This window comes from Hyla sarda, chromosome 6 (assembly GCF_029499605.1).
Source record: "Hyla sarda isolate aHylSar1 chromosome 6, aHylSar1.hap1, whole genome shotgun sequence".
In the NCBI taxonomy this organism is placed as follows: Eukaryota; Metazoa; Chordata; class Amphibia; order Anura; family Hylidae; genus Hyla; species Hyla sarda.
The window spans coordinates 176,600,286-176,888,643 of NC_079194.1; the positions used below are offsets into that span (position 1 = coordinate 176,600,286).

General features: G+C 43.0%; 5 protein-coding genes across 16 annotated transcripts in view; 1 reads left to right on the forward strand and 4 right to left on the reverse strand.

Annotated features, from left to right (window-relative positions):
• Nucleotides 1–2,299: 2,299 nt before the first annotated feature.
• On the reverse strand, nucleotides 2,300–15,507 carry TAT (tyrosine aminotransferase). 2 transcript variants are annotated; one of them, XM_056528388.1, is made up of 12 exons: nucleotides 15,375–15,507; nucleotides 14,316–14,556; nucleotides 14,005–14,109; nucleotides 13,379–13,446; nucleotides 13,113–13,271; nucleotides 12,155–12,293; nucleotides 11,924–11,976; nucleotides 10,275–10,427; nucleotides 9,858–9,986; nucleotides 7,354–7,437; nucleotides 4,412–4,510; nucleotides 2,300–3,023 (listed from the first exon to the last, which is right to left on the reverse strand). In XM_056528388.1, the coding sequence occupies exons 2-12, from the start codon at nucleotides 14,551–14,553 to the stop codon at nucleotides 2,880–2,882; spliced, it is 1,371 nt and encodes a 456-aa protein (XP_056384363.1). In that variant the 5' UTR covers nucleotides 14,554–14,556; nucleotides 15,375–15,507; the 3' UTR covers nucleotides 2,300–2,879. The 2 variants fall into 2 exon arrangements, with proteins under 2 accessions (XP_056384363.1, XP_056384364.1); XM_056528389.1 differs by having other exon boundaries at nucleotides 15,388–15,452.
• Nucleotides 15,508–55,983: 40,476 nt separating this feature from the next.
• TINF2 (TERF1 interacting nuclear factor 2) lies at nucleotides 55,984–81,676 on the reverse strand. Its single transcript, XM_056525861.1, has 7 exons — nucleotides 81,486–81,676; nucleotides 67,052–67,236; nucleotides 65,723–65,821; nucleotides 64,505–64,606; nucleotides 63,236–63,334; nucleotides 63,029–63,107; nucleotides 55,984–57,705 (listed from the first exon to the last, which is right to left on the reverse strand). The coding sequence occupies exons 1-7, from the start codon at nucleotides 81,511–81,513 to the stop codon at nucleotides 56,819–56,821; spliced, it is 1,479 nt and encodes a 492-aa protein (XP_056381836.1). The 5' UTR covers nucleotides 81,514–81,676; the 3' UTR covers nucleotides 55,984–56,818.
• Nucleotides 81,677–81,737: 61 nt separating this feature from the next.
• Nucleotides 81,738–125,255, forward strand: MARVELD3 (MARVEL domain containing 3). 2 transcript variants are annotated; one of them, XM_056525863.1, is made up of 4 exons: nucleotides 81,738–81,892; nucleotides 90,530–91,103; nucleotides 92,760–92,869; nucleotides 123,833–125,255. In XM_056525863.1, the coding sequence occupies exons 2-4, from the start codon at nucleotides 90,538–90,540 to the stop codon at nucleotides 124,402–124,404; spliced, it is 1,248 nt and encodes a 415-aa protein (XP_056381838.1). In that variant the 5' UTR covers nucleotides 81,738–81,892; nucleotides 90,530–90,537; the 3' UTR covers nucleotides 124,405–125,255. The 2 variants fall into 2 exon arrangements, with proteins under 2 accessions (XP_056381838.1, XP_056381837.1); XM_056525862.1 differs by lacking the exon at nucleotides 123,833–125,255 and adding an exon at nucleotides 113,457–114,152.
• A 6,517-nt stretch (nucleotides 125,256–131,772) lies between these two features.
• Nucleotides 131,773–187,792, reverse strand: PHLPP2 (PH domain and leucine rich repeat protein phosphatase 2). 7 transcript variants are annotated; one of them, XM_056525857.1, is made up of 20 exons: nucleotides 167,183–167,407; nucleotides 164,533–164,722; nucleotides 163,372–163,616; nucleotides 160,494–160,627; nucleotides 150,373–150,563; nucleotides 149,354–149,479; nucleotides 143,795–143,949; nucleotides 143,556–143,702; nucleotides 142,016–142,246; nucleotides 141,709–141,908; nucleotides 141,566–141,626; nucleotides 141,273–141,368; nucleotides 141,043–141,198; nucleotides 140,519–140,719; nucleotides 140,267–140,429; nucleotides 139,932–140,062; nucleotides 137,184–137,294; nucleotides 136,912–137,106; nucleotides 135,752–135,983; nucleotides 131,773–135,564 (listed from the first exon to the last, which is right to left on the reverse strand). In XM_056525857.1, the coding sequence occupies exons 2-20, from the start codon at nucleotides 164,539–164,541 to the stop codon at nucleotides 134,455–134,457; spliced, it is 3,894 nt and encodes a 1,297-aa protein (XP_056381832.1). In that variant the 5' UTR covers nucleotides 164,542–164,722; nucleotides 167,183–167,407; the 3' UTR covers nucleotides 131,773–134,454. The 7 variants fall into 7 exon arrangements, with proteins under 7 accessions (XP_056381832.1, XP_056381830.1, XP_056381835.1 ...); XM_056525855.1 differs by lacking the exons at nucleotides 164,533–164,722; nucleotides 167,183–167,407 and adding an exon at nucleotides 187,770–187,792; XM_056525860.1 differs by lacking the exons at nucleotides 164,533–164,722; nucleotides 167,183–167,407 and adding an exon at nucleotides 170,717–170,779.
• Nucleotides 187,793–204,505: 16,713 nt separating this feature from the next.
• The window catches only part of AP1G1 (adaptor related protein complex 1 subunit gamma 1), a 102,111-nt gene continuing 18,258 nt past the window's right edge, over nucleotides 204,506–288,358 (reverse strand). For 2 of the 4 annotated variants that reach the window (XM_056525867.1, XM_056525866.1), the window contains exons 2-23: nucleotides 267,997–268,200; nucleotides 265,577–265,701; nucleotides 261,228–261,369; nucleotides 260,865–260,961; nucleotides 260,667–260,743; nucleotides 254,334–254,429; nucleotides 254,123–254,203; nucleotides 241,228–241,326; nucleotides 240,113–240,168; nucleotides 239,891–240,004; nucleotides 239,280–239,420; nucleotides 239,111–239,165; nucleotides 238,821–238,943; nucleotides 228,583–228,672; nucleotides 212,167–212,294; nucleotides 211,948–212,052; nucleotides 211,734–211,875; nucleotides 210,209–210,335; nucleotides 209,652–209,738; nucleotides 209,405–209,565; nucleotides 209,187–209,285; nucleotides 204,506–206,183 (exon numbers count right to left, since the gene is read on the reverse strand). In XM_056525867.1, the coding sequence (XP_056381842.1) occupies nucleotides 206,082–206,183; nucleotides 209,187–209,285; nucleotides 209,405–209,565; nucleotides 209,652–209,738; nucleotides 210,209–210,335; nucleotides 211,734–211,875; nucleotides 211,948–212,052; nucleotides 212,167–212,294; nucleotides 228,583–228,672; nucleotides 238,821–238,943; nucleotides 239,111–239,165; nucleotides 239,280–239,420; nucleotides 239,891–240,004; nucleotides 240,113–240,168; nucleotides 241,228–241,326; nucleotides 254,123–254,203; nucleotides 254,334–254,429; nucleotides 260,667–260,743; nucleotides 260,865–260,961; nucleotides 261,228–261,369; nucleotides 265,577–265,701; nucleotides 267,997–268,197 (2,448 nt within the window). In that variant the 5' untranslated portion in view covers nucleotides 268,198–268,200 and the 3' untranslated portion in view covers nucleotides 204,506–206,081. Of the gene's footprint in view, nucleotides 206,184–209,186; nucleotides 209,286–209,404; nucleotides 209,566–209,651; nucleotides 209,739–210,208; nucleotides 210,336–211,733; nucleotides 211,876–211,947; nucleotides 212,053–212,166; nucleotides 212,295–228,582; nucleotides 228,673–238,820; nucleotides 238,944–239,110; nucleotides 239,166–239,279; nucleotides 239,421–239,890; nucleotides 240,005–240,112; nucleotides 240,169–241,227; nucleotides 241,327–254,122; nucleotides 254,204–254,333; nucleotides 254,430–260,666; nucleotides 260,744–260,864; nucleotides 260,962–261,227; nucleotides 261,370–265,576; nucleotides 265,702–267,996; nucleotides 268,201–277,088; nucleotides 277,343–280,950; nucleotides 281,010–288,358 lie in introns of all 4 variants that reach the window. The other 2 variants (XM_056525865.1, XM_056525864.1) reach the window with 2 other exon arrangements.

The window sequence follows — 288,358 nt, forward strand, 5'->3', positions numbered from 1 at the left end:
AGGGGGCTCGGTGTGTCACCTGTGGCACGCGTGCCATAGGTTCGCCATCACTGCCCTAGGTCATTATTATGATTACTATTGTACATTAATTCTGTATGTTTATAATTGGTATTGTACAGTGAATATAAGCTATGTGCAGAGGTTATTAGGATGTTTAAACTGTATAGGACCTTCCTTAGGTCATGTGACATGGTCATGTGATATGTGACCACCTGATACCCAGAGTTCCAGAGGCACAGGTAACCACAGGCAACCAGCTACCAATGGGCTTTATTCCAGCCCCCTGATATATAAAGGGCTTCCTGGACACTAAAGCAAGCACAAGTCCTGTACAAGTTCAGTCCAGTACAGATGTAAGAAATGTTATATTGCCTTCTTCAGTAAAGTTCCAGTTGCATCAAAACCTGCTTTGGACTCTCATTTAATATATGCCGTTTCTGGGTTGATTGTCGGCGGTGTCCTACACCATACAACCACATCCTGGCATCCCGAACACTAGGGGTTAACAACATCTCGCCCCAGGGATTAATACCATCTGGCCCCACCACCTACACTGCTACACTCCATGGTCCCGCCATACACCGTGGGTCACCACAAACCTATACAGTGGTGGCATAGCGGCACATAGCGCTCTCACTGCAGTGACAGCTGCAACAAACTCCGCGCACGGTGTGCATTGTTTACAACAGTGCAGTCCAGGTCCTACACGATTGGCTACTGCGCGGACACGTGACCGCCGCGCAAAGCAACGTGTCCCTGGCAACTGGGTGCTGAGACACATCCCAAGTCCCTGCCACTGTAGTAAACAAGCGGGTGAGCACTTCTGGTCCTGCGCTCAGCCAACTACTATAAATATTTTCATACTGCTCCACTGTACACGTGTTTTGTAATGATGATTTTATATTTTGTCCCATAATTGTGTTAAAACTATTGTATTTTACTGCCCTGATGTTTATGTATGCTATGATGTCATTAGCCAAACCCCCTTTTTGTATTTTGGCACCCTTTTCTCCATTATTTATGTGGATTATTGTCAACCACCATGCATTCTGATCTGAGGAAGGGAGGGCTCCTCCCAAAAGCGTCATCAGCTGTTTTTTTATTTTCTTGTATCAATAGATGGTTCTGCTGAGAACCTTTATACCATTACCTGGTCTACTTGCATCCTTACCTGGGAGTCCGCAGCGCCATTCTACAAGGGTCTTTTTTCCTCCGGTTATTCCTGAAGGTAATTTTCCTCCCTGTAGGTAGGACCCCCTTAAGGCAGTTTGCCCATTCTAACTAGGACCCCTCCTGTAGGTAAATTTCTCCCTGGTAGGTAGTTTGCCCCCTGTACGTAGTTTTTCCATTTAGGTAAACTCCCTCCACCCCCGCCTGTGAGAAGTTGCCCCCGTTTAGGCAGACTCCCCCCCCCCCCCCCTTGAAGGAGTGTGCCTGTAGGTAGAACTCCTCTGAAGGTAGTTTGCCATCTCTAGTTAGGACCCCCTATAGGTAGTCTGCTGCCTGTGGGTAGGGGTTAGGTATGGCTCACTTGAGGATAAGTGTCCCCCTGGATGTAGGACCCCCCTGAAGGTAGTTTGCCCCTCTATATGTAGGACCCCCTGTAAGTAGATTTCCCCCTACAAGTAGGACCCCCTTAAGGTAGTGTGCTTCCTCCCTGCAGGTAGTACCTTTGTGAAGATAAAAAAAAAAGTCAACTTTCCTGCTCCCCTGCACCCAATGTTGTCCTCTGCTCATTCTTTTAGGCTGCAGGCAGCTTCTTTCTGCAGCCACTAGAGGGCGGAGGCATCACTACTTTTGGGTCATGCACAATGATGTCACTCATTCTATGCAGTGGCCACGGGAAGGATGTTACGGGTAGTTACCGGTCAAAGCTTAAAGAGCCCAAGGATACTTGTGGCTTAGGACACACAGGTTAAGTGGTGCTAAGCTAAAGGCTTCCTAGCACTTCAGTTCACCATCTTGCCCACCAGAAGGATTCTAAAGACACCACAGTATACCACGGCTGGGAATCACTGCCCTTCACCTTATACATAGAAATGTACTGAGTACACTATATGGCGCAATCATTTAAGTGGCACCAGGAACTCTACATAATAATGAATACAGATGTGTTATTTTACAATCTTTATTCATACAAAAAAAAACACAATAACTTATTTTATTTACAATAGATATATAATATAGGCAGACCGCATGCATTTAGAGTATGTGATATAAAACATACTACAGTCCTAATGTGTATATAATATTATATCAATATATCAAATATCATATAATATTATATGCAAATATAGTATTCTCTTTTTTTTTACATTTCAGGTCTTTAATGATTAAGTTAGAAACCAATGGTTTTCTGTTGCTCTACTCCTATCTCCCCAGTTTGGAATATTATAGACAGTAAAAAAGTAACCAATATTACTCACATTATAATGTACACAGCGGTTGTCACAAATCTTTCCGACTGAGTTTACCTAGTTATGGATGCAAAAGGATCTCTCATTGCATAATAGGGCAGGTTTACCATTCAGGAATGAAGAAAAGGTGGGTGACAACTCTGGTGCAATTTGACTAAAATGCAATCATATGATAATAATAATAAATAACAGGACATACAAAAATAAAACGTTTGCCTGTAGTAATACGAGTACATTTCTATACAGGCCCTTTCCACATCTTTGGGCCCATATTAGTAAATACTATACTGCTATGTCAGGAACAGGAAAGATTGTGTATTGTCAGAGACAACAAAACATACAGAAAACAGGATATATAGTTGGACATGGAGTATAGCTGGAAGTATGTTGCCCGTTTTGGGCTTAGGAGGCCATGGTGGAGTTATTGAGGAATTTCACACAGTGAAGATTTCGGCTCGCTGCTCATTTGTCACATTCCAGGTCCTGCATGGCATCTCCACCTTGATAATGCTCTGTGCAGAATTCACGGATACGCAGGCAGGCCTCAACCATCATGTCCTCAGGAACTGTGAGGACCACCCGGAAGTAGTTAGGATATTCAAAGCACTGTGATGATAGGGATGAAAGAGAAACATTTAGAAATGACAACCATCTGCCATGATCTAGAGGTTTTGAAGATCTCAATATACTGATTTACTACAGATTTTTGTTATACCCGCTCAGTTACCAGGTGATGCTGAGCTAAATAAATTGCTTGCCACCTGAAAACCATACTGTGAATAACAATGGGCAGATTTACTAAGGCTGCTGGGCCCTAACTTAATCCTTTAAATGGTTTTCTGGTGAATAAGGGTACGTTCACACGGGCGGATTTTTTTTGCGGGTTTTCCGCTGCATATTTGAAAGTGGGGCGGGCTCTTCTCGGCTGTCCGCAGCAGATTTTCCGTGGTGGAATTTATGCTGTGGAAAATCCGCAGCAGTCCCTACTGACTTCAATGGGGCTTGCGGCGGATTTTCCGCAGCGTAAATTCCGCCACGGAAAATCTGCTGCGGACAGCCAAGAAGAGCCCGCCCCCTTTCAAATACGTAGCGGAAAACCCGCAAAAAAATCCGGCCGTGTGAACGTACCCTAAGATTCACCACAGGATGACGGATAAATCTTCCATCACTGGGGTCTGAATGCTGGGACCCTGTAATCTCCAGAATGGGGCACGTCTCTTTCCTCAGAGCGCTCCGGCTCCTACCTTCCTAGACAAAATGATTTTAGAATTGACAGCCCGCTCATATCACCCGCCATAGCGATGTCCCCCTTCGGCTGTCACTTCTGAGACCAGTTAAGCTTGGAAGCTGTGGGCCAGAGTGCTCTGAGATAAGAGACGGGCCCTGTTCTGGAGATCGCAGGGGGTCTCAGCAATATCAGACACTTATCCTGAATCCTGTGGGTAGGGAATACGTTTTATTTGCTGGAAAAGTAGTTTGCCATCTATAGTTAGGACCCCCTATAGGTAGTCTGCTGCCTGTAGGTAGGACCCCCTGTAGGTAGGGCTCACTTGAGGATAAGTGTCCCTCTGGATGTAGGACGCCCCTGAAGATAGTTTGCCCCTCTGTATGAAGGACCCTTGTAAGTAGATTTCCCCCTACAAGTAGGACCCCGCCTTAAGGTAGTGTAAAACACACACACAAAAACCAGAAACTTGGCAAATGGCATGGCTTTTTAGAAAAGCAACATGGCATAGCTGGATAGGGGTGTGGCCTAAATTTTTAAATGGTCCATCAAAAATTCACCAAATACTTGGTTCATTATTTTGGTCTAAAGTAAGCGAAGAAAAAAATAATAATGGTCTAAACTTAGAACAGAAGCGGAAACTTCAGACTATACTGAAATTGTTGCAGACTTACTGTATTGGATACTTAAGATCATACATGACTTATGCGCCACATACAACCTACATACACAATTGTGCAGCATGACCTCTAGAAGGTGAGAAACTTACTGTAGCAGGGAGGCAGAAGACTGACTGTTCAGAGATCATTCTTTCTGTGAAATCCACATCGCTCTCAAATTCTGGGAAGTGTTCCATGTCAATACCGACCTATCGATCGAAACAAGAGAACATCGTCTACTATGGTAAGTATGAAACTATGACCACGGTACTATTCCTGAGTTATTTCTTTCGAACCATTGAAATCACTTGGGAATTGTAATGTCAGCCTAGTTTCACAGGACTTAAAGGAGTACTCCGGTGAAAAACCAACTGGTGCCAGAAAGTTAAACAGATTTGTAAATGACTTCTATTAAAAAAATCTTAATCCTTCCTGTACTTATTAGCTGCTGAATACTACAGTGGAAATTCTTTTCTTTTTGAAACACAGAGCTCTCTGCTGACATCATGAGCACAGTGTTCTCTGCTGACATCTCTGTCCATTTTAGGAACTGTCCAGAACAGCATATGTTTGCTATGGGGATTTCCTTTTACTCTGGACAGAGATGTCAGCAGAGAGCACTGTGCTCATGATGTCAGCAGAGAGCACTGTGCTCATGATGTCAGCAGAGAGCTCTGTGTTTCAAACGGAAAAGAATTTCCACTGTAGTATTCAGCAGCTAATAAGTACAGGAAGAATTAAGATTTTTTAATAGAAGTAATTTACAAATCTGTTTAACTTTCTGGCACCAGTTGATTTAATAAAAAAAAAAAGTTTTTCACCAGAGTACCCCTTTAATGTAATAGGTATAAAATAAGCATAACATATCTTTTAGAATGTGCACTGGTGAGTTATGCCAAGGTAGGCTCACAACGGCTCAGGCAATTGCATTAATATTTTCATAGTGTGTATGCAATGTGTCTGCAGTCAGAACAGATATGGAGGGTGCAGTCTAATTCTCTATTACAGTGGTCTCCAACTTGCGGACCTCCAGATGTTGCAAAACTACAACTCCCAGCATGCCCGGACAGCCAACGGCTGTCCGGGCATGCTGGGAGTTGTAGTTTTGCTACATCTCTGGAGGTCCGCAGGTTGGCTGTCCGAGCATGCTGGGAGTTGTAGTTTTGCTACATCTGGAGGTCCGCAGGTTGAAGACCACTGCTCTATTATATTCAGTCTCTATATTACACAGACTCACACTGCAGTTTACCTGCTCCCTCCATATTTGTTCTGACAGGGTAATATGATTTAAAGCTGGACACATGGATGGTGCATAGGTATATAGTATATACAGTGTAGGCATTTTACCTATTTAGTATCTCTACGGGATGCAGACATTATCCTTCTCTGCTGTATGTGATGGTGGAGCACTGAAGCTGCAGTGTAAGGACAGTACACAGTTTCTCTGTCCTCTTTGGTGGGCAGCAGGGCAGGACACTCTTCTGTTAGAGTGGCCTGAAAGTGTCTGCCAGTGGCCACAGCCCTAAAGTGTACAGGGTATGCGGGCACTGGCCCAAGGGGCATATGTCCTGTCCCGGCCCAGCCCCAGGGCACCTGAAGAAGGAGGCAGTAAAAGCTCTTAAAGGAGTAGTCCAGTGGTGGCTCAGTGGTGAACAATTTATCCCCTATCCTAAGGATAGGGGATAAGTTTGAGATCGCGGTGGGTCCGACCGCTGGGGCCCCGACAGCCCGCGGGAAGGGGGCGTGTCGACCTCCGCACGCAGCAGTGGCCGACACGCCCCCTCAATACAACTCTCTGGCAGAGCCGAAGCGCTGCCTTCGGCAATCTCCGGCTCTGCCATAGAGATGTATTGAGGGGGCGTGTCAGCCGCCGATTCGTGCGGAGGTCGACACCCGCTCTCTGGCCGGAGAGCCTGGCCCCCGTACAGAGAGATCGCAGGGGGCCCCAGCGGTCGGACCCCCCACGATCTTAAACTTATCCCCTATCCTTGGGATAGGGGATACGTTTTTCACCACTGGACTACCCCTTTAAGCCCCTCTTTAACATAATGTGTGAAGGTGCCTGCTTGTGTAAGAGGAAGAACCCACCATTGCTTTGGGTTACTTCATATGATTTGCTATCATTAAAAGCTTACTTGGGTTATACTGCTCATTCATTAATATTACAGAGTCATGGGTTAAAGGGGTATTCCAGGAAAAAAAAAAACTTTTTTTTGTATGTCAACTGGCTCCAGAAAGTTAAACAGATTTGTAAATTACTTCTATAAAAAAAAATCTTAATCCTTCCAGTAGTTATCAGCTGCTGAAGTTGAGTTGTTCTTTTCTTTCTGACAACAGTGCTCTCTGCTGACACCTCTGCTTGTCTCAGGAACTGTCCAGAGTAGGAGGAAATCCCCATAGCAAACCTCTAATGCTTCGGACAGTTCCTGACACAAGCAGAGAAGTCAGCAGAGAGCACTGTTGTCAATAAGAAAAGAACAACTCAACTTCAGCAGCTGCTAACTACTGGAAGAATTAAGATTTTTTTTAATAGAAGTCATTTACAAATCTGTTTAACTTTCTGGAGCCAGTTGATTCTGGAGCCAGTTTTTTCCTGGTATACCCATTTAAAATGCATTTCAATGGGCTGCACACTAGCCTCTTACACATTGTATTACAATAACATATCTTTGGTTATTTTAGTGGTTCCTAACTTTACAGGTTACAGTAGATCAAAATATATATATATATATATATATATATATATATATATATATATATATATATATATATATCATTATTTCAATACAATAACTAGACTAGTATACAATTTATTTACAGGCATAGTTACTGAAGGTGGTATAGTCCTACACTATAGAACCATTGCACCATGTCTTTCACATTTATGTTTTTCAGAAATATGCTTTATTTGGTATGTAGATGTCTTCTAATCCTGAATATGTCTGCTTACTATGTGCAATGGTACAGTTGTTGTTCCTTGTGTAGGCCTGTTCTACGTCAATGATGACTGGAATTTTACAACCCATGGTTGCTAAGCCAGTTTATTGCTTACCATTAAATACATGGCTCCTGCTGGTCGCACAGGGCAAAGTCCAGGGACAGAGGATAGCGTATTGTAGCATAGGTCAGCATTAGACTGCAAAAAGTACACAAGATAGAATGAATATCAACTGATGTTCCAGAAAATAGTTGCCAAAGTAAGTAAAGTATAAAGCCAAAGTAGAAAAGTAAAGTGATATTATATCAGATAAGACCAGTTCCAAGGCTATGACCCCTACCTTGACGCAACAACTCAACATTTCCCTAATGTTCTGTCCACTTGGAATTAGTTACCATATAGACAAAGTTAAATAAACCTAGCCAACAACAGAGACTGAATCAGAGGGCACAATCAGACTGCTCCATGTATCCAGCCAGGGAAAAACGCTAATCCCGACGAACAGGACAGCAGCCGGTATAACGAAAAAAAAAGTGCTACTGCGGGGTGCTAAGCTAAAAGAGCTAAAGCAATATGCAAGGTACAATATAAGAATAGAAGCTTGCACTCACCGCTCCTGTAGATTTTTTCATACGGTCAGTCCGTACCGGCAAGGAGACTTCATTGATGCGGGGTGCTCAGAGGCAAACAACCGTTTTCGCACAGTAGGTGTGTGCTTCTTCCAGCCTCATAGGCCGGAAGAAGCACACACCTACTGTGCGAAAACGGCTGTTTGCCTCTGAGCACCCCGCATCAATGAAGTCTCCTTGCCGGTACGGACTGACCGTATGAAAAAATCTACAGGAGCGGTGAGTGCAAGCTTCTATTCTTATATTGTACCTTAAATAAACCTAGATCAACACTATTCTGAAAGACCTTTTAAATCAATCCATATTGTGTTTGAAAGTGATATTTAGAAGTGGCGGTGGTCCAAAGAGTAACCAACATGACTCCAATTGGCTTTGTTCTAGTGTTTTCTGTTGTCCATTCCATTTTGTCTTATAGTAGGCTTGAAACTTATGAAGACTGCATTGAAGTGACTAACTTGATTAGATGCCACTACATCTCTTTCAATGACGTTGGATGTTTGCAGACACATTATCAACACTTGTTTGCCAAGCGGCTGGTCATAGTCTTGTACTTTAGTTAATTATTTGCTGTTTATCACTCAGTTCTCCTTTTGGTGTAATCTCAAAACTGTGGAACAATACTATGTATGATTGCGTTAGCTTAGGGGGCACTGTAGGCAAGGGAGGGGAGGATGCTATCAGTATCATTTCCATACAGTGATTCGGATAAAATGTATGAAAGTATATTCTAACAGACACAGACACAATTTGGAGATTTGCTAATTTATCAGTTTTGCTATTTTGATTTCACATAAGGATTTCTTAAATGGCCTTTTTTAAGTGCTTAAAGAGGTACTCCGGCCCTAAGACATCTTATCCCCTATCCAAAGGGGGATCGCGGGGGTCCCGCCGCTGGGGACCCCCACAATCTAGCATGCAGTACCCACCTATGAGCACTGCAGGAAGCGCTGGAGGCTCCAAGTCTTATGCCTCCCAACCACGGGGACAGAGTATCGTGACATCGCAACTCCGCCCCAGTGTGATGTCATGCCATGACATGCCCTTCAATGCAAGTCTATGGGAGGGGGCGTGACAGAAGTTTTTGGGGTGTCTTGCTCATATTACAGCAACCCAGGATAAGCCAAATGACATCACAGGAAATATTTACAATATAAAGAACTTCTTAGTCTCAAAAACATTATTGTCAAGTATTAAAGGAGTTCCCCAACTGAAATCTTTTATCCCCCGCTGTGCCCAGGCTGTAAAACTATACATAATAAACTTTCACTTACCTGCCTACGATCCCCCGTTGTTCCGATATCGCCGCCCGTGCTCCGGTCCCTGTCAGCTTCCTCTTCCTGCGGGTCGGTGACTTCACTCTGCGCTCAGCCTATCAGCGGCCGCGACAGGACATTGCTGCGGCCGCTAATAGGCTGAGTGCAGAGTGAAGTCACCGACCTGCAGGAAGTGGAAGAGACCGGGACCGGAGAACGGGACAGCGATATCGGAACAACTGGGGGATCGTAGGCAGGTGAAAGTTTATTATGTATGGTTTTACAGCCCGGGCACAGCGGGGGTTAAAAGTTTTAGCTTAGAGAACTCCTTTAGTTTTATCTGCTGGCCACAAATGGCAAGAAACATCAATAACTGCCCTTAAACTAAAGCATTACCTCCAGAAACAGATGAACGGCTACATTCACACTACGTTTTAGGCATAAAGCTTCTGCAACCGGTGGGAACATTTTAAAAATTGGCCGCTGACATATCCTAGCCGGACCGGGGCCGCATCCCATTCATTTAAATGAGCCGGCTTGTGTCACAATCTGACTCCAGACGACTTATTTAAATTAATGGGATGTGGTGCGGGTCAAGTGGGCCAAAAACAAATTGTGAATGCACCCAAACTACTATTTTATTTGCAGGCACCCTACTTATAAAGGAACATCACCAATAAAAGACTACCACCAATTAGAGTCCAACGCTATTAAAGGTCCTCCACCACAAATGTACCTTAATAAAATTTATGGTGTTTTCATAAAAATGCTGAGGGGTCCTTTTCATGATGTGATCCAGAGCTCCCTGAACGATGGTACATGGTCCAAGGATCCTTTGACTCAGTCTCACAAGTCCTTCTCGGATCTGAAATGCAATGTGATCAATGTTTGATATAAACTAATTGAATATTAACATTTAAACCAGTTATCTCTTATTTGGTTTATGCCTATACACTGACTACCCTTCATTTTGGATTACAATGTGGTATTTTACAGTGTTCAGGATTTCTGATACTCTTAACTTTAGCAGTGCAGTGATTCAAAATGAGTGTCATTTGTCATTGAACATATTATCTGATTTGAGGGTTTATTCAGTGAAAATGGGTATTTTAGTAGTAAGGATATGAATATTCTAAAGGCTTAACTTTTTTACCTCCTTTCCAAAAATGTCTTTTCGATCATGGAAAAGGATCCACCCCATTCTCCATCCTGGCACCAACCAGCGTTTAGCAAGACCACCACATGACAGGATTGGTACATTAGTACTCAGTGGGGCTAATGCCTGAAATGCCCCATACTCAAAAACCTGAAAGAAAGGACATTAAAATATAATTATTAATTTAATAAAACTGTTAGGGCCCATTCACACTGCTGAATCTCCACCCAGAGATATTTCAGAGGGAGATTCTGCCTGCAGAGAGTGCCCTCAAAATCATCGGCGGTAAGACTGCGCAAAAGTGTGCCATCTCCATAGACTGCAATGCAGTGAAGCGAAAATCCGACAAAAGAATGAACATGTTCATTCTTTTGGCAGGTCCTAAATCTTGAATTTCAGGTGCAGAATTTCGCTGGTGCAAATTCAGCAGTGTGGATGGGTCCAGAATGATACTGTAATGCAGTCTTGTTTATTTGTTTTTACTCAGCAGGTTATTAAGCAGGTTACTTTGTCATCTATGGTATGGTATTTTCTTATATTTTATTGAACTTTTATTTTTAGGTTATTTCAGAAAAAGAGGTAATTTCTCTCTTGTATGAAACCAGAGCAGAGCAGCAAAATATGGTAGTGTTGCCTATGACAACTGTTATACCCTGGTTGCTATGTTCAACGCCTCAATTTTCTGCCTGCATTGCATTCATATATGGGCCCTGTAATTTCTATGCATACCAATGAGAACCTAAGAAAAAAAGAGTTTTGCATCCTAGATGAGTACTCCCACCCAAGACCCCTTCTACCCCTCAGTCCCACACACACCTATGCGCTGTTGCACACTTCATAATATAAATATACTATTTACCCCTCTTGTGTAGAGCCAATTGGTATTTACCATAAAATGATATTTCTAATGCGAGAAATATCATTTCTTGAGTACTCCCACCCAAGACCCCTTCTACCCCTCTATCCCACACACACCTATGCGCTGTTGCACACTTCATAATATAAATATACTATTTACCCCTCTTGTGTAGAGCCAATTGGTATTTACCATAAAATGATATTTCTAATGCGAGAGGATTGGGGATTAGGACTATTTGTTAAAATTATATAAATGCAGTAGGAAATCATATGGATTGTCTTGGTCTAATTTACGGTATTTGTATAAATAGAAATAAGTTAATTTGTTCAATACTGTGTGAGTCATTTTCTGTTTTTATGTGGAATAAACATCTGTAACCATTTAGGAGACCAGATATTGGACATCGCAACTAAAATAAAAAAAGAATCACATCAAAGGACTATGCAAACTGCAAAGTCATTGCGACATCTGGTGTGTCTAAGTGACAGAAAGGGGTGGGTTTCACATTAGGTGAGGGGCCCTGAAGGAGTCACTAACCCAAATGTGAAATCAAATCATTTGTTGAGGCTCAAGATGCTTTTCCCTCCCTCCTCTAGGGTTAACACGGCAGATTGGTTTGTTTTGACTGGTTGTTGTGTGCAAGCACAAGCCCACCATATAAGTTCACCAGAAATTCAGTGTAGGTAGTGTGGAATTCCACAACGTAGAGCTTTAACTTAGAGTAACTAATATACCATTAAGAAAAACAGTATAAAGAAAAATGAGCTTTACAAAGGGATGAACTTACCATATCACCATATATTTCATCAGCCAAGATGGGTACACACTGCCTAGAGGCCACTGTGAAAAAAGATGTCAAGTTAATGAGTTAATACTGTAACAGTCAAGAATGTATTCCTAGTTCACTGTATATGTCGAATACGGACCTTCTCAAGGTATAAAAATGTTTATTTAACAGTGCTTTTGACACATTGTAGACTAAATAGACATTTTAAAATCGCAATCGCATTCTACGTACCGGCAAGGATTTTTTGCAAATGTTTCTTGCTGAACACGGATCCGCAGGGATTGGATGGATTGTTAATGATGATGCAGGCAGTCTTGTCATCCACTAGAGATTCCATGTGTTTTAAATCAATCTCCCAGGACTTTTCTGGCTGGAAATGCAACATATTGTTTAGTTCTACTCTCCTTATGATATTCATTTGGATTTGAAACATATCCAAAATTATTGAGGGATTTTTTGCCAAAGACAAATGATTCCTCATCTTCCCCATTTTTTTTTATAATGTTGTGTTTGAAAATTCCCAGAGGTGTAGTTATAATAGGAGCAGAGGTATCAGTCGCACCAGGGTCTCAACCACATAAGAAGACACCAGTATTATTACTTGGGGGCGTCTGCCCAGATGCTTTAAGTAATGCTTTCAAAGATGCCCAAATTTGGTAGCTATACAATGGATAAGGTCAACCACTAAAAGGCTCTTTTAGGGACAATAAAAGTTCTTCAGTTATTTTTTTTTTATGGAAATGAATAGAACTAAAATATTTAAGTATAAAAGCAACACTGAGATGGGAAAGGGGACTGACTCTGCCTGTGTCTGAATGAATGTGAAAGGTCCTTGCCAGAGTTCCCAGCAACTGAAATAGGCACAGTTTTCATGCTTAACATTTATAAAATTCTATTAAATTCCATATATATATATATATATATATATATATATATATATATATATATATAAACTTTTCTGTTCCTGACAATCCCTCTTATAAAAAACATCTTTCATTTTTTACATCCTGAGACAAGAGAAGGACTTAAGGACTAATATGCATCTGATTTATCAAAATGTTCAGACCAGTATGTTTCCAAACACTTTTTCTGTATCCTCATACCTGTTTTTTTGAAATTCTCATACTTGTATAACCAACATATTGTTGTTCTAAAATGAATATTTATCTAATATAAATGTGTAACTTACTATCAAATTGTAGAGTTTGACTTCCACCCCCAGAGACAAAGCCAGTGTCTTGTAGAGAGAGAATCCGGGACGTGGGACCAAGATGTTCTGTCCTGGATTGGCCAAAACGGCAAGCGCCAACTCAATAGCTTGGCTACAGCCACTTGTGAGGATGACATCCTAAACAACAAATGATATTCTTGTAAATATAGCATAACCAAGTTAAAGAGACCTAGAACAACTATGTATGTAAAGCTAACATAATTGCTCTTCTAGCAAACACCTACTTTGGCTTCCAAAGGGGCTTCAGGGCAAGTGTAGAACTTGGCAATTACTTCTCGGCTAGATTGATATCCTGTAAATACAAGAGACGAGAATTACAGGTTTGGTTACCTTGTAGATTTACAGGTACTGTTTACAGCAATTTGACGATACTCTCACTTTTGAAACTATGAAACTGATAAATCTTTTATCCTTCTGGATTTTTACAAAAGTCACGGTTTTACCTGTTTTCTAGATTCTATAGATATGATGATGATTGTACTGATCTTCTGTATTCTGTGATAGTGTTGCCTCTACCATTCTTCTGTGTTCTATTATAGTGAGAAATCTACTTCCCTGGATTCTAATATAGCAGCAACTACTTATCTTTCGGATTCTATAATACTGTTGACTGTTTATTATATAGCAACAACTACTTATCTTTCGGATTCTATAATACTGTTGACTGTTTTTTATACAGCTGCAACTACTTATCTTTCGGATTCTATAATACTGTTGACTGTTTTTTTTTTATATAGCAGCAACTACTTATCTTTCGGATTCTATAATACTGTTGACTCTACAGGTATCTTAAGATGTTTATAGGACAATTTTTAAATGATCATAAACAATGTTTGGTCTTTAGGCATACCTATACTTGGAGCATAGCCATTATACTTCTGAGAGTCAATGGCATCTTTCATGGCTCGAATGACTGCATCATCAGTAGGCAGGTTCCCAAATATTGTGGGGTCACCTAGAATAAAGGTTGCGTGCAGTTAGTATGTTAATTCTAATAGAACAAATGTCTATTCTGTAATGATAACTTCGTGATTGTTGTCACCAAGACTTTATTAGGGGAACAGTATAGAAATATGGACATCTGAGGTATTACAAAATGTATTTTTTGTCCTGTTTTAGACTCATGCAATAAGTTTGTCACCCAGTAGGATTGTCACTGACCTATAGATAAGGCAATCATTTGCTTGTTAGGATGAGGCTTGGCTTTCATAGAGTCCACAATGGCTCTTATAGGATTGAACGTCTTTTTTGACATTTCTGATGCTCTCACAGCCCATCTTGGCTTTCGACTTTTGATATTTTCAAAATTATTAGACTTCTGAATATTAACATGAACATCGAGGACTTTAGGGTGGACAGGAGAACCATTCACCTGGATGATGTAGGAATCTGTCTGCATTTTCTAGAAAATAGGGGATTAATATAGAGTGCATGAGAACGACCATTAGGCTATGTTCACATATCAAAATATGAATTTCACAATACATCCGTAAAAAAGGTTTAAAATACGTCTGCATTTTTATTCTAATTGTGTGCACAATGAAAGTTTATGGGATAGTGCACAACCTGTTTTAAAAAAAATTACAACGTGCTATACAGTAGTAAATAGACAGCAAGCTGGAAAATATTTGTCATCTAGTTTAGTTATTTTACATACATTACGTGTAATTTATAATGTATTAGTTTTGCAAATAAAACACAGAGCATACATTTTATATAAGGTTAATACATTTTATATGAGTTTAATACTAATTACTGCTTTAAATACCTGAATATAAAACAAAAAATTATCCATGTGTATTTCAATCATTTGAGTGTTAAGAAACCCCATATGCCAATTTGTTTGAATATTTTCATTTAATATTATGTCGAATTTTGGTTTGGTAAAATAATGCAGGTAATTTCATTTTGCAATACATTCTGTAGTTACGGTAATGTCTTTTAATATTTGAAAGTATAAAAAGATATAAAACATTCAATGTGTCATAAAATAATAATAAAAAATATATATTAACATTAAAAGAATAAAAAGACCGCGATATTAGGAGTAAAAGAAATATTACACAGCAACTATTTAAACAACAATATATGCAACATGCAACATTCAATTTACTTGCTGCATTTCTATTTTTTTCTGGTGATATTAAATCTTAAGATATATATATTTAAGATAATACAAACATTTTCTATTCATTATTATTTTCTGTAATATCAAGCTACCTGTATGTGGTACCTGTCAAGTGAAAATTGTCCAGGGATAAGGAATTCTTTTGCCTCTCGAAATCTATCACACAGCTGTCAGGAGGAATCACAGAATAGGCACCAACTGTCCGTAAAAATAGTCCCAAAAAATGGGTGTTGGGCCTGTTTCTCTGTTCCTATTGGTCAAAAAGGGAGGGATGTGTTCCACTTGCAGAACATTCCTCCTATTGCTTTATGTACCATATTGAACTGATTTGGAAGGCATTTCAATTAACTATTTCAGGAATCTCTTCTTCAGTGAAACCAAGAGCTTTGTGTCTTATCTGGATCTACTGTAAGTAAATAATAGCTTACATACATCAAAGGGTAACCTATTTGTGTTGAATGTACAGACTATAAATGGTAGCATAATACATAGTGATAGATTAAAAGAAACGTAACAGAAATATATAATATAAATATTTATTGGTCACTGTTAGATTTGGAAACTTTATTTATATGTTGTACATTAAAAAAAATTTTTTTTTTTTTTTATAGAAATCATGGCTTATAAAAAAAGACCACTAGGAGTCCCCATACAATCCAAAACAAACACAATCCTGTACAGCTGCAGCATCATCTTTGTCCCAGCTGTAGCACAGGCTGGGACAAAGTCCAGGAAGTGAGGATGGGACTAGCACTCCTCTGTGCTCACTTCCGTCCTGTCTATCAGCCTCCTGTTCGAAAACAGAGAGGAGGAGGTTACAGAGCAGCCTGCAGTAATTGGATCAAGAGACTCAGCACAGCACAACACACTCAGGTAGGAAGTGAATGCTTGGTAAATGAGGGCGAGCTCAGTGCTTGCCTTGGACATACCCCTCCCTGAGCAGTGGATGTCAGAATAAGTAAGCAGCAGAACAGAGACAGAGGGATTTATGAACCAAATACAGAAGCTGTACACATAAAAAAAAAGACATGTAAAACATCTGCATGACTTAGGGAGTAACATATATAACTTTTTTTTATTCTGTAATATGACAGGTACACTTTAAAAGATAAATGTAATGCAGCACAACAGAGCAAGGTGGCAGCATCTAGAACCTGATCACTGTCCACCAACAATTGATGGAAAAATATTGAAACACTCCAGAAGTCCAAAAAAATAAAGCAATTTATTTAACTCATGTCACAGCAGCTACGTTTCTATTCTTCATTAGACTAATTTTCGAGCAGAGGAAATGCTGCTGTGATATGAGTAGAATAAATCACTTTATTTTATTTTGGACTTCTGGAGTTCTGTGCCTTTTTGTATCTTTAATATACCGTAAATATATTTATATATTTTTTCTTTGTAATAAATAAAATCAAAATATCTAGCCTTTTGTCTTCTTTCATAGTCCACACCCCCCAGGAAATGGTAAAGCATCCAACCAACTTCATGGATATGTAAGCAGGAGACACACCAACATTTAAAGGAGTAGTGTAGTGAAACATAAGTTATCCCCTATCCAAAGGATAGGGGATAAGTTATAGATTGCGGGGTTCTGACCCTTGGGACCCCCCATGGTCTCCTGAGCGGGGCCCCGGCAATCTGGGATATATGGAGGGGCATGCGGAGGTCAGCCCGCCCCCTTCCAGCAGACTGCTGGGGCCCCATTCAGGAGATCACGGGGGGGTCCCAAGGGAAGGCGATCTATAACTTATCCCCTATCCTTTGGATAGGAAATAAGTTGTGTTTCACTAGAGAACTCCTTTAAATACCACTACAAACTTCTAAAGACAATATTAAAACAATAATGCAGTCTATGAATTTAAAGGGTTCTTATCATTTATATATATAGATATATATATATATATATATATATATATATATATATTCTGTCTTTTTTTCTATCTTCTGAGGAATCACTGATCACTGAGGAAGAGCCCAGCGGGCTTGAAATGCATCTGATCCTGTGTTCCTGTCTTTGACACTGCTCCACTGCTCCATTGCCTGAACATCACCACGGACTAACAAACCTACCAGTCCGCATCCATGACTTGTTAACCTCTTTCGCACTACCCAACTTCGATACTCCGGGAACCGGACAGAGAAGTGCAACCCGCACCTGCATTTACAACTGCGCTTGGTGTAAATATCCTTTGGATAGGGGATAAGATGTCTAGGGGTGGAGTACCCCTTTAAACCTGACAAAGGAAGACTGCATGGAGTTTGTTTGTACTTCCCATGTTTGTGTGGGGTTTTCTTTCACACTTCAAAACCTATTGATAGGTTTGTAGCCTTCTTATAAAATAATAGTGTAGAAATTGATATAAATTGATGAAGCAATGACAATAGCTGTATGGTGCTGTGGAATATGTTGAAGATACGTAAGCAACAGAAAATATATAACTAGAATGAATGCTGCTAGACCCTTAACCCCTTAAGGACCAGGCCATTTTATACCTTAAGGACCGGAGCGTTTTTTGCAATTCTGACCACTGTCACTTTAAACATTAATAACTCTGGAATGATTTAGTTATCATTCTGATTCCGAGATTGTTTTTTCGTGACATATTCTACTTTAACTTAGTGGTAAAATTTTATGGTAACTTGCATCCTTTCTTGGTGAAAAATCCCAAAATTTGATGAAAAAAATTAAAATTTTGCATTTTTCTAACTTTGAAGCTCTCTGCTTGTAAGGAAAATGGATATTCAAAATATATTTTTTTTGGGTTCACATATACAATATGTCTACTTTATGTTTGCATCATAAAATTTATGAGTTTTTACTTTTGGAAGACACCAGAGGGCTTCAAAGTTCAGTAGCAATTTTGAAATTTTTCACAAAATTTTCAAACTCACTATTTTTCAGGGACCAGTTCAGTTTTGAAGTGGATTTGAAGGGTCTTCATATTAGAAATACCCCATAAAAGACCCCATTATAAAAACTACACCCCCTAAAGTATTCAAAAAAACATTCAGTAAGTGTATTAACCCTTTAGGTGTTTCACAGGAATAGCAGCAAAGTGAAGGAGAAAATTCAAAATCTTCATTTTTTACACTCGCATGTTCTTGTAGACCCAATTTTTGAATTTTTGCAAGGGATAAAAAGGAGAAAATTTTTACTTGTATTTGAAACCCAATTTCTCTCGAGTAAGCACATACCTCATATGTCTATGTTAATTGTTCGGTGGGCGCAGTAGAGGGCTCAGAAGGGAAGGAGCGACAAATGGTTTTTGGGGGGCATGCCGCATTTAGGAAGCCCCTATGGTGCCAGGACAGCAAAAAAAAACATATGGCATACCATTTTGGAAACTAGACCCCTCAGGGAACGTAACAAGGGGTAAAGTGAACCTTAATACCCCACAGGTGATTCACGACTTTTGCATATGTAAAAAAAATATATATTTTTTTTACCTAAAATGCTTGGTTTCCCAAAAATTTTACATTTTTAAAAAGGGTAATAGCAGAAAATACCCCCCAAAATTTGAAGCCCAATTTCTCCCGATACAGAAAACACCTCGCATGGGGGTGAAAAGTGCTCTGCTGGCGCACTACAGGTCTCAGAAGAGAAGGAGTCACATTTGGCTTTTTGAAAGCAAATTTTGCTCTGGGGGCATGCCGCATTTAGGAAGCCCCTATGGTGCCAGAACAGCAAAAAAAAAACACATGGCATACCATTTTGGAAACTAGACCCCTCGGGGAACGTAACAAGGGGTAACGTGAACCTTAATGCCCTACAGGTGTTTCACGACTTTTGCATATGTAAAAAAAAATATTTTTTTTTACCTAAAATGCTTGTTTTCCCAAAATGTTTACATTTTTAAAAAGGGTAATAGCGGAAAATACCCCCCAAAATTTGAAGCCCAATTTCTCCCGATTCAGAAAACACCCCATATGGGGGTGAAAAGTGCTCTGCTGGCGCACTACAGGTCTCAGAAGAGAAGGAGTAACATTTGGCTTTTTGAAAGCAAATTTTGCTCTGGGGGCATGCCGCATTTAGGAAGCCCCTATGGTGCCAGAACAGCAAAAAAAAAACACATGGCATACCATTTTGGAAACTAGACCCCTCGGGGAACGTAACAAGGGGTAATGTGAACCTTAATACCCTACAGGTGTTTCACGACTTTTGCATATGTAAAAAAATATATATTTTTTTTACCTAAAATGCTTGGTTTCCCAAAATTTTTACAATTTTAAAAAGGGTAATAGCAGAAAATACCCCCCAAAATTTGAAGCCCAATTTCTCCCGATTCAGAAAACACCCCATATGGGTGTGAAAAGTGCTCTGCTGGCGCACTACAGGTCTCAGAAGAGAAGGAGTCACATTTGGCTTTTTGAAAGCGAATTTTGCTCTGGGGGCATGCCGCATTTAGGAAGCCCCTATGGTGCCAGGACAGCAAAAAAAAAAACACATGGCATACTATTTTGGAAACTAGACCCCTCGGGGAACGTAACAAGGGGTAATTTGAACCTTAATACCCTACAGGTGTTTCACGACTTTTGCATATGTAAAAAAATATATATTTTTTTTACCTAAAATGCTTGTTTTCCCAAAAATTTTACATTTTTTAAAAGGGTAATAGCAGAAAATACCCCCCAAAATTTGAAGCCCAATTTCTCCCGAGTACGGCGATACCCCATATGTGACCCTTAACTGTTGCCTTGAAATACGACAGGGCTCCAAAGTGAGAGCGCCATGCGCATTTGAGGCCTAAATTAGGGACTTGCATAGGGGTGGACATAGGGGTATTCTACGCCAGTGATTCCCAAACAGGGTGCCTCCAGCTGTTGTAAAACTCCCAGCATGCCTGGACAGTCAACGGCTATCTGGCAATACTGGGAGTAGTTGTTTTGCAACAGCTGGAGGCTCCGTTTTGGAAACAGTGGCGTACCAGACGTTTTTAATTTTTATTGGGGAGGGGGGTTGTATAGGGGTATGTGTATATGTAGTGTTTTTTACTTTTTTTTTTATTGTGTGTTAGTGTAGTGTAGTGTTTTTAGGGTACAGTCGCACGGGCGGGGGGTTCACAGTAGTTTCTCGCTGGCAGTTTGAGCTACGGCAGAAAATTTGACGCAGCTCAAACTTGCAGCCGGATACTTACTGTAATCCTCCGCCCATGTAAGTGTACCCTGTACGTTCACATTGGGGGGGGGGAATCAGTGCAAAACTACAACTCCCAGCATGTACGGTCTATCAGTGCATGCTGGGAGTTGTAGTTTTGCAACCGCTGGAGGCTCCGTTTTGGAAACAGTGGCGTACCAGACGTTTTTCATTTTTATTGGGGAGGGGAGGGGGGCTGTGTAGGGGTATGTGTATATGTAGTGTTTTTTACTTTTTATTTTATTGTGTGTTAGTGTAGTGTAGTGTTTTTAGGGTACAGTCGCATGGGCGGGGGGGTTCACAGTAGTTTCTCGCTGGCAGTTTGAGCTGCGGCAGAAATTTTGCCGCACCTCAAACTTGCAGCCGGATACTTACTGTAATCCTCCGCCCATGTGAGTGTACCCTGTACGTTCACATTGGGGGGGGGGAACATCCAGCTGTTGCAAAACTACAACTCCCAGCATGTACGGTCTATCAGTGCATGCTGGGAGTTGTAGTTTTGCAACAGCTGGAGGCACACTGGTTGTGAAACACAGAGTTTGGTAACAAACTCAGTGTTTTGCAACCAGTGTGCCTTCAGCTGTTGCAAAAGCTACAACCCCCAGCATGTACGGACAGCGGAAGGGCATGCTGGGTGTTGTAGTTATGCAACAGCTGGAGGCATACTACTTTGGCTGGGGATGCTGGGGATTGTAGTTATGCAACAGCTGGAGACACACTGGTTTGCTACTTAACTCAGTGTGCCTTCAGCTGTTGCAAAACTACAACTCTCAGCAGTCACCGACAGCCAACGGGCATGCTGGGAGTTGTAGTTATGCAACCACCAGATGCACCACTACAACTCCCAGCATGCACTTTAGCTGATTGTGCAAGCTGGGAGTTGTAGTTACACAACAGCTGAAGGTACACTTTTCCATAGAAAGAATGTGCCTCCAGCTGTTGCAAAACTACAAGTCCCAGCATGCCCATAAGGGCATGCTGGGAGTTGTGGTGGTCTGCCTCCTGCTGTTGCATAACTACAGCTCCCAGCATGCCCTTTTTGCATGCTGGGAGCTGTTGCTAAGCAACAGCAGGAGACTGTCACTCACCTCCAACGATCCTCGCTGCACCAGGTCAGTCCCTCGTCGTCTCCGCCGCCGCCGCTGCTCCTGGGGCCCCGATCCCAACAGGGACGCCGGGGATCGGGGTCCCCAGCACCCGGGGTGCACGTCCCGCACCCGCTCACGTCCTCCGGAAGAGGGGCGGAGCGGGTTGCGGGAGTGACACCCGCAGCAGGCGCCCTGATTGGTCGGCCGGTAATCCGGCCGACAAATCAGGGCGATCGTGAGGTGGCACCAGTGCCACCTCACCCCTGCTGGCTCTGGCTGTTCGGGGCCGTCGGAGACGGCCCCGAACAGCCTGTAATTCCGGGTCACCGGGTCACTGGAGACCCGATTGACCCGGAATCCGCCGCAGATCGCTGGACTGAATTGTCCAGCGATCTGCGGCCATCGCCGACATGGGGGGTCATAATGACCCCCCTGGGCGATATGCCCCGATGCCTGCTGAACGATTTCAGCAGGCATCGGGGACCGGCTCCGCTCCAGATGGTTGCGGGGGGCCGGTAAAACACATGACGTTCTCATACGTCATGTGTCCTTAAGGACTCGGAAATGGAGACGTATGAGAACGTCATGTGTCCTTAAGGGGTTAAAGCAAATCTGTCATATCACAGAAAAATAATAATGTATTTTTATGTGTATAGCTTCTGTATTTGGCTCACAAATAACTCTGTTCTGCTGCTCACTCATTCAGACATCCCCTGCTTAGGAAGGGGTGTGTCCCAGGCAAGCACTAAGCCTGCCCTCATTCACCATGCATTCACTTCCTACCTATCTCTTCATCCAGGCTGCTCTGTAACCTTATCCTATCTGGTTTTAGACAGGTTTCTGATAGATAGGACAATAGTCCTGTCCTCTTCAGCTGGGATAAAGATGATGCTGCAGTTAGACAGGATTATGTTTTTTTTCTAAGCCATGATTTATATAAAAAGGAGATACATATTTTTATTAAGTATATAAAAAAAGGTTAATATTTTTCCAAAATATACAACACACAAAGTTTTTGATTCTGACACGTGGCACATAGCTATCTACATGTAGAGATTATGGATATGATTTGAACCATTACAATAGAACCAAGCCATAATTGGCCAATGTGACTTATCCTCAGCTGACACCACTTGACAAGAGCTAGTATAAACATTGCCAGATTCATCTTCTATGCTCACCGATTGGCAACCTAATAAAATTGAAATGCTTTTTTTCTCTTGGCATTCTGCTTCAAGATAAAGGTTTTAGAACACAGTTTTTCACTCCAGAATAATACGGTATACTCTCAGTATACGGAATCAATGGATAATGCATATCTCAATTATGTTAAGTTTAGTGAACTTAAGTGCAACATTGTTCTTTTAAGATGGCATTATGTAATAAAATAATAAGTGTATACAGGGCTGGACTGGGACTGAAAATAGGCCCAAGCATTTTGGACTAAGCAGCCCACTTTGGTAATGGGTGTGGCTATGTGAAGGCGGGGCCACAAAAGGGAGGGACCAAATGTCAATGGTAGATATAATAGGGTACATAATGGAGAACATAAATAAATAATAATTAAAAATAATAAATATATATATATATATATGTGTATATATATATGTATATATATATATATATATATATATATATATATATATATATATATATATATATATATAGATAGATAGATATATAAAACAGTGCTTCCCCACAGAATCTGCATGACAAACATTTTAGGCTCTGCACTTTTACAGCACCTTTAGCTTGGTGTCCCACACGGTGGGTAGATAACTAGTGTCAGGAATAGTATGTGGTCTCCCACATTAAGTAATTAGGTCGCTCCACTCTGTCAATCAGCCGAGCTCTGCAATTAACTATAGGCACGCCTGTAAGACACGCCTATAGTTAAGTTAGTCCCCTGCGGACGGCCCGGCCCATCGGGCAAATGCTTAGTCCTGCCCTTAATGTGTAGATAAATATTATCAGACCAACTTTTTTTTAAAGAGGTACTCCAGTGGAAAACTTTTTTTCTTTAAATTAACTGGTGCCAGAAAGTTAAACAGATTTGTACTTTACTTCTATTAAAAAATCTTAGTCCTTCCAGTACTTATTAGCTGCTGAATACTACAGAGGAAATTCTTTTCTTTTTGGAATACAGTGCTCTCTGCTGACATCACGAGCACAGTGCTCTCTGCTGACATCTCTGTCCATTTTAGGAACTGTCCAGAGCAGCATATGTTTGCTATGGGGATTTTCTCCTACTCTGGACAGTTCCTAAAATGGACAGAGATGTCAGCAGAGAGCACTGTGCTCGTGATTCAGCAGAGAGCTCTGTGTCCCAAAAAGAAAATAATTTCCTCTGTAGTATTCAGCAGCTAATAAGTACTGGAAGGATTGAGATTTTTTTAAGAAGTAATTTAAAAATCTTTTTAACTTTCTGGTACCAGTTGATTTAAAAAAATAAAAAAGTTTTCCACCAGAGTACCCCTTTATGCAGTAAATCTGAATCTATCCCAGGACATTGGGTAGAGTTTACAAGTAATCATAAATTAATCCTAAATTTGTTCTCTGATGGTCAAGTAATCTAAACACTTGGTAGGAATCGCTCTGATAGTGAAGTGTCGCTGTCCCTTTAATGCTTTCAATAGCAGCAATAGACTACACTTCAGAGAGGTGCAAGGTCACGTAGGTGTGTTTTTAATTTCATTTGCCAGGTTCACTGACCTCCGGTACAATTTTACCTAGCAAACAAAAGAGCAGTAGTGATGCACTGGCATTTCAAATGCTAAGTTAGACATATTGAAGATCAGAGAGAAAGGAAGGTATTGGGAAGTTTTTTATTCACTTTACATATGGAGACTGCTAGTGGTCCCTTATCTATTTATCAAATAGCTTTAGTTTTCCGAGCAAAAAGAACAAAAACTCAGATATAATAAAGCCAAATTTTAGACACCTGCTCCCCATTCACACATAAGACCTTATGGGTACGTTCACACGAGCGGATTTACAGCGGATTTCGCTGCGGATCTGCTGGTGAAGGCCCCGCTCTATGCTGTCTTTACATGTGCCGGCTCGTAGCGGCAATACGCTGCAATGAGCAGACACACTGCAGCGATGTGCGCGGCGTACTCGCATATAGTGGCCACTCTCCCTGCTCTGAGCTATGCAGAGAGCTCCGGCGATGTGCGAGTATACTGCGACTCGCACATCACAGTGTGTCTGCTCGTAGCTGCATATTGCCGCTATGAGCAGGCGCATGTAATGACAGCATAGAGTGGGCCTTCACCAGCGGATCCGCAGCTAAATATGCTGTGAAAATCCGCTCGTGTGAACATACCCTATGAGTATCATGACATCGGAAAGGGAAAAATTGGCTAACTGGGCAAAATTTGAACACCACACCCAGATGTTAGCTGGAAATATAAAACGCCATACCTACAGGGCAGGTTTTATTTGCCTTTTTTTACTCCTATGTGACGTCTTTGTCTTTTGGTTCACTTTCAGTTTTTGTTAAATTTCTGCAAGGTGGTGTTTTTTTTTTCATTCTGTAGATATCTATAAGTTAAAAAAAAAATGCCAAAAATACTCACATGAAATCCATGAGTGGCATTATGAAAGAATCACATGACTTATAATGAGAACAATGCACCACATAAAAACAACTACGGTATATTGATACACATTATGTTGGGGCAGGAGGGATGCTTCAAAAATTGTATCATAGAGGAAAAGTTTTTATGTGGCATTTTTTCAGGCCAAAAAACAGGTCAAACTAAATTTGTGTCTGAAAGAAGCCTATAAGAGTTGCAATACCACACACAACCTGTGGACAGGAATAGTGCTGTTTATGGAAAAAAAAATATGGTATTGTTTGCATCCTGTTACATTTGGATTAGAGCCCGTTATGCCTTGTTTCGCTGATGTTTATGCAGACAGTACTGGAAAAGGAACTTTGTAGTGAAGATTGCACTGGGATTAAATACATAATACTGGAAAATGCAGACTGGAAAATATACTTTAAAATGCAGACTATCTCTTATGCACGCCTACAATGTCTAAACATTTTTGCATAAAATGTTGCTTATATGACCCACTCACTGTTGGCCTAGAGACCATGTCACTTTGCAGCCTTTATTTATTGTGCATTGACCCGCATGTTATTGTCACTTAGATTTCTTTCTAGGTCATTGCCTCTGTTTCGAGTGGTTGGTGTTCTGTGTAAGAAGGCAGATCCTCCATTAGCAGAGTTAGTGGCAACCTAAAGCCTTGCAGCCACATAACTTGCCTCCCTGAGAAACTAAAGTGAGTGGCAGTGGTGTCGATAGGGGTGGGCAACTAGGGCTGTCCTCCATGGCCCCGAGTCCTCAGTGCAGGCACTTCAGAAAAGCCTGCAGTCTGAGACACCCATATAGGCCCCATGCTCTGGCCAGCGCAGTAATATGATGTCATCACACCTTCCCACGGTACCCACATGAGTGTCTTATAGACTTACAAGCCTAAAGAGAGAAGCATCGTGGGAGAAAGTGGGCTTGGTAAATATTTGTTTTTTTATTTTTATTTGGCTACAACACATACACTACAAGGAGCATTGGGGGCAATGAGGGGGCATTTTTACTAAGTGTAGGGCAAAGAGGGGGCATTAATCATTAATACTAGGTGTGGGGTCAATAAGGGTACCTTACTAACCACATATCTACCAACAGGGAGCTTTGACCAAATGAGGGATTCCCTACCTACCTACCTACCTTTTGGGGACTTTTACCTAATGGGGGATTCCCTACTTACTGGGGGGCTACCTACCCTGCCTACCAACTCAGGGCTTCTACCTAATAGGGGAATTTCTACCTATCTACTGGGGCTTCAACCTAATAGGGTAGGCGGGATTCCCTAACTACCTACATAGAGCTTTTATCTAATAGGGTGAAGTCCTTACCTACTTAGGGCTTCAACCTAAGCAAGTAGGGGGATTTCTTACCTACCTACCGGGGACTTCTACCTAATCGGGGAATTTCCTACCTACTGGGGGCTTCTATCTAATAGGGTAGATTACCTACCACTTGTGCCATCCACCCAAATGGGGGATTACCTTTTTATTGGTGGCATTCTTAAATATTACCTACCCACCACCACCACCCAGTCCCTCTTGTGATGGCGATGTTTAAAAAAAGAAATGTTAGTATGGACATAGAAAATGGGTATGGGCAGTGCATATTAGTATTGGAGGAGCAATTGTGTATGGGTGGGGTTTATTGTTATGAAGGTGGTTTACCTTGTGGGGGAGTGGCTTAAGGGCCCCCTTAGTAGGTCTTGCAGGGAAGCCACAAAACTAATTGTTATACCACTGCTCTGGTTTAAATACTATTGAGAATAATGCTGCATTATTATAAAACTTCTAGATTATTGGGCTGGCATACAATGCCTACAATAAAACTAATTGTGGTAGCAAAAGCAAAAAAAAAAATAAAAAAATTGTACTTTAATAAAATCCATAAAATATACATAAGCCATTGGCAAAAAAGACAATTGTAGGACATACAAACAAATAACAACTGGTGGTAGTTGGGACACAGGGGCAGTCCTAGCTAATACAGATAAAGTGCTATATATAATGTAAAGTGCAAATGCCTTCCAAAACTGTACAGATACAGCTGGGACATATAATGGGGTAAAGGCTGAAAGTGCAAGCTCCAAAAGTAAAGTGCACGGGCAGCAAAATTAACTGAGCATATAGCAAAATCAGCAACAAATACCCATATAGGAGAAGCAATCTGGAGAAGCCTCAGGACGCCCGCCCCATTGGGCTGGCATAAAATGCTCACTGTTGTGTCAAAGAACTTCCTTTCATTTGATTTGATGCCTATATGATTCCTACCATATGTGTAAAACTTTATTTATCAAAAATGACTCCTTACCAGAGATAAACACAGCTCCAGAGTCTTGGCACTAGGTGTCTCCCTATCCTGAAATCTACCGTATACAGCCTGTTGTTAAAGGAGAACTCCAGCCAAAATATTTATTTATTTTATATGCCCAGGCTGCCAGAATAAAAATAATAAACTTTAACTTAAAGGGGTACTCTGGTGGAAAACTTTTAAATCAACTGGTGCCAGAAAGTTAAACAGATTTGTAAATTATTTCTATTAAAAAATCTTAATCCTTCCAGTACTAATTAGCTGCTGAATACTAAAGAAGAAATTATTTTCTTTTTGGAACACAATGCTCTCTGCTGACAACATGAGCACAGTGCTCTCTGTTGACATCTCTGTCCATTTTTTGAACTGTCCAGAGTAGGAGAAAATCCCCATAGCAAACATATGCTGCTCTGGACAGTTCCTAAAATGAACAGAGATGTCAGCAGAGAGCACTGTGGTCATGATATCAGCAGAGAGCACTGTGTTCCAAAAAGAAAATAATTTCATCTGTAATATTAAGCAGCTAATAAATACTGGAACGATTATGATTTTTTAATAGAAGTGATTTACAAATCTGTTTACCTTTCTGGCACCATTTGATAAAAAAAAAAAAAAAAAAAGTTTTCCACCTGAGTACCCCTTTAAAGTCCGCTTCTCCCCCAGTGTCCCTGGAATCAGTCTCCCATCCTCCGGCTTCTGTCTTTTTCTGGCTTTGGTGTCCGATAGATCACAGCGTGCTCAGTTTATCGCTGGCTGCAGCAATTTCCTGCTTCAGCCGGTGATAGGTTGAGAGGTAGTGTGATGTAATGGGCCCAGCCTTCTTCCTTGTGCCCGTGCTCGTTACATGACACTGACAATCACTGCGGACAACAATTAGCTGAGCCGAAGTGTGACAGGTCGGACACCAAAAACCGGAAGACTGGATCCAGAGGACAGGAGACCAATTATAGTGGCACCCAGGGATGACTTCCTGTTAGTGGCCAAAAATGAAGGTACAGTCTTTTCTTCATCATACCCTGGAAATTGTAGGAAAACTTGGTGGTTGATTAATTGGGAGAAAAAATCCCTGCTTCCCAACACAACAGAAATAGTTTTTAGGTATCACATTAGATTCTATGGTGCAAAAATATCTTTTTCTGCAGCAAAAGGTGGACAAGCTTCGGTCCCTGGTAAAAGAGGTTTCTTTTTGTCCCTATGTAAGAAAAGTATGTCCCTTCTTGAACGTTTTACTTCAGCCACACATGCAGTGTTTTAGGCTGTCACATTCTAACTTTTAGGAGCTTGGGATAGTTCTCAAGACAGAAAGATCTGTTTTTCCTCAAAAGCAGTTAATTCCTGAAAGTGGTGGTTGGATAAGAAATCTGACCAGGGGTCTAGATCGGAGACTTTAGATAACTCAACTACTAATTCTTCAATTACTAGACAAGATACAACTAGAAGGCCTAATCTTGTGTCTTTATCTTTCCAGGATCACCTGAAGGGAGAGTTGATTGTCAGAGCGGACTATCTCAGTCATCTTAATTAGTGTGTATTTAAAAAAAATCTCAGTCCCATGGGAAACACCCCAAATAGACCTCTTTTCCATAAGACACAACAGGCAGGACTGGAATTTCTTCTCAATATCACCAGCGGACAGACCAGTGGACATTCTGTCCTCCATATATGCGATTGGGATCTGGCATATGCGTTCTCGCCAATGTCACACATTTTTTTTATAAAGAGGACATACCGAGAGTAATACAGATTGATGCCCTTTGGCTGCACAGAGCAGTTTCCTACCTGAGGGCCATCTCTCTGTCAGACTTGTGGGTCCTACCAGAATTGCAAACCCTACTATCCCAGGGGCCCGTGTTTTATCCAGATGCACACAACATCCATCTAACTTCTTGGCATTTGAAAGGCTGACACTTAGGGCAAGAGGGTTGTCTGGCCCTGTCATTACCACACTGCAGGCCAGTAGGAAACCTGTCACATCAAAGATTTATTTTAGGATTTGGAATAAATACATCTCCTCAGCAAGTCTGTCCAGCATAGACTTTACTAAATCAAATATTGCATTTATGCTTGATTTTCTGCAAAAAGGATTCGAAAAGGGGTTGAAGGCAGCAACTGTAAAGGTTCACATATCAGCTTTAGGTGCCTTGTTTAGCCATAGGTTGGCAGATCACCTTTCGATAGTAAAGTTCTTTAGGCCAGTTAAGAGACTACAAATAAACTAAGTCCTCAAAACCCCTATTTTCTATCTTAATGTGGTCCTTAAAGGGGTTATCCAGGAAAAAACTTTTTTTTATATATATCAACTGGCTCCATAAAGTTAAACAGATTTGTAAATTACTTCTATTAAAAAATCTTAATCCTTTCAGTACTTATGATCTGCTGAAGTTGAGTTGTTCTTTTCTGTCTACGTGCTCTCTGATGACACGTCTCTCGGGAACCGCCCAGTTTTGAAGCAAATTCCCATAGCAAACCTGTTCTACTCTTTGCAGTTCCTAAGACAAGCAGAGATGTCAGTAGAGAGCACTGTTACCAGACAGAAAACAACAACTCAACTTCAGCAGCTGATAATTACTGAAAGGATTAATATTTTTTAATAGAAGTAATTTACAAATCTGGGAAAAAAAAGGGGTGTATGTGCAGCTCACAATAAATAATACACACCGAGGTCAAACTAGGGCATGCAACTATACCTTAATTGCACAAAAAAGGAAAAACCAATAGTAAAAAATTGCCCGGACCTTCTAAGTGAGTAGGTAATATTATAGGTATTGGATAAAAAAAATAATTCTCTGGATCGTGCTTCAATAATAATAATATAAACAATTTATTAAAATAAGATAAATAGACTATGATTAGTTACTTCTCACAGGGCCCATGTGAGAAGAACATATACAATAAAAACAACCTTTAAATAATATTGTGCATAAAGTGAATAACAAGAATTAAGACAATATTACTGGCATTAGGCCAGTAGTCTTGACTACTCAGGAAAGGGTTACATTAAATAACCCTGAAACGCGTCTAGTCTTTTGGGCATGACCACTGGCATATATATAATTTTTTATGAATTGTGCCTATCCACCACGGCTGGTTTACCGCTTATGAACTGCTAAAACCATCAGGGCACTGCTAAAACCACTGACCCGCCGCCGCCACCGCTGCTGAGGTCCGGGACACTCGTCCCAGATCCCCAGCTGACAGCGCTACATTCTCCTGTATGCGCGATACACGCACATACAGGAGAAGGTGTCCCCTCTGTGTGAGCCGCATCTGCAGCTACACAGAGGAGACGTGACCTCCGCCCCCACGCAGCACGCAGTACAGGCGCCGGTGACGTCACTCATCCTTTTTTTTTGCTCTGCATTTACCTATAGGGAAGGGGGGGGGGGTGCTCTGCATTTACCTATAGGGAAGGGGGGAGAGGGGGGGGGGTGCTCTGCATTTACCTATAGGGAAGGGGGGAGTGCTCTGCATTTACCTATAGGGAAGGGGGAGGGGGGTGCTCTGCATTTACCTATAGGGAAGGGTGGGGGGGAGAGGGGGGTGCTCTGCATTTACCTATAGGGAAGGGGGGGGAGAGGGAGGGGGGGGGTGCTCTGAATTTACCTATAGGGAAGTGAGGGAGAGGGGGGGTTCTCTGCATTTACCTATAGGGAAGGGGGGAGAGAGGGGGGGAGTGCTCTGCATTTACCTATAGGGGAGAGGGGGGGGGGGTGCTCTGCATTTACCTATAGGGAAGGGGGGTGCTCTGCATTTACCTATAGGGGAGGGGGGGTGCTCTGCATTTACCTATAGGGAAGGGGGGGGTGCTCTGCATTTACCTATAGGGAAGGGGGGGTGCTCTGCATTTACCTATAGGGAAGGGGGGGTGCTCTGCATTTACCTATAGGGAAGGGAGGAGAGGGGGGTCCTCTGCATTTACCTATAGGGAAGGGGGGAGAGGGGGGGGTGCTCTACATTTACCTATAGGGAAGGGGGAGAGGGGGGGGTGCTCTGCATTTACCTATAGGGAAAGGGGGGTGCTCTGCATTTACCTATAGGGAAGGGGGAGAGGGGGGGGTGCTCTGCATTTACCTATAGGGAAGGGGGAGAGAGGGGGGGGGTGCTCTGCATTTACCTATAGGGAAGGGGGGGAGCTCTGCATTTACCTATAGGGAAGGGGGGGAGAGGGGGGGGGGGTGCTCTGCATTTACCTATTCCCCCCCAAAATCATGTGACCCGCCAGCACTGTTCTGCTCCCCCAATTAATGATCAGCCCAGCTGGGTACTACTCACATATGTCAAGCACTGCCCTCCTCCTCTTTGTTGGGGCTGTCGGCAATGGAACTCACTGTACGGACCTCCAGTTGTTGCAAAACTACAACTCCCAGCATGTCTGGACAGCCATTGGCTGGGAGTTGTAGTTTTGCAACAGCTGGAGGTCCGCAGGTTTGAGACCACTGCTGTACGCTGTATCCCTATGCCCGGGCTGCCAAAGATGCAGAAAATAAACTTTTAACTCGCCCATGTCGGCTGCACGCTGGGGACAGGAACGCCGGACAGCCGTCAGCCTATCACCGGCAAGAGCGATGCCCCGCCCCTGCCAGTGATAGGCTGAGCCCACTGTCATGTAAAAAGCCGGCTTCATACATGACAGTGGGCTCAGCCTATCACTGGCCAGAGCGGGGCATCGCTCTTGCCGGTGATAGGCTGACGCCTGTCCGGCGTTCCTGTCCTCAGCGTGCGGCCGACGTGGGTGAGTTAAGTTTATTTTCTGTATCTTTGGCAGCCCGGGCATAGGGATACAGAGTACAGCAGTGGTCTCAAACCTGCGGACCTCCAGCTGTTGCAAAACTACAACTCCCAGCATGCCCGGACAGCCGTTGGCCACTAGCGTGCAGAGAGTTCCATCGCCAGCTGTCCGGGCATGCTGGGAGTTGTAGTTTTGCAACATCTGGAGGTCTGCAGGTTGGAGACCACTGGTGTACAGTATAGAGTTCCAGCGCCCGGCGGCCCCCAACAAAGAGGAGGAGGGCAGTGCTTGACATATGTGAGTAGTACCCAGCTGGGCTGATCATTAATTGGGGGGGGGGGGGAGCAGAACAGTGCTGGCGGGTAACATAGGATTAGTTCCCCGATGTGGGGACAGCGCTGTGCTAGGCTGATAATACATTCCCGAGGGGGAGGGGCCCAACCGGTATTGCGGTATGGGGGAAAATTCATATCGTGCAGCCCAAAAAATGTGGTATTCCGTATGAACCGATATACCTATGGGAAAGAGGGGGGGGGGGTGTAGCTCTGCATATACCTATGGGGAAGAGGGGGTGGGGGGTTTAGCTCTGCATATACCTATGGGAAAGGGGGGGTGTAACTCTGCATATACCTATGGGAAAGAGGGGGGGTGTAACTCTGCATATACCTATGGGAAAGAGGGGGTTACCGGGCTACCTACCTACCTGCCCTTTTACTGTGCAGGACACCAAGGAGGGCATTATTACAGTTTGTGGGTCTATAGAAAGATTGTAGAGGGGAGGGCACTGAAAATATGCAGAGTCTGACATGTTTTTCCTGCAGCTGTTAAGAGATCCACATGGCGGTCTTATCCGGACGGAGAAGAAAAGGAAAGAGGACACCGCTGATCAGAAAAGACGTAATTGTGAGTCCTAAAATGTAACTGTAATCACTTATATGGTATACACATCCTGTGTACAGCTGATATCTACCGCCATATGGTCCTGTATATAATCACTTATATGGTATACACATCCTGTGTACAGCTGATATCTACCGCCATATGGTCCTGTATATAATCACTTATATGGTATACACATCCTGTGTACAGCTGATATCTACCGCCATATGGTCCTGTATATAATCACTTATATGGTATACACATCCTGTGTACAGCTGATATCTACCGCCATATGGTCCTGTTTATAATCACTTATATTGTATACAGATTCTTTATAGTATACTGGTCTGTGTATAGTGGTTTTATTCAGTACAGTATGGCGGTATTATCCAGTTATTGTGTGGTGGTATATATTTACTCCTTGTATACCAGTATTATTGGTCATGGAAATTTACCTACGTTAAAGTGTTTCTTACATATATATACATTTTTGTTTATTGTGTGTGGGATTTGGGTGGAACAGGAGCGTGGCAGAAGATTGACGAGCTGCAGAGCCTAGCAGGGGCCCTTGCCTTTTTTTTGGTCCGGGGGCCCCCGAGTGTTGTCAGTCCGCCCCTGGGGGGAGGGGAGGGAGGGGGTGTAATTAAGGGGGGGTGCGTGTGTGTGTGTGGGGGGGGGGGGTGCCAAACAAAGGGTCCGCCCCGGGTGCCAAATGCTCTAGGTACGCCCCTGGAGGTGGGTTTCCTATTCTGGACCTTCCTTTGTTAGCGCTTCTCTGCTCTGGAGGATCTTACTCTGTTGATTCCAGAAGGTCTATGTATTACAAAAATCACAAGAGATAAAGTGGTTAAAAATACATCTGCAATTTGAGTTTTTTATTTTATACAAGCATGCTTGAGAAAGTCATCAAAACGTGTAGAGACAATGGCATTCAGGCTGCATTTTATTGACTATGTATGTAATTCAGGGTTTCAGTGCACCTTCCAGGCTCTACGCAGGTCTCCGGTGTCAGGTCACCTTGTCCGCAGGCCGGTGTCTGCCAAATCTCATCAGACACCCTTCCTTCCCAGCACTGCAGACGTGACCTCATAGGGCTGCTTTGCTTACCAGTGTTACATAACAAAGATGGCTTATAAATAATATACATAGTATATTTATAGCATCTTTGTATTAAAAATACAGTCCTATATACAAAAAGTTTGTAACAAAATTAAAATAATACATGAGGTGCAACAAAATCAAATCAGAGACCATGTTGTGCATTCTTTATTCCCAGCTTCCCTTTCTTCTTTAATCTTTTTGTGTTCTTTCATTCTATTTTGATGGCAATTGTGATTCACCAAGCCTATCCAATAACGTGTTTTTATTGTTGTCCTGTGTGTCAATGTTCCTGGACTAGAGAAATGCCATTGGTGTTTTAAAGCTACCTACACCCCCATGACGTCGGGACTTCAAGGCCGTATTGTCCAAGCTACAGCCCCTGGTAACTGTATGTTGTAATGACACAAGCGCTACAATTCCCAGAACTACAGGTAGGGTTCACCAAAGGCCAGAACACTTACCAGCAATACACAGAGCAGTCTTGCATCATGTCAATTTTGGTGTGGGACACTCTCACAACCAGGATACAGACGTCATACTTATGTATGAAGAGCTATCTCTGCTCAAAAGGGTGTACGCATCCAAGATGTTTGTCCTATCCACATCAAATAACTAAACACGTCAGAACAGTCTGCTACCAAAGGGCAGATGCTTTTATGTGTCTTAAACCAAAGAGAAGAGTCCTACTGATAATACAGATTTCTTACACTTCATATTATGCTCCTTTATGGTCAGTAGCAGTAGCAGTGATGCTTCTTTTGATATCCTGGCTGAACATGGGGTAGACAATAGGCAAGAGTGCTTTGCTTGGTTCTCCTGCACCTATGGACTGGTGCAAGGACAAGAAGCTTACAGGGCAGCTGTGAAACATTGCTGGAAGCTGGAAGAATAGTAGGTTCAGGCTGAAGGCGTATTCCCTTGAATAAATATAACTATGCAAGTAGTAGGGAACAGATGGAAGGTAATCAGTCCACCATAAAATCTCTCCCATTTTGTGTATATATAGCGCCTATGTCTCTGTGCTTATCAAGACTATAAGCAAAGGGGCTTCATATTTCATTACAGAGCAAGGCACTGGCTGTCTGAGAATTTAGGGGGAGATTTATCAAAACCTGTGCAGAGGAAGAGTGGTGCAGTTGCCCATAGCAACCAATCAGATTGCTTCTTTCATTTTCCACAGGCCTCTAAAGAGGCCTGTGGAAAATGAAAGAAGCAATCTGATTGGTTGCTATGGGCAACTGCACCACTCTTCCTCTGCACAGGTTTTGATAAATCTCCCCCTTAGTCATTACTAGACGAGAAGACATTAATAGAAATGACTGACAGCCAGCAATCCAGGGGTTAACAGCTGGAATTGTGAAATACCCTGTTTCCAGCCATTTAACTCCTGAAATGCCACAATCCCAAGTGTAAGAGGAATTGGGGTCCACTTGTTAAAGGAGTACCTGTCATCAAACCATATTTTCTAAACTAACTCATATTCCCTAAAAAGCTGTGTATCATACCTTTCCCCTTGCTCACATAGTGCGAGCTCCCGGCAGGAGAAAGTGGGAGTTCCCCAGCAGGGGCAACATCACTGAAGCCTGCGAGAGCTGTGCCTCATCATACCCCGCATGCACAGAGCCACCTAGTGGCTGTTTTTCCAATCACATTAAAAACTGAGAATTTTAACAGCAAGTAAATAGCAAAGTGTCTTAAAATTACATAAGGAACAAAATATTACATTTTTAATTTGGTGACAGGTACTCTTTAAGCTACTATCTGCTATCGAGCATTAGGTAGGCAGCAGTTTTCCCACATTAGGTAGCATAGTTTCCCTACTTAGCACAGATTCCCTATATTAGGTAGCCTTAGCACAGATTCCCCCACATCAGGTAGCCTGCAATAGGCATAGCTTTACACAGTGAATTCAATCTAATGATTGCATATAAAAGTCCCCTATGGGGACTTTTAAAGAATTAAAAAAATCTATGTATATAATGTATAAAACTCAACGTGTGTGTGTGTGTGTGTATGTATGTATGTATGTGTGTATATATGTATGTTCCAGCATCACTTCCAAACTGCTGAAGATATTTTGATAAAACTTGGTACACGTTATTTATATGTCAACAACAAACATAGGATATGTAAATTAACTCTAACCTACCCCCATTTGCGAGGGTTGGGGTTTTCATTTAAAGTCCCATGCAAGTATATGGGAAATCTATGTTCCAGCATAACTTCCAAATGGCTGGAGATATTTTGATGAAACTAAGTACACGTTACATTTATGTCATATAAAAATATATGATAGTTAAATTAACCCTAACCTACCCCCTTACGTATAGGATGGGGTTTTTGTCTTAAAGGGGTACTCCGGTGAAAACCTTTTTTCTTTTAACCCCTTAAGGACTCAGGGTTTTTCAGTTTTTGCACTTTCGTTTTTTCCTCCTTACCTTTTAAAAATCATAACCCTTTCAATTTTCCACCTAAAAATCCATATTATGGCTTATTTTTTGCGTCGCCAATTCTACTTTGCAGTGACATTAGTCATTTTACCCAAAAATGCACGGCGAAACGGAAAAAAAAATCATAGTGCGACAAAATCGAAGAAAAAACACCATTTTGTAACTTTTGGGGGCTTCCGTTTCTACGCAGTGCATATTTCGGTAAAAATTACACCTTATCATTATTCTGTAGGTCCATACGGTTAAAATGATACCCTACTTATATAGGTTTGATTTTGTCGCACTTCTGGAAAAAATCATAACTACATGCAGGAAAATTTATACGTTTAAAAATGTCATCTTCTGACCCCTATAACTTTTTTATTTTTCCACGTACGGGGCGGTATGAGGGCTCATTTTTTGCGCCATGATCTGAAGTTTTTATCGGTATGATTTTTGTTTTGATCGGACTTTTTGATCACTTTTTATTCATTTTTTAATGGTATAAAAAGTGACCAAAATACGCTTTTTTGGACTTTTGAATTTTTTAGCGCGCACGCCATTGACCGTGCGGTTTAATTAATGATATATTTTTATAGTTCGGACATTTACGCACGCGGTGATACCACATATGTTTATTTTTTTTTTTTTACACTGTTTTATTTTTTTTCTGGGAAAAGGGGGGTGATTCAAACTTTTATTAGGGAATGGGTTAAATGACCTTTCTTTTTTTTTACATTTTTTTTTCAGTGTTATAGGTCCCATAGGGACCTATAACACTGCACACACTGATCTTCTACACAGATCACAGGCATGTATTAACACGCCTGTGATCAGTGTTATCGGCGCTTGAATGCTCCTGCCTGGATCTCAGGCACGGAGCAGTCATTCGCCGATCATACACCGAGGAGGCAGGTAAGGGCCCTCCCGGTGTCCGGTCAGCTGTTCGGGACGCCGCGATTTCACCGCGGCGGTCCCAAACAGCCCGACTGAGCAGCCGGGTCACTTTCACTTTCGCTTTAGAAGCGGCGGTCAGCTTTGACCGCCGCTTCTAAAGGGTTAATACCGCACATCGCCGCGATCGGCGATGTGGGGTATTAGCCGCGGGTCCCGGCCGTTGATGAGCGCCGGGACCGACGCGATATGATGCGGGATCGCTGCGCGATCCCGCTTCATATGGCGGGAGCCGGCGCAGGACGTAAATATACATCCTGCGTCGTTAAGGGGTTAAATCAACTGGTGGCAGAAAGTTAAACATATTTGTAAATTACTTCTATTAAAAAATCTTAATCCTTCCTGTACTTATTAGCTGCTGAATACTACAGAGGAAATTCTTTTCTTTTTTGGAATGCTCTCTGATGACATCACGAGAACAGTTCTCTCTGCTGACGTTATTATAATAATAATAACGCTTTATTTATTGTTGTCCTTAGTGGGATTTGAACCCAAGTCCCCAGCACTGCAAGGCAGCAGTGCTAACCACTGAGCCACCATGCTGCCCTTAGCATACATCTGCTATGCATGGTTGCCAAAATTGACAGAGATATCAGCAGAGAGCACTGTGCTCGTGATGTTATCAGTGTTCCAAAAAGAAAGGAATTTCCTCTGTAGCATTCAGCAGCTAATAAGTACTGGAAGGATTAAGATTTTTTTATAGAAGTAATTTACAAATATGTTTAACTTTCTGCTACCAGTTGATTTAAAAGAAAAAAGGTTTTCACCGGAGTACCCCTTTAAGTCCCATTCAAGTATATAGGACTTCCAATACCTTACTCCAAGCTCCGCATCTCGGTGAGAGCGTCAGTCTGGCCACACCCCTCCCGCATGCCACACCCCATCTCACAAAACCACACCCACCATTTAAGCTACACCCCTTTTGTTTTCTACCCTTTTTGTGCATTGGTCCGGCATGCAAGTCATGCCTACTTCCACAAAACTACGCCTCCTTCTAATTTCACCCTACATAGTAACATAGTTCATAAGGTTGAGAAAAGACCAGAGTCCAGCTAGTTCAACCTATATCCCTAATGAGTCACAACTCAGCCCCACCTGAGGACGGGATATGAGGATGAAATATGAGAATTGGATATAAGGACGGGATATAAGAAAGGGATGAGGAAAGGGATGTGAGGTTGAGATAGGAGGTCGGTATATGAGGAAGGGATATGAGGACGGGATATAAGAAAGGGATATGAGGAAAGGGATATGAGGTGGGGATATGAGGATGGAATATTAGGTCAGGGTATGAGGAAGGGATATGAGGTCGGGATATGAGGAATGAATATGAGGTTGGGATATGAGGAAGGAATATGAGGACAGGATAGGAGGACGGGCTATGAGGTCAGGATATGAGCACAGGACATGAGGAAAGGGATATGAGGTCGGGATATGAGGACAGGACATGAGGAAAGGGATATGAGGTCGGGATATGAGGACAGGACATGAGGATGGGATATAAGAAAGGCATATGAGGAAAGGGATATGAGGTCAGGATATAAGGACAGGACATGAGGAAAGGGATATGAGGAAGGGATATGTGGTCAGGATATGAGGAAGAGATATGGGGTCAGAATATGAGGAAAGTGATATGAGGACAAGAATATGAGGACAGGATTATGAGGTCAGGATATGAGAAAGATATGAGGAAAGGGATATGTGGATGGGATATGAGGTCGGGATATGAGGAAAGGAAAATGAGGAAAGGACTTTTTGTGCGTTGCAAGTCATGCCTACTTCCACAAAACTACGCCTCCTTCTAATTTCACCCTACATAGTAACATAGTTCATACGGTTGAGAAAAGACCAGAATCCAGCTAGTTCAACCTATATCCCTAATGAGTCACAACTCAGCCCCACCTGATGACGGGATATGAGGATGAAATATGAGGATGGGATATGAGGACGGGATATAAGAAAGGGATGAGGAAAGGGATGTGAGGTCGGGTTAGGAGGTCGGGATATGAGAAAGGGATATGAGGACGGGATATAAGAAAGGGATATGAGGTGGGGATATGAGGATGGAATATGAGGACAGGATATGAGGAAGGGATATGAGGTTGGGATATGAGGAAGGAATATGAGGATGGGATATGAGCACAGTACATGAGGAAAGGGATATGAGGAAAGGGATATGAGGAAAGGGATATGAGGAAAGGGATATGAGGAAAGGGATATGGGGAAAGGGATATGGGGAAGGTATATGAGGACGGGATATGAGGAAAGGAATAGGAGGACGGGGATATGAGGTCGGTATATGAGAATGGGATATGAGGATAGGATATGAGGACAAGTACTTCCTCCTATGTTGCTTTTCCTCCCCAACAAGGATGAGGTAGGAAAAAAAAAATGGACAACGCCGGGTACTCATCTAGTAAGTAAATAAAAAAATAAAAAAAAAAAGATAAAAAAATGTTTATCCTCCCCCTAATGAAAAAAATAAAATCACCCTTCTTTTCTCAAAATAATAAAACATTTGGTATTGTCCAAAGAATTAAAATATAATGTTTATTATGTGTGACCATCATGAACATAATAAAATACCAAACACCAAAAATTTTGGTTGCATCACATATTAGAACAAAATGTTTAAAAAGCAACCAGAAAGTCTCATCAAAACATGAATGGTAGCAATAAAAACGATAGATCATGATGCAAACAATTAGCTCTCACAAAGCCATATATATATACACACACACACACTGCTCAAAAAATAATACATACTAGATCTGAATGAACTAATCGTATGAAATACTTTCGTCTTTACATAGTTGAATGTGCAGACAACAAAATCACACAAAAATTATCAATGGAAATCAAATTTATCAACCCATGGAGGTCTGGCTATGGAGTCGCACTCAAAATCAAAGTGGAAAACCACACTACAGGCTGATCCAACTTTGATGTAATGTCCTTAAAACAAGTCAAAATGAGGCTCAGTAGTGTGTGTGGCCTCCACGTGCCCACATGACCTCCCTACAACACCTGGGCATGCTCCTGATGAGGTGGCGGATGGTCTCCTGCGGGAAGTCCTCCCAGACCTGGACTAAAGTATCCGCCAACTCCTGGACAGTCTGTGGTACAATGTAGCATTGGTGGATGGAGTGAGACATTATGCCCCAGATGTGCTCAATCGGATTCAGGTCTGGGGAACGGGGGGGGACAGTCCATAGCATCAATGCCTTCCTCTTGCAGAAACTGCTGACAGACTCCAGCCACATGAGGTCTAGCATTGTCTTGCATTAGGAGGAACCCAGGGCCAACCGCACCAGCATATGGTCTCACAAGGGGTCTGAGGATCTCATCTCGGTACCTAATGGCAGTTAGGCTACTTCTGGCAAGCATCTGGAGGGCTGTGCAGCCCCCTAAAAGAAATGCCACCCCACACCATTACTGACCCACCGCCAAACCGGTCATGCTGGAGGATGTTGCAGGCAGCAGAACGATCCCCACGGCGTCTCCAGACTCTGTTACATGTGCTCAGTGTGAACCTGTTTTCATCTGTGAAGAGCACAGGGCACCTGTGGCGAATTGCCAAATATCCTGCACGGTGTTGGGCTGTAAGCAAACCCCCCACCTGTGGACATCAGGCCCTCATACCACCCTCATGGAGTCTGTTTCTGACAGTTTGGGTGGACACATGCACATTTGTGGCCTGCTGGAGGTCATTTTGCAGGGCTCTCGTAGTGCTCCTCCTTGCACAAAGGCGGAGGTAGCAGTCCTGCTGCTGGGTTGTTGGCCTCCTACGGCCTCCTCCACGTCTCCTGGTAGCGCCTCCATGCTCTGGACACTATGCTGACAGACACAGCAAACCTTCTAGCCACAGCTCACATTTATGTGCCATTCTGGATGAGCTGCATTACCTGAGCCACTTGTGTGGGGTGAAGACTCTGTCTCATGCTACCACTAGAGTGAAAGCACTGCCAGCATTCAAAAGTGACCAAAACATCAGCCAGGACGCATAGGAACTGAGAAGTGGTCACCACCTGCAGAACCACTCCTTTATTGGGGGTGTCTTGCTAATTGTCTATAATTTCCACCTGTTTGTTCCATTTCCACAACAGCATGTGAAATTGATTGTCAATTAGTGTTGCTTCCTGAGTGGACAGTGGGATTTCACAGAAGTGTGATTGACTTGGAGTTAAACCACTCAATGTAAGTGTTCCCTGTATTTTTCTGAGCAGTGCATAATATATATCTATATATATATATATATATATATATATATATATATATATACATACACACACACACACTATAAAAATTAGGTATCATTTTAATCGCATTGACCTAGAGAATAAAGAGAACATGTCATTCTTACCATAAAGTGCACTGTATAAAAAACAACCCCCCCCCCCCCCAAAAAAAAGATACAAAATTGCGGTTTTCATATCTATTTATGAGAGAAATGTTTTTTTTTGTTTGTTGGTGCGGGTAGCCCTGTGCGTCTACTCTTAGGCTTCTTGCACACTAGAGATTTCTCAGTTATTGAAGTTCCGTCGCATGTTCCGTCACGATTTTCGGCGAAAACCGGCCGTTACAAAACCCCTGACGGCCGAGACTAAATCGCATTGCAGCCTGTGGGATTTTGTAACTGCCCGTTTGCACCCGTATATGCCCGTAATTCGTTACGGACGTTATACAGTGACGGGACATCGTGGCGGAAAAATTACTGCCGGCACAATGGGCGGCAATTTTTATATTCCAGAGTTCTCCTTTAACCCCTTAAGGACCCAGCCATTTTACACCTTAGGACCCGGGCCATTTTTTGAACATCTGACTACTGTCACTTTAAACATTAATAACTCTGGAATCCTTTTAGTTATCATTCTGATTCAGAGAATGTTTTTTCGTGACATATTCTACTTTAACATAGTGGTAAAATTTTGTGGTAACTTGCATCCTTTCTTGGTAAAAAATCCCAAAATTTGATGAAAAATTTGAAAATTTAGCATTTTTCTAACTTTGAAACTCTCTGTTTGTAAGGAAAATGGATATTCCAAATATTTATTTTATTTTATTCACATATACAATATGTCTACTTTATGTTTTCATCATAAAATTGACGAGGTTTTACTATTGGAAGACACCAGAGGGCTTCAAAGTTCAGCAGCAATTTTCCACAAAATTTTCAAACTCACTATTTTTCATGGACCAGTTCAGGTTTGAAGTGGATTAGAAGGGTCTTCATATTAGAAATACCCCACAAAAGACCCCATTATAAAAACTGCACCCCCCAAAGTATTCAAAATGACATTCAGTCAGCGTTTTAACCCTTTAGGTGTTTCACAGGAATAGCAGCAAAGTGAAGGAGAAAATTCACAATCTTCATTTTTTACACTCGCATTTTATTGTAGACCCAATTTTTGAATTTTTACAAGGGGAAAAAGGAGAAAATGTATACTTATTTTTGTAGCCCAATTTCTCTCGAGTAAGCACATACCTCATATGTCTATGTAAAGTGTTCGGCGGGCGCAGTAGAGGGCTCAGAAGCGACAAGGGGATTTTGGAGAGTACGTTTTTCAGAAATGGTTTTTGGGGGGCATGTTGCATTTAGGAAGCCCCTATGGTGCCAGAACAGCAAAAAAAAACACATGGCATACCATTTTGAAAACTAGACCCCTTGAGGAACGTAACAAGGAATTAAGTGAGCCTTAATACCCCACAGGTGTTTCACGACTTTTGCACATGTAAAAAAAAAAAGAAAAATTTTTTCACTAAAATGTGTTTCCCCCCAAATTTCACATTTTTGCAAGGGTTAATAGCAGAAAATACCCCCCAAAATTTGTAACCCCATCTCTTCTGAGTATGGAGGTACCCCATAAGTTGACCTGAAGTGCACTACGGGCGAACTACAATGCTCAGAAGAGAAGGAGTCATATTTGGCTTTTTGAGAGCAAATTTTGCTTGGGGGCATGTCGCATTTAGGAAGCCCCTATGGTGCCAGGACAGTAAAAAAAAAAACACATGCCATACCATTTTGGAAACTAGACCCCTTGAGGAACGTAACAAGGAATTAAGTGAGCCTTAATACCCCACAAGGGTTTCACGACTTTTGCATACGTATAAAAATAAAATAAAAACTAGACCCCTTGAGGAACGTAACAAGGAGTACAGTGAGCATTCACCCCCACTGGTGTCTGTCAGTGGGCTGTACAAATGTTTTTATTTGCACAGCCCATTGTTCCAAAGATCTGTCAGACACCAGTGGGGTGTAAATTCTCACTGCACCCCTCATTACATTCCGTGAGGGGTGTAGTTTCCGAAATGGGGTCACATGTGTTTTTTTTTTTTTTGCGTTTGTCAAAACCGCTGTAACAATCAGCCACCCCTGTGCAAATCACCTCAAATGTACATGGTGCACTCTCCCTTTTGGGCCTTGTTGTGCACCCCCCGAGCACTTTAAGCCCACATATGGGGTATCTCTGTAGTCAGGAGAAACTGCATTACAAATTTTGGGGGGCTTTTTTCCCTTTTACCTCTTGTCAAAATGAAAAGTATAGGGCAACACCAGCATGTTAGTGTAAAAATTTTTTTTTACACTAACATGCTGGTGTAGACCCCAACTTCCCCTTTTCATAAGGGGTGAATGTAGAAAAAGCCCCCCAAAATTTGTTAGGCAATTTCTCCCAAGTACGGCGATACCCCATATGTGGCCCTAAACTGTTGCCTTGAAATACGACAGGGCTCCGAAGTGAGAGCGCCATGTGCATTTGAGGCCTAAATTAGGGATTTGCATAGGGGTGGACATAGGGATATTCTACGCCAGCGATTCCCAAATAGGGTGCCTCCAGCTGTTGCAAAACTCACAGCATGCTTGGACAGTCAACGGCTGTACGGCAATACTGGGAGTTGTTGTTTTGTTACAGCTGGAGGCTCCATTTTGGAAACAGTGGCGTACCAGACGTTTTTCATTTTTATTGGGGAGGGGGGCTGTGTAGGGGTATGTGTATATGTAGTGTTTTTTACTTAAATTTATTTTGTGTTAGTGTAGTGTTTTTAGGGTAAAGTCACACGGGCGGGGGATTACAGCGAGTTTCTCGCTGCGAGTTTGAGCTGCCGCGCAAAATTTGCTGCATCGCAAACTTGCAGCCTGATACTCACTGTAAGCCCCCTGCCCATGTGAATGTACCCTGTACATTCACAGGGGGGGGACCTCCAGCTGTTGCAAAACTACAACTCCCAGCATGCACAGTCTTTCAGTGCATGCTGGTAGTTATAGTTTTGCAACAGCTGGAGGCACACGGGTTGGGAAACACTGAGTTAGGAAACAGACAATGTTTCCCAACCAGTGTGCCTCCAGTTGTTGCAAAACCACAACTCCCAGCATGCCCAGGCAGCCGAAGGGCATATTAGGAGTAGTGGTTACGCAACAGTTGGAGGAGAACAGTTTGGGGACCACTGTGTAGTGGTGTCCAAGCTGTAGCCCTCCAGATGTTGCAAAACTACAACTCCCAGTATGCCAAAACTGTCCAGGCATGCTGGGAGTTGTAGTTCTGCAACATCTGAAGGGCCAGATGTTACAGAACTACAACTCCCAGCATGCCTGGACAGTAAGGGCATGCTGAGGATGTGTAGTTTTGCAACATTTGGAAGGGCACAGTGGTCTCAAAACTGTGGACCTCCAGATGTTGCAAAACTTCAACTCCCAGCATGCCCGGATGCCAAGGGCTGTCTGTGCATGCTGGGAGTTGTAGTTTACAGGGTCCCATTACAGCAATGAATGTCGCTTTACGGCGACGTGCATTGCTGTAAAGGGCCCGACCGCAGCTGAAGATCCACTCACCTGTCGCGGCCGCCGTCTTCATTGCCGGGATCCGGGTCTTCAGAGACGAGGTAAGTACCGGGGCCGGTCACCAGCACTCCCCCGTCCCCCGCCGCGTCCTCCGGTCTTCCTCCCGTCCTCTCCGGACTTCAAGGGGCAGGGCAGGGCGGGAGGAAGTAACCGCCCCCCCTCCTGCGATTGGTCGGTTAACTAACCGAAGAATCACAGGGGATCGGAGGAGGTGGCAGGCTTGCCACCTCACTCCTATACTTTAGCATTATTCTGGCTGTCTGTGACAGCCGGGATCATGCAAAATTACCGGGCGGACGGGTCCCAGAGACCCGATCAGCCCGGTATCGCCGCAGATCGCAAGGGCGATTTCCCTTGCGATTTGTGGCGATCGCCGACATGGGGGGGCCTACATGGACCCCCTCGGCGTTTGCCCTGGATGCCTGCTGAAGCATTTCAGCAGGCATCCGTTTCCGATCTCTGCCCGGGCGCGGCAGAGACCGGAGAAACACCAGGACGTACTAGTACGTCCTGGGTCCTTAAAGCCCAGGGTGCCAGGACGTTCTAGTACGTCCTGGGTCCTTAAGGGGTTAAGCATCAAATTTGCACAGGACACTGTATGTGTGAATACTACATAATGCTAATTCTACAATTTTAAAGCCAATCGCAGCCCTGGCCTGAATAGCCATTCACTGGTATGCCGGAATTTTTCTGACTACACTTAAAATGAAGAAGGGACATTTTTTGGGGGGAGGGGACAAAGTGACCAGATTGTTTTGGCACAATATAAGCCAAAAATATGCCATGTAGTATTGAAGAATTGTCCATAGTCCTACTATCACTGTCAATAGAGGTACAAACATTTCCCACCCACCACCTGACAAACTTGAGACTACAGACTGTAGCATGGTTTCAGAATGGATATCAGCTCTTTGCACATATGGAACCAGCTAGGCTGTTTTTCTACTTTGTGCATCGGTTCCTCCCTGTGAGCCTCACATAGGGGTACAGGTCTGTGGCGTGATCAGTGTACACACCAGGGATAGGACAAAGTGTACTGCTTCCTGCTGTAAGAAAATATTCCAGCTCCCAATAATCACAGAGCGGTTGCAACATTTTCATGACTAGGCGGAATTTTCCAGAATCTTGTCTTTCTTTTGTGTTTGCAGCAATGATACAGATAAGGTTTGTAAAGTAACAAAACAACATATGGTTCTAATAACATAGTATATAGGGACCAAAATACTACACATTTTTCACATCTCTATAACCACACATCTGCTGTGATGTAAATGTTATGGATTTGCCAGTGAATATATTTTATAGTGTGGAAAATGTAGGATAAAAAAAAACAAACATAAAAACAATGGGGTGAACTTATCATTATATGTGTAAATGAAATTATTTTTCTCGCTTTCCTGTGCATAAATTATGTGTACCTCCCCTACATTTATCACAAAGACACACATTCCTCATAAACAGCAGAGATCTAAGCAAGTTTCAAAGCATGGTGTGGAATGGAGTGAGATTGTACAATCCCTAAAATGTTCGCACAAACATTTGCAACTATTTCAACTTGTCATATTTTATAAATCATATTTAACACAAAAAAAAAACTGGTTAAAACCAGTGATAGGCTAAGTTTCCCCCTTTTTTTTTTTATAAGGCCAAGAAAAAACGCCAAAAAACGCTGCGGCCAGCTCTTAGCTGTAAATCAATGAGAAATCGCAAAATTCTTATTCCACTTGGCATTTTTCACTTTGGCGAATTTTAATCTTTTTGCCGTTTTTTCACTCTTTTTTGGCTTTTCTCTGCTCCTTGGCGGTTTTTCAAAGTCGCAGTATGTTGAGCCACTGGTGATTTTTTAGTCAAAGTGGACTTTAGCAATCCAAAAAAGTTATGGAGAAACCTTTTTAATAAAATTTCGTAGGGTACCGTTAAAAAAAAAAAATAAAAATAAATACAAGTCAAGGAAAAAAATTGTATCTAATGAAATTTATCTTTTTTACAACAAAATTTTTATTAATTTTTAAAACCGGGATCAATTTATGTGGGCGGTTGGGTCCTAAAAATGTAGCCGACAATAATAAAAATGTAGTGTATGTGTGTGTTTTTCACTTTTTTTTTCTCAATTTTTTACATTTTTTAGGTAGTACTACCACTCCCAGCATGTAACACACTGTTCCATGATGGGAGTAGCAGTACCTGTACTAATAGATCGCCCGTTGCGCTCCTCCTGTATAAATGTGGCCGGCCGCTCTTCTATGGTCCCCTGCACTGCCGTATATATACACATATTCACATCACTGCCCGGAGTACAGAGATGCGAGTGCTATATAAAGCCGCTCTGCATCTCTGCTATATTATGGACGATTGCATCGGGTGTCAGGACTGACACCCGGGAGATATGTCTATTAGTACAGGTACTACTTCTCCCATCATGGAACAGTCTGTTCCATGCTGGGAGTAGTAGTACTAAAAAAAAAAACTGGCAAGGTGCAATTTCCACACAAATGAAAAAACGTCAAACGCAGGAAATTGCACTGCCATTTTTTAAGACACTTTTTTTTTTTTAAGTACAAACTTAGCCTTAAATTCCTTCCTGCAAAAGTCCTCAACAATGCAAGTTGAATGGACTACCCATTTAAAGTCAATGGGGAAAATCTGCAAAAATACTGCATGAGCTGTGGATGTTGTGAAAACACCCACTGCGGGTATTCTTTATGACTATATGACCAAAATCTATTATTATATACATGAATTTGGGCCTCAAGTGCAGATATTGAAGACTTCTTTATGGACACCATTTTCACCATCTCTTTCAACAATTATTGTCTGCACTCACAGGTTACAAGTTGCAGCAGTTGTATCCAATCTACACAATTCTCTGTAAGCTTTAAAGTCATTACTGCACACAATAACATAATAAAACTGAATACTATTGTAGTAAACAGCCTTAATATTCAGTCAGGCTTTTCACTCTCTGAATAAGGAATATTTTCATTTACTGACAGTAAGTAGAGATTCTGCACATAGTACAGAACTTAAAGTATATTAGAGAGAGTTACAGACTCCATCATAATTACCGTATATACTCGAGTATAAGCAGTTTTTCAGCCCAATTTTTTGTGCTGAAAACGCCCCCCTCGGCTTATACTCGAGTGAACTCTCTACCTGTCAATCCCTTCTCAGTGATCTTCAACCTGCGGACCTCCAGATGTTGCAAAACTACAACTCCCATGGCTGTCCGGGCATGCTGGGTGTTGTAGTTTTGACACCTCTGGAGGTGCGCAGGTTGAAGACCACTGCGGCCTTAGTCATCATCCAGCCCTTCGTCATCAAGGCAATGTCACTAGTCCGCGGAGAAGAGGACCCCCCCGGTGAAAATGGATAGTTCGCAACAACTTACCCTCCCCACCGGACGGTCCCTGCAGAACAGATGGCCCAGACCAGCTCACTCTAACTTCCCGCCGAGAGGAGGCGAGTACAAAACAAAAAGGGGGGGGGGGGGGGCTGGATGATGACGAAGGCCGCAGTGGTCTTCAACCTGTGGACTTCCAGAGGTTTCAAAACTACAACTCCCAGCATGCCCAGACAGCCGATGGCTGTCCGGGCATGCTGGGAGTTGTAGTTTTGCAACATCTAGAGGTCCGGCAGGTTGAAAACCACTGATGAAGGGATTGACAGGAGGTGATGATGAAGGGGGGGGGGGGGGGATGATGACGGAGTCTGGATGATTACATGGGGGGGGATGATGTATTTCCCACCCTAGGCTTCTAGTCGAGTCAATAACTTTTCCTGGGTTTTTGGGGTGAAATTAGGGGCCTCGGCTTATATTCGGGTTGGCTTATACTCGAGTATATACGTTGATTTTTTTTTTTTTTTTTTTTTTTTTTTTTTTTATTAGATTGAGCTTTGTTTAGATACAGCACATTTGGAACTTTTTCAGACCCCTTCAGTTTTTTTTTTACCTTTTGTTATGGTATGGCCTTGTGCTAACAGAAAAAAAAAACCCTATCAATCTGCACTTAATACTCCATAATCAGAATTTGAAAATACAATAAAAAAATGTAACTGTAATAAAATTAAAAGCTAAATTTTCTCATGGGTATAAGTATTCAGACCCTTTGCTATGACACTTTAAATTTATCTCTGGCTCCTCCCATTTCTCTTGATCATCTCTGAGATTCTACACCTTGATTGGAGTCACCTGTGGTAAATTCAGTTAATTGGACATTGGACAAACCCCTGACTATATAAGGTCTCACAGCTGACTATACATATCAGAACAAAACCAAGCCATGAGAGGGTAGAAATTGCCTGTAGAGCTCAGAGACAGGATTGCGTGGAGGCACAGACCTGGAGAAAGGTACAAACAATTCTGCTGCACTAAAAGTTCCCAAGAGCACAGTGGCATCCATAATTCCTAAACAGAGGAATTTTGGAACAAACAGAACCTATCTTGCTACAGATGGTCACCTCTACAAACTTATCAGGGGAGAAAATCCATGGCAAGAGAGGTGACCAAGATCTTCGTGTTCACTCAGACTAATGGGAGAAACCTCCAAAAGGTTAACCATCACTGCAGCGCTTCACCAATCTAGGCTTTAAGGCAGAGTGGCCACAAAGTAGCCTCTGCAGTAAAAGACACATGAAAGCCCACCTGGAGCACCTAAAGGATTGTGAGAACCAAGATATTCTGGTTTACATTTTTGGCCTCAATTCTAAAATATCATTAGAAAACCAGACACTGTTCATCCAACCTGACAGCACTTGAGGAAATCTGCAGAGAAGAACGGTAGAAAATCCTCAAATCCAGATGTGCAGACCTTGTGACATCATACCCAAGAAGGCTAAAGGCTGTACTCTCTGCCAAAAGGTGCCTTAACCAAATCCTGAGTAAAGAGTCCGAATACTTAGGTCAATGCAATATTTAAGTTTTTCCTTTTTTAATAAAATAGCAAAGATTTCTTAATATTCCGTTTTAACTTCTAAAAGGTGTCGAGCACAGAATGATAGGGGGAAAAATAGAATTCTTTTATTTTAGCGCAACAGGACATAATGAAAACTATCCAAATGCACTGTACACCTGGAAAAAGACATGAGTGGAGTCAGTATCACCCATATAACCCCAGGTTATGAGCCAGATCAGATTTGCCACTTAAAACATGCTTGCCTATTCATCAGAATGGTTGAACTAGATTGTGAAGATATGGGCAGGACCCATAATGATCAATTGATCACCTGGATAGCGATTTTACAGTTAAATCTTGATATGGCAATCTTTTTAAGCATTGAATATCTGTAATTTTCTTAACTGCTGTAATAATAATAATAATATATATATATATTATATATACACACACACACACTTTAAAATTCTATTAAAATAACTTCATATTGGAGACATTACATATTATTTTAGGGACCTGATTTATTTATGATCACATCAGCACCTTTGCCTCACAAGCAGGATCGATAGCATAGAGGTAAAGAAATTCTATTTGGACATCTCGCTGTCGGAAATTCCACCCTGTTCACCTCACTAACAATATACAGGCTGCCATATACTGTGCCTGCATGGAAGTTGTAGGAAATGTTAAAAGGAAAACAGTCACGCGCTCTATTACCCGATACACCGGGTTATAGTGCGGGTGAACAGGAGACCGATGTGGGGTCTAGGACTGCTATACCTACCTGATCCTCCAAAAGGTCCCCCTCTTACAGCGCTGACTTGCGCTCTGGAGGCGGGCCCGCCAGCTTGATTTCAATATTCATTAGCGTTGGTCACGTGAGTGTTCAGTAGGTATGAGCACTCTGGACTGCAGGTAGGTATAGCAGTCCGATGCCCCGCATCGGTCTCCTGTTCACCCGCACTATAACCCGGTGTATCAGGTTATAGTGTGGGTGAACAGGTGACTGGTAGAATTTTTTTTATTTTTTTCATATCAACTGGCTCCAGAAAGTTAAACAGATTTGTACATTAATAGATAGAGAAAGGTAGTTCGGCACAGCTTGATTAGTGATCCCTGGGTAGTTGGCACTGTAGGGGCATACACTTTAGAAGTAGGTGGTGCTCAGACCATACAAAAGGTAAATCCAGATATATTTGCAGATATGTAGAAAATAGTCAGCCACTCACCAATCTTTTTATTTCAGCAAAATTATTTTATTTAGCACATACTCACAACCATGTTGCCCAGGGAGAAGACATAGATGGTAACAAACGGGGGGGGTTACCACTGAGAGGCGACAACGCTGTTTTGCACTGAATAAGTGCTTCAACTGGCCTAACACAGAGCCGGAACTGCTCACCTTATATACAGGTGAATAATCACTTACCTGCTTAACACCTTGTGACTTAAACCACTGTGGGAGCGGAAAAGAGGGGAAGGAGTAGATATCTGATTATTTGACACTTATAGCAGTGATATCATTGCTCAAAAACGTACACTTTGCATATTCAAAAACAGACTGAAACATCCACCTTATCATTGAGTCCCAGAACCCCCAGGGCATCAGTTGACAGTATCCAGTGTGTTTCTCTTCTAAGGAGATTCTTCTCTGTCTTGATGCCTGGTTGTGCTGTGACTCTTTCGATGCCAGCAAAACGCAGTGTTTCAGGGCTTCCTCTGTGTGTCTCTATTACAGGTGAAATAAATCTGGGTGCGCCTTTCTTTGTGCGCAGGGAGTAGAAGTGCTCCCTAATCCTAGCACATAATTGTCTTATGGTTTTTCCAATGTAATAGAATCCACATGGACAGAAGATTATATACACAACGTTTTTTTTTTTACAGGTGATCAACTCATTAACTGTGTGGTATACAGGACCAATCCTAAACGATCTTTGGCATAAATTAAACTTGCAAAAATTGCAGTTTTTACATTGGAAGTTCCCTTTTGGGGTTTGTTCACTGAGCCAGTCACTACCTTTCCTTTTCTTTTCTTCTCCTGAGCTTTGTTGTTTTAACATATCCCCTAACGTTTTGTTTCTTCTATATGACATTAGTGGTTTATTAATTGCTATTTCATCCACAAAACGGACGTAAGTCCTGATGTACTGAATGAACGGGTTATTAGTGGAGTATACCACTTCATCTTCAAATTTTGCCAGATATAGATTTGCGTATGTACAGGACACCGGTGTGTGATTATTCACCCGTATATAAAGGTGAGCAGTTCCGGCTCTGTGTTAGGCCAGTTGAAGCACTTATTCATTGCGAAACAGCGTTGTCGCCTCTCAGTGGCACCCCCCCCCCGGTTTGTTACCCTCTATGTCTTCTCCCTGGGCACCCTGGTTGTGAGTATGTGCTAAATATAAGAATTTTGCTGAAATAAGAAGATTGGTGAGTGGCCGACTTCTTTTTCTACATATCTGCAAATATATCTGGATTTACCTTTTGTATGGTCTGAGCACCACCTGCTTCTAAAGTGTATGCCGCTACAGTGCCAACTACCCCGAGATCACTAATCAAGCTGTGCCGAACTACCTTTCTCTATCTATTGAATTGAGACTCTTTGCCTTCATTGTTCAGAGCACGCAGTAATGGCGGATCCCACGCCACAAAATGTGGAAATGGAACAGGAAAGCCCAGTGGATCAGCTCCACTTAGCACTACAACCAGGTAGAGAAGACGCGGGGGGGTTCTTTATGAAATGCAACACGGCAGATGATCTAGAATTGATCAGCATAAAGACTCTAGAACATCGAATCACATCCCTATCTGAACGTGAAATCACAGTGTTCTGGACTGTCAATTCTTTACAATCTTATGCACAATGTGAATGGGTACCAAGAGGGCTTAGATCGTTTAAGACCCCCGCCCAGTTCCAGGATGACAGTGTTTTCATGGACATGTGGAAACGGGCACATAACGAGCACGCCTTAAAACTTTTGCACCTGGTGCTTACCCGTAACAGAATAGAATACGATCGCGTCTCGGAAGAATTAACCAAAGCTAAAGCAGTGTATATGAAGAAAGTAAAAGAAGAAACCGCACAAGCGTTTATTGCTAAAATAAAAACTAAAATGCTCTCTTACCAAGATAAAATCAAAATCAATAAGAGAAAAATTTCTCCGTGATAAATGGACTATGTGAATGATTCTGTTTTCAAATGGCATCTTAAAAGCAAGAACAAGAGGCAAATTAACTAAAAATCTGAAAACCAACAGAAAATCATACAAAACTACAACATCGCAGCCTGAAAACTATGAGTATGAACCAGTACCAGAAAATCGATCACAGAATGTCCCTTTAGGAAACCAAACACAAGACGTGGCAGAAGAAAAGGAAGAAAAGGAGCAGAGGAAAAGGAAATTAAATCCTTGGAAAAAATAACAACTTCCTCGAATGTCATAAATTTTACTGAGAATGAATTGGACGTTGCGACTATATCCTTGCTGTCAAGAGGCTTAAATTATGGATTATCCGAGGATTTCAACGTCACTACTTTTGAAATTGACTTAGAGAGATCGATCAGAGACATAAATCTAAAAGTTATTTTCTCAAAAACCCACCACAGAAAAAATATTATGCACAGGGGACACTCCAGCAAGTATATAAGGGAACTAGGCTTTATTCCTACTACGTTTTCTAATATAGATAAACAATGTGTAGAGATGTTGATAACTGAATTCAGTAATATGCCTAGTTCAGACAAGGTATCTCCTGATGAGCGTTTTTTGAAAGGAAAAAAAAAAAAATAATAATAATAATAATTATAATCAAATTTTTCCCCTCCGGTGGCACCAGGTGGCTGCATTGATATGTTTCATAAAGCAGTAATAGATGATGTTAGGAAGAGGGTTGGAGCCTATGCTCGGTGGATGTTTTTAGTCTCTATACTCGCATCCCGCATAATGCGGGAGTGCGAGCAATAGAAGACATTCTGAAAACATTCTGAAAAAGACAGATAAACCTGACACCTTTGTCAAAATCGATGCTATATCCTAAAGCAGTATCTAATTTGACTTCCGATGAACAGGAGGCTTTAAAAACTTTTAAAAAACGTGATAATGTAATCATCATTAGGGCAGATAAGGGTGGAAGCGTAGTAGTGATGCCAAAAGTTATATACAACGAAGAAGCAATAAGGCAATTGTCCGACACTTCAACATATACGCTTCTACCCTTAGACCCCACCAATAAAATTAAGGATAATCTTAGATGCATGCTCTATAAATACGTAACTGCTAATATTATATCAAAACATACAGCAGAAAAACTAATACCTGAATGTCCAATTGCAGCGAAGTGATACCATTTACCTAAGGTGCATAAGTCACTGAGCTGACCCCCCGGCCGCCCAATAGTGGCGGGGGATCGGCTCAGTGACTGAGCACCTATCTCAATACCTTGATTTTCTGTTAAGTCCCCTATTACCTGCAGTCCCAGTATACATAAAAGACACAGGCCACCTGCTCTCTATTATCAATGACATAGGTTGGGAAGAGGGTTGGAGCCTATGCTCGGTGGATGTTGTTAGTCTCTATACTCGCATCCCGCATAATGCGACATGCGACATGCGACATTCTGAAAAAAGACAGATAAACCAGACACCTTTGTCAAATTCGTGAGTGAAGCTCTTAGTTTTGTACTTGAAAACAGTACTTTTAGGTATGATGGCAAATGGTACAGACAGGACACCGGGACCCCAAATCTTGTTAAAAAAAGGGAGAGAGAGAAAGCAGAACAAAAAACAGGAACAGAGTTGTTAGGTTCGAAAAAATAAAAAAAAAACAATTAAAAACTGACAAATCTCCAAAAAGGTTTACTTTTACATTTCAGAATACACCTGTAAATAAAATCATTGAAAGACCAGTGAGGAAAAATTGGTTTATTCTTGAGATGGATGAGGATATAAAAGAAATAGCAATTAATAAACCACTAATGTCATATAGAAGAAACAAAACGTTAGGGGATATGTTAAAACAACAAAGCTCAGGAGAAGAAAAGAAAAGGAAAGGTAGTGACTGGCTCAGTGAACAAACCCCAAAAGGGAACTTCCAATGTAAAAACTGAAATTTTTGCAAGTTTAATTTATGCCAAAGATCGTTTAGGATTGGTCCTGTATACCACACAGTTAATGAGTTGATCACCTGTAAAACAAAAAACGTTGTGTATATAATCTTCTGTCCGTGTGGATTCTATTACATTGGAAAAACCATAAAACAATTATGTGGAGCACTTCTACTCCCTGCGCACAAAGAAAGGCGCACCCAGATTTATTTCACCTGTAAAAGAGACACACAGAGGAAGCCCTGAAACACTGCGTTTTGCTGGCATCGAAAGAGTCACAGCACAACCAGGCATCGAGACAGAGAAGAATCTCCTTAGAAGAGAAACACACTGGATACTGTCAACTGATGCCCTGGGGGTTCTGGGACTCAATGATAAACTGGATGTTTCAGTCTGTTTTTGAATATGCAAAGAGTACGTTTTTGAGCAATGATATCACTGCTATAAGTGTCAAATAATCAGATATCTACTCCTTCCCCTCTTTTCCGCTCCCACAGTGGTTTACGTCACAAGGTGTTAAGCAGGTGATTGTGATTATTCACCTGTATATAAGGTGAGCAGTTCCGGCTCTGTGTTAGGCCAGTTGAAGCACTTATTCAGTGCGAAACAGCGTTGTCGCCTCTCAGTGGTAACCCCCCCCCCCCCCCCGTTTGTTACCATCTATGTCTTCTCCCTGGGCAACATGGTTGCGAGTATGTGCTAAATAAAATAATTTTGCTGAAATAAGATTGGTGAGTGGTCGACTTTTTTCTACATATCTGCAAATATATCTAGATTTTTAATCCTTCCAGGATTTATGAGCTGCTGTATGCTGCACAGGAAGTTGAGTTGTTTTTTTCTGTCTGACCACAGTGCTCTCTGCTGACACCTCTGTCTGTATCAGGAACTGTCGAGAGTAGGAGCAAATCCCCATAGCAAACCTATCCTGCTCTGGACAGAGGTATCAACAGAGAGCACTGTGGTCAGACTGAAAATAACTCCAGAGAGAAATGCAACTTTCTCTGTAGTATACAGCATCTGATAAGTACTAAAAAGATTAAGATTTTTAAAATAGAATAATTTACAAATCTGTTTAAATTTCAGTTGATTTCAATTTTTAATTATTTTTTACACCGGAGTACCCCTTTAAATCTTTGAATCCGCCACCTTCCTGCTGTATTATAAGATAGCATCCACTTGTACGTGGAATGATAGACCTATATTGCTTGTTTAAAATTGTTTTGGTGGATGTTGGACTCACAATTGATATGTAAAAGGACCTCTTGATAAAGAAGTTGCTAAAAGAGAACAGAACTGCTCTCATTATAGTGACAAATACAATGAAATATTCTGGTATATATAGATAAAACATCACTACATGAAGACATGAATGTGCAGTAATCCCTTAACAGAAGTAAAAATAATACCGATACATAGTGTACAGCTATCCCTGAAATGAGTATCCACCAACACATCTGAGAATCCCATGTTACAATAGTCATTCACTCATGATTGTGAGCAAGGCGGAGGCCTCTTCTTGGTTGTATTCTTCTTATCTCCTCCCCATGATGGAAGAAACTGTGTCCAGGAAAAAAGTCAGGATCATTGCTGTCATTGTCTGTGGGACCAGAACACACCCAGGACCAGCTACCAGAATGTGGGTAAGTCTCACTGTGGGACAACTCAGAGTTGGCCAATTCAGGAGTCATATTCTCTTCAGTTTTCTCTTTTTCAAATTCATGGCCTTGATACTTAATATTTGGAGGTAATCTTGTAAGACTGACCCTTGGCTGGCACGTCCAAGACATTAATCTCTGAGCTAAGGCATTACCTTGTCTATCAAGGTTACCTCCAGATGCAGCATGTACAGTCCTGGATAATGGATGATGGTTTGACATCTTTGCTACATCTTTAACCTGTATGTCAGAATATGACCCATGTCCACCCTCATCATGCCTGGTGTGTGGCTCTGAACCATGCTCCAGGTCAACTTCTAGACCTGGAGACTGCAATGGATCTGGAGGAGAAAGCTTTTGACAATGATTGATTTCAGTATTTTCACTACAGTCGAAACCAAGAATTGCAAAATATGGTGGTTGGGGTTCATCCATTCTGTGTCCACCATCTAGGTGACTACTGACCAGGTCAAGCTGAAGGGGTGGTGCAAGCACCTCTCTGTAGAATGTTAGTGATGCAGTGCCATTACACCTACCAGGATTTTGTTTATTTTGTATCCAATGCTGCCATTTCACATACTTTGCTTGGACTGTGTTGGGGTTTTCTTCAGATTTATCAGTGAAGCTTACATTACGGGTTGTAATATTTGCTTTATGTTTCTTCGTCTTACTTTTTTCCTTCGTTTTATCAATACCAGGGTTATCTGAAACATCTAAAACAGAAAAGAAAAAAAAGAAAAAAAACATGTATATGGACAAAGGAGGTAATACATCATGATCTTGCCCAAGATTATTTGAAAGGGTACAGAGGTTGTTGATTCAGCCAGGAGCATTTCGTTGCTAGGCCTCATCCATAGGTGCTGTGTACTGGTAAGGCACTTTGTGAACCTCACCCTATACAGCATTAGCAAACAAAAAAATAAAAAGCCCATCTATGACAACAATGGACAAATTGGAGCCAACTGCCTTATATCTTTAATGGAGATCAGCATTAATTTGCCATATTAGATAATAGCTGTAAGTGATGTGAATGTAGCAGAAAACATTAAGACAAATCTGCAACCTGTAGTTCTGGCTACAGATAACAGTTGTAATGGAAAAAAGGGCAGAAACCTCATAAATCAGCATGGATTCCCAAATGGTCACCTCCAGTTGTCATATACTCAGCAGAATCGATGCTCACTAGAATATGGTCTTTTAAGACAACCACAGCCAAAGCAATCCATTCTATACAACTACAGTCAAACTTAGCAGAATTACAAGCCTCTTTGTAAACACTCCCTATATTGAATAGGTCTTAAAAAAAAAACTAATAGTGGAAAAGAAAGAGTTTGGACGAGTTTGATGGCGTCAGATCCCAGAAAACCAATGAGCCAAAAGTTTTGGTAAAAAAAAATTGGCTTTATTGGTACAAAGTTTAGGGGTGCAACACATAGGTTTCGAACCCGGGCCGGGTTCCCCCTGCCTGACGAAGAACCCGTCCGGGTTCGAAACCTGTGTTGCACCCCTAAACTTTGTACCAATAAAGCCAATTTGTTTCTACCAAAACTTTTGGCTCATTGGTTTTTTGGGATCTTGCGCCTTCAAACTCGTCCAAACTCTTTCTTTTCCACTATCACATTCACTGCACAGTACCTGGAGGCAACGGTGAAGGATGTTGAGGCTGCCTCCCTACGCTTCTGGATCACCTACATCAGCGAGTCTACAGGGGGACAGAGGTGTTGTGCCCTCAGGACAACACATTACGGTAAGGTGCATCTTGTAGCGTACACTTTACCCCATCTAAATAATACTCCACTAGGAGCGCACCTCATCGTTTTCAGATTTTCCCTTAAAAAAAAAAATAAAAAAAATAACACACAGTCAGGGCATCTGTTTTAGGGCAAATGGACATCAGAGGGTAGGGTGTCTCCTACTTTGGACCCCTCTCTATTAGCCAGCACAGACAGCAACTGGAAAGGGTGGCTCTTTGTTTTGCATGGTAATTTATCAAAAGTGGACCTGGGGCCAACCCCAACAAATTAAGTCTTTTTAATTGCTTAGGGTATTAACCCCTTAAGGACTCAGCCCATTTTGGCCTTAAGGACTCAGACAATTTAATTTTTACGTTTTCATTTTTTCCTCCTCGCCTTCTAAAAATCATAACTCTTTTATATTTTCATCCACAGACTAGTATGAGGGCTTGTTTTTTGCGCGACCAGTTGTCCTTTGTAATGACATCACTCATTATATCATAAAATGTATGGCGCAACCAAAAAACACTATTTTTGTGTGGAAATTAAAACGAAAAACGCAATTTTGCTAATTTTGGAAGGTTTTGTTTTCACGCCGTACAATTTATGGTCAAAATGACGTGTGTTCTTTATTCTTAGGGTCAATACGATTAAAATGATACCATTACATACTTTTATATTATTGTTGCGCTTAAAAAAAATCACAAACTTTTTAACCAAATTAGTACGTTTATAATCCCTTTATTTTGATGACCTCTAACTTTTTTATTTTTCCGTATAAGCGGCGGTATGGGGGCTCATTTTTTGCGCCATGATCTGTACTTTTTTTTGATACCACATTTGAATATAAAAAACTTTTAATACACTTTTTATAATTTTTTTTTTAATAAAATGTATTAAAAAAGTAGGAATTTTGGACTTTTTAAATTTTTTTTCGTTCAAGCCGTTCACCGTACGGGATCATTAACATTTTATTTTAATAGTTTGGACATTTACGCACGCGGCGATACCAAATATGTCTATAAAAATGTTTTTTAAGCTTTTTGGGGGTAAAATAGGAAAAAACGGACGTTTTACTTTTTTATTGGGGGAGGGGATTTTTCACTTTTTTTTTACTTTTACTTTTACATTTTTTTACATTTTTTTTTACACTTGAATAGTCCCCATAGGGGACTATTCATAGCAATACCATGATTGCTAATACTGATCTGTTCTATGTATAGGACATAGAACAGATCAGTATTATCGGTCATCTCCTGCTCTGGTCTGCTCGATCACAGACCAGAGCAGGAGACGCCGGGAGCCGCACGGAGGAAGGAGAGGGGACCTCCGTGCGGCGTTATGAATGATCGGATCCCCGCAGCAGCGCTGCGGGCGATCCGATCGTTCATTTAAATCGCGAACTCCCGCAGATGCCGGGATCTGTATTGATCCCGGCACCTGAGGGGTTAATGGCGGACGCCCGCGATCTCGCGGGCGTCGGCCATTGCCGGCGGGTCCCTGGCTGCGATCAGCAGCCGGGATCAGCCGCGCATGACACGGGCATCGCTCCGATGCCCGCGGTTATGCTTAGGACGTAAATGTACGTCCTGGTGCGTTAAGTACCACCTCACCAGGACGTACATTTACGTCCTGCGTCCTTAAGGGGTTAAATAGCTAAAGGGTATGCTGATCAAAAAAAAAAAAAAAATATGTTTTAAACAGTTTCTTGATACACTCTCTGGTCCCCTAGATATTAGCAACATGATACGGCCAGGGGATGTGCATTAGGAATATATGCCCCTTAACCGATTAAGGACTAATTTTCACCTTAAGGACGCAGTCAATTTAAATTTTGCGTTTTTGTTTTCTCCTACTCGCCTTCTAAAATTCATAACTCTTATATTTCCATTCCCAGACCCATATGAGGGCTTGTTTTTTGCATGACCAGTTGTTGTACTTTGTAATGACATAACTCATTTTACCCTAAAATGTATGGTAAACCACCCCCCAAAAAAAATTGGTGTAAGGAAATTTAAATGAAAATCATAATTTTGCAGATTTTGGGGGCCTTCATTTTCACGCTGTACACTTTACAGTAAAAAAGGTTTTCTTTATTCTCTGGATCAATACGATTAAAATGATACCCATGGTTACATACATTTCTATTATTGTACTGCTTTTAAAAAAAAAAAAAAAAACATTTTTTTTTTTACAAAATTAGTAGGTTTAAAATTGCCCTATTTTGACTACCTCTAACTTTCCTATTTTTCCGTTTTCAGCTAATTTTTTACGCCATGATCTATAGTTTGTTTTGGTACCAGATTTGCGTATATGTGACTTTTTGATAGCTTTGTATAAAAATTTTTTGCAGTTTGATGTGACAAAGCAGAACTTTTTTACGTTTACGCCGTTCACCATAGGGGATTATTAACATTAAATTTCTATAGTTCGGACATTTACGCACGCAATTATACCAAATATGTTTATTATTTATGTTTTTTTTTTACGCTTGTATTAAATCATGTATTAATATGGGGAAAAAGGGTGATTAAAAACTTTATTAAGGGAGGGGATTTTTTTTTTTACATTTCATTTATTTTACACTTTCATTTATAGCAATCATTAGGTTGCCAATACTGTTCAGTGCTATGCATAGGGCATAGCACTGATCACTATTATAGTTAATCTTCTGCTCTGATCTGCTGGAAGGCAGATCAGTGCAGAAGATCCCGGGAGATAGAGGGAGGCAGGTGAGGGGACCTCCGTCCGCCATCTTGGCTGATCTGATCCTCATGGCAGTGCCGCAGGTGATCAGATCAGCCATTATAAGTGCCGAACTGCCGTGATCTGTATTGATCATGGCACCTGAGGGGTTAATGGCAGACATCAGCGTGATCACTGATGTCCGCCATTACAGTCGGGTCCGCGGCTGCTGACAGCTGCCGGAACCCGCCAGGAATGAAGCGAGCGCATCTCCTGCGCTCGTATCACAGCCGCGCCGTAAATGTACGGCGCTGTGTGCTAAGAGGTGCTATGCAGCGCCGTACACTTACGGTGCATGTCCTTAAGGGGTTAAAGTACAACACACACCCTGAATGTATATTCCCGCCCATCACCTGATATTCACTATTATTACAAATAAGTCGACGCCCATCTGACTGGTTCCCCGATTTGTCAGAAACTATAAACCCACATATCTCAGAAATGGGAGAGCACACCAAGAAACTATATGGGTTTGATCAGGATACCCTAAGCGATTTAATTATATTGCAATCAAATTTTTTGGGGCTGGCCACAGGTCCTCTTAATTGTAAATGGGCTCTGTATAATAATACATATCCTTAAACTAAAATGTGAGGGTAGACGGATCCTCAAGCTGATTTCCAGAACACCTTCTAGAAGTTATGGGGAAGTAGCAGAGGGGGTCTTTCAGGATTTCTTTTCTTCAGCCTTTGACAACATGATGTCAAGTTATTATACTTTGTAATATGCTTCTATTACCTCCATGCGCCACCTTGTCCTGTTTTCATGCACAGCGCCCACACCCGGAAATGTTGTAGTAAATGTCTTTTTATTTTACATTTGTCTGTGACCTTTCCCAGAATCCCATGCAGCCAGAGACAATACGTAAAAAAATCACAAGGTCTTCAGGGAGCGTGGCTATCTTTCAGTGGGTAAGTAGATACTAGTGTGAAAGGGAATTACTGAAGTAATGCTATCCACCCACCCACTGCAGCATAGCCACGCCTCATGGAGACCATATGATTTGACATTGCTGCCAGCCACATAGAATGCTGGGAAAGGTCAGAGACAACAGGAAAATAAGAAGATTTGCATTACAGCACTTTTAGGTGTAGGTCTCTTGCACGGAGAAGGGACAAAAGTTCTGCACAGAGGTGATAAAAGCATCTTACACTGTATTATAACTTGGCATCATGGACTCAAAGGCTGAAGAAAAAAAATCCTGGAATAACCCCTAATAGCATATGATGTACTGCATCTCTATCAACAAATAGGATTACACAGATAGATGATGGGAGTTGTAGTTACATTCTGTATGCCAATTAAAAAAACATTTACATCAAGTTATGTTAAAAGTCAGGATTTTATTAGATAAATAAGAACACAAGTCTACAACATGAAATTCTAAAAACTATAAATACAAACAGGGATTCTTTAAAAGAACAGATAATAGCAATCTCATCATGAGAGCATAGCATTACACCTCGCAGAGGTAATAGGACAGAACTACAGATAAAGGGTCATTTCCAGAAAACTCAGTGGCCATGGAGCGGTCCTCATGAGCTGAACCTTAACTTACTCAGTCTTGTACTGGAATGGATGGGGGTGCTGGAGACAAGGTCCTCATCTACAACAGGCAGCTCTGTGGCTTGGGGGACCTGTGTCAGGACAGATAAGATGTTGGCTTGATAACATCCAAGTTTCTCAGATACAAGTAGATAAGACAGGCTAAAAAGAAATGTAATTATAAAATGCATGCACCCCCCCAATAATGCCCATTGGTTACCTGGTAGTTGAGAACAGTCTGAAGCCTGCACAAGAATTCCCATAGAAGCTTCTCGAGAACAGCCATGAATGTATCACCATACTCTAGATGCAGTGTATTCTGTTAGGTAAAAAGCATTTTTAATTTAGACACTTTACCTATTATTTTTTTAAAGAAACTGAATGCAAATAAAAATAAAAAAATACCGTGCAGTACAATTCTTTGGCCACAGGTGGCAAAACCATTTGCCTAAATGGACTGGTTTTATAGTAAAGAGGGACTCTCCTGTCATAACATGATGGCATATCACTAGAATATGATCAGTTAGGATTGACTTATGGGACCCTGACTGATCCTGAGGCTAAAGAGGATGCAGCACTGAGTCGGGCACTGATTGGCTGCAGTGCCCGATGCTGAGTGTATGAGACGTCACTGCTGAGCAGCATAAAGCCTCAGTGGTGCTGGACTGGGAGCAATAGGAAGGATAATATTTTATTTTTGGGGGGTTTTGTTTTAATTTAAGCAAGTAAAAAAATTGCCATGTAACGTCTATAAGTCATGAAAAAAATAAATAAAAAAAAACAAACATTATATATATATATATATATATATATATATATATATATATATATATATATATATATATATATTTATTTATGTCTCTCAAATGTAAAAACCAACAGTCAAGAACTAATCTAACTATGGCTTTTAGTATCAATAGGTCTCATGCACTGAAGGTCATTGTTGTGTTAAAAGGGGTACTCCGGTAAAAAAAAAAATTTTTTTTTTTTAAATCAACTGGTGCCAGAAAGTTAAACAGATGTTTTAATTACATCTATAAAAAAAAAAAAGGTTAATCCTTCCAGTACTTATTAGCTGCTGAATACTACAGAGGAAATTATTTTCTTTTTGGAACACAGTGCTCTCTGCTGACATCTCTTTCCATTTTAGGAACTTTCCAAAGCAGCATATGTTTTCTATGGGGATTTTCTCCTACTCTGGACAGTTCTTAAAATGGACAGAGATGTCAGCAGAGAGCACTGTGTTCCAAAAAGAAAATAATTTCCTCTGCAGTATTCAGCAGCTAATAAAGTACTGAAAGGATTGAGATTTCTTAATAGAAGGAATTTACAAATCTGTTTAACTTTCTGGCACTGTTGATTTAAAAAAAATAAAAAATAAAAAGTTTTCCACTGGAGTACCCCTTTAAGCCCTGTATCCTGGAGCATAGAAAACAAGGTTTTTCTCTTTTACATTGGCAAATTACAACTAATTACAATGCACTCTTACCGCTGCAAAATTTTCCCGAAATTTTTCATCCCGAATCATGCGAAGGACCAATTTCCGGAAGTGTACCTTACATTGTTGGACCTTAAATGCCTTACGATGGGCCTGAAAACGTATCAAAAGGGAAATAACTTTTTTTCCTCAATGACATTCAGTACATAGTGGTATAAAAACAAACAAAAGAAAGCTTTACTGCAAAAATATTCTGCTTGGTATCATCAGAAAAGTAATAAAGTAATACAGGTACCAGTCACCACAGGGCTTGGCATCTGGTGGTCCTAAAGGTCTCTCTAGCACTCAAGACACCAGTATTATAAAGCAAGATAAGTGGGGACCCTGGTTTACATTTTTGTATTGGGACCCACACACATCAAGTCACTAGGCTGGCATAAAAATGAGGTCCTCTACAGGCAGCTGCAATTTGGTAAACTGATGGGATAAGCTCACAGACCGTAACCAATCTCATCTTCTAAATAAAGAATACACGTGCAATACCTGAGCTTGAACCAAGGGTTTTGGACAGTTTAGAACATTGCCCCTTGTCCCCTTTGCCTCAAACTAGTGGTGGTCCAAACTCTAGTGATGGGTTTCCTATGACATACTAGGTTTGTGAGAGTTCTCCAGAGAACATGTAATTCATTGTTTCCCAACCAGGGTGCCTTCAGCTGTTGCAAAACTACAACTCCCAGCATGCCCGGGCAGCCAAAGGTTGGAGTTTTGCAACAGCTGGAGGCCCCCTGGTTGGGAAACACTGGTGTAATCTATATACAGATTCAATAAACAGAACCATTTATGTAAACTAAGCCTGCTGCATTTTTATTTTTACTTTATTTTATGTAGAAAAGCAATAAAAAGCAGACACGAGTACAGAATGTGCTGACTCACTGAGGATCTGTTTATGACTAGTGTTGATGCACTGACTGGGAACATAAGGGAGGTGTGTATTGTCAGGAGGTGGCAGCACAAAGAAAGTATACCACTTGTAAAATGTACAGTCAGTCAGTATAGTAACCACCACCCAGTAATAAAAAGGTACACTTGAGCCATCTAGTGGTATCTGTGGGATATGGTTGCATATTTATTTGGGTGGGTGCCATGTTATACTTCAATTTGTGAAAAACTATATTTCACCATTACCAACAGCAGTCGCAGTCTTCAAAAGGCAGAACCTGTGGCTATAATCTATTCTGCAGTGACAAATAAAGTAGTGACAATACTTACCGCTCCAGAAGCATCAGGAAAAACAGGAGGAAAGTAACAGTTCAAGGCTGTGAGAATATCCAGCAGAGGTTTCTTTTCTTCAACCATGTGAAGCACAATCTGTACAAAAGGAGGGATATATTAAGAAGTTGTCTCAGCCGTATACAGCCATCTACAAAAGAGAGAGATACCTCTGCTGCATAGACAGTAAAAAAACCTGAACAAACAGAAAGTCCATAACATGCTGATATGCCTGGAATCACTTTGCTCTCTGTGGGGGTCATATAGATCCACCGTATATTTTGCCGTATAAGACGCACTTTTTCTTCCCCAAAACTGGGGGGAAAAAGTCGGTGCGTCTTATACGGCGAATACACCCCTATCGCGGCTGTCCCTGCGGCCATCAACGGCCGTTACCCGCGGCTAATACAGGACATCACCGATCGCGGTGATGCCCTGAATTAACCCTTCAGACCCAGCGATCAAAGCTGACGGCCGCATCTGAAGCGAAAGTGATACTATCCCGGCTGTTCAGTCGGGCTGTTCGGGACCGCCGCGGTGAAATCGGGTTAGTGCTTACAGGACACCGGGAGGGACCTTATCTGCCTCCTCGGTGTCTTCTCCGTTCAGGGATCCCCTGTATGGCCGGCGCTCTCCTTCCTCGTCATCACGTCGTCGCGTACGTGCGTAACAACGTGATGACGGCGACGGAGAGCGAGGATACCCGGCCGGCAGCAGAGACGTTCAGCAGCAGGCCGGCAGCAGAGCGACATCCAGGGCAGTGGTGACGGGTCTGGAGCGCGGGGACACGTGAGTATTACTTCCTATGCGTCTTCAATCTGCGGACCTCCAGATGTTGCAAAACTACAACTCCCAGCATGCCCGGACAGCCAACGGCTGTCCGGGCATTCTGGGAATTGTAGTTTTGCAACATCTGGAGGTCCGCAGATTGAAGACCACTATTGGGTTCAAAATCTTTAATTTTTTAGATTTTGCACCTAAAAATAGGGTGCGTCTTATACGCCGGTGTGTCCTATAGGGCGAAAAATACGGTACTGTAAGGCTACCAAGGAAAAGTCAAACTCCAGGTGGACTACAGGTTAATGGGATTTTCATATAAATCTGTCTGCAGAGGCATAGCAAAAATTGTGAGGAATTCTCCCTCCACAGCTGATTTTCCATTTTTTCAGCATCTTTTTGTATCTAAAAGGAAAGGTTCCTATGATAACACTGTATTATGAAATTGCCATGTAAGCAATTTTCTGATTAGTTCTGCATAGTTTCTATAAATTGGACTTGTATTGTAATAATATTCAGGAGCTCACCCCCATGCACCATAATAGTCCTCACCTTCCCCCTCAGACCGGTACTAAGCTTAGCATGGTGCGTGTAACAGAGCAGACCAGGAACCTGTTCGTGGGTAAATTCCAAGAACTCTAGAACCTTCCCAAAGTTTTTAACATCTCTTTTCTTCATCACCAGCCATACAGCCTTGACCAGCACAGGAAGCGAAGACCCTGTGTTCACATAAGGCCCTACAAAATAAGAAAGGAACACAACACTTTATCAGTGAAATCATGTCTGAATTTATAGCTCCATTGTGCAGAGAACGTCCCCAGAAAGTGCTGCAGGTCCGTGTAAGAATGGCGGCTTCAAGGAAAGAAGAGTATCATTTATTTTCTCTCTATTTGCACATGCAGGATTTACCACAAAAAGTAACTGCCTAGAATACCCATTTAATGTTTATATATGTACATTATCAGCAGCCTCCCCAAACCCTGTACACGAACCGTGTATTTTGGCGACATTTGTTCATCGCCCCCCACCCACCTTCCAAGAGCCATAACTTTTACATTTTTCTGGCACCATTTGATGTACCATATAAGATATTATCTCCATCTTCATATGATTAAAATACCATTTTAATTTTATTCTGTGGGTCGGTACGATTACAGCAGTACCAATTTTTTTTTTTTATACGCGTTACTAGTTTAGCTCACATGTAGTTTGGGAGATCCTGCATAACCAGGGTAAAAGAAACAAGAGAGAGAAATAATACAAAAAGGAAAGGGGGAGGGAAAGGAGACTTAGAGGGGTACTCCAGTGGAAAACTCTTTTTGTAAATGAACTGGTGCCAGAAAGTTAACCAGATTTGTAAATTACTCTTAATCCTTCCAGTGCTTATTAGCTGCTGTATGCTACAGAGGAAATTCTTTTATTTTTGGATTTCTTTTTTGTCTTGTCCACAAGTTTTCCTAGTACCCCTTTAATGGGACTTCTTGGGACACCCTCCATTCTTATAGACATTGAGAGAGATTTATCACTGCATTTAAAGCTTTTTTTTGTTGTTGCTTACTTCGGGCGCAGAAAATGTCAAAGCACTTTTTCTTGCGATTTTTGAGGGTATGCATAAAGTTAACAGCCTTACCTAAGCAGCTTTCAGTTTCACCTTTGCAGTGGTCATGTGTTTATGAACGGCAAATGTTGCATGTAGGCATGAAAAAAGTCGTAACCCCCTCCCCCTCAAAAAATTGCAAATCTAAGCCAGTTCAGGTGCTTGTGAAACTTAAGGATGATGATTTTCTAATTAAAGGACTGCTTGTAACGCTTTATTACATTTTCAGAATTATCACGACCATGTTATGTCTGCAGTCCCCTATGGATAAATTCAAAGATTGAAACACATCAATAGTAGGGAAGCAGACTATCAGACCCAAGCATTGGAACTAAAATAAAAGCTAAAATATAGGGCTATCCGCTATCAGTTTTAAATAAAGCCATAACAAAAAAAAAAAAAAGAATTGAACTCTTGAAGGGTAGAAAAAAGTCCAGAGAGGCCGGGAGTCCCCAAAATAATAAATTAAACCATTTTTTATTCTCTTTTCAGTACGGCCTGATGGGTAGTTTCATAAGAAAGTTTGATAATTTGATAATGATTTGAGATATATTTTTGATAAAGTTTGATAGTTGGCTTCTCATTCAAAATGATAGCGATTTAGTGGAATAAGCAGGAAGTAAACCCTTGATGGACTAGTTCAAAGTAAATAAAAAATGAATGATCATACTGATAACTGGCTAGGTAGGTCTATTGCATCAGGCAACTATAGATGCGGTTCTTGCAATTGGTGCTTGTTTATTAATATTGACAAAAAATGTAACTGAGGGTGGTAATAGAGTAACATTCAAAGACACCATGTGCTGTAGAACTAACTACGCTGTCTATGTGGTTCTTTGGGATTGTCAAAGATTCTATACAGGATGCACGATTTGTGCTTTAAACACGAGATTTCATGAGCATGCTCCCCTAGTTTATTTTTCCATAGTCAAGAAAAACACAATAGTGATATTAAAACTATGAGGTTTTTCGGCCAACAACAAAAAGTCGTGGCCACTGATGGTATAGATAAACATAGAGCACTTCTACAGCACGAAGGGAAACTGATAATGCACAAGGCGCTTTATGTCTGAATGATTGCTTAGACATGGGCGTGTTTGTTTGAATCATGGAATTTGTTTGAGTCATGGCCGTAAATGTTGGCACCCCTGAAATTTTTTCAAGAAAATGAAGTATTTCTCAAGAAAAGGATTGCAGTAACATGTTTTGCTATACACGTTTAATTTCCTTTTTGTGTATTGGAACTAAACCAAAAAAGGGAGGGGGAAAAAAAAAAAAAGCCAATTGGACATAATGTTACACTAAACTCCAAAAATGGGCTGGACTAAATTATTGGCACCCTTAAAGGAGTTCTCTAAGCTTAAACTTTTAACCCACGCTGTACCCGGGCTGTAAAACTATACATAATAAACTTTCACTTACCTGCCTACGATCCCCCGTTGTTCCGATATCGCCGTCCCAATCTCCGGTCCCGATCTCTTCCACTTTCTGCGGGTCGGTGACTTCACTCTGCGCTCAGCCTATCATCGGCCGCGACGGGACAATGCTGCGGCCGCTGATAGGCTGAGCGCTGAGTGAAGTCACCGACCCGCAGGAAGAGGAAGCCGACAGGGACCGGAGAACGGGACGGCGATATCGGAACAACAGGGGATCGTAGGCAGGTAAGTGAAAGTTTATTATGTATAGTTTTACAGCCCGGGCACAGCGGGGGATAAAAGATTTCAGTTGGCGAACTCCTTTAACTTAATATTTGGTTGCACACCCTTTGGAAAAAAATAACTGAAATCAGTCTCTTCCCATAACCATCAATAAGCTTCTTACACCTCAGCCGGAATGTTGGACCACTCTTCCTTTGCAAGCTGCTCCAGGTCTCTCTTATTGGAAGGGCACTTTCAGATTCATGATGAAAGCAAAATTGTATTTATTCATATAAAATAACTGCTAATAAAATATCTTAAATGTAACAATATAACAATATATCTGACAATATCTCCTTACTTGTGTGGAGGAAAAAATGTAGTACAATGATTTTAAAAATATATAAAATATTGCAATACCGCAAAAGAGTCTTGGATCCAGTAATCCAGCATAGAAGTACAGTGGTCCCTCAACATACGATGGTAATTCGTTCCAAACGACCCATCGTTTGTCGAATCCATCGTATGTTGAGGGATTCATGCAATGTAAAGTATAGGAAGTTATACTCACCTGTCCCCGCCGCTCCGGACCGCGTCCTCACCGCTCCCGTCCCGCTGCTTCGACATCTTCTTCGGGATCCTCCGGGTTCTTCCACATCTTCTGCAGGGTCCGGGCCTCGCTTTCTGGTGACGTTATTATGCTGCTGCGCCGGCACGGCGTGTGTAGCGACGTAATAACGATGCCGGAGTGTAGCGACGTAATAACGATGCCGGAAAGCGAGGCCTGGACCCTGGAGAAGATACAGAAGACGCCGGAGGATCCCGAAGTGGACCCGGAGCAGCGGGGATAGGTAAGCGAACCTGTCCGGGATGCTTAAACTGCTATCCGACAGCAGTTTAAGAATTTTGAGCTGTCGGATAGCAGTTAATACGATGGCCCCGACATATAAAAGCATGGTATGTCGATGCTGACATCGACATGCGATGGCCTCTGAGAGGCCATCGTATGTCGATCTGATCATATGTCGGGGCCATCGCATGTGGGGGGGTTGCTGTAGTGCAGTTAAGCAGGTTCAAAATATATTATCCAAGTCCGCATTTAGATATATTTGTGCAGCATATATTTACCGGCTTATGGAAATAGATATGCCGAGCTTTAAAGCTGTAATTGATGTCAGTCCTGTAGAGGCTGATATGCGCTGCATTTTCCTGCATGTAGTTATGATTTTTTCCTGAAGCACGAAAAAAATCCAACCTATAAGTAGGGTGTAATTTTAATCGTATGGACCTACAGAATAAAGATCAGACGTCATTTTTACCGAAAAATGTACTGCGCAGAAACGGAAGCTCCCCAAAAGTTATAAAATGGCGTTTTTTCGTCAATTTTGTCGCACAATGATTTTTTTCCCCGTTTTGCCGTAGACTTTTGGGTAAAACGACTGATGTCACTGCAAAGTAAAATTGGTGGCGCAAAAAATAAGCCAACATATGGATTTTTAGGTGCAAAATTGAAAGTGTTCCGATTTTTAAAAGGTGAGGAGGAAAAACAAAAAAAAAAAACGTGGTCCTTAGGGGGTTAAAGGGGTATTCCGGGATTTTTTTTTATTTGACTATGTTACAGGGGCTGTAAAGTTAGTGTAGTTCATAATATAGTGTCTGTACCTGTGTGTGATGGTGGTCTCGCAATTCTGTGATTTTTGCCCCAATGTTTATTTTTAACAGCATACAAAAATTACGGCTCAGGTTTTCCCAGGTTGCAGTGTGGCCCGATACATTACATCACTAGTCAGGTGTTCAGAGGGAGCCTGGCTTTGCTTCAATAGGTGGAGCGACTGCTGGGTGGGAGGGAGATAATTCTGTAGTGAACTGTAGTTTTGCAACAGCTGGAGGGACCCTGGTCAGAAAACACTGGTCTATTAGATTGAAAAGATCACATGGGTGTTTCAATGGTGGGGTGGCTGATGTGTGGAAGGGAGAAAAGTGACCTCAAACAAGTAATCATGGGACTTGTAGTTTAAGAGAATGAACTCCAACAGGAAATAGTTCACAAAAAGAAAAAGATAGCCTCAGCATTAGGGTAACCTCACAACATAGCCATTTAGCCACAAAACAAGCACGGATCCTTCCTAAGCATATCTTTTACTGTCTGGCAGGTACGTACTAAAATCACCTTATGGTGGATAACCCCTTTAAGTGGTTAAAGGGGTTATCCAAGGGGGGGGGGGGGGAGGTTGTGTTTGGGGCGTTTAAACAAATGCCCACTTAACAGTGGTATAGAGATTATATATATTAAACCTTTTACTTGATGAGGCAGGACATCGCTGAAGCCAGTGATTGGCTAGGGGGCCAGTAGGACACACTGGGACCCAACATCACTTTGGGCCCAGGAGCCATGATTTCTGAAAAGGATTGCAGCCGGGGACCAAAGTAGGCCATTGATGGCACTTATTTTTTTATAATACAATGTTAAAGGAGTAGTCCAGTGGTGAGCAACTTATCCCCTATCCTAAGGATAGGGGATAAGTTGCAGATCGCGGGGGGGTCTGACCGCTGGGGCCCCCTGCGATCTCCTGTACGGAGCCCCGAAAGCCCGCGGGAAGGGGGCGTGTCGACCTCCGCACGAGGCGGCGGCCGACACGCCCCCTCAATACAACTCTATGGCAGAGCCGCGGCAATCTCCGGCTCTGCCATTGAGATGTATTAAGGGGGCGTGTCGGCCGCCGCCTCGTGCGGGGGTCGACACCCGCTATCTCGGCGGAGAGCCGGGGCCCCGTACGGAGAGATCGCAGGGGGCCCCAGCGGTCGGACCCCCCGCGATCTCAAACTTATCCCCTATCCTTAGGATAGGGGATAAGTTTTTCACCACTGGACTACCCCTTTAAGTGAGCATTATTCTTAACCTTTCCTCTTGCAGGATAACTCTTCTAAACTCCATACTGGTGCCAAAACTCTTAGTCCGGAAGAAGTAGTTTTGACAATATCTGGTTCCTCCAAAAAGGTATATAGGAAGTGTTATCTCCTCCTGCTATATGACAATACTCTACTACAAAGGAATGCCAAATCAAGACTGTTGCTGCCATGTTAGATGTATAGTGCCATGTGAAACAAGTGTCTTTCCTGTACACCAGATTTGTAATGGCCTCATATGAACCTTCCAATTCCACTGCAGGGTTGTTTGTATTGACCTTTATTCACCAGGAGACCAATGAATACTTAAAGTTACAACAGCCATTGTCTAGTCAGAGTACCTCCAAAATAACAGTCATTGAGAGAGTGACTGACCACTGCCACAAACTAAATAAAAGTTCAGAAGAGGGTGTGAAATGGTGAGGTATTGAGCCCTCAGTGAGCACTATTTTCGTCTTTAAAAAATGTTTTTTTTTTTTATTTCTTGGTCTTTGTCCTTGCATTCATATTTTTTGTTTTATTTTTCAATCTACATGGTCATACAAGGGATGGGCCTCGGCTGTCATGGAATCCCATATGCAACCTACAATCCTTGGGGAACCAATGGAATTATCCCATGATTACAACAGGGATGCGAGTCTCCCATCAGAATTCAGTGGCGGTGTGAGGCGAGATTTCCGAACCCATGCAGAAACCGAACTGCTCCTCCCCTTCACTCTCTGAAGTTTTCCGAAGCTAGAGCGGGGAGGAGCGAGGGCAGAGGCCGAGATCGCATGTCTGCAGGACATAATTAAGCCACGCCCCTTAGGTTCGGAAATCTCACTTCACACCCCTCGCTCTACAAGAAGACACAGCAGGGGGAATTAAGCCACGCCCCTTGGGTTCGGAAATCTCACTTCACACCCCCCGCTCTACATTACACAAGAAGCAGGAGGAGAGCGAGGACGTCCACAGCTCGGTACACAGCTCCATCCCCTGTACACAGCTCAGTACACAGCTCCATCCCCGGTACACAACTCCATCCCCCGCACACAGCTCCCTCCATCCCCCGCACACAGCTCGGTACACCGCTCCCTCCATCCCCCGCACACAGCTCGGTACACAGCTCCATCCCCCGCACACAGCTCGGTACACAGCTCCCTCCACCCCCCGCACACAGCTCCCTCCACCACCCGCACACAGCTCCCTCCACCCCCCGCACACAGCTCGGTACACAGCTCCATCCACCCCCCGCACACAGCTCGGTACACAGCTCCCTCCATCCCCCGCACACAGCTCGGTACACAGCTCCCTCCATCCCCCGTACACAGCTCCATCCCCCGCACACAGCTCGGTACACAGCTCCCTCCATCCCCCGTACACAGCTCCATCCCCCGCACACAGCTCGGTACTCAGCTCCCTCCATCCCCCGTACACAGCTCCATCCCCCGCACACAGCTCCATCCCCCGCACACAGCTCGGTACACAGCTCCCTCCATCCCCCGTACACAGCTCCATCCCCCGCACACAGCTCCCTCCATCCCCCCTACACAGCTCAGTACACAGCACCCTCCATCCCCCGTACACAGCTCCATCCCCCGCACACAGCTCGGTACACAGCTCCATCCCCCGCACACAGCTCGGTACACAGCTCCCTCCATCCCCCGCACACAGCTCCATCCCCCGCACACAGCTCGGTACACAGCTCCCTCCATCGCTCGGTACACAGCTCCCTCTATCCCCCGCACACAGCTCCATCCCCCGCACACAGCTCCCTCCATCCCCCGCACACAGCTCCCTCCATCCCCCGCACACAGCTCGGTACACAGCTCCCTCCATCCCCCGCACACAGCTCGGTACACAGCTCCCTCCATCCCCCGTACACAGCTCCATCCCCCGCACACAGCTCGGTACACAGCTCCATCCCCCGCACACAGCTCGGTACACAGCTCCCTCCATCCCCCGCACACAGCTCGGTACACAGCTCCCTCCATCCCCCGCACACAGCTCCATCCCCCGCACACAGCTCGGTACACAGCTCCCTCCATCCCCCGCACACAGCTCCATCCCCCGCACACAGCTCCATCCCCCGCACACAGCTCGGTACACAGCTCCCTCCATCCCCCGTACACAGCTCCATCCCCCGCACACAGCTCGGTACACAGCTCCCTCCATCCCCCGTACACAGCTCCATCCCCCGCACACAGCTCCATCCCCCGCACACAGCTCGGTACACAGCTCCCTCCATCCCCCGTACACAGCTCCATCCCCCGCACACAGCTCGGTACACAGCTCCCTCCATCCCCCGCACACAGCTCGGTACACAGCACCCTCCATCCCCCGCACACAGCTCGGTACACAGCTCCCTCCATCCCCCGTACACAGCTCCCTCCATCCCCCGTACACAGCTCCATCCCCCGCACACAGCTCCATCCCCCGCACACAGCTCGGTACACAGCTCCCTCCATCCACCGTACACAGCTCCATCCCCCGCACACAGCTCGGTACACAGCTCCCGCCATCCCCCGTACACAGCTCCATCCCCCGCACACAGCTCCCTCCATCCCCCGTACACAGCTCCATCCCCCGCACACAGCTCGGTACACAGCTCCCTCCATCCACCGTACACAGCTCCATCCCCCGCACACAGCTCAGTACACAGCTCCCGCCATCCCCCGTACACAGCTCCATCCCCCGCACACAGCTCGGTACACAGCACCCTCCATCCCCCGTACACAGCTCGGTACACAGCTCCATCCCCCGCACACAGCTCGGTACACAGCTCCCTCCATCCCCCGTACACAGCTCCCTCCCCCGCACACAGCTCCCTCCATCCCCCGTACACAGCTCCATCCCCCGTACACATATCGTCCACCATGACAGCCCACATGAGAAATACCAAATAAACATCATTAGGGAGGGACAATGTCCTACAGAACCTTCTACCGAAGGCCAAATCATAAGACTCTGATAAGTCGAGCCTATAATGTTTAAAAAAAAAGGTATGGGGATTTGACCATGAAGCTGCCCAACAAATCTGATCTATTGAGGCAGCAGATCTTTCCACCCAGGATGTTGACATTGCTCTAGTAGAGTGAGCTTTGAGACCATTAGGGACTTGTTCCCCACTAACTTTATATGCCTCAAGAATGGCACTCTTGATCCACCGGGCTATAGTACTTTTGGAAGCTTTTCTACCCTTATTCGTACCTTGGAACTGCAAAAGAAGATTAGAGTCTTTCCTCCAAAGACTTGCGACATCCAAATAATAGAGAAGACATCTTCTAACATCTAACATGTGAAATTTCTCTTCCTGTGGATTTCTTGGATTATTACAAAAAGAAGGAAGAAAAATTTCTTGAGACTGGTGAAAGTCAGTAACCACTTTAGGGAGAAAAGAAGGATCTAGTCTGAGGGTTACTTTGTCATCAGATATGGACATGTATGGTTCATTGATTGACAGGGCTTGAATTTCTCCAACTCTTCTAGCAGAAGTAATAGCTATGAGAAAAGCTAGTTTTAGAGTGACAAGTTTTATAGAACACTGATCTAGAGGTTCAAAGGGGTGAGAACCTATAACACTGCAAAAAAAAAAGTAAAAAAAAAAAATAATAATGTGTTAATAAAGGTCATTTAACCCCTTCCCTAATAAAAGTTTGAATCACCCCCCTTTTCCCATAAAAAAAAAAATAAAACAGTGTAAATAAAAATAAACATATGTGGTATCGCCGCGTGCGTAAATATATTGTTAATTAAACCGCACAGTCAATGGCGCACGCAAAAAAAAATTCCAAAGTCAAAAAAGCGTATTTTGGTCACTTTTTATACCATTAAAAAATGAATAAAAAGTGATCAAAAAAAAGTCTGATCAAAACAAAAATCATACCGATAAAAACTTCAGATCACGGCGCAAAAAATGAGCCCTCATACCGCTCTGTACGTGGAAAAATAAAAGTTATAGGGGTCAGAAGATGACATTTTTAAACGTATAAATTTTCCTGCATGTAGTTATGATTTTTTCAACAAAATCAAACCTATATAAGTAGGGTATCATTTTAACCGTATGGACCTATAGAATAATAATAAGGTGTCATTTTTACCGAAATATGCACTGCATAGAAAAACGGAAGCCCCCAAAAGTTACAAAATGGCGTTTTTCTTCGATTTTGTCGCACAATGATTTTTTTTTTCCGTTTCGTCGTGAATTTTTGGGTAAAATGACTGATGTCACTGTAAAGTAGAATTGGTGATGCACAAAATAAGCCATAATATGGATTTTTAGGTGGAAAATTGAAAGGGTTATGATTTTTAAAAGGTAAGGAGGAAAAAACTAAAGTGCAAAAATGGAAAAACCCTGAGTCCTTAAGGGGTTAAAATTCACTAAGGAAGCCTGAATTTCTTGGCGTATAAGCAGCCTCAAATCCTCAGAAGATCTCAACTTTTCCTCTTGTACCACTGTAGAAATGCATTTTGCCACCGGAACTCTGCTACAGCACGCCCGCCGCATACAGAGCTCCGGTACTCCCAGCGACATTCGGCCCCAGAGATGTGGGAAGCCTACGCGCGAAGCACAGGGATCCCAGGACCAGACGAGGGAAGGCCGCACTAAAGAAAGGAAGCCTCCCCTCCTGTACAGGTACATTAACCCCCTCAGGAGCGCCATAACCTGTACTCCCAGAGGAAGTGGAAAGAGGACCCCCGCGACCATAGGCCTTTCATAAGGGAGGGAAGCAGCAATAGCCCCGCTCCCCTAGCCCAGGGGAAAAAAAAATAAAAAATTTAAAACAAAAATAAAAAAAGTTTAACCCAAAAAAATAGGAGCCCCATGAGGCTCCGCTCTGTCCTGGACCTAATAGAAACAGGAAAACACTGGGGAAGGTGCCGGGGGGAGGGGCTTTTAACCCTTTCTGTTTCCTGTTCCTATTAGGTCCTATGGGACCATCTCATGTGGGCTGTCATGGTGGACGATATACAAATAAAATTTTTCATTTTCACGGACCACTGTTCCAAAAATCTGTTGAACACCAGTGGGGTGTAAATGCTCACTGTACCCCTTATTACATTACATGTGGGGGGTGGTTTCCAAAATGGGGTATCATGTGGGGGGGGGGTCCATTGTTCTGGCACTATGGGGGCTTTGAAAACACATGTGGCCTTCAATTCCGTAGAAATTTTCTTTCCAGAAGCCCAACGGCGCTCCTTCTCTTCTGAGCATTGTAGTTCGGAGATGTAGTTATGCAACAGCTGGAGGTGCGCATCTACAACTCCCAGCATGCCTAGACAGCCGTTTGCTGTTTGTGCATGCTGGGAGTTGTAGTTTTGCAAGATCTGAAGGGCCAAACTGTGGCCCTCCAGATGTTGCAAAAACTACAAATCCCAGCATGCCCAAACTGCGAATAGCTGTCTGGGCATGCTGGGAGTTGTAGTTTTGCAACATCTGGAGGGCTACAGCAGGGGTGTGGAAATTTTATAAAAAAAACTACTTGTCCACGGGACTAAAATGGAGCAAAATCTACTTGTCCCTCATGACGATCCACTTGTCCGGGCCAATTTTCGCTTTTACGCTCTCGTTTTTTCCTCCTCGCCCTATAATAGCCATAAATACCTACTATAAGGATACCTTTTAATATTTCAATAACATATTCTCCGAACCAAAAATATATATATATTTGGGGAAGTGAAATTGAAATAGTAAAAGATAATTTTGCAGATTTGGTGGTTTTTCTTTTCTGCGCCATTTACCTTGTGGTTGAGGTAACATGTTACTTTTATACTTTAGGCCGCCTGATTACAGCAATACCAGATTTTGTATCGTTTACATCATGTTTTACTAATTCTGGACTTTTTCAAAAAATTTTAATTGCCATTTTTTAACCCCTGTAGCTTTATTTTTTTTCCGCATACCAGGCTGTATGACGGCTCATTTTTTTTTAACTTTTTTTTCTGGGATATTATAAAAATTGCAAATCTGTGGTTTGGTATTTTTTTACATTTACCGTACGGGATACATAATGTTATATTTTCATAGGTTGTACAATTACGCAGGAAGCGATACCAAATATGTTTATTTTTATTATGTTTACGTGTTTTTATATAGGGAAAGGGGGTGATTTGAACTTTTAACATGGAAGGGGTTAATGCAGCTGTCTTCAAACTGTGGCCCTCCAGATGTTGCAAAACTACAACTCCCAGCATGCCCGGACAGCCAACGGCTGTCCTGGCATGCTGGGAATTGTAGTTTTGTAACATCTGGAGGGGCACAGTTTGAAAACCACTAGGTTAATATGTCTTTCAAACTTTTATTAAAACTTTTTTATTTTATTTATTTATTTATTTTTTTTTTTTACACTTTATTACACTTATAGGAGGAATCATTAGATTCCTCAGACAGATGAATAGATTCTATTGAACTCTATTAATCTGTGTGCTCTGTGATCCATTGATAGAGCCTGGTCCAGCCAGGATCTATCAATGACAGAGCGGGACAGGAGGAAGCAGAGGTAAGCCCTCCGGCTACCTCCATAGTGGATCGTCCCCCTGCGATCGCGCTGCGGGGGGGGGGGCGGGCGATCCACCCCACTAGCCCACCAGGGAGCATTCACATGTCCCTTTAGACGCCGCTGTCAGCTTTGACAGCGGCGATCTAAAGGGTTAATAGCCAGCAGCGGCGATCACCGCATGTTGGTTATTAGCGGCGGCCCCCGGCTACTGAGAACAGCCGGGGGCTGCAGAGTACGGAGCGGGCAGGAATCCCGAGCCCGCTCCATACATACTGCAGAGCGCCGCAAGCATCTCCCTGTGCAGACGCGTCTCCTCCCCTCAGCTCTCCGAAGCTACAGCTGGGGGGAGTGAAGGCAGGGGACGCAGGTCTGCACGGGGAGCAAGAAGCCACGCCCCCTCATCTCCCCCCCCACGTCTGCAGAGCAGGGGAGAGAAGACAAATACTGTACACAGCTTCTCATCTCCCCTGCTCTGCTTCGGAGGACACAGGCTGCAGATTATGGAGCGGGCAGGAGTCGGGAGCCCGCTCCATACAGACTGCAGATCGCCGCCGCACTTGTCAGGTCCAGCCCTGCTTGCCCGAAGCCAGGCTAAGGGCCGGACAAATTCACCTGCCCGGCGCCAAAAACTGCTAGTCCCGGGCGTCGGGCGATAGAAATTCCACATCCCTGTACAGTTTAGAGACCATTGTATAGTGGTCTCAAAACTGTAGCCCTCCAGATGCAGCTAGGCAACTACTCACCGGCTTCCGTAGGATCGTCGCACCAGGGAGCCGCATCGCCGTTATCTGCTGCCCACCGCCGATGGTAAGTGGACCTCTGGCGCCGGTCACAGTCGGTTCCCCCGTTCTGCCCGGACTACTGTGGGTGGGCAGAACGGGGAACCGAACATTAACCCCCTGCCCCCGATCTGCTATTGGTCGGTCGCTTCAGACCAACCAATAGCAGGTAAAGGAGGTGTGACACCCCTGCCACCTCACTTCTATCCCTTCAGGGGGATGGTGTGTGTCTTGGACAACCCCGATCCCCCTTATTTTCTGGGTCACCGGAGACCCGTATGACCCAGAATCACCGGTGTGAATTCACTGCAGATATTTTTGACCACAGCATCTACAGGGTCAAATGGCACATTCTGCTGAGGATCCCACACATCCATCCTTGACCTCTTATTTAGAGCAAATCCACACACAGCTCCCCGACCTCCAGTTTATAGTGGAACCCCGCATACCTCCCTGACCTCTAATTTACAGCAGACACCCACATAGATCCTCAAATGCCAGTCTATAGTGGATCCCCACATACCTTCCTGACTCTAAACTAGGGCAGATCCCCCCACATACCTCCAGTCTCTAGCAGATCCCCCCCTATACCTCCAGTCTCTAGCAGATCCCCCCTATACCTCCAGTCTCTAGCAGATCCCCCACATACCTCCAGTCTCTAGCAGATCCCCCACATACCTCCAGTCTCTAGCAGATCCCCCACATACCTCCAGTCTCTAGCAGATCCCCCACATACCTCCAGTCTCTAGCAGATCCCCCACATACCTCCAGTCTCTAGCAGATCCCCCACATACCTCCAGTCTCTAGCAGATCCCCCCCTATACCTCCAGTCTCTAGCAGATCCCCCCCTATACCTCCAGTCTCTAGCAGATCCCCCCTATACCTCCAGTCTCTAGCAGATCCCCCACATACCTCCAGTCTCTAGCAGATCCCCCACATACCTCCAGTCTCTAGCAGATCCCCCACATACCTCCAGTCTCTAGCAGATCCCCCACATACCTCCAGTCTCTAGCAGATCCCCCACATACCTCCAGTCTCTAGCAGATCCCCCACATACCTCCAGTCTCTAGCAGATCCCCCACATACCTCCCATCTATGGGGGATCCTGACATACCAACCTGACCTCCAGTCTATAGTGGACCCCACATAGCTTCCCCTACGAAATACTGCACTGTTTACAGGCACTACTACCACTGTCTATATCAGTGTTTCCCAACCACTGTGCCTCCAGCTGCTGCAAAACTACAACCACCAGCTTGCCCAGACAGCCAAAACCAGTCCGGGCATGCTGAGAGTTGTAGTTTTGCAACAGCTGGAGGCACATTGTTGGGAAACACTGGTCTCTATTATAGCCTTTACAATAACCATAGTAATAATGCATAATGTTGCAATACCCATAGTAATAATGCACAAAGCATAATGTTGCAAGACTACAACTCCCAGCATGCCCGGACAGCCGAAGGCTCTCCGGGCATGCTGGGTGTTGTAGTTTTGCAAAAGCTGGAGGCATACTGGTTGGGAAACACTGGTCTGGATTATATCCTTTACAATACCCATAGTAATAATGCACAAGTCGGTAACATTTACCTGAGGTAACTGAACTGTGCTCGCTCATCTCCACGGCTCCCAGTACATGTCCAAACGCCTCTCCTCAGGCACACCAATCACAATGCAGTTCGCCACCTACCTACACTAACCAACCACAGCCATTTATCTTCAACCAATCACAGCACAGCCTACGTTTTGTAACCAATCTCTTTTTAACCCGCCTGAGTCAACCTGTCCAATCAGCTGAGGACTGTCTTGTGCGCGTTTCTTCTGCGTTCCAGGCGTTGGCGGCGCGCATTCTTTTGCGGTTCAGGAGTTCGGGGGCGCGCAGTAAGCGCCTCGCCTGTGGAACACAGGTGTGTTGATACGTCGGGGGCGCGCTTTCGGATCCGAGTTTCTGTTCCGGCTATTTCTTTCTCTACGCAGACAAAAAGAGGAGAATCTCGGTAAGTTCAGAAGGAAACAGGAGAATAATATAATATTATTGGCAGGAGCAGAGTGGTAAGTGGTCTTCCCAGTATAGTAGAAGTGCGGCTCAGGGTCAGGTGCACACACCGGTGGAAGTAATGAAGGAACATGCTGAGGAATAAGTCATGCGGACGAACACTACGGTTTAGTCATGTGATTTTATTATTATTATCATCATTATTATTATTATCATTATTGACTGTTGTTTTTAAGCAAACTTTTTGGGAAATGTATCAGAACTTGTGCAGGGGAACAGTGGAGCAGTTGCCCATAGCAACGAATCAAATACCAGCTTTCATTTTTAGAGGTATTTTAAATAATGAAAAAAGTGCGCTAATTCGTTGCCATGGGCAACTGCACCACTGTGTTGAAGATAACGGGGGAATTTATTAACACTGGAAAAGTTGACCAGTTGCCCATAACAACCAATCTGTTTGTTTCTTTAAAAAATAAAAATAAAAAGCCTCTGGAAAACAAGTCTCAATCTACCTGGTTGCTATAGGCAACTGGTCAGCTTTTCTTCTGCACAGGTTTTGATAAATCTTCCTCAATATTGCCATGGTTTATGGGGGAGACTTGGCCAAACCTGTGTAGAGGAGGAGTGGTGCAGTTACCTATAGCAACCAGATTGCTTCTTTCATATTTCAGAGGCATTTAAAAAAAAATAATAATAATAATAATAATTCTCTCTCCCTCTACACAGGTTTTAGTAAATCTTCCGGTTTTACAATAAAATCCATTACAGAAGTGCCAGACCCACACCAGTAGTGTCCATGGACCCCATTGACTTATGATGGGGTCTGTTGGGCTCTAGCGTACTGTCTGTCATTTTGGCAGGAAGAATGGCGCATCATTCAGCACTTTTATCTTCCTGTCAAATCTGACAAAGCTACTGAAATAGGTTCTTAACCCCTTAAGGACCAGGCCATTTTACACCTCAGGACCAGAGCGTTTTTTGCACATCTGATCACTGTCACTTTAAACATTAATAACTCTGGAATGCTTTTAGTTATCAATCTGATTCCGAGATTGTTTTTTCATGACATATTCTACTTTAACTTAGTGGTAAAATTTTATGGTAACTTGCATCCTTTCTTGGTGAAAAATCCCCAAATTTGATGAAAAAATTGAAAATTTTGTATTTTTCTAACTTTGAAGCTCTCTGCTTGTAAGGTAAATGGATATTCCAAATAAAAAAAAATTTTTATTCACATTTCCAATATGTCTATTTTATGTTTGCATCATAAAATTGGCGTGTTTTTACTTTTGGAAGACACCAGAGGGCTTCAAAGTTCAGCAGCAATTTTCCAATTTTTCACAAAATTTTAAAACTCACTATTTTTCAGGGACCAGTTTAGATTTGAAGTGGATTTGAAGGGTCTTCATATTAGAAATACCCCACAAATTACCCCATTACGAAAACTGCACCCCCCAAAGTATTCAAAATGACATTCAGTCAGCGTTTTAACCCTTTAGGTGTTTCACAGGAATAGCAGCAAAGTGAAGGAGAAAATTCACAATCTTCATTTTTTACACTCGCATGTTCTTGTAGACCCAATTTTTTAATTTTTACAAGGGGTAAAAGGAGAAAATTTATACTTATCTTTGTAGCCCAATTTCTCCCGAGTAAGCACATACCTCATATGTCTATGTAAAGTGTTCAGCGGGCGCAGTAGAGGGCTCAGAAGCGAAGGAGCGACAAGGGGATTTTGGAGAGTATGTTTTTCTGAAATGGTTTTTGGGGGGCATGTCGCATTTAGGGAGCCCCTATGGTGCCAGAACAGCAAAAAAAAACACATGGCATACCATTTTGGAAACTAGACCCCTTGAGGAACGTAACAAGGAATAAAGTGAGCCTTAATGCCCCACTGGGGTTTCACGACTTTTGCATATGTAAAAAAAATATATTTTTTTTTCACTAAAATGTGTGTTTCCCCCCAAATTTCACATTTTTGCAAGGGTTAATAGCAGAAAATACCCCCCAAAATTTGTAACCCCATCTCTTCTGAGTATGGAGGTACCCCATAAGTTGACCTGAAGTGCACTATGGGAGAACTATAATGCTCAGAAGAGAAGGAGTCATATTTGGCTTTTTGAGAGCAAATTTTGCTCGGGGGGCATGTCGCATTTAGGGAGCCCCTATGGTGCCAGAACAGCAAAAAAAAGCACATGGCATACCATTTTGGAAACTAGACCCCTTGAGGAACGTAACAAGGAATAAAGTGAGCCTTAATGCCCCACTGGGGTTTCACGACTTTTGCATATGTAAAAAAAATATATATTTTTTTCACTAAAATGTGTGTTTCCCCCCAAATTTCACATTTTTGCAAGGGTTAATAGCAGAAAATACCCCCCAAAATTTGTAACCCCATCTCTTCTGAGTATGGAGGTACCCCATAAGTTGACCTGAAGTGCACTATGGGAGAACTATAATGCTCAGAAGAGAAGGAGTCATATTTGGCTTTTTGAGAGCAAATTTTGCTCGGGGGGCATGTCGCATTTAGGGAGCCCCTATGGTGCCAGAACAGCAAAAAAAAGCACATGGCATACCATTTTGGAAACTAGACCCCTTGAGGAACGTAACAAGGAATAAAGTGAGCCTTAATGCCCCACTGGGGTTTCACGACTTTTGCATATGTAAAAAAAATATATATTTTTTTCACTAAAATGAGTGTTTCCCCCCAAATTTCACATTTTTGCAAGGGTTAATAGCAGAAAATACCCCCCAAAATTTGTAACCCCATCTCTTCTGAGTATGGAGGTACCCCATAAGTTGACCTGAAGTGCACTATGGGAGAACTATAATGCTCAGAAGAGAAGGAGTCATATTTGGCTTTTTGAGAGCAAATTTTGCTCGGGGGGCATGTCGCATTTAGGGAGCCCCTATGGTGCCAGAACAGCAAAAAAAAAACACATGGCATACCATTTTGGAAACTAGACCCCTTGAGGAACGTAACAAGGAATAAAGTGAGCCTTAATGCCCCACAGGGGTTTCATGACTTTTGCATATGTAAAAAAAAATTAAAAAATTTCACTAAAATGTGTGTTTCCCCCCAAATTTCACATTTTTGTAAGGGTTAATAGCAGAAAATACACCCCAAAATTTATAACCCCATCTCTTCTGAGTATGGAAGTACCCCATAAGTGGACGTCAAATGCACTACATGAGCGCTACAATGCTCAGAAGAGAAGGAGTCACATTTGCAAATATTGCTGAAATGGGGGGGACATGTCGCATTTAGGAAGCCCCTATGGTGCCAGGACAGCAAAAAATAAACACATGGCATACTATTTTGGAAACTGCACCCCTCAAGGAACATAACAAGGGGTACAGAGAGCCTTAACACCCCACAGGTGTTTGATAAATATTAATGAAGTGGGATGTGAAAATGAAAAATTTGATTTTTTTTTACACTAAAATGCTGGGGTTACCCCAAATTTTTCATTTTTACAAGTGGTAAAAGGAGAAAATGTCATTGTAAATGTGTAAATACATTTCTTTGGAGTAAGTACATACCTCAAGTCTGGGCGTAAACAGCGTGCACACCGGTCTCAGAGGTGCCGGAGATCAGTCAGGGTCCTTGAGCTTTGGCTTTCTCCTATGGAGCCAGAACAGTGGGACCCCCCTCAAGGGGCATTACATGGGGTAAATAACTGGGGTACACTAAGTAACTAAAATGGGGTACAGTGGGACATAAAATTATAAAACAGATTATGTTCCCAGAATGATGACCCAGAGCACAGCCAAAACAAAAAAATATGCCCGCCCCAAACCCTATACTCTGAATCATCATTCTGGAATGTGATATGTGTGGCTGTCCCTAACTTGTTGCCTCAAATGCGCACCCCGCTCAGGTGGAGAGAGCGCTGCGCATTTGAGGCAACATAAAAAGTCCCCGATGATAGTGACTCAGTGACCCATGACCCATTTTTTATAAAAAATACCCCCAGAGGTCCTATCAGTTTTAGTTTTTTTTGGATTAAATATTTTTTGGGGCAATTTAGTGGTTTTATGGGGTTAAAACTTGGAATGTACTCTGGACTTGGTACATTTGGGTCAAATTGTGGAAAATTGAAATGAAGAGGGAAAATTTAGAACTCCATGGAAGTGTGATACTCCCTGAAGCAATCCTTAATGCAGAGGCCCGGATTATCTGGGCAAGTGTCACACTGAGTGGTGGTGTCCTTCCGTATCCCCCTCTTGTAACACACTCTGCATCTTTTCTGGGCTCGTCCCTTCTTTCCAGTGTGGGGGACCTCACCTGGAAAGTGTTGGCCTGGGACGATCCTGGCACCTATTACTTCAGTTCCTTGGGAAGTCCGGCCTGCTCTTTCCCGGTCGCCAAAGATCAGGACCTTTAGGACTTCTTCTTGGAACTGAAGGAATGTCCCTGTGTTGCCAGCGTACTGGGACAGTACAAAAGAGTTGTACATGGCAACCTGTACCATGTAGACCGCAACTTTCTTGTACCATACCCGTGTTTTCCGCATGGCGTTATATGGCTTGAGGACTTGATCAGAAAGATCAACTCCCCCCATATACCGATTGTAGTCCAGAATACAATCGGGCTTGAGGACCGGTGTTGTGGTACCTCGCACAGGGACAGGTGAGCTGCCGTTGCCATGAATAGTGGTCAGCATAAGGACATCCCTCTTATCCTTATACTTGACCAGCAACAGGTTTTCATGGGCAAGGGCACGGGACTCACCCTTGGGAATGGGTGTCTTAACAAAATTTAGAGGGAGGCCTCTCTGGTTTTTCCGCACGGTCCCACAAGCGGACGTGGATCTGGCGGCAAGGGATGTGAAGAGAGGGATGCTGGTATAAAAGTTGTCCACGTACACGTGGTAACCCGTATCCAGCAATGGGTGCACAAGCTCCCAAACGATTTTCCCGCTAACACCCAGAGTGGGGGAACAATCTGGGGGTTCAATACGGGAATCTCGTCCCTCATACACTCTAAACTTGAGAGTGTACCCGGAGGTACTCTCACAAAGTTTATAGAGCTTCACGCCATACCGCGCCCGCTTCGAGGGAATATACTGGCGGAAGATGAGTCTCCCCTTAAAACTGATAAGAGACTCATCAACCGAGAGCTCCCTGAGGGGTACATAGGCCTCCAAAAATTTGGCCCCTAAGTGATCGATGACCGGCCTCACTTTGTAAAGCCGGTCATAGGCGGGATCACCTCGGGGTGGACATGCCGCATTATCTGCATAATGCAGGCATTTCCAAATGGCCTCGAACCGCCTCCGTGCCATGACCATACTGTAAAGCGGGGTCTGGTAGAGGACGTCCCCGCTCCAGTACTGTCTGACACTTGGCTTTTTGACCAGGCCCATATGCAGCAAGAGGCCCCAAAATGTCCTCATTTCTGCTGCATCAATGGCGCACCATTCATTGGACCTGGCCAAAAAAGAATCAGGGTGGTGGGCGATGAACTGCCTGGCGTACAGATTCGTCTGCTCCACCATGTGATTGACAAAACTGTCACTGAAAAAATAACTGAAATAGTCAATTTCAGTGAATCCAGAATTGTCAATCCGGATTCTGGAGTCGCCAACAAACTCCGGAACCCGTGGCTGATAACCCTCTGGGGGTCTCCAGACAGGTTCACCGGAAGGGGGCTCCGGTAAACTTGTCTGGGGGGTCGGACTCCTAGTACGAGCGGCATCACCACTCGCACTAGTGCCGGCCACTGGGCCACTATCATGGGGGGTGCGTGGCCTCGCCTGGCGGCGTCTCCGCCGCCGTGCAGGGGGCTCATCATCACTACTAGATGATGAGGAGGACGATGAAGAACACAGAAATGTTGGATCTTCATCGTCCTCACTGACAGATTCGGAGTCGGAGGAAAGAAAAGCGTATGCCTCCGCTACCGAAAATGCCCGGCGAGCCATCGCCTTTTTTGGTGGTGGTGGGGGGGGGCGGTGGCGGGGGGGGGGAGGGTAGTGTGTGTGTGGGGGGGGGGGGGTTATGTACTGTGTGTGTGCTTGGTGTATACTATATATAACGGTGTGTGATTAGAAATCACACACTGTTATATGGGGGGGAAAAAATGCTGCAGTCCCCAAAAAAATGGGGGGGCGCTAATGCAGCGCCCTGAACCCCTAATAGGGCCCGGGTCACACTGAAAAACTGCAGAAGACCCTTGGGGACCTATTAGGGGGTCAGGGGGGGGGGATTTTTTAAAAACTTTTTTTAACTTTATTTTTTACTATTTACCCTACCTTTCCCTGGGCTGTATGCTTTCCCTGATCTATGGGGGGCTTCTTTTCTTCTCTGGGGGCTCCGATCTTGGCAGAGGGGGGGTACCGGTCTTCCTCCAGCAGCTCTGACCGCTGACTGAACTCAGCCAGCGGCGGGAGCTGCGGGAAGATGCTGTTAACCCCTCCCCTGCCGGCTGCTATTGGCTGGACGATCGTCCAGCCAATAGCAGCGATCCTGGGGGGGTGGCGAAATCGCCACCTCCCCATAGATACAGTAGGTGATAGGGGGTGTATCATACACCCCCGATCACCTTGTATCTCCGGGTCAGCGGGTCGCACGTGACCCGCATCGCCGGAATAGCCGCAAATCGCATGTGTGAATTCACATGCGATTTGCGGCGATCGCCGACATGGGGGGGTCTAATGACCCCCCTGGGCATTTGCACGGGATGCCTGCTGAATGATTTCAGCAGGCATCCCGGTCCGATCCCCGCCCGGCGCACGGCGGGGACCAGAACTGCCCATGACGTAAATGTACGTCCTTGGTCCTTAAGACCCAGGGTGTCGGGACGTACCGTTACGTCATGGGTCCTGTAGGGGTTAAAGAGGAACTCTGGATGAATTATTTTTTTTTTTTTCTTCAAATCAACTGGTGCAAGAAAGTTAAACAGATTTGTAAATCACTTCTATTTTAAAATCTTAACCCTTCTAGTACTTATTAGCTGCTGTATACTACAGATATACTACAGAGAAATTTGAGAAGTTCTTTCCAGTCTGACACCAGTGTTTTCTGCTGACGCCTGTTTTCATGCTGTCATCTGTACACTAATAAAAGTAAACATATTAGATATCACCAAACCTAAACATGTGGTATCGCTGTATTTTTGGTCACTTCACAGGGATGTGGAATTCCTATCGCCCGATGCCCGGGACATGCAGTTCTGGGCGCCGGGCAGGTGAATTTTTCCAGCCCTTAGCCCGGCTTCGGGCAAGCAGGGCCGGACCTAACAAGCGCGGCGGCACTCAGCAGTCTGTATGGAGCTCGCTCCATACTCTGCAGCCCCCGGCTGTTTTCAGTAGCTGGGGACCCGCTGCAAATCCCTTTAGGCCGCTGATGTCAAAGCGGCGTATAAAGGAACATGTGAATGCTCTCTGGTGGGCTAGTTGGGTGGATGGCCCCCCGCGCAGCGTAAATGCGGGGGGGGGGGGGGTGGGGGGCGGCGATGCACTATAGAAGTAGTCGGAGGGCTTACCTCTGCTTCCCTGGTGTCTGTGGCTGGACTAGGCTCTATCAATGTATTGCAGAGTGCCTCATACAGCCTGGTTTCCAAAAAAATAAAAATAAAACTACAGGGGCCAAAAAATGGCAATTAAAAAAATTCTAAAATTCAGAATTTTTTTTTAATTAGTAAAACATGACGGAAACTACAAATCTGGTACTGTTGTTATCAGGCGGCCTAAAGTATCAAAACAACACGTTAGCTCAACCACAAGGTAAATGGCGTAGAAAAGAACCACCAAATTTGCAAAATTATATATATAAAATGTATGTGTGTATATACAATTTTTTATTTTTTTTGGTTTGGAGAATGTTATTGAAAAATGAAAATGTATCATTATAGTAGGTAGTTGTGGCAAGGAGGAAAAAAAATTAGTGCAAAAGCGAAGATTGGCCCGGACAAGTGGATCATCATGAGGGAAAAGTAGATTTTGCTTCGTTTTAGTCCCGTGTACAAGTAGTTTTTCATTAAATTTCCACACCCCTGCTTCATATACCATAAAAAAAATGTTTAAAAAGCAATCAAAAAATCAAAGCAAAATGGTACCAATAAATACTACAGATCACAGTGCAAAAAACCCTTATATATGGAAAAATAAAAAAGTTATAGGGGTCAGGAGAGGACATTTTTAAGCATACTAATTTTCGTACAAAAAATTATAATTTTTAAAGAAGTAAAACAAAATTAAAACCTATATAAATTGGGTATCGTTGTAATCATATGGACCTACAGAATAAAGATAATGTAATTTTTACCAAAAAATGCACTGCATAGAAACTGAAACCACAAATATTTGTTTGGTTTCATTGTAAATTTTGTGGTAAAATTATCGATGTTATTACAAAGTACAATTGGTGATGCAAAAAACAAGCCCTCATATGGGTCTGTAGGTGGAAAATTGAAAGTGTCATGATTATTAGAGTATGAGGGGGAAAATTAAAATGAGGAATTCTTGGGTCCTCAAGAGGTTAAAAAAATGAAAAAGTAAAAAATTTCTTGGTCGATAAGAGGTTAAAGAGGAAATGTGCTTTTATGGCAAATTTGATAAGATGATGTTCATTGAGGTTGATGTTCGTTGATGTTCATTCTGTTTTGTCTTTAGCTCATATAATGTTTTTACTTTAGGTTTGAGAATGGTAGATTCTGGTGTCTATCCGAGTGATGGAGAGAGTCGAGCACCAAGGAAACACAAATCTGAGCAGAGCACCAATCATATTAATACACGTAGCAGCCATTACAGTGCTCAGAATGGATATACCAGTGAGAGGACTCCTAACAGGAGCCACCATGAACGTAGTCAGAATCGGCATCAAGAAAGAGATGAGTATCGTGGAGACAGAAGACAAAACAGACATCAAAAAGACAGGAGTCAGGTCCAGCACCCAGAAAGGGAGAAGCATTATGGAGACAGGGAGCAGAATAGAAGTAGGGATGAGTATAAGGAAAGGGACAAGTCCTATAATGATAGGGGGCACTCCAGGCATGAAGCAGACAGGAGTCGGAATCGCTATGAGGAAAAGGATATTTATTATAAACAAAGCCTTCCCAGTGGATATGAGGAAAGAAACAATCACCACAAAGAGAGGAGCCGTAACCAATTTGATGAACGGGAAAGACACGAAGAACGTTATGTGCAAAGTGTAGACCACCATGGACTGTCAGTGAACAAAAAGCACACGGAACATTATTCATCTGAGCGGTGAGTGCAGAGGTCAAAAAAGCTCTGTGAGTCTCTGATCTCAGGAGGCGGTATTGTGTAATATTTTGTAGGTCCCCATGGTCATCCCATAGATCCACAAAACTTCTGAAGGTGTCCTGTGATATGGCACCAAGATGTTGACGGCGGATCCTTTAAAGAAAAACTGTCAGCCTGTTTACCCACACTAAACCTAAGACGCTGGGTTATAGTGTAAGTGAACAGAAGTCCAACGAGGGGTCACTTACCTAAATATGTCCAGTAGGTCCTGAGATATGTCTCCCAAAAGATCCTCTGCTGAACTCAGTGAATCGCGTTCAGGGGGGACATGACTCCACCCGCTCAATTTGCATATTTTATTGTTTGTGACTCCACTAGGATATAGGGGAGGGACTCCGCCCACTCAATTTTCATATTAATTGTCTGTGACTCCACTCGGATGTGGAGTCACAGACAATGTGTAAATTGAGTGAGTGGAGCCCCATCCCCTGTGCGTAATTCACTGAATTTAGCAGTGGATCTTCTGGGGGACATATCTCAGGACCTACTGGACATATTTAAATAAGTGACCCCTTGTTGGACTCTTGTTTACCCGCACTATAACCCAGTGTATTAGGTTTAGTGTGGGTGAACAGGCTGACAGTTTTCCTTTTTTACTAAATTGTAGACAAGCTGAAAAGGACCAACTTTACTTCCCCCCCCCCCCCCATCACTATAGGGCTGCTACTACTATGGTTTTGATGTCACATTCATCACCCTCAGTGGTTTTTGCTTATATGTGTAACGTGATTGCTGTGGCCAGTGTTTAGCTGCGATGTTACATGAAAGATGTATGTGACATCATTGCTGCAGCCCTGGCAGGGAACACCAGAGCTTTGGCAGTGGATTTACAACTTTATGACAGTTCTACCCTTGATACGATTTTCAAGAAATCCTAATCAGATGTGTACCTTTTTTAATTTTAACAGATCAGGAGACCCTAAGACCCACACCAATCACTAAACTAAAAAAGCAGGAGTGTGGGGCTGCATGCACTGCGGCCCTTGCACTCTCCTGTATTTACTAGTAAGATCATCAGACACCTGGATAGCTACAAGGGTATAAATGCCGTCATGGTAATTGGTCGCGATACCCAAACAAGAGATCTCACCTTGTCTCATTGCCTGTGAGCCTCCAATTGGTAATACACCTCTAAAGGGGTAAGGGATATAATGGCCATGTTGGGTAAGGGATATAATGGCCAAACTAACTGTTTGTGTGTTAGTCCTCTAAATTACCTCCCAATACATCTTTATTTTTATAGGCAACACTTTAGGATGTTCCCCTTAACATTCCAATGTTGCATTTCACCAAATAGGATACTTTTAGGGTATCACTTCAAATATATGGAACCAATAAATAGTTGCTCGGGAAATTACACCGGTTAACCTGTATATACTATGTATAATATAACCATTTCTTTGTTTCACTGCAACTTTGGTGTGCTGCAGTTATTCGATGGGGAGATATAGATTATTAAAACATCACATATCTTCTTATGGTATTTGTATTGTCTGCCCCTTATCTATTTATTATTACATCTTTGTGCTTGCGTCAATTCCACATTATGTTCTATTTAGGAATTGGTAAAACTGAAGCTAATTACAATCTATATTAAAGGTCATTACCTCAAAATGGTGCCGAGCTGCTTGAAATGGAATATTATGAAGCAGAATCAGAAGGTGGGATTTTGGATTGTCACAAATGCAAATATCTATGCACTGGACGTGGTAAGTTACTTATATAAAGCATTGTGTACACCAAAAAGACTTTGATGGGGACAAAATTGTCTTGTGCTGCTTTTGTATTGCATAATGTTTTATCCTCCAGTCACATCCAAATCGGCATTTGAAATTTTGCTGATTATCAGAACCCATACTAATTAGCATCACCCATCAGGTAATCCATTCAACCCTGTATCAGATAATAGATTCAACTAGGGCTGCAACGATTAATCAATGTTAACGATAAAATTCAGTAACTGGATTCGTTGTTGACAAATCCCGTTATCGAATAATCAGCCGATTCATTGCAAAGGGGCGCCGGCAGTCATGAGGCTGCAGCAGGCGGTGCGGGCGTTCAGGCACTGTCTGCAGGTCTTGCAAATCCCACATTGCCACAGCCTCTTTAAGTTAACAGTACCTGACCCCGGTCCCAGAGCCCGGACGGGTGCTGCTGGATACGGGGAGCGGCGCTGTTGCTGCAGGATCAGCTGCTGCTCACAGCTCAGGAGCTGCACACTGAGCTGCTGGAGATCGGCAGGGAGCTGCCCCGGCTCCGGGACTACTTCTCCAATCCTGGCAACTAGCGGGCATCAGTAACCCCAGCGGCAGTGGACAGCTGATTAAGTGACCCATTGACAGGGGGCGGGGATTGCTGGGGCCGCTGTCAGCTGGGCTGCGGATATTCCCAGTGTGGAAGGAGATGATGACAGACTGGTGGCGTGTGTCTTTGTCATTACAGTCTGCAATAGTAAGCTTGGTGGGGCCAGTATTGGTATATAGTGTGTACTACACACACTGCTATACACATGGGGGGGTACGTGTAGAGCATTGCATCCTAGTGTCTTCTGCAGACACTAGGGTGCAAATGCTCTGCACATACGTGTATAACAGTGTATGTATTACATACACACTGCTATACACATGGGGGATGTGCAGAGCATTGCACCCTAGTGTCTGTATTACAGACATGGATTGGGTGCAATGCTCTGCACATACCCCCATGTGTATAGGAGTGCCATTTAAAAAGAGTAAAGTAAAAAAATAAATAAATAAAAACATATTTGATACTGCCGCATGGCTAACTGTCTGAGCTATTAAAGAACAACTGCAGTGGTACACATTTTATATATGCCCGGGCCTCAAAAACGAGCTCCCGTTGGTCCGGCACAGGCCTCACTGTCCGGCGGTGCCGACGTCATTTCACTTCCTGGGGACAGGGACGCCGCAGAGCCGTCGGCGTATCACCGGCCGTGGCGGTGTCCTGCCCCAGCCTGTGATAGGCTGAGCCCACTGTCATGTAAGGAGCTCTGGCCGACTTATTACATGACAGTGGGCTCAGTCTATCACAGGCCGGGGCAGGACACCACCACGACCTGTGATACGCCGACGGCTCTGTGGCGTCCCCGTCCCCAGGAAGTGGAATGACATCGGCACCGCCGGACCAACGGGGCTCGTAGGAAGGTATTTATAAGTTTATTTTGTTTATTTTTGAGGCACGGGAATATATAAATGTTTACCACTGCAGTTGTCCTTTAAAATATTAGTGACTCATTAACATTTTATTTTAATATTTCAGACAGTTACCCATGTGGCAGTATCAAATTTACACTGGTTTCTGTACAGGATCATTAATAATGATCCTGTACAGCAACCGGCGTAAATGTTTAAAAAAAAAAAAAAAAAAAAAAAAAAAAATTGCTGCTGTTTGGTCACATCACATGCTAGAAACTTTTAATATGGCCATTGTACATAATTTTTCAACTAGAATCAGCTAAACGCCTTTTTTGGCATTTTGATATTTTTTCCGATTAATCGATGAAATTATCGACAACTAATGGATTATTCAAATAATCGTTAGCTGCAGCCCTAGATTCAACCCTTTATTGGTCAAATTATCACTCTGTCTAGTCTACTCATCTCAGCAGTGAATACCCACACAGCCAATCACTGGCTGGAAGGTGCGGGTCTCTGCAGTTGGAAACCGACCCCATCCCATCACTTTTGTAAAAGTCAAAATTTTATATAATTTAAATACTATGTTATAAACATATTATTTATCATTAAAAAATAACATATTCCATTCTCCATTTTTTTTTTCTTGGAAAAAAAATAAAAAATCTGTCTTTGGAAAAGGAAAAACTGGAAAATAAAAACCCTTATCCTATCTCTAGCATTGGGTTAGGAAGGAGTTAAAAAGCCACATAAAAAGTAGGCCTGTTGTAAACCAACCAGTACTTTGATGTCGTACAGGTATCACACCACACAGGAGCAAAGTACAAGTTAGTTTATAACAGGTTTAAGTTATATATGACTTTTTAAATGGCATCAATACAGTGGAAACCATGGGGGAGATTTATCAAAACGTGTCCAGAGGAAAAGTTGATGAGTTGCCCATAGCAACCAATCATATCGCTTCTTTCTTTTTTGAAAAGGTCTCTGAAAAATGACAGAAGTGATCTGATTGGTTGCTATGGGCAACTCAGCAACTTTTCCTCTAGACAGGTTTTGATAAATCTCCCCCATGGGCTCATGACATTTGATTATTTTTGTGCATTTTCAAGGTTTGACTCTGTCTCTCATTTGTAAGATTTAGTCAATAAAGATTTGTAGTTTTGGAGGTACAGCTAAATTGGCATGAGTCTTATTGGTCATTGTTTTAAGTGGTGCCTGCCTTATTTGCCACTTTGGAGGATGTAATTTATCTGAAGGTTATTCATTAGGTGAAGGGAATCTGTCAGATGTATTCCTTGGTAAAAGCTGCTGACACTGTTGGATAGCTGTTAGGGTATAAAATATAAAAGCAAATTGTACATGGAGCTAATAGTGGTTGCTAAACTTATAAAACCACTTTTTTTTATTGTTCAACTAAGTGTCAAGGAGGCGGGGCTGAACTACTCATGTGCCACAATCTGGCACACCTTCTCACTTTGGGCCGAAACCTTGGTGTTATCTGGAGTATCAGACAGTCGTGGCTAATGTATGGCTCTTTGTAGGATAGAACTTCACGTTGTAATAGCCACAAGTAATAAAGCCATCCATGGTAGATTCTTATTTGAAGCCTCAACCAAGGGTTCAAAGGGATAACTTGTCAGCGCCTTTAATACTGACGATAAATCCCAAGAATAGACTCGCTAACTAGTGATCAAAGATTATCCAGGAATAGGAAAACGGTGCTAATTTCTTATATCCTTAAAAATGCTTCCTGTCTGTCTCCAGGTTGGATGTGGTTCTGCAGCTTAGTTCTATTGAAGTGAATCTAGCCAAGTTGTAATACCACACACAACTTGGGGACAGACGTGGAGCTGTTTATAACAGAAATTAGCTCTGTTTTTCTATGCATAACCCCTTTAAAGAAACAGATAGTTGATGGCAGAGAAGTAAACTTTTAAGGTGTTAAACCTAACCCTTTCCCCCCTCCTTTGTCCAGGTATTGGAGAGGAAAAATAAAATTCCAACCAGAGCTTTTCACCATTGCCATTTTCTCCTCAGATTTTTTAAGTTTTTATAACCTTTTTGGCTTAGGCTATTTCATATAGTTAGATAATTTTGACAAATCCACACCATTTTGTAACCGAAATAAACATCAGAAACTTGCATCTCTTGGATTGAGACAGATTGGACTTAAAGAGGTTGTGTGCTGCCCTGCCTTTCGGAGCTCCGCTCGCAGCATCCGGAAGTTCATTACTCCGAACGTTGTGTGCGGGCTTCCGTGTTCGCGGCTGCCCCCTTGTGACGTCACGACCGCCCCCTCAACCAAAGTCTATGGGAAGGGGGCGTGACAGCGGTCGCCCACACGGAAGCCCACACACAGCGTTCGGAGTAATGAACTTCCGGACGCTGCGAGCGGAGCTCCGAAAGGCAGGGCAGCGCACAAGCACAACCCCTTTAAGATGAAACTATGGCGTTCTAGAATCCTGGTGGTCTGCTTTGATATGCTGATAAAGAATGGATTGTGATGGTGCTTTGATCGACCAGTAATCCAGATAGGGTACAATAAAGATCCTCTGCATTCTGAGCAGTGCAGCCAGAACTACCACCACCTTAAATACCCTGGAAGCTAAGGATTGGCCTAAGGAGAGTCATGTAAACTGGAAGTGCTAAATGATTACACCTTGAAGAATCCCTACCCGAAGTTTGGTTTCCATCTTGAAATGTGAGGTCTATAATCAGCTGCCACAGACCTTCCTTTTTTGCCACTGCAAAAACCCTACTAGTACACTACTGTATCCTTTTGGTAGCAAGGGACATGTTGCAAAGCCCTCTTCTTTGAGTCCTGAATTAGGCTTTGAAGATTAAGACTTTGTGGCTTTAAGAAGAAAGTGTTGGGATGCATACAGGCAAACTCTGTAGAATAGCCTTTTGATATCTCTGAGGTGTCTAAGACATCTGTAGAAGTCTCTTCCCATACAGAGATTTAGTGGAGCAGCCTAGCACACATAGAAACCTTGGTGTCATAAGTTCTGGTCTTTGGACCTTTAGAACTGCTTCTTTCTGGCTGCTGAGGTTTGGTTATGGTCTCTTGACTTAAACCTAAGCTATCCTGTCTGATGCCTGCTCCACCTGCTGGCCAGTGATCTGCGTGCCTGCCTCTAAAATTGCCTGGGTCTCTGTTTCCTAGGGACACGAGGAAAGGAGACTCACTTAGTTGACTCCAAGATCTTGTGTAATTGCAGGCCAAACATACCCTCTGGCTGGAATGGCAAGGAACAGAAGTGATTCTTTGATGGTACATCACAAGACCAATCCTTGAGCCGGGTAGCTCAAGCTGAGTTGGAAAGAGCCATGATAGAGCTTAACCAAAAAGAGTTCAAAGGAAAATCCACCAGGAACTCGAAGGCTCTAATAGTTTTTATTATCTCTTCCTGTAACACTCCTTTGGCTAGGTCTCTTGCTAACTGGTTAAAAGCCAGATACAAATAGATCGAGGAACTTTTGAATTCAGGGCTGCCGCCATAGGTTCATTGCAACTCTGGGTTGAGGTCGAATAGACCTTCTTAAAGGTAAACAAGGTCTATTACACACCCTAAGCATTAATATGAAACTTACTGATTGCCTTTCATTTTCTCTCATGCCAAATTCTCTTGGTATTAATGTGCCCCCTTTGGTCTGTATATTGTCCGTTGCCTAGGGTTATGGCCGCCACTGAGATCATGCATTGATTTGCAAAGTGTGCTCACTTTCTTGGACTTTCATAAGAGATCTCGGGGGCGTGCATTCTGGTGCATGCACAGTAACTTCCACCCCAGCCACTTCTCTGAAGCCCGTAGGTTTCATTCTGCCCATCTAGTAAGCCCTTTTGCCTTCCACCATTCTCCTCTCAGTCAAATAGGGATTATTTCTCTGCCTCAGAGGATAAGGATGAAGAATGGCCTTTGATCTTTTTGGCCCTCTTGGTGCCATGATCTGCAGTAACTTCCTTCATAATTTGAGTTGAGCACGGAACAGTCCAAAACATTCTCTGGTTTCTGACTTGAAGTTAGTCTCGGCAGCTGCAGGGGAGCAGTCATCACACACATATCTAGGTCCATGAGTTGACCCCAGAGCCCTGTGGACAGAGCCGAGGTGGAATGAAACAAGGACAACTGCTGCCTGAGCCTTTTCTCGCAACCAGCACTCATACCTTGAGACCTTTGAAGTCGGAGAAGCTCGATACCCCCCACACAATGCTCCATGAAAAAGAACTCTGCTAATAAAGCAAGCTCAACCAAACCAACAAGAGCACAGGAATAAAAGCTGTCTGGCTGTGTCTCTTATGGAGCATCTTGATTGCTAATTACTTTTCTTGATTGATTAATTTGTTTCTTCTACCTGGCATTATGAGATAATGTTAACCCTTTTGTTCCTGTGTTGCCATAGGACAATATGGAAAGTGGCTTTTCCTGTTCTTCAAGCAGTGTTCATAAAGTCTTAGAGTAAGAAAACAATAACAAGTAATTCCTGGCGCCTGCACTATGGTGCTCTTTCTTTCGACTTTGTTCTTTCAAGCAAAACAGAGGAAATTTCCAGGATCAACAATGACTCTTTAGTCTTATTTGTGTGGAATTGAATATCCTTGACCTTCCAAGACTAAATGTTCTGCTGATCTCAATAGAAGTAGTTGTAAGCACATAAAACACAGGTTTCTCTTCCTTAATCTAAGCACATCTGATATTACATGATGTTGTGCAACTGTTGGTTTCCTCACTATATGTGAGGTAGGTGGACAGCGAAGATGGGAACAAAACATCCCATAATACCACAAACCCCAGATTTTTTTGTATTTTGTACTGGCATTTCTATATATAGATAGATAGATATAGATATAATTTTTTTTTTTTTTTTTATATAGGGTTCAAACTAAGTTACAATAAAATATCAACTTTATTCCTATGGTGTTTCCGTAATGTAGACAAGGTTTTATTCAATTTGCCTTATTTCTATCCAGGAACTGGCCAGTAAGATTATTTTCTCATCGAAAAACATATTGATGAGATGCAACAATGAAACCACAGCTGAAGTGGATAACATTGGTAATTTTATGACAATGTTACCTGTCAAAGGTGTGATACGTTATGCAGCAATTGTCGTGGAAAGAGAAGAATATCCTGACCCACAGAACTAGAACAGTCAAAACACATTAGACAGTTATTTTTTATGGGGCTGCATAGTTGCAGACTGGCCAAAATGCCCATGCTGCTTGCTGTTTTCCAGTGAAAGCACCTATAGTGGGCACATCAACATCAGGCCAGGACCATGCAGTAATAGAAGAAGGTGGCCTAACCTAATGAATTACATAATGTGCCAGGCACGTCATGTGTTTCTTTTGGGAAAGCTTGGTCTGGACATTCATGACGATATTCATGAACGTACTCTCGCATGTCCTGCAGAAGCACTTCATCCCCCCCATGTAATCATCCATACCCCTGTCATCACCCCCCCCCCCCCCCTTCATCATCACCGCCTGTCAATCCCTTCATCAGTGGTCTTCAACCTGCGGACCTCCAGATATTGCATCGGCTGTCCAGGCATGCTGGGAGTTGTAGTTTTGAAACCTCTGGAGGTCCGCAGGTTGAAGACCACTGCGGCCTTCGTCATCATCCAGCCCCCCCTTTTGTTTTGTACTCCCCTCGGCGGGAAGTTAGGGTGAGCTGGTCCGGGCCATCTATGGTGCAGGGACCATCCGGTGGGGAGTATTAGTCGTTGCGGATGGCCAATTTTCACCGGGGGGGGGCCTCTTCTTCACGCTTCAGGCCCGGCCCCGGACTAGTGACGTTGCCTTGACGACGATGCACAGGGACGTTGTGCATGAACGTGCCTGTGCATCGTCGTCAATGCAACGTCACTAGTCCTGGGCCGGGCGCGGAAAAGAGCCCTCCCCCTTGGTGAAAATGGACAGCCCGCAACGACTAATCCTCCCCACCGGACGGTCCCTGCAGCATAGATGGCCTGGACCAGGTCACACTAACTTCCCACCGAGGGGAGGTGAGTACAAAACTGGATGATGACGAAGGGGCTGGATGATGACGAAGGCTGCAGTGGTCTTCAACCTGCGGATCTCCAGAGGTTTCAAAACTAAAACACCCAGCATGCCCGGAGAGCCATCGGCTGTCCGGGCATGCTGGGTGTTTTAGTGTTGAAATGCTGGGAGTTGTAGTTTTGCAACGTCTGGAGGTCCGCAGGTTGAAGACCACTGATGAAGGGATTGACAGGTGGAGAGTTCACTCAAGTATAAGCCGAGGGGGGCGTTTTCAGCACAAAAAATCTTGCTGAAAAACTCTGCTTATACTCGAGTATATACGGTAATTTCTTCTTGTGTGAAATAGAGGCGGCGGCTCCTGTTGTATGAGCAATGCTTTCTTTTCAACAACTCCACCTCCTTTACAGACATGCTGAGGAACAGGGATGAATTTTTTGTGGGCGGGGATATGGGCTGGCACTGGCAGGAGAAAGCATTGCACATACAGCAGCCGCCTCAAGTTCACATAAGAAATAACCACATTTACTCCGGTTCCTTCCTGCTGCCTTTTTCTCTCAATGTAACCCTAGGATATGACCAACCTGCCCAGTTTAAGCGCCAAGAACATTGGGTAAGAATATCACAACTGGTGCAGAGGAAAAATAAAATAGTTGATAGCAACTAATCAGATCATTGGTTTGATTTTTTTTATATTTTTTATTTTTATTTTTTAAGGTTATCAGAAGATATCTGTGGGGTCCTTAGAGTAAAACATCCACCATCAGAACATGTAGACTTAGCAATATGCCTTTCCTTTCTGCTACAATAATCTGTCATCAGTATCACTTGCAATAACCTGACATACAGGCTTGTAGTGCTGGTGATACTGATTAAAATCTTACCGCATCTTGAGCTGTCCCACCGTAATTCTTTTTTTCTTCTGTATATGCAAATTAGTTGTTTTGGGCTCAGGTGGAGCTACGAATCCTGCTTTAGGCACTGTGATAACATCTTTGCCGGGTGGCGCATGTGCCACTCCCTGGGTACACACGGAAGCTGCGTTCAGGCACGCAAGGATGCTGGAATGAAGCTCAGCCGTACGCCGCTTCCGGGTGTACCCAGGGAGCGGTCCATGCGCCGAACAGTAACGTACACAGAGCTAGCAGGGAGGGGGATTGTGAAGATGGAGGAATCAGGTGGAGTGCCCATCCGGCGAAGATGTCGTCACAGTGCCCAGAGCAGGGCCCATGCCCAAAGCAGCATATTTGCATATACAGAAAAAGAAGTACGGCAGACGGATCAAGATGCGGTAAGTATCATTTAGATCAGTGTCACCCGCACTACAAGCCTCTATGACAGGTTAGTCCCGGTGATACTGATGACAGATTTCCTTTTAATCTCAGTAGAACAAGAATGGTTCCATCTATTGACATCAAGCAGAGGTGTCAAAACAAGTAATTGAAACACAAAGGTGCAAAATCCCTTTTGTAAAACAATTAATGCACTTTTAATGACATAAGAAAGCACCATGAAGGAGGTAAGTTAAAGGGGTACCCTGGTGGAAAACAATTATTATTATATATATATTTTTTAAATCAACTGGTGGCATAAAGTTAAGCAGATTTGTAAATTACTTCTGTTAAAAAAAATCTTAATCCTTCCAGTACTACAGAGGAAATTATTTTCTTTTTGGAACACAGAGCTTTCTGCTGACATCACGAGCACAGTGCTTTCTGCTGACATCTTTGTCCATTTTAAGAACTGTCCAGAGTAGGAGAAACTCCCCATAGCAAACATATAGTAACATAGTTTATAAGACTGAAAAAGACCAGAGTCCATCAAGTTCAACCTATATCCCTAATGAGTCCCTACTGAGTTGATCCGGAGGAAGGCAAAAAACACCCTCATACTAGAGGTAAAAATTCCTTCCCGACTCCAAATATGGCAGTCAAAATAAATCCCTGGATCAATGTTCTGTCCCTATAAATCTAATATACATAACCAGCAATATTCTTCCTCTCCCAAAATGCATCCAGACCCCTTTTAAATTCTTATACAGAGTTCACATGACCACCTCCTCCGGGAGAGAATTCCACAGTCTCACTGCTCTTACAGTAAAGAACCCCCGTCTGTGCTGGTGTAGAAACCTTCTTTCCTCTAAACGTAGAGGATGCCCCCTTGTTATAGATACAGTCCTGGGTATGAATAGATCATGGGAAAGCTGTCTGTACTGTCCCCTGATATATTTATATAGTTATTAGGTCTCCCCTAAGCCTTCTTTTTTCCAAACTAAATAACCCTAATTCTGATAATCTTTCTGGGTACTTTAGTCCTCCCATTCCCCGTATTACTCTGGTTGCCCGTCTTTGAACCCCCTCTAGCTTCACTGTATCTTTCTTGTACACTGGTGCCCAGTACTGTACACAGTATTCCATGTGTGGTCTGACTAGTGATTTGTACAGTGGTAGAATGATTTCCTTGTTGTGGACATCTATGCCCCTATTGATGCACCCCATGATTTTATTTGCCTTGGCAGCAGCTGCCCGACACTGGTCACTACAGCTAAATTTACTGTTAACTAAAACTCCCAAGTCCTTTTTCACGTCAGTCGTCCCAAGTGTGCTCCCATTTAATACATAATCCCAGCCCGGATTTTTCCTCCCCATGTGCATTACCTTACATTTATCAATGTTGAACCTCATCTGCCATTTCACAGCCAAATCTCCAACCTATCCAGATCAATTTGTTACAGTGCACTGTCCTCTATTGTGTTTACCGCTTTACAGAGTTTAGTATCATCTGCAAAGATTGCTACTTTACTATTCAACCCCTCTGCAAGGTCATTAATGACTATATTAAATAGGACAGGACCCAAGACGGACCCCTGTGGTACCCCACTAGTAAGTCACCCAATCAGAATAAGTATCATTAAAGGGGTAGTCCAGTGGTGAAAAACGTATAGAGTTGTATTGAGGGGCGTGTCGGCCTCAGCAGTCAGACCCCCTGCGATCTGCAACTTATCCCCTATCTCTATAGCTTTTTAATGCTTTTTCACTACCGTCCTCTTTTAGTAGTTTAAATGCTTTATTTTTGTAATTTATTGCGCCCTTAATGTTTTTATTCATCCATATTGGTTTTCTTTTATTTCTGACCCTTTTATTCCAATAAGGTATATACATCTTACAGTGAGAATTTTTAAGATATTTTTAAAAATCTCCCATTTAGTGTCATTATTCTTGTTTTTGAGGACATTATCCCAATTTATATTGTTAAAGGACATGTCCGGCGCGCACTTTTCTCATTTCATTCGGTCCGGGCTGCAAAAGAAAAGAAAACAAACTTTCTCTTACCTGCCAACGAGCCCCCAGAGATCCGATACACTCCGGTACAGGTGTTCGGTCCCCGGGCTGTATTCTTCTTACTTCCTGTTAGCCCGGCACGTCACACGGAGCTTCATCTTATCACCGGCCGCAGCGATGTCCCGCCTCGGCTAATGATAGGCTGAAGCTCCGTGTGACGTGCCGAGCTAACAGGAAGTAAGAAGAATACAGCCCGGGGACCGAACACCTGTACCAGAGTGTATCGGATCTCCGGGGGCTCGTTGGCAGGTAAGAGAAAGTTTATTTTCTTTTGCAGCCCGGTCGGGATAAAATGAGAAAAGTGCGTGCCGGACATGTACTTTAAGGGCTTCTCTGAGTTGGTCAAACTTTGCCTTCCTAAAGTTCATTGTTTTTGTGGCCCCTCGAGAGATTCCCTTATTGAAGAACAAGTTATAATGTATTATATTATGATCACTATTTACTAGGTGTCCTTCTACTTGCACATTAGTTACTCTGTGATGTCTGTTGGTTAATATTAAGTCTAGTAGGGCGCCCCTTCTGATCAGGCCTTGCACCATTTAGGACAGATAATTGTCTTTAGCTATAGTGAGAAACCTGTTTCCTTTAGGAGATTCTCAGGACTCAGTCTCCCAGTTTTATATCAGGATAGTTAAATTCCCCCATTATTATCACATCATTCTGATTTTCTGCCATGTTTATTTCCCTTATTAATTGATCTTCTGCCTCTTCCATTATGTTTGGTGGCTTATAGCAAACCCCTATCAGAATTTTTTTATTTTTATCTTCATATATTGCTACCCATATTAAGGGAGATTTATCAAAACCTGTGTAGAGGAAGAGTGGTGCAGTTGCCCACGGCAACCAATCATATTGTTTCTTTCATTTTTCACAGGTCACTTTAAAAATTAAAGAAGCAATCTAATTGGTTACCATGTGCAACTGCACTACTCTTCCTCTGCACAGTTTTTGATAAATCTCCCCTATTGACTCCACATTATCGTTTCCCTTCCATATATCCTCCTGCAGTGCGGGCTTCAGACTGGACTTTACATGAAGACAAACTCCTCCCCCTTTCCGTTTTTTTTTTGTCCGATCCTTCCTGAATAGACTGTAACCCTGTATGTTGACCGCCCAGTCACAGGTATCGTCCAACCAAGTCTGTTATACCCACTATGTCATAATTCTCAGACATCAACCACTCCAGTTCATCTGTTTTAGTGGTCAGACTTCTGGCATTAGTCAACAAGAAATTCAATGGTGCATGTTTTTTCTTCCTTTGAAGCCTATCTCCATTAACTATTCTAACCCCTCCCTCCGCTCCACCCCCAGGTACATTAATAAGTCCCCCCTCTCTATCTACACGATCTTCCCCCTCTATGTTGTAGGTTCCCTCCCCCCCCCCCCCAGTCCCTAGTTTAAACACTCCTCCACCCTTCTAGCCATCTTCTCCCCAAGCACAGCTGCACCCTCCCCATTGAGGTTCAGCCCGTCCCTACGGTAGAGTCGGTAACTGACAGAGAAGTCGGCCCAGTTCTCCATGAACCCAAACCCCTCCTTCCTACACCAGCTTCTGAGCCACTTGTTTACCTCCCTGATCTCCCGCTGCCTCTCTTGTGTGGCTCGTGGTACACGTAATATTTCAAAAAATATTACCTTGGAGATCCTTGCCTTAAGCTTGCGGCCTACCTCTTACTTTGTCATTGGTGCCAATATGTACCATGACTGCTGGGTCCTCTCCTGCTCCGGACAGTTCCTAAAATGGACAGAGTTTTCCACCAGAGTACCCCTTTAAGAATCAGATAGGACTGAATACCTTTGATAAAACTCAAACACAAAATAAGTATGTTTAAAATTGCCCTATTTTGACCTATAACTTTCTCATTTTTCCGTATACGGGGCTGTATCTTTTATTTTTATTTTTTTGCACCATGATCTGTATTTTATTTTTTTTCATACCACTTGTGTGTACAGTCATGGCCGTAAATGTTGGCACCCCTGAAATTTTTCAAGAAAATTAACTATTTCTCACAGAAAAGGATTGCAGTAACAAGTTTTGCTATACACGTGTATTCCCTTTTGTGTGTATTAGAACTAAACCGAAAAAGGAGAGGGAAAAAAAGCAAATTGGACATAATGTCACACCAAACTCCAAAAATGGGCTGGACAAAATTATTGCCACCCTTTCAAAATTGTGGATAAATAAGATTGCTTCAAGCATGTTATGCTCCTTTAACTCCTTGGGGATGGAGGGCGTATCTATACGCCCTCAGCCCACTCCCTTTCTATAACGCCGCGTCTAAAGTGAAAGTAAAGCACTGCCGGTTAGCTCAGGGGGCTGTTAGGGATCTCCGTGATTAAATCGCGGCATCCCGAACAGCTGTAAAGACAGCAGGAGCGTCTCTACCTTCCTCAATGCTGTCCGATCGCCAAATGACTGCTCAGTGCCTGAGATCCAGGCATGAGCAGTCAAGCGGCAAAATCATTGATCAATGGTTTCCTATGAGAAACCATTGGTCAATTTAAAAGATCAGTGTGTGCAGTGTTATAGCCCCCTATGGGAGCTATAACATTGCAAAAAAAAAAAAAAGGGATAATTTAACCCCTTCCCTAATAAGTTTGAATCACCCCCTTTTCCCAATAATAAAAAAAACTGTGTAAATAAAAATAAACATGTGGTATCGCCGTGTGCGGAAATGTCCGAATTATAAAAATATATCATTAAACCGTACAGTCAATGGCGTATGCGCAAAAAATTCCAAAGTCCGAAATAGCGTATTTTTGGTCACTTTTTATATCATGAAAAAATGAATAAAATGTGATCAAAATGTCCAATCAATACATAAATGGTACCGCTAAAAACTTCAGATCACGGCGCAAAAAATTTGCCCTCATACCACCCCATACGCAGAAAAATAAAAAAAGGTATAGGGGTCAGAAGATGACCATTTTAAACGTATAAATTTACAATTTTTTCCAAAAGTACAACAAAATCAAACCTATATAAGTAGGGTATCATTTTAATCGTATGGACCTACAGAATAAAGATCATTTTTACCGAAAAATGTACTGCGTAGAAACAGAGGCCCCCAAAAGTTACAAAATGGCATTTTCTTTTCAATTTTTTCGCACAATGATTTTTATTTCCGTTTCGCCGTAGATTTTTGGGTAAAATGACTGATGTCAATGCAAAGTAGACTTGGTGGCGCAAAAAATAAGTCATCATATGGGTATTTAGCTGCAAAATTGAAAGGGTTATGATTTTTAAAAGGTAAGTATGAAAAAACTAAAGTGCAAAAACTGGAAAACCCTCCGTCCCCAAGGGGTTAAACTCCTGGGGCGAGTAACAGGTGTGGGCAATATAAAAATCACACCTGAAAGCAGATAAAAAGGAGAGAAGTTCACTTAGTCTTTGCATTGTGTGTCTGTGTGTGCCACACTAAGCATGGACAACAGAAAGAGGAGAAGAGAACTGTCTGAGGACTTGAGAACCAAAATTGTGAAAAAATATCAGCAATCTCAAGGTTACAAGTCCATTTCCAGAGATCTAGATTTGCCTTTGTCCACAGTGCACAACATTATCAAGAAGTTTGCAACCCATGGCACTGTAGCTAATCTCCCTGGGCGTGGATGGAATGGAAGAGAAAAATTTATGAAAGGTCAACCCAGGACAGTCTGGATGGTGGATAAGCAGCCACAAACAAGTTCCAAAGATATTCAAGCTGTCCTGCAGGCTCAGGGAGCATCAGTGTCAGCGCGAACTATCTGTCATCATTTAAATGAAATTAAATGCTATGGCAGGAGACATAGGAGGACCCCCCTGCTGACACAGAGACATAAAAAAGACTACATTTCACCAAAATTAACTTGAGTAAGCCAAAATCCTTCTGGGAAAACATCTTGTGGACAGATGATTCCAAGATAGAGCTTTTTTGATAAAGCACATCATTCTACTGTTTACTGAAAACGGAATGAGGCCTACAAAGAAAAGAACACAGTACCTACAGTGAAATATGGTGGAGGTTCAATGATGTTTTGGGGTTGTTTTGCTGCCTCTGACACTGGGTGCCTTGAATGTGTACAAGGCATCATGAAATCTGAGGATTACTAACAGATTTTGGGTCGCACTGTACAGCCCAGTGTCAGAAAGCTGGGTTTGCATCAGAGATATTGGGTCTTCCAGCAGGACAATGACCCCAAACATACGTCAAAAAGCCCCCAGAAATGGATGGCAACAAAGTGCTGCAGAGTTCTGAAGTGGCCAGCAATGAGTCCAGATCTAAATCCCATTGAACACCTGTGGAGAGATCTTAAAATTGCTGTTGGGAAAAGGCGCCTTCCAATAAGAGAGACCTGGAGCAGTTTGTAAAGGAAGAGTGGTCCAACATTCCTGCTGAGAGGTGTAAGAAGCTTATTGATGGTTATAGGAAGCCACTGATTTCAGTTATTATTTCCAAAGGGTCTGCAACTAAATATTAAGGTAAGGGTGCCAATAATTTTATCCAGCCCATTTTTGGAGTTTGGTGGGACTTTATGTCCAATTTGCTTGTTTTTTCCTCTCTCCTTTTTTTTTTTGTTGGTTTAGTTCCAATACACACAAAGGGAATAAACATGTGTATAGCAAAACATGTGTTACTGCAATGCTTTTCTATGAGAAATACTTAATTTTCTTGAAAAATTTCAGGGGTGCCAACATTTACGGCCATGACTGTATGTGACTATTTGATCATATTTCATTATTATTATGGAATGTGATGTGATGTGACCAAAACACAGCATTTTAGGACTTTTTTTTTTTTACATTTTTTTTTTCTACATTACACCATACGGCATCATTAACGTTATATGTTGTTTAATAGTTTTGACTACCAAATATCCTTTTTACGTTTGACTACCAAATATACGTTTTATGTCCCCATAGGGGACTAGTTATAGCAATCATTTGATTGCTAATACTGTTCAGTGCTGTGCATAGGCATAGCACTGATCAGTATTCTCGGCGATCTTCTCCTCTGTTCTGCTTGATGTCAGACTAGAGAAGAAGACCCTGGGAGGGTGGCGGAGGTAGGTGAGGGGACCTCCATCCGCCATTTTGGATGATCAGATCCCTGCGGCTGTGCTGCGGGCGATTCGATCATCCATCAGAATGCCTGCATTGCTGCAGATTCTGTGATCTGTATTTAACAGGCCATGTAAGGGAGTTAATGGTGGACATTAGCGCGATCGCTGATGTCCGCCATTACCGGTGGTTTCTGGCTGCTGATAGCAGCCGGGACCTGCTGTGCATGATGTACAGAACATAAATGTTCGTCCTGGTGTAAGTCCCATCGCATCAGGACGTACATTTATGTCCGTTGTCCTCAACCTGCTAAGGATGAAGGGCGTACAGGAACTTAAGGATTTAAGGAGTACAGGTACACCCTTGGTCCTTAAGTGGCTTTGAAGCACCAATCTAACTGATATAGCTTAGTCAGGCTACATTAGTGGATAGCCGATCACACTGCTATGCCATAGGCATAGCACTATACAGTAAATGCAATATGATGATTGCATAACAAAGTCCCCTTTGGGGATTTAAAAAGTGTAAGAAAGTAAAATAAAACAAAGTTTCTAAAATTTATATAAAACCCCCATAGAACTGCATGGAGGGACGTGTCAGCCGCAGCTTCATGCTGTGGTCGAAAACGCTCCTTTCATGCAGGGAGCTGGGGCTGCGTTCGGGAGATTTCGGGGGGAACCCCCATGATCTAACACTTTTCCCCTATCCTTATGATAGGGGATAAGTTGTACATCCCGGAGTTATCCTTTAAAGGAGTAGTCCAGTATTTAAAAACTTATCCCCTTTCCTAAGGATAGGGGATAAGTTTCAGATTGTGGGGGGTCCGACCGCTGGGACCCCCTCATTCTCCCATACGGAGCCCCGGCTCTCAGGCCAGATAGCGTGTGTCAACCATCGCAGGAAGTGGCGGCCGACACGCCCGCTCAATACAGCGCTATGGCAGAGTCTGAGATTGCTGAAGGCAGTGCTCTGGCTCTGCCATAGGGTTGTATTGAGGGGGCGTGTTAGCCGCCACTTTGTGTGGTGGTCGACATGCCGGGGCCCGTACGGATCTGAAACTTATGCCCTATCCTTAGGATAGGGGATACGTTTTTCAATATTGGAATACTCCTTTAACTTATTTGGTATTGCCGCGTGTGTAAATTACCAAACTATTTATTAAAATATAATGTTTATGATCCTGCACGGTAGATGGTGTAAACGTAAAAAAAAAAACGCCAAAAATACATATTTTCAATCACATCATATATTAGAAAAAAATTAATAAAAATTAAAAGTCCCATCAAAGCAAAAATGGTACCAATAAAAAAAACTACAGATCACGGCGTATACGGAAAAATATAATAAGTTATAGGGACAAATTTTTATAATAATAATGGAAAAACTATATAAATTGGGTATCGTTTTAATTGCATTGACCTAAATAATAAAGATGATGTATCATTTTTACCATAAAGTGCACTGAGTAAAAACCAAACCCCCCCATAATTTTCAATATTGCAGTTTTCAGTTTCAATTTCTGCCTGCAAATATAATTTTTTTTTTTTTTTTGTTTCATGGTACATGTTATGGTAAAATGAAAGATGTTATAACATAGTACTATTGGTCACGCAAAAAACAAGCCCTTATATGGGTCTGTAAAAAATATGGATTTTAAAACAAAACTGCAAAAATGAAAAAATGAAAATTGGCCTGGTCCTTAAGGCCAAAATAGGCCAAGTCCATAAGGGGTTAAAGAGGTTATCCAGGAAAAAAACTTATATATATATATATATATATATATATATATACTGGCTCCAGAAAGTTAAACAGATTATTAAATTACTTCTATTAAAAAAATCTTATTCCTATATGGACTCCATCCTCCCCTACCACCCCGAAAAATCTGTTAGGTCCCATCAGATCCACGATAGCCATTTGGAAAAAGGTTTCTGAAACTCATACTTTCAAATCATCCTTATCACCTCTCTCTCCTATGCTGTCCAGTTCCTCTATTCCAGATAGTACTGACCTAACAGTAAATAGTAGTAAGTAGCAGCACTAGCATGTACTTTCTTCACCCATTCATTAGAACTAATGGAGCAGCTGGAGGAGTCTCTGTTCTGACCCACGGCGGTGCTAGGACAGAGAGCCAGGTATAAGTATCTAAATAACATTCACAAGAAACATAGCCTGCACTCACCGCCCAGTACGGGTCTCGCGGCCTCAAAGTTCGGACCACCTTGGTGACGTGGGATTCTCAGCCTAGGCTAACAGCGCTCAGAAAAACGGGCAACTGCCGGCGGTTTCGGACTGTGAGTGCAGGCTATGTTTCTTGTGAATGTTACTGACCTAACAGTGACTACACCTTGGATCCAAGCACACCTTTTCCACCTTGCAGATATAGTAGACCCTCTTAATCGTTTGATTATGCCCTTTCAAACCCTGCAACAGCGATTCCACTTGCCGGACACGGCCCATGATTTTTATTACATTATTCTGGCCACCTTCCACCTTAAATACTCCCCTTTCCCGCCCTACTCTGTTTGAAACCCTATGTAAAAGGGGTGTCTCGAGACAAGGCCTGATATCAGAGATCTATAACATATTAATTGCTCCGACCAACATTTCTAACATTAGCCATTCCTATATGACAAAATGAGTCATACTTGGGAATACCGGTGTCTCCAGCCACTTGGCGGACAATTTGGACTCTTCTTGCATTGCTCACAGAGAGGCGCAATATAAAATCTTGTTCCATTGGTATCACACTCCTGTGGTCCTTAACAAGTTTTACCCGCATGTGTCCGCCAGTTGTTGGAGATGCTGATCGGATTTAGGCACGTTGCCACATATTTTCTGGGATTGTCCCTCACTCAGACACTTTTGGCTGGAAATCCAATCATTAGTGAGGACAGTGATTGGTAAACATGTTCCGTTTCATCCCTTAACATATCTCCTCCACCTTCCACCCTCAGGTCTATGGATAAATGAAGTCAGATTACTTCATTACATACTAATTGCGGCTAAGGGCTTAATTGCTTTGCACTGGAACTCTACTAAAACACCTACCATACAAAACTTAAAAAATAGAATTTCATTAGTCAGGAGAATGGAATACCTGTCTGTTGCTACGGATAATCTCCTACCCAAATTTTATAAGATCTGGAGTGACTGGGACAGGTTTATGGAATCCGAAGTAGCGCTGTGAGGGATGGGGGTTGAGATACGGAACCGCGCGGGTTCACTCTTTTCTGTTTGTCTCTCCTTCTATTTCTTTTCTATACTTCCACTTTTCTATGTTCTCTCCATCTACCTCATGGTTCTCCATACTTAATGAAACCATTGAATATGTCTACCGAAAGTCTTGCTCAACATTGCCAGGCCTTTATACATTTCTTAAAAACGATGTGCTGAAACATGTTAGAAGAAATAAGAAAACACAAGAAACAATTGGTTCACAGTGCGAATCATTTTAATATATTTTTGGGTCAAGAGATACCTTGTTTTCTGTTAATGTTTACATTTTCATTATAACCTGGACACATTTTCTTTACAATGGTTGCTGTACATATTTGTCTCGAACATCCATCATCAGTCATACCTCGGATGGACACGTGAAGATGAGACTCTATGAAGGTTATCAACAAATGTCTTGATGTTTAGTTTTTTTTCCCTGCTTGCTTTCTTTTTTTTTTTTTTTTTTTTTTAATCCTTTTTCTTCTTTTATTTTACTATTCATCTTTCCTGTAATACTTTTTAATGTTGATTGTATTGACATAACATTTTGCATACTTGCTTTTCTTCTTTTTGTTAACAATTTTGAAAAACTTGAAAAATAAACATATATAAAATCTTATTCCTTTCAGTACTTATGAGCTTCTGAAGTTGAGTTGTTTGTTCTATTCTGTCTAAGTGCTCTCTGATGACACCTGTCTTGGGAACCGCCCAGTTTAGAAGCAAATCTCCATAGCAAACCTCTTCTACTCTGTGCAGTTCCCGATACAAGCAGAGATGTCAGCAGAGAGCACTGTTGCCAGACAGAAAACAACAACTCAACTTCGGCAGCTTATAATTATTGAAAGGATTAAGATTTTTTTAATAGTAGTAATTTACAAATCTGTTTAACTTTCTGGCACCAGTTGATCTATAAAAAAAAAAAAAAAAAAATTTTTCCTGGAACACCCTTTTAGGGTTTGATAAAAAGAAATGGCCATTTTTTGCATCATTCTTATGTGTGCACGCTATTTTGTGACGGGAGAAATAGTGCATGCACTTTTTCTTCCGTTCTTTCTCCCGTCACAAAAGAACGTTCGTTATTAATAACGGCTATGACTGGTAGAGATGAGCGAACTTACAGTAAATTCGATTCGTCAACAACTTCTCGGCTCTGCAGTTGATGACTTATCCTGCATAAATGAGTTCAGCTTTCAGGTGCTCCGGTGGGCTGGAAAAGGTGGATACAGTCCTAGGAAAGAGCCTCCTAGGACTGTATCCACCTTTTGAAGCCCACGGGAGCACCTGAAAGCCGAACTAATTTATGCAGGATAAGGCATCAACTGCCAAGCCGAGAAGTTCGTGACAAATTGAATTTACTGTAAGTTCGCTCATCTCTAATGACTGGTTAAAACGAATAATGTAAAAATCCTATAGACTATAATTGGATTTTGTAATGGGAGTTTGACGGCCGATTTTCCCCTTATTGGGAACCTCTTTACCTGTTGCCTGAATATGTGTTAATTCTCCCAGATATAATGTCTCCTCATCTACTCTCCATTTCAGCTTGCTGTCAGCTTGTGGAAGTCCTGCTCAACATGTTGATCCTGATATGCTGCTCCGTATCCTACAGCTCCACAGGGGGCTACACAGGCATTTCTAACCTGGGAGGAATTTATTATTATCAGTTTGGGGGGGCCTACAATGGCTTTAGTGGTGCAGATGGAGAAAAAGCTCAGGAACTAGATTTAAAGTTTTACAATCTTAAGCTTCCTACAGTCACTGCTTCCATGGCCTTTGGCGGTGCTCTCATGACTTTCAGTTGCCTAATGGTCCTTCTTGGTGTGCTTCGGGTCCCATGGCTTTGGCCCATATGGCTTTTAGTGGAGTGCATGTTAGATTTAGCCATTGCTGTGGGATATATGCCAGCTCTTTATTTCTACTTCAAGCACCTACAAGATGCTTACAATTCTGAGGTTTGCAAAGAACGTGAGGCACTGTATAGCAGCAAAGGTTATCAAGGCTTTACCTGTGCCTTACATGGGGCTGACATTGCTGCTGCCCTCTGTGCTTGCATAGCCATTATAGCTTTTTTCATGAGCGCATTCTTTGCCATTAAAGGTTTCCAAACTGTTCGCCGCCAGAAGAAGAAGCCAGTTAACACACTTGAATTCTAGTCTGTGTCTCCTATGCCCCATTCACATGTGGTTTTCTTTGATGTTAAAGGGGTACTCCTGTGGAAAACTTTTTTTTTTTTTTTTATCAACTGGTGCCAGAAAGTTAAACAGATTTGTAAATGACTTCTATAAAAAAAAAATCTTAATACTTCCAATACATTTTATGGGGTGTATACTACAGAGGAAATGTTTTTCTTTTGGATTTCTCTGATGTCACGACCACAGTGCTCTCTGCTGACCTCTGCTATCCAGAGTAGCATATGTTTGCTCTGTGGATTTTCTCCTGCTCTGGACAGTTCCAAAAATGGACAGCAGAGGTCAGCAGAGAGCACTGTGGTCATGACATCAGAGAAATCCAAAAAGAAAAGCATTTCTTCTGTAGTATATAGTCCCTAAAATGTACTGGAAGGATTAAGATTTTTTTAATAGAAATAATTTACAAATCTGTTTAACTTTCTGGCACCAGTTGATACAAAAAAATAAATAAAGGGGTACTCCTGTGGAATTTTTAAGTTACCAGCACAAGTGTAGACTATGTTTTTGAGTCTTGCAAAAAATAAATTAAAAGTTTGAACGTTTAGGAAATAAGTTGCACATACTCGCTAGTAGATTATATTTGATCCATTAAAGTCAATGGGCCTGCTACTGTAAACATCAGTTTACTTTTTTTGTAGGCATCCAAGATGTAAATAGAGCCTTACCTAACCCCCTTATCTACTTCTTGTAAATACATGTAACATGGTATACTTTGTATAGTGCAGCTTTGCTGTTACAATTTTGTGTACATTTTTTTTATTAAAGTAATCAACTCATTAAAATATAATTTTTTCCAAGTGTAAAAATTTCAACTTGAAGGAGTGTTTTTTTCACAGTTTGGGTCCCCTTGCTTACAGCACCATTGAAATGTATTTTATTTTACCAGAAATTCAGAAAAGCAGAGATAAGTGGGAGTTAGCATTTAGGATGAGAGAGAACCTGGGTATGTTTTTATTTTAGGGAATATACTGTTTAAAGACAACGTCTATCTTCACTGCCAGTTATATTGTTCCAGAGCATCTACACTATACAGAGAAGTAACTTTGCATATAGTTTTAACTACATTTCTCATGCAGTTTCCATGGTAACAGACTAGAAAACAAACCCAGCTTATGCTGATGCTCTAGTTTTGATATACATTTTATTTATTTTTTATTATGATTTAATTCTATCAAGCTGTCTTATAGGAAGATTCTCTTTGTTGCCCATAGGAACAAGAATTCAGCTTTCATTTCTTATTTTGCTATATTACAATTAAACTTTAACTGATTGGTTGCTTTGGGCAATAAAGACTGTTTCCATAAGACAGCTTCATACATCTTCCCCATTATCCTCTGCGCAAAGGGGAGAAGAGGTACTTAAGGAGAGAGAGAAGAAAAAAACAAAGGGGAAGGAATATGTTGTCCAATAAATGCATGATGTCACAGTAACATCATGCAGCTATTGGAGATTGTGTGTGTGGGGCATATTTCGCCCGCCCCCTTCTGTCTTGGAACAGTATACTTCTGAGAGGGACCAGGGAGCAAAACAGGTAGGGCCTTTTCTGTTCACCCAATAACCCTTTTTAATTCATGTGATTCCTGGAATAACAACCAGTAGTACCAGATCCAAAAGAATTGGAGATTTTCCTAGTCTTGATGATGGAAAATATAGATTTTATTAAAGACAGGAGTCTCATATTATATGCATTTCTTTCTTTACTGAAAATTTCAGCAGCGAAATAGTTAACGATAAGAAAACATTGAAAAAACGTTTGTACACAAAAAAAATGCTATGCATAACATCTGGCCAATTAGTACACATGCAAGGTTATATAAGTCCTTGGTGTCATCAGATATCCCTCTTTCTTTGGTGATGAAGGAAAATTTGTAGACAGAACATCCATATTCAGTAACCAATAAGGAATCTTGAAATTGACAGGAAATCTTTTGGAAGAAAACCGAAGGTAGACTGGAACCTTGAAAGGCGAAAACTCGAACACTCTAAACAGCGAACGTGAAGAAAAAAACTTATAGGGATGGGTATATGGGAGGGAAAATATTCGCCTCCTGTCTTTAATAAAATCTATATTTTCCATTATCAAGATTAGGAAAATCTCAACTTTTATTACAAGACTGGAGCCTCATATTATATGCAAGTTTAAAGCTATTAAACTATAAGACAGTATATGATCTATGAATAGAATTAAAGGACAGTCTTAGATACGTGTGAGTCAGGTTTGAAATAAAAGGTTTTGAAGGTAGATTCAGAAGACCAGTTAGCTATCTTGAGAATGTTGGTTAAGAATCCACCCGATTTGTACCAGTTTGGTAGACATAGCACCTCTGGTGGAATGAGCACCGAATATAGAAGTGTCTATGCCAGCCATAGACATTGATTGTTTGATCCACCTAGCTAAGGTGGGAGAAGAAACTGGACAAAAAGGCTTGCAGTATGAAATAAATAGTTGAGAAAAAGACAGAAGTCTAAGTGGTGCAGTTCTTGATTCATAGTATTTTAGACAACAGACTACACACAGTTTGTCCTGAAGAGGGAATGAAGGATAGAAAACTGTATGTAAATTGATTTTGGTCCTTCAGAGAGCGAGAATTAAACATCATTAGGTAAGTATTGTCTTTGCGAGATGTCTAAAGCCTTAACATCTGAAACTCTTAATGGATATTAAACAAAGAAGAATGGTGAGTTTAAAAGATAAAAATTTAAGAGAGAGAGAAAATCGTTATCTTCCCATGAAAGGAATAAATTAAGAAGGATATATTAAGATCCCAGGTTGAATGATATTTAGGACAAGAGGGTCTGATTCTGAAAGAAAATTTTAAATATATACCGGTACTATAGGGGCATGAACCCAAATCCGGGCAAATTCCATTGTGATCACCTACGAGTCCATAATTCCCAGGCTGATCTGTAAGCTGATTTGGTACCTGGAGCCCAGGCTTCTGAGAGGATGTTCTTAGAAAATTGTGAAAGTTCTGGGATAAGTTCTAAAGACCCTACATTTTCCATGCTATCAAAGACAGTTGATTCGATATGACTAAAGGATGAGGATTTCCCAATGGATCTTGAAGTAGATATAGATGAATCGGAAGAATTCTCGGAATGTCGATCATCATTTCTAGAATTTTGGGAAACCATGATTGGGATGGCCACCAAGGGGTGATTAGAATCATGGTGGATTTCAGGATGCGGACTTGATGCAGGACCTGAGGCCATGGTTGAAGGAAAGCATCCACTCCCAAGGCTTCCGAATCCGGACACCAACTGAAACATTTGGGAAGTTGGCTGTTCAGTCGAGAAGCAAACAGATCTAAATGAAGTGGACCCCATAAGGAATTGATCTGTTGAAAAATGTTGGGATCTAATCTCCAATCGCTGAGTCTGTCAAAAAATGGGAATTCCAATCCGCCACTGTATTGGAGAGGCTAGGAAGGTACTTCGCCTTCAAAATGATGTTCCTGTCCAGGCAGAGTTGCCAAATATCTTTTTGTAATATTGGTGAGATGCTTCAAAGTCGTGCCGTCTAATCAATTGATGTATTGGACCTCTGATATGTTGTCCATACGTAAGAGAATGCAACAATGAGAAAAAGTTTTTGCAAAACTTCTCAAAGCGAAGAAACCTGCAAGGAGTTCTAAGTAATTGATATGGAAATGTTTTTCAGAGAGAGAGACAATTTCCCTCCTATGGTAAGAGAACCAAAACGAGCGCCCCATCCAGTCAGACTTGCGTCTGACTCCATGGTCAATGGAATAGAATTGAAGATTGCTTTTCTGTTCCATGACTGAATGTGATGAAGCCACCAACAAAGTTCTTCTTTGGCTTCTGGGGACAATAGATGTTTGTCCGAGTAAAATGGGCCTTTCCTGAGATGATGAATCTTCAAACGTTGGAGAGCCCGATAGTGAAGAGGAGCTGGAAAGATTGCTTGGATGGCAGCTGAGAGTAAACCTATTATCCGAGCAATGGATCTCAAAGAAATTAATTTATTTGTTGAGAACAGATCGTATCTCCTTCCGGATTAGGGATAATTTCTTGGGTACACTCAAATGAGCTAGTTGGGTGTTGACCACAAACCCCAAAAATTCCAATTCTTTTGAAGGAGGGAGGATGGATTTCTCTTGATTGATAAGAAATCCAAGCTCTGTTTAAAAGGTATAAGGTCGAATATGTGTGTAGTTGGATTAGTGGAAGAGATTGTGCCATTAGGAGAATGTTGTCTAGATTAAATAATCAGGCGCACACCACTGGAACGTAAAGTCGATACCACTGGTTTCAGGAGCTTTGTAAAGCACCATGGGGCAGAGGAAAGACCGAACGGAAGGCATGTGAACTGCCAAAGTTGGTCTTTCCAGAAAGTAAATTTGAGACTACGGGTGTCTTTAACCCCTTAAGGACCGGAGGTTTTTCCGTTTTTGCATTTTCGTTTTTTGCTCCTTGCCTTTAAAAAATCATAACTCTTTCAAATTTACACCTAAAAATCCATATGATGGCTTATTTTTTGCGCCACCAATTCTACTTTGTAATGACGTCAGTCATTTTGCCCAAAAATCTATGGTGAAGCGGGAAAAAAATCATTGTGCGACAAAATTGAAAAAAAAACGCTGTTTTGTAACTTTTGGGGGCTTCCGTTTCTACGTAGTACATTTTTCGGTAAAAATGACACCTCATATGTATTCTGTAGGTCCATACGATTAAAATGATACCCTACTTATATAGGTTTGAATTTGTTGGACTTCTGGAAAAAATCATAACTACATGCAGGAAAATTAATACGTTTAAAATTGTCATCTTCTGACCCCTATAACTTTTTTATTTTTCCGTGTATGGGGCGGTATGAGGGCTCATTTTTTGCGCCGTGATCTGAAGTTTTTAACGGTACCATTTTTGCATTGATAGGACTTATTGATCACTTTTTATTCATTTTTAAATGATATAAAAAGTGACCAAAAATGCACTATTTTGGACTTTGGAATTTTTTTGCGCGTACGCCATTGACCGAGCGGTTTAATTAATGATATATTTTTATAATTCGGACATTTCCGCACGCGGTGATACCACATATGTTTATTTTTATTTTTATTTACACTGTGTTTTTTTTTTTATTGGAAAAGGGGGGTGATTCAAACTTTTAATAGGGGAGGAGTTAAATGATCTTTATTCACTTTTTTTTTTCACTTTTTTTTTGCAGTGTTATAGGTCCCATAGGGACCTATAACACTGCACACACTGATCTCCATCATTGATCACTGGTTTCTCATAAGAAACCAGTGATCAACGATTCTGCCGCATGACTGCTCATGCCTGGATCTCAGGCACTGAGCAGTCATTCGGCGATCGGACAGCGAGGAGGCAGGAAGGGGCCCTCCCGCTGTCCTGTCAGCTGTTCGGGATGCCGCGATTAGCCGCGGCTATCCCGAACAGCCCGACTGAGCTAGCCGGGAACTTTCACTTTCACTTTTAGCCGCGCGGCTCAGATTTGAGCGCGCGGCTAAAGGGTTAATAGCGCGCGGCGCCGCGATCGGCGCTGCGCGCTATTAGAGGCGGGTCCCGGCTTCACTATGACGCCGGGCCCGCCATGATATGACACGGGGTTACTGTGTAACCCCGCGTTATATCAGAAGAGCAGGACCAAGGACGTACCGGTACGTCCTTGGTCCTTAAGGGGTTAATATTGATAAACTACAAAGTCGATGAGGAGCCTTTAGGTTTTTAACCGGTCTGAATCCACCATCTTTCTTTTTTACCAGAAAGATGTTGCTTAGAAAACCTTGAGATCGGTTTTGGACTGGAATGATTGCATGTTTGGTAAAGAGATCTTGAATCTCTGCATCTATCAATTTCTGATCTGTTATGGAAAACTGAATAGGGTGAGGAAGATGGTGTTGTACAGGTAAAGAGACAAAGTCTATCTTGTAACCCTGAATTGTGTTCAATGCCAACAAGTCTGAAGTTAGAAGATTCCAATTTTGGAAAAAATGGAACAGACGACCTCCTAGGGGAATGTGGGAAGAAGACAGAAGGGGACTTACCTGTGGATGTGTTGGATCTAGTGAATCCTCGACTTCCTTGTGATCTCCATGGACGGCCTCCTCTGTAGGGAAAAATGGGGGGTTGGGAGGAAGGTAAGGGATATGTAGGGCCTCTGTATGAAGGTCTGAATTGAGATGCCTGGCCGGCAAAGCGGTCCTTTCTTCTCCCGGCCCGGGTGAAAACCTTAGGATAGAACACCTTTTATAAAGGAGTCCCCAAATAATAGAACTTCACTGGGAGAGGGTAAATCTGAGGCCGCTAATTGAGATAATTGGGGGTCCAGCTTCATAAGTATTGTGCGCCTGCGTTCTGCGCAAAAAGCTGAATTAACGTTTCCAAATATACTCATCGCCCTTTTGGGCACAACCTTTCAAAATGTTATATCTATGGGTCTATCAGTGGAAGAAGCTTCTTCCGTCATATCTAAGATCTTGGTCAATGGGCCAAGAAGATCTAAAAATGTATCTTGGCAAGCTCTAAATGAGCGATCAAGACCCTTTTTAGGATTCTTGCCGGATTTGAGGAGATATTTTATTAGTATGGGGTCAGTCTCCGGTGTAGCGGCTGCATTAGAATGTTGAGATGGGTGAGGGCATTCTGCCCTTAATTTCTTTCTTTCTGATTTATCCCTTTTTAATCCAAAGGTTCACAAATTTAACTACTTGTGTCTGAGGTGCTCACTCTCCTGATCTGGTGTGTTTGATTAATGATGGGTAGAAAAAACGATTCCCAGAGCTATCTAGAATATCATCGGAGCTGCGCTAGAGTCACGTGACACGGCAGTGAAGCGCTCGAGCCGGTAAGTTAAGAACACCGGTGAGATATACCGACAGGATCAATGCCAGGTAAAAGAGAGGAATATACTGTACAGTGATCCCCCGACCTGCAAAGGCCCCGACATAAGATAATTTCAACATACGATGGCCTCTTGAAGGCAGCATCAACATACGATGCTTTTGTATGTTGGGGCCATCGCATAAATGGCTATCCAGCAGTGCAGACTGCTTTTAGATAGCTGTTTAATGTGCCCCATGTGCTAAGGTGTCACTCACCTGTCCCCGCCACTACGGAACGTCCTCTTCAGGCTCTGCTGCATAGCCGTTGCTCACCCAGGGCAGCGGGGACACATGAGTATAACATTCTATATTACTAATGCACGGATCCCTCAATATACGATGGATTCAAGTAACGATGGTTCATTTGGAACAAATTACCATTGTATGTTGAGGAATCACTGTAATGTGAATAGAAGTAAAAGAGGGAAATATATTAAATTTAGCTGTGTGAATGTGTGAGAGGAACTAATAATAGGAAGGAAAATAAGTGAAAGGAAATATAGCACAGATATGTATATTGGATATATACAGAGTATCAACTATATATATATATATATATATATATATATATATATATATAATATATATATTCTCCTGAGTAAATAAATATATATATATATATATATATATATATATATCTCTCTAAGAGCAATGGGAGAAAAATAAGGAGTACTTATCTTTTTCCAAAGCAGCAAAGAAAGGAATATCTGATGACACCAAGGACTTACCGTATATAACCTTGCATGTGTACTGATTGGCCAGACATTATGCATGGCATGTTTGTGTGCACATTTAAAAGTTTTCTCACTGTTTTCTTATCGTTAACTATTTTGCTGCTGGAATTTTCAGTAAAGAAAGAAATGCAGATAATATGAGCCTCCAGTCTTGTAATATAATATACATTTACATTTGTAAAGATGGGCTGCCAGATCCTTAATTCTGTTTAGCTCCTCAAATTTCTGTAACTACATTTTAAGAAGTTCCTTCCCTTCTTACTACCTTCATAATCCCATATCAGTGTTTCCCATACAGTGTTTCTCCAGCTGTTGTAAAATTACAACTCCCAGTATTGACATGCTGAGAGTTTGTAGTTTTGCAACAGCTGGAGGCATTCTGTATGGGAAACACTGGCTTATCCTATTACCAGTGTCTGGGCAACTATGGAATAATTGCTGCAAAACTACAACTCCCAGCATGCCTGGACAGCCTTTGGCTGAGCCGAAATGCTGGGAGTTGTAGTTTTGCAAACAATGATCACATCCTAACCCTGATAAATGAAGGTATGTACTGAGATTAGCTAGTGTTTCCCATACAGTGTGCCTCCAGCTGGTGCAAAACTACAACTCTCAGCATGCCAATACTGGGAGTTGAAATTTTACAACAGCTGGAGGCACACTGTATGGGAAACACTGACATGGGATATGGCACGATGAAGGTAGTAGGAAGGAAACCCTAGCTAACTTTTTATTAAACAATCTACCTAAAGTTGAAATGACAGTTGTTCAGCTGTATACAGAACCTGGGGGCGCTAGGACCCAGAGGCAGTGCAGCCGTCTGCAGACACGAGGGCTTTCTGTGCAGAGTTTATGATTTTGGGCCTGTGGAAGACATATAGCAGAGATGAAGATTCCTCCATGCCCGTGCTCTTAAACACGACCATGTAGGCGTGTTTAGGACAGGAGGTACAGTCCTGTACACCGTGACTACATGCAAACTCCGCATCGCCCTGGGGACTACTTGAGCTGCATTTGCATACAGTGCGGGACGTTTTAGAACCTCATTTTCTGAAGATTACAGTCATCAGCAACTACTATGAAAACATGGTAGTAACGTACCGTATTTATCGGCGTATAACACGCACTTTTAGGCTAAAATTTTTAGCCTAAAGTCTATGTGCGTGTTATACGCCGATACACCCCCAGGAAAGGCAGGGGGAGAGAGGCCGTCGCTGCCCGCTTCTCTCCCCCTGCCTTTCCTGGGGTCTAGAGCCCTGCTGCCGGCCCTTCTCTCCCCCTGGCTTTCGGCGCCGCTGCCCGTTCTGTCCCCCTGACTATCGGTGTCGGCGCCGCTGCCCCGTTGCCTCCCCCCATCCCCGGTGGCATAATTACCTGTTGCCGGGGTCGGGTCCGCGCTGCTGCAGGCCCCCGGCGTGCGTCCCCTTCGTCGTTGCTATGCGCCGCGCATAGCAACGACGCAGGGGACGCACGCCGGAGGCCTGCAGCAGCGCGGACCCGACCCCGGCAACAAGTAATTATGCCACCGGGGATGGGGGGAGGCAACGGGGCAGCGGCGCCGGCAATGGGTGCCGCTGCCCCTTCTCTCCCCCTGGCTATCGGCGCCGGCAATGGGGCGCCGGTACCGATAGTCAGGGGGACAGAACGGTCAGCGGCGCCGATAGCCAGGGGGAGAGAAGGGCCGGCAGCAGGGCTCTAGACCCCAGGAAAGGCAGGGGGAGAGAAGCGGGCAGCGACAGCCTCTCTCCCCCTACCTTTCCTGGGGGTGTATAGTGGTATACACGCGCACACAAAAACTTTTTACCCAAATATCCTTGAGGGTGCATGTTATAGGCCGGTGCGTGGTATACCCCGATAAATACGGTATGTTTAATGCTCTAGGGGGTGTTTTTAATGGCTCAAATGTGGTAATTGGTTCCCTTTAGTTTGTAGCATGGACGATGTAGGTTTACCATGTGGCATCATAAAAGGGACCGTAAGTATGCATAAACTGATTATTATTACAGCTCAAAACAGTACCAATGTCCTTTTTCTGCTGAGTTCTAACTTTTCTGACTTTTACTGGTCATGGGGTTTCTTGGTGAAAGACATGGAAAGCGGGTTCTCAGACTCTTCTTTTTCTTACCTAGGTGTTCTGCAAATGTTGGAGGTGATCCTTAACATTCTGGTTCTGATTTGTGTGGTCGCTTCCCATTTCACCCTATCTGGGTTCAGTGCTGGCATGGCAAGTGGTGGTTTTGGAGGTGGTTATTACCCCTTTGAGGGTCAAGAGCTGCAGGAGGTGCGCCAGTTGGACCAGGAATTCACCCTACTACGCGCTCCATTGGTATATGGAGGCCTGACAATGTGTTTGCTGACAGGGACCATGACACTTGCCATCCTGGCTCACGGATCCAGGCGCCTACTTGATCTATCTAAGAAATGGCTCCTGATTGAGGCTACTTTCAGTGCTGTGGCATCACTGGGTTATGGAGCTGCGGTGGGGGTGTTTCTACATTTTGCTCTCCAAATAAATTCTACAGATGTGTGCAAGAGGAGAGAAAGGTTGTATGGCAGAAATGGACTCACATGGATGAACTGTTATCTGGCAGGGACTGATGGGGGAGCAGCAACCTTTGCCATTTTGTTAATCATATTATATGCTGTCAGCGTGGTGCTAGCTGCTCGTGCATACAAGGAAAAGAAGGCACTACAGCAGTAATCTGTAAAACAAACTTTATATCACCAATTATCACTATATATCCTGGCACTGGGATGTATCCCACAAATCTCAACCTTGTAGCGATGAGTATTAAAAAAAATATGATGTGTTGTCTGCAACGTAAAAGGGCAAATCTGAATATTAACCCTTATAGTACAGTAAAGAATAAAAAAAAAAAAAAAAAGTTTTTATGTTTGTATCCTGAATGTTAACTGGTTGTGGGATAGAGAACAGAGGCATTAGATTTACCCTGTGTTTGTTATCCCCGCGTAAATAATGCACTTTGTATGGACTACCAAGGTAGTCAGGAAGAGAAGTGACAGCTGCTCCAAGTACACATGTCACTTCTCAAGCACATTCCTCTTTTGCAGTGAGGAATAGGTTGAGTTGCTTACTAAACAATATAATATGTGCAAAAAAAATCGAACCATTATAATACGTGTTGAATCATCTGCCACAGTGGGCGCCAGAGTGTTTTTGTGTGAGACTATGGAAGATTCATCAAAGTCTGTCACTCTGCTTCCTCTGTAGCGTTACGCTGAGCACAGGGGAGGAGTGACGTGTATGTCACATGCTCCTCCATAGAACGCCATAATGCAGACGGGAGAACGGGCAGCAGAGCGGCAGCAGGTATCTGATATGGTATCGGGGACATTGAACGAGTCCCCGCTACCATGGAAATGGCCAGTATTGGCCCTGATACCGATACTAGTATCGGTATCGAGACATCCCTAATTTATTTATTTTTAAAGGGGTACTTCCGTGAATCAACTGGTGCCAAAAAGTTAGACAGATTTGTAAATTACTTCTGTTAATAAATCTTAATCCTTTCAGTACTTTTCAGCTGCTGTATGCTCCACAGTTAGTAGAATTGTTCTTTTCAGTCTGACCACAGTGCTCTCTGCTGACACCTCTGTCCATGTCATGAACTGTCCGGAGCAGGAGAGGTTTGCTCTGGTGATTTTCTTCTACTCTGGGCAGTTCCGAACATGGGCAGAGGGGTGAGCAGAGAGCACTATGGCCAGACAGAAAAGAACAACTCCACTTCTTCTGAAGCATATAGCATCTGATAAGTACTGGAAGGATAATTATAATTTTTTTTTTTTTTTTAAATAGAAGTATCCCTTTAACCTCTTAAGGAAAGGAAGGATTGTCCGGAACCAGGTATGCTCTAAAAGATTACTTTTTATTCCTGCCATAGCAAGGAAACAGACATCACAGGACTGTAATAATCTGACGCGTTTCGCTCTCCCATGCTATGGCATGTTTCCTTGCTATGGCATGAATAAAAAGTAATCTTTTAGAGCATACCTGGTGCCGGACAATCCTTCCTTTCCATACGCTGTTGAAGCTGGGGCAGGACCAGCGGGTCGGAGACCAGCGGGCAGCACAGGTGTGTCGGAGATCTGCTTCCGGAGGTGAGCGGACACCATTGCATTTGGACGTTTAACCTCTTGAGGACGCAGCAGAGCGTACCTGTACGCCCTGTGCCCACTCCCCTGCTATGACGCAGGCTATCAGCCACCAGGACCCAATTCTAATGCTGGAAATCACCAATAGCAGTGATGCCTGGCCTTAACCCCTTAGTCTAAAGTGAAAGTAAAGTTACCGGCAGCTCAGTCGAGCTGTTCGGGACAGTCGCGGTGAAATCCCGAACAGCTGAGAGGACGAGGGGGAGGGTCCCTACCTGCCTCCTCTCCGTCCAATCGGTGCTCTGCTGCTCCATGCCTAAGATCCAGGCTGGAGCTGCAGTGTGCCAAGAACACTGATCAATGCTATGTTATGACATAGCATTGAACAGTGTATGCAATCAGAAGATTGCATGTAATAGTCTAAAGACTAAAAAAATGGTGTTAAAAAAATAAAAAGTAAAAAAAAGTTAAATGTGACTTAACCCCTTCCCTAATAAGTTTTAATCACCCTCTTTTCCCATTAAAAAAAAAAATGTAAACATAGATGTGGTAGACATGTGCGTAAATGTCCAAACTATAAAAAAAACGATCAATTGTGTATACGTAAAAAAAAATAAAAAAAATTGCATAGATTTGGTCATTTTGTATACCCTAAAAAAATTTATAAAAGTGATCAAAAAGTCCTATCAAAACGTACCGATAAAAACTTAAGACTACGGCACAAAAAAAGCCCCCATATACGAAAAATAAAGTTACAGTGGTCATAAGATGACTTTTAAACATACTAATTATGATGCATGTAGTTAATTTTTTTAAAGTAGTATAATAAAATAAAACCTACATAAATTGGGTATCCTTGTAATCGTATGGACCTACAGAATAAATAAGGTGTCAATTTTACCGAAAAGTGCACTGCGTAGAAACGGAAGCCTCTAAAAATGACAAAATTTTGTCCCACTATTTTTTTTGTTTTGTTTCACCATAGATTTTGTGGTGAAATGACTGATGTCATTACAAAGTAAGCATAAAACAAGCCCTTATAGGTCTGTAGGTGGAAAACGGAAAGCGTTATTTTTAGAAGGTGAGGAGTAGAGAGGAGCGAACTTACAGTAAATTCGATTTGTCACAAACTTCTCGGCTCGGCAGTTGATGACTTATCCTGCATAAATTAGTTCAGCTTTCAGGTGCTCCCGTGGGCTGGAAAAGGTGGATACAGTCCTAGGAGACTCTTTCCTAGGAATGTATCCACCTTTTCCAGCCCACCGGAGCACATGAAGGCTGAACTAATTTACGCAGGATAAGTCATCAACTGCCGAGCCGAGAAGTTCGTGACGAATCGAATTTACTGTAAGTTCGCTCATCTCTAGTGAGGAGTAAAAAAATGAAAGTGCAAAAATGGAAAAACATGAGTCCTGAAAGAGTTAACTTATGTATCCTCAACCCATAACCTTCTACCATTCCCAAAGATGATTTACTGCTGGATTCCCCTTCATAATGCATCAATGCCATACCTGGTGAATCCCTAATGTACGCGCCTCCTTATTTAGTAAGTAGAACTCCACACAGGAAACAGCAGACAGCAGGTTCCGTTTAATTACAACGTAATTTTTAAGAGTTTTCCAGAACAGAATAAACAGCAGTTTATTTTGGGGACGGATTATATAACATTTGAGGGAAAACTGTTTGGGATTTTTTTTTTTCTACACCAGCAAAGCCTAAAATCAAGAAATGTTTAAATTAAAACTTGTACATATATACAGTATTATTGCTTTTGCTAAAATAAAAATGTACAAATAATGGCTTTAGAGGCTGTCATTTCTTTGGCTTCCCCCAGGAGGCAGTGTCCAGTCACCCCCACCAGTACAAGAAGATACGTGTTTCTTATTTTTTTTTTTTTTTACTAATAACAGTTCAACATTGTTGTTCAGAAGGGATCCAGATGCTAATAAAGCTGGGTTGTAGTCCATTGCTGAAGTCATGTTTGGTGCAGCAGGTTGAGGCTGTACCAGACCTATCCCATGATATAATGTTGATTAAGATGTCAGTAATGCCCCGTATACAATAATTTACAAACACATTGGCTGAGAGGTTATGCCACATGGCAGACTATTGTGAATACATTCTGGTCCCCCCTGATGCTTTCTAGCTAGCAGCCTTGCTCCACCTACCAAATGAAACAGGTAAAAATATTAAATATTTTTAATAATTTGTGGGTTCAGGGAAATATGAAGGACCACACTCGTGACCTCCCACGTAGCATGCGGATTCTGTCCAGGCAACTAAATTAAACAGCGTGTCAGCCCCTATGTTATACTGCCCTCAGCAAAGGCAGCATAACATAGGTGAAAGGTTACCTTTACAAAAATGCATTGTGATTAAACTGTTGTAATTTAATTTCTGGTCACATGGAGATTGTACACAGTAAGAAAATTGCATTTCCTAAATAGTCTTACAAATGTTATTTTCCCCTAAGTATACAAAATGAAATACCGTATGTATTTTTTTTTGTCCATATAGATTTATGGTCAAACAGATCTGCTTCTTACCAACCACCATTTTTTCTTAGAACACGCAAGGATTAAAGGGGTACTCCCGTGGAAAACTTAAATCAACTGGTAGAAGTGATTTACAAATCTGTTTTAACCTTCTGGCACCAGTTGATTTATAAAAAAAAAAAAAATTTCCACGGAGTACCCCTTTAAAGCTGAGGGTGAAGTGAAGAAAGTGAAAAAGGCCTGTTTAATAGGAGTAAATTGAAGTAAAAAAGAAAAATATCCACAGAATACAGATTAAAGGGGTACTCCAGTGGAATTTTTTTTTTAATACACTAGTGCCAGAAAGAAACAGATTTGTAAATAACTACTGTTAAAATATCTTAATTCTTCCAGTAATTATCAGCTGCTGTATACTACAGTGGAAGTTGTGTAGTTCTTTTCAGTCTGACCACAGTGCTCCCTGCTGACACCTCTGTCCATGTTAGGAACTGTCCGGAGGAGGAGAGGTTTGCTATGGGGATTAGCTCCTACTCTGGACAGTTCCTGACATGGACAGAGGTGGCAGCAGACAGCACTGTGGTCAGACAGAAAAAAAAAAACTCAACTTCCTCTGGAGCATACAGCAGCTGATAAATACTGAAAGGATTAAGATTCTTTTCATAATTTAGAAATATTAACTTTCTGGCACCAGTTGATTTAAAAAATAAATAGATTTCCACTGGAGTATCTCTTTAAGTTGCCCATACACATTTGCTTGCAGTTGGCTGAACCAACCAATTTAGTTGTGCTGGAAAATTTAGTTGACAGTAGATTCCATGGGATAGAAGGGTCAGGAAGTTGAATTTCAACATTCTTTGTTTCGACACCAATACTAGAGGGTTTGGCTATGGCTTCTTCTCCCTATCCAGACAAAGTGTATCTGTGTACAGGGGAATCAGCTGAATGAGGCCGGGTTCACACTACATAATCGCTGGACAGAATTTCCCTCTTAGCCGAAAGATCTGCTCTGAAATGCATTGCCATCTATGGGGACGGCAATGCAGTCTGTGTGGTCCTAGCGCACGTTTGTCAGGCAGCTACAGTGCAGTCTTTAGCCCTTTTCACATCTTGATAGGTTGTGGCCCTGTACTAAAATAAAAGAAATTTAGGTCCCCCCCCATATCATTCTACACTCAATAGCCCATGATGACAAAGTGAAAATGGAATTTAAAAATATCTTTGCTTAAATTTTTTTTGGACATAAGTATTCAAACCCTTTACTCAGTACTAATTGGACCTCTTCAGGTCTGTAGAGCTCAGCCAGCATGACCATTGGGTTCTTGGTCATCTAGGTCCTGCTCTCCTGATTACTTAGTTTGGCAGGACTGCCAGCTCCAGGAAGAGTCCTTGTCGTTTCAGCCTTTCTATAAAAGAATTAGACGTTACTGTGCTCTTTCCCCTTCAATGCAGCAAATATTTTCTACCCTACTCCAGATCTGTACTTTCCTACAATCCAGTCTCTGAGTTCTACAGGCAGTTCTTCTACCTCATGGCTGGTTTTTGCTCTGATATCCTTATCAGCTGTAAGATCTTATAGACAGGGGAGTGTCTTTCCAAATCCTGTCCAAACAACTGCATTTACCACAGGTGACTCCAATCAAGGTGTAGAAACATCTCAGAGATAAGGAAAAAAGAGAGCAAAGAGCTAAACAAGTGTCATAGCAAAGGGTCTAAAGGGGAGATTTATCAAAACCTGTGTAGAGGAAGTGTGGTACAGTTGCCCATAGCAACTAATCAGATCGCTTCTTTCATTTTTAACCCCTTAATGACAATGGACGTAAATTATGTCATGGTGCCGTGGTACTTAACGCACCATGACGTACATTTATGTCATGGACATGACCGCGAGCAATGGGCCGGTGCTCAAGTCATCAGGTCCCAGCTGCTATCAGCAGCCAGGGACCCGCCGGTAATGGCAGACATCTGCAATATCACGGATGTCTGCCATTAACCCCTTAGATGCCGTGATCAATACAGATCACAAAGTCCAAATTTGCTCCTTTAAAAAGTAAAATATAAGCAAAAGTCGTACCAATAAAAACTACAGATCACGGCGCAACAAATGAGCCCTCATACTGCCCCATATAAAGAAAATGAGAAGGTTATAGGTGGTCAAAATAGGGCAATTTCAAACATACTAATTTTGTTAATAGTTTGAGATTTTTTTTCAATTGGCACAATTATAAAAAGGCATATAACATGGGTATCATTTTAATCGTATTGACCCACAGAAGAAAACATGTAATTTTTACCGTAAAGTGTACAGCGTGAAAACAATATGTTCCAAAATTTGCTAAATTACGTTTTTCTTTTCAATTTTCCCACAATTTTGTTGGGTTGCGCTGTACATTTTATGGTAAAATAAGTGATGTCATTACAAAGTAAAATTGGTGATGCAAAAAACAAGCCCTCATATGGGTCTGTGGATGGAAATAAGAGTTATGATTTTTAGAAGGCGAGGAGGAAAAAATGAAAATGCAAAGAGGCATTTAAAAAAAATGAAAGCAGCGATCTGGTTGCTACTGGCAACTGCACTGTTCTTCCTCTACACAAGTATTTAGAGGGAGAATTATCAAAATTCTATGTCCATAGAAAAATTTAGTTTTTCCTTTAAAACATTTGCAAAAAAAATCTAAAATTGTTTTAACATTCTTATCATAGATATTGAATGCAGAATGATAAGGAAAACTTTGAAGTTTTTGATTTTAGCAAATGGCCTCAAAAAACGAAATGTGAAAAGTATAAAATTAAGTGTCGAGAGTTTGGGTATTTTATGTAATGTATATTGCCAGCTTTACTTTCTTGTGTCATTCCTGCCTCTTCTCTGTAAGGCCATGTTCACACAGCGGAATTTCTGTGCCGGATTCTGCATTGGAATTTGGTATAGAGATTCTGCTGCGCTGTACACACGGCGGAATTGCCGTGCCAGATGTTTCCTGCACAGAAATTCCGAATTCCAGCATGTTGATGCTTGCACCTGCAGTTTGTAGAATACCCAGAAGGATGTAGATATTTTGGAGAGAGTTCAGAGAAGAGCTACTAAACTAGTACATGGATTGCAGGATAAAACTTACCCGGAAAGGGTAAAGGACCTTAACATTTATAGCTTGGAAGAAAGAAGAGACATAGGGGATCTTAGGATTTTAAATAAAGGGAATCAACACTGTAAAAGGAGGAGAGAATATTTAAAAGAACAAAAACTACTAGAGATGAGCGAATTTACAGTAAATTCGATTCGTCACGAACTTCTCGGCAGTTGATGGCTTATCCTGCATAAATGAGTTCAGCTTTCAGGTGCTCCGGTGGGCTGGAAAAGGTGGATACAGTCCTAGGAGACTCTTTCCTAGGACTGTATCCACCTTTTCCAGCCCCCCGGAGCACCTGAAAGCTGAACTCATTTACGCAGGATAAGTTATCAACTGCCGAGCCGAGAAGTTAGTGACGAATCGAATTTACTGTAAATTCGCTCATCTCTAAAAACTACCACAAGAGGACATAGTTTTAAATTAGAGGGGCAAAGGTTTATGCAGTAATATGAGGAAGTATTACTTTACTGAGAGAGTAGTGGATGCATGGAATAGCCTTCCTGCAGAAGTGGTCGCTGCAAATACAGTGAAGGAGTTTAAGCATGCATGGGATAGGTATAAGGCTATCCTTCATATACGATAGGGACAAGGACTATTCATAGTATTCAGAATATTGGGTAGACTAGGTGGGCCAAATGGCTCTACCGACACATTCTATGGGGGAGATTTATCAAAACCTGTGTAGTAGAAAAGTTGCTGAGTTGCCCATAGCAACCAATCAGATCGCTTCTTTCATTTTGCAGAGGCCTTGTTAAAAATGAAAGAAGTGATCTGATTGGTTGCTATGGGCAACTTGGCAACTTTTTCTCTGGGCAGGTTTTGATAAATCTCCCCCTATGTTTTTATTCTCTGTGCAGACATTTCATAGTGTGAACATAGCCTAAAAGTAGACAAGGGATGATCAGAGGGAGAACTGAACTCCCTGTGAAATGTCCAAATGTACAAAGCCTTTTGCAAGTAAAAGAAAGACCAGAGGCAATAGGGACATGGAACTACACAACTCATAGCAACATTAATGGTGTGAGTGAAGGCTAAGATGGGAAAAGTTCTCGTACCTCTAGGAATTTGGCATTGGAAACCTATTCCTATAAGCAAATGTAAATGAAAGTTAAACCTTGTATAATGGTTACTGTAGCAATACTGAGGCTCTAACTTGCACCATTTTATGTACCAGTCTCTCGTGACAATTTCAAGTTTAACATTTACCAATATCATATATAACTACAGTGATATCTTACCAGAGCACAGAGATGTCCAGGTAGTTCACATTTTAGTAAGTGAATGGTGTCCCTCTCCACTGGTACAGAAATAAACACAGCAGCAATAGCAGATTTTAAAATCACCAGAAGTGAAATACAAAGTGACTTATGCCTCAGTGTAATCAATATTGTAGACTGTCTTCATACTGCCCAGATGAGTAATATCAATGATGTCTAACAAAGCAATCATATCAAAGTCGAACCCCTCTTGTTATAATAACCCAGCCTTCTTAAAACAGTACTTGGTCTTCCCAATTGGCGACATTTTCTTGTGGAAACATGTCATACATATTAAAACAAGGAATGACAGATAGCAGTGATAATTCCATTCATATCAGGAATAATGGACTTCACAGCCCTGAGCTTGCAAAGCATCATGAGAGATGAGGTGAAGACTGTTCCATCCATTCCAGGGTTCCTAGTCATATTTGGATCATGTTGGTTCATTCACAACCCAAAGTTTGCCTGTAAAGCTGGACTCAAGACATTAGGAGGACACAGACCAGGGAAAGCAATGCAATCTGCAGTGTTAGACAGCAGAATTTATAAAGCATTTAGTGCAAATTCGACAAATTTCTAGCAATATCAGATGTGGTTCAGGCCACAAGATCTCAACAGTTACTTTAGTTGCATCAGGCGGAGTCTCTGCTCCCTTACAGGTACCATGACCCAAGTTCAAAGTGCATATAAAAACAAATTGGCTCATGTCCACTGGTCATAAACCTGAATGACTCTAGGGACATTTACTCAGATGAAGGTCTTGACCCTACAGTAGGATATTTTGATCATTTAGTCATCTTAAAAAAAATAAAATTGAACCCCCTCAACATTGTAAATTCTACTTGTATAACGGAGTTTCATGTCTAAACCAATCACCAAATAATAAAACTTTGCGTTAAGTATCTAATGATAATGTTCAAGTCCTCATTCATGGTCTACAAACTATGACCATGGTGTTCTAGGATGTCTTTGCTGGCCCAGATGCAAGTCCAGTTGATTTAAAAGTGCTAATGTGAATCATAAGCTGCTCGAGTTTGATCTAGAATGGCTCAGAAATTACTATGATGGGAACATTCCCACAAATGTCCTTCATTCTACACTTATTAATGTCTGCCTCAGTCACTGCCAATTATTCAAACGAGTATTATTGAAGTAGATAGTCCATGTCTTGGGCTAGGCTTCTGGGTAGTAGATAATGATGTTTGTTGGCCGTGCTCTATCAAGGCAGAAAGACTGCTTTGTCTGCATCAGGGCTCATCCATATAAGCATACTTAGAGGTATTAAAATAGTTTTCAGCAATCCATTCAGTCACTGGTCTGTATAGGACGGTGGAAAACAGTACCCCTTGCCCATTGCTTCTTCTCAGAGGAACCAGACCCCTCCATAATTACCCCTCAAGCTCCTTTTCTACTTCTGTATAACCTGAAGCAACTGAGGCTGTTATGTCATGTTTGAGTACCTCAATTAGCTCAAGCTCTAGCTTAGTGTGTAGTACCTTCAATAGTGGTAAAAAATATAAATATTTGGATTAAATTCACATTTGTTCATTGGCTCAACCACCAGGAATTGAAAATCCATTAATAAATTATTTAAAAAAAACAAAAACAGATTTGGCTTTAAATATAAGAGTACAAGAGGTATGCTGTGATTGGCATTACATGATATAGGAGTGAGAAAATAGTAAAATGTGCAATTTGGGGAGCAGGACAAGAGATGATATGACCACTTCCCCTTCCCTAAGTTTTTGGGCTTACATGGTCACAAAGCAGTGTCAAATTCTTCAAGGGCATTGGATCTATCTTCAGCTCCAGATTCTAAGTCATTTAACTGCTGTCGAACCTCGTTTTCCAGATGTGGGGGTACTACAAAATGATCCTCTGGTTCAAACTGTGAAGGTGCAGAAAAGTAGCCAGTTTTTTTCCTGGGAGCCTCAGAAGCAACCTCAATGAGGTTAAGGATCTCTTCAAGTGGCACAACAGACCCATTGGAGTGTTTCTTTCGATAAAGGCAAGGCCCGGAGCAGGAAGGCAGGTCATCCCTTTCTTGGCTTGATGTCGAGTTGTGATTTATAGTGTTTTGCTGAAGAATCTGCACTGAAATTCCAGCACAATCCTCTTCCAGACTGGGAAACATTCCCAGGGCAGAAGGTTCTGGAGAGTGTTGCCTGCTACAGTGAATATCCACCTCCACTTCAACCCTGCTGCCAGTATTGAGGCCTTCAGCCTGTAGGTCATCATCACTGTCCAGACCATTCTCCGATTGGTTGCTGGAGAAAGTGGCACAAGATGGTTGACGTTGAAAAGTGCTGGCTGAAGGAACTGGATGGAGACTGCATCTCCGCTCGGGCCTGAGGATGAGGCCTCCATCTATTCCAGCAACAGCGTGTTCATCAGAAGCTGTGGAGCCAACCTCACTGCTCACCTCGGATACTGACATCTCACTACTGAACTCTGAGGCAATGCCGCTACTGGATGATGGAGTCACAGAGTCTGGAGAATCTTTTGTGGCAGCTGTGGCAGTCAAGCCAGATGGGCTGGGTAAAGTCAGAGTATGCATTTCACAAGTACATGTATCCTCCCCAATATTAAGACAAACCACTAGGGCGGCAACATTATCCAGACAACCATAGCTTTGTGCTAAAGTGCAGAGCTTCTTAGCAGCTAAAAGTGGATCTGGCAAGTGACGAATGGTCTGTACAGCTTCTGCTACTGGCACATACTCCCACAATGCTTTGTTCCCCAGAATCAACAGCTCATCCTGTACAGTAAGTGGTAACTTTGTGATATGAGGTTCTGGAAGCACCCATGGGTGGAGATATGTACAGCCAAGCATACGTGTGCAGCAAGTTACACCATTCACTTTATTATCCTGCAAAACAAAACAATATAATTGATATAGGAGAAGTCATTCTAGACCCTTTACATGTGGTTTAGTTGATCTTTAAGACTTATGAATTTCTTGGTATCTAAAAAGAAAAATTAAACCTGTAGTACTTTTAAACACAGAACTTCAAGAAAGGAACAGTGGAGTCATTGGAATACAAATTACAACTTACTTCTGTGATAATCGCCTTCTGTTCCTTGATCCTCAAAAGATCTTCATAGCAGTGCTCGATACTAAATGTGCGGGATAAAACTAGTGGTTGCCCATTCCGACACAGCACAGCCTGACAAGTTCCCACATTGGCGACCATCAAAGAAAAATTGTTGCCGAGTTCAGGTGAAGTATGTCCGATGTAGCATAAGAGGGCAGAAGAGCCGAGTTTCTGCCCTGCAGTCCCCAGCTTCCTAATGGAAGGAGAAATAAGAGGCAGCAGAGCTATATTAGAAGGTTAAAGGAAAACTGTCAGCTTGCTCCCCCCGCACTAACCAGTGGTACTGGCTGGTAGTGCGGGGGACGCTGATCAGTTTGATGCTTACCATGCCCGGATCCACTGCGCCGTTCGGCCGTAATCTTCTATTTTCTGTATATGCTAATGAGGTGCTAACTGGCACTTTGACATCAGTGCCGCCTGCCTCGGTGCTGCCCAGCTCATCAATATTCCTCCCCTCCCTCCGCCTCTCCCCGCTCTGTAATGAAGAGGGAGGGGAGGACTATTGATGAGCTGGGCAGTGCTGCGGCAGGCGCCACTGTCGTCCAAGTACCAGTTAGAACCTTATCAGCATATACCGAAAATTGAAGATTAAGGCCGAACGCCGCGGCCGATCTGGCCACAGTAAGCATCAAACTGATCAGCGTCCCCCACACACTACCAGCCAATACTGCTGGTTAGTGCAGAGGGAGCAAGCTGACAGTTTTCCTTTAACAATAAATTATCAATAAGACACTGGTGTCATTTTCAAATTTAAAGCATTATTTCCCTCTCAAAGTGATAGTGATTGCATATTATACGACATTACATGCTCAGTGGTCTAATCTCTGGGACCCTCACCAAATCCAATAATAAAAGGGGTCACAGCACTGATGATCTGGGGCACCTTGAATAGAACTGCAGCACAGCTCCATTCAAGTGAATAAGGCCGGCTGTAGTACCTGTGTGTGTAAACTGTGAAGGCTATGCAGTGCCCAGTCAGTATTGTGGTCCCCATCATGTCTATGATTGATGAGGGCCCCAGAGGTCATAACTTTATGATCATAAATAATTTGCTCTTGTATAGCAACCAGGACAAAAGACCGAATTTACTTTGGTTAGCTGATAATTTAGAAGGCAGAGACCTGTGAGACACTAGGAATGTGTGGCACATGAATGTCCTATCACAGTTTGTTTGCTGCACTTCTTCAAGAAGCACATCTCCCATGGTGCACTGCAGTAAACGTGGGACCTCTTCGTTCTTGTCTCCATCAAACATGCCATACAGAGCCTCCACCCCTTCCGCAAAGTCACTGACAGCCAATGAGGATACACAGAGCCTGCAGTAGGGGAGAAAACAACATTACTGCAACTATACCAGTAATCTCCACAGATCATGGCTGACAACAATACTCACTTGTTCCTTTGTCCAGACATCTCCACTAAGCCATGATTCCAGGGAGTCGATGGCACAGTCATCTCAGCGTTAGGCAGTGGCTTGTTTTCGATTTTCAGGATAGGGATGTGACTATAGGAAGATGTAAGGAAGGGTAAGGGATTAAAGAACATCCTTACCATAGGGTAACATAAGAAATATACACACTGTAAATAGCAACTTATTTGGTCAGAAGCTATAAGTCAACTTTTTGGCTTAATGTCATCGATTTGTGGTAATGACAATTGGGGCAATGGAGTTTGGAGCAAAGGGGCCCTATTCACACCTCGATTTTGCTGCACTACAAATATATATTTGTTAGGATACTGGAAAAAAGTTGTGTTGCAAGCAAAGGTTAAGGTTCCACACAACCAATTGTTTAAATATCCTCAACTGCGTAGTATATTGCAATCGCACCTCCCTACTGTTGGCAAAGAGGTGTCTACTTCCTCCCTCCCCGATAGGTATTTTTCAATCCCAGAGCCACAGGGGTTTAGTGTCTGTTCTATACATACATTTACTTTTTGTTACCATCTCAGTACATCCCCTGTTGCCCTGTTGGTTATAGATAAATGGTCAGCGGTCATTCCAGATCTGCAGAATGAGGACTTGGGGGAAATCATGGAATCACATCTACATGTTTCACCAGCAGCTTATAATAAGATGATACACTTTATTATTCACCAATCCTACTTGACCCTGAAGAGACTGTTTAAAGAGGCATTGCCTGTCCTCCTCTGACTGTATTCGCTGTAGAGCTAAGGAAGCTGACTTTTTACACCTTATCTGGACATGTCTGCCTATACAAGCCTTTTGAAGTGCTGTGCTGTCCTTCCTCTCTTCATTGGCAGTTCTTGTCCATGGAGGTTTGCCTCTTTGGACGAGGAGCTCTGGCAGCACCATATATGCATTTTTTCTGCAGGAAACACTATAACTCTACATTGGATGGTGGATCAACTCCCTGATTTAGTCCAGTGGCAGGGACTGGTTCATTTAGTCATACCATATAAAAAAGTGGTGTACCAGAACTGCCATTGCCCACAAAAATGTTCTAAGATATTGAGTATGTGGAACGAGTCCATGGACACACTGGTGGCTGCTTCTTTATGGACAGCTTTTGCCCTTTAATGCTATTTCCTTTCCTCCCCTAGGGATTTGGACTACTGGGACCAGCAGTGTTATAATACCTGTATGGTATTGAGGGGGGGGCATGGAGGGAGACATGCGTAGGTTACTGTTTTATTCTTGTTTTCCATGTATGGTTGTATTTGTTAGTTTCTATTGAAACTGTATGATAGTATGCTCAATGTCATATGTATGTTTCTCCTCCAATGAATGGCACAAACCTGTCTGGATGGAGAAAGTTATTCCAATGTTTACTGCAGCCTGGTAGACTGTTTTTGAGTCGTGCAAAAAGTGTACTTTAGGGAAGTGGACTACAGATAGTCACTAGAAGACTAAGTTTGGTACATTAAAAAGGGGTACTCCGGAGGAAAACAATTGTTTTTTTTTTTTTAAATCAATTTGTTCCAGAAAGATAAACAGATTTGTAAAAGGCTTCTATTAAAAAAAATCTTAATCCTTCCAGCACTTATCAGCTGCAGTATACTACAGAGGAAGTTCTTTTATTTTTGAATTTCTTTTCTGTCTGACACAGTGCTCTCTGCTGACACCTCTGTCCATGTCAGGAACGGTCCAGAACAGGAAGAGTTTGCTATGGGGATTTGCTACTGCTCTGGACAGTTACTGACATGGACAGAGGTGTCAGCAGAGAGCACTGTGGTCAAGCAGAAAATATTATACACCTTCCTGTGGATCATAAAGCAGCTGATAAGTACTGAAGGATTAAGATTTTTTAATAGATTGAATTTATAAATCTGTTTAACTTTCTGGAACGAATTAATTTAAAAAATACACTTTTCCACTGGAGTACCCCTTTAAACCTTTTTTTCTGGTATCCCCATGTATATCCCAATGTGTGAATGAGGCTATACTGTATGTGTTGCTTTTGTGCATTCTCTCAGGATATATTTAAAATGTAATTGTTTTTTAAATATCTTACTCTACTGCAAAAATGTTCAAGCTAAATTTTATAATAATCCTCCCAGTTCACTGCCTCCATCATGATAAAGCAACCCCTGCCTTTATTTTTATTATTTTTTAGTTTTCTACTTTGATATTACTCTGTATTTTCTGCTCAATCTCAGTCAGACTCACAGACTGGGAACTTCCTCCCTCACTCTGCTACACGGCCCAGAGCAGTTCATTGTGTGAGATGAGCTATGATTGGCTAAGGATACGCACACACCCCTCAGCATTTCCTGATTTTGTATTTCTGCCAGGCCAGCAAGAGTCCAAAGTCTGTGCAAGAGATTGGGGGGGGCTCAAATGTGCTCTGGACAAGTAGGGAGACACCTAGTGGCACCTTTTTAAACACATAAAACAGAGAACTTCCTTTTTTTTTTTTACAATTTACATTAGAACGATTTTTTATTTACCATAAGGAGTGCAATAGCAAAACATAGTTTTAATTAGAGTGCCCATTTAAAAACAAGCCAAAAAAAAAAAGTTTTTGCATTTTTTATGCTCCCATTGCACTCTATGACCTGGTATAAGCTGTTGTGCTAATCTCTGATCCTTTCATCTCGTACCATGATTTAAGACTGGGTTTAGTATAGACTGTAGGACAAATATGAAAGTGCAGGGGGGCAAGGCAGACTTGTACAATACCTGAAGATGTCATGGAGCTGATGATCCAGAACCAGGTCACTGTTCCCCTTAAAGTCCAGCTCTTGCAGGGCAGGTGGCAGGGTATCAGGCGCCGGGATTTCCATCAGGCTGTTACAGCTCAAGTCAACCAGCTGCAGGAACAAAGAGCAGCAACATCTCATGCCAGAGGCCGAGTCAGTGACAATGAGATGACACCATGTACACAACTCTACAGCTGTAGCACAGCCTGCAGGGGTAAGAGAGGGGGAAGAGGGGGAGAGACAATAGGGGATCAGAGCTAGAAGTGGAGAGTTAGGAAAGGTCTGATTGTGTAGGTTTTAGGTGGGGGATGAGACCTGGATATGCGGCAGATGAAAAATCTCAGGAAACACACTGATGCTGTTGGAGTGAGCGATGAGTGTGTGCAGATGTTTGAGGTTGGATACAGTGCTGGGAATGGACTTCAGGCGGTTTCCACTTAGATTCAGCTCCTCCAAATGTTCCAATTTGTTCAGTTTGCTGCAAGACAACAGTCCAGGTTGACAATTTTCTCTTCAGGTATTTACATAATTGCTAAAAAGCAAGCTCCGCTTCTCTGACAGTCTTACCTAGCTGGGAAGGTTTCCAGTTGGTTAAATGCCATATGCAAGACCCTAAGGTTCATGTGTATGGTCAAGAATGGGACATACTGGTCAGTCAGTTGGTTGTTGGTTAAGTAGAGGACTTGCAGCCTAGTTCCATTCTCCTCTCCACTACACATTGATGGCAGGGACTCTAGTGCATTTGCAGATGCATTAAGAAACCTGAGACTGAAGAAACAAAATATATGGGACAGTATTAAAGCGGTTGTGCAGGATTCAGAAAAACAGGTGTTGGGTGTTTTTGAAAGAAAGCAGCCATGTCTAATTCTGTACAACCTCTTTTCAAGGAACATTAGTTTCCAGGGGTAGGGCATGTACCGCCTCTCTCCCCGTACTTTATTACATATAATACAGTGTAATGAAAGCATGGCATGACAACTCTGAGAACTCCTGAAAGAGGTACCAATTTAGTAGGCATCAAGAGGAGGGGGGAGCAGCACTAGCCCCTAGGTTTTCATGAAAACAAGTTACAACATTCTGTTGACACTCACTTTAAAGCTACAGAGAAGAGGAAGTCAGGAAGGTGTCTCAGTAGGTTATGTTGCACATCCAGACTTTCAAGAGGGATGCAGTCAGCAGGGCATGGCATGTTCTTCAACTGGTTATGTCCTAGGAGCAGTTTCCTAAGCTTGGGACATGCTATTACACTATAGAAAAGGACAAACATTTAGCAACAGAAGCTCCTGTTGTAATTTGCAATACGGTTCCTTTACACATTTACCTTAACGGTAACTCTGTTAATAGGTTCCAGCTGAGATCTAGAGCTTCCAGTTTCTTAGCTTCACAAATCCAATCTGGCGCTGATGTTAAGCAGTTCCTTATAAAAAGCATACAGTTTGGTTAAGCTAACAGACGTTCCGACTGACCTAGCAGTATATTTTGGGGGAAATTCTTTGCAAGCACAGCAGGAATGTACAGATTCAGGTATCACCATATGATATTAGGCCCCATTCTTCAGTAAACAAACAAAATAGAGAAAAACCCTTATCAGAGCTAGAATACCCCAAAACTTACCTGGACAAGTCTAAAGAAACCAGCTGGGAAGGAGCTAAATATACATTCACCACAGTCAACCCTACAAAAAAGACAAGGATGCAGTGTAAGATGAGTGGAGAACAGAACACACAAGAGAAGTGAATGTGAAGGTAGTAACATACTGTTTGAAGCGGCATAAACTGCTCTCAGGGAGAAGCCACAAAGTGTCAGCTCCTTCAGCTGGTTGTGTTCGCAGTGCAATTGTTCTAGGTTCCCCAAGCATCTAAGGTCCAGTGCTGTAAGCTGGTTATCCCGTACATCAAACTGGGTGATGTTGTCTATTCCCTCCATGGTGCCAATGACTTGCGTAAGATGATTCATCCTATGGTGGAGAAAAGATTTTACTCAATGATATGCTGGGCTCCACAACCTGTCCCACAAACAAACAGTTCTCAACCGCGCACACTCCACCCATTCCAAGAAGCTTACCTCAAGTCTATGGACTTCAAATGAGCCATGTTTCTTAAAGTCTGAAGACTTAAAGACTCCATGCGGTTCCCAGCCATGCACAATTTTTCCACTAAGCAAAGTTTCTCAAACACAGAGGGTATACTACTCAAATCATTGAATGAGATACTCAAACAGGAGAGCTGCTGCAGACATCCAAGCTCCTCTGGTAATGAAGTCAAGCAATTGCCATCCAGGTTTAGTATCTGCAGACTGCAAGTAGAGAAACAAACAGGACAAATGCAATCATAAAAGGGAAAAAACTTTAAAAAATAAAACAAAAAACACAACTTCGAGACTACATACAGTATTTTGTGTGGCTATTAAAGAACTCCACTGATCCAATAGATTTTTATCCCCAAAAAAAGAGGTAGAGTCATTTATTAAGGCCAGTGCACATGGCAACCGACTGTCATTGAATATCTGTCAGTGACTTTAAGGCTAGGTGCACACAGGGCCTTGTAAAATCACAGAAATTTTAAGGACGTATTTTAACAATAATAATAATGCTCTAAGTAAGTCTATGAGAAAGTGGTTGTCTGTACACACATTGGGGGGACATTTATCAGGGTATTTAGATCCCCTTTATTGCTTTCAAAAGTCACACATGCACCTTAAGCACTTTATTGTGCGACTTTTGGGATAAGCAAAAAGTTACAATCAGCCTTACTTAAGCACATTTCAGTTTTCACTTTGCAGTGGTCAGGTATCTATGATGTGAGAAAGTCACAAACCCCTTACAAAAAGTCGCAAATCTACTCCAGGTCTGATCTGGAGTACAAAACTCCTGTACGTAAGCAAATTTAAAAAGTTGCAAAAAAGTCTCAGCTGCGACTTTTTTGTTTTGCTTATGTGCTCCAAATTTAATCACCCCCCCCCCCCCCCCCGTGATAGTATGATAAATATGGAGTACATATTTAAAGCAATAAAAAAAATGACTACAGAACTTGCTTACCAAAACAAACGATGATAAATGTCCCCCAATATATCAAGAATATTGTAAAATAAATTAAAAGATGAATTTTTTCCATCCGCGTAAATAAGTGAAATTTTTATATCATGTGCACACAGACGACCACTTTCTCAGACTCACATAAAGCACATTAATGTTAAAAATACAGACATAATTTCTACAATTTTACCATAAAATACACCTGAAAATACATTGCGTGGCCACAGCCCAAGACTCTGACTGGCAAATACAGGGACCCAATGCCAGGTTCAAATCCTGGGACCATACAATCCTTGGAATGAAGAAACTATGACTGTTTCCTTGGTCAGGAACATTCCCGGCAAACCCATGGTAATAGAATAAAGCAAAGTTGCAGTTCCCTGTACTCTGGGTGGGAACACCTTGGTGCAGGAAAAAAGCTAAAGAAACCTCAGTCCCTTCTTTCTCCATCTTGGTGAGACTCACAGAGGTTGGAACTCCACTGATCAGTATCTTATAGGATATCCTAGCATTTGACATAGCATTCTAAGAATTAAATACATTTGAAAGCATCATTTATCCAGAACTGACCTGAGCATCTGCCCAACTTGGGATGGTAAATGTGTCAGTCCATTACATGACACATTAAGCTCTGTAAGTGTGGTTATCTCACATAACTGGAGGGGGAAATCTCCCAACTTGTTTTGAGACAGGTTCAGAACTTTTAGCTGTGAAAACCTTGAGAGAGACATAAACAGAGCAAATGTCAATCATCTTATGACCAAGCCACCTTTAGTTCTGTCACTTATTACAAGGAAAACTGGACAAACCTGCAAAGACTGGTCACTCCAGCCGCACTGTGCAGCTGCAGGAAGTTGTGACGGAGATTAAGGTTGGTGATGTCCTGACAGTAGAACAGGTGCTCCGGAATCTCCTCCAGGCTTTGACATGAGAGATCTACCGTGCTCAGCCTTTGAGATACAACCTACAATCAAATAACACCAATAAAGCAACCATGCTGTATGAACTCTACCCTTATGGTGTAAACTATAACACTATTACTGTTACATTATTCCAAATGAACTTATCTAGAACTTGCACTGAGAGTCTTACATACAATGATGGTGGCCATTTAAAAAAAACAGATAATTAGCATTCCTATTAGAATTGAAGTAGCCGATGACTTTCTTGATGCCATTGCTATTATAAGTTTCATTGGATTGTGGGTGTAATCTTGTTTTCTAAAGGGGATTGCCACTTTAATATACAATTATTCAGTATACACGTGGAAAGGGGGAGACATCCCTTACTCTACACAACCCATAACCGAGAGAGAGATAAATAACAGAAGCCCACATCACACAATTATAGATATAATGGGGGAGATTTATTAAACCCTGTTCAGGGGAAAAGCTGTCCAGTTGCCCATAGCAACCAATAATTTCCAGAGGCCTTTTAAAAACAAAATGAAAGAAGCGATCTAATTGGTGGTCAACATTTACACAGGTTTTGATAAATCTCCCCCAATATGCTACATTTGCAGTCTCATATAATCATCTAATGCGGCATGGGCATGAACACAGCCTTAAGGGGGTTGTGCTTCTTGCGGCCAGTGTCTTGCATGCCTTATTATTGGCAGGACTAACAGCTTTTCTAATCCCATATTTTGGCAGGTGTTTCATGTGTCGTCGTGTTTTTCATTTTTTTAATGTGATTTTTTATTTTTTTTATTAATCTTTATCAAACAGCACTTGCATAACATTCCATATAATACATTTTATTACAAAATCAATGTTCTATACCCTACCCATACCCCCCTCCTTCCACCCAACCCCTAACCTACCCCTGGTGTGTGCCAGTACAACAAAAATAAATAAAGGGAAAATACATAAACCACTCCTCACAAAACATTCTAATTACCAGACGCCCCATGTTTCCTCATAGGATTTTAACTTTTTCTTGTGCTTCCCTATCGTAATTCTTTCTTATTTTTGGCTCTTTCCACCAAACTTAGCCATCTTTCAATAAATGGGGGCTCTGGGTCAAACCATTTACATAGGATGAGGTATTTGGCCAATACGAAGATTATCATTAGAAATAGACTCATAGGCTCAATGTTGGTGTCGTCCCCTAATATTACAAAATCGATTGATAATAGTACCTGTATCCCCAATTTCCCTTCAATTTGATCGGACACCTCCTTCCAAAACTGCTCCACTTTAGGGCACTCCCATGGAAGATGGAAAAAGTTTGTCTCACTTATTCCACACTTTGGACAACTTTAGTCTGGTCTACATTTAAATTTCCATAATCTAATGGGTGGGTACAACAGATGCTATATAATCTTTAGTTGCAAAAATGTAAGCTTTTTCTGAGAGGAAAATCATGTACAATTTTTAAATATTTCCCCCCACATCTTTTTATCCTTCACCCCAGCTAAACTCTCCCAATTTTCTTTAATTTTATCCTGAAATTTTAACGGGATATAACCAATCAAATTTTTATAAATGTAACTTAATGCTTTACCTACCATAGTGGGTGACCTAACAAAAATTTTACAATTAGACCCAATTTCAAATAATTCCCTATTCAGTGTACATTTATCTACGTGACGAATTTGCTGATACCAGAACATCTTATCTTGTTTCAAGTGAAATAACTCCATTAGTGCTTTGAACAACTTTAATTCCCCCATTATTATATAACTCAGCAATATACTTTATTCTGTGTTGTCTCCAAAAGCCTTCAATATCATTTTCAGAGCCGCTACTCTATCAGCTTGTGAAAGGGGAAGCTTTCTCCAAATCTCGATTTAATTAAAAATTTTTATAATGTGATTTTAATATGTTTTTAATGCCTTCTTTTAAAAGAGTGGAGATGATGCATACGGTTAATCCCTATGTGCAGTTATGATGGATTTGAATTGTTCACACAAATTTTAGCTCAACCCCTTAAGGACCTGGGAATTTTCTGCACATCTGACTGGGATGCTTTTACTTTTCATTCTGATTCCGAGACTATTTTTTTGTAACATTCTACTTTATGTTTCTGGTAAATTTTCGTCGATACTTGCATCATTTCTTGGCAAAAAATGCCAAAATTCTGCATATAAGGAAAATGGACATTCCAAATAAATTATATAATGATTCCCATATACAACATGTCTGTTTTATGGTTGCATCATAAAGTTGACATGTTTTTACTTTTGGAAGACACCAGAGAGCTTCAAAGTTCAGCAGCAATTTTCCAATTTTTCAAAAAAATTTCAAAATCAGAATTTTTCAGTGACCAGTTCAGTTTTGAAGTGGATTTGAAGAGCCTTCATATTAGAAATACCCCCATAAATTACCCCATGATAAAAACTGCACCCCTCAAAATATTCAAACTGACATTCAGAAAGGGGTTTCACAGGAATAGCAGAAGAGTGAAGGAGAAAATTCAAAGTCTTCATTTTTTACACTCATGTTCTTGTAAACCCAGTTTTTGAATTTTTACAAGGGGTAATAGGAGATAAATCTCCCTAAAATGTTTAACCCAATTTCTCTTGAGTAAGGTAATACCCAATATGTGGATGTTACGTGCTCTGTGGGTGCACTAGAGGGCTCAGAAGGGAAGGAGCGACAATGGGATTTTGAAGAGTGAGCTTTCACGTTTAGGAAGCCCCTATGGTGCCAGAACAGAAAAAAAAAAACACATGGCATACTATTTTGAAAACTACACCCCTCAAGGAACGTAACAAGGGGTCCAGTGAGCCTTAACACCCCACTAAAATGCAGTTTTTTCCCCAAATTTAACATTTTTACAAGGGGGAATAGGAGAAAATGCCCCTCAAAATTTGTAACCCCATCTCTTCTGAGTATGGAACTTCCCCATGTTAGGACGTGAAATGCTCACATTTTGGCTTTTGGAAAGCAAATTTAGCATTTGTCGCATTTAGGAAGCCCCTATGGTGCCAGAACAGCAAAAATAAAATCCACATGGCATATTATTTTGGAAACTACACCCCTCAAGGCACGTAACAAGTGGTACAGTGAGCCTTTACACCCCACAGGTGTTTAACGACTTTTCGTTAAAGTCGGATGTGTAAATGACTTTTTTCACGAAAATGCATTTTTTTCCCCAAATTTACCATTTTTACAAGAGGTAATAGGAGAAAATTCCCCCCAAAATTTGTAACCCCCTTCTCTTCTGAGTATGAAAATACCCCATATGGGATGTAAAGTGCTCTGCGGGCAAACTACAATGCTCAGAAGAGGAGCGCCATGTACTTTTGGAGAGAGAATATGGCTGGAATTAAAGTTAGGGTCCATGTGCGTTTACACAAAGTCGCCCCCCCCCCCCCCCCCCCCACGAGACCCTATTTCGGAAACGACACCTCTCACAGAATGTAACAATAGGTGCAGCTAGCATTTATACCCCACTGACGTTTGACAGATCTTTGGAACAGTGGGCTGTGCAAATGAAAAATAAAATTTGGACCACTGTTCCAAAAAATCTGTCAGACACCTGTGGGGCATAAATGCTCACTGCACCCCTTATTACATTGCGTGAGGTGTGTAGTTTCCAAAAAGGGGTCACGTGGGGGGGGGGGTCCACTGTTCTGGCACCATGGGGCTTTGTAAAACGCACATGGCCTTCAATTCCAGCCAAATTCTCTCTCCAAAAGCCCAATGGTGCTCCTTCTCTTCTGAGCATTGTAGTTCGCCCGCAGAGCACTTTAAATCCACACATGGGGTATTTATATACTCAAAAGAAATGGTGTTACAAATTATGGGGGGGCTTTTCTCCTATTACCCCTTGTGAAAATGAAAAATTTGGGATAACACCAGCAATTTATTGAAAAAATAAAATGTTTTCATTTTCACGTCCAACTTTAACGAAAATTCTTCAAACACCTGTGGGGTGTTAAGGCTCACTATAACCCTTGTTACGTTCCATGAGAGATGTAGTTTCCAAAATGTGGTCACATGTGTTTTTTTGTGTGTCAGAACCGCTGTAACGATCAGCCACCCCTTTGCAAATCACCTCAAATGTACGTGGTGCTCTCACTCCTGAGCCTTGTTGTGCGTCCGCAGAGCATTTTACGTCCACATGTGGAGTATTTCCGTACTCAGGAGAAATTGCGTTACAAATTTTGGGGTCTTTTTTTCCTTTTACCTCTTGTGAAAATGAAAAGTATGGGGCATAAAAAAAAAAAAATGTTTACAATAACATGCTGGAGTAGACCCTAACTTTACCTTTAAAATTTGTAGTGCAATTTCTCCCGAGTACAGAAATACCCCATATGTGGCCCTAAACTGTTGCCTTGAAATATGACAGGGCTTCGAAGTGAGAGAGCGCCATGCGCATTTGAGGCTTTAATTAGGGATTTGCATAGGGGTGGACATAAGGGTATTCTACGCCAGTGATTCCCAAACAGGGTGCCTCCAGCTGTTGCAAAACTCCCAGCATGCCTGGACAGTCAATGGCTATCCGGCAATACTGGGAGTTGTTGTTTTGCAACACTGTGTAGGGGTATGTGTATATGTAGTGTTTTTTTTACTTATTATGTGGTAGTGTAGTGTTTTTAGGGTACACTCACAAAGGCTGCAGCGGAAAATTTGCTGTGTCTCAAACTTTCAACGAGAAACTCGCTGTAAACCCCGCCCATGTGAATGTACTCTGTACCCCTCCAGCTTTTGCAAAACTTCAACTCCCAGCATGCCCTTTCTTTACAACTTCGTAGCCTTCAACAACTTTGCCGAACACCAAGTGCATTCAGTCCAGCCATTCAGTTTTAGCAGTGCAGATAAAGAACTGGGAACCATTTGTGTTAGGTCCCGCATTCGCCATAGACAAGATACCAGGTCTGGTGTAGTAGTAGTGTGCCTCCAGCTGTTGCAAAACTGCAACGCTCAGCACACCCCTTTGGCTGTCAGTGCATGCTGAGAGTTGTAGTTATGCAACAGCTGGAGGCACACTGGTTGCAAAACACAGAGTTTGTCACTTAACTCAGTGTTTCGCAACCAGTGCGCCTCCAGCTGTGGCAAAAACTACAACACTTTGCATGCAGTGACAGCCGAAGGGCATGCTGGGACTTGCAGTTATTCAGCAGCTGGAGACATACTACTACAACTCCCAGCATGCCCTTTGGCTGTCCGTGCACTGGTGACCCGATTGACCCGGAATCGCCAATCTGAATTGATATGGGGGAGGGGGGGGGGGTGTATGGGATGCCTGCTGAATGAATGATTTCAGCAGGCATCCCGTTCCGGTTCCTGCCCGGTGCGTGGCTGGAACCGGAATTCCCACAGGCATACAGGTACGCCCTAGGTCCTTAAGGGGTTAAAGATGTGTTCAGAAACTGCACAGTATAAGCAAGAGTGTAAATAGCCATAACATTTGCTTACTTTGGTTGCCTGGCGGACCCATCTCTGATACTCTGCTGCAGAATCAAAGCTGACATGGTAAGTAGGAGCTTGTGCTTCAGCAGAACTGAAGGCCAGACAGTGCGGCCTCCTCTTTACCTCCTCTATCTGAAAATTAAGACAAAAACAAAAGATGTTAAACAGATCTGACCATAAGACTTCAGCTCATACATTCACTTGCTGATAAAGGATCTTCCCCTTGTCAAACCAGCATCATCGCCTCCCCCCGAACACAGCAGCAATTGCAGACTGGATTACTTTTAGTGTAGTAAATCGTGTCTTTTTGCTATGCTAGAGGCTAAGACAACTACATCATCCTTCATTGTTTGGAGAGAAAAGGATCCCCTGAACAGACAGATTTTTCCTAATTTAACAAGAAAATACATCTTCTGTTCAATATCACCTACAGCACTCATATGTATAAGCAGCACACAATGGTCAGTACTCACTATTCCCACAATGCTACCCAAGTTACGTTGCTGCAAGATTCATTAGCCTACAGTGAATCACTAACAGATATACAAAATGGTTCGGCTTAGGGCCCCATTACACGTATCCCTGTGTAGTAGGGCCAAAGATCGGCCATTGAAGAAGCAAGCTTATTCCTGGGCCGATTGTGATTATTTAAGCCGTCGCCCGCACATCCCCTATCGCATGGGGAGATTTGCGGCCGACAGCTGAGCGGGGAAGGGATGCATGACTGATTAACTCTTAAGGCTCTGTAAACGAGATGGGCACTTGTTACCAGATGAGCCCGGCCTGTCTAATATAGCCCTTAATACCATTCTGTATGACCGGATACCTACATTTTCTATAATAAAGAATATTCCAAAGCGGATAGTGAAAAAGGACACTACATATAACCAGCAATGTTTTTCTATTCTGTCAGGGCTGTTTACTGTGCCCTCAGGGCTGTGTACAGAGGTGACTGTATCATAAAGTGTGTCGCAAGCTTGGCAATCCAAGAACTAGGGAAGCCAAGATGATTCCAAGGGCCTTACCTTGCCACCCACAAGGGGTAGAATGTGCATCTTCCCTGTCTGACAGTCCTTCACAGACGATACAATTAGGCAGGTACCGCACAGAACCACCATCCTCTCCGCCCACTTGTGCAGCTGGGTTTTGCCTTTGCGCACGTTATACACACCTGAGAGCAGAATTCGGTCCAGCTGCTCTGAAGAACTTGGTTTCTCTGATAGATACAGAAATAAAAGAGTTAACAGAACCCACAGGCTTACACAGATTCATTGTAATATTGCCATAACAGAAAGGATATTTTGCAGTCTTTCAACTATTCATATTTCTTTGATATTTATGTAGTTTATAGTAGAGTAGTATTTTAAGATGAAGAACCACCACAGCATGACCTTACAGGGTTAAAGGTTTTAAATTTCATAGTTGGATTCTCCAATGTCTGATTTGACATTATTCCTATACTTCTTCCCTCGTGCTTTGTCTTAAGCTTATTAAAAGCAAAATATCATAATCCAAACACACAAATTTTTTTTTGAGAATCAGCAGGAACCAATACAACTTTGGAAATAGATTCTACTCTAAAACTGTAAAGGGCAACATATTGCGTCACAATCTTGTCTAATATCCCCCCAAAAAATAACCGAAAAGCCAATTAAAAAGGGGTATTGCAGGAAAAAACTTTTTTTTAGATCAACTGGCTCCAGAAAGTTGAACAGATTTGTAAATTACTTCTATTAAAAAAAAATCTTAATCCTTCCAATAGTTATCAGCTGCTGAAGTTGAGTTGTTCTTTTCTGTCTGACAACAGTGCTCTCTGCTGACACCTGTCTGTCTCAGGAACTATCCAGTGCACAAGAGGTTTGCTATGGGGATTCGCTCCTACTCTGGACAGCTCCCGAGACAGGTGTCATCAGAGTACAGTTAGACAGAAAAGAACTACTCAACTTCAGAAGCTGATAAGTACTGGAAGGATTAAGATTTTTTTTAATAGAAGTAATTTACAAATCTATAAGGAAAAAAAAGGGGGGTACCAAATGTCTCTAGACTAATACCATAAAATGGTACATGATGATGGAATTACAGAAAAAATAAATAAATCGGACTGTGCTTCACTTTAAATGATGTACAAATTTAATATAAAAAATATTACAAATAAGACATAAAATAAATAATGCAAATCTAATACATAAATGCCTCCTACCACAGGGCCCTTGTGGGGAGGTATGATATTTGAATACAAAGCATATATTAAAAATTTTTAAAATATAGCATGTGAATTACGTTCTACCGCTATCCCAATATATTGCAACTTTTGTGTACTTTTGTGCGGTACACTCCGTTCTCATGTGATTTAGAACAGTTCACAAAGTGATATAGTTACCAACTCCTAATGGTGGTTTTGGCTGGACGTCCGAGAGATGGATATGTGGGGGCTGTGTCCAGCGCTAGCGTGCGCACACGGTGACGGGCCCGGATGCCACAGGCCAAAAAGGTCACCGGTCACGGAGTAATTGCAGGCTCGATGGCAGATGTAGTGGAGGCTGTGTCCAGCGCTGGCATGCGCTTGCGGTGACGGGCCCGGTTGCCGCAGGCCGAAGAGAAGTCACCGGTCACGGAGTGGCTCCGGAGGTGGAGATATACTCGGAGATAGATGGATCTTGCTCCGGAAACAAGGAAAGGAAAGCCTCGTGGAAGATCTCTCGGCGTCTGGTGGAATGGCGGATGAATTACAGCCAGGTGTAAAATCAGCAGATGATGGAGTTGTGTCGGAGGTAAATGATGGCGGTTTGTGGATTGCGGTGGTCATGCGGTAAATATTTCTTTCTCTAGACGCGTTTCAGGGTACTTTATATATGACCCTTTCCTCAGTAGAGATATCTTTAACAGTGAAGCTCAAAGTCCTTTTATACATGTTGCCTGTCTAATTGTTACAGGTGTGTTTCTGTTTAGATCTTCCGCAAATAGCGGAATGGAATGGGAAACATGGGGTTGTTTCATCTTGATAAAGCAGTGTTCACATTTAGAATCAGTATGTATGCGTTCTTATTTAAATATAGTATTATATATATTGTAAACATTGGAATGGTACATATAGCATACAGTAAGATGTACAGATAAAGTGTATAATACTGAGATAGAGATATTGACAAAAATAAAAATAAATAAAAATAATAATAATAATAAATATGAAAATAAAAAATAAAAAATAAATAAATAAAGAATAATAAATGTAAAAATAAGGATGATAATAATATAAAAAAATAAAATATAGAAGTAGAAATAAATGAAAAATAAAAATAAGATAAAATAGAAAAATACAAAAAATGGGGTAATAAATAAAAGGATGTAAAATAAATATAAAATATAAAATAGGTGCATAAGTAAAATAAAATGCTATAGATTTACATGAAAATAATTAGTGTACAGGAAGGTTGAAGGATGGCCAGTCACGCAGAACAAAGATAGAGTGGGTCCGACCCCTCCATGGGGGCCCCCAAGTAAAAAAGGGGGCCTCCATGGGGAGAGCGGGACACACTCTACAGAAATCCAAAAAGTTCAAAATTCGAGTTCAGGCCATTCGGCTCTAGAGAATTAAATTCATAAATCTTCTGACTTTCAGCCTTAGACATTTTAACAATGAAGCTGCCTCCTCTCCAATCTTTCTTAATAGTTTGTAAGCCTGTGTAGAAGAAGGTAGTAATTTCTTTATTATGAAATTTTGCAAAGTGGGCTGATAAAGGGTGTTTTAGGTTTCCATTTTTTATGTTTGTTAGGTGTTCAGCAATTCTAGTCTTTAATGGTCTTTTTGTTCTCCCAATGTATTGTTTCATACATCCACACTGTATCAAATATAGTACTCCACTTGTGTGGCACGAAATGTGTTCTTTAATGATCCATTTAAAGTCAGTAGTACATGATGAAATTTCGGTCGTTTTTTTAGGGCCCTTCACTTTCATACAGTTGGGGCATATTCCACATCTAAAAAAGCCTTTTGTGTTTAGCCACGTCTCAGACATATTATGAATTTTTATGGGTGGTTTTATACTTGGTGCAATCGTTATCCCCAAATTGGGGGCCTTTTTATATACAATGGGGGCTCGGTCTGGCAGCAATCCTCCTATATCCTTATCTTGTTTAACCATATACCAGTGCTTATTGATGATTTGTTCAATTTTTTTTTTTTTTTTTTTATATTCATAATTATAAGGTAAAATTAATTTAATTGAATGTTCAGTGGATATAGTGTCATTATCTTTTGGTGTAAAAAATGTGGTTCTATCTAGAAGTTTAACATGATTAAGGGACTGGGTTAAAAGTGTGTCCGGATAATTTTTGTCTTTGAAAAGAGAAGTCATATCTTCTGCTTCTTCAACAATACTTTTTTGGAAGAAGCAGAAGATATGACTTCTCTTTTCAAAGACAAAAATTATCCGGACACACTTTTAACCCAGTCCCTTAATCATGTTAAACTTCTAGATAGAACCACATTTTTTACACCAAAAGATAATGACACTATATCCACTGAACATTCAATTAAATTAATTTTACCTTATAATTATGAATATAAAAAAAAAAAAAAAAAAATTGAACAAATCATCAATAAGCACTGGTATATGGTTAAACAAGATAAGGATATAGGAGGATTGCTGCCAGACCGAGCCCCCATTGTATATAAAAAGGCCCCCAATTTGGGGATATCGATTGCACCAAGTATAAAACCACCCATAAAAATTCATAATATGTCTGAGACGTGGCTAAACACAAAAGGCTTTTTTAGATGTGGAATATGCCCCAACTGTATGAAAGTGAAGGGCCCTAAAAAAACGACCGAAATTTCATCATGTACTACTGACTTTAAATGGATCATTAAAGAACACATTTCGTGCCACACAAGTGGAGTACTATATTTGATACAGTGTGGATGTATGAAACAATACATTGGGAGAACAAAAAGACCATTAAAGACTAGAATTGCTGAACACCTAACAAACATAAAAAATGGAAACCTAAAACACCCTTTATCAGCCCACTTTGCAAAATTTCATAATAAAGAAATTACTACCTTCTTCTACACAGGCTTACAAACTATTAAGAAAGATTGGAGAGGAGGCAGCTTCATTGTTAAAATGTCTAAGGCTGAAAGTCAGAAGATTTATGAATTTAATTCTCTAGAGCCGAATGGCCTGAACTCGAATTTTGAACTTTTTGGATTTCTGTAGAGTGTGTCCCGCTCTCCCCATGGAGGCCCCCTTTTTTACTTGGGGGCCCCCATGGAGGGGTCGGACCCACTCTATCTTTGTTCTGCGTGACTGGCCATCCTTCAACCTTCCTGTACACTAATTATTTTCATGTAAATCTATAGCATTTTATTTTACTTATGCACCTATTTTATATTTTATATTTATTTTACATCCTTTTATTTATTACCCCATTTTTTGTATTTTTCTATTTTATCTTATTTTTATTTTTCATTTATTTCTACTTCTATATTTTATTTTTTTATATTATTATCATCCTTATTTTTACATTTATTATTCTTTATTTATTTATTTTTTATTTTCATATTTATTATTATTATTATTTTTATTTATTTTTATTTTTGTCAATATCTCTATCTCAGTATTATACACTTTATCTGTACATCTTACTGTATGCTATATGTACCATTCCAATGTTTACAATATATATAATACTATATTTAAATAAGAACGCATACATACTGATTCTAAATGTGAACACTGCTTTATCAAGATGAAACAACCCCATGTTTCCCATTCCATTCCGCTATTTGCGGAAGATCTAAACAGAAACACACCTGTAACAATTAGACAGGCAACATGTATAAAAGGACTTTGAGCTTCACTGTTAAAGATATCTCTACTGAGGAAAGGGTCATATATAAAGTACCCTGAAACGCGTCTAGAGAAAGAAATATTTACCGCATGACCACCGCAATCCACAAACCGCCATCATTTACCTCCGACACAACTCCATCATCTGCTGATTTTACACCTGGCTGTAATTCATCCGCCATTCCACCAGACGCCGAGAGATCTTCCACGAGGCTTTCCTTTCCTTGTTTCCGGAGCAAGATCCATCTATCTCCGAGTATATCTCCACCTCCGGAGCCACTCCGTGACCGGTGACTTCTCTTCGGCCTGCGGCAACCGGGCCCGTCACCGCAAGCGCATGCCAGCGCTGGACACAGCCTCCACTACATCTGCCATCGAGCCTGCAATTACTCCGTGACCGGTGACCTTTTTGGCCTGTGGCATCCGGGCCCGTCACCGTGTGCGCACGCTAGCGCTGGACACAGCCCCCACATATCCATCTCTCGGACGTCCAGCCAAAACAACCATTAGGAGTTGGTAACTATATCACTTTGTGAACTGTTCTAAATCACATGAGAACGGAGTGTACCGCACAAAAGTACACAAAAGTTGCAATATATTGGGATAGCGGTAGAACGTAATTCACATGCTATATTTTAAAAATTTTTAATATATGCTTTGTATTCAAATATCATACCTCCCCACAAGGGCCCTGTGGTAGGAGGCATTTATGTATTAGATTTGCATTATTTATTTTATGTCTTATTTGTAATATTTTTTATATTAAATTTGTACATCATTTAAAGTGAAGCACAGTCAGATTTATTTATTTTTTCTGTAATTCCATCATCATGTACCATTTTATGGTATTAGTCTAGAGACATTTGGTACCCCCCTTTTTTTTCCTTATATATTATTTTGTACTAGTATTTTTTTGGTGTAAATACTTTCCATTTAGCCTCGATTAATTTATATTGTGAGCTGCACATACCCCAATTTTTTTTTAATTTACAAATCTGTTTAACTCTCTGGAGCCTGTTCATATAAAAAAAAAAAAAAGAAAAAAAAAAAAAAGAAACCTCTAGTGAGATTCCAACTCTAGAAATAATGCCGCCATCTGATTGGATGTTAAAAATGCTTCCAATAATGTACAAAGTTGACAATCTACACCAGTGTTTCCCTAACCAGGGTGCTTCCAGCTGTTGCAAAACTACAACTCTCAGCATGCCCGGACAGCCAAAGGCTGTCCGGGCATGCTGGGAGTTGTAGTTTTGCAACAGCTGGAGGCACCCTGGTTAGGGAAACACTGATCTACACTGTAAGATATTCTCTGTAGAGTCAGTCTATGTTGCATCTTGGCAGTGCTTTAAACTTTAACCCATTTTAAAAAAAGTAACATAAACCTGAACTGCTACATTGTTTCTCCAGTCATTTGCCGCCAGTCATAAGGGGTGGTAAAGTTGAGGGCTGTAAATGGTTTCTGACCAAAAGACCAAAAGTATTGAAAGGGCAGAACAGAGGGTACACTCAAAAAGCTGGGTGACAAGCCCTGTTGTAATACAGCCATTTTATTTCACAGTGCGGCTATCAGTGTATGGCCGGGTTCATACTGCATTTAGGCTCTACTATCGAGCAGACCACACTTTTGAATCTTAAAAAAATTAAAGTATGCATTCAGGAAATAGATCAAATGAAGTCAATTTTGGCGCGAGGTGAGGAATATCATTTATGGTGTGGTTGGATTCCATGCACGACCAGATCCCACCATCTTCATTCTCAATCTCCTTCCAAACTGGCTTACTAAATACCAAATTAGACTTTGTCTACATCTGTTGACCGCCCCCAAGTGCCTTTTGGCCCAATGGTGGCATCGTACTGAAGCCCCACCTCTCCCAGCTATACTGGATAAAATCAGGGACATTAGACGAATGGAACATTTATCAGCCCTCATAGATGGGATATTTGGGAGGAGGGTCTGACCAATCCTTCCTGATGTCTTTCTTCTCCGATAGCTTTTGCCCATGCGGATGAGGCATTCCCTCTACATTCTTCCCTGTATTCTTTAAATTCATTCTATCCTTTTCTATATCTCTGTTTACACGCCTATAACTTACTCTTTCTTAAATTCTGTCCTCCATTCTTCATTTTTATATTTGTCACTTTCTTTTTCGACTGCATTGGCGCTTTATTGCTTCCATCTTTTACTATACTGGAATGTTACACCCAGCCAATTGGTGAATTTTGCCTCGTAGTTTTCGCTGACTACAGTTGTGGACTGCTACATCTACCATATACATGCCGTCAAAATGTATTATTATTTCATGAGGTTTCGTCCTTTTCACCACTGAAACGCCATGTACTGAAGTTGATTTATTTTCCTGTTTGTATTATGTACTTTTTGTAAACCAAAAATCTCTCTTAAATAAACAATTATTCAAAAAAATAATAAAAAGAATGGCCCCACTGCACTATACGTTGGCGTACATTTTAGCAATGCATGGTGTATTCCAGCGTAATACAGGTTCCGTAGAAACAAGAGAATATTTGTAGCATGTCTGCTGTGGTTGAGAGATTGAGGTCCCAAAAACTGGAGCTCCTCCAGTATGGATTCAGTGGGGGACATGTATCAAAGACTTTACCTGTTTTGTGTTTAAACTTGTCTTCTTTTGCGTACATTCTGGTGGAGCATTTCCTCCAGATGTGTAGGTTTCGGTGTAACTTGGAGTGACATATTTAGTACGCACAAATTTATTAACTACGAACATTTCATTTACCCGCAGAAAACTTGCGCAATGACCATATTTTTTACGCAAATATAAGCCATCTTGGTAGCAAGATGCTCTAAATCATCGATTCCATTTTTCAAAGAGTGGATTAAGGAGATTACTATATTTGCCCACAATTTATGAAACTCATTGCGCTTGATTTATAAATTTAGCGCTTCTGCGCATAATTCAGAATTCAGTAAAAGGGGGTAAACTGCTCCTACCATACACAAATAATGATACATGTCCCCCAATATGTTGTAATAAAGGGTCATCTTCTACCATACACAAATGATACATGTCCCCCAGTATGTTGTAATAAGGGGTCATCTACCATACACAAATAATGATACATGTCCCCCAGTATGTTGTAATAAGGGGTCATCTACCATACACAAATAATGATACATGTCCCCCAGTATGTTGTAATAAGGAGTCATCTACCATACACAAATAATGATACATGTCCCCCAATATGTTGTAATAAAGGGTCATCTTCTACCATACACAAATAATGATACATGTCCCCAGTATGTTGTAATAAAGGGTCATCTTCTACCATACACAAATGATACATGTCCCCCAGTATGTTGTAATAAGGGGTCATCTTCTACCATACACAAATGATACATGTCCCCCAGTATGTTGTAATAAGGGGTCATCTACCATACACAAATAATGATACATGTCCCCCAGTATGTTGTAATAAGGGGTCATCTACCATACACAAATAATGATACATGTCCCCAGTATGTTGTAATAAGGGGTCATCTACCATACACAAATAATGATACATGTCCCCAGTATGTTGTAATAAGGGGTCATCTAGCATACACAAATAATGATACATGTCCCCCAATATGTTGTAATAAGGGGTCATCTTCTACCATACACAAATAATGATACATGTCCCCCAATATGTTGTGATAAGGGGTCATCTACCATACACAAATAATGATACATGTCCCCAGTATGTTGTAATAAGGGGTCATCTACCATACACAAATAATGATACATGTCCCCCAATATGTTGTAATAAGGGGTCATCTTCTACCATACACAAATGATACATGTCCCCCAATATGTTGTAATAAGGGGTCATCTTCTACCATACACAAATGATACATGTCCCCAGTATGTTGTAATAAGGGGTCATCTACCATACACAAATAATGATACATGTCCCCCAACATGTTGTAATAAGGGGTCATCTTCTACCATACACAAATAATGATACATGTCCCCCAATATGTTGTAATAAGGGGTCATCTACCATACACAAATAATGATACATGTCCCCAGTATGTTGTAATAAGGGGTCATCTTCTACCATACACAAATAATGATACATGTCCCCCAACATGTTGTAATAAGGGGTCATCTTCTACCATACACAAATAATGATACATGTCCCCCAATATGTTGTAATAAGGGGTCATCTACCATACACAAATAATGATACATGTCCCCAGTATGTTGTAATAAGGGGTCATCTTCTACCATACACAAATGATACATGTCCCCCAGTATGTTGTAATAAGGGGTCATCTTCTACCATACACAAATAATGATACATGTCCCCCAGTATGTTGTAATAAGGGGTCATCTTCTACCATACACAAATAATGATACATGTCCCCCAGTATGTTGTAATAAGGGGTCATCTTCTACCATACACAAATAATGATACATGTCCCCCAATATGTTGTAATAAGGGGTCATCTACCATACACAAATAATGATACATGTCCCCCAGTATGTTGTAATAAAGGGTCATCTTCTACCATACACAAATAATGATACATGTCCCCCAGTATGTTGTAATAAGGGGTCATCTTCTACCATACACAAATAATGATACATGTCCCCAGTATGTTGTAATAAGGGGTCATCTTCTACCATACACAAATAATGATACATGTCCCCCAACATGTTGTAATAAGGGGTCATCTTCTACCATACACAAATAATGATACATGTCCCCCAATATGTTGTAATAAGGGGTCATCTACCATACACAAATAATGATACATGTCCCCAGTATGTTGTAATAAGGGGTCATCTTCTACCATACACAAATGATACATGTCCCCCAGTATGTTGTAATAAGGGGTCATCTTCTACCATACACAAATAATGATACATGTCCCCCAGTATGTTGTAATAAGGGGTCATCTTCTACCATACACAAATAATGATACATGTCCCCCAGTATGTTGTAATAAGGGGTCATCTTCTACCATACACAAATAATGATACATGTCCCCCAATATGTTGTAATAAGGGGTCATCTACCATACACAAATAATGATACATGTCCCCCAGTATGTTGTAATAAAGGGTCATCTTCTACCATACACAAATAATGATACATGTCCCCCAGTATGTTGTAATAAGGGGTCATCTTCTACCATACACAAATAATGATACATGTCCCCAGTATGTTGTAATAAGGGGTCATCTACCATACACAAATAATGATACATGTCCCCCAATATGTTGTAATAAGGGGTAATTTAATCAGACAGCTCTTTTAGCATTACAACTTACCATTATAGAATCGAATCATGCAGCTAAGATCAGAGTGGGCAGCCTCCTCCTGGATGCGAGCAGTGTCCCGAAATCCCAGATCAGACAGGTACTTATATATCATGTGTAGGGGTCGTTCTTCAGGTTCTAGCCTCCTAAAAAACAAAACACACACAAAACAAAGCCACATTATGTACCACGTGGTATATGTTGTATGATGAGGACCAAACCTTGGATACATGATGGAAAAGCAAAGACACTAAACCAAAAGATGTCCATTTTGCAACATGTGATCTATTCAATCTTTTGTTCCCAGTTATCAGCCGGTGTTCTGCATTGGAAGGAATGACAGCTCCGCTAACATAATGAGGATTACTACTTTATCTCATGCATCTTTCCTTGTCACAACCTTTCCATACATTTGAAGTATGCATGTAGTTTATAACAGTTCTAGGTTTGCTTTCATTGAAAATTGTGTTAAATAGCTTTTTTTGCCTGGCACTCATACACTGTAGCCAACCTGGAGTGGAAAGCACGGAGGACAGACAAAGGGAGGGATGAACAACTTAAAGGGGTACTCCGGTGGAACACTTTTTTTTTCCTTCTTTTTATCAACTGGTGCCAGAAACTTAAACAGATGTGTAAATTACTTCTATTAAAAATTCTTAATCCTTCCAGAGCTTTTTAGCGGCTGTATACTACAGAGGAAATGCTTTACTTTTTGGATTTCTTTTGTCATGAGCACAGTGCTCTCTGCAGACACCTCTGTCCATAGCAGCATATGTTTGCTATGGGGATTTTCTCCTGCTCTGGACAGTTCCTGACATGGACAGAGGTGTCAGCAGAGAGCACTGTGCTTGTGACAAAAAAGAAATCCAAAAAGAAAAGAATTTCCTATGTAGTATACAGCTGCTAATAAGTACTGGAAGGATTAAGGCTGCACTCACATCACGATTTCTCCATCCGACTTGAGTAAACGATTTTATAGCCTAAAATCATATGAAATCGTATATAAAGTCGGATCCATTTACCTCCATTAAAAAAATCGGATCCATTACACACATCCGATTTGATCCGCATCCGATTTCACGCGATTTTTGTTCGGGTCTGAAATCGGGGTTGACCACGATTTTAGACCTGAACAAAAAAAATCGTGCGAAATCGGATGTGTGTAATGGATCCAATTTTTTAATGGAGGTCAATGGATCCGACTTTATATACAATTTCATATGATTTTAAGCTGTAAAAATCGTTTACTCAAGTCGGATGGGGAAATCATGATGTGAATGCAGCCTAAGATATTTTAATAGAAGTAATTTACAAATCTGTTTCACTTTTTGACATCAGTTGATTAAGAAAAAAAAAGTTTTCCACCGGAGTACCCCTTAAAGAAAGGGGGAAAAAGGTGTTTATTTATCAAAAGAGAAGTGCAGCTAAACATGAACTTAGCTGAAGTGTTCTGAAAACCTGTCTTCATGACCCTCCCCTGTCATTGCATAATGAGCCTCTGTACACAATGACAATCTAATGAACAAACATCCTTATCCGAGTGCAACATAATCTCAAGACAAATGAGCTAAGCCTTTGAATATTTGCTCTGGACAATGTGAATGGTCACAGAGCTGTGCCAGGTGTATGAGTTGGAGTGCCTCCACAGAGTGCTGGCGGCGTAAATCTAAGGTATATGCATGGAATATTTCTGAAATACCTTTAAAAGGGTACTCCGCTGCTCAGTGTTTGGAACAAAACGCATAGAACCGGCACCGGGAGCTTGTGATGTCATAGCCCCGCCCCCTCAATGCAAGTCTATGGGAGGGGGCATGAAAGCCATCACGCCCCCTCCCATAGATTAACATTGAGGGGTGTGTGACATCATGAGGGGGTGGGGCTATGACACCTCAAGCTCCCAGCGCTGGCTCTAAGCGTTCGGAACATTTTGTTCCCAACGCTGTGCAGCGGAGTACCCCTTTTAGAGACGCCTCCAAAATAAGCTCCTTTACTGGTAAACAGTGGTATAGTCACTCAAAGAGTCCTTTATGAAATGGTATATATGCAGTGTAGTGCTGTGGATGTCTGCACAGAATAGCTTAGTCAGCTCAGCTATTAATAAAAAAAACGTATAGTGCCATATACCAGGCCAACAGGGCCAACTCTTGGCCTCCATTGAGTGAATAGGGGCCTATGGATCTGTTTGATGTTATTTACCTGATGATACACTACACGGGTCCTAAGTCCTATCTTACTGTGGGTGTAATATAATCACAATGGCTGATATTTGGACAGATTGGTGCCCCACAGGCTATACAGGAGTATACAGATACTCCTAACTTCAAGTCCTTCAGTTAAAGTAAACAAATATGGCTGCCAGTACATCATCAACAAGGGCTGACTCACATTTCCTCAGCTAGCGAACAACAAATCTTACAAGTTCTGCAGCGATATGTCCCCCCCCCCAGTACGATTGACCAAGGCAAAGCTGTTGTACCTTGCACTGCTGCTACCAATAGTATAGTGACTACAAGGATGAGCAGAGGTACACCCCGAAGAGGCTGCAGCACGAGCACCATGGCACCTTCAAACAGCTAATAATTGGGCATTAGACACCCCCTCAATGATCTTATGTTAATCGTAACATGGCAGACCTGTGTCTATGGAGCAAGAAGTACAGGGCATCATACAACAGTCAGTGGAAATGTGGCTACTCTAATATACAATGGTAGCATCACCTTAGACCAGTGTTTCCCAATCAGTGTGCCTCCAGCCATTGCAAAACTACAATTCCCAGCATGCCCGGACAGCCTTTGGCTGTCCGGGCATGCTGGGAGTTGTAGTTTTGCAACAGCTGGAGGCACCCTGGTTGGGAAACACTGCCTTAGACTGTTCATAGTCACCTACTCACCTGACCAGGTCTCCATTGAGCTGAACATATAGGCTGTCTGTCCCCTCACTTAGCAGGATATCGGAGACCCTTGTGTCCACAGTGCAGAGCACCACGTGTACGTCACAAATGGAGGATGTGTGGTCGGTCCCATAGACGTAGATACATCCTCTGCTGGGGTCTTCTCTTAGCCAATCTTTCTCTCTTGATCCCAAACAGCACTTCTGACTCAGGCAGTTTTTACTCCCACTACGTTTCATGTTTCTCTGAAGAAAAAAAAAAAAAAAGGGAAAAAAAATTACCTCCACCAACCACAGCAAAGGGCAATATCACACAGCATTGGTACACATAGGTTAGAAAAGAAATCCCGGCACTCACACTGTAATCTTCTGCCAATTGTTACGTGTTTATTTTACACAGTGCTAGTGACAAGAATAGACGCGTTTTTTGGCCAAAGCCTTACTCAGGCTGACATGTCAGTCTGAGTAAGGCTTTAGCCGAAACACGTCTATCCTTGTTACTAGCACTGTGTAAATAAACACATAACAATTGGCAGAAGATTACAGTGAGTGCCGGGATTTATTTTGTACCTGCATACCGCCTTCCGCGTGCACCACTACGGGACACGAGTGCCGACTCTTCCTTTTTGTTTTGTACGTATATAGTACTGTATATTTAGTATAGGATAGCTTGGCAGAATTTATTCTTCTAATAGCTCCATCTCATAGCAAAGTTTAGTCTGCTATACAGTAGACCCCCCCTATGTAATCCACACCTACGTGTTCTTAGAAACAGACGATATGGTAAAAAACTAGAGGTATCCCTCCCATCGTCAAAGCCACCTCCTTTAGTGAAAAGGTTTGTATCCATAGGGGTGGCTGGCTATTTTAGGACAGTCAGTAGCTTCTAAAGCATTGCTGGAATAAATCTGTTCTGCGGATGAATAGCTTTATGATGAATATGTATAGGTTATGAAAAGGAAACCGTACAAAGGGTTGATCCTATGAATAAATGCATGTCCCTAGGATACATTACACCTGAATACAGGGTGTGAACAACACAAGAAGCTAAATTGTCAGCTGCACAGGGAGATTAACTGCAAATATGATACATTACAACAGTATATAGGACAATATAAGCATGTTTCTGTAAAGAGGACCGCCTGCAAGGAAAACTGCTGACCTGATGCATTTCTCAGTGAGCCTGAGCAATGAAACACGTTGTAGATAAACAGGTTAAGAAGTCAATGTTTTAGAGGTAATTGGGAAATGATGAGGTCTCTGTGGTATATGGGGGTCACCCCTTTTCAGGGCAAGTGAGAGGCTGCTTATTCTGCAGGGAGCAGCTCTGGTATCATGACCCATGTGACACCCTGTTGATAAATTTGGTTCACTTATGTATTAACCACATTAGAAGTTATCTATCTACTAGTGAGTATAGGGCTTTTAACTAGATTCATTAATAGAGGCAGGATACACCCGATACAGGACCCATATGGACGATACAGAAATAAAGAAGGTCTATAGAATCAGAGAGAAAGTATAGGCGTGGAGGTCTGTTGAGAAAAAACAAGGACAACATATAAAAGTCTATAGAAGAGGAGAACCTGTATACAGTAATTATATGCTCAATAAAGATAAAGGCCTATAAAAGAAGAGATAAAAAATACAATATGCATATCTGTAAATGATAGAACACCTGTATATAAGAAATAAAAAGAATACACCTGTATAGAGGGGCCTTAAAAGGTCTATAGAGGAGAGAACACCTGCAGATATATAATACAGAAATAATATAGACACTGATGATGATACACCTGTACACAAGGTCCATATACACAGTATAGACATGGAAGTCTATAAACCTATATGTGTGTAGGGACTAAAGAGGATACACTTGTATACAAGGTCCATGTACGCACAGTATAGACATTGAGTTCTATAGAAGAGGATACACCTATATACAGACACAGTAAAGACAGAGAGGTCTATAGAAGAGGATACACCTATATACAGACACAATATAGACAGAGAGGTCTATAGAAGAGGATACACCTATATACAGACACAATATAGACAGAGAGGTCTATAGAAGAGGATACACCTATATACAGACACAATATAGACAGAGAGGTCTATAGAAGAGGATACACCTATATACAATATGCCACAAGATAAATCCCCTAGGGGTTTCTGGGCCAATTTAAGTACCACAATACCTACTTGGGGAATAAATCCCCTCAGGATAAACCCTGACTAGAAATCCCCCATAAAATATAACTTTTAATTATGCTCATTAAAATAGTGTCCAAACTAGTATGTTGCACATTTATTGCATCTAAATGGCAGTGGTGTTTAAAATTATCAGCACTGTATCCAGTTAAATCCTATAATATCATGAAAATGTCTGCCATGCAGACTATTAGTTTGTCATTACTATCTAGTGTACCACGGTGCCGTGCTGCAGCTTGGGCACTCGGTGTACTAACTAGGAAAGGTCTCTGGTACAGTCTGTGGTTAAAACATTAATCCTCTCTTCTAAACGTTTTCGCCATTCTGAATGGCTTTCTCAAAGAAATGAGGCAATCCCTCATTGCAATTTCCTCATTTCTTTGAGAAAGCCATTCAGAATGGCGAAAACGTTTAGAAGAGAGGATTAATGTTTTAACCACAGACTGTACCAAAGACCTTTCCTAGTTAGTACACTGAGTGCATGGCAGACATTTTCATGATATTATAGGATTTAACTGGATACAGTGCTGATAATTTTACACACCACTGCCATTTAGATGCAATAAATGTGCAACATACTAGTTTGGACACTATTTTAATGAGCATAATTAAAAGTTATATTTTATGGGGGATTTCTAGTCAGGGTTTATCCTGAGGGGATTTATTCCCCAAGTAGGTATTGTGGTACACCTATATACAGGCACAGTATAGACAGAGAGGTCTATAGAAGAGGATACACCTATATACAGGCACAGTATAGACAGAGAGGTCTATAGAAGAGGATACACCTATATACAGGCACAGTATAGACAGAGAGGTCTATAGAAGAGGATACACCTGTATACAGACACAGTATAGACAGAGAGGTCTATAGAAGAGGATACACCTATATACAGGCACAGTATAGACAGAGGTCTATAGAAGAGGATACAACTGTATACAGACACAGGATTGACAGAGAGGTCTATAGAAGAGGATACACCTATATACAGACACAGTATAGACAGAGGTCTATAGAAGAGGATACACCTATATACAGGCACAGTATAGACAGAGGTCTATAGAAGAGGATACACCTGTATACAGACACAGTATAGACAGATGTCTATAGAAGAGGATACACCTATATACAGGCACAGTATAGACAGAGAGGTCTATAGAAGAGGATACACCTGTATACAGACACAGTATAGACAGGTCTATAGAAGAGGATACACCTGTATACAGACACAGTATAGACAGAGAGGTCTATAGAAGAGGATACACCTATATACAGGCACAGTATAGACAGATGTCTATAGAAGAGGATACACCTATATACAGGCACAGTATAGACAGGTCTATAGAAGAGGATACACCTATATACAGACACAGTATAGACAGATGTCTATAGAAGAGGATACACCTATATACAGGCACAGTATAGACAGAGAGGTCTATAGAAGAGGATACACCTGTATACAGACACAGTATAGACAGAGAGGTCTATAGAAGAGGATGCACCTATATACAGACACAGTATAGACAGGTCTATAGAAGAGGATAAGAGGATACACCTGTATACAGACACAGTATAGACAGATCAATAGAAGAGGATACACCTGTATACATATACAAAGTCCAGACATGGAGGTATACAGTATAGAGCAGTTACTCTGTACATATGTATACAGATCGCATGAGATGACACCTGTGCACCGGTATGGGGCGCTGTAGGTAGACTGGCACCTATATACAGACACAGTATAGACAGAGAGGTATATAGAAGAGGATACACCTGTATACAGACACAGTATAGAGGGAGAGGTCTATAGAAGAGGATACACCTATATACAGACACAGGATAGACAGAGAGGTCTATAGAAGAGGATACACCTATATACAGACACAGTATAGACATGGAGGTCTATAGAAGAGGATACACCTGTATACAGACACAGTATAGAGGGAGAGGTCTATAGAAGAGGATACACCTATATACAGACACAGGATAGACAGGTCTATAGAAGAGGATAAGAGGATACACCTGTATACAGGCACAGGATAGACATGTCTATAGAAGAGGATGCACCTATATACAGACACAGTATAGACAGGTCTATAGAAGAGGATACACCTGTATACAGACACAGTATAGACAGAGAGGTCTATAGAAGAGGATACACCTATATACAGACACAGTATAGACAGAGGTCTATAGAAGAGGATACACCTGTATACAGACACAGGATTGACAGAGAGGTCTATAAAAGATGATACACCTATATACAGACACAGGATTGACAGAGAAGTCTATAGAAGAGGATGCACCTATATACAGACACGGAGGTCTATAGAAGAGGATACACCTATATACAGACACAGTATAGACAGAGAGGTCTATAGAAGAGGATAGACCTATATACATACACAGTATAGACATGGAGGTCTATAGAAGAGGATAAGAGGATGCACCTGTATACAGACACAGTATAGACAGATCAATAGAAGAGGATTCACCTGTATACATATACAAAGTCCAGACATGGAGGTATACAGTATAGAGCAGTTACTCTGTACATATGTATACAGATCGCATGAGATGACACCTGTGCACCGGTATGGGGCGCTGTAGGTAGACTGGCACCTATATACAGACACAGTATAGACAGAGAGGTATATAGAAGAGGATACACCTGTATACAGACACAGTATAGACAGGGAGGGTTATAGAAGAGGATACACCTATATACAGACACAGTATAGACAGAGAGGTCTATAGAAGAGGATACACCTATATACAGACACAGTACAGACAGAGAGGTCTATAGAAGAGGATACACCTATATATACAGGCACAGTACAGACAGAGAGGTATATAGAAGAGGATACACCTATATACAGGCACAGTACAGACAGAGAGGTATACAGAAGAGGATACACCTATATACAGACACAGAGGTCTATAGAAGAGAGTACACCTATATACAGACAGAGTATAGACATAGAGGTCTATAGAAGAGGATACACCTATATACAGGCACAGTATAGACAGAGAGGTCTATAGAAGAGGATACACCTATATACAGGCACAGTATAGACAGAGAGGTCTATAGAAGAGGATACACCTATATACAGGCACAGTATAGACAGAGAGGTCTATAGAAGAGGATACACCTATATACAGGCACAGTATAGACAGAGAGGTCTATAGAAGAGGATACACCTATATACAGACACAGTATAGACAGAGAGGTCTATAGAAGAGGATACACCTATATACAGACACAGTATAGACAGAGAGGTCTATAGAAGAGGATACACCTGCATACAGACACAGGATAGACAGAGAGGTCTATAGAAGAGGATACACCTATATACAGACACAGTATAGACAGGTCTATAGAAGAGGATACACCTGTATACAGACACAGGATAGACAGAGAGGTCTATAGAAGAGGATACACCTATATACAGACACAGGATAGGCAGGTCTATAGAAGAGGATAAGAGGATACACCTGTATACAGGCACAGGATAGATAGGTCTTTAGAAGAGGATACACCTGTATACAGACACAGTATAGACAGGTCTATAGAAGAGGATACACCTGTATACAGACACAGTATAGACAGGTCTATAGAAGAGGATACACCTATATACAGACACAGTATAGACAGGTCTATAGAAGAGGATACACCTATATACAGACACAGTATAGACAGGTCTATAGAAGAGGATACACCTGTATATAGACACAGTATAGACAGGTCTATAGAAGAGGATACACCTGTATACAGGCACAGGATAGACAGGTCTATAGAAGAGGATAAGAGGATACACCTGTATACAGGCACAGTATAGACAGGTCTATAGAAGAGGATACACCTGTATACAGACACAGTATAGACAGGTCTATAGAAGAGGATAAGAAGATACACCTGTATACAGACACAGGATAGACAAGTCTATAGAAGAGGATACACCTGTATACAGACACAGTATAGACAGAGGTCTATAGAAGAGGATACACCTATATACAGACACAGTATAGACAGGTCTATAGAAGAGGATACACCTGTATACAGACACAGGATAGACAGAGAGGTCTATAGAAGAGGATACACCTATATACAGACACAGGATAGGCAGGTCTATAGAAGAGGATAAGAGGATACACCTGTATACAGGCACAGGATAGATAGGTCTTTAGAAGAGGATACACCTGTATACAGACACAGTATAGACAGGTCTATAGAAGAGGATACACCTGTATACAGACACAGTATAGACAGGTCTATAGAAGAGGATACACCTATATACAGACACAGTATAGACAGGTCTATAGAAGAGGATACACCTATATACAGACACAGTATAGACAGGTCTATAGAAGAGGATACACCTGTATATAGACACAGTATAGACAGGTCTATAGAAGAGGATACACCTGTATACAGGCACAGGATAGACAGGTCTATAGAAGAGGATAAGAGGATACACCTGTATACAGGCACAGTATAGACAGGTCTATAGAAGAGGATACACCTGTATACAGACACAGTATAGACAGGTCTATAGAAGAGGATAAGAAGATACACCTGTATACAGACACAGGATAGACAAGTCTATAGAAGAGGATACACCTGTATACAGACACAGTATAGACAGAGAGGTCTATAGAAGAGGATAAGAGGATACACCTGTATACAGGCACAGGATAGACAAGTCTATAGAAGAGGATGCACCTATATACATATACAAAGTACAGACATGGAGGTATACAGTATAGAGCAGTTACTCTATACATATGTATACAGATCGCATGAGATGACACCTGTGCACCGGTATGGGGCGCTGTAGGTAGACTGGCCATTGCCATAGTGTGTCACCTGACCACTGCTCTCCATCACACAGTCCATGCACCCAACTACCACCAATGGCAGACGCCCACCTTAAGCACTCGCACAACCGCTCCCCTTGTACCGGTACTGGGCCGGTTGGATTCAGGCCCGCCCTCCCCGTTGGGTCCGATGACCGGACCCGGTCTCTGGCCGTCCATTTCCACGGCTTGCAGAACGACTGACAGCCAACAGACGTCCAGCCAATCCCTGGCGTCCCCGCCCCCTAGTGGTATGACAGCGAGGTGTGCTCACCAAATCACATGGAGGCTGACACTTGCACCACCAATCCAATAAAATAGCCCCACCCACTTTGCGTACACTGTATACCGCAAATTAAGTCGTCCACCGTCGCCATCTTTACTCCTGGCATGTTACCCACTACGTTTACCTTGCCCTTCACGTGACGTAAAAGGCGGGACCTGGGCAGTGTAAAGTTAGGCTGTCAGGGCACATGTCCTTTTCAGTCATCTGGTTAATCATTACACTCGTAGTAGGTAAGGGGCTGGTCAGCAGTAACATTTGCAGCACTGCCTTTTATAATGGACTTTGTCACACACAATATAATGATGGTTTGGCTATCCCATTTGCCATAAGTGACTTACCATGGCCTCTAGTAACCCCAGGTTCTTCTTTTCTTGGAGGTTCAGAACACTATTTCCATATATGTCACACACTATCACAGAGAACTGGCAGCTGTGCATGACATGAATGTGTCCAGGATTACAAAAACCACATTAACCGAATAGAGAACTAGCACCTCATATATTACCCAGGTGTATAAGGAGCTTTTAGCAAGGTCCGTATTTGCAAAACAAAAAATGACGCATTTCACGGCAGCCTCTCCCTTCTTCGGATTCCTTAATCTGAGAAAGGGGGAGTCTACCCCCAAAACATGTAAATGTTCTCTTTTGCTTTAACTAAAAACACATTTTTTTAGATTTGATATCGAGGACTTTTGTTTTGACTAAAACAGGATAAAACTTTTTCTACTACTTAATAGGAAAAACAAAGCTGCTTTCTTCTAGAAACAGCGCCACTTGTCTTTAGGTTGTGTGTGGTATTGGAGCCGCATTCCTTTGAAGTGAACAAAGCAAAGTTGTAATTCCACACAAAACCTGGGGACAAGAGTGGCACTGTTTCTAGAAGAAAGCTGTTATACTTTCACTATCCTGGATAACCTATTTAATGTCGTAGATCAATACAATTTGTTATGTGCCAGATTATCAGATATTCCAGTGCATTGGGCATAGATTGAAAAGTATATAGATCTTTTTGTGTGGGGAGAGAACATTACAATGCCTTTTAGATCAGTTTCATAGCAGGTTCCACTGTGGTTTACTGAACTTCAGTCCTCATAGAGCACTTTGGAGATCAAGTTAGGTTCAGTAGAGACCAAGTTGGTAGCTAGTAGCTCTAAGTGTAATATGAAACCCAAAATGTATCTGTACTATAACAGTTTGGAAACAATAGAAATGTTCAATACGTTTTCTTTAGGCGTGAGTCAAAACATTAATTGTATTTGCAGTTCCCCACTACAAACATGTACAGTCAGGTCCATAAATATTGGGACATGGACACAATTCTAACATTTTTGGCTCTATACACTACCACAATGGATTTGAAATTAAATGAACAAGATTTGCTTTAACTGCAGACTGTCAGCTTTAATTTGAGGGTATTTACATCCAAATAAGGTGAACGGTGTAGGAATCCGGGCAGAACGGGGGAACTGTAGTGTGACTGGCAGTGGTGGAGGTCCCTTACCTGCGATCGGCGGCAGCGGGTAACGATGACGTGCGGCTCCCTGGTGCAGACTACGGAAGCCGGTGAGTAGTTGCCTAGCAACATCTGGAGGGCTACAGTTTGGAGACCACTGGCCCTCTAGATCTTGCAAAACTACAACTCCCAGCATGCCCACACAGCAGTTTTCTGTCTGTGCATGCTGGGATTTGTAGTTTTGCAACATCTGGAGGGCCAATGTTTGGACATCACTGTGCTGTGGTCTCTAAACTGTGGCCCTTCAGATCTTGCAAATCTTCAACTCCCAGCATGCCCAAACAGCAAACAGCTGTCTCGGCATGCTCGGAGTTGTAGTTGCGTACCTCCAGCTGTTGCATAACTACATCTCCCAGCATGCCCTTCGGCGATCAGTAAATGCTGGGAGTTGTAGTTTTGCAACAGCTGGATGCACACTGGTTGGAAAATACTGAGTTAGGTAACAGAACCTAACTGAAGGTTTTCCACCCAGTGTCTCTCCAGCTGTTGCAAAAGTACAACTCCCAGCATGCATGGTCTGTCAGTGCATGCTGGGAGTTGTAGTTTTGCAACAGCTGGAGGTTTGTCCCCCATGTGAATGTACAGGGTACATTCACACAGGCAGGTTTACAGTGAGTTTCCTGCTTCAAGTTTGAGCTGCAGCAAATTTTCCTTTGCAGCGCAAACTCATAGCGGTAAACTCACTGTAACCCTTGCCTGTGTGAATGTACCCTAGAAACACTACACTACCAAATAATAAAGGGTAAAACACTACATATACACCCCCTTACACTGTCCCCCCCCCCCCCCCCAATAAAATGAAAAACGTATTGTACGGCAGTGTTTCCAAAACGGAGCCTCCAGCTGTTGCAAAACAACAACTCCCAGCATTTCCGGACAGCCACTGACTGTCCAGGCAAGCTGGGAGTTTAGCAACAGCTCTCTCATTTCAGAGACCTGTCGTATTTCAAGGAAACAGTTTAGGGACACATATGGGGTATTTACATACGCAGGAGCTATTGCGTTACAAATTTTGGGGGACTTTTTCTCCTCTTACCCCTTATGAAAAGGAAAAGTTGGGGTCTACACCAGCCTGTTAGTGTTAAAAAAAAGAAAACATTTTTACACTAACATGCTGGTGTTGCCCCGTACTTTTTTTTTTTTTCACGTTAGGTAAAAGGAAAAAATGACCCCCATCATTTTGTAACGCAATTTCTCCTGAGTACGGAAATACCCCATATGTGGGCGTAAAATGCTCTGCGGGCGCACAACAAGGCTCAGGAGTGAGAGCGCACTATGTACATTTGAGGCCTAAATTGGTGATTTGCACAGGGGTGGCTGTGGCTGATTTTACATGTTCTGTTATGTTCTGACATAAACACAAAAAAATAAATACCCACATGAGACCCCATTTTGGAAACTACACCCCCTACGGAACGTAACAAGGGGTATAGTGAGCCTTAATACCCCACAGGTGTTTGACGAATTTTCGTTGAAGTTGGATGGGAAAATGAAAAAAAAAATGTTTTTACTAAAATGCTGGTGTTACCCTAAATTTTTTATTTTTACAAGGGTAAATAGGAAAAAGCCCCCCAAAATTTGAAACCCAATTTCTTCTGAGTAAGAACATATGCCATATTTGGATATAAAGTGCTCTGCGGGCGAACTACAATGCTCAGAAGAGAAGGAGCGCCATTGGGCTTTTGAAGAGAAAATTTATCCAGAATTGAAGCCCATGTGTGTTTACAAAGCTCCCATAGTGCCAGAACAATGGACCCCCCCACATGTGACCCCATTTTGGAAACTACACCCCTCGTAATAAGGGGTGCAGTGAGCATTTACACCTCACAGGTGTCTGACAGATTTTTGGAACAGTGGTCCGTGAAAATGAAAAATAAAATTTTCCATTTGCACAGCCCACTGTTCCAAAGATATGTCAAGCGCCAGTGGGGTGTAAATGCTCACTGTACCCCTTATTAAATTCTGTGAGGGAGGTCACGTGGGGGGGGGGTCCACTGTTCTGGCACCACGGGGAGCTTTGTAAATTCTCTCTCCAAAAGCTTAAAGGCACTCCTTCTCTTCTGAGCATTGTAGTGCGCCAGTAGAGCACTTGACATCCACACATGGGGTATTTCCATACTCAGAAGAAATGATGTTACAAATTTAGTGGAATTTTCTCCTATTACCCCTTGTAAAAATGTAAAATTTAAGGAAAAACAAGTATTTTAGTGAAAAGAATTAAACCCTTAAGGACACAGCTCATTTTCACCTTAAGGACGCAGGCCTTTTTTGCAAATCTGACCACTCTCACTTTAAGCATTAATAACTCTGGGATGCTTTTACCTTTCATTCTGATTCCGAGATAGTTTTTTCGTGATATATTCTACTTTACGTTAGTGGTAAAATTTCGTCGATAGTTGCAAAATTTCATGAAAAATTAGAAAATGTTGCATTTTTTTTCATTTTGAAACTCTCTGCTTATAAGGAAAATGGAAATCCCAAATAAATTATATATTGATTCACATATACAATATGTCTACTTTGTGTTTGCATCATTAAGTTGACATGCTGTTACTTTTGGAAGACATCAGAGGGCTTCAAAGTATAGCAGCAATTTTCCAATGTTTCACAAAATTTTCTAAATCAGAATTTTTAAGGGACCAGTTCAGTTTTGAAGTGGATTTGAGGGGTCTTCATATTAGAAATAAACCACAAATGACCCCATTATAAAAACTGCACCCATCAAAGTATTCAAAATGACATTCAGTAAGTGTGTTAACCCTTTAGGTGTTTCACAGGAATAGCAGCAAAGTGAAGGAGAAAATTCAAAATCTTCCTTTTTTCCACTCGCATGTTCTTGTAGACCCAGTTTTTGAATTTTTACAAGGGGTAAAAGGAGAAAAATCTTCCTAAAATTTGTAACCCAATTTCTCTCGAGTAAGGAAATACCTCATATGTGTATGTCAAGTGTACTGTGGGTGCACTACAAGGCTCAGAAGGGAAGGAGCGACAATAGGATTTTGGAGAGTGAATTTTTCTGAAATGGTTTTTGGGGGGCATGCCACATTTAGGAAGCCCCTATGGTGCCAGAACAGCAAGAAACCCCCCACATGGCATACTATTTTGGAAACTACACCCCTCAGGGAACATAACAAGGGGTCCAGTGAGCCTTAACACCCCACAGGTGTTTGACCACTTTGTACGTGTACATGAATTTATTTTTTCTCACTAAAATGCTGGTTTTTCCCAAAATTTTACATTTCTACAAGGGGTAATAGGAGAAAATGCCCCCCAAAATTTGTAACCCCATTTCTTCTGAGTATGGAAATACCCCATGTGTGGACTAAAAGTGCTCTGCTGGCGAATTACAATGATCAGAAGAGAAAAAGCGCCATTGAGCTTATGGAGAATGAATTTGGCTGGAATAGAAGCCAGGGGCCTTGTGCATTTACACAGCCCACCGTGGTGCCAGAACAGTGGACCCCGCCACATGTGACCCCATTTTGGAAACTACACCCCCCACAAAATTTAATAAGGGGTGCAGTGAGCATTTATACCCCACTGGCTTTTGACAGATCCTTGGAACAGTGGGCTGTGCAAATGAAAAATTAATTTTTTCATTTTCACTGACCACTGTTCCAAAAATCTGTCAGACACCTGTGGGACGTAAATGCTCACTGTACCCCTTATTACATTCCGTGAGGGATGTAGTTTCCAAAATGGGGGGGGGGGGGGTCCATTGTTCTGGCACTATGGGGGCTTTGTAAACACACGTGGCCTTGAACTCCGGACAAATTTTCTATCCAAAATCCCAATGGCGCTCCTTCTCTTCTGAGCATTGTAGTTCACCCGCAGAACACTTTACATCCACATATGGGATACGTTCTTACTAATTTAGGGTAACACCAGCATTTTTGTGAAAAAAAAGTTTTTCTTCATTTTCCCATCAAACTTTAACGTAAATTCGTAAAACACCTGTGGGGTGTTAAAGCTCACTATACCCCTTGTTACGTTCCGTGAGGGGTGTAGTTTCCAAAATGGGGTCACATGTGGTTATTTATTTTTTTGCGTTTATGTCAGAACCGCTGTAAAATCAGCCACCCCTGTGCAAATCCCCAATTTAGGCCTCAAATCTACATTGTGTGCTCTCACTCCTGAGCCATGTTGTGCACCCGCAGCCCGCAGAGCATTTTACGCCCACATATGGGGTATTTCCGTACTCAGGAAAAATTGCGTTAAAATTTTTGGGGGTCTTTTTTTCCTTTTAACGCTTGTGAAAATAAAAACAATGGGGCAACACCAGTATGTTAGTGTAAAATGTTTTATTTTTTTACTCTAACAAGCTGGTGTAGCCCCCAACATTTCCTTTTCATAAGGGGTAAAAGGAGAAAAAGACCCCCACAATTTGTAGTGCAATTTCTCCCGAGTACGGAAATACCCCATATGTGTCCCTAAACTGTTTCCTTGAGACAGGGCTCCGAAGTGAGAGAGCGCCATGCGCATTTGAGGACTAAATTAGGGATTGCATAGGGGTGGACATAGGGGCATTCTATGCCAGTGATTCCCAAACAGGGTGCCTCAAGCTGTTGCAAAACTCCCCGGCATGCCTGGATAGTCAAAGGCTGTCCGGCAATACTGTGAGTTGTTGTTTTGCAACAGCTGGAGGCTCCATTTTGGAAACAGTGCCGTACCAGATGTTTTTCATTTTTATTGGGGGGGGGGCGAGGGGAGGGAACTGTGTAGGGGTATGTGTATATGTAGTGTTTTACTATTTATTTTGTGTAGTGTAGTGATTTTAGGTTACATTCACACTGGCGGGGGTTCACAGTGAGTTTCCCACTGGGAGTTAGAGCTGCTGCTTAAAATTTGCTGCATCTCAAACTTGCAGTGAGAAACTCGCTGTAAACCCCCGCTCATGTGAATGTACCATGTACATTCACATGGGGGGGGGGGAGGCAAATCTCCAGCTGTTGCAAAACTACAACTCTCAGCATGCAGTGACAGCAGAAGGGCATGTTGGGACTTGTAGTTATGCAAGAGCTAGAGGCATATTACTACAACTTCCAGCATGCCCTTTGGCTGTCCGTGCATGCTGGGGGTTGTAGTTATGCAACAGCTGGAGTGTTTTCCACTCAGTGTTTTCCAACCTGTGTGCCTCCAGCTTTTGCTAAACTACAACTCCCAGCATGCATGGTCTGTCAGTACATGCTGGGAGTTATAGTTTTGCAACAGCTGGAGGCACACGGGTTGGGAAACACTGAGTTAGGAAACAGACAGTGTTTCCCAACCAGTGTGCCTCCATTTGTTGCAAATCTACAACTCCCAGCATGCCCAGACAGCCGAAGGGCCTGCTGGGAATTGTAGTTTTGCAACAACTGGAGGAGAACAGTTTGGAGACCACTGCGTAGCGGTGTCCAAACTGTAGTCCTCCAGATGTTGCATAACTTCAACTCCAAGCATGCCCAGACTGGCCAGGCATGCTGGGAGTTTTAGTTGGGCAACATCTGAAGGGCCAGATGTCACAGAACTACAACTCCCAGCATGCCTGGACTGTCTGGGCATGCTAAGAGTTGTAGTTTTGCAACATCTGGAAGAGCACAGATTGGAGACCACTGCACAGTGGTCTCCAAACTGTGGCCCTCCAGATGTTGCAAAACTACAACTTCCAGCATGCCTGGACAGCCAAAGCCTGTCTGGGCATACTGGGAGCTGTAGTTTTTAAACTCCTAGAAGCTGCAGTGAAGATCACTTTGATCTTCACTGCTGCCTTTGATGCCGCCACTGCCTCCTCCACCTGCCTGCTGCTGGTCCCCGCTGCCTGCGCCGGTCCCCGCAGCTCTCGGGAACATCTTCCCTCGATCTGCCTGAACTTCTGGGTGCAGGCAGAGCGGGGATCTGAACTTTAACCCCCAAGTCAGCGATCATTGTGACTGGTCCACAGGCGCTTCTGCACTGTGGTGAAGGAGCCCACCCACATCCTGAACTCTCTTGGATATTGGACCTGCAAGTGGTCTGTGGTTGTCAGACTTAACAAGGACTCTGCCTCTCCAGATGGACTACAGCATCTGCCACTGGCATTCTCCTTGGGCAACTCCACAGGACTTATCTTCTACCCGGACATGCCGCAGACCTGCAGGAGATGTGGCAAGCTGGGCCACGAGGGCAAGGACTGTAAGGAAGATGCCTGCAGGTTTTGCCGAGTGACAAGTCACATGACCAAGGATTGCCCCAAGACCTGCAACCTCTGCAGACTGGCGGCCCACAGCTACAAGGACTGCTCCCAGAGGGAGAGATCATGGGCATCTGTGGCAGCGAAAGCATCGAAGCCAGCCCCAGCTCCGGAGCAAGCGGCACAGAAAGCCAAGCCGACCAAGGAGGGTGAGAAGGCGAAAGCCACCACTCTTGCCCCTCGTGCCCCTGCAGCCCATCCCGGCCCACCCCTGCCCCTTCCACCGTGGAGACAGCCTCGTATGTGGCAGACTTCTTGTCGCAGACGGTTCCTGGGCGGGTGAGCCCGTGCGGCTTATCAACGTGTATGCCTCCCCTGAGAAGAATGTCTGACTGGAGGTTCTCCAGGCCCTGCAGGCTCAGCTCGCCACCCCTAGGGCAGTAGTGTTGGGTGGTGACTTCAACTGCCCCATTGATGTGGACGGGTGCAGTTCTGGCTCATCCGCCAATCTTGATGTGACGTCTAAGCTGCTGATCAAGATGGTGACAGAGACATCCTTGCAGGACATTGTTGGGTCCATCGGGAATGGCTCCGTTAACTATACGTGGAGCCGCCCCGATGGCTCGCTCCGTTCTCGGATAGACTTCATATTCACTTCGAGAGCAGTTAGAAAGGTGTCGTACTCTATTGTCCCCTGCTTCTTCTCAACAGGGCCATTCGATTTCGGGGGACTCTGGGCCATGGATTCCCACCAGGCCCAGGCTCCTGGAAGTTGAATTGTGCCCTGTTGGAGCAGAGGGAGGTCATGGAGGAACTTAGGGATGCGTACCTTGTATGGCGTAATGACAAATGTCTGTTTTAACTGCATCAATGATTGGTGGGAATATGTTAAAGTCGAGTTTCGTTGTTTCTTTCAGGCAAAAGGCAGACAACAGGCGTGTGAGAAGAAGTGGGCCTTCAGGAGGCTGCAGCGCGAGCTGTGCTCACTGCAAGACCTGCTCCAGTGCGGCTGGGATGTCAGGGAGGAGCTAAAGGAGACCAAAAAGAGCTTGAAAAGGCACTTTGAGGAGGAATCCAAGCGAATCGTCTTTTGTTCCAAGGTGGAGAACCTTGAAAAGGGTGAGAAGTGTAACTCTTTCTTTTTCAGGAAGCTCAATACTGGCCACACTCCCCTGACTGAACTGTGAGATGAGACCGGACACATGAGGAGGGGCAAGGAGGTGGTGATGGGGGTCATCTCCAACTTCTACAGCAACCTCTACGCCCCCAAGTCATCCGACCACGAAGCCGCCAAGAGGTTCCTGTCAGGTATCATTAACGTTTTTGATCCAGCAGGTGAGGCGGCTATGGACGATCTCTTGACAGTGGGGGAGATGCTCTCTGCCGCTATATCCTTTAAGCCCAGCAGGACCACGGGCAGTGACGGTCTCCCGGCCGAGCTCTATGTAGCGCTGGATGACCTAATCTGTCCGGACCTGTTGGAGGTGTACAAGGAGATGGTGGTGGGGGGCAGTATGCCTCAGTCATTGAGGGAAGGGATGATCATTATCTTGTATAAGAGGAAGGGGGTGTCCCATCTCTCTCCTGAACGTGGACTACAAGATCCTCGCCAAGGTGCTGGCCAACAGGCTGAAATCATCGGGCAGATCGTCCATCCGGACCAGACCTGTGGCATTCCTGGTCGCAGGATTGCTGACAGCCTTGCCCTTGTGAGAGACACGGTCTATTACATCCAGGACCGTCGTGCACCCGCCGCCCTGGTAAGTTTGGATCAGGAGAAGGCGTTTGACCGTGTCTCCCACGCTTTCATGGGCAGGGCTTTGCGCAGGCTGGGTCTGGGGAAGATGTTTTTCTCTTTTGTTAATGTCATGCACTTTGATATTTACAGCACGGTGTTGGTGAACGGCCGGAAGACTAACCCCTTTCCAATCCTTTCAGGGGTTAGTCAAGGCTGCCCTCTTTCACCTCTTCTTTTTGTTTGTGTTATAGAGTTCTTCGCTGACACTATCCGGCAAAATGGAGAGATCAGAGGGATCACCGCACCAGGCCAGATCGCTAGGAGGTCAAGTGCTCGCTCTACATGGACGACGTGACCGTCTTCTGCGCTGACCAGCATTCGGTTACTGCACTCGTGCAGACCTGCGAGGACTTCGGCAAAGCTTCAGGGGCAAAAGTCAACTGCGGGAAGTCGGAAGCTATGCTCTTCAGTGAGTGCCACCTGGCTTCTTCTGCCCCCTTCCCCTTTACTGTTAAACCAGACTTCATCCAAATTCTGGGAGTCTGGTTCGGGAAGGAAGGAGCAACCCTTAAGTCTTGGCAAGCCGACTAGGAAAGAAGAACTCTAAGATTGGACTATGGAGCTCCAGAAAGCTCTCTATGGAGGGCAAAACACTGGTTCTGCGGAGTGAAGTATTGACTGGCCTCCCCATGCCACCGGACAGAGTCAAGCGGACTGTGATGTACAAGGAGCCCCGCAAGGGTGGGAAGGGAATACCCGATATCCCCACTCTGCTGAGGGCCTCCTTTGCATGTGTCAGCGTGCAGTGAACTCTTGTTGAACAGACTGGCTCAGCGAGCAGGTCCATGTCACGCTTGTTCCTCATCCCCCTCTGGAGACAGCTGGGCTGGGTAAAGTGGGACAGTTCCATCCCTTACAACTTGAACACTCCCTGTTTCTATGGGAGGAAGCACCAGCTGGAAGGACTGAAACCTGACCTATGGAAGCTGAAGACAATCTACAAGCTCATCCGAGCTAAGGACTTGTTGGAGACTATTCCGGGGCTCCCCGCAGCCACGGCAGAGACGGTCTGGACTAAAGGGCGCTCAAAGTGCCTTACCAATGGACATATGGACTTGTCGTGGATGGCCATCAAGGGAGGCCTGTCTCTCAGGTCATTCATGCACGCACTCGACCTGTGCAGAACCCGGTACTGCCCCCGGTGCCCCTATGTGGAGGAAACATCTTTGCACGTGTTTTGGCAGTGCCCCTTTGTGCAGGGTCTGTTGGACGCCCAGGAACAGGAACTCCGAGACTCTGTACCCAGGAACTGCCTATCGTACCATTCGGTGCTTTACGGTCTGTTCCCTGGGACCCACGACGTGGAGGACATCCAGGAGGCCTGGCGCCTTATGAACTGTTGTAAGGATGCTGTGTGGCTTGCCAGGAACCGCCTCGTGATCAACAGGGAGAACATGTCCGTCCGGGACTGCCGCAGGTTCATCAGGAGCCTGCTCAAAGACTATTCCATCTTGGACAGCCCGGCCGTCGATGAAGAAGAGGAGTGAAGACCCCTCTCCTTCCCCCATGTCCCCTTGTAGATACAACCCAGCAGTTTGGCCCTGTGATCCGCCCCCTCCCTACCCCCACATAGTCGCCCACGCCCCTACCCTGATCACACATTGTATTATTTAGTTTTTCGATTTCTTGTGCTTTTCTATTACTGGATTGAACGGAGTGTTAGAGTGGCATGATGTGTGATGTATAGCTTAGGGAACCTTTGCTGTGTATTGTACTGTCACGCTTTGTGTGATTGTAATTTATCGTATGACTTGTAATGACTGAGCGGACAATAAAGCTCTTTCAATAACGATTGGTCCACAGGGACCAATCACAGTGATCGCTGACCAGTACCATTCACAGATGTCCTGGGGGGGGGGGAGTTGCAAAATTTGTCTCCCGCTGGTAACAGCAGGAATTCTGCCTGTTAACCCGTGCGATGCCGCACATCACCGGGTTAACTATATGACTTATATAAACGGCAGGATGCGCAAACTACCAGCATAACCTGACGTTTATATAAGTCAGTCTGCGGGAATGGGTTAATAAACATTCACAATAAAATATCAATTAAACACCAAAAGTAGTGAAAACCCACCAAGTGCAAGAAAACACACAGATAATATAGGGTGGGAATGCCCTGGTGCTGTCATGGCTCGGGGAATTACCGGTGAGTAATTAATGGCTTTTTCAGTCGCCATGACAGCACTACCTGAGAAATATCAGAGAAAAACCATTAGGGTGGGATAACAGATTGCAAAACTTTGTGACCAAAAGAAAGAGAAGAGGTGCCAACGTTCACCCTGTAGTGACGAAAAAAAAGTATTTGAAGACCAGGTGGCTGCTCTGCAGATCTGGTCTATAGAAGCACCTCTTCTTTCAGCCCAAGAGGCAGCTATAGGTCTAGTTGAATGGGCCCTATGCCCTACAGGGGGAGCAACACCTGACACTAAGTAAGCTAGACAGAGTATTACTACTTGCCTTTTTCCCTTTATCTTTACCTGCGAACTGAACAAAAAGAGCGTTAGATTTTCTAAACTCTCTAGTCCTATCAAAATACTGGAGGACATATCTTCTAAAATCTAGGGAATTAAAGGATTTCTTGAGGGGCTAGCAGAAAAGAATGATAACACAATATCTTGGGACACATGAAAGGTAGAAACTACCTTCGGAAGCTAAGCAGGATCAGGAAGAAAAATAATACTATTGTCTAAAACTTTAGTGTGCGTTTCTATACTAGACAAGGCTGACCAATCTCCTACCCTCCTGGCGGTAGTGACTGCTACTAATAAGACTGTTTTAAGGACCAGATTTTTTTTGAGATATAGACTCAATAGGCTCAAAGGGTTCAGCTAGAAATGCATTTAAAACTAAAGACAGATCCCATAAAGGAACTTTAGGAAAGTTACAAATGGAAAGCCTATTAGTTGCTTTAAAAAAATCTAACTATCCAAGGATGGTCTGCAATTTTGGTGTTATACAATGGCCCTAAAGATGAAACCTGCACCTTTAGAGTAGCTAATTTTAAACCTTTGTCCAAACCTAGAATTTTTGGAATATCAGGAGTGGATTTTTCTGAAAAAGGCTCATTAAGGAAAGATACATATTTTTTTTTCCAGACTCTGAAGTAAATCTACTGGCCTGTAAGGTGGTTATTACAGCATCTGAAATACGCTCTTACTTCTAAGGATTATCCTATCAAATGCCAGGCCATCAGGTGAAGACTCTTCACATAAGGATGTGAAATAGGGCCCTGGGTCAGGAGGTCTGGTATTTCCGGAAGGACCCACGGGTCGGACAGAGACAGTTCTGTCGGGCTTGCTCCATTCTGATTTTCTTTATTACTATTGGAATTAGCTGCAGAGATGGGAAAACGTGGGCTAAATCCCATTTCCAAAGGTGTATTTATACGTCCTCTGCCCATGGTTTGTCCTTTGGATCTAGAGAGCAGAACTTTTCCACTTGACGATTTTGTCTTGTAGAAAAAAACTTTGTGGCCAGCCCCATAGACCACATATTTTCCTGAAAATGTAGTCTCCATTCTCCCTGATGAAGTTGCTGACTGCGTTTACATTTAAAGATCCTTTTAAATGGACTGCGGATAAGGAAGGACGAAAAGCTTCTGCAAAACAAAAGAATTGGGTACCAATCTGCATTTGTGAATGAGGAGGAGGCGGGGGGAGGGGGGCAATATTGTCTGAAAAGATTTTAGACCCTTAAGGACCTGGGTTTTTTCCATTTATGCATTTTCATTTTTTTCCTCCTTACCTTTAAAAAATTATAACGCTTTCAATTTTGCACCTAAAAATCCATATGATGGCTTATTTTTTGCGCCACCAATTCTACTTTGTAATGACGTCAGTCATTTTACCCAAAAATTTACGACGAAACGGAAAAAAAAATAATTGTGAGACAAAATTTAAAATAAAAAAAAACGCATTTTGTTTTACTTTTGGGGGCTTCCGTTTCTACACAGTAAATTTTTCGCGTACGCGTACGTCATGGGTCCTTAAGAGGTTATGCCTCTGTCAGAGCATAATAAACTGCTAAAAGTTCTTTTGCGTTTGAGAGTAATCTTACTTCAAAATTCCAAGGACCCTGAAAATTTGAGTCTCCAATATGCACTCCCCACTCCCAGGGACTGGTGTCTGTAGTAAGTATTTTTGGGTCTTCTATTACCCAGTCCAGACCTTTCCTTAAGTTGTCTTCTACTAACAACCATAGAAGAGGATATGTTTTTGTCTTTTGAGATAGAAACATTTTTTTGTGTAGATTTTCTAAAGCAGTGTTCTCAACCTGGGGTACAAGTACCCCCGGGGGTACTTAGCAGTTCTCCAGGGGGTACTTGAAAAAAAAAAAATCAGTAATGACAGCCACTGGTTACTGGTCTGGACCACTTAAAAAAAATTGGTAGGCTGACGTCACTGCACCGAGGAGCGGAGCAGGAGGACAGCAAACGCAAAGCGGGGGCACTGGGCTGCTGTGGGCAGTAACTACCGTCAGCTTTGTTGCTCCACTACCCCTGAAGACCGGGGATCTACTGCTGTGAGCCATAACAATAGGTCCCCAGACCAGAGGAGCACCAAAGCGGGACAGTATGGTTGCCTACAACTATATATGGGGGCAGTTTGGGGGCCTACAGCAATATTTGGGGCACAGATGGGGCCTAACAATATTATGGGGATGCAAAGCGGGTATTATTACTTTGTGTGACAATAAACATGGGGAGTTTGTAAACAGGTGGGTATTGTACTGCAGAAAGGAGCAAAAAAGTTTTTGTTTGGCTGGTTCTGTGGAGAAGTCTTGTACGGAAGAAATCTCTATGGCGGTCTAGGCCATATAGTGAAGAAAAGAAAAGTAAACAACTCCAGTTAGAGAAGATGTCACCTGTAAATTGAGGGACTGGGGAGATAGGGAGAGGAACAGGGGGCCGGTTATAGAGGAAAGTAAAACATATGAATTATACACTGCTCAAAAAAATAAAGGGAACACTAAGATAACACATCTTAGATAAATAAACTAACAGTATGAAATACTTTCATCTTTACATAGTTGAATGTGCAGACAACAAAATCACACAAAAATGAATCAATGGAAATCAAATTTATCAACCCATGTAGGTCTGGATACGGAGTCACACTCAAAATCAAAGTGGAAAACCACACTACAGGCTGATCCAACTTTGATGCAATGTCCTTAAAACAAGACAAAATGAGGCTCAGTAGTGTGTGTGTGGCCTACACGTGCCCGTATGACCTCCCTCCAACAACTGGGCATGCTCCTGATGAGGTGGCAGATGGTCTCCTGAGAGATGTCCTCCCAGACCTGGACTAAAGCATCCGCCAATTCCTGGACAGTCTGTGGTGGATGGAGCGAGACATGATGTCCCAGATGTGCTCAATCAGATTCAGGTCTGGGGAATGGGCGGGCCAGTCCATAGAATCAATGCCTTCCTCTTGCAAGAACTGCTGACACATTCCAGCCACATGAGGTCTAGCATTGTCTTGCATTAGGAGGAACCCAGGGCCAACCACACCAGCATATGGTCTCACTAGGGATCTGAGAATCTCATTTCAGTACCTAATGGCAGTCAGGCTACCTCTGGCAAGCACATGGAGGGCTGTGCGGCCCCCCAAAGAAATGCCACCCCACACCATTACTGACCCACTGCCAAATCGGTCATACTGGAGGATGTTGCAGGCAGCAGAAGGTTCTCGACGACGTCTCCAGACTCTGTCACATGTGCTCAGTGTGAACCTGATTTCATCTGTGAAGAGCACAGGGCACCAGTGGCAAATTTGTCAATCTTGGTGTTCTCTGGCAAATGGCAAAAGTCCTACATGGTGTTGGGCTGTAAGCACAACCGCCACGTGTGGACGTCGGGCCCTCATACCACCCTCATGGAGTCTGATCGTTTGAGGGGACACATGCACATTTGTGGCCTGCTGGAGGTAATTTTGTAGGGCTCTGGCTGTGCTCTTCCTTGCACAAAGGCGGAGGTAGTGGTACTGCTGCTGGGTTGTTGCCTTCTACAGCCTCCTCCACGTTTCCTGATGTACTGGCCTGTCTCCTGGTAGCGACTCTATGCTCTGGACACTACGCTGACAGACACAGCAAACCTTCTTGCCACATCTCACATTGATGTGCCATCCTGGATGAGCTGCACTACCAGTGCCACTTGTGTGGGTTGTAGACTCCATCTCATACTTCCTCTGGAGTAAAAGCACTGCCAGCATTCAAAAGTAACCAAAACATCAGCCAGGAAGCATAGGAACTGAGAAGTGGTCTGTGGTCACCACCTGCAGAACCACTCCTTTATTGAGGGTGTCTTGCTAACTGCCTACAACTTCCACCTGTTGTCTGTTCCATTTGCACAACAGCATGTGAAATTGATTGTCAATCAGTGTAGCTTCCTGAGTGGACAGTGTGATTTCACAGAAGTGTGATAGACTTGGAGTTACATTGTGTTGTTTAGGTGTTCCCTTTATTTTTTTGAGCAGTGTACTATAATCATTACAAAATGTCTCTAATATGGGGGTACAATTTTTGGGGGAATGGGCTGTAAGGGGTACTCAGGTAAAAAAAGGTTGAGAACCACTGTTCTAAAGATCCGTCCCAAGAAGAGAGAATGTTTTCCTGCAAAATTTGAGTGCAAATGCGCCCAGGGCACCGCTTGTATTGCTGCAGTGAATAGCCCTAGAAGTGACATTCCTTTTCTTATGGTGATGGAGTGAAGACTGATTACCTCCCTCCCTCACTGTGTTTTTTTAATCTTTTGAATTGGCAGAAATTTTTTTTTGTTGTTCTGAATCCAGCAGGATTCCCAGGAAAGGCTTTTTGTTTTCTGGAACTAAAGATGATTTTTCCCATCCATCCTAGCTTTCTTAGGATAGCTATAGTATGTGCTAGTAACATCTTCACCTCCCCTTTTGATTGTCCTATTAAAAGAAAATTGTCCAGGTACAGAACAAAGGTCCCCACTCCCTCTCGTATGTGGGCCGCCATCTCGGACACTATTTTGGTAAATACCCCGGGAGCTACGGCTATACTGAATGGGAGGGCTCTGAACTGGAGATGAGCAAGACTTGAATCTAACTGAATAGCTATCCTTAAAATTTTTGGAAGTCTGGATGGACTGGGATATGGAGGTAGGCATCTTTTAAGTCTAGAGAGGCCATGAAGCAATTTTTGTTAGTAAATTTACTGTGGACCTGTCTGTCTCCATTTTGAAATTTTGGTAGACTAAGAACCGGTTTAACGGTTTTAGATTTATAATTGTATGGTAGGTATTGTCTAGTTTTGTTACAAGAAAAAGGGTAGAGTTAAATCCTAACCCTATCTCTTCCTGAGGAACTGGAATTAACACTTGTTTTTCTAAGAGGGACAAAACTTTTTGTAAGGCAAATAGGCCTGTGGGCCCTGAGTGACTTACGGTCACTTTTAGCTTGAGTTGGCGGGGGACTGAGAAATTCCAGGTGCAACCCTTCTCTTATAGTATTTAATACCCAGTAGCTGTTCGAGATTTTCTCCCATTCCACCACAAAATTTCCCATTCTGCCGCGGACTCGCCCCAGACTATCATTGTTGATTAGGTTTTTTGGTACCTGTAGATGCCTGGTTAAACAGGTAACCTTTTGTGAAAACGCCATCCAGCTGAATCATCTGGCTTCCTCCCTTGGCCTCTGGTTTTCTTACTGGAAAAAAAATATCTATTAGGTCTGACAGAAGGTGAATAAGGAAAACTCCTTTTCCTATCACCTGCGTTTTCTAGGATGTCTGATAAAACAGGCCCAAAAAGCAACTTCCCTTCACAGGGAAGAGCACAGAGATTATTTTTGGAAGTGATATCCCGCTGTCAAGTTTTCAACCAGAGTGCCCTACGGGCAGAATTTGACAGGGCTGCAGACCTGGCTGGCAGGCATAGGGAATCAGATACTGCATCTGCAAGAAAGGCAGCTGATTTTCTAATAAGAGGCATACTATTCAATAATTCATCATCAAGAACTTGGTTCTGAATATCTGTAGATAATTGATCCAGCCAAAGAATTAAAGATCTTGCTATCCATGAGGCGGCCATGTTTGGTTTAAAAGAGGCAGTGGCGACTTCCCAAGTTCTGCGTAAAAAGTTTTTCTAGAAATTTTTGGAACTTTTTCCCATTCTGTCAGTTCTGTACTGCCAAAGGGATATTTTCTTTTTAGTGCTCAAGGAAGAAGGGCCTTTCTTTCAGGGTTTTCACATTCCTTCTTGATCAATGCAGATATACAGTCATGGCCGTAAACGTTGGAACCCCTGAAATTTTTCTAGAAAATGAAGTATTTCTCACAGAAAAGGATTGCAGTAACACATGTTTTGCTATATACGTTTATTCCCTTTGTGTGTGTCGGAACTAAACCAAAAAAGGGAGGAAAAAAAGCAAATTGGACATAATGTCACACCAAACTCCAAAAATGGGCTGGACTAAATTATTGGCACCCTTTCAAAATAGTGGAAAAATAAGATTGTTTCAAGCATGTGATGCTCCTTTAAACTCACCTGGGGCAAGTAATAGGTGTGGGCAATATAAAAATCACACCTGAAAGCATATAAAAAGGAGAGAAGTTCACTTAGTCTTTGCATTGTGTGTGTGTGTGTGCCACACTAAGCATGGGCAACAGAAAGAGGAGAAGAGGACTGTCTGAGGACTTGAGAACCAAAATAGTGGAAAAATATCAACAATCTCAAAGTTACAAGTCCATCTCCAGAGATCTAGATTTGCCTTTGTCCACAGTGCGCAACATTATTAAGAAGTTTGCAACCCATGGCACTGTAGCTAATCTCCCTGGGCGTGGACGGAAGAGAAAAGTTGATAGTCCGGATGGTAGATAAGCAGCCCCAAACAAGTTCCAAAGATATTCAAGCTGTCCTGCAGGCTCAGGGAGCATCAGTGTCAGTGCGAACTATCCGTCGACATTTAAATTAAATGAAACGCAATGGCATGAGACCCAGAAGGACCCCACTGTTGACACAGAGACATAAAAAAGCAAGATTACATTTTGCCAAAATGAACTTGAGTAAGCCAAAATACTTCTGGGAAAACGTCTTGTGGACAGATGAGACCAAGATGGAGCTTTTTGGTAAAGCACATCATTCTACTGTTTACCAAAAATGTAATAAGGGCCAACAAAGAAAAGAACACAGTACCTACAGTGAAATATGGTGGAGGTTCAATGATGTTTTGGGGTTATTTTGCTGCCTCTGGCACTGGGTGCCTTGAATGTGTGCAAGGCATCATGAAATCTGAGGATTTCCAAAAGATTTTTGGGTCACACTGTACAGCCCAGCATCAGAAAGTTAGGTTTGCATCCGAGATCTTGGGTCTTCCAGCAGGACAAGGACCCCAAACACCCAGAAATGGATAGAAACAAAGCTGAAGTGGTCAGCAATGAGTTCAGATCTAAATCCCATTGAACACCTGTGGAGAAATCTTAAAATTGCTGTTGGGAAAGGGCCTCCAATAAGAGAGACCTGGAGCAGTTTGGAAAGGTAGAGTGGTCCAACATTCCGGCTGAGAGGTGGAAGAAGCTTATTGATGGTTATAGGAAGCGACTGGTTTCAGTTATTTTCTCCAAAGGGTGTGCATCCAAATATAAAAAGGAAAACTGTCAGATATTTTCTCCCGCACTATCCACAGGTACTGATGGATAGTGCGTGAAAAGACGCTGATTCCAACCAGCCATACCTTACCCGTATCCGCCCGGCCATTCGCCCGCAATTGTTGTTTTATTCTATGTGTATATCTTGCTGTAACTGGCATGGGCGGGGCTTCTGCAGCTAACTGGCACTGATGTCAGTGCCGCTTATGAATATTCATCCTACCTCCCTCCAGTTAGAAGCAGCGAAGAGAGGGAGAGCTGGAGGGAGGAGGGATGAATATTCATAAGCGGCGCTGACGTCAGTGCCAATTAACCTGCAGAAGCCCCGCCCGTGCCAGTTACAGCCAGATATACACATAGAATAAAACTACAATTGCGGGCGAACGGCTGGGTGGATACGGGTAAGGTAGGGCTCGTTGGAATCAGCGTCTCCCGCACTATCCATCAGTACCTGAGGAAAGTGCAGGAGAAAATATCTGACAGTTTTCCTTTAACCCCTTAAGGACTCAGGGTTTTTCCGTTTTTGCACTTTCGTTTTTTCCTCCTTACCTTTTAAAAATCATAACCCTTTCAATTTTCCACCTAAAAATCCATATTATGGCTTATTTTTTGTGTCACCAATTCTACTTTCCAGTGAAAAACGGAAAAAAAAAATCATTGTGCGACAAAAAACGCCATTTTGTTACTTTTGGGGGCTTCCGTTTCTACGCAGTGCATATTTCGGTAAAAATGACACCTTATCATTATTCTGTAGGTTCATACAGTTAAAATGATACCCTACTTATATAGGTTTGATTTTGTCGTACTTCTGGAAAAAATAACTTCATACAGGAAAATTTATACGTTTAAAAATGTCATCTTCTGACCCCTATAACTTTATTTTTCCACATACAGGGCGGTATGAGGGCTCATTTTTTGCGCCGTGATCTGAAGTTTTTATCAGTATAATTTTTGTTTTGATCGGACTTTTTGATCACTTTTTTTCATTTTTTAATGGTATAAAAAGTGACCAAAATACGCTTTTTTGTACTTTGGAATTTTTTTACATGTACGCCATTGACCGTGCGGTTTAATTAATGATATATTTTTATAGTTCGGACATTTATGCACGTGGCAATACCACATATGTTTATTTTTATTTACACTTTTATTTTTTTATGGGAAAAGGGGGGTGATTCAAACTTTTATTAGTGAAGGGGTTAAATTACCTTTATTAACACTTTTTTTTGCAGTGTTATAGGTCCCATAGGGACCAATAACACTGCACACACTGATCTCTCATGCTGATCACTGGCGTGTATTAACACGCCTGTGATCAGTGTTATCGGCGCTTGACTGCTCCTGCCTGGATCTCAGGCACGGAGCAGTCATTCGTCGATCGGACACCGAGGAGGTAGGTAAGGGCCCTCCTGGTGTCCTGTAAGCTGTTCGGGACACCGCTATTTCACCACGGCGGTCCCGAACAGCCCGACTGACTAGCCGGGATACTTTCACTTTAGAAGTGGCGGTCAGCTTTGACTGCCGCTTCTAAAGGGTTAATACCGCACATTGCCGCGATCGGTGACGTGTGGTATTAGCCGTGGGTCCCGGCAGTTGATGAGCGCCGGGATCGACGCAGGACGGGAGCCGGCGCAGGACGTAAATATACGTCCTGCGTCATTAAGGGTGCCAATAATTTAGTCCAGCCCATTTTACGAGTTTGGTGTGACATTATGTCCAATTTGCTTTTTTTCCTCCCTTTTTTGGTTTAGTTCCAATACACACAAAGGGAATAAACACGTGTATAGCAAAAAGTGTTACTGAAATCCTTTTCTGGGAGAAATACTTCATTTTCTAGAAAAATTTCAGGGGTGCCAACATTTACAGCCATGACTGTACATCTATGAACAGGGAAAGATCTTTTCCTGATTCTAATCCCTTTAACATAATGTCCTGGACAGTTTTAATTTCTCTGGGATCTTCAATATTTATGGCTAAACATACATTTTTTTATTAACCAATCAGTGTCCTCTGCCAGAGGTAGTATCCTCTATTGAAGAGGAATCTCCATCCAATTCTGCTCAATCTACAATAATTCCTTACTCCTCTGACCCTGCAGCCTTAGCAACAGCATTTGCAGGAAGATCAGGGATAGGAGGATTAACGGCAGGTACAGAAACACAGGCAGATTTCGAAGAATTTTGTATCTCCATCCTAATTATTTCATGCATGGATCATAGTTGAGATGGGACTTCAACAGAAAAAACTTTAGCTACGCATGACAGACAAGCTTGCTTCTCATAGCCCTGTGGTAACTTGGATTTACACGTATTACACTCAAGATGTTTAGCTTTTTTTAATGCTTTTCTAGGTACATCCCCCTAAAAGAACAGATAAACCATCATGAGCACAGTGCTCTCTTCTGACACCTCTGTCCATTTTAAGAACTGTCCAGAGTAGGAGAAAATCCCCACAGCAAACATATGCTGCTCTGGACAGTTCCTAAAATGGACATAGATGTCAGCAGAGAGCTCTGTGTTCCAAAAAGAAAATAATTTCCTCTGTAGTATTCAGCAGCTAATAAGTACTGGAAGGATTAAGATTTTTTTTTTTTATTGAAGTCATTTATAAATCTGTTTAACTTTCTGGCACCAGTTGATTTAGATAAAAAAAAACAAAAAACTTTTCCACTGGAGTACACCTTTAACCCCTTGGGGACGGAGGGTTTCCCAGTTTTTGCACTTTCGTTTTTTTTCCTCCTTAACTTGTGTGCCACCAATTCTACTTTGTAATGACATCTGTCATTTTACCCAAAAATCTACGGCGAAACGGAAAAAAAATCATTGTGCGACAAAATTGAAGAAAAAATGCCATTTTGTAACTTTTGGGGGCTTCCGTTTCTACGCAGTACATTTTTCGGTAAAAATGACACCTTATCTTTATTCTGTAGGTCCATACGGTTAAAATTATACCCTACTTATCCCCTTAAGGACCAAGGACGTACCGGTACGTCCTTGGTCCTGCTCTCCTCATATCACGGCGGGCCCGGCGTCATAGTGAAGCCGGGACCCGCCTCTAATAGCGCGCAGCGCCGATCTCGGCGCCGCGTGCTATTAACCCTTTAGCCGCGCGCTCAGAGCTGAGCTGAGCTGAGCCGCGCGGCTAAAAGCGAAACCGAAAGTTGCCGGCTAGCTCAGTGGGCTGTTCGGGATAGCCGCGGCGAAATCGCGGCATCCCGAACAGCTTACAGGACAGCGGGAGGGCCCCTACCTGCCTCCTCGCTGTCCGATTGCCGAATGACTGCTCAGTGCCTGAGATTCAGGCATGAGCAGTCATGCGGCAGAATCGTTGATCACTGGTTTCCTATGAGAAACCAGTGATCAATGATGAAGATCAGTGTGTGCAGTGTTACAGCCCCTATGGGACCTATAACACTGCAAAAAAAAAGTGGGAAAAAAAAAGTGAATAAAGATCATTTAACTCCTCCCCTATTAAAAGTTTGAATCACTCCCCTTTTCCAATATAAAAAAAAAAACAAAAAAAAAAACAAAAAAAAAAAAAACAATGTAAATAAAAATAAACATATATGGTATCACCGCGTGCGGAAATGTCCGAATTATAAAAATATATCATTAATTAAACCGCTCGGTCAATGGCGTACGTGCAAAAAAATTCCAAATTCCAAAATAGTGAATTTTTGGTCACTTTTTATATCATGAAAAAATGAATAAAGTCCTATCAATGCAAAAATGGTACCGTTAAAAACTTCAGATCACGGCGCAAAAAATTTGCCCTCATACCGCCCCATATACGGAAAAATAAAAAAAGTTATAGGGGTCAGAAGATGACAATTTTAAACGTATTAATTTTCCTGCATGTAGTTATGATTTTTTCCAGAAGTGCGACAAAATCAAACCTATACAAGTAGGGTATCATTTTAATGGTATGGACCTACAGAATAAAGATAAGGTGTAATTTTTACCGAAAAATGTACTGTGTAGAAACGGAAGCCCCCAAAAGTTAAACAATGGCGTTTTTTTTCTTTTCAATTTTGTCTCACAATAATTTTTTCTTCCATTTCGCCGTAAATTTTTGGGTAAAATGACTGACGTCATTACAAAGTAGAATTGGTGGTGCAAAAAATAAGCCATCATATGGATTTTTAGGTGCAAAATTGAAAGAGTTATGATTTTTTAAAGGCAAGGAGCAAAAAACGAAAATGCAAAAACGGAAAAACCCCCGGTCCTTAAGGGGTTATATAGGTTTGATTTTGTCGTACTTCTGGAAAAAATAACTATATGCAGTTAAATTTATATGTTTAAAATTCTCATGTTCCGACCCCTATAACTTTTTTTTATTTTTCTGCGTATGTGGCGGTATGAGGGCTCATTTTTTGTGCCGTGATCTGAAGTTTTTAGCGGTACCATTTATCTACTGATTGGACTTTTTGATCACTTTTTATTCATTTTTTTATGATATAAAAAGTGACCAAAAATACGCTATTTTGGACTTTTGAATTTTTTTGCGTGTACGCCATTTACCGTGCGATTTAATTGACTATATATTTTTATAATTCTGACATTTCCGCACACAGCGATGCCATATATGTTTATTTTTATTTAAACTTTTTTTTTTTATAGGGAAAAGGTGATTCAAATTTTTATTAGAGAAGGGGTTAAATTATCTTTCACTTTTTTTTTTTTTTTTTTTGCAGTTATAGCTCCCATAGGGACCTATAACACTGCACACACTGATCTATTACATTGTTCAATGGTTTCTCATAGGAAACCAGTGATCGATGATTCTGCTGCTTGAGTGCTCATGCCTGGATCTCAGGCACTGAGCAGTCATTCGGCGATCAGACAGCAAGGAGGCAGGTAGGGACCCTCCAGCTGTCCTGTAAGCTGTTTGGGATGCCGCAATTTCACCGCGGCAATCCCGAACAGCTCCCTGAGCTAACCGGCACTGCTTTAATTTGTACGCCGCGTCTAAAGGGTTAATAGCGTGCAGCACCGCAATCAATGCCGCGCGCTATTAGCCACGGGTCCCGGCGTGGCCCCGCATTATAGACAGGGAGCGGGCTGAGGGCGTATAGGTACGCCCTCCATCCCCAAGGAGTTAAACAGATTTGTAAATTACTTCTATTAAAAAATCTTATTGCTTTCAATACTTGTCAGCTGCTGCATGCTCCAGAGGAAGTTCTTTTCTATTCGCATTTCTTTTCTGTCTGACCACAGTGCTCGCTGCCGACACCTCTGTCCATGTCAGGAACTGTCCAAAGCAGGAGCAAATCATAGCAAACCTATTCTCCTCTGGACAGTTCCTGACATGGACATAGATGTCAGCAGAGAGCACTGTGGTCAGACAGAAAAGAAATTCAAAAAGTAAAGTACTTCTTGATAAATACTGAAAGGATTAAGATTGGATTAAGACTGGGAGCACATGGTAACGGAGCTTTTACACCTTGTTCACTGGTGTGGTGCTGGGCGGTGTCCATTGCTGCCGCGGCGCTGTGTTTGTGGGGAGGTGCGGCCCAGAGACTGGTTTGAGTGGCATTGGGGCCGCTCTGCCAGTGGGTCTTCCCCCTGTGGGCACTGGTGTCGCTGCGGTGGTGGTGGTCGCTGCCCAGTGCTATGCCATTTTATGCTAGGGACGTTAGGGACCCACTCTTAATAGGTTGCCTTGACCTGGCATGTGGGCTTGTACCTTTTGATCAAAATGTATACGAACAACCTGTTTGTTTTTGAATTTATGCTGAGAAGCAATTAGATCAAAAAACCAAATTGTGGACGTGCGGCCATGTCTGTTTTCTCTACCTGGATTCACATTGTATATTCTATCCCCTCTTTTTTTTTTCCCCCCCACTTGGCCTGCACTCTGCCCCACCCCACCCCCTTAGCCCAACCCTATATAAGTAGCGGGTAGCTACACAGGGCCCTTTCATTTTCTGGCAGCCTTCCAGTCTGACTGGGAGCACATGGCGCGTGAGCTTTTACACCTTATTCACACTAGTGTGGTGCTGTCCAGCATCCATTGCTGCCGCAGAGCTGTGTCTGTGGGGAGGTGCGGCCCAGAGACTGGTTTGAGTGGCATTGAGGCCGCTCTGCCAGTGGGTCGTCCACCTGTGGACAATGGTGTTGCGGTGGTGGTCGCCGCACAGTGATACGCCATTTTATGCTAAGGACATTAGGGATCCACTCTTAATAGGTGGCCTTGACGTGGTGAGTGGGCGTGTACCTTTTGATCAAAATGTATACTAACAACCTGTTAGTTTTTGAATTTATGCTGAGAAGCAAGCAGATCAAAATACAAAATTGTGGATGTGCGGCCATGTCTGTTTTCTCTTACAAACCTGTTTAACTTTTTAGCACCAGTTGATAAAAAAAAATAAAATAAAAATAAAAACACTGGGGTACCCCTTTAAACCCTATAAATGTCCAATAATCTGAATGTGTCATAATCTGGCACATTCATTACAGTTATTGGACTGAAGGAATTTGTAGTAACAAAGGTTTCCTTTACTGAATTCTATGCAGATATGTTGTAATCAAAGAGTGCGCTCATATCGCTAGCTTTACCAAGATCGCAGCAAAAGCGAAGCTATGACCACTCCGTAGGCATACACCCTCACACAAATGAGTTTAGTGCAATATACAGAATTAAATGGCTTTTCTATGTTGTAGACTCCAGCTTCACGATAACATCTGGGCAGAGTTAAATTGTGTGATACAGTTAAATTGTTACAGTTAAATAGTGTACTACCATCACACACCCTGGGATACTCTCTGGAGAAAAAGAGTGGTAGTGTGACCCTTTGAAACTCAGACAGATGACTATTTACCATATAGACCAGCGTTTCCCAACCAATGTGCCTCCAGCTGTTGCAAAAACTACAACTCCCAGCATCCCTGGACAGCCTGTAATTGTAGTTTTGCAACAGCGGGAGGCACACTGGTTGGGAAACCCTGATATACAGTGACCACTGCATGTCCGAAATTCCCAGTGAAGTCCTTGGGTTTATATACATAGTGTGCATATTTTTGCATGACCATAATAAATCACTGTGTGATTACACCCTTAAAATAAATCTTCCAAAAACGATAAAAAAAATTTAAAGGGGTACTCCGGAGGAAAACTTTTTTTTTTTTTTTTTTTTTCAATCAACTGGTGCCAGAAAGTTAAACAGATTTGTAAATCACTTCTATTTAAACAATCTTTATCCTTCCAGTACTTAGCTGCCATATACTACAGAAAAAGTTATTTTCTTTTTAAATTTCTTTTTCTGTCCACGATGCTCTCTGCTTCCACCTCTGTCCGTATCAGGAACTGTCCAGAACAGGAGCAAATCCCCATAGCAAACCTATGCTGCTCTGGACAGTTCCTGTCAGCAGAGAGCACTGTGGACTGAAAAAAGAAAAATCCAAAAACAAAAGCACTTTCTCTGTAATATCCAGTAATAAGTACTGGAAGGATAAATATTTTTTAATAGAAGTAATTTACAAATCTGTTTAACTTTATGAAAAAATGTATAGACTTACTGTAAAATCTCTCTCAGAGCTTCTATTGGGGGACACATGATCATGGGTATATGCTGTTGCCGCTAAGAGGCTGAAACTACGCAAAAAATAAAAGAAGTCTGCTTCTCCCGGCAGGATATACCCGCCCCCCAACTATGAGCAACTCCGTTTTGTCCCAAAGCAGAAGGAGAACAGATCAAGAAATACAGTCCAAACACAACCCCAGACAAGAGAACCGACTGCAAAAAAAAAACAACAACAAAAAAAAAAAAAACACCCCTACGCCAGAGGAGGGAAAAACTTGCTGGTAACAAACGAAACAATGGGTGGGTGCTGTGTCCCCCAATAGAAGCTCAGAGAGATTTTATGGCAAGTCCAATCTACTTTTCTCGAGCGCTTAATTGGGGGACACAGGACCATGGGATGTTTTAAAGCAGTCCCTGGGGACTGAAGAACTCAGGCGGACGACTGCCGCCTTCAAGACCCTGCGGCCCAAACCTGCATCGGAAGACGCAAAGGTATGAACACGATGAAACTTGGAAAAATTATGCAGAGACTACCAAGTTGCCGCCTGGCAAACCTGTAGAGCTGAAGCCCCGTGGCTGACCGAACAGGAGGCCCCCACCGGGCGGTTGGAATGAGCCGTCACACGAAAGGAGGGCACCTGACCCTTGCAGCGATACGCCTCCTAAATGGTGGAGCGAATCCATAGGGAGATTGTAGCCTTGGAGGCCGGGAGCCCCTTGCGCGGCCCATCGGGGAGCACAAACAGAGGGTCACACCGCCAAAAGGAGGAAGTGACTGACAAATAGGTCTGAACCGCCCGGACCAAATCCAGCTTGTGAAGCTAGTAACATAGTTCATAAGGTTGAAAAAAGACCATCTAGTTCAACCTATATCCCTAATAATTCCCTACTGAGTTGATCCAGGGGAAGGAAAAAAAACCCCTCATACTAGAGGTAAAAATTCCTTCCCGACTCCAAATATGGCAGTCAGAATAAATTCCTGGATCAACGTTCTATCCCTATAAATCTAGTGTACATAACCGACGCTTCCGCGGATGAGAGGGGTGATGGGCAGATGGAAGGCAATACGATCTCCTCGTTCAAGTGAAAGGAAGTCACGACCTTGGGTTGAAAAGAAGGCACTGGCCGAAGAACCACCTTGTCTTGGTGAAGTACCAGAAAAGGGGAGCGGCAAGAAAGGGCCGCCAATTCAGACACACGGCGAACACAAGGAAGGCCACCTTCCAAGAAAGGAAACGGATGGAAACCTGACCCAGAGGCTCAAACGGGCCGCCCTGAAGATCATCCAAAACAAAGTTAAGGTTCCAAGGCGCAGTGGGAGACCGGAACGGGGGGACCTCGTGAGCCACACCCTGCAAAAAGGTGTAGCAAGAGGGTGTTGGAAAAGGACAGAAAAAGAGCCGAAACCTGCCCCTCAATGGAACTGAGGGCAAGGCACGTTGGCAGAGAAAATGAGGTGGGAGAGAGAGAGTTTGACACCAGCGGAAATACGTCCGCCAGGTACAGAGGTAAATCCTGGTGAACGAGGGTTTCCGGGCACAGAGAATAGTCCGGATCACCAGGAAAGAAAAACCCTGAGCCCACAAAACCGCGGTTTCAACCACCACGCCCTCAAACACAGCGGAAGTAAATTGTGGTGACACAGGGGCCCTTGGGAGAGAAGGTCGGGACGATCCGGAAGACAGACGGGAACGTCTGCCAAGAGATTGACCACGTCAGCGTAACACACTTGACGAGGCCAGTCCGGAGCCAAAGAATCGCCGAGACACTCTCCGCCTTGAGCTACCAGACAACCCTGGGAAGTAGCGGAAGAGGTAGGGGAGAACAAAGGTGGTCCAAGGGACCACAAGAGCGTCCACCGCCAGAGCCAGGGGACCCCGAGACCTGGACACGAAGCGAGGGACTTTCTTGTTCCGGCGCAGCGCAAACCGTTCCATGTCTGGGGTCCCCCAACGGTGACAAATTTGATCGAAGACTTCCGGGTGAAGGGAACACTCGCCCAGGTACGCGGTGGTGCGCAGTCCACCTCCCAATTGTCGACCCCTGGAATGTGCACTGCCGAAATGGCTGGAACGGGAAGTTCTGCCCAAAGGAGCATCTTCAACGCCTCCCTCATGGCCGCTGAGCTGCGGGTGCCTCCCTGGAGATTGATGTGTGCCACGGCTGTGGCGTTGTCCGTCTGCACACAGACGGCTGTGGCGTTGTCCGTTTGGTCCCGAAAGACACCTCCCCAGCTGAGTAGACTCACATCTGTGGTAAGGACATGCCAGTGGAGAGGCAGGAAGGAGCGACCGTCCCGAAGGAAGGGGAATGAAGCCACCAAAGGAGGGAACAGTGAACTCTGGGTAAAAGCCAGATTCCGTGGTGGAGAAACAAAGGAGATTTGTCCCACAGAGGATGGCCTACTGGAGGGGACAGTACCGAAAATGTGCAAAGGGAACCGCCTCCATAGAGGCCACCATCTTGCCCAGAACCGACATGCAGGTGCGGATGGAAACAAGACCCGGCCTCCCAAGGAAGCGAATGCCCAACAGGAGCTCCTGGAGCTTGTCCTCCAGAAGAGAGAGACGAGCAACCGCCGTGTCGAAGGGGATCCCGAGAAACACCAGGGATTGGGTTGGAGACCGGTTGGATTTTGCATGATTGATGATCCAACCAAAACTGGAGAGGGTCTGTAGAGTGATGTTGAGGCTGACCCGATTCTGCTCCAGAGAGAGAGTTATACTCTGATCTGAAGGGGGTGGCTCGCCCGAAACGCGTAATCTGTATTTTATTGTTTTTACTACAATAAACCTTCCAGTGTTTTGCACTATTACCACTTCATCTCTGGTTTGGTTTACTTCGTGGGAATCTGCAGCGCCTATTGGGGTCTTTTTGTTCTACCTGCCTTAAGTTTCATCAGGATTGGTTGTCTTTCCTTCCCTGTGACCTCCAGCTTGGCAGCAGTCCTACCATCTTTGCCACTTCTGGTAACCCCATTGTGGGTTGATACGCAAGTTTCCACTTGCTCTCAGGTGAGCAGCCACTACCTAGGGGTGTGTCTTAACCGACCCCCAAGTTTTTCATGTTGCTTACCCATACGGTATCACACGAGGCGCCTCCCTCCGGTCTCTCTTTTTTCTCTTTTACAGGCTGCTCCAGAGAGGGTGCCTTGATAAGCAGGTCATCCAGGTAGGGAAGAACCAAGAAACCCCAAGAGTGGAGGAGGGCCACCACTGCCACCAGCATCTTGGTGAAGATCCGGGGTGCGGTCACCAGACCGAAGGGCAGAGCGACGAATTGAAAATGATCCACAGGAACAGCGAACCTGACAAAACGCTGGTGGGCCGGAAAGATAGGGATGTGCAAGTAGGCATCCCGAATGTCCACGGAGGAGAGGAACTCCCCCTGATACATGGAGACGACTACAAACCGTAGGGATTCCATCCAAAAGTGCCGCAGTCGGACATGACGGTTTAAGAGTTTTAGATCGAAAATAAGGCGAACAGCGCCGTCCTTTTTGGGAACAATGGAGAGATTTGAATAGAACCCTGAAAACTGTTCTGGAGGAGGGACAGGCACGATCACACCCTGGGAAAGAAGGGAGCGAAGGGCCACCTGAAAAGCTGCAGTAAGATCGGGAGATCGAGCAGGGCGGGTCCGGAAAAAACGATCCTGGGGAATAGAAGAGAATTCTATGCAATAATCCTGGGAGACTACCTCTCGAAGCCAAGCATCCTGAACTTGCGCCAGCCAGACGTCCCGAAATAGGGACAGCGACCGCACCCTAAGGCAGTGGAGAGCTTGCGAGTCCCGGATTTGGAAGAGGGGCGGTTGAAGTAGGACCCCAACTTCCAGGAGGGGCGAGCTTTGAAAGATGGGGCCCTCCTATCCTGAGGGGCCGCCGGTTTGTCAGTGTGGCCCAAAAAAAAAAGGGGCGAAATTAAGAAATCTTACGCCGTGAAACCCGAATGGCGCGGACAATTTTGGGGCAAGAGGTAACTCTTGCTTCCAGTGGCCTCAGATGATCTCATCCAGGCGTTTGCCAAATAGCCGAGACCCCAGAAAAGGAAGTTCAGTAAGGGAATGCTTAGAGGCCACATCAGCATTCCAAGCCTTAAGCCACATGGAGCGCCGAAGAGCCACCAGATTGCCCGAGGCATAGGCCACGCAGCTGGCCGACTCCAAGGATGCCGAGCAGAGGTAGTCCACTGCATGAGAGATTTGTTGTGTTAATCTTTCAAATCACCTGAAGAAGCACACACTAATATCCCCTGGCGCAATTGACCGGCCCAAACTAAGAGGGTTTTGGAAACCCAAGTGGAGGCAAAGGCTGGGGGACAAAGCAGAGCCTGCTGCGTCAAAGACGAATTTCGCCAGATTTTCAATGCGCTAATCTGAGGGGTCTTTAAAGGAAGCTGCGTCGGCCAGCGGCAGAGTAATGGCTTTAGAAAGCCGCAACACAGGAGGGTCCACCATAGGAGGAGAAGACCACTTTGTAACGAGATCCTGAGGAAAGGGAAAGAGAGCCCTGAGCCCTAGTCCCATGGAATCGCTTATCCGGATGCTTCCAAGCTGCCTCTAACAGCTAGTCAAATTCAGTGTGTGGGCTGAAAACCTGGGGCGCCCAAAAAGCGCAGCGGAAGGAGACTTGAGGGGTTGCATCGGAAGTTCCTCGGTCCTGAAGACTGAAGGTGTCCCTGAATGCCGATACCAGACTGGCCACCATATCTTCCGAGTCAGAGGGAGGATCCGAATCAGAGCACCCAAGCTCACCAGGGGACTGGGAACGCTTGGAAGGAGTTCTGGATTGGGCGGAGGTGGACCAGGAGTGGGGGTGTGGAGACCGGGAGCGGACACTGGGTGACCGGTTGCGGTGGCGCCTGGAGGTGGAATGAGAGCGGGAACTGAGGTGGGAGGCGAGGAAGTGGAGGAAAGGCACCCCAGACGGCCACGGGAGGGCGGTAGGGAAGGACGGGAGGGGGGACCCGCTGCAGTCTTCCTAGGGTAAGAGTGTATGGAGGACCACCCCTGGGAAACCCTGGCCAAATTGGAGATTGTCTGAGAGAGAGAGAGGAGACAGATTCAGGAGCAGAATCAGACCGTTCGCCGTCTGGGTGACCATCCTGCTTGGTAGTCAGGGGAGGATTGGGTCGCAGGGATGCACAGGGTGGACAGGTAGGGATTTACAGCTGGAGCAGGTGTAGTAAGTGAAAACAAAAACCAGCCCCCCTGCACGCTGAAAGGCTGCCGGGGGTAAGGGAAGGAGCTCCAAAACTGCAGGGGGCATGACGCTGCGCCGAGAAGTGAGCAGAGCTAGGCCCGAGCCGCGGGCTGAATTAGTGACTGTGCCCATGACCCAGACCAGGAGAGGGCGGGAGTGCAAGGAAGAGGCCGTAGCAATGATAAAAGCACCGCAGAAAAAGGAAGCAGCGGCATAGTGTCACTGGACCCCCATAGAGAACGCGGCATCTGCTGTCTCCCCAAGGTAAAGGTGGAGCCCCCCCTGTAGAATGGCTGAAATGGCAAGGAAACAGAGCTGGATGTCTGTTAACCCCTAATGTGCCAAAAAGAACTGATGGGCCTGCAGAAACACCCAGACCCCCAGAGCCCCCCAAGCTAGGAATCATGGAGAAGGAGATGTAAAGAAGTGTGGAAAAGGGGGACGACGACGACGACATACTCACCTATATAGACCCTCACCCACATGAAACACAGAACATACTCACCCCTGAAGTCTTCGACCAGCTAGGGCCACCTGCCTTAAGCCTGACCTGGCAAACATGGGCAATTGGGGGACCCGGAGTCAGGGTACACCACCCAACGCTGGTTGCTGACGAGGAGGGGTTAAGGGCCCATTCAGCAATGCACCGTGCTCCTAGCATGCAATTGGGGGATCAGGCAGTGCCATGCTCCTGTCGCCCCAAGCTGGAGTAAACAAAAAAAAAAAGGGAGAAAATATCTAATTATACCCTGAAACTAAGAAAAAAAAACTAAGAGACTGAGACCTGTGTCTGCCTTCTGCTGGACACTAAGCTAAAACTGAGTTGCTCAGAGTCAGGGGGTGGGTATATCCTGCCAGGAGGAACAGACTTCTTTTGTTTTTTTTTTTTGCCTAGTGTCAGCCTCCTAGTGGCAACAGCTGTGTCCCCCAATGAAGTTCTCAAGAAAAAAAAATGTTATCCCCCGGGGGAGGGGGAAGGCTCATCTCCTTTTCTGTCAAATCAGATGCTGGATAAAAGCCGTACATAGGCTTTAGGAACTGTCACCCAACTTTCTACTCTGTGAACGGCATATAAAATCTACATTGCTACGTTACTATTGCACGTACAATGCTAAAAGCTTATCGCCACTTTGGTCATGTGACAAACAATATGGATCCATTTGTGGAAAAGGCTTAGAGAACTCTACAGATCCATTCTATGATGTGATCTTTTATATAACACAAAGGAAGATTTTTTTTTTTTTTTGTCCCTTCATTTCAAACCGAATAACCAGCATGGAAAACCCTTATTTTAATTTACATGCATAAAAAATTAGGTTTTCATAATTTTTCTTAAAGGATAAATTCACCTGCAGCTACCACAAGGGGTCTTAAAGGGGTATGTCAGCATTTTACAAAAATCATATATTGCTGGGGCTTTAGAAAAATAGAAAAAAGCTATACCCCCAAGTCCCCCAGCAGCTCCCGTTTAGCTCCTTCCGATCCTTTGGTCTCCTTCCTGCTTTCGAGACAAAAGCTCAGGACCTTACCACTCGGACCTGTTCACGAGATGGAAACAGCTGTGGCCAGTGAATGGCTGACTGGACAGGTCCTGAAAAAGAGTTCTCATCTCAGAAGCAGGAAGAATCAGAAGCATCTAAAGACAGAAAGGAGGAGAACAGGAGCTGTTGAAGACTGTGGGTAGGACAAATATGGCGCTTTTTTTTTTCTAAGGCCAAAACAATATATGAATTTGTCAGAACACCTCTTCAATCTCCACCTAGTGGTGGCAGTAGGTAGCAAGGTTTTTCTTCTTCAATTCTATACTGGAAATTTGGAGCTCTCCAGTATAAAAAAAAAAAACATATAGACATATTAGAAATTAGTATAGAATTTAGACCTAAAAACAATATAATGAACATTTATGTGAGGGGTCAAGTAATTGAATTGCTAAACAGCATATTTAAAAGGCCCCCTACTAGTAGAACACCATATTCAAAATACACTTTATTTTTACTCTTTATTAGTCACTTTTCATAATTTGTTTCAACCAAAAGACGATAATACACAGCAGTCTAGTAACCCATGAAAATGTTTACACCCTTAATGCTCCCCAATGACTTATTTTTTTATTTATTTTTTTACAAGTTTGCTTTTACATCTCAAAAATAAGTCTGCGGTAAGTAGAAGTTCATTATCCACCCCACTCATACGGAATTTGAATGTTCCTTTCAATGAGGCCACGGGGGGGAGAAGGGTCATAAGAAAGTTGTAACTTACTGGAACGGGAAAACATTTTTAATGACTTTACAAGGGGAAGCCAGGTGGCTGTGAAAGAAAATCCTCAAAAAATAAAAACACAGAGTACCAACATGTGGCAAATAAAATATCTGCACAAGTATTAGAAGACTGCCTGCTAAGCCCACACCAGGACTGAGGGCAAAGGGGGAAGCTAAGTGGAGCAGCTTGCCTTTTTTTTGCATTTTGATGTTACTGATCAAAGCTCATGTTACTTTCTTATGAATGTGTGAAACAGTTACAATGTCCATCTACAAGCCTGCAGTCTTCAAATTCATTGTAGCAGAAGAGGAGATCATCCCAGACTTTCCCAAGAGGGGCAGAGCTGGCATCACTTCCCTCGTTATTAACAAAATAATTTCATTTGGGAGGTGACCCCACTTTACCATCTCCTTAGCAGGCACAGCAAATCTACAAATGGTTAAGAAATTAGCAGCTGCATCTAACAAAATAATTCAGATACTGTATTGTCAGCTCCTTTACATCTGTGCACTCTACATACTGAAAGTCATGGTTTCAGTACCACATATGTCACATCTACATACCATCCAGCAGAACAAGAAATCCAGGACAAGCTCATCTAGAGCAGTCCCTCGCTGTAGTATCCACTATTTCCCTGCCCTATAACCAATACAACCAGTGTGAGGCACTGTAACCTGGACATAGCTCATCGCAGAAGATTCTTAACAGTAGTAATTTACACAGAAGTTACTATCAGGTGCCAAGTGGCAGATTTGGGAGCTCACTTTAGATCGAGGCTGCAGAACTAGCATATTTTGGGGGAATTAATTATCCAGAAGGTGCTAGCAAATGAAGGGAGCAGCAATTCATCCCTAAAACCAGGATTTTACAATTTAATAGTATTCTAAAAACAAGAGCGTCCCTCCATTCAGAAAGACAGAGAGAATAAAGAAAAAAGCCTGGAGGGCAGTTGTTGAGGGTGTGAGTGGAAACATATCTGCAGGAATGTACAAAAGGAGAAAAGGGAAAAGGAGAAGAACACAAAAAATAATCCCATGAGATCCAGCCTGGGAAAATCATCTCTAATTCCCAGTAGGAAAGGTGAGGGTTGAAGGAGGCCAGGCTACTCCCTCTTGTGTTGAGAAAAAGAGGCAGCAGTGTCCTTGCCTTACGTTCATTGCTTCACTCGGTTGCAGAATGTCCCTCAACCATTTCAGCTACCCCAAGGCCCAAAGTGCAATTGTTGGCAATCCAAGGGCAGAGGCTCCAGCCCAGAGTTCCTTCATCTTGGGTGGGGGGGTGAGTAGACTCCGCGCCATTTTATTGCCAGGACTGAGGAGGAAAGTTGCTCACTTCAGCAAGGTCCTGCATAGCCGAGCCCTTATGATTATACGTCAGCTTGATCCGCATGCGCAGCTGTTGCTGCAAAGAACAAAGAAAAAGCTTAAAAGAGGTAATTCAGGAATAGAAAAACAGAGCTTATTTCTTCCAAAAACTGCACCACATCTTTTCTCAGGTTGTGTGTGGTATTACAACTGCTTCTTTCACTTCAAAGGAACGAAGCTCCAATACAACACAACCTTTTTTGAAGAAATCAGTTAATCAAAACCTGAATACCGTATATACTCGAGTATAAGCCGACCCGAGTATAAGCCGAGACCCCTAATTTCAACCCAAAATCCCAGGAAAAGTTATTGACTCGAGTATAAGCCTAGGGTGGGAAATACCTCATCCCCCCCTGTCATCATCCAGACCCGTCATTAACATCCTCATCATCATCCCCTTGTCATCATCCCACACATCCCCCCTTCATCATCCCCTTATCATCCCACACATCCCCCCTTCATCATCCCCTTATCATCCCACACATCCCCCCTTCATCATCCCCTTATCATCCCACACATCCCCCCCTTCATCATCCCCTTGTCATCATCCCACACATCCCCCCTTATCATCCCACACATCCCCCCCTTCATCATCCCCTTATCATCCCACACATCCCCCCTTCATCATCCCCTTATCATCCCGCACATCCCCCCTTCATCATCCCCTTATCATCCCACACATCCCCCCTTCATCATCCCCTTGTAATCATCCCACACCCCCCCCTTCATCATCCCCACCCCCCTTCATCATCCTCTTCTCATCATTCGCCCTCAGTGGTCTTCAACCTGCGGACCTCCAGAGGTTTCAAAACTACAACTCCCAGCAAGCCCGGGCAGCCATCGGCTGTCCGGGCTTGCTGGGAGTTGTAGTTTTGAAACCTCCGGAGGTCCGCAGGTTGAAGACCACTGCGGCCTTCAACATCATCCAGCCCCCTCTCACCCCCTTTAGTTCTGAGTACTCACCTCCGCTCGGCGCTGGTCCGGTCCTGCAGGGCTGTCCGGAGAGGAGGTGGTCCGGTGGGATAGTGGTTCCGGGCTGCTATCTTCACCGGGGGCGCCTCTTCTCCGCGCTTCCGGCCCGAAATAGAGGCGTTGCCTTGACAATGACGCAGAAGTACGTTGGCAATGAACGCACCTCTGCGTCGTTGTCACGGCAACGTGACTATTCTGAGGCCGGGCCCGAAGCGCTTAGAAGAGGCGCCCCCGGTGAAGATAGCAGCCCGGAACCAGTATCCCACCGGACCACCTCCTCACCGGACAGTCCTGCAGGACCGGACCAGTGCCGAGCGGAGGTGAGTACTCAGAACTAAAGGGGGTGAGAGGGGGCTGGATGATGTTGAAGGCCGCAGTGGTCTTCAACCTGCGGACCTCCGGAGGTTTCAAAACTACAACTCCCAGCAAGCCCGGACAGCCGATGGCTGCCCGGGCTTGCTGGGAGATGTAGTTTTGAAACCTCTGGAGGTCCGCAGGTTGAAGACCACTGCGGGTGGGGGAGTTCACTCGAGTATAAGCCGAGGGGGGTGTTTTCAGCACGAAAAATCGTGCTGAAAAACTCGGCTTATACTCGAGTATATACGGTAACCACTTAAGGATATGTTCACGCTCGTAACTTGCAGGGGGTTACTCGCTGCAGAAAATAAACTGTAAATTACGCTACCATTCATTTAAATTGGTCCACAGGTAATCTGCAAATAATTTGTACTTTCAACGGACCCACTAAAGTGAATAGTAGTAGTTTTTTTTTTTGCAAAAAAAAAAAAGGGAATAAATATTGCAGTACAGATTCAGCAAACAAAAGTTACTGTTTATATATTACAAAGTTTTAAAACTTTCTAGTATGCTTTGTGCAACCTCAGTTTTTATAGGATTTCATAGGGTGGTCATTTAGTAGAAATTGTTATTGTTTCCATTTCCAGTGTATACAAATCTGTTTTGTTCATGTAATTACAACATGGATGCATAGCTTGCTGCAGTTTATAGAGCGGCACCATGTTACCAGTCATGCACCTGTGTGATTATCAGGGGACACAGATTATATATACACACACATACAGGATGTTGATACCCCTTAAATGTTTCAAGAAAAATGAAGTCTTTCTCACAGAAAAGGATTGCAGTAACACATGTTTTGCTATACACATGTGTATTCCCTTTGTGTTTATTGGAACTAAGCCAAAAAAGGGAGGAAAAAAAGCAAATTGGACATAATGTCACACCAAACTCCAAAAATGGGCTGGACCATGAAAAATTCAGATTTGGAAAATTATGTGAAAAATTGCTGCTGAACTTTGAAGCCATCTGATGTCTTCCAAAAGTAAAAACATGTCCACTTTATGATGCAAACATAAAGTAGACATATTGTATATGTGAATATAATTTATTTGGAATGTCTATTTTCCTTACAAGCAGAGAGCTTCAAAGTTAGAAAAATGCAAAATTTTCAATTTTTTTCATCAAATTTTGGAATTTTTCACCAAGAAATCATGCAAGTATCGACAAAATGTTACCACTAATAAAGTAGATTATGTCACGAAAAAACAATCTTGGAACCAGAATGAAAGGTAAAAGCATCCCAGAGTTATTAATGCTTAACGTGACAGTGGTCAGATGTGCAAAAAACGCTCTGGTCCTACAGTGAAAATTGGCCTGGTCCTTAAGGGGTTAAAGGAGCATCACATGCTTGAAACAATCTTATTTTTCCACAATTTTGAAAGGGAGCCAATAATTTCATCCAGCCCATTTTTGGTGTGACATTATGTCTAATTAGCTTTTTTTCCCTCTCTTTTTTATGTTTAGTTCTAATACACACAAAGGGAATAAACATGTGTATAGCAAAATATGTGTTACTGCAATCCTTTTCTGTGAGAAATACTTCACTTTCTTGAAAAATGTCAGGGGTGCCAACATTTACAGCCATGACTGTATATGAAGGGTCATACTAAATGACAGCAAGCAGATATCTAACAAACTGATGGATTAATACAGAAGATATATTGAAAAAATGCAAGAGGAAGAGCACTATGTGCATTTCAATAGTTACCTTTTGGGGGTTCAGGACCTTAATGACCTGCGTGACACTACCAGCATTAAAGGGTGGAAGGACATTACTGCTTGGGGACAGGAGCTGAAGCTGGAACGTCTAAAATAAAAATAGACTGATAAGTGATTGTTCTTGGCCTAATGCCTTAGAATTTTTAAAGAGCAAATACTTGGACAATGGCAATACTGTTCAACTACTGCACCCACAGCAAAAGATACCTTTGGTACTGCTGCCTGGAACACATAGTCTGTCATCTCGCTGTCTGTGCTGTTGTATGCTTGAGTTGTAATCACAGTCACACTGGCATTGGTGCTGGATCGTTCAAAGCTGAAGTCTATTTTCAGACCGTTCTTGTTGTAAGCAGTGATGGGTGGAATACCTACAGAGCAGAAGAGAATATTTCTGACAAACTGATACCTACAGATTCTTCAATATTTCAACAAAGATCAGGGACTCTGTACTTACCTGATAATTCATTGAAGAGAGGTTGCACAGACAGTCCATCTATCAAGAGCTGGGGTGCAGGCATCTGAGGAAGCGGTGCTGGAGGAGCTAAAAAATAGGAAAAGAAAGGAGTTATAAAATATAGATATATGTATTTATCCCTTTAATAAACAATAAAATGGATATTATTTATTAGGACTCATTTATCCAGACTCCTTTATCAAAATCAGCACAAAAACTGTCCTTGTTGCCGATTGCAACCAATAACAGGGCAGTTTAAGAAAACTGTGGGCTGATTGGTTTCTACGGGCAACAAGGATGAGTGTTGAGCCTCAGTTATATTGGATAACAAGAATAATTGTGGTTCGTTTCAACCGCCAACATATATTATTTAGTGTGCAGTAATACAGTGTTTTTACTTTTGTCACATTTTAGAATAAAAGTTTTAGAGTTTTTCATAAAGGGTTCCTTGTGCTCTGGGTTATTGTGTGCATTTCTTCTGAACTAACAGGCAAAACAACTATAAATATAATTACTGATGTCACACTCTGAAACATAAGGCCCCCTTAAACACTGACCTCCAAGATTTAGATCCCCCAATAAATCTAGAAGTTCTCCTCCAACAGAGGATTGTTTCGGAGGTGGTGCAGTAGGTATTACCAGCTGAATATCATTTCCTCCTAAAAGATCTAATAAATCGTTGCCCTGTAAAGGAAAGAAAAAACAGATGTATTCTCGGAAATAAAAATCTTCATGAGTCTGGATGACTCAGCAGCAGCTGGAATTTTATCTCCAGCTGTTCACCTTTCCAGTATTTTCTTTATTCAATAATGTGCTAGGCTTCACCAATAATAGTGCAGGCGGTTTATCTCCAAGCTGAGGCTACAGTACAGAAAACATATCCATTCCACTTGAAAGAAAATAGCCATCAGCCACGTCAAAATATACAAATGTACATAACAGTTTAAAGGGAACCTGTCACATGTTCTATCATGTCCAAACAGTAGCCAGCATTAAACCGGTGCCAGGAATTGGATAACTAGTCACTGAGGTGGGTTCAGGTGACAGATTGCCTTTAAGATATGTGAAAATGCATTATTCTCCAATAACAATACAGCGATACGTAAAAAATAAATCTGCTATAGACCGCAGAATTTTTAGGGGATCTCAAACGCACGACCTACCCTTCTCACTGACGCAGGATAGGTGATGATCTTCTGATCAGTGAGGGTTCAACTGCTGGGACCCCAACCGATCACAAGAATGTCAAATGTCAAAATATCAAATTTTATTTAAAAATTTCTTTAAAGAAAAATTTGAAAATGGTTAACAGACAGTGCTCTTTTACAGCATTCATAAATTGTTTGCTGTATGGCAACTGCAGTAGCCTTTTTGCTTTATTATTTAAGACTTGGCGATGGCAATGCCTCCAACTAGTTAGCACAAAGAGACACAGTTGTGGTGAATAAATAAGTTACACCATAAGTTATAGCTGGTGCTGATATAGGGTGTTAAAACCTGAAGATTGTCTTCATATTCAAAATGATTGAATAATTATTTTGGCAAGGAGCTTGGAGTTCTGTCAATATACACTTGAAGAAAAAAATTCAGCTCCTTTCAGATTACGTGCGCATTTGGCAATTTTTATATATGAACCCATAACACAAGAGCCAAGGAAGGGGACTAGAAATTTCATTTCACATTTAAGGAAATTGTCCCCAAATAGACATTGGTGGCATAAGAGACACTGTCAATTTGCAATAGGAAAGCACTCCAGTCTGCTTATTCAGAGGCCACATCAAAAGACAACCATGCAGCTCACAGAAAAAGCCAAGCAGAACTGACAGGAGACACTTTAGTATGGTGCTTTTCTAGCGCTACTGTATTTCTATTTTAGCAATTGTTTGGGAAAAACGAAAAAAATAAATTTTCATGTCACTAATTTAAATGGCCATATACTTATATAATAAAACCACATGACGTACACACATTACAACCATACATCCCAGAAAGGAACATTTGACTGTGTTGGTGGGAGCTTTGGTAAACTATAACCCTACATTTTAATGTCACAGACTTTAGATACAGGGCATTGGATTTTACCTGACTGGCTGGTGGTTGAGTTGAGGGAACTGGTTTAGTATCTATGATTCCAGGTTCTGCTTCTCCATTAGTTTGGGCTATGTCAGAAGGCCCATTAGTCATACTCTTCTCCATTATAGGCATCCTCTCCAGAAGTGCAGGCCTAGAAAGAAGAAGGTATTAGAAATGGATATAGGTTCTTAACATAAACTACATATCATTCCAGTCTTCTCACCTCATGTGGTCGTATTTCTTGAATAAAGCATTATATTCTACAGCTCTTTGCTGAAGCTCAACATCAATGCTGCTTCCATAGATAGAAACTACTTTCTTTATGCGGCTGCAAGGAACAAAGTGAAGGAAATAGTATGAAAGAGAGCTACAGTTGTGGTCCTTGTGTTGCTCTTCAAGCTATACTCTATACTACCTATGTTTTATCATGGCTGGTACTTACTTGACAGTGTTATTGAACCTAGTTGAGTTTTTCATAATGGCAGTCAGAGCAAAGCCTCGTGTAACAGAGGTCGACATGTTAGAAATCAGGATACTCTCTAGAATGTCCAGAACCTCGTCTTCTGTGACCTGTTTAAAAAGAAAAGGTCATTAAAAGATGGAAATATGACTTACCGATAATTCGGTTTTCTAAAATCATCACAACAGCACCACGAGAGGTTGCCCCATTTAACCTATAGGAACATGAAGTACAGAAGAGGTTTAAAAAGGCCCCTCCCCTGGATAACGCCTCAGTGTTCACAAATTACTTAAGAAGCATAATACTATATACACAATTTAGGGAGGGATTAAAGGGTGCTGTTGTGATTTAAGAAAACCGAATTATCGGTAAATCATAATTCCATCTTTTCATTTCATCATCCCAACAGCACCACATGAGACATATCAGATAAATGATGTCTAGGGAGGGACTACAGCTTGTAGCACTTTACGTCCAAAGGCCAAGTCTTGAGACGATGCCACATTAACCCCATAAGGACTCCGGGGGGGGGGGGGGGGGGTACTCCTAGTCCGGACAGTTCTTAAAATGGACAGAGATGTCAGCAGAGAGCACTGTGCTCTGTTATGCAGGCTATCCTGGGTTCCTATGAGACACTGACTAATACTCTGTACAGGTATGTTCCCTCTCTCTCCTTACCGACCCCTGTTAAGACAGTGGCTGCGGTCTGGTCGGTGGTTTCTGGGCACTTCCCTCAGCCGGTTATTTCTCAGAGAACACCCCTTTGGGGTAATCCACATTTGGAGCACCTACGGGAGTTGGAGGCAGCCGGCTTTTGGAGCTCACAGGAATCAGATTTGCCATGCACCTGTTTGGAGAGGACTGTGTCTTCCCTTCATTTGCTGAGGTTAGAGAGCGTTTTAATGTCCTTCAGGATGCCCACTTCTGGTATCTTCAGTGGCGACATGCGGTCTCTGCGCAGTTTGGTTCCCTGGAAGTTACCCCTGTATTTTATGAATTGGAACTGCTCCTGGGTACTACCGACCTGGCGAAGCCTCTTACTCAGAGTTATGCCTTACTGCAGTCAGTGGGTCCGGACCCGTTTGCTGTGGCACAGTTGAAGTGGGTTGAGGATATTCCCAGTCTTTCGGAAGATATGTGGAGGGAGGTTGTCAAAACATATTACTCTACAGGAGTTAGTGCTCGGGATATGCTTATTCAGTCCAGGTTCATCCTCCGCTTATACTATACTCCAGTTAGGCTACATCGGATGGGAGTCTCGGGGTCAGAGATCTGTTTCAGGCGTTCTTACATGCGGTGTGGACTTGCTCCTGCGTTGTTCCCTTTTGGAGGGAGGTTATAGCATTCTTGTCGGACCACTTAGAATTCCCCTTTGTTTAACGCCAGAGGTATGTTTGTTAGGGGTTATTAATGGGTTGGTGACTGGCTCTTACAGGGGCATTCTGGTCCACTTCCTTTTGTTCTGTGCCCATAAGAAGTTATAGTGATGGCCTGGAAGGATGCATCCTCAGCCCCTCTGGCCCAGTGGATAGCCCTAGTTAATAAATATGTCCCTTTGAATCATGCCCTCTATGTTCGTAGGAAATGTCCGATAAAATTTGACAAGGTCTGGGTTTCATGGTTGTTGCTGGATGTCTCTACTGATCCTCCAGTTCGGTGGGATCCTCCAGTTCGGGGGGGGGGGGGGGGGGGGGGAGGGCTCTCAGTCATAGAATGTCCTACTGGGAATCTAGGAGCTCCTAGGGTAGGTTTGAATGGGTGTGTGAGTGCCTGGTGTTGTCTATATGTATTGTAGTTCTGGATGGGCCTCCCTTCCCTCGATTGCTCATATTCGTTCCAGTTTTGTATTAATGTTCCTGTGGCATGACTATGTTGGGAGAGGAGGGGGAAGGTCTGTTGAATTGTTTTCTGTCTGTTAAAGTTGCTTGAAAAAAAAAAAAAAGTTTGTTTAAAAAAAAAATACTCAGACAATTATTTTTACGTTTTAGTTTTTTCCTCCTTGCTTTCTAAAAATCATAACTCTCTTATATTTTCATCCACAGACTAGTATGAGGGCTTGTTTTTTGCGGTAACAGTTGTCCTTTGTAATGACATCACTCATTTTACCATAAAATATATGGCACAACAAAAAAAATACTATTTGTGCGGGGAAATTGTTAAGAAAACCGCAATTTAGCAAATTTTGGAAGGTTTCATTTTCATGCTGTACACTTTACGGAAAAAAAGACCTGTGTTCTTTGTTCTGTGGGTCAATACAATTAAAATGATATCCATGATTACATACATTTCTATTTTACCATGTAAAAATCGCAAACTTTTTAATCAAATTAGTGAGTTTTTTCATTTTCCCGTATAAGCGGCGGTATGAGGACTCATCTTTTGCTCCGTGATTTTTTTTTATACCACATTTGCATATATAAAACTTTTAAAACATTTTTTATCAATTTTATTTGGAATAAAATGTTATAAAAAAGCAGCAATTTTTGACTTTTTTTTTACATTCACGCCGTTCACAATATGGGATAATTAACATTTTATTTTAATAGCTCGGATGTTTACGCATGCGGCGATACCAAATATATTTAAAAAAATTATTATTATTATTATTTTTTTTTTTTCCTTTACACTTTTTGGGGGTAAAATGGGGAAAGACGGACAATTAACATTTTTTTTTTACTTTCAATAGTTTTTTATTGAATTTTACCATAATAGGAAAAAAAAACATGTATAAAGGACAGACGCAGCTGTCAACTTATGTAAGACAATTAAAATTTTATTGGGGGGGGGGGGGATTTTATATATTTTTTTTACACTTTAATAGTCCCCATAGGTGACTATTTATAGCAATCATTCGATTGCTAATACTGTTCAGTGCTATGCCTAGGACATAGCACTGATCAGTGTTATCGGTCATCTTCTGCTCTGGTCTGCTCGATCCCAAGGTAAGGGGACCTCCGTCTGCCGTTCTAGATCAGATCTCCGCAGCAGCACTGCGGGTGTTCCGATCATCCATTTTAGTGACCGCAGCACAGCAGATGCCGTGATCTGTATTGATCATAGCATCTGAGGGGTTAATGGCGGACATCAGCGCGATCGTGGATGTCAGCTATTACCGGCAGGTCCCTGGCTACTATGAACAGCAGGGACCTGCCGCGCATGACCCGAGCATGCTCGCGGTGCTGTATGGGACGTAAATGTATGTCCTGGTGCGTTAAGTACCACCGCACCAGGACGTACATTTACGTCCTGCGTCGTTAAGGGGTTAAGCTTGTAATTCTTAAAGAAGGTGTGAGGAGTGGACCAGGTTGCCACTCAGCATCTCTACTCCAAAGATGCTGAGGATTTTTCAGCCCAGGAGACCGCCATGCCTCTAGTAGAATGAGCGTTGATACGGTCAGGAACAGGTTCACCTGCTATTTTGTATCCTTCATAAATTGCAGACTTGAGTCATCTAGAAATAGAACAATTGGTAGCTTTTTTCCCTTTGTTTGGGCCTTGAAACTGAACAATCAGATTAGTGTCCTTTCTCCATTCATCCGAGACTTGAAGATAATGAAGAATATTTCTCTTCACATCCAAAGCATGAAAAATCTTTTCTTTTTCATTTTTTGGGAAACTGACAAAAAGTAGGAAGAAGAATTATGTCCTGCGACCTATGAAAGTTTGTTACCACTTAAGGTGAAAAAGCTGGATCCAATTTGAGAATAATTCTATCATCTAAGATAGACATGTAGGGCTCATTAATAGATAGAGCATGGAGTTCACTTACTGCTGTTATGGCTACTAAAAATACCGCTTTCCATGTAAGCAGTCTGATTGAGATATCCTGAAGAGGTTCAAAAGGTGACTTGGTTAGTCCAGCAAGGACTAAATTTAAGTCCCAAGAAAGAAATAGATTTTTTTTATCTTGGGTTTAAGTCTGGAGACTGATGAAAAAAGGAGATTTTTTGTACTCACTGTAAATTCTCTCTATCATAGCCTTCATTGGGGGACACCTTACAGATGCGTATATGCTCTTGCCACTAGGAAAAAAAGTCAGCTCCTCCCTGGCAGGATATACCCGTCCACCTGCAGTGAGGTAATCAGTTTTTGTTTTGAGAAGCCAACAAGGAAAAACGTTCGAAGGACCCTAGGAAGAAATCCCGAATAACAAGAGAATCGAAAAAAAAAATAGTCCGGAAAAAAGATGAAGATGAGTGCAGTGTCCCCCAAAAGAAGGCTACGAGAAAGATTTTATGGAGAGTACAAAAAAAAACCTTTTCTCGGTCGCTCTTCATTGGGGGACACCTTATAGATGGGACGTACCAAAGCAGTCACCTATGGTGGGAAAAACAACCACCAGAGAAAAGGAATCAGTCCCAAGACGTGCCCACAAGGCCTGCGGACAAACCCCCAGGTTGGAGACACATTAGACCCCGAAATTGAGCTCCCAGGAGCTCTCCTGTCCAAGGAGATGGACTAGGATGCTAAATGAAGGGGCTGTCCTCCGTAGACACCCCAAACAACCTGGGTCATATAGAGAGACAAGAAAACCAAAGGAAAAAAGGGAAAAGGAATTCTATTCTGGAGAGGTTCGGAGCATGAGAGCAAAGACCTGAACGGCTGCAGACCCAAAAACCCTTATCTCAGGGGCCCGACACAAACACCCAGAAGGCGACAATAGCCATACTGGTGTAATGCCCTCCAACTTGGGAGGACATGGACCCCGAAGGAAGGAGCAGAAAACACCCTGAAAAGGGGGGCATCCCAGATACTGGAGAGACCGACAAGGAAACTGGAGTCATCTGAAGACGAACCCCTTAAGAGTAAGGAAAACAGACGTCCGCAAATACTCTCAGGGCAACAAAATTCCATGATGGCGTGCAGAACTAAAAGACCCCCCCAACTAATGGAATCGGGAGGAGACTTGGCCGGATTACTACAAATGCCCAAGACCTGGACCATCACTAATGCCCAAGGAATCAGAAGAGCCGCCTGAAAAGAAGGCATGTCACAGCATCCTAGGACAGAGTCCAAGCCAAGGAGACCAAGCAGTCCGACCCGAGTGGTCCGAGCAGACCAGAGCACACTAAAGAAAACATCCCGCCAGAACGGGAACAGTGGGAGTAATAAAAGAGAACCCAGCTGGTACTCTCAGGGTCTGGGCCCAGGAAGGATGACTCCAGAAGACTTTGGTGTCAGTGCAGTACAACTGACACAGACTAAACGGAAGGAAGAACACACCCCTCCCAGGGAGATTGTACAAACTTCTCCAACTGAGAAGAGAGCCAAGCTGCACGAGCAGCAGTAGATAACCAGAAAAACTGAAAGAGAGCCAGAGAGAGCCAGGCTGTTAAGCACAAAAGCCTAGACAGGACAAAGCTCCATTGAACACTCTAAGCAAAAAAAAAAAAAAAAACAATTAAAAAAAATACAAAAAACTCCACCTCCGCCAGATACTCCACCTATATAGTGGGAACAGCGAGATGTTGCATCTTGGCAGCAGGAATAACTCAACAAAAACAAAGGTGGTTGAGATGAAAACAAGTACAGACCATGTCAAGTACCCTGATCCCCGTACCCCCTGGGGAAGGGGATTGGCAAGACACGCCAGGCGCCGTAGGAGCAGGGAAGACTAGGCCTCCAGGCCCCAGCCGCAACCATTGCTGTTTAGAGGAGCCACCTGGTGTCCTAAGAGAGATCGGAATCCTGTACACTGGAGCTGTGCAAAAACTACAAGATGTGATGAGAGCCAGTCCAGACAGTGACGTGGAGGAGCCTGAGCCACTCCGGACAGAAACCCCGAAAAAAAAACACCTGGGGGTAAAGGGAGGGGCTATATTGACTGTCACACCAGCAGGCCCCATGCCAAGTTACAGAAGTACTCAACAGCCGCAGAACTGCGGAAACAAAGTCACCGGAAGCCCCTAGGCTCACCCCACCAAGCAAAAGGAAAGGTGGGCTCTACACCTACAGAGCGGTCCTAGCATATGTAGGAACACAGACATGGGTACCCCACAATAGCAGAATGGTACTAAGACTGCGGACACAAAATAAACTGTAGACAACTAAGGGACCAGCAGGAAGGGAGGTATGCCTCTAACCAACAGTGCAACCTAAGAAAGGAGAACAGAGTGATGCTGCTGTTGCTGAGAAAGTCCCTGGGACCTGCAGAAAAAAATAATAAGTCCACACCCCATCTCCTAATGGTGCCAGGCACCAAACGCAGATGCAGACTCAGGAGATGAAGAATGAATGAATGTAGGCAGAGTAGCAGGCATGCAGAGAGGAACCTGACCCAGAAGGGAACCCTGTAAACCAGTATGTGGTGCAAGGTATAAGGCCCATGGGAAACATGGGGAGACCCACTTTAAACTACACCATGGTAGTGGGTAACCTGAACTACCATGCACAGTGAAAGTGTATAGTCGTTGACCCGACGTAGTAAGCCATGCGGAAAAACGTTTGGTCAGCAGGTATAAGACTTCAAAGCACCCAGGGCCGCTCCAATCAACCTCGCACAGAAAGCGGAGGTACTAGAGTCCGGCCCATCCAAGGGCGAAGGATTGTCCGACTGGCATCAATCCCGTATACCTGCTGGGACTCTACTCCAGATCCCTCACCCAGTAGTGAGGTACTGGAACCTGGCTATGTTCGCGGCAGTCTAGAGGTCAAAGACCGATGGAGGAAGAAATAGTGTAGACAATAGTCTGGCTGACCAAGTACACCCCCAGGCGCCTGACAAAAAGGGAACAGTCAAACAGGCAATAACTGTGCCCTCTCGTCATAGGTGGGAGGGTGGGGAGGCCTAGAAACCCCACCCCCTGGGAAATAGAGGGAGGCAGAGGAGCCGCGGAATGCATCCCTGACATCCCGTATAGGGTCCGTCAGTATTATGTATACCGTGCACATCAGTGGGGTACCGGAACTCCAGCCGCCAATACCTCAGCCGTGTGCCGCATGACAGGTGGCAGAAGAAAACATGCAGAAAACAGTCTGGCTTACTAGCATGGATTCACAGTGGACAGCGAGTCAATCCATCGGGCACCTCGCACAGCGGTGAGGTACCGAAACTCCAGCCGCAGATACAACAGTCGTGAGATGTGTGACAGACAGTGTAGTAAACCATGCAGACCATCATCTGGCTTACTGGTATGGATGGAGCCATAGTGGACAGCGAGTCATTGTGTCGGGCACCACGCACAGTAGTGAGGTACTGGAATCACAGATACACCAACCGTGTGATGTGTGACCGGTGATGTAGGAAACCATGCAGAACACTGGTATGGGTCCATAGGAGATTCATTTCATCGCCACCTCTAACAGTAGTGGGGTACCGGAACTCAAGTCGCAGATACATCAACCGTTTCATGTATGATTGGCGGTACAGGCAACCATGCAGACCACCATCTGGCTTACTGGTATGGGCCATAGTAGACAACAAGTCATTCCGTCAGCACCTTGCAAAGCAATGGGGTACTGGAACTCCAGCCATAGATACATCAGCCATTTGATGAATGACAGGCGGTATGGGCAATCATGCAGACCACTGTCTGGCTTACTGGTATGGGTCCATAGTAGACAATGAGTTATTCCATCGGTCACCTAGCCCAGTAGTGAGGTACCGAAACTCCAGCCGCAGATACATCAGGCGTTTGACGTATAACAGGCGGTAAGGGCAACCATGTAGACCAATATATCGGAGGAAAGGAATTAACTGCATGACATGCCAAGAACATCCCCAGAATGGGAGACCGGCAGACCTGATAGATAAGGAGTCTCAAAAGAGACCAGAGCGTTTGTCAGGAATGCAAAAAATGAATCAGCTCAGTAGGGAAGAACAGTTTGCTTGAATCTATCCCCAGGGAGTTACAAAAGGAAAAGTGAATCCCTGGCAACGATCCGCCACGGCGGTTTGTATATGCTCCCCAACAGCGAGCAACAATGCAGGCGTAGGGATGCCAGAGGGAAACCTTAAGCGGCTCATGACGCTTGTGAATATCAGGTCACCTTTTTGCCAGGGTGAATAAAGCAGCCCCTCAGATACAGATAAAGGACCGCTAAGGCTGCAAAAGGAATCAGTGCAATACAGGTATTGGCCACCAGAGGGTGCCAAACCACACCCAATAATCTGAGTGACCAAGGAATACTTTTATATATATTATATAAAAATGTTTAAAAAATTATACAAGAATGTGTCCGGAAGGGAGCATGGGGCACAGGGCGCCCTGCAAAGTGCTGCCCGCAGAAACTATAACTTTCATCCGGCAGACAGAAGCCCTTGGAGCAGCGACGGCAATAGCAGTGCTATATAAGTGCCTGCAAAGTCACCACACAGGTCTGGGGCAGGGAACCAATAGCGGCCGCGCTGCAAGGTAACGAGCTCCCGCCGGCAGCTGCCGTGGGAGCCATAGAACTGTTGCCCACTCCGACCCCCGCAACGAGAAAGGAGGGCGGGCCAGAAAAACTCCAGCAGCGCGCGAGCCAGAGAGGAGTAGTCATCATTCGATCGGCATCTAATCTCCCGACTCACTCAAAGAACAGGGGTCTCACCCGAAGAAGTTGGTCCACAGAGAGCTGTTGAAGGAGCGAGAACCAACCTCTTTGGCCATCTTAGGAAAAATGAAGATTACCCCTGATCTCCCCAAACTAATCTTCTGCAGAACTCGAGTTATTAGAGGGAATGGAGGAAAGGCGTATGCTGTTTTGAAGGTCCACTCTTGATGTAGGGCATGTACCCCCCTCTGGAAAATCGCTTGGGCGAAGGGAGAAGAAATAATTCACTTTCTGATTTTTCCTGGAGGCAAAAAGATCCACTTCTGGATGGCCCCACCTTGCTATCAGTTGACTGAAAATATGTGGATTTAACTCCCATTCCCCTGGATCCAACCAGTGTCTCCTCAGGTAATCTACTTGTATGTTCTCTTTCCCTCTTAAGTGAACAGCAGTAATGGACAATATCTTGTCCTCCACCCAGGTGAACAATTTCATTGCCTGGTCTTGAAGCGGCTTGTGTCTTGTACCCTTTTGGTGATTCACAAATGCTACAGCAGTGGTGTTGTCCCAGTATATCTTCACGTGGTGACCCTGAATGAGCAATTCTGCTGACTGGCATCTGTGGTAATGGATTCCATACCCGATGATTTACAAGAGATTCCCCTTGTCAGTTTTTACGATTTCATCCACCACAGTAGGGACCTCTTTACCAAGGGAGAGATGACCATCTTTTTCTCTAGAGAGATCTGTGACCGATCCCAGACCTTCAAAATCATATTCTGAAGTGTGTGGGAATGGTACTGACACCAGGGTACTGCTGGGATACATGAAGTCATGGATCCCAGAAGGGACATAGCCTTCCTTAGTGAGGTAGCTTTTTTCAGATAACATTTTCTGACCTTTAGAAGAATGGCTGACACCTTGTCCGGGGGTAGAGAAGTCATCTGGCTGCTTTAATTCAGTATCACTCCCAAGAATTTCTCTCTTTGATGAAAGAAGATCTGACTTCTGAAAATTTAGAATCCATCCTAGATTTGGGAGAGAAAGAATGGTTAATTGAACATGCTGGGAAAGAAGATCTTTTGTTGGATCCACAATTAAAAGGTCGTCCAAATAAGGAATAATGGTTATTCCTTTTATTCTGAGGAATGCCACCACCTCTACCATCACCTTGGTTAAAATTCTTGGGGCTGAAGTGATTTCCAAAGGGCAACGCTTTGAATTGGAAGTGAAAGGTTTGTTTGTTTACCAGGATCGCAAATCCCAGAAATATCTGGTGCTGATGAAAGTAGGCATCCTTTAAGTCTATTGTTGCCATCCAGGCATTTTGAGGGATTAATGGAATTTCTGTTTTCAGAGTTTCCATTTTGAAAAGTTTGTAAATAATTAAAAGATACAATTTCTTCAGGTTTATCATTATCCTGAACGTTCAGTTTGGCTTGGGAACAAGAAAAGACGAGAGTAGTGGCCCTGTTCTTGAAATGGTACAGGAAAAATTGTTCCTAGAGAAAGTAAATCTTCAGCTGTTTCAAAGTGTAAAAGACTTAGACAGCCGAACTGAGATTTGTGATAAGGAATTTTTGAGGGGGAGGAGATACAAATTCCACTTTGTACCCTTCTTTAATGGCGTTTAGAATGAACTGATTGCAGGTTGTCTCCTTCCATTGATTGAAGAAAAGAGAAAATCCCTTTAACCCCCCTTGGGATATCTCCATCTACCAGTTTTCCCTTTACCTTTGTATTATTTTTGTTTATTTTTAAAGGGAGGAAAATTATTTTAGCTTTAGGTTTTTGCGCTTTTTCTTCAGGCAACAACCTTTTTCTTATCTGCAGCTTTTTCAAGAATATTATCCAGAACTTTTGCAAATTTTTACCTTGAAAGGGAATGGCACACAACTTTGCTTTGGATATTATATCACCTTGCCAGTTTTTTAACCAGAGAGCTCTTCTGGCAGAATTTTACAGAGCAGCAGTTTTGGCAGCCATTCTGACAGATTCTGCCGAAACATCAACTGGGAAAGCAGTGGCTAACTTTAACATTGGGATGGAAAAAAGAATCTGATCCCTAGAGGGTTTATTTTCTATGTGATTTTCAAGTTGATTCAGCCACATAAATAAAGATCTAGCTACACTAGTAGCAGCAATAAGTTGATTTTTTTTATGCTTACCATAAAATCTCCTCGGAGGATCCATCGGGGGACACACAGACTGTGGGTATATCTTGCTGCCACTAGGCACACAAAAAGTAAGTCGTCCCCTCCTGGCAGGATTTACCCCGCCTACTGACCCTGAGATAATCAGTTTAGTCCCAAAGCAGTAGGAGAGGACCGACAGAAGGAAACCAGCAGGTATCCAAGGGAACCAGACAAAAAAGGAACCAAAACCAACCCCTCGAACAGAAAACCGAACCATAGCAAAAAACACAATGGGTGGGTGCTGTGTCCCCCAATGGATCCTCCGAGAAAGATATTACGGTAAGCATTAAAAAAAAAAAAAAAAAAAAATACTTTTCTACGTCGGCTTCATTGGGGGACACAGACTGTGGGACGTACCAAAGCAGACCCTGGGTGGGAAAAATACCCAGCTCAGAATCAGGCAGAAGACTGAGCCACTGCCACCTGAAACACTTTGCAAATCCAAACCAACGTCAGCTGACTCAAACGTGTGCACCTGGTAGAATTTAGTGAAAGTGTGCAAGGACGACCAGGTGACCGCCTTACAGACTTGAAAGGCCGTAGCCCTATTGCGGAGCGCCCAATAAGCCCCAACGGAACATGTGGAAAGAGCAGTCACCCGAAAAGCTGGGAACTTCCAAGATGGCAGAACAGATCAACCATGAAATGGTCGCCTTAGAAGCTGGAAGACCCTTGCGAACACTTTCTGGAATCACGAAGAAGGAGTCACCCGGCCGAAAGGAGGTGGTGACGGAAAGACAGATCCGGACAGCTTGAACATCGTCCAGACTATGTAGGGAACGCTCCCTTAGGATGGAGCCGGACAAAAAGAAGGACAATCTCCTCGTTCATGTGAAAGGGAGAAACCACTTTGGGCAAGAAGGAAGGAAGCGGACAAAAAACCACCTTGTCCTGATGAAGGACCAAGAAGGGAGAACGACAAGAGAGCAGCCAGCTAGGAGACACTCCTAAAGGAGGTAATTGCGATGAGGAAGGCGACCTTCCACGAAAAGATATGAAGAGAGGAGTCTTGGAGAGGTTCGAACGGAGCCTACCTCAAACTGCTCAGCACCCGGTTGAGATCCCAAGTAGGAGGTGTGGGAGACCTGAATGGCGGCACCACATGGGTAACGACCTGCGGGAAGGTGCAGACGTGAGAAACAGAATAGAAAGGGCTTACACTTGACCTTTAAGAGAGCTGAGTGCCAAGCGCTGATCTAGACCGGATTGCAAAAGAGCAAGAAGGCGCGGAAAGGAGAAAACGACTGGGGAGACGGACTGAGCCTCACACCACCGGAAATAAGTCCAACAAGTGCGGTGGTAAATCCTAGTGGAGGAAGGCTTCCGAGCATGAAGCATGGTGCGAATCATCCTGGAAGAAAACCCCCGAGCTCTCAAAATTGCGGTTTCAACCACCACGTCGTCAAATGCAGCGACAGTAAACTGGGGTGGCAGAGAGGACCCTGGGAGAGCAGATCGGGGTGACCTGGAAGACGCAGTGGTATTTTTGCGACCAGCCAAATTAAGTTGGCGCCTGGGCCAGTCTGGGGCAACCAGAATGGTGGGAACGACCTCCGAACCCTGGACAGAAGAGGGAGGGGCGGTAGAGATAAGGAAGACTGAAGGGCGACCACGGGATGACAAGTACGTCCAGAGCCAGAGGGTCTTGCAACTTCGCAACAAAGCAAGGAACTTGTCTGTTGTGGCGAGCCACAAAGAGATCCACATCCGGGGTCCCCCAAAGATTGCAGATCTGCGCAAACGCCTCTGGTTGCAGAGAACACTCCCCTGGATCAGCAGCTGAGAAAGTCCGCTTCCCAGTTCTCCACACCCGGAATGTGGATCGCGGTGAGGGTGGGAACTAGAGTCTTGGCCCAGAGCAGAATCTTGAAGACCTCCTCCATTGCCGAGCGACTGCGCGTGCCGCCCTTGCTATTGATATATGCCACAGCCGTGGCGTTGTCCGATAGGACACGAACTGGACGACCCTGAAGGAGAATCTCCCAATGGAGGAGGCAAAGAAAGATGGCACGGAGCTCCAGAAGATTTAGTGCAGATAGGCATCCCAGATATCCACAGAAGAAGGTAACTTTTCCGTGCGCTGAAAGATCATTGGCCGGCAGCAGGAGGAGGCCGGGAGCCCCTCCAGCATGCCCAATGCGAAGAGTGGGCAGAGCTAAGTGCCGGACCAGGCCGCAGCCGCGGACTCCATTTCCTGCACAACATGTCCGAGAAGCGGGAAAAAATTCAAGTAAACTGTGGAGCCAGACGCGCGACCGCAGCCCAGTTGACAGGCACTGCGTTCGGGGCGCCAGACCTGAAGAAAGTGAGTAAGTAGTGTTAGGGAAGACCAAGGGGAGGGCAAGGAGAGCTGTCCCGCAGTCACCGGAGTCCCGACAATGCATATATAAGACCGGAGCCCGCATCTCTGCACCCTATAATAATAAAAATTAATGAAAAATCCCCCTGGTGCCCAGTCTAAGGGGCCCCCTAAGTAACTAAGAAGGAGGGGGAGAGGGGAAGGAGATACTCACCCAGACCAGCGCATACTCACCCAAGATGTCTTCAGCCAGCAATTTGTCACCTGCGTTAGGTCAGACTGAAACAGCGGGACGAGCAGGGAGGATAGGGGGACCCGGACCCAAGGTGCAACCCCGGCGCTGGCCTAGGGCAGGAAGGGGGTTAACAGTGCATACTCTATGCCACATGCCCCTTAACCGCATATGGGGGTGGGGGGAACAGGTGGCGCAATGCTCCTTAACCCCACCTAAAAACAAGAAATAAAAAGGAGAAAAGAACCCACAACACGCCCTAGCTTATAAAATAAAAAAAGAAGATCAGGTCTGGAGAGCTCCAGACCTGTGTCTGCCTCCTACTGACACTAAGCTAAAACTGATTAGCTCAGGGTCAGGAGGTGGGGTATATCCTGCCAGGAGGGGCAGACTTACTATTTGTATGCCTAGTGGCAGCAAGATATACCCACGGTCTCTGTGTCCGCTAATGGAGCCGACCAAGAAATTGGTATTTAAAAGAGCAGTGGAAGCATCCCAATCCTTGCGAAGAAGACTATCCATCTTCCTATCAAGAGGGTCTTTTAATTGAGAGGTATCCTCAAATGGCAGAGATGTCTTTTTAAAAACTTTGCAACCTGAATATCAATTTTAGGAACTTCACTCCAGAGCTCCGTATCCTCAGGATTAAAAGAAAATCTAGCTCTAAACTCTTTAGATATACCGTATATACTCGAGTATAAGCCCAGTTTTTCAGCACGATTTTTCGTGCTGAAAACACCCCCCCTCGGCTTATACTCGAGTGAACTCTCCACCCGCAGTGGTCTTCAACCTGCGGACCTCCAGAGGTTTCAAAACTACAACTCCCAGCAAGCCCGGCCAGCCATCGGCTGTCCGGGCTTGCTGGGAGTTGTAGTTTTGAAACCTCTGGAGGTCCGCAGGTTGAAGACCACTGCGGCCTTCGACATCATCCAGCCCCCTCTCACCCCCTTTAGTTCTGTACAGTACTCGCCTGCGCTCGGCGCTGGTCCGGTGCTGCAGGACTGTCCGGTGGGGAGGTCGTCCGGTGGGATAGTGGTTCCGGGCTGCTATCTTCACCGGGGAGGCCTCTTCTAAGCGCTTCGGGCCCGGCCCAAGAATAGTCACGTTGCCTTGACGACGACGCAGAGGTACGTTCATTACCAACGTCCTTCTTCGTCATCGTCAAAGCAACGCCTCTATTCTGGGCCCGAAGAAGAGGCGCCCCCGGTGAAGATAGCAGCCCGAAACCACTATCCCACCGGGCGACCTCCCCACGGGACAGTCCTGCAGCACCTGGAGTTGCAGTTTTGAAACCTCTGGAGGTCCGCAGGTTGAAGACCACTGAGGGTGGATAGTTCACAAGAGGATGATGACAAGAGGATAATGAAGGGGGGGTGTGGGATGATAAGGGGATGATGAAGGGGGGTGGGGATGATGACAAGGGGATGATGACAAGGGCATGATGAAGGGGGGTGTGGGATGATGACAAGGGGATGATGAAGGGGGTGGGGATGATGACAAGGGGATGATGAAGGGGGGGTGTGGGATGATGACAAGGGGATGATGACAGGTGATGATGATGAGGGTCTGGATGATGACAGGGTGATAATGATGAGGATGTTAATGACGGGGGTCTGGATGATGACAGGGGGGATGCTGTATTTCCCACCCTAGGCTTATACTCGAGTCAATAACTTTTTTTTTTTTTTTTTTTTTTTTTTTTTTTTTTTCCTGGGATTTTGGGGTGAAATTAGGGGCCTCGGCTTATACTCGGGTCGGCTTATACTCGAGTATATACCGTAGTCAGTATTTTTTCAGGTTCATGCCACTCATCAAATATAAGGCTTTTAAAATTTTCATGGATGGGAAAAAAATTTTCTTCTTGGGTTTAAAACCCGCAAACATCTCATCTTGAATAGAATGAGTAACCAGAGTATCTTCAATATTCATGGCGGCTTTGACAGCTCCCATTAGAATATCCGTATCCTCTGCAGAAAAATAATACATTTTTTCTTCAACTTTTTGAGGAACAGTAGGTAATTCATCCGCGGATTCTTGATCAGAAGAAAGGATCGGATCTGAGTCAGGGTCTAAATCAACAATAGAAGGTTTGAGTTTTTTAGAGGGAGGAGGCTCAATCACTGTGGGGGAGGTAAAGCTGCCACCACTGATGCTTGAACTTGAAAATGAATCATTTTTTAATTCATCCATGAAGGAAGGAGTTTCCTGTTGCACAATTTTTGCCATACAGGAACTACACAGGGGTTTAGCATGACCTTCCGGAAATTTTTCAGAGCATAAGGCACACTTTTTAAATTTCGCCTTGGCTTCCTTAGGTTTTTTAGCAGTCTCCTTGTCTCCCTAAAAAGAGAGAGAGGGAACCAAATAAAAAGGGAACTAAAATAAGAACCCACTCCTAGAAATAGGTGAACCCCAAGGGGCAGCTACTTACTGGGCTAGACATCCTAGGATAAACTGCAGATTCCGAGCGGGCAGAAACAGCAGGTTCCATAATGACAGGACACAGACACATGGAGCACTTACCTTATATAACAAGATTTGAAACTGGCGCCAGAAGCTGACTGCAGCAGGGCTCTCCCCGACCAGAAATAAAAAAATTTGCGTGCCAGAAGGGAACTTCGCACGCAGCTCCCAGAACACAACGGAAGCCGAAAAAGATCAGGAAATCCCCCTGGATCCATTTACGCTGCCGGAGAGGGAACTTCCGGCCTCCGACATCCCAACATGTCGCGCATGACCGTGACGTCACACGCGGCCACCGGAAGTGACGGAAGCCAAAAGGAAGCAAGGGGGAAACACCCGTGTGCGCGGCCCCTGCAAGTCATGCCCTACCGCATAAACTCCCGGAGCGCTGGAGTCCTGGAGGCAAGCATGCAATACACAGCGACCCGGAGCAGAGACACAGGAGAGGGACCCGAACATCGCTGACCTGCACCGCCCAGCTAAAGTGACTGATCACACCGCCAGCCCTAGGACCAGGAGGTAAACCTCATGCTTCCAATAGGAACAGAAAACACTGAGGGGTTATCCAGGGAGGGGCCTTTTAAACCTCTTCTGTGCTTCCTGTTCCTATAGGATGAATGGGGCAATCTCATGTGGTGCTGTTGGGATGATGAAAAGAAAACACTGCATTAATCACATGCACTACAGTTTACACACATTATTATGTTGTTAATTAGTTCTTCATTATGTTGTACCTGAATAGGTTCCTCTTCTTCACATTGACCCGATACTAGCAAATCTCCATACTCTCCTATACACCAGGATGCCACCTGGACCAGAGGTTGCTGTGGGAGAAAAGAAAGGAAATGTATGAAAAAAAAAAAAAAAAAAACAGGCAATCAATATCGATTACACTGGAAAGCAGCACCACTTAGTGGTCATACTAAGAACCGCATGTGCTAAAGAGGGCAAAGAAGCAAAAAATATTTAATTGTACCAAAAATGTATATTTTTTTATTTTTTACTCTTAAATAGTTAATATCTAAGTGAAGGAGCTACAAATCATAACAGACATAAAACAATACTGATGGTTGCATTAAACAACTGTGTCTTAAATGTAAAAGGGAATGTGTCACCTAGATGATATTTCTGATTAGGGACAGAGATTTTTTTCTTATCTGTTTCTATTTATCTGTATCTGTGCATTATTATGGGGGCAGCCTTACAGGACTGACTGACATAGACATCAATAGACAGGACCTGTCCCATTCAAATATATTGTGACCTTTTCAGAGGTCATTCTACAGAGAGGGAAGCGGCTGTTCTCTGAGCAAAAGCTATTGGTGTGTGTCTTTCTCTACTGGTGTCACCTTTCACTGTGCTCCTTGTCTGTTCTTTGAAGAAGGGCATTACTGGAAAATGATCTGTACAGCAGTGTCAGTTTAGTTTTAGTCCTAGTGCTCAGAATGGAAACTGCAAGATTTCAAGATTATTATAAAATATAGATATAAAAATGGAAAATTAGAAAAAACATCACCATAAATTCTTCAATATGTTTAACATATAATCCTGATTTAAACAACAGGTAATTTTCTGATGACACATTCCCTTTAAGTCTGAGTTCACATCAGCATTTGAACCTCCATTTGCTGATTCCATTATAATGATGGGGCTTTAGCGGACATGCATGACAGTTTATTTTCTCCACTAAATCTTGCAAAATAACAGACATCTAACGGAAACCCAGACAGACCCCATTCAAAGTGAATGGGACCGGTTGGGTTTCCTTGATGTCAGTTGTGACAACTTCCCAGCCCCATTATCAGCTGTTGCAACTGAGCTCTTGACCATAGCTACACAACGCTGATGTGAACATGGTATAAAGGGGTATTCCCATCTCATAAAGTTATCCCAATCCATAGAACAGGAAGAGCATTGTCCCCCTGAATGCATGGTGCGCACCACTCATGCATGCCTACATTTCATTTATTCTCTATGGAGCTTCCGGACATTGCAGAGAAACTGAAATGGCAATTGCACTGAATTTAAAAATATTCTGTGACCCCATAGAGCAGTGTTTCTCAAGCACAGTCCTCGAGACCCCCCAACAGGTCATGTTTTCCAGATTTCCTTAGTTTTTAAACAGGTGATATAATTATGGTCAGTTTATCAGGCATCACCTGTGAAAGGAAATGCTGAAAACATGACCTGTTGGGGGTCTTGAGGACCGCGCTTGAGAAACACTGCCATAGAGAATATATGCAGTGCTGGCCACAGAATTCATTCTGAGGACAGCTTTGGTCCCGTTCTCGGGAATGGTAGGAGTCCAAGCTGTACATTGTACTGATGTAAGATGTTGTACTAAAGCTAAAAGTGTGTCACCTAAATTGCAGAGCTATTACATATGTCCTACTGGAACTGCATGAGACCCATGTACCCCTACAAAAACTAGAAAAAAATAAAGTAAGTCCTGGGCTTGAGCCTAATTAAGAGATCAATGGGGGAGGGAACCTTCCGCGGTCAAACACATCCTGTGGATAGGGGATAAAGTTTTTTTCCCGGATAACCCCTTTACTTCAATAAAATATATCAACATACAGTCAAGTCCAAAAGAAATCCACAAAAAATGCCACACTAAAATTAGTAAAGAGAATAAAAAAATGTGCACTTAGTTAAATTTTTTTTAAGGGAGTACACAGGTTTCCAGTGCATAGGGGAAACATTTATTTCCCCAATATAACCTCTTTAAAAGGGGTACTCCGGCCGCTGGGGACCCCCGCAATCTAGCATGCGGCACCCACCTGTCAGCACTGCAGGAATCGCTGGAGGCTCCAAGTCTCAAGTCTTATGACTCCTGACCACAGGGACGGAGGATCGTGACATCACGATGCTCCGCCCCGTGTAACGTCACGCCCCACTAAATGCAAGTCTATGGGAGGGACGTGACGGCCGTGGGTGCTGCATGCTAGATTGCGGGGGTCCCCAGCCATGAGACCCCCATGATCAGACATCTTATCCCCTATCCTTTGCATAGGGGATAAGATGTCTTCGGGCCGGAGTACCTTTTTAAAAAGCATCTGTCACTTAACCCCTTCCCTCCCCAGGATGTATGGGTACGTCCTTGCGAAGGTGGGAGCAGCTATGGAGGGGAATTGTGATGTTATCTTGCTTTGTAACGCGCGGCCCCCAGCTGGAATCAACAAGACAGAACGGTAAGACAGAACGGTAAGACAGAACTATGTTTAGGGGTGTCCTCAATCCTTCATAACTGCAGATTTTGGAGGAAAAAAGGACTGGGTGGCTGATTTAAACATGGTTAAGGTTTTGTTTCTATATACGATAAATCAAATTACGCCTGGCATCAACTTACTCTTCTAGCTAAACATGCTCTCTCAACTAAGCATGTGCGCGTATAGGGAGCTGAGAAAAAGGATGTAATATTCAATAAAAACAGTTTGGCCAGTCATTTAATATGTATGGACATCATAAGGAGAACCTGTCGACTGTTTAATGATGTCCAAACTACAGGCTGAAGGATGCCAGGACACTATGATTTACTGTGAAACACTCAAGTGTTTCAGAGAAATCAGACTTTACATATGCCTCCGGGACCTAGGTTAGTAATCATAGGTGGTGGTGCCCTTGGCTGCTCCAAGCCATGCTGGCACAGAGTGGCACGTCTGTCCCTTTACACCTCTAGGGAGAGACATAGTAGTCAAGCTCCAATTTTCTGAACAAAAAAATTTACAAAGATTTTAAAAAGTAACAAAATACAGGATGATTCAGTAAACCTCAAATTTTACATGTTTCCAGGATTGCAATAGTTGTCTAATGCTTAATCCCTTAGGGACTCGGCCCATTTTCACCTTAAGAACTTTTTTGCCCTTTTTTGCAATTCTGACCACTGACACTTTATGCATTAATAACTCTAAGATGCTTTTACCTATTATTCAGATTCCAAGATAGTTTTTTCGTGACATATTCTACTTTAACATAGTGGTACATTTTTGTCGTTACTTGCATCCTTTCTTGGTGAAAAATCCCAAAATTTCATGAACATTTTGAAAATGCTTACTTGCTTGTAAGGAAAATGGATTTCCAAATAAATGATATATTGATTCACAAAAATATTATGTCTACTCTATGTTGGCATCATAAAGTTGACATGTTTTTACTTTTTGAAGACATTAGAGGGCTTCAAAATATAGCAGCAATTTTCAAAATTTTCACGAAAATTTCAAAATTTTTCAGGGACCATTTAAGCTTGAAGTGGATTTGAGGGGCCTTATAGAAATTACAAAGTATTCAAAATGACATTCAGAAAGTTTGTTAACCCTTTAGGTGTTTCACAAGAATAGCAGCAAAATGGAGAAAAATCTAAATCTGCATTTTTTACACTAACATGTTCTTGTAGCCCCATTTTTTCATTTTTAAAAGTGGTATAAGGAGAAAAATAAAAATTGGTAGCCCAATTTCTATGGAAATACCTCATATGTTGACATAAAGTGCTCTGCGGGCTCACAACATGGCTCAAAAGGGAAAGAGCAACTGTGGGATTTTTTAAAACAAACTTTGCTGTCATGGTTTTTGGGGGCCATGTTGCATTTAGGAAGCCCCCATGGTGCCAGAACAGCAAACAAACAAACAAAAAAAAAAAAAACACATGGCATACTATTTTGGAAACTACACCCCTCAAGGAACAAAACAAGGGGTACAGTGAGCCTTAACACCTCACAGGTGTTTGGAGACTTTGCGTTGAAGTTGGACGTGAAAAGGGAATATTTTATTTTTAACACTAAAATTATGGTGTTACCCCACATTTTTCTTTTTCACAAGGGGTAACAGGAGAAAATGCCCCCCAATATTTAAAAACCCATTTCTTCGGAGTATGGAAATACCCCATATGTGGATGTTAAGTGCTCTGCTGGCACACTACAATGCTCAGAAGAGCAGGAGCAAAATTTGGCTTTTTAATGGTCTATTCACACATACAGTATTCTGTGCAGATTTGATGCGCAGTATTTTCTGCTACAGATCTCAATGTAAACTGAATGACTGAGCACAACTTAAAACCCTGCGCATCAAATCTGCACAGAATACTGTACGTGTGAATAGACACTAAAAGAGAAAGAATTTTGCTGAAATGGTTTTTGGGGGGCATGTCCCCAGGGTGCCAGAACAGCTAAAAACAAAAACCACATGGCAACTATTTTGGAAACTACACCCCTCAAGGAACGTAACAAGGGGTATAGTTAGCCTTAACACCCCACAGGTGTTTGACAACTTTGCGCTGAAGTTGGACATGAGAAGGGAATTTTTTATCTTTATTTTTTTTAAATACGTTTTATTGAAGATTAAACAAACATCAGCCACATCGCCTCACATAAACAAGTAGTACAAAGTGTGTAATTATACAGCTAATTAGGCACTGAAAACATGGACTTGTGAGCAGAATGTAGACAACAGATTACTGTAGAGAATCTGTCAGTAGTCAGTGCAGTGAGGACATAGACTGAGTGAAACTTAGAACAACCAGTAGAATAACCCCAAGACATAAAGAGAGGGGAAACGGAAAAAGGGGGAGGTAGTCAGTATTAAATTAGCAAAAAAAAAAAAACGTTGTGAAGAACTTTGCATACACAGCTATAATCAGTCGCGAGGACCAAGCAAAGTACTCCTAATATTAGAGCAGACCCATGCGTCCATAGAGAAGAGGGATCACACACATCCGACAAGGGTATAGGGGCAAAAACACACCATACAACAAAGCAACAAAACAAAATAGAGGGGTAAAGACAACCACATCCAGAAACAAAGGGACATTTATGACTCTAAATCCCGTCTGGAGGATACAGAGTATGAGCACTGAGTCAATGGTGAGGAGCACAAGGGACCCCACACAGAGAGGAATTTACCAGGGCATTTTCTATTCTTGTAGACAATGTGGGAAAAAGGTATCATAGCATTAACTAAAGCTTTCCACTGAGAAAGGGAAGGTGAGCCGGGGTCCATCCATTTGAGGGCAATCGCTTGGAAAATTTAATTTTTAACACTAAAATGATGCAAGAACAACAGAAACCCCACACATGTGACTCAATTTTAGAAACTACACCCCTGAGGGAACGTAACAAGGGTCATAGTGAGTACTTACTTACACATGTTTTTTGAACAGTGGGCTGTAAAAGTAATAGAATTTATTTTCAACACAATTGCTGGTATTAACCAATTTTTTTTTAGCTTCACAAGTAGTAAGAAAAAAAAAAAAAAGCTCCACAAAATCTGTAGCACAATTTCTCCAGAATAAGGAAATCCCCATATATATCTGTAAAGCACTCTGCGGGTGCAAAACAGGGCTTAGGAGTGAGACAGCACTGCTGAGATTTGAGGCATAAAGTGGTGCTTTGTTTGAGGTTCACATTTGGAACAGACGGGTGTTCCCTAAATTTATTTTCAAAGAATGGATGAAGTGTAGTTTGGGGAAAATGAAAATTGCAATTTTAGTACTGATATGCCAGTCATTTTCCCAGAATGATGACCCGGAGTATAGCCAAAAGTAAAAATGATGCCTGCCCCAAACCCTATACTCTGAATCATCATTCTGGGAATGTGATGTGTGTGGCCATCCCTATTCTGTTACCTAGGAATTTTGACTCTGTGTCCCATGACCCATTATCAGGGGTATTGGGAAATAGTTTTCCTTTTTTTTTGTGGGGTGGGGGGGGGGGGGGGGGGGGATGGGCGTGTTTGGTTTTAAAATTTGAAAGGCAATGTACTCTGGACTGGTACATTGGAGTCGAATTCTGGGAAATTAAAATTAGGGTAAAGGATTGAAATTTAGTGCTCCATGGAAGTGTGATACTCCCTGAAGCAGTTTTTAATGCAGAGGCTCAGATGGATGATCGGGGCAAGTGTCACATTGAGTGGTGAATTCAGGTAGAAGAAACAGACATGGTCGCACATCTACATATTGTATTTTGATCTGATTGCTTCTCAGCATAAATTCAAAAACTAACAGGTTGTTCGTACACATTTTTATCAAAAGGTACAAGCCCACTTGCCACATCAAGGCCACCTAATTTGAGTGGGTCCCTAATGTCCCTAGCATAAAATGGTGTAGCACTGGGCGGCGACCACCACCGCCGCCACACCATTGCCCACAGGGGGAACGACCCATTGGCAGAGCGGCCCCAATGCCACTCAAACCAGTCCATGGGTCGCACCCTCCCCACAGACACGGCGCCACGGCAGTAACGGACACCGCACAGCACCACATCAGTGTGAACAGGGTGTTAAAAATGTTATGCAGATGTGCGACCATGTCTGTTTCTTCTACCTGAATTCACATTGTGTTTTCTATCCCCCTCCTTTTTTTGTTTTAACATGTGTCTGCACTCTGCCCCACCCCCTCAGCCCAACCCTATATAAGTAGTAGTTAGCTACACAAGGGCCTTTTCTTTCCTAGCAGCCTCCCAGTCTGACTGAGAGAGCATGGTAAGTGAGCTTTAACACCCTGTTCACACTGGTGTGGTGCTGTGCAGCGACCGTTGCTGCCGTGGCACCATGTCTGTGGGGAGGTGCGACTCATGGACTGGTTTGAGTGGCATTGGGGCCGCTCTGCCAGTGGGTCATTCCCCCTGTGGGCACTGGTGTCGCGGCGGCGGTGGTGGTCGCAGCCCAGTGCTACGCCATTTTATGCTAGGGACGTTAGGGACCCACTCAAATTAGGTGGCCTTGATGTGGCGAGTGGGCTTGTACCTTTTGATCAAAATGTATACTAACAACCTGTTGAATTTATGCTGAGAAGCAATTAGATCAAAATACAATATGTAGATGTGCGACCATGTCTGTTTCTTCTACCTGAATTCACATTGAGTGGTGGTGACCTTCAAATCCCCCTCCTGTGACACACACTGCATTTTTTCTGGGATCATCTCTTCTTTCCAGTGGGGGACCTAACCTAGAAAGTGTGAGCTGTGGTGCTCTGGCCCGCTCTTTCCCAGTCAACAAAGATTAGAACTTCCTCTTGACACTGCAGGAATGTCCCTGAGTTGCCAGCGTGCTGGAACAGTACAAAAGAGTTGCATATGCCAACCTGTACCATGTAGACCGCAACTTTTTTGTACCATGCCCATGTTTTCCGCATGGCATTATACGGCTTGAGGACTTGATCAGAAAGATCAACTGCCTCCATATACTGATTGTAGCCCAGAATACAATCAGGCTTAAAGGGGTACTCCACGGAATTTATTTATTTATTTTTTTTTTTTTTTATATCAACTGGTGCCAGAAAGTAAAAAAAAAAAAAAAATGGAATCTGGAATGTTAATCCTTCCAGTACTTTTTAGGGGCTGTATACTAAAGAGAAATCCAAAAAAGAAATGCATTTCCTCTGATGTCATGACCACAGTGCTGACCTCCTGCTCTGGACAGTTCCTGAAATGGACAGCAGAGGTCAGCAGAGAGCACTGTGGTCATGACATCAGAGGAAATGCATTTCTTTTTTGGATTTTTTAGATTTAGTATACAGCCCCTAAAAAGTACTGGAAGGATTAAGATTTTTTAATAGAAGTGATTTACAAATCTGTTTAACTTTCTGGCACCAGTTGATTTAAAAAAAAAATTAAATAAATAAATAAAAAGTTTTCCACGGGAGTACCGCTTTAAGGACCGGTCCCACAGTACCTCACATAGGGACAGGGGTGATGCAGTCACCATGAATTGTGGCTAGTATAAGGACATACCTCTTGTCCTTACACCTGATCAGCAACAGGTTTTCATGGGAAAAGGCCCGGGACTCACCCCGGGGGATAGGAGTGTGCAGGGGATAGGAAGGCCTCCGATTCTGACCCAAAAGCGACTGTGGATCTAGAGGCGAGGGATGTGAAGAGAGGGATGCTGGTATAAAAGTTATTCACGTAAAGGTGGTAACCTTTATGTAGCAATGGGTGCAAAAGGCTCCAAACAATTTTCCCACTAACACCCAGAGTGAGGGGACATTCTGGGGGTTCAATACGGGAATCTCTACCCTTGTACATTATAAACTTGCTAGTGTACAGGCGGTCATACGCAGGATCAGTTTGAGGGGGGAACATTCCGCATTATCAGCATAATGCAAACATTTCTGAATGGCCTTGAACCGGGGACGGGTCATGGCCATACTGTAGAGCAGCTATTGGTAGAGGATGTCCCCACTCCAGTACAGCCTGACCTTTGGTTTTTTTAACTAGGCCCATATGCAGCACAAAGCCCAAATGGTCCTCATTATGGCTGCACTGACTGGGAACCAGCCACTGAGCCTAGCTAAAAAGGGTTTGCAATGACGAACTGCTGGGCGTCCAGGTTTGTCTGGTCAACCATCAGATTGACAAAGTAGACACTGAAAAAAAAAAAAAAAAAAACTAAAATAGTTCATGTCAGTGAACCCGACGATGGCAATCTTGATTCCTAAGTCGCCAACAAACTCAGGACTTATGGTCCGCTGGCTGAGTCCAGACAAGTTCACCGGTACCAGGCACCAGTAAACTTGGCTGGAAGGCTTGACTAGTATGAGCACCAGGGGGACTCATACTAGCATGGGGCACAGGGTCAGGAGCAAAGGAGGTTTGTGGCCTCACATGGCGTCTGCCCCACCTTGGTGGCTCATCATCAGAAGGTTATGAGGAGGATGCGGAACAAATAAGGAAGGTGGGTTCTTCCTCGTCCTCTGTGGGGCTTTCAGTGTCGGAGGGGGGGGGGGGGGGGGTGAAGTGTATATATGTGTGGGGGAAAAACTTTATTGGTGTGTGTGTGTTTGCTGCGTGTGGTGCGGTACTTCCTACCCTAACCCACCCTAAACTACTAACTAACCCGCCCCAAGAACAAAACGAAAAAAAGGGAAAAGAAACAAAAAACTTTTAGCGCTTGGTGGCAGCAGGGGGCGCAGAAGTCAGTGGGGGGTTTGAAAGAAGAAGAAAAAAAAAAAAAAAACAACACTTTGACCCGAAAAAAGCACCTGCCTGAGCCCCCCCAAAAAAATGCTGATCAATTAATTTACAGCGGTGGTGAAGGCCGCACACACAGGTACGGTCCTTCCACACAGCACAGGCCTGCTACTGGTTGCACGAACAACCTACAAGTAAATAGCTACAGGACTGATCAGCGGCAGGTGGGCTTTAGCTAACTCTTTCATATGGCAGAGGGATGGCCACACAGTGAAAAAAAAAAAAGGTCGGCGCCAAAAAAAAAGACACTGGGGGCAGACAGCATTGACCCAGTAGGGCCCAGGTCATGCAGCTAAAGGTGCTGCAGACCCGCAGACACCTACAGTATGGTACGTGGGAAAAAAATTAAAAAATCTTTAATTTTTACCACCTAACTCCATCCCTGCCTAATCTAAAGCTGTCCCTAAATCGCTGCTGTGCCAGGTGGGACCGAAACAATGCCAAGGGGCACTAAGAACACTGTGAGGTAGGAGATTCAGCACGGGGCTCCGTCCTGATCGGCACCAGACATTTTATGGTGCTGATCAGAGAGGAGCAACATACTCCTGCTCTCCTCCCACCTCCCCACATACTGTGATTGGTGCAGTCACATATGTCCTGGATTGGGGGGAGGGGGGGGTGGGGGGGCAACACTGTACAGTAAAGTACGGATAAGGATTGGGGATTGGTGGTGTATATTACACCACTAATCATCATCCTTTTCCGGGTCATGGGGTATCAAGTGACCCCCATGACCCGGAATCGCCGCAGATCACTGGTTTGTATTTACCGGTATTGCATTTGATCGCCGATATGTGGGGTCCTCAGTACCATGCTCGGCAAGTGGCGGGGACCGGAAATGCTCAGGACGTACAGGTATGCCCTGAGTCCTTAAGGATCGGGGATGCAGGACATATGCATACACCCTGCGTCCCCAAGAGGTTAAGCAGAAGCAAAAAATTAACACTAGTGTCTCTACATTCCAGGTAGCAGCTGGTGGTGGATTCTTCACATTTAGGATCATGGCTGCTTACCTGAGAGATGTCATCCAGAACAGCTTTATAGAGTTTCTGTACAGTGTATTCATGCATTTCATTACTATTCGTGATCAGCTGAATTAAATTAGGAACTGCATCATCCCGCACATAGCTTCCAGCCTACACATGAAAATGAACAAAAATGTCATTATTAATTTCATAATCCTGAGATAGAACAGTTTCTATTAGATTATAAAAGTAATAAACCCAAAGTAGCAATAAACTGTGGCAATGAAGTAACACAAACAAAGGTGAATTTAATGTTCCTCTGATTTTCTTATACTTACAGTAGTGAGGACTCTCATAATAGTGTCTATGTGCCACCGCTTTGAAGGAGCATATCTATGAGAAATATTAATCAAGTCAGTCAAGAGCATTTTGCACAGCTATGACATGTGATATATGTGTTTGTGCTGGCACAGACTTGGCTCCATAGTCCTTCATATAATTACTTACTTCTCTGCTGCTAAGAAGATGCCAGATGCACAATCTGCTTTAAATTCTGGTTCACAGGAGTCAAGGAAATAAAGCAGCTCCTTCATCATACCCCGAATGTTGTTGCCGTTCACTAATGCAAAGCTCAATTCCATGGCTCGTCTAAAATGCAAATTTCCCCCACCAAAAAAAAAAAAGGGTTAGGAACATTTCCAAAGAGTAAGGGTGACCAAACTTCTTAAATTTGGCAGTTCTCTGTCCTGATCTCCCCCAAACATTCATGTGTTCTGGAGGGAGAAGGGGAGAGTTGGTGGGTCCCCTTACATTCTAGGTACTCTTCCAGTGCCCCCAAAGTTGGAAAGTTCGGTTAACGTTTAAAATGTTTGGGGACCATAAAAAGAGCTGCAAGTATATATTACAGCTTGGGATGTGTGGTCAGATTATTGTTATCAGCAGCAAAGGTCAGCCGATGGATCACTGAATAATCATCATATGACAATCCCAGAACAAAATCTAATCAGAAATTCTAAAGAATTGCCTGATCAATAACTGGCATAATACTTTGCCTGGACTAGACATATACAGGACATCAAATTATCAGTAGAATAAGGAATACACTCAGACATTCTCACCTTTTAATAGAGACATCCAAATCCTTCAGACAGTCAACAATGGTGCTGCGGTGTCTCTGTACTGCATTGTGGTCCGTCTGCACAGTTTTAAGTAAAGATGTCAAAGCAACATAGCTGTAATGAAAAACAAACAAGATATGTGGATAATCTAAGCCATATTAATGGTCTGAAACAACTTTGCCAAGAATTCCATGGTGTATACGAAAACATAAAAGTACTAACCGAATATTCTTGTCATTATTCAATAAGAACCGTCCCAAAATATTAATAGCTAAAACCTGTAGACGATATAAAATGTTAATTAATGAAACATGGAGAACATAACAGAAGAGCAGACAAGATATGAATAATTCACACATTGAACAATACCACCACTCTCACATGCAAACAGCTTTATTCCTCACCCAAAATAAAGTAACAAAGCTTTTTGCACCTTATGTGCATTTAAAGATTTGGTGGCATTGCTTTATCTTTTCTTTTTTTTTTTTATGTTCTGGACAAAGCTCAATTCAGATGAAGTTAGGCAAAAAGTGGCAGAGCATAACTAGAGCTACAGCTTCCTTATTCTAATGGAAAGCTGGGGGTCCTTGTAGTTGGCCCTTACAGACCAAGAAGTGATGGCATGTCCTAACAATAAGCCATTTTTTATTTATTTTATGTTTTGCTATATTGAAGAACACAGAGGTAACTAAATCATGTGTAAAAAAGTATTCTAACCCCAACAATTAACCATTTGCATATAGCATAAAAACTTCCAGACTGAATTATAGAAGCCACAAGAATCTTTTACATTTGGAGATCTATCCTCTGAACGAATGTTTGGACACAGCAGATTTGCATCTGCAGATATCTCTCATGCTTTCCGATTCTCATCAAGGAAGTTTTCAGATATTTATGCACCTGCTGTAGAAACAACCCTATTGACGTGTGTGATAATCTGCAGAAGTTTATAAAATAACTCTTCAATATGTGAATTTAAAATCCAAACTGTAGGTTAAAAGGTCCATGCTGTATTCAAGAGCATAGCAAAGATTTACTCTGAACAAGAAGTAATGACCTTCAAAAAGCATGATTCTCCTTCAGAGACAGAAAGAGGCACACAATGAATTATTTCATAAATAAGTTGTAACAGACAAGAAAAAGAAAAACTAATTCAAATTCATCTATATCCCTGTTTAAAATAGTTTACATCATTCCTGTCAGATGCAGCAGGGCCTGCTGAAGTAAAGTACAAAGAGGGGGGAAAAAAAATTAAAAAAAAATCACACCATTAACTGATATAGGGACAAGAACAAGAGCAAAGTGTTAGCAATATAAGTAATCTCCAATATACACACCCGTAGGCCACTTTCTGATTTTATGTCCATGATTGTTAAGACTGTTTCATACAGAATAGCGTTGCCAACATTTTTGCTTGTCTCTGTGTTTGTTGCAACCTAAAAAAAAATAAAAAACAGGTAGTATTGAATGAAACCCTTATATTTGTAAACCATTTTTTTACAGTTTGAATTGTGACACAGATGCTTTTAGGCAACTCATGTAATGGGAGACTCTGCATGTTCGTTCTGCTAGCAGTGCATTTAGCAGACACAGTAAGCATTAGTATTGCTTGTGATGCACTTGTGAGGACATAGATATGGTGACAAAGCTTAACATGCCCAAAAAAACAAACTGTTGTTGGGTGAACACCTGATTATAGAAACATAGAATGTGTCGGTAGAGCCATTTGGCCCATCTAGTCTGCCCAATATTTTGAATACTTATGAATAGTCCTTGTCCCTACCTTATATAAAAGATAGCCTTATACCTATCTCTATCTTATATGAAGGATAGCCTTATACCTATCCCATGCATGCTTAAAATGCCTTCACTGTATTTGCAGCGACCACTTCAGCAAGAAGGCTATTCCATGCATCCACTACTCTCACAGGAAAGTAATACTTCCTGATATTACTGCATAAACCTTTGCCCCTCTAATTTAAAAGTATGTCCTCTTGTGGTAGTTTTTTCTTTTAAATATCCACTTCTTTACAGTGTTGGATTATCTTTCTTTATTAAAAATGTTCTATCATATCCCCTCTGTCTCATCTTTCTTTTAATCTCTTAAGGACGCAGGGCATACCTGTACACCCTGTGCTCAGTCCCAGTATATAACGCGGGGTCACGCCGTGATTCCGAATGATACCGGGTCAGTCCCGGTGGCTAATGAAAGCGGGACCCTGGGCTAATAGCGTGCAACACTGATCATTGTGCCGCGCGCTATTAACCCTTTAGACGTGGCGGTCAAAGTTGATCGCCGCGTCTAAAATGAAAGTGAAAGCTTCCTGACAGCTCAGTCGGGCTGATTCACAGTGAAATTGCGATGTCCCGATGAACTAGAACATGAGCGGAGGTCCCCTTACCTGCCTCAGTTGCGTCCAAATAGCGTATTTTTGGTCATTTTTTATATCATGAAAAAATGAATAAAAAGCGGTCAAGAAGTCTGATCAATATAAAAATGGTACCGATAAAAACTTCAGATCACGGCGCAAAAAAGGAGCCCTAATACCGGCCCCAAAACGGAAAAATAAAAAGTTATAGGGGCCAGAAGAGGACAAATTTAAACGTATAAATTTTCCTGGATGTAGAAACTTTTTTTTTTTTTTTTTTTTGAAGTCATGCAAAATCAAACCTATATAAGTAGGATATTAACCGTATGGACCTACAGAATAAAGATAAGATGTCATTTTTACCGAAAAATGCACTGCGTAGAAACGGAAGCCCCCAAATTTACAAAATGGCATTTTTTCTTCAATTTTGTCGCACAATGAATGTTTTTTGCGCTTCGCCATGGATATTTTGGTAAAATGACTAATGTCACTGCAAAGTAGAATTGGTGGCGCAAAAAATAGGTGCAAAATTGAAAGTTATGATTTTTAGAAGGAAAAAATGAAAATGCAAAAACGGAAAAACGTCCTGCGTCCTTAAGGGGTTAAGCTATACATGTTAAGGTCCTTTAACCTTTCCTGGTAAGTTTTATCCTGCAATCCATGAACTAGCTTAGTAGCTCTTCTCTGAACTCTCCCCATAATATCTATATCATTCTGGAAATAGTCTCCAGTACTGCGCACAATATTCAAAATGAGGTCTCACCAGTGTTCTGTACAGCAGCATGAGCACTTCCCTATTTTTACTGCTTATACCTCTCCCTATACATCCAAGCATTCTGCTAGCGTTTCCTGCTGCTTTATTACATTGTCTTCCTACCTTTAAGTCTTATGAAATAATTACTCCTAAATCCCTCTCCTCAGATACTGAGGTCAGGACTGTATCAAATATTCTATCTTCTGCCCGAGGGTTTTTATGCCCCAGGTGCATGATCTTGCACTTATCCACATTAAACTTTAGTTGCCAGTGTTCTGACCATTCCCCTAGTTTACTCAAACCCTTTTCCATTTGGCAGATCCCTCCAAGAACATCAACCCTGTTACATATCTTTGGGTCAACAGCAAAAAGACACACCTTCCCATCGAGACCTTCTGCAATATCACTGAAAAAGATATTAAACAAAATTGGTCCCAGTACAGATCCCTGAGGTCCCCACTGATGACAAGACCTTGCTCTGAATATACTCCATTAACTATAACCTTCTGTTGTCTGTCCCTCAGCCACTGCCTAATCCACGCAACAATATTGGAGTCCAAGCTCAATGGGGGAGATTTATCAAAGGATTTAGACTGGTTTTTCCAATCTTAATTTGTCACACAAAGTCGCAGTCTAAATATGTGCGACTTTTGCTTTAGAGGATTTTTAGAACATGATGCATTCTAGTCTATTTTAGACGGAAAAATGCCTTGGTGCTGAATTTATCAATAGCGACTTTTCAGCAACAAGTCGCATCAGCTGAAATGTCAATGTCAGACCATGCTAGAGCAGGTTTAAATAAATACAGTCTAAAGCATAGATCCTGAAGTCTGTGCGCATAATTTATCAAGAGCCGTGCGACTTTTAATAAATTAGGCGCACAATAGACCAGCCTAATGCTCTGTAGTTTGGTCTATATTGATGCGAGACATAGACAGCTTTGATTAATCTCCCCCAATGACTGCAGTTCATTGAGAAGTGTTCTATGTGGGACATTGTCAAAAGCCTAACTAAAATCTACATAAGTAATGTCTATTTCTCTATCAGCTCCATTGGGGGACACAGACCCTGGGGTGTATGCTGGGTGTATGCTGCTGTCTCTAAGAGGTGTGACAGTATGGTAATAAAAAAAAAGTCGTCTCCTCCCAGCAGGATATACTCGCCTTCAGGCTCTGAGCTAATCAGTTTAAGCTTAGTGTCTGAAGGAGGTGGATATGGTCTGGAATTCTCCAGACCAGGTCTTCTGATTTTTTGTTTTCCTAGTATAGGGACGTGTTAGTTTTTTTATTCCCTTTTCTGTTCTGTTTTCAGGTGGGGACTCAGGGACTCCGGTTCCCTGTTTCCCCATTGCGAGTAAGGGGGCACAGACATTGCGTATATGCGCTGTTCACCCCCCTCGCCAACGGTCAGCGCCTGGGTTGGTACCTCATGGGTCTGGGTCCCCCTATTTCCCTGCTCGCCTCGCTCGCGCATAGCAGCCAGGTGTGATGCAGGTAACTAAAGCTGACTGAAGACTTCACTGAAGACTCCATTAGGCAAGTTCTTCTGACTGAGGTATGTACTTCCCCCCTTTTCTCCATAGGTACGGACTTGCAACCTCTGGAGACTCCCTGTTTTTGGCCCACCTTTCATGTTAGGGGCAGGCTTATACAGGGGCTGCACTTTTATTCTGGGGGAGCAGTGGCACCTGAGGGGGCATGTAATATATGGGGCACTTCACTGTGTGTGTGTGTGTGTCTTAGTGCAACTATGTCCACAGCACCTTATATTTGGCTGTCAGCCGCGGCGCTGGTACGGGCCGGGCGCCGGCTTGCTTTCACTTCGCCGGCAGCGCCTTATATGCGGCTGACAGCAGCGACGCTGGGCCAGGCGCTTTCAGCGCCGGCTAACTTTCACTTCCTCCGGCAGTCTCTGCGTATAGGCCGCCCGCTCTATTCCCCCGAGTGCATATGCGGCTGACATGTGGGCTCAGGACAAGGAGCGGGCGCCATTACAGTTTCTTCTCGGCAGTCTATATCTCCGCCCACAGGGCTGGGAGCTCTCAGAGGCGCGAAGCAGCCTCCAATCAGCGCCGTGGGCGCGATTTTCAGTAGGAAGGGGTCAGTTATTTAGTGCCTTGCTTCAGGCACGCCCCTCTCTTCCTATTGGCTGGCCTGTTCCCTCACTCTGGCTGCACGGAGCAGAGTTCTACTCACTGCAGCTGACAGGGGACACAGACTAGGGTGAGAAAGTTCCTGTCTTTTTCACATTATGTCCGTACCCAGAGCTGTTCCTCCCTCTAAACAGAAACCTGGAACTTCAGTGACTTCTTTTGTATGTAAGCACTGTAATACCAAGATGTCTGGCTCTGCTGAGCCCACTTGCCCTGCCTGCTCCACTGCTCCCCCAGACCCCCTGATCCCCTTTCGGTTCCGGTGGGTTCAGCAGCTCCACCAGCCTGGGTTTCTTCCCTGACCCAGAATATGGCTGACTTGACCCAAGTCTCCAGTTCGGTGGCTGAGGCCTCCCAGGAAGCGGTGTCCGCCTTGAAGGGGCCTTCCCTGCGCAGGGCCTCTTAGAGGGTCCGCTCCTCATCTCCACATACTTCACGCTCTCACAAGCGTACTAGGGGTGCCTCGTCTGACTCTTCCATTGAGTCTTCAGATATACGTGAGCGTTCCCCTCGTGGGTCCCGCCCACCTTCATCTGGGCACAAACGTCGCTTCTCCAGAGGACGTTATCGGAGTCGCTTCTCTGCCACGCCAGAGCCGCGTACCTGGTCAGGGTCGTCCCCCTCCAGGACATTCCCCTGGTGAACTGGTGGACGAGGCTTCTGAGCCGGCATCTGACTCAGAGGACCGCTCGGACTCAATTGCAACGGTGAACTCATTGGTGACAGCCATAAGAGACACCTTTCACTTAGAGGACCAATGATCTTCGGATGTCAATCCAGGAGTATCCTTTCATCGTGCTAAGCCAGCACCTCAAAGGTTCAGCTCTCACGCTGACTTTGACGACATTCTGGAATCTGCATGGAAACATCCAGACAAGTGGTTCCAGGGAATCAAGACTATTCAAGAACGTTATCCATTTGACTTTGTCACTAAGGTGGTTTCCCCTCCCTCAGTGGATCCACCAATCTCCCGGATCTCTAAGGCGACTACACTGCCTCTGGCAGATGCTGCTGCCTTCAAGGATCCCACGGACAAGAAGGTAGAATCCTTAGCGAAGTTTGCCTCTGAAGCAACTGGCTCTTCACTTCTTCCCATCCTAGCCTTGACATGGGTGTCCAAGGCCCTGTCGGAGTGGTGCCAAAAGCTCCATCAGGATATCTTAGCAGGACCCCCCCCCCCCAAGGATCTATCTGCTCTGGCTCTCCAATGCTCTAAAGCTGTGGACTTCCTGTGCGCAGCTTCCATGCAGTCAGCCCGTTGTTCTGCCTTTGCTGTGGGTCACCTAGCGGCTCTCTGCCGCTCTATGTGGCTTAAAGCTTGGAATGCGGATGCCGCTTCCAAAAAGTCTCTCACTGAGCTTCCCTTTACAGGTGGCTGTCTTTTTGGCTAACGCCTTAATGAGATTATCTCTGAGGCAACGGGAGGTAAGAGTTCCTTGTTACCTCAAAATAAGGCTCGCCCTACTTCCCAAAGGAAGCCCTTTACTTTTCGGACCTCTGGCTCCAGCAAAGGGTCAGGGCAGGCGCCCTCCCGGGACAAGAAGGCTCCCTCGTTCCGGGCACGCCCGTCTTGGAAGTCGGACTCCAACCGGTCCGGCCGTTTTGCGCCCAAATCAGGCAACCGCAAACCCACTTCTGCATGAAGTGAGGCCCCCACCCGCGGTTTCTTCTCGGGTGGGAGGTAGTCTCTTGCTTTTTCGAGACATCTGGACCTCACACATTCAGGACTCCTGGGTCAGAGATGTGGTGTCCAACGGTTACCGAATCGAATTCGCCCCCCTTCAGAGGGATCGCTTTTTTCGATCCCAGGCCCCCGGTCTCCTCCTCTGGCGAAGCAATTTCGAGCGGCTCTCCAGTCTCTGCTTCTCCAGGGGGTTATCATTCCCGTTCCTCCAGGGGAACAGTTTCGGGGTTTCTATTCAAATCTTTTTGTGGTCCCCAAGAAGGACAGTTCTGTGCGACCAATCCTAGACCTCAAGCGTCTCAACCGTCACATTCTTACCCGCCACTTCCGAATGGAATCTCACCGTTCGGTGGTGGCGTCCATGGAACAAGGGGAGTTCCTTTCATCGGTGGACATCAAGGATGCCTACCTCCATGTGCCAATATTTCCAGGCCATCATCGGTACCTCCGCTTTGCGTTTCCGGAGGGGAACTTTCAATTAGTAGCCCTCCCCTTTGGTCTAGCCACGGCTCCTCAGGTCTTTACAAAGATCCTTGCACCAGTGATGGGCCTGTTACGGTCGAGGGGAATCTCGGTGATACCCTATCTGGACGACCTTCTCATCAAGGCTCCAACCAGGGCCCAGACTCTGGAGAATCTGGACATCACTCTCCATACTCTGACTCGCTTCAGGTGGATGGTCAACCGGGACAAGTCAGTCCTCCGTCCTACCCAGGCTGGGACTTCGATTCGACATGGCCTCTGCCCGAATTTGTCTTCCGCCGGACAAAGGTCTGGCGCTTTGGTCGGGGGTCCGCTCGCTTCGGACCCAGGTCTAAGTCTCCATCCGCACTTGTATGGAAGTCCTGGGTCGGATGGTGGCAACTATGGAGGCCGTACCCTTTGCCCAGTTTCATTATCGCCCCCTTCAACTGGCGATTCTCTCTCGATGGAACAGGTCTCCTCTGTCCCTCGATCGTCCGATTGTTCTCTCTCGCAGGGTCAGTCAGTCTCTGCTCTGGTGGCTCCGCTCCCCCCTTCTTCTCCAAGGGCGGTCATTTCTTCCCCATCACTGGCAGGTTGTTACAACGGATGCCAGTCTGTCGGGCTGGGGCGGCGTGTTCAGGCATTGGACGGTTCAGGGACTCTGGTATCCCCAGGAGACCCTTCTTCCGATAAACATATTGGAATTACGGGCGATTCTTCTTTGTCTTCTTCATTGGGAGTCCCGTCTTCAGTCCCATCCTGTCTGCGTTCAGTCGGACAACGCCACAGCCGTGGCATACATAAATCGACAGGGCGGCACTCGAAGCTCGGCAGCCATGGCCAAGGTGACCAAGATTCTCACCTGGGCGGAAAGAAAGGTTCCGGCCATTTCGGCGATTCACATTCCAGGAGTGCTCAACTGGGAAGCGGACTTCCTCAGTCGGTCCTCACCCGACCCCGGCGAGTGGTCTCTACATCCGGAGGTCTTTGCGCAGCTCTGCGACCTCTTCGCGTCCCGGCACAATCATAAGATCCTTCCTTTTGTGTCCAAGTCCCGGGACTCTCAGGCTCTGGCCGTAGACGCCCTAGTGATTCCTTGGGCGGGGTTTGCCCTACCCTATCTGTTCCCTCCTCTGCCGCTCCTTCCCAGGGTGCTGAGGAAGCTCAAGGCAGAGGACGTCCCCGCCATTCTGGTAGCTCCAGATTGGCCCCGAAGGTCGTGGTACGCTGAAGTAGTCAGGCTCCTGGACGACGCTCCACTGCGCCTTCCGCTCCGCCCAGACCTGCTCTCACAGGGTCCTCTTTGCCACCCCAATTTACAGTCGCTGCATTTGACGGCGTGGCGGTTGAGACCGCTGTTTTGAGGGCCCGCAGGTTCTGTTTCGAAGTCACTTACACCATGCTCAAGGCTCGTAAGCCCTCCTCTGCAAGAATTTACCACCGTACTTGGCGGTCTTCTTTTCGTTGGTGTGAAGCTCAGGAATTCTCCCCAGTAACCTTCTCGGTTTCCCGTCTTCTCTCCTTTTTGCAGTCGGGGATGGAACTGGGGTTGTCTCTTAGTTCACTTAAAGGTCAGGTTTCGGCCCTTGCTGTTCTTTTTCCAGCGGCCCCTGGCTTCTAATTCTCGTGTCCGGACCTTCCTTCAAGGAGTGGCGCATGCTGTTCCTCCTTATCGGTCACCCGCTTCCCCTTGGGACTTGAATTTGGTTCTGAGTGCCCTCCAGGGTGCACCCTTTGAGCCCCTTAGAGTGGTGCCTCTCCACCTCCTTTCTTGGAAAGTGGCGTTTCTTGTTGTTATCACCTCCATCCGGAGGGTGTCTGAATTGGCAGCTCTTTCCTGTCGTTCTCCGTTTCTGGTGATCCAACAGGACAAGGTTGTTTTCCGGCCAGATCGTTCCTTTTTACCTAAGGTGGTCTAGGCCTTTCATCTCAATGAGGACATTGTCCTCCTGTCCTTTTGTCCTGCTCCTTCTCATCCTAAGCAGCACTTACTACACAAGCTGGATGTAGTTCGGGCTGTTCGGTCTTATCTCTCCATCACTTCTTCGTTTCGTCAGTGCGATTCCTTTTTCGTCCTTATGGAAGGTCGTCGCAAGGGACAACCTGCTTCCAAGGCCACCATTTCTCGGTGGATTCGGTTCGCCATTTCGGAAGCCTATCGCTGTAAGGGGAAGATTCCTCCTTTCAGGGTTGTGGCTCATTCTACCCGTTCTGTTGGGGCATCCTGGACTCTGCAGAATAGAGCCTCGGCCTCGCAGATTTGCAAGACGGCTACCTGGTCGTCTTTGCACACTTTCGAGGTTTTACAGAGTTCACACTTTCGCATCGGCTGATGCTAGTCTGGGTCGTAAAGTGTTGCAGGCGGCAGTGGATTGGCCATCTGCCTGACTGCTTATCTGCCCACCCAAGGGACGGCTTTGGTACGTCTACGTCTGGTACAGCTCCCGCCCTTTTTGGGATTTTCCCTTGGTTCTCTGTCCGAGGGTGTGTTCAGTTATGTTTTTTCTTCTGGTTCTCGGAAAGTTTTGGGTTTTTCTTTGATCTGTTTGTCTCCTCCTATTGCTCTGGAACTTAAACTGATTAGCTCAGAGCCTGAAGGCGGGTATATCCTGCTGGGAGGAGCCGACTTTTTTTATTACCATAGTGTCACATCTCCTAGAGACAGCAGCATACACCCACGGTCTGTGTCCCCCCAATGGATCCTTCGAGAAAGATTTTACGGTAAGTAAACAAAAATCTCCTTTTTGGACCTCTGCCATCATTTATTAGTCATCCAATCAAAAATATCAATAAGATTTGTTTGACATGATCTCCCTGAAGTAAACTTATGTTTTTCATCTTGCAATCCATGGTATTTTAGATGTTCCACAATCCTATCCTTCAATAGAGTTATTGGCCTACAGTTGCCTGATTCCTCTCTACTCTCTAGTCCCTTTCTTATGAATAGGGACAAGATTTGTTAACTTCTAATCTTCTGGGACAACCACTGTTACCAGCGATTGATTAAATAAATCTGTTAACGGTTTTGCTAGTACGCCGCTAAGCTTTTAGTATCTTTGGGTGTATCCCATCAGGCCCATATGGCTTATTTGTCTTAACTTTAGACAGCTGACTTAGAACCTCCTCTTTAAATACACATGCATCAAAATATTTATTCGTCTTTCTCCCTAACTGTGGTCCTTTTTCTTTAATTTTCTTTAATTAATTTTAAAGTCTTTATTTAAGATTTACATATAAAGATAACAAACATAGCCAACATGGCGAGATAACATTAACAGAAAGAACAGCACCTCCCGAAGGTCCCAGCGCACCTCAGTAACCAACAATAAGGTTGGTTACTCCAAGGCCCCGAGAGGGATCCAACAGCCAAACAACCAGACACACATTCATACATACTTCCCGGCACCCCCCCCCCCCCCCCCCCCCCCCAAAAAAAAAAAACCAACCCGGACACTGACCGAGCAGTGAATTCCCCTAGCGACCTACTGAGACAGTCCAACCGGCCAATCATTTTCCTTTATTTTCTGCTGTAAAAACTGAACAGATATGTATTGAGGCAGTCAGTCCTTTTTTATTTATCTATCTGAAGAATGTTTTATCTTCTTTCTTCACTTACTGAGCGAGTGTCTCTTCTGCCTGTGCTTTAGAAGCTCTGATAACTTGCTTGGCCTCTTTCTGCCCAATCTTATAGATTTCCCTATCTTCATTGCTTTGGGTTCTTTTATAATTATTGAGTGCTAGCTTTTCGATTTTTATTATTTTGGCCACTTCTGCGGAGTACCACTGTGGTGTCTCTTCCTTTTTTTGTTTTTACTGACAAGCCTTACACAGTTATCTATTGCCTATAATAATGCAGCTTTTAAGTAGTCTCATTTCTCCTGGACTCCATTACAACTGTTCCAGTCTGATAGGGACTCATTTATGACTAATCTCATTTTAGAAAAGTCAGTTTTTCTAAAATCTAAAACTTTTGCTTTTGTGTAGTGTGACTCAGTCACTGTTCTTATATTAAACCACACTGACTGGTGATCACTAGATCCCAAGCGTTCACCTGCAGTTGTCAGATACTGAACCCCCATTTGTGAATACTAAATCTAAAATGGCTTTCTTCTGGGTTGGCTCCTTAACTACTTGTTGTAGAGATAATCCTAGTAGGGAATTAAGAATCTCTGTACTCCTGGCAGAACAAGCTATTTTGGTTTTCCAGTTTATATCCGGAAGATTAAAGTCTCCCATAATGATAACTTCCCCTCTTTTAATGTCATTTTAGTTACCTCCTCAACTAGTAGATCATCTAATTCTTTAACTTGGCCTGGCGGTCTATATATCACACCTACACGAGTTACTGCATGATTACCAAACTGCAATGTAACCCAAACTGACCCCAAGTTGGTCTCATTAACCTGTATTAGGTTAGATCTTATGCTATCTTTCACATACAGGGCAACCCTCCCCCTTTCTATGCTAGCAGTAGCACCAGGAAGACCTCGCTCAAAACTATTTTTCCCCAAACTCCACACCTCTTATGATAGAAAGCAGCTGTTGGTAGGTGATCGGTCCTCACCTTATCCTTTTTGTATTTGGTTGCAGTCTTTAATACCTTAGACATAGTAGATTATGGTTCCTCACCCTCTGTGCTTGAGCCTACCTCTATGTTGCCCTTACACTATAAAAGTGCTGCAAATGAATTATGGAGAGCCATAGACTGCAGAACATGCCTTCTATCCACAACCCGTCAAGAACGGACGCCAAACTCTATTTTTAATTTTTTTAGTGTGACGACTGTCATTTTGACGGTCAATGGGGTCCGTGGGGCTGGTATTTTTCAGCAGAAGTAGCGGGAGAAAAAGACTGCGCAAGCAGTATTTTTTTTCTCCCGCTATTCTCCCCGGCGACCCCGACAACGATAGTGTGAAAGTAGCCTACAAGAACCTACAGTGAAAGACTACAAGAACCTACAGTGATCCATCTGCCATTTCTAGGGGGCCCATGTGGCATTGCAACAGTCCCAGTCTGAGCTTGTTTGACAATTTACCTAAAACTCCGATTTCAAAAATGCAATCTCGTGCTGCAATAAGGAGAACGCCTACAGATCAGACAGCATCTAAACCTCCATAGAATGGGATATGAAATAAATGCACAACAATTCCTGCACTGAATCAAATCTGCCAATTTAAAGAGGGGAAAGTTTTTAAACAAAGCCTACTTTTTTAAATTGCTCCTACCTCAAGATTATCTCATGATTTGCAGTATTATTTACAACAAGTCTGTGTAAACAGACATAAAGGACTGTGATCTGTGACTCAATATCTGTGTCTTAAGTGAATTTAGCTAACTGACTCTAGGATACAAAATAGCTGGGGCCAACCATCTAGTATACAATACAACAACTATGATTATCGGGCATTAATACTCAGTCTATGTGTCATAACTAGTATGGCGAATATGATCACACATATGGATTCTATTGCCAATACATTAAGGCAGTGTCCTGTGATATGAGATATTCACTATACCCAAAATGATCGCATATTTTGCTTACCAGAAGAAAAAAAGAAAGATAGAAGCTAACATTAGTATCATCAGAAGATGGGGTATTGTTAAAGGAGAACTGTAGTGAATTTTTTTTCATTACTTCTGTGCCAGAGCTGCAAAAACTAAACACACACTCAACTTTCTGACATTCCCCCGATATCTGTGTCTGGGTCCTCCGGTGCTGGTCTTCTTCCAGCTTCCTGGGGATGGTGAGTCATACAGCGCTCAGCATATCACCGACTGAAGCGATGTTCTGCCTCGGCTGGTGATAGGCTAAGCGCACTGTCATGTAAGGAGCCCAGGCAACAGGTAGAAGGCAGGGCCCAAGCTCTTTACATGACAGTGCGCTCAGCCTATCACCGGCCGAAGCTTGATATCGCTGCAGCCGGTGATACGCTGAGCGCTGTATGACTCCCCGTCCCCAGGAAGCAGAAAGAATACCAACACCAGAGGACAGACACAGATATCGGCACAACGGGGGAACATCGGAAACGGAGGTAAAATTAGTTTTTTCTTTTTTTTGGCAGCTCGGGCACAGAGGTAAAGAAAGAATTTTCATTACAGTTCTCCTTTAACCACTAGTACGCTGGTAATTAAAACAGACACTTGCCAAGCTTTCTATACAATAAGCCAGCTTACAACTAGCCACCTTATTGTATGTCAGTATTACGGATGCTTTACAGGTGATGTGATTCTGCATGTATGCCACTGCACACATCTGTTAACTGCTCAAATATGTTCAGCCAATAAAAGCAACAGTGTCCCGATACAATAAGGTATAGAATACCTGGAGAGATATTTCTAGTAATGTAGAGAGATGATGTAGTGATTAGCAGAGGGCCATTTCTCATGACCCCTCATAAGCATGAACACTGCTCAGCCAAGAACGCATGTATTCTCGATAAGGAGAGTAAAAAAAAGTTTCTTTCAAAAACTTTAGCAGTAGTTTATCTCACTTGAAAACAAGGGATTGGGCATGCTAAAATCCAACATGCCCTATCTATAACGCTCCTGATATCTGGGGAAAGTTGGGATATCTCCATACGCATTAGATATTTGGCCGATATATTTGTATGGGCACAAAAATATTTATGGTCAGAGGATTCCTCAGTTACAAAAGTCAGAAATACTGATACATGTGTAATCCCTACCTAGCAGATAGGTACGTAGCAGTTTTTCTTTATCCCCCTGACTGAAATAGAACACACTTAGCTACAGTAAATATACATGCAAAACCTAAAAAGCAAGCTGGAAGATTGCTAGAGCTATGCACCTGCGCCAAGATGTCATTCATTGCTTCACTTGAGTCATCATCATTTCGACCAAGAATCCTGAGAAGTCGCAGTATCCGGACCTAAAAGAGAATAGAGAGAATGCCAAATGACTTCTAACAATCTTGTAACTAAGGCCTAAATTTCACAAACTCTGAGATTCCAGGCACTCCTATGGAATAAGGCAAGGAGAGAGAAAATATTCATGCTCACTTGTAAGAAAGGGTCACTGATGCCAGACACGTCATGCTCAGGAGAATACCCGGACATTATAAGATTCTTAAGAATACGAACTAGCTGAGGAACAAGCTGTGGAGATAGTGGATAATGTTTAACACCACATCATTATGCTTTTACACCAGACAATGACAAAATTCTATCACTGATACACAAACTGGACAATAGATTAACACATATATTGTAGGTTCTACAGCTATGATGACCCCTGAAGGCAGAATTAGGCAGCCCAGGTTGTGCTACAACATCACAAAAGACAAGCAAGTTATAATCAATGGGAGGGGAAAACTTTAGTCATAAAAATATATTTAGGGAAGATTTTACTTTTAAGATTAAATAGGTATTTGGGAACAAATAAAAAGACAACTAATAATGCTTACCTTTTCATTCTAACAAACAGCACGATCCAAAAAAGGCAGAGAGCAAAAGACAGGAAGCAGGTATTAGGAAAAGGGAACAGCAGATCTTGAACCATGCTGTTCTTACATGATGTATAGGTATACAACATTACAAGTAGTACAAGCCAGAGGTCCTTACACAAAACATACATTTACAAGAAACAACATTACTCAGATCAAACATCCAAAAACCAGAAGAGACAATAGTCACTTGTCAATTATAAATATTACATATTTTATTATTTCATTAAGATTACACAAAAAAAAAAAAAATTGTGACATTACATACTTCAACATGTAAAAGACTGAATCGCCTCAAAAAATGATGTAGGGTAAGGATGGAACATATACATACAGAAGCTAGTACACAAAAATATTATTGTTGGGTATAGGGGTGGCATTCTTCCTATACTCCACAATAAAAAACAGAGATTCTTGTCCCCTTTTCATGTAATCTTAATATATTATTAAAATGCTATTTTTAATACCGTATATACTCGAGTATAAGCCGAGTTTTTCAGCACGATTTTTCGTGCTGAAAACACCCCCCTCGGCTTATACTCGAGTGAACTCCCCCACCCGCAGTGGTCTTCAACCTGCGGACCTCCAGAGGTTTCAAAACTACAACTCCCAGCAAGCCCGGGCAGCCATCGGCTGTCCGGGCTTGCTGGGAGTTGTAGTTTTGAAACCTCCGGAGGTCCGCAGATTGAAGACCACTGCGGCCTTCAACATCATCCAGCCCCCTCTCACCCCCTTTAGTTCTGAGTACTCACCTCCGCTCGGCGCTGGTCCGGTCCTGCAGGACTGTCCGGTGAGGAGGTGGTCCGGTGGGATACTGGTTCCGGGCTGCTATCTTCACCGGGGAGGTCTCTTCTAAGCGCTTCGGGCCCGGCCTCAGAATAGTCACGTTGCCGTGACAACGACGCAGAGGTGCGTTCATTGCCAACGTACTTCTGCGTCATTGTCAAGGCAACGCCTCTATTCCGGGCCGGAAGCGCGGAGAAGAGGCGCCCCCGGTGAAGATAGCAGCCCGGACCACCTCCTCACCGGACGACCTCCCCACCGGACAGCCCTGCAGGACCGGACCAGCGCCGAGCGGAGGTGAGTATTCAGAACTAAAGGGGGTGAGAGGGGGGCTGGATGATGTTGAAGGCCGCAGTGGTCTTCAACCTGCGGACCTCCGGAGGTTTCAAAACTACAACTCCCAGCAAGCCCGGACAGCCAATGGCTGCCCGGGCTTGCTGGGAGTTGTAGTTTTGAAACCTCTGGAGGTCCGCAGGTTGAAGACCACTGAGGGCGAATGATGAGAAGAGGATGATGAAGGGGGGGTGTGGGGATGATGAAGGGGGGTGGGGATGATGAAGGGGGGGGGGGTGTGGGATGATAAGGGGATGATGAAGGGGGGATGTGCGGGATGATAAGGGGATGATGAAGGGGGGATGTGTGGGATGATGACAAGGGGATGATGAAGGGGGGATGTGTGGGATGATAAGGGGATGATGAAGGGGGGATGTGTGGGATGATGACAAGGGGATGATGATGAGGATGTTAATGACGGGTCTGGATGATGACAGGGGGGGATGAGGTATTTCCCACCCTAGGCTTATACTCGAGTCAATAACTTTTCCTGGGATTTTGGGTTGAAATTAGGGGTCTCGGCTTATACTCGGGTCGGCTTATACTCGAGTATATACGGTAATTGATAATTGACTACATTGTCTTCTTTGGTTTTTGGTACGTGTTTTGGGAGTTCACAGACAGGTTAACAAGCAGTTAACTTTTGCATGTGAATATTTGCTCTATATAGTAGGCAATTTTGTGCCACTTTTATTACTAGCCTGGTATTGTTTTTCTTTGCAAACATTCAGATCCGAAATAAAAAATACGTAAACGAATAAAAAACAAAAAAAACACTACAGTTATAAGCATTGCGCAATTAGGTAAAAGGCAGTCATGCTTAAATTAGGGTTTAGGTTTTAAGTCACTACCTAAAATACACAGGACCACATTTGCTAAGGGTACGTTCACACTACGGAATTCCACGGGCGGAATTCCGCGGTGTGAACTTAACATTAGTGTGAATGGGTCTCCACGAGACCCGTTCACACTGCGGAAATTTTATTCTTTGCGCTGATTCCTCGAGCACTGCATAGCCGTCAATGGTGATGGCTCAGTGCCCCATGGCCCTGGCGCCAAAGTATTTTTGGCGGCGGCCTCAGACGGAATCTCTGCTCGCTGCATTCAGCGAGTGGAGATTCCGCAGTGTGAACGCACCCTAACACAGGCATAGCTTTCATTACTTTAAAGTGTTACTATAATAATAAAAAATAAAAAAAAAGTTTCCCAGGCATGTCAAAAGTTTTGATCGCATTCGGTCTCACTCCTAAGATTCGCTGCAATTGCTAGTTATAAGACTGGGAAGTTCACCGCAGCACACTGCTCACTCCCCAGTTGTCAATTAAATACAACCTTTTTGCTATATAAGTCTGTGTAGCAAAAAGATCATATCTGCCGGGCAGGGAGTGGAGCACAATGCTGTCTTTCTTATAACTAGCGGTGAGACCAGATTCTATCAAAACTTTTGACATGTCTGGGCAACATTTTAAAAGTATTTTTTAAATGATAGTAACCCTTTAAGAGCGGAGAAAGTTCAGAGCAATTTGCTCCAAACTTAAACAGCATCTGTCACATAAAACAGACTTGTGAAACTGCACACGCAGTGCAGTGGGGCTTCACATGTCTACTCCTGGGTCTTGGGTCTGCTATGCTCTGGTGCCTCAATGCCTCTTTCCTACACAGTCACTCCGGCTCCCCCGCTTCCCTGACACTGAGCATGCCTATCAATAAGAAGGTGTGACATAAGCGGGGAGAGGCGTTGAGACCACGGAGTATAGTGGACCTGGTCTCCCAGACTGCTTTGGACAACTCCCAGAGAAATTCATAAAGTGGTTTTTATATGGATATACTGCACTCCAGATAATCAACGAAAAGGTATAACTTTTTTCCTTCTTTCCTTTTAAAACACATAACTTCCAATTTTTCGTCAATTTTATCCATCTATAGGGCTTGTTGTTTGAGGGACTTATTGTACTTTGTAATGAAATGTGGTGAGTGGTGAAGCCAAATTTTTTTTTATTTGTGGGCAGAATTGGGGAGGAAAAAAAACCTCCATTATGCAACTTCTAGGGGGGTTATGTTTCTAGGTAGTGCACTTTTTTGGTAAAAATTATCTTTATTCTGTAGGTCCATGCGATTACAAGGATACCTAATTTATATAGGTTTTGTTTTATTTTGCTAGTGAAAAAAAAATATATAACGTATCTTAAGAAAATTAGTAGGCTTAAAATGGTCCTCTTCTGACCCCTATAACTTTATTTTTCTGTATACGGGGCTATAGGTAGGCTCATTTTTTGCACCGTGATCTGTAGTTTTTAACGGTACCATTTTTGTTTTTAATGGAATTTTTGATCACTTTTTATGAATTTTATTTTGCTATATGAAGTGCGCTGGACTGGCATTTTTTTTTCCGTTTACGCCATTGACTGTGCGGTTTAAATAACATTTTAATTCAGACATTTAAATGGGCACTGTCAGATAAAAAACTTTTGATATGTTTAAAGAATGTAAAACCAATAGGTTTTTGCAATTGCTTTTATTAGAAAATTTTCTGGATTTCATACTGAAAAAGCAAGTTAAACATCTGCCCCCCCCCCCAACCTGCGTGGACACATACTAGTCCTGCTGTGTCCATGCGTCATGGACACACTTCCTTGAATGACAGCTGTGAACGCAGGACTCACTGCTGGAGGAAAAATCCTCCCAAGTTCAGCTTGTGTCCCGCTACTGTCAGTGAGGACAAGCTGGGAGTTGTAGTTTTGCTAATGCTAGGGGAGATGTGAGCAAACAGCATCCTGAGGGAGGGGGCGGAGACCTGTACAGTGAGGCCACGCCCCCTCCCTTTGAGAGGAATTCAGACTAGTGAGCTAAATTAAAGTAAAAAGTAAAAAAAAAAATAAAGGTGCTAGACACAAAAGTTTGATGTACATGGTCAGGATTAGGTACCAAGTGATATATTTCAAAAAATATTTTTGTTGGATGACTGGTACGCTTTAAGAAAATGGTGATATCACGTTTTTTTTTTTATTTTACATGATTTAATTTATAAAATGGGAAAAGGGGGGCGATTTAAACCTTTATACACATTACTTTTTTTTTATTATTTATTATAAAAAAAAAAAAATATTTAAAGTCCCTGTAGGGGTTTACATAACATGGTATCTTAATTCCTAACACTGATCAATGCTGGGGTATTACACAGCATTGATCAGTGTTATCTGCGCTCTGTTGCTCTAGCCTGTCAAAGCAGGCTTGAGCCACAGAGAGAAGATCCTACGGCACAGAGGAAGGTAAAGACCCTGCAGCCATCATTTATGATGATCAGGACCGCGCGATTGCCCAGCAGTGGTCCCAATCACCCATAGCAACCAGCCGGCTACATTGAGTTGCTAGCTTTAGGTCCCGCAATCAGCTTTTATCGCAGGATCTTAAATGTTAATAGCCTTGCAGCGGCAATTGCTGCTGCAGGCTATTAGCTGTGGTCCCTAGCTGTTGATTGTAGCTGGGGGCCACGCGTTACAGTGCGAGATGACATCACAATTCCCCTCCATAGCTGCTCCCACCTTCGCAAGGGGATGTACCCATACGTCCTTGGGAAGGAAGGGGTTAAGTGACAGATGCTTTTTAAAGGGGTACTCCGTCCCTAGATATCTGATCGCGGGGGTACCGCCGCTGGGGACCCCCCGCAATCTCTCCTGCAGCACCCACTTGTCATCAGCCTCATGGAGCGAAGATCGCTCGCGATACAGGGGCCGGAGTGATGACTCACGATACAGGGGCCAGAGTATCGCGATTGCACTGCTCACCCCTCTCGTGACATCTCACCTCCTCAATGCAAGTCTATGGGAGGGGGTGTGGCGGCCGTCACCAGCTGAATGACCCCCGCAATCAGACATCTTATCCCCTATCTTTGGATAGGGGGATAAGAAGTCTAGGGCTGGAGTACCCCTTTAAATCAAAAGCACACATCTGTTTACAAACCTGGTGCACTTGGGACTAAACGTGAGCAATTGAAGGCTCACACTTTTCAAAGTCTGTGCAGTTTTTTGTACATTTTCCCCGCTAATCTGGAGTGTAACATATTAACCATCTGTGCCAGAAACCACAGCCATTTGTGATAAGCAGTGATGTATGTGGTATGCGAATAAAAGACTAGAGACATCTTTGAAGAGACTTTTTTTGTACTTCTGGTTCATAAACACTTTCTCTACAAGGGTAGGGTCACACTGAGCAGATACGCAGAGAGAAATCTGCCAAGAAGTGTGGCCGGCTCCTGAACCTTATTGCAGACACATGGCTGTGGCAGGGAAAGCCCCGTGTCTGTTCCTAACGCATACGCAGCGTATCCGCTCAGTGTGACCCTACCTTATGTACAGCTTCTACAGTGTGCTGTAAGTTTTTTTTATTCTATTTATACTTGTACACTGCCTATATGATTTTCCTCTGCAGACGGCCTTGTATCTAAACTGCTCTTTCCCAATCTGTTCTTTCCAGCCTGTAAGAGCTGCCCTCGGTGGTTTCTCTTTCCCCTTCTACTATCAGAGCTGGTGTGTAACACTCTCCCCTCCACATTTCTAACACAGAAAGCAGAAAGGCCATCTGACTGGAATCTCTTTCTCTCAGTAGCTGCTAAATAGTAGGACATTTCTAAAAGACTACATTGAAAGTTTTCCCACTTTGCATTTGGGAAGCAATAAAAAAATAAAATAAAATCAGTGCAAAGATGTCAATAGCTTTTAACTTGGATTTTTGCTAAAATGATGCCATAATCTTAAGAATGGCCATGAAACCCTACCTTCCTAAAGTGTGTCAACATGTCGGGGCTTCTTTCACACATCTCTGTTAGGAGCACCACGGAGGTATGCAGCACTCCTGTATAGTAAAATTAATAGTTAAGAATAAAAGGTGAAATTTAGAGAAACAGAATAAAAAATAGGAATGTGGTCATTGCCACATACTAAGCCAATGAAAGATGTCATGACAGGGTACATACCATGGTTTTTCTCGTTTAGCAGGTTTTTTGTAGCAGGTAAAAACATTTCCATAAGCTCTGGGACCTTTCGGATTACATGAACAGCACATAATGCAGCCTGTAAAAGATGTATAGAGACCAAATTTAGAAGACATTCCTATAATTCCTTTAGAGTCTTACAAAACTATAACTCCCAGCATGCTTTGACAAACACTAGCTTTTGTAGCTGGTGCAAAAGTGAAGCTAGTTAAAATCCAAATGTAGTTGAACAGCTGTCCAGCAACAGTCTCTCCCAAAGGTAACCAAGCAGAATCTTTATATCTCTGTAGATTGTTCTATAAAAGTTGCATAGTTCAACCAATAACAAGTGCTTTATACATTTACCTTTTTGCGCAGGTAGGAGTTGGATGTTTTTAGAAGTTTTTCTACCTCCCCTGCCAAGTCTCTGCACATCTCTGAGGATCCCATGCAGCCTAAAGTGCACAGTGCCAGACCCTGCACATACTGAGTGCTGTGGTTTAGGTCACTAGGAAAGAGAAGTTACCAGTTAAACAAATCTTACAGAAAAGGATTTGTTTTTTTACATATTTATCATATACAAAGATTGTAACAAAGTAGCAGAGGAGAACTAGTGAGTGAATAATTTTATTCCCATTCAGTAGGATAGCTAGGTAACATTTTGAATGAAATTTAACAGAAAAATTGCCTGGCTGTTACAGCATATCACCGACATTATGCCTAGTGAGGATCTGAATTTTAGGACCCTGCTGATCACAAGAGATCTAACTTGGCTTGCTTCCTTTGCAATGCAGTGACTTTAAAACCATGAAGAAGAAGAAGAGGTGTATGATCACAGCGTATGCAACTGCTTGGACCCCTGTGACCTTAATAAAGGGGTCCCAAGTCTCCTGTAAAAATGGAGTGGCAGATGCATTTGTGCACTGCTGCTGCATTCCACTGTCTCTGCGAGCTGGTGGAGATAGCCGAGAACTGTATTTATGCATCGACTGCTTCACTTCAACACAGGACACCGTTCTTAAGATGGTGGATGGTCCCACCAGCTGGATCATACACTTATGTCCTATCCTGTGTTAATGATTGCACAACTGCATTAAAGTGAATGTAGATTTTTTTCCTGTTTAAAGAAAGATTACTAAAAACTGTTTAAATCTGTTTCTATTTTCTGTTTCTGTTTCTATTTACTATTACTATTATTATAATTATTACGGTGGCTGCCATCTTGCCTGAGCTGTTTTTTTTTTTTAGAGCATTTAATGAAATGCTTTACAGAAGGATGCATGGACATAGATAACCCCATGGGAAGGACCTGTCCCATTCACATGTATTGCTGAGCATTTTCTGCCGAGGTCATTGTACGGATGCGGAGCTCTGCAATGGTAGTGGATCCACTGCTATCAATATACTGGTGCCACCTTTCACTCTACTCTTGTGAAGAAAGCATTCCTTGGCAATGATCTGTACAGAACTGAAGTGTTAGCTTAGTTTTAGATCTAGTGACCAGAATGGAAATTGCAAGATGATCATTATAAAATCTAGATAGTGGGAAAACAAACGCCAACAATTCTTAAAATAGAATGTTTAACATATAAATCGGAGTTAAACAGGTCATTTTCTGATGACACATTCTCTTTAACAAGTACGGTAGCTGATCCATTCTTAGAAGGTGATGGGCCAGATTTCATAGCCTAGCAATACCCCTTTAATAATTGTGCAGCATTAAGTCACAACACAGCAGAGAGCCACATGAATGCGAGTTATTACTCAGTCAGCTGTTATTCTGTTTTCTCCATTCCACCCACACAGAATGATCTCACCGATACAGCAAACAATTGTATAACCAAGGAGAAAGTATCCCACCTTCACAAGACATTTATCAATTTACACAAATTAGATGCAGAATAAACAGCTTCATAATAAATGCAGACAGGCTATGACGTGATTTGTGGGACTTCTTGCCTATTGAATCCAGTCTACACAGTTTTTCTTTCAGCATTGTCTGTGCACTAGTGATGAAGCGAATCAATCCCTTTCCTCTGACATCCTATGTGGTGAGTAATGAGGGTACATTCTGTACAACAGTGTTAAATATTGCTGTTCCCTTAAAATAACACAGCCTTTAATGTTTACACCTTGGCAACAGAGTATACCCCAAAGTAGGAATGTCAATATTGGGTCCAAAGAGTCAATATTGTGTTTCCCCACTATAAGTTTCCAGCACCGCCTAAAGTAGTACAAAGGATAGGGTATACGTTTTTAATCACGGATGTCTGACCATTGGACATTGTTCAAGCAATTCATGTCCTTAGTTTGCTTGTTTCCAGCAAACTCTTTGTGGCCTTGCTTATGCTTCATCTTTAGAAGAGGTTTTCTTCTAGGACAAAAGCCATGCAAGCCAATTTGATGCAATGTGCAGCATATGGTCAGAGCAATGACAGGATGACCCTCCCCCCCCCTCCCAATTCAACCTCTGCAGCAATGCTAACAGCACTCAAACGTCTGTTTTCCAAAGACAACCTCTGGATATGTTGCTGAGCATGTCCACTCAACTTCTTTGGTCAACCATGGTGAGCCCGGTCTGACTAGAACGTGCCCTGTGAAACCGCTGTATGGTTTTGCCCACTGTCTTGCAGTTTAGTTTTTTGCTCTTGGTAACCTTCTATAGCTTAAGCCATCTTTATGTAGAACAAAAATTTTTTTTTTCAGATACTCCGGTTTCTTTACCTTGAGGTCCCATGTTGAACTTCCAGTGAACAGTGAGTGTAAGGGTGATAAACCCAAATTTATGACACCAGCTATTCACACCTAAGACCTTGTGACTAGAGAGGAGCGAACTTACAGTAATTCGATTTGTCACAAACTTCTCGGCTCGGCAATTGCTGACTTTAACCTGCATAAATGAGTTCAGCTGAGAAGTTCGTGACGAATCTAATTACTGTACAGGAAGCTCGCTCATCTCTACTTGTGACATTAACAAGTCCCATGACACCAGGAAGGGAAAATTGGAAATTGTGCCCAATTTGGACATTTGGAGGGTTTACTCACTTCTTTTGACAAGGTATAGACATTGGCCCATATTTAGCACCTTGTGTGAGAGAAAAAGTGGAGAGATTTTTCCACAGCAACCAATCAGAGCTCAAAAGTAAAGTGAAAGCTGAGCTGTGATTGGCTGCTAGGTGAAAATCACTCCACTTTTTCTCTCACACAGTTTGATAAATCTGGGCCAATGAGTTGAGTGTGTTCAGTTTTTATGAGGACACAACATTAAACACTGTTATACAGGCTGTACACACAGTACTTTACATTGTAGCAGAGTGTCATTTCTTCAGTGTTGTCACATAAAAGATATAAAAAATAAAATGATTACAAAAATGTGAGGGGTGTTCTTATTTATGTGAGATACTGTAAATTGCACTAAAACGTCTATCCTTATGGCACATTACTATGGGAGTGTTTATAGCCTATATGGATCAGCTGCACTCTATGCTTGCAGCATACACCTTTTTATTCAGATTTCCAACACTTTCAGTTAAATAAACCCCAATTCTTCACACCACATAATCCCTATAAAAAGCACTTCATGTCACTAGATCCCAGTCTCTCCAATTAAAGCCTCTGCTTTGTGTCTAGTCACTTATCTGACTGAGCTGAAAAAGAAAAAAAAAAAAAAGAAAACAATTGACAAATGAAATGACTGGGCTTATTTGGTTTCCCTGCACTTTGAAGGAAAATGCAGAACACACACTGATTCAGCTTCCTGAATCTTAATTTTCCTCTTCTCACATTAGGGTGCACTCACACTGAGCATTGCACGCTGAATCTCCGGTCGGAGATTCAGCCTGGCAGCCGGCGGTAGGACCGCACGGCACTGACGGATATGCAGTGCTCACTTAATTCCGCTCAAAGAATGAACATGTTCTTTCTTTGAGCGGAACAATTTCTCAGTTGAACGGTTCTCGCGGAAGACCCATTCAGACTGATGTCAAAAGTTCACTGCACGGAATTCCGCAGGAACTACGTAGTGTGAACGTACCCTTAGGCAAAATTTGAGACTGGTTTGAAAAATAAACAGCAAAATATTGTGACCACACATACACCTGGCTAGGTAACAGCTCTTGTAATGCAGAGTGGATTTTAAAAGCTTGTAAAGTTGGCATCACACATATTAGTAGATGTATGATGCAATGTAATAAGACAAGACCATGTCTACAAAAGCTGAAATTGTAGCATATATTGCCCACCAAAATACCTTGCAAGCAAATGTCTTTTTGAATGGTGTATAACAAAGTATTCACAGAGAAAACAATCTGCAGAGTGGAATATCTGCAGAAGAGATAGAGCCACCAATTGGCATGAATGGAGGGAAAAAAATAAAACTACAATTAAAACTTTATGCAATAATTTAGTTACAGGTGACAAAGTTCCCATGTTTTCATTTTGTCATATGCAACCGCTATTATCACACTAGGTTCAAAGATCACCTCTGACATTTACTCTCTCACCACTATACATGTCCAGTCTGCTGTGCCTGTGGCATCCTGGGAATAGTTTTGTAAGTTGAGAGAAACACAAACATCCCACCATAGAGATAGTAAGCCTACGTCATTAGTGCGGTTATAGAACAGCAGTGGCCCAGTGGAACTACTAATCTCAGCATGCTCTAGGCAGCCAATATTGTAGACAGCGCAGTTGTAGAAAACAGGTTAATTTCTTACTTCTTAATGCAATTGGTCATCAGCAAGTGGACATCTTGTCTTTCATCCAGAAGAAGCATTGCACCAAGGTAACCAATCCTCTTGTCCGTGAATTTCTGAGAAGCTATGAGTTTCAAGCACTCCAGCTGCAGAAGAAAAATAAATAATCCAAGTCATCCTTACCGGAGAGCTATAGATGCATACGTACACAATAAAACTGCAACAAAAAACAAACAAACAAAGAGTGTTACCATGTTTTATTTTATGGTTAGGACACTCCTCCCCTAGACATAGGGGATAAGACCAAAGGATAGGGGATAAGACCAAAGGATAGGGGATAAGATGTCTGATCACAGGGGGTCCCAGCAGTCAGACTGGATCTCAGGCCTGGCACACAGTAATCCACATGCACTGAGTGAAATTGCCCTCCATACATGAATGGAGGGGGCATGACAACCACGACTGCCCAGAGCCTTGTACAGCAAGCATTCTGGACATAAATGTTCAGAACACCGGGGTGCCGGGCCAGAGAACACGGGAGATCCCATCGGCCAAACAGGTTATCCTATATCCTTTGGATAGCGGATAAGGTGTTTGGGTGTGGAGTACCTGTTTAAAGTTGAAAAAAAGCAGAATTTGTCTGAATTCACACACAATTTGCAGCACAGACTCCAACTGTATTTTGCAGAAAATTATAGTAAAATGAATGCAGATGGGTTTTGAAAACCCAATCCACACATAGCAGAAGAAATCTTCAATACCATTTACATTATGGATTTCATATTTATATAAATAATGGTGACATCCGCAGTGAATCTGCAGCACAATCTGTTGGCAATATGTAAATTTCACTGAAGAATCACTGTCGATGGCAAAATCATTGCAGATTTCTTCTGCTCTGTGCAGATGCAGGATGCCTTTTGAAGAACAAAGCCATACTTTTGTCAGTATTCTACTGCAGCCAGTTTTATACTTGCATAGGGCTTTATTTGTAACTATGGGGATGCAGTATGAAAGATAAGTAAAGTAAGCTAATGTAAGGTTAAATAAAAAAAAATAAAAGTAAATAATTAGTAAACATAAAGCCATCCGCTACTGAGAAATTGCCTGGTTCGGACTAAAAACACAGACAGAAATACTACATATGAACCCAGCCACAGATGAGTGGGTGGGTCATTGTATAGATAACTCAAGAACCAAGCAACCATTCTGCATGAATTTATAGCCAATTTACTTCAATGAAATTCCTGCAGCAGAAATGGGACATTGGGAAAGTGTATTGGCTATGAATTCATGCTGAATTTTCCTGCAGATTCAGTGCAGAAATTCTGCCGTGTGAAACCGGCCTTAGGGTCCATTCACATGTGCATACTTTTGCTGCACATCTACTGCAGAATTTGCTGCCCATTGACTTCAAAGGGTACTAAAATTAGCTACAGCAAATCTGCAGCAGACATGCAGCAGAAAATACGCATGTGTGAATGGGCATTTAGGGTATCTTCACTCTGCAGAATCTCTGCCTAAAGATATTGCGGGTGAGGAATTTATCAGAGTGGCTATCGCTAAAATTCTTCAGCAGGACCGCACTGACCTGTGCAGTCACCTTTGACAGCAATGCAGAAAATCCACAAAAAGTTTATATGTGTGCCATGTGAATTCCTACCGTGGAATTTTCTGCCAATAAAATTCCGAACTGTGAATGGGTTAGTGGAAGACCCATTCACACCAATGCTAGATAAGTGCAGCGGAACCTCCGTAAGATTCCATAATGTGAACATACCCTTTGGCTGCCATTACACAAAGCATTTCTTTTGAAATACTGCCACTGCAACTTTTGAGCCAAATCCATAAATGGATTCAAAAGGAATGAGAAATACACTTCTCCTTTCAACTAAACCCACTTCTGGTCATGGCTAAAGAACTGCAAATGAGACCCTCCTGTCATACCAAGGACTGTTACACACTCCTTGGCATTGTAGGAGAACCTTAGAATATGCTCTTCTCTCCAATCCTCCAACACACACCGGCAGCCCTTAAACTTATAGGGGATAAGCTTAGGGATGGAACTCCCCTTTTAAATCCCTTAAATACTTGGCCTTCCAGAACATTTCCATCATTATTAAATCACACATTTTCTTAACGGCCTTAAAAAAGGATAATGATTTCAGTTGCAGGACACATTTTGAATCATTATGTATGCAACATCAAGGAAGCAAGGGCTTTACCTACACTATTACAGTGAGCTCATGACAACATATGCTGACAGATTACATTATGGTACATTAATGCATATGTTTTTGCAATATTGCTTGAGAATAATTATAATAATAATCGATATCTGCAGTAGGAGTTATAATAAAAAAGGTCTTGTGTGACAACAGCCTTAGAGGCAATTTTAACAAAAAAAAAGTCTACTCTTGTCAAAGGCACCAAGAACTTACCTGCCCAAAGTGAGCAGGATATCCCAGCATGTGCATATATAGCAGTTTGGCCACATTGCGGCAGCGATATGTATTGTCTTCTTCACGGAATGATGAGCGAATGGCAGCACATTCCTTTTGGATCATCTCCCGCTCCTCAGCTTGTGTGCGTGCTGTCCGGATGGTGCGGATCAGCTCCCGCAGTCTGATAGGGGCCGGCATCCTCTGCACGAAAAACATAAAATGGGATGAAAAAAAACACTGACAGAGCTACATTTAGTTAGACAGTGTCAGACTGTTTGAAAGCACGCTGCATTAACACAGCAAATGGTAACTTCCAAGAGGAACAGCACAATGTAAAATTAAAATAAAAGATGCCCCAGAACTTTTTATTATGGAGAATAGAAGTATTTCAGGAGAGGTGACAGGTCCTCTTTAACCCCTTAAGGACCCAGCCAATTTTCAGTGTAGGACCCGGACATATTTTGCACATCTGACCACTTTCACTTTAAGCATTAATAACTCTGGGATGCTTTTACCTTTCATTCTGATTCAGAGATTGTTTTTTCATGACATATTCTACTTTATATTAGTGGTAAAATTTTGTCGATAAAATTCCAAAATTTGATGAAAAAATTGAAAATTCTGAATTTTTTTTTACTATGAAACTCTCTGCTTATAAAGAAAATGGATATTCCAAATAAATTATATATTGATTCACACATACAATATGTCTACTTTATATTTGCATCATAAAGTTGACAAGTTTTTACTTTTGGAAGACATCAGAGGGCTTCAAAGTATAGCAGCAATTTTCCAATTTTTCACAACATTTTCAAAAATTTTCAGGGACCAGTTCAGTTTTGAAGTGGATTTGAGGAGCCTTCATATTAGAAATACCCCATATATAATCCCATTATAAAAACTGCACCCCTCAAAATATTCAAAATGACATTCAAAAGGTTTGTTAACCCTTTAGGTGTTTCACAGGAATAGCAGCAAAATGAAGGAGAAAATTCAAAATCTTCATTTTTTACACTGGCATGTTCTTGTAGATCCAGTTTTATAATTTTTGCAAGGGGTAATAGGAGAAAAAGCCCCCTAAAATTTGTAACCCAATTTCTCTCGAGTAAGGAAATACCTCACATGTGTATGTCAAGTGCTCTGTGGGTGCACTACAAGGCTCAGAAGGGAAGGAGCGACAATGGGATTTTGGAGAGCGAATTTTGCTGAAATGGTTTTTGGGGGGCATGTCGCATTTAGGAAGCCCCTATGGTGCCAGAACAGCAGACACCCCCCCCCCCCCCAAATGGCATACCATTTTGGAAACTACACCCTTCAAGGCACTTAACAAGGGGTACAGTGAGCCTTAACACCCCACAGGTGTTTGAAGACTTTTCGCTTAAGTCGGATGTGTAAATGAAAAAAAGAAAAACATTTTCACTAAAGTGCAGTTTTTTTCCCAAATTTACCAATTTTACAAAAAGGTAATCGGAGAAAATGCCCCACAAAATTTGTAACCCCATCTCTTCAGAGTATGGAAATACCCCATGTTAGGATGTAAAATGCTCTGCGGGCAAACTACAATGGTCAGAAGAGAAGGAGTCACATTTGGCAAGCAAATTTTGCTGAAATGGTTTTTGGTGGGCATGTCACATTTAGGAAGCCCCTATGGTGCAAGCACAGCAAAAAAAAAAAAAAAAAAAAAAAAAACACATGGCATACTATTTTGGAAACTACACCCCTCAAGGAACGTAACAAGGGATATAGTGAGACTCAACACCTCACAGGTGTTTTACGACTTTTTGTTAAAGTTGGATGTGTAAATGAAAAAAAATAAAAATATTTTTCACTAAAGTGCTGGATTTCCCCCAAATTTTACATTTTTACAAAGGGTAATAAGAGAAAATGACCCCCAAAATTTGTAACCCCATTTCTTCTGAGTATGGAAATACCCCATATGTGGACATCAAGTGCTCTGCTGGCGAACTATAATGCTCAGAAGAGAAGGAGCACCATTGAGCTTTTAAAGAGTGAATCTGTTTGGAATAAGAGTAAGGTTTACAAAGCCCCCGTGGTGCCAGAACAGTGGACCCCCCCACATGTGACCCCATTTTGGAAACTACACCCCTCACAGAATTTAATAAGGTGTGCAGTGAGTATTTACACCCCACTGGTTGACAGATCTTTGGAACAGTGGGCTGTGCAAATGAAAAATAAAATTTTTCATTTTCACAGACCACTGTTCCAAAAATCTGCCAGACACCTGTGGGGCGTAAATGCTCACAGTACCCCTTATTACATTCTGTGAGGGGTGTAGTTTCCAGAATGGGGTCACATGCGGGGGGGGGTCCATTGTTCTGGCACTATGGGGGCTTTGTAAACACACTTGGCCTTCAATTCCGGAAAATTTTCTCTTCAAAAGCCCAATGGCGCTCCCTTTCTTCTGAGCATTGTAGTGCGCCAGCAGAGCACTTTACATACACATATGGGGTATGTTTTTACTCAGAAGAAATGGGGCTACAAATTTTGAGGGGCTCTTTTCCCTATTTTCACTTGTGAAAATGAAAAATTTAGGGTAACACCAGCATTTTAGTGAAATTGTTTTTTTCCATAATTTTCACATCCAACTTTAATGAAAATTCATCAGACACCTGTGGGGTGTTAAGGCTCACTATACCCCTTGTTACGTTCCATGAGAGGTGTAGTTTCCAAAATGGGGTCACATGTGGGTATTTATTTTTTTGTGTTTATGTCAGAACTGCTGTAAAATCAGCCACCCCTGTGCAAATCCCCAATTTAGGCCTCAAATGTACATAGTGCACTCTCACTCCTGAGCCTTGTTGTGCGCCCGCAGAGCATTTTACGCCCACATATGGGGGGGGGGTCTTTTTTTTCCCTTTTACCGCTTGTGAAAACAAAAAGTATGGGGCAACACCAGCCTGTTAGTGTAAAAAAATTTACACTAACAGGCTGGTGTAGCCCCCAACTTTTCTTTTTGATAAGGGGTAAAAGGAGAAAAAGCCCCCCAAAATTTGAAGTACAATTTCTCCTGAGTACAGAAATACCCCATATGTGGCCCTAAACTGTCTCCTTGAAATACGACAGGGCTCTGAAGTGAGAGAGCGCCATGCGCATTTGAGCACTATATTAGGGATTGCATAGGGGTGGACATAGGGGTATTCTATGCCAGTGGTTCCCAAACAGGGTGTCTCCAACTGTTGCAGTGTAAGGGGGTGTATATGTAGTGTTTTACTCTTTATTATGGGTTAGTGTAGTGTAGTGTTTTTAGGGTACATTCGCACTGGAGGGTTAGGGCGAGTTTCCCGCTAGGAGTTTGCGCTGCGGCGACAGCTCAAACTTCAAGAAACTTACTGTAAACCTGCCTGTGTGAATGTACCCTGTACATTCACATGGGGGGCAACCCTTCAGCTGTTTCAAAACTACAACTCCCAGCATGAACTGTCAGACCGTGCATGCTGGGAGTTGTACTTTTGCAACAGCTGGAGGCACACTGGTTCAGTTAGGTTATGTTACCTAACTCAGTATTTTCCAACCAGTGTGCCTCCAGCTGTTGCAAAACTACAACTCCCAGCATGCCGAGACAGCTGTTTGGGCATGCTGGTATTTGCAGTTTTGCAACATTTGGAGAGCTACAGTTTAGAGACCACTGCACAGTGATCTCCAAACTGTGATCCTCCAGATGTTGCAAAACTATAAATCCCTGCATGCCCAGATACTGTCTGGGCATGGTGGGAGTTGTAGTTTTGCAACAGCTGGAGGGTCACAGTTTGGAGATCACTGTATAGTGGTATCAAACTGTAGACCTCTAGATGTTGCTAAGCAACTCACCGCCTTCCGTAGGATACAGGGAGCCAGCCGCACAACATCGCCTCCGCCGCCATGGATGGGTAAGTGGACTTTGTCCCCGGTTCTCTGTTTCCCCGTTCTGCCCCGCCCTGCCCTGGGTGGGCAGAACGGGGAAATCGAAAGTTTCTCAGCTTATTTTTTTTATATATAAAGAGAACATTATAAAGTCATGCTGTATGCAGATGGTTTGTTACTGTTATTACAAGATGCTGTCTCTATGCTACCCAGAGTAATGGATACTGAAGAATAAGGATAGGGTATAAGTTTTAGATCGCGGGGGGGTCCGAGCACTGAGTGGCGTGTCACGACCTCCACCCGAAGCAGGGCCGCCACACTCCCTCCATATATATCTCTATAGAACCCTTATGAGGCTGATGCCAATTGCCCCATACTAGGGGGAAAAAATTCCTTCCCGACTCCAAATATGACAGTCAGAATAAATCCCTGAAACAATATTCTGTCAATATAAATATATTATCTATAACCTGCAATGTTACTACTCTCCAGAAACACAACCAGGCCTCTTTGAACTCCTTTACAGAGTTCACCATGACCGCTTTCTCTGGCACAGAGTTCCATAGTCTCACTGCTCTTAGTGGAGTAGAAACCTTCTTTCCTCCAGACAGAAGATGTCCCCTTGTAATAGATATAGTTTTGGGTATGAATAGATCATGGGAGGGATCTCTGTACTGTCCCCTGATATATTTATACATAGTTATTAGGTCTCCCCTTAGGGTTATTTAGTTTAGAAAAAATAAGGCTAATTCTGATAATCGTTCTGGGTACTGTAGTCCTCCCATTCCCAGTATTACTTTGGTTGCCAGTCTTTAAACCCTCTCAGCTCCACTATATCTTTCTTGTACACTGGTGCACAGTACTGTACACAGTATTCCGATTCCCCCTGGTCCAGTCTGGAGCTCACCTCCTCATAAAAGCTGATCAGGTTAGTTTGACAGGACCGATCCCTCCTAAACCCATGCTGACATTTAGTTTCATTCAGATACTCCAAAATGGTGCCACATTTACTGAGCTGAGTGATGGACACACATGCTTAGTCACCCTTGTCACATCCAAGTCTATACATAATGATCCTCAGAGTTATTAGCAGTAGAAAGAGGGAAGTGCTCATGCCATTGTACAGAGCACTAGTAAGACCTCACTTGGAGTACTGTGTGCATTACTGGAGACCGGATCTTCAGAAGAATATAGAAACATAGGAGAGACTTCAGAGAACCATTAAACTAGTACATGGGTTGAAGGTAAACATTACCAAAAAAAAGGCAAAAAGGACTTTAACATGTACAGCTTGGAACACAGACGATACAGAGAGGATATGATAGAAACTTCTAAATTCATAAAGGGAATGAATATGGTAACCGAGGAGAAGATATTTAGAAGAAGAAACTATCATAAGAGGACATCGTTTTAAATTAGAGGGGTAAAGGTTACTAAGAAAGTACTGGATGCATGTAATAGTCTTCAAGCAGAAGTAGTAGCTGCACTTACAATGAAGGAGATTAAGCATGCATGGGATCTATATATAAGGATATCCTTCATATAAGATAAAGGAATAGAGGAAAATTTCCACCCCAAATAAATGGAGCTCAGCACAATAACGGATAACATATCGAGTTGGAAATACACCTTTGAGTATTACCAGTAGATAAAATCCATATAATTCCTGAAATCCACCCTTTAACTGTGCAGTGACAGTTCAGTGGATGACACTTAAAAAGCCACACTACTGTAAGTTGCACCACATGACAAACTCTGCTTTGAGAGAAAACATACACACACACACACATATATATATATATATATATATATATATATATATATATATATATATATATATATATATATATATATATATATATGTATATGTCACTGGTGGCTTTCAGAGCTGGAGATATGAGAGATTATGTAGTGATCACTGAAGACAGACATGACTACAGTCTCAACGTGAAATGGCTGATAAATGCTGCTGACCGGATTATTTCGTTCCAGGAACAGTAACTCTGGTCATTATTAGATGAGAGTCATTGGAAACTTTGCCACACCTACCTATACAAACAGCATGTGTGAAATCTAGGAGTCTCATATCCCACGAGCATGACCCCCCCCCCCCCCCCATGACTTGCTGAAAGCCTTGCCTCCAGGTATGCTGTGTTCACATTTAGACAGATTTTTTATTCACTCACATGTGCCATAATTTGCTGCATATTTTCCTACCCATGAAAATGAATGGGTAGCAAAATCGCAGCAAAATACGGCATGTGAGAACATATCCTTAAAATGTATATGTAAATGTAAACATTGACTGCTTTGGTGTAACAGAAACTCATTGTTTCTGTTTGTCTACATTTTTACTGGTTTGATTTATTACTTTTTTGCTGTATAGTATAGCATAGTAGTCTACAGAATTATTATTTATTTTTTTTATTTGTGACATTTTACAATGTAATTCAAAGGAAAACTAATTCTGCTGTATGGTATACTGCATTAATCCATTTTTCGCATCCGTTTAACATATATGTTATTGCCAAATCCACCCAGCAGGCTCTCACATACGCACAGGTTTCTATTCACCAAGAAAATTTGTCCAGAAAGACCACGTTTTGAGCCACAACACACAGAAGTTTACCATTCACCATAGATGTGCAGGTAATCTGTAAATCTGTCACTATTACAGATTCTCTGCAGACACATTGAAGTGAATGATAGTGAAAGTAGCAGTGGCTTTCCCACAATGAACATGTGACCATACCCTTAAAAGGGTTACCCAGCAAAAATATTTTTCTTTAATAAGCCCAGAATAATACCAGCAATAAAAAAAAAAAAAAAAAAAAAATCTGGACTTACCTCCCACTGCCCCTTGGTGAGCATCACCATTCTGGTCTCCACTGCAATCCTCTAACTGCTTCTGGGGCCCAACACGCAACACTGCAGCTCAACTAATCGCTGTCCACAGTGGTGCCTCAGCCCGGTCAACGATTGCCTGAGTGGCAATATAATAGTTTGGCCAAGGCCAATGTCATACAGCAGCTCAGCAGATCACTGGCTGAGGCAGGACACAGCTGTAGCCAGCCATTAGCTAAGCTGCAGTGTTGAGTGTTGGACCCCAGAAGCAGTTAGAGGATTGCAGCGGAGACCAAGACAGCGAAAGTCACAAGGTGATCGGCAGGAGGCAAGTCAAGGTAGTGCTGGGCGGTATGGTTCATACCGAATACCGTAAATTTTGTCCTGCACGATATGAATTTTTCCCATACCGCAATACCGGTTGGGCCCCTCCCCCTCGGGAATGAATTATCAACCCAGCGCTGCGCTGTCCCCACATCTGGGAACTAATCATATGTGACCCACGAGCGCTGTTCTGCTTCAAACCCGCCCCCCCAATCATCAGCCCAGCGCTGCGCTGTCCCCATCGGGGAACTAATCACGTCACCCACAAGCGCTGCCTTCCTCGTCGTCCTATTTGTTGCGGGCCGCCGGCGTTGGAACTCTGTACTGTACACTGTATCCCAAAATATAAAATAAACTTTAACTCACTTTCCCCCATTGGAGAGAAGTCAGCCTATCACCGTGCGCAGAAATGTTCCGCCTCGGCCGGTGATAGGTTGAGCGCACTGTCATGTAAGAAGCCGGCTCAACCTATCACCGGCACTCAACCTATCACCAGCCAAGGTGGAACATTGCTGCATCCGGTGATAGGCTGACGGCTCTCCGACGTTCCAGTCCCCAGGAAGTAGGTGAGGCCGGTACCGGACCAATGGGAGGTGAGTTAAAGTTTATTTTGTTTATCTTTTGCAGCCCGGGCATAGGGATACAGCGTACAGTACAGAGTTCCAGCGCCGGCGGCAAGCAACAAACAGGAGGACGAAGAAGGCAGCGCTTGTGGGTGACATGTGATTAGTTCCCCAATGGGGACATCGCAGCGCTGAGCTGATAATTTTTTTTGGGGGGGGGGGTAGCAGAACAGCGCTCATGGGTCACATGATTTGGGGGGGGGGGTGGAAATACCGTTATATACCGTGGAACCGCCATAAGTTACAAAATACAAGATACACATTTTTGGTCATACCCCCAGCTTTTTTTTTTTTTTTTTTTTTTACACGCTCACATTCTGGGTGGGCTTATTAAAGAAAAAAAATTGATTTTGGCCAGATAAGCTGAATTAGGTTAATTTCACACACTGTGTGCCCATTTAATCTGTAATTCGCCAAAAACGGAAAGTTTTTTTTGCTTTTTTTTTACATTTTATAATGTATGAGTAGGTTTAGTCTGCTTTACTGCAGTATATATTTCATTTGTGAGACTTAATTAGTGTGGTGGTATAAATTATTCTCTCCAATAAAAAAATAAAAAAAAAAAAGTATGTTGCCGAGAAGCAGACCAAATGTAGTCAAAGTCTTAGTTCAGTCTATTCAGTCTCTATGGGAACATCTATTCAATGTTTTTTTTTGAATATATATGCTCATCGTATGGCACTTTACTGATGGGAACACAGCCTTAGGGTTCTTATCTAAATGCATCAACGGTTAAGACCTCTGCCATTGGAAACAGTGAAACCTACTTGAGAAGGTCCCATTAAATGAAAATAGGTCCTCTTGTAGAAAATGGCAACAATGCATAATGGATGGTGGGTTAAAATCCGCCCACAAAATTGGTCTAAGCAAGCGTTGGTCTTCTCGAGCAATTTCACTGTACTTAACCCATAGATTACTGGGCAAGTTCATTATTTTCATCCCAAAACTATGGTTTCACCTGTAGTAGCAAATACTACTCCCAGAATGCCATGACAATAGGCTGGAGTGTTGCTCGAGGCATGTTGGGAGTTTTAGTTTTTGCAACAGTTGGTGAGACATTAGATTGATTGCTCTACACATTTTTTATTATTGTATAATGACCCAAAAATTGGGCAATGTACAGCCAAGCCTTAAAGAACCATGAAGGATGAGCAGACACTACTGTGCATTACTGCACTACCAATATGACAGGGAAAGAAAGGAATACCAAAGCACAAGGTAGGTATAATGTGATGGCCTAAGGCAGTGGTCTGCAAGCTGTTGCTCTCCAGCTCTTATGAGAATATAACTCCCAGTATACCCTAGAAGTCACATGGAGTAGCTTACAACAGCTGCAGAGTCATCATTTCCAGATCACTGGTCTAAGGACAAAAAATAACAGTTTATACACAAAGAAAAACTCCACCAAGACTACAAGACTAAAAATTGCTCCCTTACCTTCCATTTTTCATGTGCCAGGTCTGACAGTGTCTCCAACAAGTCCATCGGTCCTAAGTTACACAACACTCTCCCCTTCACCCTTCTCCTGTTTAAATCAAACTCATAGAAAGGGAATGCCCCTCCCCAAGAGGCTTTCTATTCAGGTGAATGGGAACTTGACAGGGGAGGGACATACAATACCAACTCAGCAATTCAAACAGGTTGAGCGGAAGAGGAGTGGAGTGCAGCGTGGAACCATCGGAGTGTGGAACCTGGGGTGCGGCAGGGAGAAAGCAGAAGGTATGGAAAATAAATGTATTTTCTAAATAATTTCATAAGTAATGCTATGAATAAAACTTTGTGAATTTGACAGGAGGAAAATTGCCAATAGAGACTACTACAGAACTTGATGGTCCCCCATTATAAGTCAATAAAGCCTGTTAGGTACCAGCGGTATCAATCATAAGATAGTTCCTGATAAGTATTGTGGCTTTTGCAATAATAAGAAACCCCATTTATAGTGTGAACTACAATTCTAAACACATACTGACTGAAATAAAGAAAGCTTATCTGTAAGTCACAGATTTATCAGCCCCACTATTCAACCATAAAAAGTGGCATGACAGGTACCAGCAGAAAATGTCTAGCTGTATTACCTACCTGGCTACTGTGATTTATTTTTTATTAACATTGACTACAGACATGCTTTCCCTTGTTCACATATACACAGTTCAGCCATAACATTATAACATATGGTGTTAATAACATTGATTTACGTTGTGATAATGATACCTGTTAAGTGGTGGGACATAAGAAATTGATATGTTGGGAGCAGGGAAATGGGAAAGCGTAAGGGCACATTCACAATACAGAATCTTTGCCAGGCGAAGTTACAGACAGAGACTCTATGGGCAGAATGCACAAGCAGAACAAGCTGAGGACACAAGGACCATTTGGAAATGCCCTGTCTCAATAGACGGCATTGCACAGTCAGCTTACAGGATCACTGGATCCAGCAGTGGCTACGCATATAACAGAGGTTGAGGAGTGCCAGCAGGTGAAGAACGCTGTTCTACAAGATCATGGCAGGTGAGCAGCAGTGTGTGCCATTATTACCACAGGACTTACCAACTTTTGCAAACTACCACCTACTCTACTAAATGGTGCTTAGCATCGAGGAATATAAATACTGAACTATTCTCTGTCATAAAAAAAAAAAAAAAAGATTGCTCAGAGAGCCAATATGCAATATTATTGACAGAAAACATAGCCACATGGGTACCAGAGCCATACTGTTGATGGATTGCTGTGTGTGATACTGCTATGGCCCTGGTACCCTTGTGGCTATGCCTTCTGTCAGACAATCTGCTTTATCTGCTTTTTAATTGAGTGCATTTATTTCATATATTTTTTTGTGGACAATAAACATTTTTGTTGCTTTGTTTACTAGTAAGTAACATAGTTCATAAGGTTGAAAAAAGACCAGAGTCCATCAAGTTCAACCTATAACCCTAAATGAGTCCCTACTGAGTTGATCCAGAGGAAGGCAAAAATTCCTTCCAGACTCCAATATGGCAATCAGAATAGATCCCTGGATCAACCTTCTGTTCCTATAGATCTAGAATCCATAACCTGTAATGTTACTCTCCAAAAATGCATCCAGACCCCTTTTAAATTATTTTACCTAGTTATCAATGACCACCGCCTCAGGCAGAGAATGCCACAGTCTCACTGCTCTTACAGTAAAGAACCCCCATCTGTGCTGGTGTAGAAACCTTCTTTCCTCTAGATGTAGAGGATGTCCCCTTGTTATATATACAGTCCTGGGTATAAATAGATCATGGGAGAGATCTCTGTACTGTCCCCTGATAAATATACATAGTTATTAGGTCGCCCCTAAGCCTTCTTTTTTCTAAACTAAATAACCCTAATTCTGATAATCTTTCTGGGTACTGTAGTCCTCCCATTCCCCGTATTACCCTGGTTACCAGTCTTTGAAGCCCATTACATCTTTCTTGTACACTGGTACCCAGTACAGTGGTCTCTCAACATACAATGGTAATCCGTTCCAAACCGACCGTCGTTTGTTGAAACCATCATATGTGGAGGGATCCGTGCAATGTAAAGTATAGGACAGTGGTCTACAACCTGCGGACCTCCAGATGTTGCAAAACTACAACACCCAGCCGTTGGCTGTCCGGGCATGCTGGGAGTTGTAGTTTTGCAACATCTGGAGGTCCGCAGGTTGAAGACCACTGGTAGACCCCTCACCTGTCCCCTCCGCTCCCAGGATGTCGCCTTCCATCGCTGTCGCCGCGTCCCCGACGCTCCGGCAAGGCCTCTGCTTCCCCGGCATCCTCGCTCTCCGTCGCCCCCATCATGTCACTACGCACGCCGCTCCTATTGGATGACGGGACGGCGTGCGCAGCGACGTGATGACGATGAAGAGCGCCGACGATGCAGGGGATCCCGAAGAGGACGTGCCAGAGCCCCGAGGACAGGTAAGTGATTGTCACCGGACCACACGGGGCACCGTAAACGGCTAACCGGTGGCAGCTGAAGCAGTCAGCGCTGCCGGATAGCCGTTTATGCGATGGCCCCGACATACAAAAGCCTCATATGTTGATGCTGCCTTCAACATGCGATGGCCTCTGAGAGGCCATCGTATGTTGAAATGATCTTATGTCGGGGGCCATCGTAGGTCGGGGGGGGTCACTGTACTGTACACAGTATTCCATTTGTGGTCTGACTAGTGATTTGTACAGCGGTAGAATTATTTCCTTGTCGTGGGCATCTATGCCCCTATTGATGCACCCCATGGTTTTATTTGCCTTGGCAGCAGCTGCCCAACACTGGTCACTACAGCTAAATTTACTGTTAACTAAAACTCCCAAGTCCTTTTCCACGTCAGTTGTCCCAAGTGTTTTCCCATTTAATACATAATTCAAGCCCGGATTTTTCCTCCCCATGTGCATTACCTTACATTTATCAGTGTTGAACCTCATCTGCCACTTCCCAGCCCAAACTTCCAACCTATCCAGATCAATTTGTAATAGTTCACTGTCCAATATAGTGTTTCCCATTTTACAGAGTTTAGTATCATCTGCAAAGATTGCTACTTTACTATTCAACCCCTCTGCAAGGTCATTAATAAATATTTTAAATAGAACAGGACCCAAGATGGACAACTGTGGTACCCCACTAGTAACAGTCACCCAGTAGTCCATAGATTCTACATTACTTCCATTTCTGGTCTTTCCAATTTTTATGTATTTTTACTTTTATGGGGCTTCTGCTCTAGTTGGTTTTATTGATTAGTGTGAATGGGGCCTAAGGATCTAAGCAACAATAACAAGGGCAATATGTGATTACTACATGACGGTAACGGCATCTCCAGAATGGCAGGTCTTTATTAAGGTATGTGAGGAATTATGGTTAGAACATCTGGTCCAATCCCAAATGTGACGACCAGTAACCATGTAGTTTTAATGTTGTAGCTGATCTAGTATATGCAGCTTATATGTGATGAGCGCTACTATATCAAGGAGCAGAATATCCTCATGTTTAAAAAAAAAAAAAAAAAAAAAAAAAAAAAAAAAAAAGGTGCTGTCTCACCAACACAGCCCATTTACAAATTTCCTATAGGGGAAAACTGCATCACAAAGAGACACTCTTTGGGACCTGTTCTCTGAGCCAGAATGTAGAGCCACTAATAATAAGCCTCTGGGTGGTCCATATAATCCAGAGATGGCCATGTATTGAGTAGCCAGCAGGCCATTTTAATGGTTCCAATGCATCTATTTGGGAACTAGTTTTTATATTCCATTTTAATTTGTTCTGCATAGTACATGGTATATATGGTAACAGACTACAAACAAACCCGTGTGTTCTAATCCAGGAGTCATAGTACTATCCATGGGTCCTCTCCTTCTTGCTAACCTAGACAATGTTCATAAGAAGAGGAGACAGAAGGAAAGGAATAAGACTCACCAAATGTAATCCAGTCTTCCTATTACTATTTCACATTATAAGCACATTACTTACAATTCACATCCAAAAAGACAAAAGGTAGAAAAAGTGCATTTTGCTAATGGGTTGATACTCTCCTTCTCTTAACTAAGAGTTAATGGTAAAAGAGCTTTCCTAGTCAGGCTGGATGGCAAGGGGATAGTAAGAGGAGGCAAGGTACACATCCACCCTAAAGCTTGCCACACACAAGCAAATGTTATCTGGACCCATCAGGATCAGCCAACAATCTAATATGGATGCCACTCCTGAAACCCCACTTATCCCAACATGGTTCCCGGAATAAATGGTGTGCAGCCTGTGTGTCTCTCCTGTGCTCCATTCCTTCTTTAAGGAGTAACCGCACACTGCTGAAGTTCACTGCTTGGCAATGTTTAGCAGACATAGAGAACAGCACGTACTGCGCATAATTCATAGCGTGGACAGTTTTCTCCCCTTTTTCAGGATGGGTATGGGTCCCAGCAGTTGGGCCCCCACCAATCGGCTTGGCTTGTCAGGCCCTGTTTTGTGGATCAATGAAAACTCCTAAAATGGGAAAAGCCCTTGGTGTTTCTTGTAAAGCTGCCCCTAAACATCTGACACAGCTAAGCTACCTTACTAAGCAGATATTCCACTCAGGGGGTTGGCGAAGCTAGTTTACAAACCTTGTAGGATATTTAATGACAGGTGGGCTGACAACCAATTTACAACTAAAAAAAAAAAAAAAGAAAAAGAAAAAGTGGAAGGGAATGGAACATCATGTTCCCCCTCTAACAGTACCGAAAATGAAAGACCATCTTTGTGCAACTTCTCCTAAAGCAGCATTCTTGTTACTTGATACACAGTTGTATGCTGTATTGTGAATAGCAAGCGCACAGTGTAATAATGAAGGCTGAGGCTGCACAAAGCCTTCATGTATATTTAAGCCACCGTCTGAAGCCCTTTTCCTCCTCAGTGCAGTATTGGCACTGTAATGTGATCACATGCCAGCAAACAAGCAGCAGTACCCATACGTTCCCTTACTGACACAACTACAAAAAACACAAATACTGCAATGAAAGCCATGGTATTCAGTGCTGCCCAACAGGTAGGGATTATAACACAACCTGGATTATCAGACAGAGATAAGTAGAAAACTAGTTTAGAAGAAGAGAGACAAGTATATAATAATACGACTCAATTTCCTAGACCAGTGGTTCTTAACCTGGGTTCGATCGAACCCCGGGGGTTCGGTGAGTCAGTCCCAGGGGTTCGGCGGGGGAGGTCGCAACAGAACAGGCAAACCAAGCAATTGCTTGGGGCCCCGAGCTGGCCCGGGGCACCGAGCAGAGCCAGTGTTTTCCCATCCTGTAGCGACGGGGCAATTCCTCCCACATCACTATTAACTGCCTGCGGCCCTGCGTTAAGTTTAAAAATGCAGGGTCACCGGGACATAGCGCACACCAGGATGTCGCTGGCGTCCCGTGCGTGCGCTGATGGAAACTAAGGCGGCGAGGACCGGATGATAGAGGAGGAGGAAGACGCGTGCTGGCCAGCTTGGTAAGTGACCAGCAACACGTCATCTTCGGTGCTCCGACCACCGGTCCCGAGACCTGCTACAGCCGGAGCACTGAAGTGGGCAGTACACAGGCATACAGCCTCCAGCCATACACTGTATATGGCTGGAGGCTGTATGTCTGTGGGGGAACACTGCCTGCCTAATGTGGGGGGGGGGGGGAACACTGCCTGCCTAATGTGGGGGGGGGGGGCACACTGCCTGCCTAATGTGGGGGGGGGGGGGACTGCCTGCCTAATGTGGGGGGACACTGCCTGCCTAATGTGGGGGTGGGGGACACTGCCTGCCTAATGTGGGGGGGGGGGGCGGACATTGCCTGCCTAATGTGGGGGGGGGGGGGGGGGGACACTGCCTGCCTAATGTGGGGGGGGGGGAACACTGCCATTGTTGTGAAAATGACATGAGAGTGGCACTTGCCAAGGTAAAGCCGCGCATTTCTGAACTGGTCTCTGAAAGACAACAGCAGAAGTCACACTGATTTGCAGTAAATATTCATTATGTTTTTGTTTTTTATAGTTTTGTTCATTTTGTGCACCTATATATAAATATATACTTAAATATACACCTCCTATGTTTTGAATTTGAAAAATCATATTGAATTTTTCCAATTAAGAAGGGTTCGGTGAATGCACATATGAAACTGGTGGGGTTCAGTACCTCCAACAAGGTTAAGAACCACTGTCCTAGACATTTAGATGCAGTGGGTGAATCTCTCTCACAAAGATTTGCCTTTATTAAATGTACGAGAATAGGCACAAATAAGTCTCAACATATTCTAAGGGCTGTCTCAGGGTAAACCATGCACTCATTTCTAATAGATGTTCCAGGAGAGGCGCCAAAATACAATTGTAAATAGTAGCATGAGTGCTGGGTTTTCAAACTTTTTGAACAGAAGAAAAGCCTTTTCTCCTAATACTGTGCATATATGTACTAGATCGAGATATATAATGGCTCACCTTATCGCTTAGGAGTTAGATTAAAAAAAAGCTAGATCATTGGGTGTTTGCTAGAAATTCTACCAATTGCTAAAATGCTGGACCCCAGTCCACTGTCCTGTACTACCAGTAGTTCTATGGAGCGGCTGTGTGCACTATAGCCCCATACTCTTCCTCCTTACAACATACACGACAATGGAAATGGATCAGAGCACTGGGGTCCACTCTTCTAATGGTCAGTTTGTTCCCAAAAGTCAGAATCTCACCAAACATCTATTTCCTTTCCAGTAAACAGGTGATGACTGTACATTGCTGGAACACCCCTTTTCACACCCTTTTTCGATAAGGTATACTCCTTTCCCTAATTTTCTCATTCCAATGTAGGTCTGTACAGAGAAAGGAAGCAGCATGTAGTGTACATTTGGATGTGTGGGAGACTATAGTGTAACGCTGCGTTCACACAGCCATCTAGACCCATCCAGTTCTTCTCCTGTCCAAAAAATAAAAAAAAATAAAAAATGGACAACAACAGATGCAGACAAATGTTATCTGTTATTGTTCAGTTAATAAATCAAAACTAAATTTATGCTCTGAGCATGCTCAGAAGTAAAAAGTAGATTAAAAAAACAGATTGAACAAATGGATGCAAACGGATGACATTAAAGGCTTATCCATTTTCCATAGACTTCAATGTTAAATTTACTGTATCTGTTTTTTCTTCATTTTTTTTTTTTGACGGGAGAAAAAAAAAATACTGCATGCACCATCTTTTCTCCCATAAAAAACGGAAATGAGCGCAGACTTATGTGAACGTATTGTAAAAAAAAAAAAAAAAAAAAAAAATTGGATTATTTTACAACCGTTTGTAATTCATTTACAAGAAGCAACAACGGAACCTAGATATGGGGGGGGGGGGGGGGGGGGGGGGGAATACGGGGACAGACGGCCATGTGAATGCACCCTAAAAGAGAACACAAGGTACACAAAGCTAATACAAGAGTACTGGGAAGGAACATATACATACACCAGGTGGTGGCTAGTTTTTATTTTTTATTTTTTTATGATATTGACTGGCATATTCTAAAAGCAATACTGCCTGGATTTGCCATGCACTGTCATGTATATAGTGAGACAATGCCAATCTACAACAATAAGAGAAAGAGCAATATAGTGGTCTCTAGCATTTTATCAAGCTTGAGCCAGTCTGTATTCTGCACTAACCTTCAGATTCTACACCAGTGTTTACCAACCAGGGCGCCTCCAGCTGTTGCAAAATTACAACTCCCAGCATGTCCGGATAGCCAAAGGCTGTCTGGGCATGCTGGGAGGTGTAGTTTTGCTACAGCTGGAGGCGCCCTGGTTGGGAAACACTGTTCTACACAATGGTGGTGTCAGTCTTTGTTTAAAAGGAATTCCTTTTTACTGATGGTAAGCAGCGATCTTGAAAATGGTGAGGAATTGAGACACTATATTAGAAAGTTGCATAACTTTTTTCCCCACATATCGCTTACACTGCTAGGGTTTAATGTAAGCAATATTACAGTATTGCCAGTAAAGCATTCTAGCCATTCATAGACACTCAAAATTAGATATATTTAGACAAAAATAGGGCAACATAAGAGCGTGAAAGGAAAAGAAGGTAATTTTAGAGCAGCCTGTTAAGACAGGCGTAAAGAGATCTGAAGGAACATGAGACTTTTGGGCTCTGCACTCGTTCCAGTGATGGTTAAGAAATACAGAAAGTCTCTTCTGTATCCTATAGAATTGACACATACATCACAGCTGTGTAACCTCAGGAATAGCAGAGGCACTGCCATCATAATGACAGTACTACACAAAATCTTTTCTACTTGTCATTTACTCCTAGTAGAAGGAAAAGCTCCCTGCACAATAATAAATACAAGCACAAATACAAAATACTGTTTAGGCTTTAATGTACTTAGATGAAAAAATAATAATAGTGGCACTCACCATTCAGTCCATTAAATAAGAGCTGCTCAAATAACAGCTGTTCTATAATACAATGTGTGCATTACCAGCCAATTCTCATTTAGGGAGTAATTACATTGCCCCAGTTTAGAGCCACCAAAATCTATTTGTTTTGTACATTTGTAGTCCTCTCCCCTACCATGTCCTCTCACTACTTCCTGGTTGAGCCCTTCCTCAGTACTACATTTCCCAGAAGGTATTGCTTTCCCTCTACTCTTCTTCCCAGTCCTCCCACCCTGCCTACTCCGCCATTGCTCTACAGAGGACCGCAGTATGCAGAACCTGCTGCCTTCATTCCTTGCCCACTCCTCTGTCTGTGGCATCGTTCAGCACAAGCCAGCATGCTATAAACACATTCTTCCATCAATGTTCCAATAAAGATGTGGGTCATTGGAATTACAGTTTTATTTAAATACAATTTTCTGATACCAGAATATCCCTTTAAGTTCTATTAAACTGGAAAAAAATAAATCTTGTCTTTTTGAGCCATAAAACAACCGACTAACAGTTTTTAACAGACATTTGTCTGAAAAAAACAAAGTATGAACATAGCCTAACACTTTCCCAACTAAAGCTTTGTTGCAATTGTATGCAATCTAGCTACTCATTTGTGAGATAATACATTAGCATTACAAATCTCTCCTATGCAGACAGATCTTAAAATAGCCAGGTGAAAAAACATGTTACAGCTTTATTTATGTAAAACTGGAAACCCCTTTAAAAGGGGTATTCGGGGCAAAAACATTTTATCCCCTATCCAAAGGATAGGGGATAAGATGTCTGATCGTGGGGAGCCCGCCGCTGGCCCCCCCCCGTGATCTCCCTGCAGCACCCGCATTCTATGAAGGAGCTGCGTCTCCAGTTTTAGAAACCTCCAGGTTTCCGAGACTGGGGACGTGATGTCATGCCACGCCACGCCCCCTCTATTCATGTCTTTGGGAGGTGGCGTGGCGGCCATGAATCCCCCTCCCATAGACATGAATGGAGAGGGCGTAGCGTGACATCACATCCCCAGTCCCTGAAACCCAGAGCTTTCCGAAACTGGAGACTCAGCTCCTGCATGGAATGTGGGTGCTGCAGGGAAATCACGGCGGACCCCCCGCGATCAGACATCTTATCCCCTATCCTTAGGATAGGGGATAAAATGTTTTTGCCCGGAATACCCCTTTAAAAAGGAATGAAATCGGAAAGTTGGAATTACTTACCGATAATTCATTTTTCATGAGTCCATCATGACAGCACCACCATGAGATTATCCCCTGTAGCTTTAACAGGAAACACAGAGGTTGAATAGGCCCCTCCCCATCCACCCCTCAGTGGTTTTAAATTAACTAGAACATAAACAATATGTCTATAATACTTATCTACAGAAGGGTGGGAATTAAAGGGTGCTGTCATGATGGACTCATGAAAAACGAATTATCGGCAAGTAATAATTCCAACTTTTCGTCATCATGACAGCACCACCATGATACATACCAGATAAACAGGTGACTTTAGGGAGGGACCACACACAAAAGAAAGATCTTGGGAAGATGTTAAATTCAACCTATAATGGTTGAAGAAGGTATGCGGAAAGGACCATGTTGCCGCTCTGAAAATCAGTTCGATGGAGGCTGAAGCTTTTATGCCCTGGAGACAGCTAGCACCCTGGCTGAGTGAGCACGAAGACCTTCAGAGACTTGCTTACTGGAAGATTTATAGGCCTCCTGGATAGTCATCTTCAGCCACCTAGAGATTGAATATTTTTGAAGCTTTCTTGCCCTTATTGGGCCCTTGAAATTGTGCCCTTATTGGGCCCTTGAAATTGAACGAAAAGGTTTGAATCTTTTCTCCAGAATTTAGTAGTCTCCAAGTAATGAATAACACATCTTTTAACATCAAGGTTATTTAAGACTTCCTCCTTCTGATTTTTTGGATTATTGAATAATGAGGGCAATGTAATATCCCGAGACCTGTGAAAATTAGTGACCACTTTTGGAAGAAAAACTGGATTAAGTTTGAAGATAATCCTATCACCCAGGATGATACATTATGGTTCTTAAATAGATAGAGTTTGGATTTCTCCAACCCTTCTTGCTGAGGTGATGGCAACTAACAGCGCAGTTTTGCAGGTCAATAATTTAACAGAGGTCTCAGACAGAGGCTCAAAAGGGATGTTTGGTTAAAGCAGAAAGAACAAAATTTAAATCCCATGGAGGAGTCAAGTAAGATATTTGAGGTTTTAATCTAGAAATGGCAGAAAAAAATATATTTTTATCCATTTATGTTCAGCTAGAGAGGTATCAAAGTAGCATCCCAAAGCTGCCGTATGAACTTTTAAAGGTACTGATAGAAAGACCTTTTTTTGAACCTTTCTTGTAGAAAGTCTAGTATGTTAGGGATGTCTGGATTCAGAATGTCCGGTGGGGAAGGAGCACACCACGAGATAAACTTCTTCCTGTATCTTAAAAGGAGATGTCCAGTACAGACTATTCCTATTCCATCCTGCCTGGGCTGCAAAAAAAAAAAAATAAATAAAAAACTTTCACTTATCCTCCTACGTTCCCCCGGAGGTCTGCAACAGCTGATCGGTCAGCTGGGCTGTCTACTTCCTACTTCCCTTAGCCCAGGACGTCACACGGCGCATCAGCCTACCACTGGCCGAGGTGGGTCATCGCTGCCGGTGATAGCCAGGAACGTCACACAGCGCTTCAGCCTAAGGGAAGTAGACAACCCAGCCGACTGATCAGCTGTTGCGGGGCTCCAGAGGAACGTAGGAAGGTAAGTGAAAGTTTCTCTCTTTTTTTGCAGCCCGGGCAGGA

Coding starts and splice junctions, on each gene's coding strand:
- TAT (XM_056528388.1), bottom strand. CDS start 14,553: ATGCAGACAGATTCCTACATCATCCAGGTGAATGGTTCTCCTGTCCAC. Junction 13,447..14,004: donor TGGCTATGCTCCAAGTATAG/GTATGCCTAAAG, acceptor TTGTATTTACAG/GATATCAATCTAGCCGAGAA. Junction 13,272..13,378: donor AAGCCCCTTTGGAAGCCAAA/GTAGGTGTTTGC, acceptor TTTGTTGTTTAG/GATGTCATCCTCACAAGTGG.
- TINF2 (XM_056525861.1), bottom strand. CDS start 81,513: ATGAGCGAGCACAGTTCAGTTACCTCAG. Junction 65,822..67,051: donor GTACCGGTCTGAGGGGGAAG/GTGAGGACTATT, acceptor CCTTTTGTACAG/ATTGTGCTTCACATGGTTGA. Junction 64,607..65,722: donor TTCCTGATGCTTCTGGAGCG/GTAAGTATTGTC, acceptor ATACGTTTTCAG/GCCCATCGTAAGGCATTTAA.
- MARVELD3 (XM_056525862.1), top strand. CDS start 90,538: ATGGTAGATTCTGGTGTCTATCCGAGTGATGGAGAGAGTCGAGCACCA. Junction 91,104..92,759: donor GAACATTATTCATCTGAGCG/GTGAGTGCAGAG, acceptor TCTATATTAAAG/GTCATTACCTCAAAATGGTG. Junction 92,870..113,456: donor ATATCTATGCACTGGACGTG/GTAAGTTACTTA, acceptor TCTCCATTTCAG/CTTGCTGTCAGCTTGTGGAA.
- PHLPP2 (XM_056525854.1), bottom strand. CDS start 170,622: ATGGACGGCCAGAGACCGGGTCCGGTCATCGGACCCAACGGGGAGGGC. Junction 142,247..143,555: donor CAAGTTGGGCAGATGCTCAG/GTCAGTTCTGGA, acceptor CTCTACTTGCAG/TCTGCAGATACTAAACCTGG. Junction 141,199..141,272: donor TTAACAGAGTTACCGTTAAG/GTAAATGTGTAA, acceptor CCTTTTCTATAG/TGTAATAGCATGTCCCAAGC.